The sequence below is a fragment of the Equus przewalskii genome, chromosome 14, assembly GCF_037783145.1.
Source record: "Equus przewalskii isolate Varuska chromosome 14, EquPr2, whole genome shotgun sequence".
NCBI lineage: Eukaryota > Metazoa > Chordata > Mammalia > Perissodactyla > Equidae > Equus > Equus przewalskii.
Window position 1 is genome coordinate 2229433 of NC_091844.1, and position 288358 is coordinate 2517790.

Genomic DNA, 288358 nt, shown 5'->3' on the forward strand with positions numbered 1-288358 from the left:
TAAAAAAGAGACGTGCATCCCATATGACCCCCAAGCCCTCTAAGTGCTCTGAGGTCAGCCTTTCCTTTAACATTCAAAAGGATTCCACAGCATTTTCATCCCACAGGTACACCTGAAGATTCGTGGAGGTTAAGTTATGCTGAAGTGCTTGCTATTGCTGCCTCTGCAACCTCACTATGCTCTTTCTTGAATTTTGGATTTTCACTGTCCTGTCCTGCTTATTTCTGAATTTACTCATTTGGTGGACATTCGTGGAGCATGAGACTAGGCACTGTTGATACAGAAGTGAACATACACACAAACGAACAAATTTCAAGTGATGACAAACTGTGCAAATGACATAAGACAGGGTGACATGGTGGAGTAAGTTGAGGTGGGATCTGAAATAGAGTGGCTCAGGGAAGCTGTTGGGAAGAGGTGACATAGGAGAGAAAACCTGAATGATGAAGTAAAGGCCCTGAGCGGGGATAAGTGTCCTGATTTTGAGAAGCTGAGAGGAGGCCAGGACCCGGAGCCCCTGGTGAGGAGCGAGGGGCAGAGAGGTCGCAGGGAAGTGTACACGGACTCCACACTGCTCCCTTGGAGGCTCACATTCACCCCCTTTCTTCTCTCTTCCTCAGCACTTCTACCACAAGGCTATTGTGGTAGTGGATTCTTTCCAAAGGCTTGGAAAATGCAAAATGAAGTCTGAGATGGTCAGAGAAAGAACTTACAATGGAAAGCTGACACCACTGTTCTGGAAAGTTCTTCACTCATTCTCACTCAGCGTTTCTCCCTGGCTCTCTTTTCTCCTCTGTGCCTGGTTCCCCCATCTTACTGAATCATGTCCTTCCCTTCTCTTGTCTGTCAGACAGTGTCTTGTAACATTCATGTTCCTGCTACTTCCTATGCAAATGCTCTTCTCTCCACTCTCAGGAGAAAGTCTGAGCTTACTTTGTATATCCAAAAATATGTCCTCTGCTAAATAAAGAGTTGTCCACTTGTCACAATATGAAAAATTAATGGACGTTTTGAAATTATAATTTTTTATACATAAACATATAGGATCCAATTCTTCTAATCCCACTTCCATAAGCAAAATAGAAGAACGTATTTCCCATAGTTAGAACAGACATCCAGGGAACATTCTTTTTTTTTTTTATTGAGTTATTGATAGGTTACAATCTTGTGAAATTTCAATTGTACGTTAATGTTTGTCAGTCATGTTGTAGGTGCACCACTTCACCCTTTGTGCCCACCCCCCACCCTACCTTTCCCCTGATATCCACTAAACTGTTCTTCGTCCATAATTTTAAATTCCTCATATGAGTGGAGTCATATACAGATTATCTTTCTCTCACTGGCTTATTTCACTTAACATAATTCTCTCAAGGTCCATCCATGTTATTGCAAATGGAATGATTTTGTTCTGTTTTGCAGCTGAGTAGTATTCCATTGTATATATGTACCACATCTTCTTTATCCATTCGTCTGTTGCTGGGCACTTAGGTTGCTTCCACGTCTTGGCTATTGTAAACAGTGCTGCAATAAACATTGGGGTGCATAGGACTTTTGGGATTGCTGACTTCAAGCTCTTTGGATAAATACCCAGTAGTGGGATGGCTGGATTGTATGGTAGTTCTATTTTTAATTTTTTGAGGAATCTCCATACTGTTTTCCATAGTGTCTGCACCAGTTTGCATTCTCACCAGCAGTGTATGAGGGTTCCTTTTTCTCCGCAACCTCTCCAACATTTGTTGCTATTAGTTTTAGATATTTTTGTCATTCTAACAGGTGTAAGGTGATATCTTAGTGTAGTTCTGATTTGCATTTCCCTGATGATCAGTGATGATGAGCATCTTTTCATGTGCCTATTGGCCATCAGTATATCTTCTTTGGAGAAATGTCTGTTCATGTCTCCAGCCCATTTTTTGATTGGGTTGTTTGATGTTTTGTTGTTGAGTTGTGAGAGTTCTTTATATATTATGGATATTAAGCCTTTGTCAGATATATGACTTGCAAATATTTTTTTCCCAGTTAATGGGTTGTTTTTTTGTTTCAATCTTGTTTTCATTTGCCTTGAAGAAGCTCTTTAATCTGATGAAGTCCCATTTGTTTATTCTTTCTATTGTTTCCCTTCTCTGAGAAGGCATGGTGTCTGAAAAGATCCTTTTAATACTGATGTCAAAGAGTGTACTGCCTACATTTTCTTCCAGAAGCCTTATGGTTTCAGGTCTCACCTTTAGGTCTTTAATCCATTTTGAGTTTATTTTGGTAAATGGTGAAAAAGAATGGTCAATTTTCATTCTTTCACATGTGGCTTTCCAGTTTTCCCAGCACCATTTGTTGAAAAGACTTTCTTTTCTCCATTGTATGCCCTCAGCTCCTTTGTCAAAGATAAGCTGTCCATAGATGTGTGGTTTTATTTCTGGGCTTTCAATTCTGTTCCATTGATCTGTGCACCTGTTTTTGTACCAGTATCATGCTGTTTTGATTACTGTAGCTTTGTAGTATGTTTTGAAGTCAGGGATTGTGATGCCTCCCGTTTTGTTCTTTTTTCTCAGGATTGCTTTAGAAATTCGGGGTCTTTTGTTGCCCCATATGAATTTTAGGATTCTTTGTTCTAATTCTGTAAAGAATATCATTGGGATTCTGATTGGGATGGCGTTGAATCTGTAGATTGCTTTAGGTAGAACGGACATTTTAACTATGTTTATTCTTCCAATCCATGTACATGGAATGTCTTTCCATCTCCTTATGTCGTCATCCAATTCTCTCAGAAAGGCCTTGTAATTTTCATTATATAGGTCCTTCACTTCCTTAGTTAAATTTACCCCCAGGTATTTTATTCTTTTTGTTGCGATTGTGAATGGTATTGTATTCTTGAGTTCTTTTTCTGTTGGTTCATTACTGGAGTATAGAAATGCTACTGATTTATGCAAATTGATTTTATACCCTGCAACTTTGCTGTAGTTGTTGATTACTTCTAAGAGTTTTCCAATGGATTCTTTGGGGTTTTCTATATATAAGATCATGTTGTCTGCAAACAGTGAGAGTTTCACTTCTTCCCTCCCTATTTGGATTCCTTTTATTCCTTTTTCTTGCCTGATTGCTCTGGCCAGGACCTCCAGTACTATGTTAAATAAGAGTGGTGATAGAGGGCATCCTTGTCTCGTTCCTGTTTTCAGGGGGATGGGGTTCAGTTTCTGCCCATTGAGTATGATGTTGGCTATGGGTTTGTCATATATGGCCTTTATTATGTTGAGGTAGTTTCCTTCTATGCCCATTTTGTTCAGAGTTTTTATCATAAATGGCTGTTGCATCTTGTCAAATGCCTTCTCTGCATCTATTGAGATGATCATGTGGTTTTTATTCCTCAGTTTGTTGATGTGGTGTATCACGTTGATTGATTTGCGGATGTTGAACCATCCCTGTGTCCCCGGTATGAATCCCACCTGATCCTGATGTATGATTCTTTTGATGAATTGCTGAATTCTGGTTGCCAAAATTTTGTTTAGAATTTTTGCATCTATGTTCATCAGCAATATTGGCCTGTAGTTCTCTTTTTTTCGTGGTGTCCTTGTCAGGTTTTGGTATCAGCGTGATGTTGGCCTCATAGAATGTGTTAGGAAGTGTTCCATCTTCCCTAATTTTTTGGAATAGCTTGAAAAGGATGGGTATTAAATCCTCTCTGAATGTTTGGTAGAATTCCCCAGGAAAGCCATCTGGTCCTGGGGTTTTATTCTTTCGGATGTTTTTGATTGCTGTTTCAATCTCTTTCCTTGTGATTGGTCTGTTCAAATTGTCTGCCTCTTCTTGAGTGAGCTTTGGGAGATTGTAGGAGTCCAAGAATTTATCCATTTCCTCTCGGTTATCCATTCTGTTGGCATATAGTTTTTTGTAGTATTCTCTTATAATCTGTTGTATTTCTGCAGAGTCTGTTGTTATTTCTCCTCGCTCATTTCTGATTTTGTTTATTTGAGCTTTCTCCCTTTTTTTCTTTGTTAGTCTGGCTAGTGGTTTGTCAATTTTGTTTATCTTCTCAAAAAACCAGTTCTTTGTCTCATTGATCCTTTCTACTGCCTTTTTCGTTTCAATAGTATTTATTTCTGCTCTTATTTTTATTATTTCTCTCCTTCTGCTGACTTTGGGCTTCATTTGTTCTTTTTTCTCTAGTTCAGTTAGGTGTGCTTTAAGGTTGCTTATTTGGGATTTTTCTTGTTTGTTAAGATGTGCCTGTATTGCGATGAATTTTCCTCTTAATACAGCTTTTGCTGTATCCCATATGAGTTGGTATGGCATGCTATCATTTTCATTTGTTTCCAGGTATTTTTTTTATTTCTTCTTTAATTTCTTCAATGATCCATTGCTTGTTCAGTAGTGTGTTGTTTAGTCTCCACATCTTTGTGCCTTTCTCAGCTTTTTTCTTGTAATTAATTTCTAGCAGGGAACATTCTTTGTTGTTTGCTTTCCTCTGGGATCTATAGCTAAAGCTAGATAAATAAGGACTACTCCAGATATGGTTTTATCTGTAGCTCCTTTAAACAGTTTATCTTTAAAATCTTCCCCCAACAAGGCTTGGCAACGAGCAGGCTCCTCTGAAGAAGGTAAAGCTTCCAGGAGTAAATTTTCTCACTTCCTTTCCATTATTTCCTTCTCAGAAACAGTGTCTGACTGCTGAGCCTTCCTTCTCTCTTCCTCGCATGCTCATATTCTGCCTTGAGATGGAAGCAGCTTGGCATCCTTACAGACAAAGAATCATGGTTTTCTAGTGTTCTACTTGTGGCACAGAAAACCAGGAGTCATGACTGTGTGTGAGTTACTTACCGCTTTGAGGCTCCTCCTTTTTGGTTTGAACTACACAGAGCAAGAAATCAGTACCTACAGTCTAGAGGCTGCATGTGAAGGCAGCATTTCTAGGGGGTAGGAGATATGATTGAGATCAAGAGGGTCAGCTGCTCTACTTTGCATTCCATTTTGCATGAGCAGCTTGAGGACACTATTGCCATGGCCCAGGTAAGTCACACAAAGCATGTTGTTCCATCTGGGACCAGGTTCAGCCCTTATCCGAGAGTGCAGAAAACCGCCACTGAGAACTGCCCCCAAACTGCCACTTACAGCAATGGACCTCGAGACAGACCTCCTGCCTGCCCCTGCTCTCAGCCATGCTAAAACCATCAAACGGACTTTCTGTAGGACAACTGTCTCTTTGTCAGGTGCTTTGCAATCAAGGGCAGCTGTGAGTCCACAGAACTCTATCCCTGGGCTAAAGCTTTGGTGTGTTCTCTTGGGAGCCAGCAAAATGCCCCTCTTGCTCTCCACATCTCTGTGTCAAATATTGACATTTCATACTGAAGTCTAGATGTCAGGAATTCTTGTGAACATATAATTGTGTATGTATTATGTGTAAACCAAAGGTCGATTATTTCAGGAAGATCCAAGCTTGAAAATGTATCTTAAGTAATACATAGTAAGAAGCTGTGTCATTGTATGTGCCTCTTTGAGAAGGTTAACAGCCATCAGGATGGATTATACTCCTCCCGGAGCTGGCCTGACCTGTTTTTTTTTCCCAGGAAGATTAGCCCTGAGCTAACTACTGGCAATCCTCCTCTTTTTGCTGAGGAAGACTGGCCCTGAGCTAACATCCATGTCCATCTTCCTCCACTTTATACATAGGACGCCTACCACAGCATGGCTTTTGCCAAGTGGTGCCATGTCTGTACCCCGGATCTGAACAGGTGAACCTGGGGCCCCCAAGAAGCAGAACGTGCAAACTTAACTGCTGCACCCCGGGACAGCCCCTGGCCTGACTTTTATCGTTTACATCAGTGAGGATACTGGGTCTTCTGTATCTGGAAAATGATACAATTTACTTAACATTAAGAGGAGAAATTCTTCCTCAGGACTAACAGCCAACTTATGACCTATTTTCTTCATAAGGACCCATCTAACTACTAAACAAGGAACTATGTATCAGAATGTAAATCAGCTTACTGTTTTGACTAAAATGAATGACATACTGTAAGTGACACTAGCTAAAACAAGTGACCTATAATTAACAAACTAGAAAGTGAATATTCACCAGTCAGCACACAGCTATATTTGAATATTGCTTCTGATTTGAGTTGTAAGCACTGGTCTGTTACCCAGCAAGCAGCTAGTCTAATGGGGTGTGACTGCATTAAGCAATGCCAAGGGGCATGCGAGGGCATGGCTCAGCTGCCAGGCACATTGACCATGCAATTGATACTGGGTCCAAGTTGTGAAGCCTCTGAAGATTTTCTGCTGAGAGGTAGCAAGCGTGAATGGATGTGATTCCATTTTATTGCCAAGTTGCTGTGTAGTGGAATCCTCTACGTTATCTTAAATGCTTGGAGACTGTTAATACCAGGTGAATAGAGCACTCAACTGTCAGATTGCTCTATTTAAAGAAAACATATGCTGTATTTACTGAATTTCTACAATGGCAAATGTTTCCATGTGAGCTTTATATTAATCATCATAGTACGAGCATTTCATTTTCCGACATCCTTCCATTTTGATAAGACAAACTCAGGGTTGGTGTGGGCTGACAGGTCAGAAGTGAATTCAAGAGGAGTCATGACTTGATTATATAAATACAGATTCAGAAGGCTTGTTTAAAACAAAATTTACCTGGCAGGCACGGCTGCTAATAAAACTCCTCTGTGGCTGTGTGCAGCTTCTTCACGAGACGTAAACACATTAGTGTTTTCTCCAAAGAGTTGCAAGGAGTTACATTTTATATTCAGTTTCCTTATCAAGCTTCACAAGAGTGGAATTGATTGACAGTTTTCAGAATATTCACTACAACAAACTAATATGTTCCAATAACTTCCCAGAGTAAACCAAAAACCAAAGCTTCCCCAATTAAGAGGCTCTGAACATTTTAATGACCATCTGACCATCCTTAGGTCACAGAGGGAATATGCAGACATCTGGCCCCTGGCAGAGATGGTGTCTGCAGTTTTCAGTTGCACAGTCTGTCAGTGCAGCTGGTGTGAATGCCCCAAATTTAATATCTTAAGTGACAGCCATATTGCCTGCTTGGCATACATATCTCATAGGGAATATGAAATTACTGGGCCAGGGTTACATAATATGATCATTCTTATGAAATGAATGCTTGTGTCCCCCTCCTCAAGTTCTTAAGTTGAAATCCTAACCCTCAATGAGATGGTGTTTGTAAATGGGGCCTTTGGGAGGTAATTAGGGTTAGATGAGGTCTTGAGGGTAAGGTTCTCATGATGGAATTAGTGTTCTTATAAGAAGAGATACCAGATAGCTTGTTTTCTCTCTCTCTCTCTTTCCATCACGTGAGGACACGATGAGAAGGTGGTCATCCACAAGCCATGAAGATGGTCATACCAGGAACCAAAACAGCCAGCGCCTTGACCTTGGATTTTCAGTCTCCAGAACTGTGAGAAAATAAGTGACTGTTGTTTGAGCTAACCAGCCTGTCGTATTTTCTTATGGCAGCCTGAGCAGACTAAGACAGCCACGTTCCATGCAGAATATCATAGCTTATAATCTTGTTTGTAATTAAAATGAAGTCTATCTTCATAGGCACTGTAATTGGCTCTTTGGAAACAGCAGTAGACAAGATGGACATAGTTCATCTGTTTTCCTCATGGACCTTACTGTCTAAGGCTGACTAGAGTAAACTCATCTTGAATCCCCACTTGTGTAGCAACAGACACACTGCACCCAGTTAGCTGTTAGAAATATCAATGGACAAATCCCTTTTTTGCATTCACCTTCCACAGTTTTGTCCATTATGGACTCCTCCCCATGACAGAGAATATAATTAGTGAAATAAAGCAACAGAAATGTGAAGAGAATTAGTTTACAGGTGACAATAGGAGCATGAGGGTATTGATATCAGTTGAGAGAGTAGACACAATGGTGTGGTTCCATTATGTGTGTGTGTGGAACCCACACACATAAAGTTGTGGGTTCCAGAGCCATGTCACATGGGTTCAAGTCCTGGTTTTGCTGTTTATGAGATGTGTGACTTGCACAGTCTCCTTACCTCTCTGTGCTTTTGTTTCCTTGTTTGGAAAACGGGGATAATAATAGTGCTTCCCACCTATGATGGTTTTGATTGTTGGATGAGGTAAGCTATATGAAGTACAGTCCCTGGAACACAGTAAGCACTCAATAAATGCTAGCCTTTATTACCTACTTATATTTTATCTATATTTTGTCATGGTGCCTAGTGGGAAAATAATTGTGCTGGAGAAAGTGTGCTGCCACTTTGAGATATAAGCCACTCATAATTAGCTCTTGAATCTATTGCACCAACATTTGGAGGCCCCACTCAGCACAGATCACAGATGAGCTTCACTTGACTTATATATAGCAGTGCTGTGAAATAGGACAGGAAGGATATTTGCTGGTGATAATGATGACAATTAAAATTGCAGATAATGTGCTAACCAGTTGCGGTGTTGTTAGAGGTGCCCAGACAGAAATAAAAGGCAGTGAGAAAGATTTATCCTTTGCTGTAAATAGGAAAGAAATACTTAAAAAGAAACCTCACTAAGTCTTGGCAGTAGCAATTTACAAATCCCAAGATTTTCACTTTTCTCTCCCTACTCAGACCTGCAACATCACCTATTTTGCTAATAACTTACGATGAATTTTCACTATAATAAAAAGATGATAGGAATTAGAAGATATAACAATTATGAACCCATGCCTTTACATCTGAAAGATGTGGGTTCAAGCCATGACCATGCCACTTACCATGTTTTAACTTTGGGAACTTAATCTAACACTTAGTAGTTTATTGCCAAAGGTTTGACTTTGACTTGTCTTGTATAATACAGATTTTGGTTGACCTTTGTCCTCTGTTCTTGGATGGTGACCTCTAAATCCTTGGAATTTCCTGAGTAACAGGAGCGTCTTCGTTATTTATGGTGGGCCCTGATAGTTTATGCAAAGAAAATGGGGAGATGACTCGGGATGGGTCTGGGCATGCAGGATTAGAGGTTTGAGGTTTTGAGCCACGTGATAACAGCCCAGCCTCTGGGGAAATGAGGGGGGCTAGAGATTGAGTTTAATCATTCTCAGTGGTTCAATTAATCATGCTTACATAATGAAACCCCAATACAGACTCTGGACAACATAGCTCTCATGAGTTTCCTGTTAACAATACTCTGTACGTATTGTTACACATCAATGTGCTGGAAGATGATGTGTCCTGATTTCACAGGAAGAGGACACCAGAAGGTTTGTATCAGGACTCTCCAGACCTCACTCTAAGCATTTCATCTTTTGGATGGTCCTGATTTGTATCTTTTTCCCTATAATAAAATTATAAGCATAAGTATAGCACTTTCCTGAGTTCCACGAGTCATTCTAGTGTGTTACTGAACATAAAGGGGTAATGGGAACCCCTAAATTTGTATTTACTTGGTCAGAAGTGAGATTGATCCTGAGAACTCCAAGCCTGTGACTGGTGTCTGAAGTGAAGGGAGTCTTGTGGGAGATGATGACCCTAACCTGTGAAGTAGTTAGTGTCAGAAATCATTTCAGCTACTTACCTCTTTACTCTAGAATTCAAAAAACATCAGAAAAATCTGATAAGCAACATAGTTTAGTGCAGTGGTTCTCAAAGTGTGATCGCTGGAGAAGCAGCATCAAGATTATGTGAGAACTTGTTGGAAATGCAGATTCTTGGTCACCAGTCAGATGTATTGTATCAGAAACTCCACAACGGACCCAACACTCTGCTTTAATAACCCCTCGAGGTGGTTCTGATACATTTTTAGGTTTGAGAACAACTCTCCAGCAGTTAAAGATAGAATCTAGAGCTAGACAGCCTCGGTTTGAGTTCCCATCCCACCATGTATTAGTTCTATAATCTCGGGCAAGTTGCCTACCTTCAGAGTCTTGATTTCTCATCTGTAAAATGGAGATTGTATTGAATACCCTCACAGGGTTGTTGTGAGATCTACATGAGTTAGTATATGTAAAGCACTTAGGGTAGGATGTGGAACATTGAGGGATTTACAAATGTTTGCTGTCAATATCTGTAAAATGAGAATATTGCTACTTTTCCTGTGGTGAAGATGAAATGAGATAACGTATATAATACACTTCCTAGTACATATTACAGGATCAACTAATGATCATTGTTTTTATTATCTACAACTTCAACTCATTTCAGGCCTGTAATAAATGTCATAATTATTTTACTGAAGAGCTAATGGGAGTTATAATTAAGCTGCTTGGAATTTCCTTCAGAAGAACAAACTGCCCCACCAGTGACTCTTTGCCAAGCCAAGGGGGCGTCTACAATGTGTTACTCACTTAGTAATATATTATATTGAAATCAGTGATCATATTAAAAATGCTCTCTTGGGCACTGACTTCAAGCTAATACTGAGGAGAAAACTGCAATTTGCTCCTCATCAAAACTCAACTGGTTTCTCAACATGGATAAATTCAACAGTTTCTACTTTAATCACCACTTATGATACTCTTCGTGACATTTCATGATTATTTTAATGCAAGAAGCATGTTGGTTAATCTATTAATTCTTTTATGAAAAAAAGATATTGCTATTTTATTTTCTGCATGTAGAAATGCAATGTTTCTTAAAGACTATTATAGAGATTTATCTGCATCAAAATCACCTGGTGTGCTGCTTATGGTTAAAAATAAAACAAAACAAGGGGCTGGCCCAATGGCTTGGTGGTAGAGTTCACACACTCTGTATTGGTGGCCTGGGGTTCATGGGTTCAGATCCCAGCAGGGACTTACACACTGCTCATCAAGCAATGCTGTGGTGGCATCCCACATACAAAATGGAGAAGGATTGGCACAGAAGTTAGCTTAGGATCATCTTCCTCACAAAATAAATAAATAAAAATAAAAATAAGGCAAAACAAAAACTGAATGAAAACTTCAGGTATGGATGCTAAAGTTTGAGAACTACTGTTTTCAAAAATAACATAATATTAGAAAACAAAACAAAATAAAAAATCCTAAAACTCCAAGAAGTATTTAAATAACTAGAGGGGTAATGTTGCAGGAGACATAAATTCAGGAGAGAGACATGATAGTACAAGAGAATGAGGGAGAGGTGGATGGAAAGACATCAAAGAGACTCAGAAGCCTGGGCCAGTCATTATGGAGCTGACACAGGCTGCCTTTTGTTAACTGAATGACAGACACACAGCAGTCTTATCTCTTTATGGTTGAGACATGTTGAGTTTTGTCTGTTCTTCCACAGCACACACCTCAGTAAGACTCTGATTATATCTGTGCAGAACATGACCAATCAGGGTCAGAGCTCACCATTCCTGATGAGAATATTAATCTTTTAATGACATATCTCAGTGTGATGACATTCCATGTGCCCTGCCTGCCATTTTTTCCCTTCAATCACTTTAGAAATAGAGTACAAAAGAATTTCCTTGTTTCTACAAATCTCTTAAAGGTCGGGCATGTCTTTGCAATACAGGGATAACAGTTGCTCTCCCTCCCTTCAATGTACAAAAAGAAAAGATAATCTGCTTGCTATTCTCATGGGTCCAATGATAAGACTGTTTTTTTTTTCTTGGACAGGTATAATTAACAAAATACACTTAGAGAGAGACACACACACAATGAGAGACTTATCTATGCTAAAGTGACTTAGTGATTTCTAAATAATTTATAGCTAAAACAGGTAAACAAGATGACTTGATCCTCTGATAGTTCATAAAACTCTTGGAGTTCTGCTTCCATGAAATTTTTTTATTAGTATTGTTAAATGGGACCTGTCAATGCTTATCTCATTTCCTCCCCTGCCATTCCTCTAAGGGGGTACAAGTGAGCTATAGAAGGGGATTGTGTAACAAAGAACTGTCTAAACAATACATAAGATGGATGATTGGTTGTTGAAAATAGAAATAACTTCTGGGATACCTTACCATCTGAAAACATAGAGTAAGAGTGCAACAATATGGGGCAGGGGTGGGAGAATGGTGGAATGATAGTAAACAGCAAGTTGGCCAATTAGATAATCTGAAACATTCCTGATACCAAGATGCCTGGAAATATTGGATAAAATGTAGCAAATATATTTTTAAATGCAGAGATGAACTTGTAAGAAAGTAAGAGAAATTCCCAAAGGTTGAAAGCAAGGAGAAAACTACAAACAACAGTGGTCAGAGGGTATCAGACCACAGCTTCCCTGGGAATTTTGCCAACCTCAATAACCAGAAAGCATGCATTTTATGGTTATAAAAAGGGAAATCATGTGCTCAATCAAGATGGGGACTGAAACTGAGATCCCTGCTTTAGGTCCAGGCGTTGAAAGAGATAACCCTCAATGGAAGGTTTAAATAAAAAGAAATTGCTCATTGATAAGGGAGAAAGTGTGGAAGCTTGTTTATCGTGATTCGGGTTTGGTGTCAAAAAAGAATCCATCTGCCTGAGATTTTGTAATCACAAGTCTCCTCCAGAGATGAGATTAAAGTTTGAATTTACATTATCTTATAATTCCAACTCTTCCAAATGAAAAAAATAACATAAAAGACTAGAAACACCACTGAAGTGCCTACAAAGGCAAATACACAATCCATTTGGTGTCATACCTTCTTAATCCAGTGGACATACTATCCTCATATACACTTCCCTACTGAAATGTATTCTCAACCTAAAATTACAAAACATATGAAGACACAAGCTACAAAGAGCAAGAATAAACACAAACAAGAAATAACAGAAATAAGTAGCCTAAGAGTTTAAAATAATAAAAATAGAGCCAGCCCCGATGGCCTAGTGGTTAAAAGATTGGCACACTCTGCTTTAGAAGCCTGGGTTTTGTCCCAGGTGTAGAACCACATCACTCATCTGCCAGTAACCATGCTGTGGTGGTGGCTCACATAGAAGAACCAGAAGGACTTACAACTAGAATCTACACTTGGTACTGGGCCTTTGGGAATGGGAAAAAGAGAAAAAGATTATTCACAATAGATGTCAGCCCAGGGAAACTCTTTCCCAGCAGAAAAAAAAAGAGTAAGCTATATACTAAAAATAAATAAGTAAATAAAATAAAAGTAATATAGACAGAAACTATAAAATAAGTATGTTTAAAAATAACAAAAATTAGAGGTGAGATCAGTATCATGGCATAATGAACTCTCCTATAAACTCTCCTCTCAAAGACACAGAAGACATCCACACACAACAAAAGATATATGAGAGATCCATGCAGCCATACATCAGAAGGTGGAGGTGCTGGAGCCCCTCTCAAAGAAGTGGAATGAGGTAAGGGAATTCTTCCCTTCCACACCAAAGGAAAGTGGCCCTGGGAGTGCAGGTGGCCTCTGAAAGGAAAGGGGAGTCAGGGAAGGAAGCAATGGCCCTCCACAGTAGCTCCACAGATCTCTGAGGACCCTCACAGGCCAGAGGAAAGTCCCCCAAAGAAGGGACTAACTATCATGGGGGTGTCTGCAACAAGCCAACACCCAAAGGGAGCAGATAGTGAGGGAAGAGCAAGGAGCCCCTGAGACTGTGCAGACGAAGAAAGCACCTCTCCCCTGCACCTGGAGCCACAGCCCTGCACCTGGAGCCACACAGTCCAGCACCTGGGAGCTGTCCCTGCAGATCACAGTGGGCTCAGAATATGCAGCTCTTGACCCCCACCCAGTGGTGACAGGTGGAAGCAGTGATCATATACTACCACAATGCAATAGTACAAATCCACACTGTCTGGAAGCATGAAAAAAAAAATGTACTAAACCTCCAGTCCAGAAGGAAAGTGACAAGTACCCAGAAATAAATCCTGAAGACACAGAAATCTATAACATAAATGACAGAAAATTCAAAATAGGTATCATTAAAAAATTAAATGAGTTAAGTGAGAATGCAGATAGACAATACAATGTGTTCAGGAGCTACTTCACAAAAGAGATTGAAACTGTAAAGAAGAACTAATCAGAAATATTGGAGATGAAAAACACAATGGACGAGATAAAGCAGAATATAGATTCCCTGAATGGTAGAACTGATAACATCAAGGAACAAATCAGCATCATTGAGGATAGAAACATAGAAATGCTTAAGAAGGAGGAGGGGAGAGAACTAAGACTAAAAAGAAATGGAGAAAGTCTCCAAGAAATATCTGACTCATTAAGGAAATGCAACATAAGAATTATGCATATTACAGTGATAGAAGAGAAGAAGAATGGAGCAGAAAGTATGTTAAAAAAAAATTGTGGAGAATATTGCAAACCTTGGGAAGGAGTTGGAAATCCACATGAAAGAGGCCATCATATCTCCTAACCATGTCAATGTAATAAGATCTACTGCAAGAGATATAGTAGTGAAGCTGGCAAAAGTCAATGACAGGAAAAACATTAAGGGCAGCAAGGCAAAAGAAAGTAGCTTACAAAGGAACCTCTATTAGGCTTTCAACCAATTTCTCAGCAGAAATTTTACAGGCTAGGAGACACTGGAGTGATATATTCAACTCTTTGAAGGATAAAAACTTTCAGCCAAGAATACTCTACCAGAGAAAATATCCTTTACATACAAAGGACAAATAAAAACTTTCCCAGATAAACAAAAGCTAAGGGAGTTCATTGCCACAAGACCACCCCCACAAGAAATTCTCAAGGAGATCTTCATACCTGAAAAAAAAATAGAAAAAAAGGGTTACAAAGCCCTGAGTATGGAGATAAATAGGTAGACAAGATGAGAAAATTAGAACTATCCAGCAGAACAGGTTAGCAAATACTGAGGGTAAACATTAAAGATAAAAGGAAGGAAAACACCAAAACCAAAGATAATCTTGTGATTTTAACCGCAAACTCACAACACAAGATGAAATAAGATGTGACAAAAACAACCTAGGAGGGGAGGAGGAAAGGGACTGAATTGGCTTCATCTAAGGAAATAAGAGGCCATCAGAATATGGACTATCTCATCTCCAAAATTTTGCATATAAACCTCAGGTTAACGATTAAACAAACTAGTAGATCATAATCACAAATAATAAATAAGGAGAAAACTGAGAAACCCAGCATAAAAAACTACCTAACCGAATTGGTAGCCTGAAATACACAGGACAAGAAACAAAGGAAATGAAGAGAATTGGAAAATGAGTGGTAAAATGGCAACATTAACCCCTTATATATCAACAATAACTCTAAATGTAAATGGATTGAATTCTCACAGAGTGGCAACATGAATTAAAGAACAAGACTCAACAATATGCTGCCTCCAGGAAACACGTCTCAGCTCCAATGACAAACACAGGTTCAGAGTGAATAGATGGAAGATGACACTCCAAATTAATGGCAAACAAAGGACAGTAGGTGTTGCAATACTTAGATCAGATAAGGTAGAACTCAAGATAAGACAGGTAAAGAGAGACAAAGAGAGACAAAGAGAGGCAGTATATAATGATCAAAAGGGCACTCCATCAAGAAGACATAACACTTATAAATGTCTATGCACCCAACACAGGAGCACCAAGTACATAATGCAACTATTAATAAACCTAAAAGGAGTTATTAACAACAATACAATAATAGTGGGGGACTTCAACACTCCACTCACATCAATGGATAAATCATCCAGACAGATAGTCAACAGGAAAACAATGGAATTAAATGAAAAGCTAGACCAGATGGACTGCATAGATATATATAGAACACTTCATTCAAAAACAGCAGAATACACATTCTTCTCAAGTGTGCATGAAATGGTCTCATGGATAGACTATATGCTGGGAAATAAGACAAGCCTCAATAAATTTAAGAAGATTGAAATAATAAGCCTTTTTTCTGACCACAATGCTATTAAACTAGAAATCAACTATGAGAAAAAAGATGAGAAAGAGACAAAGATGTGGAGACTAAACAATATGCTACTGAACAACCAATGGATCAATGGAGAAATCAAAGGAGAAAGCAAAAAATGTCTGGAGACAAACAAGAATGAAAACATACCATGCCAATGCATATGGGATGCAGCAAAAGTGGTACTAAATGGGAAATTCATTGCAATACAGGCTCACATTAACAAACAAGAAAAATCTCAAATAAGCAATCTTAAACTACACCTAACTGAATTAGAAAAAGAAGAGTAAAAAAAGCCCAAAGTCAGCAGAAGGAGGGTAATAATAAAAATCAGAGCAGAAATAAATGCAACTGAAACAAAAAAGACAGTAGAAGGGATCAATGAAACAAAAAGCTGGTTCTTTGAGAAGATAAACAAAATTGATAAACCTCTAGCAAGACTTACAAAGAAAAAAGAAAGCCAGATAAATAAAATTAGAAATGAAAGAGGAGAAATTACAATGGATACCACAGAAATACAAATGATTATAAGAGAATATTATGAAAAGCTGTATGCCAACAAATTGGACAATCTGGAGGAAATGGATAAATTCTTAGGCTCTTACAACTTCCTAAAGCTGAATCGAGAAGAAATAGAGAATCTGAATAGACCAATCACAAGTAAAGAGATTAAAACAATAATGAAAAACTATCCCGAAAAATAAAAGTCCAGGACCATACAGCTTCCCTGGTGAATTCTGCCAAACGTTCAAAGAAGTTTTAATACCTATCCTTCTTGAACTATTCCAAAAATCTAGGGAAGATGAAATGCTTCCTAACATCACTCTGATACCAAAGCCTTACAAAGACAATAAAAAAAAGGAAAACTACAGGCCAATATTACTGATGAACATAGAAGCAAAATCCTCAACAAAATATTGGCAACCTGAATACAGCAATACATTGAAAAGAACATACACCATGATCAAGGAATTTATACGAGGGACACAGGGATGGTTCAACATCCACAAATCAATCAATGTAATACCCCACATTAACAAAATGAGGAATAAAAACCACACGATAATCTCAACAGATGTAAAGAAAGTATTTGACAAGAACCAACAACCATTCATGATAAAAGCTCTTAACAAAATGGGGATAGAAGGAAACTACCTCAACATAATAAAGGCCATATATGACAAACCCACTGCCAACATCATACTCAATGGTGAAAAACTGAAAGCTGTCGCTCTGAGAACAGGAACAAGACAAGGGTGCTCACTCTCACCACTCTAATTCAATATTGTACTGGGGGTTTTGGCTAGTGCAATTAGGCAAGAAAAAGGAATAGAAGGAATCCAAATAGGAAATGAAGAAGGGAAACTCTGAGTTTGCAGACGACATAATCTTATATATAGAAAACCCTAAAGAATCCATCAGAAAACTATTAGAATTAATCAATAACTACAGTAAATTTGTAGGGTACAAAATCAACTTACAAAATTCAGTTGCATTTCTATACAGTAAAAATGAACTAACAGAAAGAGAACTCCAGAATACAATCCCATTTACAATAGCAGCAAAAAGAATTAAAATATCTAGGAATAAATTTAACCAAGGAAGAGAAAGTCCTATACAATGAAAACTATAAGACATTATTAAAAAAAATCAATGATGACATAAAGAAATGGAAAGACCTTCCATGAGCATGGATTGGAAGAATAAACATAGTTAAAATGTCCATACTACCCAAGGCAACCTACAGATTCAATGCAATCCCAATCAGAATCCCAATGACATTCTTCACAGAAACAGAACAAAGAATCCTAAAATTCAGATGAGGCAACAAAAGACCCTGAATAGCTAAAGCAATCCTGAGAAAAAAGAACAAAGCTAGAGGCATTACAATCCTTGACTTCAAAATGTGCTACAAAGCTATAGTAATCAAAACAGCATGGTACTGGTATAAAAACAGGTACACAGATCAATGGAATAGAATCAAAAACCCCAAAATAAAACCACACGTCTGTGGACAGGTAATCTTCTACAAAAGTGCTAAGATCTTACAATGGAGAAAATATAATCTCTTCACTGAATGGTGTTGGCAAGACTGGGCAGCCACATGTAAAACAATGAAAGTAGACCACTATCTTACACCATATACAAAAATAGACTCAAAATGGATCAAAGACTTTAAGGTAAGACCTGAAACCATAAAACTTCCGGAAGAAAATGTAGGTAGTATACTCCTTGACATTGGTCTTAAAAAATGATCTTCTTGAACACCACGCCTTCTTGGATAAGGGAAATAAAATAAAAAATAAAGTGGGACTTTGTCAGACTAATGAGCTTCTGCAAGTCAAAGGAAACCAGGATCAAAACAAAACTACAACCCACCAACCAGGAGAGAATGTTTGCAAATCATATATCTCACAAGTGGTTAATCTCCCCAATATATAAAGAACTCACACAAATGAACAACAACAAAACAAACTGATCAAAAAATAAGCCGAGGATGTGAACAGACCTTTCTCCAAAGAAGATATAGAGATGGGCCATAGGCATATGAAAAGATGTGCAACATCACTAATCATCAAGGAAACGCAAGTCAAAACTATACTACGATATCACCTTATTCCCGTTTAAATGGCTATAATCACAAAGACAAAAAATAACAAGTGTTAGAGAAATTGTGGAGAAAAGGGAACCCTAATACACTGCTGGTAGGAATGCAAACAAGTGCCACCCATTATGGAAAACAGTATGGAGAGTTCTCAAAAAACTGAAAATAGAAATACCTTTCAACTCAGCTGTCTCACTACTGGGTCTCTATCAAAAAAACTTCAAATAAATAATTCAAAGCGACTTATGCATGCCTATGTTCATTGCAGCATTATTCACAACAGCTAAGGTGTGGAAGCAACTCAAGTGCCCATTGAATGATGATTGGATAAAGAAAGTGTGGTATATATACACAATGGAATACTACTTAGCCATAAAAATACAAAATTGTCCCATCCGCAACAACATGGATGGACCTGGTGGGTATTATGTTAAGCAGAATAAGCCAGACAGAGAAAGACAAACACCAGATGATTTCACTAATACATGGAAGATAAACATATACATGGGCAAAGAGAATAGTTCAGTAGTTACTGGGGGAAGGGGGCTGGGGGGTAGGCACAGTGGGTGAAGGGGAGCACATATATGGTGACAGACAAGTAATAATGTACAATTGAAATCTAACAATTAATAGTTAACAATGTTGTAAACTATTATGAACTCAATAAAAAAATAAAAATTAAAAATAAATAACAACATGAGAAATTAACAAGATATTATCAACCAAGATCAGGCATAATTGAGAAGAAAACAATGTTAAGAGGCAAGCAAATTGGTTTTTGAAATTTTTCCACATATACTACTAGCTTTGTGTCTTTGACTTATTCATTTAAACTATTTCTGCCTAAACTGACCATTCTTTAACATATCCTCTTGATTTTTCCATCTCAAGTCAGATTAGATCGCTTTCTAATTAGTTCGAAAGACCAAAGATGCTACCACACTTGGTACCCACCTCTCATAGAGAGAATTGACAAGGAAGGCAGCTGGATGGAATATGGAGGCAACCGGCTATATTCACTCCTTTGATCAACACCAGCTTGCAAACTAAGGGGCTTCTGGGCATTCTAGTTGGTATCATAATGACAAAAGGACCCATAGCAGCAAAACTCACGCTTTTCTAGCTAGTTTATTGCTCTCTCTTGTACAGATATTCCCATGTTCAGTCTGTGTATTTCATTTGTACAGATTAGAGTTCTATGTTAAATATAAGATTAAAAATTAGCACAGTATCAGCCCCAGTGGCCTAGTGGTTAAGTTCAGTGTGCTCTGCTTCAGTGGCCCTGGTTCAGTTCCCTGATGCGGATCTACACCACTCGTCTTCCAGTGGACATGCTGTGGCCACAGCTCAAATGTAAAAAGAGGAAGATTGGCAGTGGATGTTAGCTCAGGCCAAATCTTCCTCAGCAAAAAAAAAAAAAAAAAAAAAACCTCACAATTATAGGATTGAACTCTGTTTACTATAAAGCATGATTTCAGTACAGATTAGAGCCAGAGTTGGGGCAGGTAGTGGTGGCTGTTAGAGTTCACTGGCAGACAACTTTGCTCACTGCACTAACTGCCATATAGACTATGCCTGTGTCTGCCAGTGCTTACCTCCAGGTATTTACCTAAACGAAGTTATTGGAAATCAAAGCAAATCCAAGTAACTTTCGTATCGATAAAAATTAACCTGCAGTAACCCTGCAGACACATACTTATTTCAGGACGTTTTACTGTATCAATCGTTCTGGGAAAAGGAAACAAGAAAATCATGTCCTTTCACCATCCATCTGTAATTAAAGCATTCAGTAATGTGCATGGGGATCGGCTACTATTAGCAGATTTGAAAAGAAAGGCTGTGAAATCACATTTCAGATAGGAAGTTCATGTTAGATGACAGGATACCTTTTTCTTGCCTGAGAAAATGACACTTCTCAGAAATGTGTAAAGACATGAATTGTCACAGGGAGTTGCTTCCATACTAATTGCTGTCTTTGTAAGAGGTCAGGCTGGGACAACTTTTAATAGACTCAATCACGATGGGAGATGATGGAGTCGAAACAATTCAAACTAAGTCAATGCGGTATTTTATGAGTGTATTTTTTGTGGGTTTTTCATCAGTGAATTGCTGATTTGCATTAGCTAAGCTCAAAATAAAAGTATATTTTGGAGAACATAGAAGATAAGCTGGGGAAAAAGAATTTTCGTATTCTTCCTCTGTATAGATGTCAGTGGAAGGTGTTTGGGGAAATGTTGCTATATTCTTAAGACGTTGCGTGACTTTTTAAAAAAAATCCCAGTTAGAGGTGCCTCAACTTTGAATTTTACGTAGCCTTCAGCAAGACTTACCATTACTCAGACAAGATAGTAAGTTTTGCTAAAAAAAAAAAAAAAAAAATCCTTGAAAAGAAGACATCAGTCTTTTCCTGCCTTTAGACTCCAACTGAAACACTGACTCTCCTTGAGTCTCAAGCCTGCTTTCTTTCAGACTGGAACTTACATCACTATCTCTCTTTGGTCTCCAGCTTGCGAACTGCAGACCTTAGGATTTCTCAGCCTCCATAATTGTATGAGACAATTCCTTATAATAAATTTCTTTAAATATATATATATATAGCTCCTGCTGGTTCTGTTTCTCTGGAGAACCTTAATGTAGGACCTACTTCTGTCATTTGATATTTGTTTCCTATTTGTCGTATACCTTTTTTTTTCCTCCATTACTGCCCTTCTTTTTGTTTATTTGATTTTTTTCTAGTTTACCATTTAAATTCCTTTCACATTTCCTTTTCTGTATACTTTTTATTTATTTCCTTAGTGGCTGTCCTGGAGATCATAATTAACATCCTAAATTCCTAATAATGCAATTTGAATTAATAGCAACTTAGGTTTGGAAGCATACAAAACTTTGCTTCTTGTTGAAGCTTTTTTGTTATGCCTGCTTTAAAATCCTTGTCATAGTTCATCATCTGATTCATCTCTGTGCTGGTATCAGTTGATTATCTTCTCTCACTTGTGTTGTAACTTTTCTGGTTCTTGGTAAGATGAGTGAATTTTCAATGTATTGGTGATTTTTGATTGGTTGGGTTCTGAGAGTTCTTTATATATTCTAGATACTAGTCCTTGTTAGATAAGTGATTTGGACATATTGGATGTTATGTTAAGAGAATCCTTATTCTATTTAATATTCTTGTTTTAGCAGGCAATACCTTATTGACGTGCAGTCTGAAATTCAGTGGGCATGTATGTTCAGCTTCCCGCTGGTTCTTGCCAATATCCCTCCAGCAGAATGGAGAACTGACACCCACTGTCTTGTTGCAGGTGGCTGTGTGGAAGTTCAGCTCCCTCCTTCACCCTGTGGACAACTTACTGATGAATACAGAGCACCACCTAGCACCTCATTGGCTCTAAATGAATTATAAGAACAACTTCTCTCTGAGTCCTGCTGCCACTAGGAAGGTGGTGGCTAGTACAACACACATCACTTTGTTGTTGCAGGATTGGGGCAAAAGCTCAGCTCCCCACCAGGTTTGCTAACATGGGAAGTGGGTGAAGCCTAGTGCCTCATACAGCCTCATTAAGTATTTTCGCTTCTGAGTGAGTGTAGACACTCAGCTGGCTATCACACTATTGACGATACTGCCCTGGCTGGGGAATCAGAGCACTGCCTGTTTCAGCCAGACCAGGGTGGAAAGATCAGCTCCTTGTTCAGCCCCAGTGACACACTGATGGTGGAATCCAGGGCCCTGCTTTGTCAGGGGAGTGGGGAAGTTCAATTTTCTACTCAGCACAGCTAAAACCATGGGGGAGGTTGGGATTTTTCTGTTGGTTTTTGGCTGAAGTACAGTGGACATTGCCAAAAAGGTTTTCTGTTATCAAGCCACCCTTTCCAAGTCCTTCAGATGGGGGAGCAGGCTTTTCTTGGAGCCCATTTTTCTGTGCCTATTGGCAGTTTAGGTTGAAGGTTCCAGTTTCCTGTCCAGGATATATGGATGTGATATGGAAACCTAGGGATTCACATTCATGTTGTTCCTCAAGTTCCAAAGTCTCTCTTTTCTTCACCATTTAACCTCTTTCTCTGCTTGCTTGTTGTGTTTTGTCTAACATTTTTAGTCATAAGAGAGAAACTGGAAGGAATGGGGCTATTCTATTTCAGTGGGACTAGAAGACTAAGATAGGTTTGTTTGTTTTAACAAAAGAAACACTGCAAGAGTGCCCAAGAGATTAGAAAATTTTGTTCTTAAAAACTACCAATATGAGCACCTAAATATGTAAAGCAAATATTAACAGATCTAGAGGGAGTAATACACTGCAATGCAATAATAGTAGAAGATTTTAATAACCCATTCACATTAATGGGTATGTCATTGATAGAAAATCAATAAAGAAACATCAGCCTTAAATGGCATGTTAGACCAAATGACTTCACAGATACATATAGAACATTCTATCCAAAAGTAACAAAATACTCATTCTTCTCATGTGAACATGGAACATTCTCCGAGATAGATCATATGTTAGTCCACAAAACAAGTCTTAACAAATTTAAGAAGATTTAAATCATATCAATCATATTTTCCAACTACTATGGTATGGTATGCAAGAAGAAAACTGGAAAATTCAAAAATAGGTGGAGATTAAACAACTTTCTACTGAACAACTAGTGGGTCAATGAAGAAATCTAAAGACAAATCAAAAAAAATCTGAGACAAATGAAAATGGAAATACAACATATTAAAACTTTCAGAATGCACCAAAAGCGATTCTAAGATGGAAGTTTACAGTGATAAATGTCTACCTCAAGAAATAAGAAAAATCTCAAACAACTTAGTTTTACACCTCAAGGAACTAGAAAATAAAAATAAATAAAGCCCAAAGTTAGTAGAAGGAAGGGAAAACAAAGATCAAAGTGGAAATAAATGAAATAGATACTAAAATGAAGATAGAAAAGATCAATGAAACCAAGAGTGTGTTCTCTGAAAAAATAAACAGAATTGACAGACCTTTAACTAGACTCACCGAGAAAAAGAAAGAGAGGACTCAAATAATAAAATCAGAAGTGAAAGTGGAGACATTCCACTGACACTACAGAAATACAAAGAATCATAAAACTACTACTAACACCTATAGGTCATCTAATTGGATAACCTAGAAGTAATGGATAATTTCCTGGAAAAATGCAACTTTCCGAGACTAAATCATGAAGAAATAGAAAATCTGAATGACTAATTACAAGTAAGAAGATCGAATTAGTCGTCAAAAACCTCCCAACAAACAGAAGTCCAAGACCAGACAATTTCACTAGCGAATTCTACCAAATATTAAAAAAAGAATTAATACCAATCCTTCTCAAACTCTTCCAAAAAACAGAAGAAGAAGAAACACTTCCAAACTCATTTTACAAGGTCAGCATTACCCAGATACCAAAACCAGAAAAGGATATCACAAGAAAATAAAATTATAGGCCAATATCCCTGATGAACATAGATGCAAAAATCTTCAACAAAATATTAACAAAGTTCAACAATACATTAAAAGGATCATACACCGTAATCAAGAAGTATTTGTCTTAGGGATGCAAGGTTGGTTTAACATCTGCAAATCAATCAATGTGATACATCAAATTAACAAAATGAAAGATAAATATCATATGATCATCTCAATAGATGCAGAAAAATCATTTGACAAAATTAAACATTCATTTATTATTAAAAAAATCTCAACAAAGTGGGTATAGAGAAAACATACCTTGACGTAATAAATACCATATATGACAAGCCCACAGCTAACATGATACTTAGCAGTGAAAGCTCAAAGCTTTTCCTCTAAGGTCAGAAACAAGACAAGGATGCCCACTCTCACCACTTTTATTCAACATAGTATTGGAGGTCCTACCCAGAGCAACTAGGCAAAAAAAGAAATAAAAATTATTCAGATTGGAAAGAAAGAGTTAAAACTATCATTATTTGTAGACGACATGATATTATATATAGAAAACCCTAAAGACTCCACCAGAAAACTGTTAGAATTACTAAATGAATTCAGTAAGTTGTAGGATACAAATCAATATATATAAATCTGTTGCATTTCTATACACTAATAGCAAACTATCAGAAAGAAACATTAAGAAAACAATCCCATTTATAATTGTATCAAAAAGAAGAAATTACCTATACCTAGAATAATTTAACCAAGAAGGTGAAAGATCTGTATACTGAAAGTTATAAGACATTGATGAAAGGAATTGAAAACACAAATAAGTGGAAAGATATTCCATGCTCTTGGATTAGAAGAATTAATATTGTTAAAATGTCCATACTTTGTCAAGATGGCGGCATGAGCAGACGTTGAACTCACCTCCTCCCACGAACACAACCAAGTTACAACAATTTTTGGAAAAATTACCCCAGATTGAAAACTGAAAACTGGATAAAAAGAACCCCCACAACAAGGGACAGTCCTGACTAAGGCAGAAGAGGCATAAATTCCTGCTGGAGAGGGAAAAAGCCACCTCTGGGAGCAGCAGACCTTCTCAGCTGGCCAGGCGGGAGCAACCCTAAGGTCCACAGCCCTCCCTGGAGGAGTGAGGTCCAGAGCAGGGGGCAATACTGCTATAAGCATCCTTCAGACTCAGCCCAACTGAGACGGGGATCTTACTGTCTGGCTTTGCTAGCTATTAACTGCAGCGAGGATACCCCCAGAAAAGGAAAGCTGAAAAGACCCGGGTCTTGAAGGGCGCACACCCAAACTCACACATTGCAGCAACCTAAAATCACCAGAGAGAAGGCTGACAGTTCTTTGGTGAAACGAGACTCACCTGGTGGGCTCTGGGGGCATCTTGGTGAGAGGAGGGAGCTCTCTGGAGATTGAGACTTTGGTGGGGGCCATTGTTCTGCGCTGGTCTAGGCGTGCTGACACAGACCCCAGTGGGCACCACTGAGGTTCATCCTTTGGCCTGTTAGCCCAGGGGTCTGCCACGCCTACTAGAGCACAGATTTAATCCAGTTCAGCCAGGGCAGGCAACCTGCCCTAGGAACCAACCCCACCTAACAGCAAGCCCTCAGGTTACTTTTCAGCATTGACTGGGTGCCTTGATCCTCTACAGGCAGGCAAGGCTGTCTGCCTCTGTGGGGCAGGGCCTGTGTGAGGAACAGGTGAACTGTGGGGAGCATTGGTGGAGAAGTGGGGGCCCCTGCAGTGCAGCATCAGGGTACTCTCCAGGGGGTTAGGAGTGTGCACAGATTAGGACTGTGTTGACAGTGTATGTGGTCCTGTGGAGGGTGAGGTTTATCAGTGGCAGAAGACCTGTGCTTCACAAACAGCCATAAAAAGGATCAGCCCCACCTTCCAAAGCCTGAAATAATTGAGTGCCCCTATGCCAAGGGTTAGTCCCACTCAGCTGCACTCCTAAGAGAACTGGCAACAGCCTTGTAGGCCAGAGGCCTATTGCAAACTGTAAGCCCCTGAACCTAGCAACCAGATACACTGGGTACCAACCCAATTAAGAGGAAAACTGCAATAGGAGTGTGCTGATAGACTTTGTAGCCAATGGTGCTGGGGCTCCCCAAACCGGATTTACAAAGAGCTGACCGAGAAGAAAAGATTAGACTCCCTGGGTACCTGCAGTGGGAGCAACCCTGCCATAGCAGAAGGACACAAGTAGCTCACAAAGGGGTCACACCTGGTTTTTATGGTCTTGTGATGAGAGGGAAACACACTGCTGGGCCTCATAAGGCATCTCATACACAAGGCCACTTCTCCAAGATCAGGAGACATAGCCGACTCACCTAATACATAGAAATAAGCACAGAGAAAGAGGCATAATGAGGATGCAAATGAATACTTTCCAAGCAGGGGACCAGTACAAAACCCCAGAAAAAGGACTAAATGAAACAGAAACAAGTGACCTACTCGACAAATGGTTCAAACAACATATCATGAGGATGCTCACAGACATGGGGAGAAGAATGGATGAACACAGTGAACACATCAGCAAAGAACTGGAAGATATAAAAAAAATCAGAAATGAAGAATACAATACTTGAAATGAGAAATTCACTAGAGGGACTCAATTGCACAGTAGAGGAGGCAGAATAATGGATCAGTGAGCTAGAGGAAAGACTAGAGGAAATCACCCAAGCAGAAAAAAAAGAGAAAAAATAATTAGACATAATGAGAACAGTCTATGGGAGCTCTGGGACAATATCAAGCACACTAACATTCAGATTATAGGTATCCCAGAAGGAGAAGAGAGAGGCAAAGAGGCAGAAAATTTATTTGTAGAAATAATAGAGGAAGATTTTCCTCACCTGAGGAAGGAAACAGACATCCAAGTTCAGGAAGCACAGAGAGCTCCAAACAAGATAAGCCCAAAAAGGCCCACACCAAGACATATTATAATTAAAATGTCCAAAATTAAAGACAAAGAGAGAATCCTAAAAGCAACAAGAGAAAGGCCACAAGTGACATATAAAGGGAAGCCCATGAGTCTATCAGCAGACTTCTCAGTCGAGACCCTACAGGAGAGAAAAGAATGGCACAACATATTTAAAGTGCTAAAAGGAAAAAACCTTCAGCTAAGAATACCCTATCCATCAAGGTTGTCATTCAGAATAGAAGGAGAGATAAAGTACTTCCCAGACAAGCAAAAATTAAAGGAGTTTATCACCAAGAAACCAGTTGTGCAAGAAATGCTGAAGGGACTTATTTAAGTGGGAAAACAATGACCACAAATAGAGATAAAAAAATTGTCAACAAAACAAAACAACAACAACAACAAAAAATCAGGCAATAAAATCACTTGTAAAGTAAAAATAAAGTAAAGGCAGCAGATCAACTACCTGTGAAGATAATATGAAGGTTAAAAGACAAATGTACTAAAAGCACCTATTTCAATGATAAGAGGGTAATGGATAGACACACACTAAACAAGAGACTATATACGATTTGAAAAACATACAATGTGGGAGGAGGGGAGTGAAAAAGTAGAGCTTTTAGAAAGACGTCAAGCTAAAGAGCCTATCTACTCAATATAGACTGTTATATGCATAGTAGATTAAATAGGATCCTCATGGTAACCACAAACCAGAAACCTATAACAAGCAAGAAAAAAAGTAAGACAAAAGAAATCAAACATATTACTAAGGATAGCCATCAAACCACAAGGGAAGAGAGCAAGAGAAAAAGAAAGAAACAGAGAAGAACTGCTAAAACACCCAGAAAAAAAGAGTGACAAAATGGCAATAAATACATATTTATCAATAGCTACTTTAAATGTCAGTGGATTAAATGCTCCAATCAAATGCCATAGGGTGGCCAACTGGATAAAAAAACAAGACCCATGTATATGCTGCATACAAGAGACACACTTCAGACCTAAAGACACTCAAAAACTGAAAGTGAAAGGATGGAAAAAGATATTCCATGCAAATGGCAAAGAAAAGAAAGCAGGAGTAGCAATACTTATATCAGACAAAATAGACTTTAAAACAAAAACTGTAACAAGAGATAAAGATGGGCACTACATAATGATAAAGGGAACAATCCAACAAGAAAATATAACACTTGTAAATATCTATGCACCCAACATAGGAGCACCTAAATATATAAAGCAATTATTAACAGACATAAAAGGAGAAATAGACAGTAACACAATAATAGTAGGGGTCTTTAACACTCCACTTACGCCAATGGATAGATCATCCAAACAGAAGATCAATAAGGAAACACTCGCCTTAAAGGACACATTAGCCCAGATGGACTTAGTAGATATACATAGAACATTCCATCCACAAACCACAGACTACACATTCTTTTCAAATGCCCATTGAACATTCTCCAGGATTGATCACATATTAGGCCACAAAACAAGTCTCAACAAATTTAAGAAGATCGAAATAACACCATGCATCTGTTCTGACCAAAAAGGTATGAAACTAGAAATCAACTACAGGAAGAAAACTGGAAACGCCACAAAAATGTGGAGATTAAACAAAATGCTACTGAACAATGATTGGGTCAATGAAGAAATCAAAGAAGAAATAAAAAAAATTCCTGGAGACAAATGAAAATGAAAACACGACATGCCAAAATCTGTGGGATACAGCAAAAGCGGTTCTAAGAGGGAAGTTTATAGCTATTCAGGCCTACCTCAACAAAGAAGAAAAATCCCAAATAGACAAACTAAAAGTACATCTAAAGGTACTGGAAAAAGAACAAACAAAGCCCCAAATCAGCAGAAGGAAGGAAATAGTAAAAATCAGAGCAGAAATAAATGAAATAGAGAATAACAAAACAATGGAAAAAATTAATGAAACCAAGAGCTGGTTCTTTGAAAAGATAAACAAAATAGAGAAACTCTTAGCTAGACTCACCAAGCAAAAAAGAGAGAGGCCTCAAATAAATAAAATCAGAAATGAAACAGGAGATCACCTCAGAAATACAAAAGATAGTAAGAGAATACTATGAAAAGCTATACATCAACAAATAGGATAATCTAGCAGAAATGGATAAATTCTTAGAAACACACCACCTTCCAAATCTTGACCAAGAAGTAGAAAATTTGAATAGACTGATCACCAGTAAGGAGATTGAAAAAGCAATAAAAAACCTCCGAAAAAATAAAAGTCCAGGACCAGATGGCTTCCCTGGTGAATTCTACCAAACATTCAAAGAAGACTTAATACCTCTCCTTCTCAAACTCTTCCAAAAAATTGAAGAGGAGGGGAGGCTTCCTAACTTATTCTACAAAGCCAACATTATCCTGATAGCAAAAGCAGACAAGGACAACACAAAAAGAGAAAATTACAGGCCAATATCACTGATGAACATTGATGCTGCAGTCCTCAACAAAATACTAGCAAATCGAATACAACAATACATTAAAAAGATCATACATCATGATCAAGTGGGTTTCATTCCTGGGATGCAGGGATGGTTCAACATCCGCAAATCTATCAACGTGATACACCACATTAACAAAATGAAGAATAAAAATCACATGATCATCTCAATAGATGCAGGGAAAGCATTTGACAAGATACAGCATCCATTTATGATAAAAACACTAAATAAAATGGGTATAGAAGGAAAATACCTCAACAAAATAAAGGCCATATTGACAAACCCACAGCAAATATCATTCTCAATGGAGAAAAACTGAAAGCTATCCCTCTAAGAACAGGAACCAGACAAGGATGCCCACTGTCACCACTCTTATTTAACATAGTATTGGAAGTCCCAACCAGAGCAATCAGGCAAGAAAAAGAAATAAAAGGGATCCACATTGGAAAACAAGAAGTGAGACTTTCACTCTTTGCAAATGACATGATTTTATATCTAGAAAACTCTAAATATTCCACTAAAAAACTTTTAGAAATAATAAAGGAATACAGTCAAGTCGCAGGATACAAAATCAACGTACAAAAATCAGTTGCATTTCTATACACTAACAACGAAGTAGCAGAAAGAGAAATTATTAATACAATCCCATTTACAATTGCAACAAAGTGAATAAAATACCTAGGAATAAACTTAACCAAAGAGGTGAAAGATCTGTACACTGAAAACTATAAAACATTGTTGAAAGAAATTGAAGAAGACACAAAGAAATGGGAAGATATTCCGTGCTCTTGGATTGGAAGAATTAACATCATTAAAATGTCCATAGTTCCTAAAGCAATCTATGGATTCAATGCAATCTCTATCAAAGTTCCAACAACATTTTTCACAGAAATAGAACAAAGAATCCTAAAATTTACATGGAACAACAAAAGACCATGAATAGCCAAAGGATTCCTGAGAAAAAAGAACAAAGCAGGAGGTACCACATTCCCTGATTTCAAAATATACTACAAAGCCGTAGTAACCAAAACAGCATGGTACTGGCACAAAAACAGACACACAGATCAATGGAACAGAATTGAGAGCGCAGAAGTAAACCCACACGTTTATGGACAGCTAATATTCGACAAAGGAATCAAGAGCATATGATGGAGAAAGGAGAGTGTCCTCAATAAACGGTGTTGGGAAAACTGGACAGCCACATGCCAAAGAATGAAAGTAGACCATTCCCTTACACCATGCACAAAAATCAACTCAAAATGGATTAAAGACTTGAATGTAAGACTCGAAACCATGAAACTTCTAGAAGAAAACATAGGCAGTACGGTCGTTGACATCAGTCTGAGCAGCATTTTTTCAAGTCCTATGTCTGACTGGGCAAGGGAAAGAAAAGAAAAAAATGAACAAATGGGACTACATCTAACTAAAAAGCTTCTGCACAGCAAAGGAAACCATCAACAAAACAAAAAGACAACCCAAAAATTGGGAGAAGATATTTGCAAACAATATATCAGATAAGGGGTTAATATCCAAAATATACAAAGAACTAACACAGCTCAACAACAACAACAAAAACAACAATCCATTAGAAAATCGGCAAAAGATCTAAACAGAGATTTCTCCAAAGAAGATATACGGATGGCCAAATGGCATATGAAAAGATGCTCAACATCATTAGCTATCAGGGAAATGCAAATCAACACTACAATGAGGTATCATCTCACTCTGGTCAGACTGGCTATAATTAACAAGACAGGAAACAAGAAATGCTGGAGGATGTGGAGAGAAGGGAACCCTTGTTCACTGCTGGTGGGAGTGCAAAGTGGTGCAACCACTATGGAAAGCAGTATGGAGTATCCTCAGAAAATTAAGGATAGATCTACCATATGATCCAGCTATCCCACTGCTGGGTATTTATCCAAAGAACTTGAAAACACAAAGGCATAAAGATACTTGCACCCCTATGTTCATTGCAGCATTACCCACAATAGCCAAGACTTGGAAGCAACCTAGGTGCCCATCGAGGGATGAATGGATAAAGAAGATATGGTATTTATACACATTGGACTATTACTCAGCCATAAGAAATGATGAAATCCGGCCATTTGTGACAACATGGATGGACCTTGAGGGTATTATGCTGAGTGAAATAAGTCAGAGGGAGAAAGTCAAATACCATATGATCTCACACATAAGTAGAAGATAAAAACAACGACAAACAAACTCATAGCATTGGAGATTGGGTTGGTGTTTACCATAGGGGAAGGGGGGAGGAGGGAGGTCAAAAGGTGTGATTGGGCTCACATGTGAGGGGATGGACTATAATTAGTTTTCGGATGGTGAACATGATGTAATCTACACAGAATTCGAAATATATTATGATGTACATCCGAAAATGAACAAATAAATGAAAAAAAAATTCTCCATACTGATTAAAGCAACCTACAGATTAAATGCAATCTCTATCAAAATTCCAAGGGTATTTTTCACAGAAATAGAACAACCAACTCAAATTCATGTGAAACCACAAAAGACCCTGAGTAGTCAAAGCCATCTTGAGAAAGTAGCACAAAGCCAGAGACATCATGTTCCCTGATTTCAAACTTTACTGCAAAGCTGTAGTCATCAAAACAGGATGGTATTGGCATAAAAACAGACACAAAGAAACAGAATAGAGTGCCCCGAAATTAAACCATGCATATATAGTCAACCAGTATAGAAAAAGGAGCCAAGACTATACAATGGAGAAAATGATAGTTTCTTCAATAAATGGTGTTGGGAAAACTGGACAGCCACATGTAACAGAATGAAACTAGACCACTGTCTTACACTGCACACAAAAATTAACTTAAGATGGATTAAAGACTTGAAACTTAGAACTCCTCTAGGAAAATGTAGGGGGTACGCTCTTCGACATTGATTTTGGCAATAACTTTTTGGATTTGACACCAAAAGCAAAAGCAATAAAAGGAAAAATAGGCAAATGGGGCTATATAAAACTACAAAGCTTCTGCACAGCAAAAGAAACACGAAATGAAAAGGCAGCCTACTGAATAGGAGAAAGTACTTGCAATTGTAAATCTGATAAGGGGTTAATATCTAAAATATATAAATAACTCATATAAATCAATGGCACAAAAACAATCAATTTGATTTAGAAAATGGACAGAGGCGCTGAATAGGCATCTTTCCAAAGAAGACATACAGATAGGCAACAGGTACATGAAAACATGCTCACACCACTAATCACCAGGGAAATGTAAATCAAAACCACAATGAGATATCACCTTGCACCTGTTAAAATGGCTATTTTAAAAAGACAAGACATAAATGCTAGCGAGGATATGGAGCGAAGGGAACCCTTGTTCACTGTTCATGGGAAGGTAAATTGGTGCAGCCACTATGGGAAGCAGTATGGAGGTTCCTCAAAAATTTAAAAATAGAACTATCATGTGATCCAGCAATTCCACTTCTGTGTATTTGTCCAAAGAAAATGAAAACACCAACTCGATACTATACACGCTCCCTCATGTTCATTGCAGCATTATTTACAACAACCAAGATTTGTAAAAACCTAAGAGTCCATCAATAGATGAATGGATAAAGAAAATTTGGTATTTATATATCAATACAATGAAATACTATTCAACCAGAAAAAAGAATGAAAGCTTGCCATTTGCAGCAGTATGGATGGAGCTTGAAGGCAGTGTGCTAAGTGCAATAAATCAGATATGGGTGAAGGTGGTCAAAAGGTACAAACTTTCAGTTATAAAATAAATATCATGGGGATATATAGTTATATGTTATATATATATGACATAGATATATAGTTATATATATATAGCATGGAGACTATAGTTAATAATACTGTATTGCATATCTGAAACTTGCTAAGAAAGTAAATCTTAAAAGTTCTCAAAACAAGAAAAAAATTCTGTAACTATGTATGGTGGCAGATGCTAACTAGACTTATTGTGATGGTCATTTCATAATATATACAAATATGGAATAATTATGTTGTGTATCTGAAAATAATATAATTTTTTATGCCAATTATACCTCAATTTAAAAAAGACAGAAAAGGCCAATAAAGTGCTACATACTGTAATACAGTACAATAAGGTACTACATACTTTAGAAGCACTTGCACATTTCAAAACAAGTCAAGTTCATTAAAGCTGTTAGTAAGCTCATTTCATTTGTTCCCATGTCCAAGATCTCCCTACAGAAATGAACCTTAGCGCCATTGTTGGTGGTGGGTAGGACTGGTGTAATTTTGCTTCTATTCATTCCTTTTTGTCCATGGAAGTATGTGATGCAAACTTTACCTGCAAGCTACATCAGTTACAGGTAATCTGCCACCCAGAATTTCCCCACTGAGTAATGCCTTCGACATGATTGACCACTCATTCCTCCATTCACTACATTCCTGGTTTCCTTCTAACTCACAGGCAGCTCCTTCACAGTCTCCTTTACTGGTTCTTCTTCCTCTACCCAGAATCTACATGCTTGAGTTCCCATGGCTCATTCCTGGGCTCTTTCTCGTCTCTATATGTATGAAAAGAGCCTTGAACTAACCTATTCCTGGGTTCAAAAGTCCATCCATGTGTGCTGGCTAATTCCTAATGCATGCCATCTCAGACCTCTCCTCTGATATCTAGATGGAGTAGCAAGCCCTTTAATTGAGATCATTACTTGTGGGCTTCATGAAGGCCTCTCAAGTTCATGACTTCTCTCCAAAAATCTTCTTGTCTTCATTGTCAGTCCCCCCAACAATAAAATGCACCACCATCTTCCCACATTTTGAAACTCCAAACCTGGTACTCTTCCTTTTCTCTCATTTCCCAGGCCTATTTAATACATAAATTCTACTAATTCTACCTCTAAAACGTTTCTTAATTCTAACAATTTTCCTCATCTTCACTACCATCACCCTAATTCAAGCCATCGTTTACATTTACCAGTCAGGCACAATTGGGTTCTACTAGGTTTTATTTATTTAATTTATTTATTTGCTGAGGAAGATTCACCCTGAGCTAACATCTGTTGCCAATCTTCCTCTTTTTGTATGTGAGCTGCTGCAATAGCATGGCCACGGACAGACGAGTGGTATAGGTCTGTGCCTGGGAACTGAACCTGGGCTGCCAAAGTGGAGTGCACCAAATTTAACCCCTAGGCCACCAGGGCTGGCCCTAGGTTTTATTTTACCTCCAAACTATGCCCAACTCCAAATTGATTCTCCACAAAGCAGCTAGAGATTATTCCCCAAAGCATGAATCTAACCATTTGGCTTCAGCTCCTAGTTTTACCAAGGAATTTGAATGAGGCTCGTGTCCACAGGTCCCATATTGGGTAGAAGATCCAATATGCAGGAAATATGTCTTCGATCATATTATATTTGCACCATTAATATTCTCTTTCAGATTATCTTCTCGAAAAAGACAAGGAAACGCTTGCATGACTTTGGGGAAAAATATCTTATTATTTAAACTACATCATAAATTCTTTGCAGGTTAAAATGACATAATTTCTTGCGCAATAACTGTGTTGTTGAGAAGAATCTAGTGTGTTATTGTTTCAAGGGATTTTATACATTTATACAGTAGAAACTCCATTGACATGTGACAGTAATTCTTCAATGTCTCCTTGCATACAATATTTAAGAGTATACTTTGGAGGCTTTCTCACTATGAATCAGCAAAAGTGGCTTGAGAATAAAGTAAATGAGGGAAGACTCCTCTGCAACAAAGATACTTCTAATTTAGTTTAGCAAAGGCACACACACAGGTTGAAAGATCTGGGATATAGTAATGCTCAAAGTTTCCTTCTCACTCTGTTCCATAAACATTTGAGATTTTGTGTTTATCTTCCGAGATTTTTAACTTCCAGATTTTTTTCTGTGGTACTGCTAGAGATGCCCCCAGCTACTGATTATAGGAGTCTCAAAACAAAATGAGTTCTAATAAGTGATTTAGACGTTCAGTTGTGCATTGCACAAGTAAATCAATAATGAGGGTATTATTTTCTTTAAAGATGAGAATCACTTTCTTACAGCCAGCTATAGTGTTGCCTCTAATAGTCTTGTGTTTGACTTTAACACTGTGATTTCCTGACCCTGTGGTGAGAAATTCAAGATATTCTGGAAATTATCCAAACGCCAACTTCTTCTGTTGGTTCATTTCTCAAGGGAACTCTCACATATGTAAGATACTAGGGTCTGTACCGTGGCACATAAATAGCAAGTAATGGTGACTCCATGTTGTTTCATTTCAAAGCAGGGCAAGAGAAGGGGAGTAGGCAGGACTACCTGGGAAGGGAGGATAGGGTGGAAAATTCTCTCATGCAGTGTATAAAATCAAGCTCCAAAAACCTAAATTAATAAATGTCATTGTCTTTCCTGTCCAAACTATATTGCCATCAGCACTTTATATTTCTAGATTCCAAGTGCACAGTGCTTGTGATGTTCCTTGTCGTTTTTTCAACTTCCCTTGGCTTCATCTGTAGTAAGGCAATAACAAACAGAAAACATAGAACTTGACAAATAATAGCATTCTATAGTTTTGGAATTTAATATATATTTCATCTATTATTTTAAGTCAATTTAATGAGTAGTTGGTATGTTTACTTAATTGTTATATTATAAGAAATGTGCATGTGTGTATGCGTCTAATTTCTTCCAACTGGAAATCTTATAACACCTTCCTTATATTTCAGGAAAGTTTACAGTCAGATCTATAATATAAAATATTTATTAATTGGATGAAAAAAATATTCCAGAATGAGGACTTCTGAGACTGTTTTCTACTTTATAGTCCTTTAAGAAATGGATTTAATTTTAAAAAGGTTAATTTAGGCAAAAAATATTCCTGATAATTATATAAGCTTTCCAGTTTTGAAGATATCTTCCCACATATTATCTTTTTAAATTTAACCCTCATAGCAATGCTAGTAATATTGATTTTAAGGAACCAAATCATTCCCCCACTTCCAAATAGTGCAAACTCTTTACAATTTTTACAAAATTAAAATAATGCCATCTGAAATGGAACCATTCTGAAGTTAGCATCATATTAGGGCTGAAGGAACCTTATGGATTCATTTTGATGGCACTTTCTTTTCTATTTAGGGGACTGAGTTCCAAAGAAGTGAATGGAGCCTTGGTCAAAGCTGTGCATCTAGTCAGTAGCAGAGCCCTTTCTGACGTCTTCTCACCTTATCTTCTACTTTGTGCTAGAGTTCAGATGAAGTTCTTATGAGGGGTCTGGGAGTGATAGAAGATTTACTCCACAAGCATTTCTATATGCCCTTGTTTCTTAATTTTTTGGAGGACAATTAATTCTTTATTCTTTGATGAAGGACAAACCTCATCAATACCACTAATACATTTTTCGCAACACTTTTTTATGTCATTCTCTATGTATGAAAAGTTATATTAGTATAGATCCTCATCTGGGAATGTAAGGCATTCCCAGAAAAGAGGTTATCATTGTAATCAGGACAATTCTGAATAGGTTTATTAATAATATGTCCAATTTTAGGAGAGAGAAGCAGGATCTCTTAAGTGACTAATGTAAAACACATCATAAAATGTTGAAAACTGATTCTGTGTTAAAAATTATGAGTTAAACCCTGAATTTAAAACAATCTTACAATCAGAGTCAATTCTAATGAATTGTGGATAGTTACTATAGGTAACTTTAGCAATAATAATAACTGGAAATCAGAGATCAACACTGGCCAAACTTATTCCTGGATGGCCATGGTGCAGATATCAGTTAGTCACAAACAAATTGGGTTATCTTCTTTTTATAAGGAAGATTATTAGTGATTTTGCCTAAAGGGTCAAATAAGTAAACAATAATGCATTCTAGGAAATTTTGGAAGGTGATAATTTATGAATTACAGACATAATGTTAGTTCTGATGATGTAGCATCTGTGAAGGGGCACACATACTGCAATAAAGCAAGTCACATGAATCTTTTGGCTTCCCAGCACATATAACAGTTATGTTAATACTACACCTCAGGCTATTAAATGTGCAATAGCATCATTTCTAAAAAACCAATGTATTTACTTTATTGCTGAAAAACGGTAACCATCATCTGAAATTTCAGTGAATTGTAATCTTTTTGCTGGAGGAGGGTCTTGCCCCAATACTGATGGCTGCTAACCAGTCAGGGTGGCAGTTGCTAAAGGTTGGGATGACTGTGAAATTGCTTAAAGTAAGACAACAATGAAGTATGCTGCATTGACTGACTCTTCCTTTCACAAAAAATTTCTCTGTAGCATGCGATGCTGTTTGACAGCATTTTACCCACGGTAGAATTTCTTTCAAAATTGGAGTCAATCCTCTCAAACCCTGCTGCTGCTTTATCAACTGAGTTCATGTAAATTCTAAATCCTTTGTAGTTATTTCAACAATCTTCACCAGGAGTCAATTCCATCTCAGGAACCCACTTTCTTTGCTCACCCTTAAGAAGTAACTCCTCTTCTGTTAAGGTTTTCTCATGAGATGGCAGCAATCCAGTCACATCTTCAGGCTCCGCTTCTAGTTCTAGTTCTCTTCTTGTTTCCACCACATCTGCAGTTACTTCCTCCGCTGAAGTCTTGAATCCTCAAAGTCATCCATGAGGGCTGGAATCAACTTCTTCCAAACTCCTATTAGTGTTGATATTTTGACCTCTTCTAGTGAATCACAAATGTTCATAACAGCATCTAGAATGATGAATCCTTTCCAGAAGTCTTCCAATTTACTTTGCCCAGATCCATCAGAGGAATTACTATCTATAGTAGCTGTAGCCTTACAAAATGTATTTCTCAAATAGAAAGACTTTAAAGTCAAAATGACTCCTTGATCCCTGGGCTGCTGAATGAATGTTGTGTTAGCAGACATGAAAAGAACTTTAATCTCATTGTATATCTCCATCAGAGCTCTTGAGTGACCAAGTGCTTTGTCAATGAGCAGTAATACTTTGAAAGGAACCTTTTTTTATGAGCAGTAGATCTCAACAGTGGGCTTAAAATATTCAGTTAACCATGTTGTGAGAAGATGTGCTGTCCTCCAGGCTTTGTTGTTCCATTTATAGAGCACAGGCAGAGTATATTTAGCACAACTCTGAAAGGCGATAAGATTTTCAGAATGGCAAATGGGCATTGGCTTCAAATTAAACTCACCAGCTGCATTACTCCTAATAACAGAGTCAGCGTGTCCTCTGAAGCTTTGAAGCCAGGCATTGACTTCTCCTCTCTACCTATGAAAGTCCTAGCTGGCATCTTCCTCCAATAAAGACTGTTCCATCTGCATTGAAAATCTGCTGTTTAGCGGAGCCACCTTCATTGAGTCTCTCAGCCAGATCTTCTGGATAACCTGCTGCAGCTTCTCCATCAGCGCTTGCTGCTTCGCCTTGCACGTTTGTTATGGAGGTGGCTTCTTTCCTTACACCTCATGAACCAACCTCTGCTAGCTTCAGACTTTCCTTCTGCAGCTTCCTCACCTCTCTCAGCCTTCAAAGAATTGAAGAGTTAGGGCCTCCCTCTGGATTAGGCTTTGGCTTAAGGGAAGGTTGTGGTGGTTTGACCTTCTATCCAAAACACTAAACATTTCTCACCAATAAGGCCGTTTCACTTTCTTACCATTCGTGTGTTCACTGGAGTAGCACTTTTAGTTTTCTTCAAGAACTTTTCCTTTGCATTCCCAACCTGGCTGGCTGTTTGGTGCAAGAGGTCTAGCTTTCAGCCTATCCTAGCTTTCAGCATGCCTTCCTCACTCAGCTTAATCATTTCTAGCTTTTGATTTAAAGTGAAAGACATGCAACTCTTCCTGTCACTTGAACACTTAGAGGCCATTGTAGGTTTATTAATTGGCTTGATTTCAATACTGTTGCATCTCAGGAAATAGGGAGGCTTGGGGAAAAGGAGAGAGACAGAGGATCAGCTGTTTGGTGGAGCAGTCAGAACACACAAAACATTTATTGATTAAGTTTGCTGTCTTATATGGGCATGGTTTGTGTGCCCCAAAACAACTATAATAGTAACATCGAAGACCACTGATCACAGATCACCATAAAGAAAACGTTTGAAATATTGTGAGAATTGCCAAAATGTAATGCAGAGACATGAAGTGAACAAATGCTGTCAGAAAAATGGTGCCGATAGACTTGATTGAATCATACTGCATTTTAAAACATTTTAGCACATATAGGTCTGTCTCTTTTATTTTAGCCATATCCTAGTATTCCATTGGATAGATCATTATTTATTTAACTGTTTCCCCAGTGCTAGATATTAAGGCATTAATTTTCTTGGCAGTTCTACAGTGATCAGCCTTGTACATACCTCATTATGCACATATGCAAATGCTTTTCTAGGATGATACTAAGAAGAGAAACTCCCGAGTCATAGTGTGTCCACTTTAATAAATTTTGAGGCTGAATTACCCACCTACTATGGCTGCTCCAAATTTACACTCATAGCAATTTAGGAGAGAACCTAGTGGTGCATATCCTCACTACTACTGATATTCTCAGAAGTTTTAAAGTTTGCCAAGCTGATTTGTGCCAAATACTATACTATTTTTGTAATATTTGTTTTCTGGATTGTTAATGAGGTTTAATATCTTTCATAGGTTTATAAAAAAAGCCATTTTAATCTTCTTGTTTGTGACTTTCATATTCCTGTTCTGTTCATTTCTCTATTGGTATTTTTGTCTTTTTGTCAATTTGTAAGAGTTGTTTATATTGTCAATTCTACTCATTTGTTAAATTTATACAAATGTATTCTATCAGACTATATAATCTTTTAATTTTTCATCTGTTTAAACATGTGATTTATCTTCTTTAATCTCATAGTAGAGTGAATCATGTTAATAGATTTTCTAAGTTAAAACATCCTCCCATTTCGATGATGAGCTTTTTCTGTCTTTCTAAAATCTTTCCACCACTATTCCTATGTTTGGGGAATTTTTCACCCAGTGACTCCTGCCTACTCTAGATGGAATGCAGGAAGTCAGCCTCATCGCCTCCTCACAGCTAGGCCACATGTGACCTGCGCTCAACCAATCCAAAGCCTCAAGAGAGACAGAGTCACAGGAGAGGGATGAGAAGAAGAGGGTAGAGATGGTTCACTTTGGGAATCGTGGCAGAGAGGGGAAATCCAGCCTTCAGGGAAAGCAGGAGTGGAGGGCCTGGTGTGGAGCGCACTCCCAGGGTAGTTGGTGTGGGCTGCAGTATGCATGTCCAGGATGGCAAAATATGTTTTCCGGCGGGAGTAATCCTGAGTTATAACTTGGGAATTGTTCCTGATGGTGTAGAACCCACGTTTGACTCTGAGAATTACTGAACATCCTTTAATAAATCCCATTTCTGCCTTAAGCGATTGGGGTAAGTCTGTTACTTGCAATAAAAACCCTGACTAAATCAGTTATGATTACTATCATTTAAATAGATTGATTTGTTTTTGCTATTTTTCTTTCTTTCTTTCTTTCTTTTCTTTCTCTCTCCATTTCTTTCTTTTCTATGTTCATGAGCTACTAGACAATAGCTTTTTTTCCTGCCTTTTCTTGTGGCCCATTAGTTTATCAGGCTGTGCCTATTCATACATACTTTGTAAAATGAGTTTTTTGCCTTATCATCTTCTGAAACAGTTTGTTTATGGGGAGAACAATGAATTCCTTGAGAATTTGGTAGAAACATCCCATAGAATTTTCTGAAACAGTGCCTTTTGGATGGTAATGGTAGATCTTTGAATAGTATTTTAATTTTCCCTATAGTTGTTGGTCGTTTTAGGTCCGCATTACTTAAAGTTTTTCAATTTAATTTAACATTTTAAATTTATTGGTATGAAGCTGAACATACACTTATTAATTCTTAAATCTCTGTAGCTGTTATACCATTCCCTTATTTTTTTCTTTATTTATAGCTTTTTTTAAATTTATAGCTTTTTAATTTGTTATTTTCTGATCACACTTGCCAAAGTGTCCACACCCGGGATCCAAACCAGCGAACCTCAAGTCACTGAAGTGAAACATGCCAACTTAACTGCTGTGCCACTGGGCTGACTCGTGTCATATTTTCTTAATGACAATTATCTTGAAAGGAGGTACTTTCTCATTCTTCTCTTCTATTTCATGGTCAAATTATTTTTGCCTCCTCAGGAGAGAATAAGCTATTTATAATAGGGTACATTTTAATAAATTGAATTGCTACATAGGTACAAAGCCTTTCCTAAGAAAAATTCTGTGTAGATAAAAGATTCGAAACCTCAGGAAAAGAAGGTAGTAATACAACTTTCTAGTACACTGCCTGGTGCATAGTAGGTATTGTGAAAATTAGTAAAGGGAAACCTCATTTAAAATGTAGTTGGGAGGTCAGAAGGGGGAGCCCTCATACGTGGCCTCTTGATGTCACTTACAGAACTCAACAGAAAGAAGTCATCAATAGGGAGAATCCTCCATTACAGCAGACCCTAACAGGAAGAGATGTACATTGCATCTGCAACAAGAAATCAACTATCCTCGCAACTCAGCCAGTGAGAAATCATCACCACCGTGAACTATCCACCAATGGACTTTTGTTCAAAATAATCCCTCCCAACTTACTCCTTTTTCTCTATAAAATAGTGTTCCTCTCTTTGCTTGCTGGACTTGCCTCTGGCTTTTTCTATAGTTCGCTTGTTCTGAATTGCAATTCCTTTGCTATTCCTGAATAAATCCATTTTGCTGGTGAAATAAATTGGCTGTTTTATTTTTAGGTTGACATTACTCAGCATTATATTAGAATCATATGGGTGGATTGAAGACACAATCACGTGAATCAAAAAACTTCTCTCAAAATTTAGCTATTTATTCTCTGCAGAAGTAAATATATCTTAGAAAACTGAAAAAAAGAAGACCATAACTGAGAGTAGTCGTGTTTCTCATTTTACTCCTCAAGGACTTCCTTCTTCACATGTGTGACATTTCTGTGGTCAAAAGGTTGATGGTGAGCTGACAGATCTGCTGTCGGACTCAAGGTTTGAAGATCTCCCTCTAGGCTGTTATAAAATGTCAGAATTGACACATCTCCAGAGGAAATTTTGAAGCAAATGAAAAAGCGATTTTTCAGTTATAAGGTTTAAAATGCAAATGTTTTTGAATTTATACAGTTTTATAATTTTGAGATCCAAAATAGTTCAATATGCAATGTGTTTTAGAATATTATTTGTTTGGTTAGCATATTTCATACCCGATGCTATCTGTTTGTTTTTAACTTATTATTTTTTTATTTAAAATTCTACTTCTGAATGCTCCTCTGTCTTAATATCCTCTGGGGGTATCAGAGAAGTAGCTCAAAGAGATTGTCTTCAAGTCAGAAGTCATTTTGGAATCTCACTTTTTATCTTAAAAATTCAGTTGAATATAATATTCTTTTTCTTAATATACTCTATGTTTGTTTTGGTAATACTGTTTTAAATTACTTGTCATTAAATAAAATAGGGACTTTAAAAATAGTCAGATTTCTCCTGTAGTTTCGTGTTCTGCACCTCCTTTGACACCCACGCATGGCTGAGCAGTCAGCAGTATACATACTCCTGAATAAAAAGCAGAAAAGAATGTGAATAGCAGACTAATATATGGACCAGTATGTCTTGTAAAGTGCAAAAAATTGCTGTTCATTTCTACAAAGCCTGCCTCCTGACCTCCCCTGTGTCTGAGGCCATCAGACACAGTGAATCCCCTGTTTTCAGAGTGTGCACAGACTCCTACCTCATCATGTCTTCCCTCGGTGTCTCACTCTGCTCCAGCCTGGCAGACTGTCCATTGGATAACCACCTGTCGTTCATTCTGGCTGAAGAGGAGAGATGGTTGGATTTGGAGCTTGTGATGGCTTAGTCCTTGCTCTGCCACCACCTTACAGTAAAGCATAGAGTGAACCGTTTGGTTCCTTGAACTCTACTTTTCTCTTTTGTAAAAGTAGAGGATGGTTTGAGACTAATATCCAGGATCTCTTCCGTATATAACTTTATATGATTTCCTCTCTCTGGCTACTGACTTTAGCTTTAGAAACTTCTACTAACAAGAGTGAACAGCTAAGGCTCTCAGGAATGATAAAGGGGAAAACTGGACTTCATAAGAATAAAGACAGATAACTGAATGAGTGGATTTTTATTAAACTTACAAACAGAATGGAAACAAATAACATAACTATAAGAAATAATATCCTCTCTCTAAGGCAACCTGAGTGCACATTTTCTAGCAACACTAGTTTCATTTTTGTTTTCACCTTGGCATATTATGTAATTTTAGATAGTCAACTTGAAAATTTTCCAAGACAAGTTTGAAGGAATAAGGAATTCACCTAATCAGTAACAAGAATATTTTTCTAGGGACTATGGAAAAACACTGTTTGGAATATTTGGCAGAAGATGCCAATGCAGGTGGGTGAAAACTATGCACATCATGTTCCTCTACAGAGACAGGAGGGAGGGAAGGAGGAAGTGAGCAATGTTCCAGAATCCAATGTCATTATATTCTCTCTCTGGTGGGTTGTGCTGTTTAGCTCAGTGGCATGATATGATTTCAAATTATACCAAACTACTGTTAATTATTTATAGGAGAAATGATATAAAAACTAGCAGGGTATTTCTGAATTTGCCACGGAATTTGTGACTGGAATCAAAAGGTGCTGAATGTCTCTCCCTTTTGTCCTCGCTTCTCTTTCCCCATCCATCATGGCTCCCATTTGGGGTCTTGGGAAGAATGAGAAGGAAAGAAATAAATTTCCTCCTGCTCTCTTTTCCCATTTTGTAGTCTTACTGATCCTTATTGCTCTTCTCTTAAATCTACTTTCCCTCCAATTCCCATTTGTCCAACTCACCTTGAACTCTCTAATCTTCTTGCTCTGTAGACACTTTTGCAGTTGCCCTTCCTTCAGCTTGGAACTCCAACCCACCCTCACTGTTTCCGTTCTCCCATGGGTCAGTCTCATCATTCAGGTCTCAGCTCATGGGGCACTTCATCAGAGGGACTCTCCTTGGCAACCCAGTGAGTGTAGCCCGAGTCTCTTTCTACCAGACTTATGAGGACAGGCTTGACTATGGCTAGACCCAAGTTTAGGGCTGTTAGGATTCTCCATAAGTATTAAAAGATTCCATATAGAAAATGCATCTCTGTCTGGATTGTATGAGTCCTTTGACCTCTGCAATCCTGATCCTGACCCTGGTCCTGATTTTGGCTTATAGAACATATCTCTTTCTATCCATCCATCTGAATTGACCCCGCCCATTGCTGACCTCTCGTAAAACAGCCTGGCTCTCCTGGGGAAGAATTAGCAACTAAGCTCTCATCACCCTTTACCTGACCAAGGTTCATTCTGGTTCCCAGAACCTGATTACTTGGCATTATGCACATTTCCTCCTTCACTTATGCTGAGTCCACTTGCTCAGAGGTCCCAGCTATATCTGGTACAATGACTCAGGCTTCACCAAGGCAGATTTATTCTCCCATTCCAGGCAGTGGCTCTCAAGGATGACTTCTGAACTTGTAATGAATGAGGGCAACTTATTACTCAGTTTCATCCTTTTCTCAAAGAGACTTCGGTTTTCTTAATCATGATCATATTATAAGTGACCTCAGAACAAATTCAGAGCTGAGAAGTTGTGTGGGGCTCAGGGTGAGGAGGAATGGCTCCCTCCCTAGGCAGCACATAAAAGCCTGTTCTGCTTTTAGCTAGAAAGTGTTGAAGAATTCTAAAACTTCCCAACAATTAATTAGTCATTGTTTCATCCACAGCTCTTAAACCAGTGGAGCCCGTGTAGTGCTCTGGCTTCTACTCAGTGAAATATAGCCCGTGACATTTATTACAAGCATTGACAGTAATTTACCCTTCATTAATCAGAGCAGTCAGCTACAGTACTTTTCAATCATGCATAATACTTACTTTACTGGAATATTTTATTCATCCATTAGTCTTAGAGGTTCTGCAAACAGCTCGTAAATTTAGACAGGACTGCAGATCCTGAATGGTGTAGTGCCCTTTTCATGGCTAATTTATGGCCCATGTTTATATTTGTGCCAAAACTCAAGATTTCCCACTGATCAAGGTTTGAAATATGCAGCAATAAACTCTACTTTGTATTGGTCCATCAAATGAGAAGGAACGTATCCTGTTTCCCCAGTACTGCTCTTTATGGAGTTCTTATTCATAGTTGGCTATTGGTGATCATGCCTAAAAGCAGTATCAACACTAACCTCCCTAGAATCAGTCATTCATTTTAATATGCTACAAGAAGTCTTCTCCGTTTAGTGTATTTGTCAATTGAATTCCTATTTACAAAATAAAAGGGGCATTTGTGAAGAAGCTGAAGACGTCTTTAACTCCATAGCATCATTTATGCATGGATGTTCATTTTCTTCACAAATCCATGTCCTCATGCAAACATCCTTATGGGTTTATCTCGTTTAAAAAGCAAACAACCAAAATTTAAAAATCTATATTGAGAGCAGTATGCACAAAATTACTGAGAAAATACTAAATGTAATTTTGTAGAAGACAGTAAGATATTGGTTCTGGAACTTGTGCCTAAGGGGGTTGCATTTATTGTCACTATCTTGAGATATGCAGAATTGTTCATTTTCTCCAATTTACATTTTCTATCTTATAGAGTTTTAAATTTCCCTGGGTCCCACCAGTCACTCTAATTTAAAGTGTATTAAGTTCTCTTTCAGTGTGATCCTGTGTGGTAAAACCAAAATGCAAACCGAATGATTTATTTCAGTTCTATTGCCCTCCTGATTGACTCGTTTGGATTTCCAATTTTTCTATGCAGAACTCAAATCAGGATAGAGCCTTGAATCTAAGAAAATTCTAAAAGTTTGTAAGGATGGGTGATATGAACTGTGTTAACATTGAAGAATCAAGAAAGTCTTTCTTATTTAAAAATCCTGTATAGTTCTACATGTTTCCTTTGTAATAGCATCATGCACTAGTTTTAGTAAAACGGAACTGGGCAGTGGAAGACTCTTCTACTTTTTGATAATTAAGGAATGGCAGGCGTCCTGGAGAACAGTGGCATACAATGTGCCGTATAGGTAGGGGAAATTACACATGCTATGCTGTCCTCTAGGAGTTTCAAAATTCATGTTAATATATGAAGCTTAGCAGATGTTTGACAACAAATCTTTGTCCTTCTCTCTCTCTCTTTCTCCTCCCTTCCTTCCAATACTTGCATATATCATATCACGAGGGAAACAATTGCTCCACGAAGCTCACTTTGGGAAATGCCAACTTGAGTAAAAGGTTAAGAAAAGTTTTCCCCCTCCTGTATGAGAATTTTGTTTCAATCTTTTTTTTTTCCTTCTCCCCAAATTGCCCTGGTACCGAGTTGTATATTCTAGTTGTGAGCACCTCTGGTTGTGTCATGTGGGACACCACCCCAAGCGGGTCTGATCAGCCATGCCATGTCCACTCCCAGGATCTGAACCAGAGAAACCCTGCCACTGAAGCAGAGGGCGTGAACTTAACCACTCAGCCACAGGGCTGGCCCTTGCTGTATGAGAAATTTATCATTCTTTAACTCTCTCTGTTCTCTGAGCAACGTGATGAAAGTTGGATTATGCACTATGCTACAAGGAACATTTCCTATGGTAAAGAAGACACCAATTGGCAAATTGTGCTTCAACTATGAACACCTTGTAGGAAATCATAGCATTGGGTTTCCCTAGATATGGGGACTCTTGTAACTGGGTATATCTCTTGCAGAGACCTGGGAAGTTATGCCTATAGAGTTATTACAACAGGAGCCACATATATTGGCTCCTATGGGGTATGAGCCTTCTACTGGGGAATTCCCTGTACTCAGTCAAGGTGAACCTTGTTTCCTGACACATGAGTCGTTACCTGGAGAGCTGACAATGCAGATCTCAGACGGTTAAGTGAATTGTTGTGAGGATTGCCCCACTGAGGAGGGAGCCTAGAGACAGATGCCCTTGCCAGTGACCTGGAGTTCCTGTCCTGTATCCCTGAGAATAGACAGCTGCCAAAAGTGGCCAATCATAATCTTGGAAGTCCAAGGGTTAGTTAAAATAAGAAGGCCACATCCTGGGTACTTCAGTTGGTCTAAGAACCTGAAAGTCTAACCACTATGGAAAAATGGATTTCAACTCATGTAGCAAAGGATTTTTCAAATAAAATATTTTTCAAAACATTTTTAAATGATTCTTTGATAATTTTTTAGACTCTTTCTAGTAATGTGTCCCTGCTCTGTGATCAACACATATCTTTTTACAAAGATTGTGGGCAAGATTGTTTCCTTTTCCTGTCTGTGTCATTTAACCTCCAGTGACCTTTTTTTCTTTCTTGCACTTTTTGCTTCTTTTGGCTACATTCTAGATTCATAAAAATGGCCTATAATAATGAAAAGGTTCATTTCATTATGCTAGAAGATATGCAGAGTCAGTTCTTTAACATATCCCGCTATTTTATGAGTAAATTCAACAGCTATAGCACGAAAAATGAAAATTTACTCGAGATTTATTAGAAAAGAGGCAATTCTAGCTCCTTTATCATAAGTTAGAAAACGGAAACCTTTTCTAAGTGAACTCAGATAGCATGTCAAACAACCTTCAGGAGAGATGTCCCCTAGGTCTGTGGTGGGAGTAGCAGGAATTTCAAAGCCTAACCTTGAAATGTCACTATCTTATCTCTCCAGAAAATACAGTATTAAAACCTCACCAGCACCTGATTTTGCCTTTTGACAAACTACAGATGTAATTTCAAGTGGTTTTAAGACAAGAAGCTATATACAGAGATTCAAGGGAGACCTTGAGACATGATGTGAATTTTACTAGTTCCTATAAAGAAGATAAATCACATAACAAGATAAAAAAGATTTCATAAAATAACAGTCTGGGTTCAGTGAAATTGTTTCCATTCCACTGGGTGCCTTACAGCCTTTTTGACACCCTTGGTTAAGAAAGAGTTGAGTGTGCAAATGTAGAACACTGTTGAACAAATTATCTGTAATAATGCTCCACATTACCCTCAGTTTTACTAGCAGGCAGCTTGATGATATTAAGTCACTGCACCTCCCCGAAAATAATATTTACTTAACATTTCCGAAGTGGTGTCAGTATTCATGAACAACCGTCCACTAGCCACAGAGATGGGTTTTAGATTTCTTGGATTTTGCTCTAGTTTGTGATTTTCCTATTTGTTGCCTAAATTATTCAAGCATGCACATTCAGAAGACCCAGCATTTTTGTCTGGCTTCCTAAGCTGACACTCTTGCAGAATTTGCTCATAATAAAACTGTCTGCATGGTTCAGGTGTTAGTAAATTAGTCTTACTATTAAATCCAAACTTCAGATTAGCTTGGGTTTTCTGTATTTGCTCTTCCAAATGAAATGTAAGCACAAGACTCTTCAACTGACTTTGACAACAGAGTTTCTCAAGGAACAGGAAGAAAAGCAAAACTGTAGTACTGATAACATTAATAACTGGGACAATTTTGTATTTATAGCTTTTCCCTACAAGGCATATAAAATATATTTTTACAAGAAAGATCATTTTCTGGATACAACTTCAAGACATCCTAATTCTGCCCTGCATCATGATACTGAAGCATATTGTTATTTCCAAGTGTTTAACATTCTTTCAATTTTATACCAGTCTTTTTGTCATAAGCTATAATATTTCCTAAAAGAATCCCAAACTCTGCAAAAAAATACAAATCTTTGCAATTCCAGCATTAATCTGTTTTCTGTATTCTTTGAAAAGGCTCTAAATCAGTGCTTTTTGTTACTGCTGTTGATTATGCTGATACATTTGTGTTTTTTCCCCAATTCATTGTAATCTATATCAGCACTGTTTCTGAATCTCTGGACAGAAAGAAATTATTATGAATTAATTATTTAACAAAACAGCTAAAAATAATGCCCATTTTACTCTCAATCTGCATATTCTTCACTTTTTGGAATATTAACTCGTGTTTCAAAGTCTTCAGAATAAAAGTAAAATATATGATAATATAATTTGCTAGTATATATCAGTCTTATTCCTGAGATTCCTAAAATGTAGTTTACTGGAAATTATATGACTTATAGTTTTAACTATGTTTCATTGTTTTAACAACCCCAGTCTTAACTATTCAATATATTTTCTTACCAAGTTCTATCCTCATTCCTCAGGATGCTGTTGCTGCTCTGTCTCATCCCACCTTTAGGTTTCCCAGGAATTTGGTGGTGATTTTCAGTTCTTCTCTTCCCTGGTCTTATGCATTTCTCCTTTCTCAGTTTCCATGCTCAATTAGTGTATTGTTGAACCCAGTGACAGCATAAATCATGGTTTCTCTCCAAGATCTTTTTCTTTTCCTCTGCTCTGGCCCTGAATAAATGGCTTTATCACTTTTTAAGGATTCAAGGAATAACATATCAATCAATCATCAAATATCTACTACATTTTATTATGAGGTCAGCACTTTGCTAGAATTTTGCAAGTACATAATATTTCATCTTACACCTTCTGCTCACGTTTATATCTCTGGGTGCCATTAGTTATTTTTGTATGATACTATAAGTGCCTACATTTCACAGGTTGAGTATGAAAATGCTGTGGAATAGACTTACTGTCAACTCTAAGCATTATAGTCTTCTAAATCTTCTTAGTTTTTCTTTCTATGTGGCAGTCATTGCTATTACATCTGGTCTCTTTTGTTTTCTGGCCATACTCAAGATATTATGCTCTCTCACTTCTACCTTCACGTAAACTTTAGTCTTTGGGCATTTATCATCTTCTGTCTTGAACTTCTAAAACACTTCTGTGTGTGTGTATGTGTGTGTGTGTGTGTGTGTGTATGAGGAATATTGGCCCTGAGCTAACACCTGTTGTCAATCTTCCTCTTTTTTTTTCCTCCCTAAAGCTGCAGCACATAGTTGTATAATCTAGCTGTAGGTCATTCTAGTTCTTCTATGTGGGATGCTGCCACAGCATAGCTTGATGAGCAGTGCTAGGTCCATGCCCAGGATCCCAACTGGTGAAACCCCAGGCCACCGAAGCAGAGCATGCGAACTTAATCACTCAGCCATGGGGCCAGATCCTCTAAAACACTTCTTTTCTGACAATGTTGTTTTAGAATTTTATTCCATGTCCAATTATACTCTTCTCATTTTTCCTATGATCCTACTGCTATGATACTTGGAACAGAATTGAAAAAATTAGGCAAAGTATAAATGCATGTGTGTATGTGCATGTATGAGAGAGAGGGAGAGAGACAGACAGAGAGAGGAGGGAGGAAGGAGGGAGAGGGAAGGAGAGAGAGACAAACTGAGTGATAGCATAAGCTGATTGGCCAGTATGAACTGTTCAGCAGAGCCTCAAGATGTGCGTATCTGTAGTTTAGTCAATATTTTTGCATTTATGCATTATATAATTCAATAATTACTTATTGAGTATATCTTATATGTTAGAAATTGTATTTGTCACTCTCTAGGATGAAGATATAAATTCTAACACTGTGTAGTAGTAGGGATCAACTTCATTCATGTGAAAAAGAAGTTTCTAATGTGCTATCGAGCCATGAAAAGACATGGAGGAAACTTAAATACATATTGCTAAGTTGAAGAAGCCAATCTGAAAAGCCTACATACTGTATGATTCCAACCATATGATGTTCTGGAAAAGGCAAAACCAGGAGACAGTAAAAAGATCAGTGCTTGCCAGGAGTTGGGGGATGGGGAAAGAAATGAATAGATGGATCACAGGGGATCTTTAGGGCAGTGAGAATACTCCATATGATACTAAATGATTGTAAACGTCATTGTACGTTTGTCCAAACTTGCAGAATATACAACACCAAGAGTGAACAGTAATGTAAACTTTGGACTTTAAGTGGTTATGACATGTCAACATAGGTTCATCATTTGTAACAAATGTACCACTCTGGTGGAGGATGTTGATAATGGAGAGGCTATATATGTATGGAGGCAGGAGGTATTGGGAAATCTCTGTACACTCCCTTCCATTTTGCTGTGAACCTGAAACTTCTCTAAAAAAAAATGAAAAAAGTTTCCAAAGGAATCATTTTAAGCCTCCACATATATTTGATGGAAATATATATATAATTGTGATATATATATAGATACATACAAATAATGTAAAATTTACCATTTTAACTATCTTAAGTATAAAACACAGGGGCACTAATTACATTCACAATATTATGCATCCATCACCATTATATATATATTTATATATTTTACTTATATATATTTATTATATATTTATATATTTATATTTATATATATTTATATATATTTTATTTATATATATATTATATATTTCCAAAATTTTTACCTTCCCAAACAGAAACTCTGTACACATTAAACAATAATTTCCACTTGTTTTAGTAATAATCTAATTTTTTGTACATCATTAGCTTGATTTCTCTTAGTTTCTTGTCCATGTTTCCTGTTAGCTCTTTGAGTATATTTAAGGCAATTGTTCTAAAAACTTATACTAGTAAGTCTGATATCTGGTCTACCTCAGGGACAGTTTCTGTCAATTTATTGGGTTAAGTAGGAACAATTTGTTTCGTAACTTTGAATTAATTGCACTTTCCTGTTTCTTTGTATTCCTTGTGATTTTTCTGTTAAAAACTGGACTTTCAGGGGCTGGCCTGGTGGTGTAGTGGTTAAGTTTGTGTGCTCCACTTTGGCGGCCTGGGGTTCACAGTTTTGGATCTCATGTGCATACTTAGCACTGCTCTTCAAGCCACACTGTGGTGGCATCCCACATAAAACAGAGGAAGATTGGTAACAGATATTAGCTCAGCGACAATCTTCCTCACAAAATGACAAAAACAAAAAACTGGACTTTTAAATATTACAATGTAGTAACTCTGTTAATTAGGTTTTCTCCCTTCCTTTGGTTTTGCTGTATTTTGATCATTGATGACTGTAGTAATCCATTTGTTTAGTGATTATTTTCAAACTGTTTTTTTCAAAGACTGTGTTCCTTATCATGTGTGGTGTCTGAAGCATGTGTTTCTTAGCTTGTGTTCAGCAAGTGTTTTGACAGAGATTTCCAAAAACACCAGGAGGTTAAGAGAGAGAGAAAGTAAGAGAGCAAGCAAGTGAGAGAAACAAAAATCAACCAAACCAAAAAAGCACATACATGAGAAAATAAAAATCACATCACACAATCTTTTCAGAGAGTCTCGATGTGGGGTTATTCCTTCAACACTTAGGCATTTTGCAACAAGTGTGGGGTCAGCCCAATTTGAAAGCTTAGGGTCTTCTCAGGGCTTGTCTGAGTATGTGCATGGCATTTTAAATTCTCTTGTGCATAGGTCTGTGTGTGTGTGGTTTTTTTGTGTGTGTGTGTGAGGAAGATTGGCCCTGAGCTAACATCTGTGCCAATCTTCCTCTATTTTGCTTGTGGGATGCCCCCACAGCATGGCTTGATGAGCAGTCCTAGGTCCATGCCTAGGATCCAAACCTGTGAACCCTGGGCCATCAAAGTGGACAGCACAAACCTAACTACTACAGCACTGGGCTAGCCCCCAGGTGTGGTTTTGAGTGCCCCAATTTACGAAAGAAACTCCCCACAGCTGTTCCTCCAGGGCTTTAAGTGGCTAATAGACGTCTCATACAGAATTGTTTGCCCCATGCATCTGTGGATGGTTAGTCTGCCTTATAGTGTTTTTGTGCAATGACCATAGCTTTTCTGGACTGAGTGAACTCTAGGTTTGGGGACACAGAAATGAGCACCTTGTGTCCATCCTTCAGGGGGCCCCTAAGCAGGTTAGAACAGACACATACACAATAGTTTGCTAATAAGATCTACTCTGCTCCCTCCAGAACCAAAGACCAAAGTCCCACACAGGGAATGTGGGCTGCCATCTTTGTGTCTGCCACCAAGCTGAGGGAGAGAGTGGGGTGAGGGCAAGTATAAATGTCAGTAAAATTTCTCTCTGTTTTTAAATTGTCTTTTTCTTGGTTGCAGCAAACTGTTGACTGTTTTCCAAAGTTCTGAAAAGTTGGTTCTGACAATTTCTCTTTGTCTGTGGACGTTTTGTGGGGGACAGGAGCTGGGAGCTGGCTGCTTGCCAATCTTCTGACATTGTGCCTTTCACATATATTTTGGATTACATGCAATTTCTCCATCTAAAAAAGCCATTGATGCTTGCAGGGAAAGTTTGCCATGAAAAAAAGATTTATTAAAAATGTATTTTGTCATTAGGAAAGCTTCAAAGTAGTTTTTATACACAAGGAGAAGTCAAGCCCAAGAGAAGGGCCCTGTGTGTTCTGTGCACAAAGAAAACAACCACAGAAACTGCAATGACTCCTGGTACTGCAATGTCTCATGAAGGGATGCAGGTGGCCATATGACAAAAACAAAGTCCTGTATTACTTATTATAACTATCTTCATTATCACATCCTTAAAATATGCTTCTCCTTTCTTGTAGGGCCCTATGTTAGGTCTAGTAATACAGAGCTGAACAAGACAAACTCTTGCTCTTGAGTCATTTTAGTCTTTCTTGGAAAATAATACATCAGTAGTGCTGAATCCTGATTGCACGTTAGATTCATCTGGGTTATATTTTTCAAAATACTGAAATACAGATCCTATCCATAGAAAATTAGATTATGATGGGTTGAAAGTTAAGGTGGGCAAAAGTGCTGTAATGTATTTCTCATTCATATAACAGTCCAAAGTTCTGGACCAGCAGTTGGGTCTCCCCACGTGGAGATTCTCGGATCCAGGTTCCTTCTATCCTGGGGCTATGCTACCTCCTAGAATGGTGCTGTCCAAGAGAGCTCTCCACAATGAGGGAAAAAGTCTATATTTATGCTCTCCCATATGATAGCCACTCACCAAATGTGGCACTTTTGTGCTTGAAATATGACTACTGTGACTGAGGAACCAAATTTTTAATACTATTTAAATTTAATTCATATAGCTAAGTAAATTTAGGTAGCCACAAGTGACCAGAAGTTACTATTTCAGATGCATGGACTTAGACTCCTTAACCGTCTGCATGGTCAAGGCTAGATTACTACGTTCAGGCTTTAGTCAGTCAAAGAGACAGCTTGCTTAGAGGAGGCATGGTGCGTGAATGAACTGAAGTGACAGGTATCACTCCGTTCATGTTCCACTAACTGTGTTGGGCTCACCTAGTAGCAAAGGAGTCTGGGAAGTACATTCCCTGGTTGTTCAGTCACATCCCAACTATAGCAACATGGATGAAGAGCAGGACAGAGCTTGGTATGCAACTAGTAGGCTTTGTCACAGTTGGTCTGGTATAGGGCTCAATGATGACATATATGTTTTTAAAAGCTTCCAAGGTGATTCTAATGTTCAGTTATGGTTGGCAACCAATGGTCTACATAAGAGTATCTAAAGGTACCTCTTATTTAGCACAACACGCTCTGTTAGACACATCTATATGGAGAGATTAAGTATCAAACTCAAGGTCACATATCAAGTGAGCACTTTGTAAATGTCACACCTGTTAGATAACACACAGCTCATGTTGTCAAATCAAATGCACTAATAATGTTAATAATTCAAGCAAATAGAGAGCACAGACGTAGTAAGGAGAGTCTGGGATTCCAGAGCCTCTCCTACTACTGCTCTTTTCTTAAATTTTTTTTTCAGAACTATATCCTGCTCTGGTTCAGATTGACATATGAGGCCTCTAAGGGATATGTGCATTCACATCACTTACACATAAGACATTTTAAGTTATGAAGTACCTTCAGATAGCTGCATAGCTAAAATTATATTCAGATATATTCAAAGAGTTACATTTTCCAGGGAGCTGTGTTTCATAAATTCTGAGTTCCTTACCATAAGCAGTTCTACACAACCAGGTACATGCTGATGAAAACATCCCATGGATAAGGACTCTCCTACTAACAAACACTGTTAATTTATTTGTTAGGAGATCTGTCATTAGTTTTGTTCCAGGAGATTTGCATAAGTCATCTTCTTTCCTTCCCAGTGGTGCTGCCCCCACCCCCAAAAGGAAAGAATGAATCAGACATTTATTTTCCTTATGCACCTAAAAAGTTTCACATGCTGTCATTCTGCAATTCATTCAAAACGTGGATGGAGCCCTTTCCATGTGCCATGTATTATGTAGTGCTTAAGGCTTTTGATGCCTTACGTTCAAAGCACAGCAGCGTTCAAGCAGCTTTGAGAGTTTGGACAAATGTTCCCCTCTCTAAACCTTTGTTTTTCTGTTAAATTGGGATAATGACACCTACCTCATCGGGTGGTTATAAGGAATTGCACTACCACAAGCCACATAGTGAACTTCTAGCAAGTACTCCATGAGTTTTAACTATTAATTTACCATTGTTATTGTTACTAATTGTAATTTCTTGAGGACAGCTTGCTTTCCTATTTCTCTGTTAGAGATTAATATACCTAAAGAAAAGAAACAGCTTATTTTCTAGATGCTATGCTATTTGAAAATTTCCTTCACATACTCTGACCTCCCTACCTCTTATTTTATTTATTCTTCAATTAATTAAAAAAACCTCACAGAATTCTAATCTATATCAATACTGAGAAGACAAAACCAAAAACTTCTGGGTTCTGGGAATACCTACATAACTAAGACATGACTTTTGTTTTAAGTGATACATGGTCCTAAATGGGGCGATTGATATTGTCTGATAGTCATGCTACAGAATGGTAGTGCTATGTTTAAGGTTTGTGCAAAGGACTGTGAGAGGATAGGTATGGGGAAAAAAGCATTGTTTTTCCAGGTTGCTTAACTTTACAAAGTAAGTGATATTTGAGTAGGATTCACATTGATGAATACTTTTGCCAGGCAGAGAAATGGGAAAGACCTTTGAGTTCCTGTAGCTCTCAGCAGGGTGACTTGCTCTGCTTATAGTAAGTGCTTAAAATTGTCTTCTGATGATTAGTAGAAGGATTGAAAAATCTCACATATAACAAGCTATTTAACAACTAGGCTGCTAAAACACATGATCCCTAATCAAACTCCCAGAAAAAACCTCTGTGGCACTAGCAAAGCTCTATTTTGGCACTTCTGAATATCCCCTCTCAGCAGTTTCCAAATATGTCTGCCTTAGTTTGGATGCTAAAAGAATGTCACCTCTCAGCTGAACAGATTCTCTGTCACATAGAGCAGAAGACACCTAGTTTGCACTTCTAGACTGATAACAAAGAATAACAAATGGTGAGGAAGAATTCTAGAATCAAATATAATGACATTAAAGACTCTGTCTTAGATTCTTTAACTTATTTTCCATGAGCCAAATAACAATACAATTGAGTGATAGTTTCTAGAAGCACATTGGAGTAACAGCTTGGTTGGGGAGTAGTACAGAAAATGACTTAATAAAACTTACATAAATTGATTTTATTCGAAACTAGAGTTTCAAAAAATCCAAGGATGGGTATTAATAACCTTTATTTTCAAAAGCATCTCTTCTTGGCAAAGGAAAAATCATACCCCCTAGCTTTTGTTGAATTTGGGCTTTTGTTTTATTTCTGTTTTTACCTTTTATGTTTTCCCACCTTGGAGATTTAATACCTATTATTTTAACTATTATTTTAACAATGACAATTAGACACAGACAAACACACACACTGTATATATAGCCTATAATTACTACGTCTATAATTTTTTAATAAGATATGCCTGTACTTCAGCTTTTGGCTAATAAATAGTATGATCATTTCTCTTTAAGTGTTATCAAAGGTAAGATTCTTATTTGGCTTTATAATTAAGAGTACTTGAGTATTAGTTATCCTAACTTCCAACAAGGTTAACCTGAGAACACTGATAATGTTCTTTCTACTAGACTCACAAGTGGTTTGGTTTGGGTGCTGATATTGCTTCCGCTCATGCCCTAAGATGATCAGCTCAGGAATCCCACTGTCTGAGTTTGATTCCTGACTCTACCACTTACTACTTTTGGGACTTTGGACATTTCTTTAGCTATGTTGTGTGTTTGTTTTCTATAAAATAGAGACAACTATTATAGGGGTTTTGTGGAGATTAAAATGAGTTAATGAGTCCATAATACTTAATATAGACCCTGGCACCTAGTAAATTCTCAATTAATGTTAGTTTTGTTATTCCTATCATTAGGCTTCTAAGTTCTCTACCATAATTTAAGGAAGTGAGTTATTCAGTGACAATAGGATACCACAACCCATCCTGCCTGCTACTTATTTTAGTCTCCGTTTTCAGTGACACAAGTCAATACCCAAGTGTTCAGTTAGCAGATTTTTAACCTGTATCATTAAAGGCATGTGTGACGGTCGATTTTATGCATCAACTTGGCTAGGCTATGGTGCCTACTTGTTTGGTCGAATATCAATCTAGATGTTCTGTGAAGGTATTTTTCAGATGTGATTAACGTTTAAGTCAGTAGACTTTGAGTAAAATGAATTATTCTCCATAATGTAGGTGGGCCTTGTCCAATCTGTTGAAGCAATTCTATCTCAAGACTGCAACCCTGCCAGAATTTCCGGTTGGCTTGGCTAGCCCTATGCATTTAAGACTTACAACTACAACTTCAACTCTTCCCTGAATTTCCAGCCTACTGACTTGCCCTACAGATTTCAGACTTGCCAGCTCCCACAATCACGATCAAATTCCTTGAAATACATCTCTCCCCACAGAAATGAAGAGAATCATGGTCCAGGCCAGCACTGCCCAACGGAAATATAATGGGAGTCATGTTAAGAAAGTACAAAGAAGCAGGTGAAATTAATTTTAATAACATTTTATTTAACCAAATATATCCAAAATATGATCATTTCAAAGGCAATAATATAAAAAAAGAATTAATGAGATATTTTACATTCTCTTTTTTTCGTACAATGTCTTCAAACCCAGGGTGCATTTTATAGCAGATCTCAATTCGGACTAACCACCTTCCAAGTGCTCAAGGCTACTGTATTGTTGGACCATAGGTCTGGGCTATTACGAGGCAAATTCCATTGTCCCTTACTTTGCATCAAACACTACACCATCTGTATTTAGGTAAAATAAAGCACAAACTTGCTTCAAATTTCCATGTAAAATTACTAATTGTTTGTCCCTTCATGAGTGACAACAAGGGGATGGGGGGACTTGTACTCAAATATTACTGCTGCTTTTGTCACTTCTGAGTTAGTAGGAAAGAGAGCCACATTTTTCTCTCTTTCTTCCTTCCCCTAAATTACATACTGACTTATCAATCTTCTATATCACTTTGCCTAAATAATTGTGTCACTCCTTTTCAAAAATGCTGCAATTAGTATGAAATAGTCAATTAAACTGTAATTTGATTTTGGATTTAACAAGTAGCCTAGAGTATAATTCTTGTGTAATGGCCCCATTTCTGGTCAGATGCTTTCATTTACAAAGAACAGCTATGCAATATCTGTGCCTTCACACATAAGTGACTGTAATCACTGTTGATGGGCATGTTAAAGTTCATCATATGGAAAAGTAATTTTTGAATGTCCTGTTTTAGCAAAGAACTATTTCTGAAGAGTGATGCAATATTAGAACAATGTAGGGATATCAATTAATTAAAAGACCTTCCCCACAGGCCTTGATAACTGAAGCTGGGTAGCTGTAAGTGTCCTCAGTCTGTTTTTGAGCTTTCTTAAGGAACTCAAGTCCACATTCAAAGAAATTTTAAGCACAACATTTCTTAGCCTTATGGATACAAGTTATCTGGGACCAGGATGCCAGTGTGGTAAACACAGTGCTAGGAATTAGCTAGAAAGAGCCAAAGGGGGAACCAATCATTTTCTAATTCATGAGTTCATTTAACACATGTTTTCATAAATATTTACTATGCGTAAGCCAGAATTCTACAAAGAGACAGTAGAAGTTAAAAGAATTTAATGTAATACTGCCTTTGGAACTTGAAGTCACATAAGAGAGAAGAAATTGGCACAAATAATTATAGTGCAAAGCAATATGAGAAATGTGCCAACAAGGATGAAGCCATTCAGAGGAAAGAGAAAACACTGCTTGCTAAAGCAATCAGGAGAGGCCTTAAGGAGGAGGAGGCGGCATGAGAAATGGGTGACTTAAAATGGGCAAAAATTGGAAAATGGAAATTCCACTTTGGTTTGACTACAGGGTTTAACAGGAGGAGTAGGTTTATAAAAGATTAAAATGACAGCATAGGATGGTTGAATACTAGACTAGCAGATTTGATCCCAAATGAAATGGCAGATTTAGGGAACCTAAGGCTCAGAGAAGTTGGGTTGATTTGGAAGGCTTGTTTTGTGCTGTGATGGAAATGGTGATTTGGAAACATTGTATCTAGTAATGGCTTCCATAGTGAAGAAGACTATTGGCAGCAAAATTAGTAAGAGTTTACCAAATGGGCCAAGAATGAAGAATTAGGGACCTGAACTAAGTTAGTAGTTGTGAGATGAAGAGGCTTGTGAAGGAAGATGTGAATGTGTTTCTAGATGACAGCATCAAAGAAGAGGGGGCAACAAAAGTGAATGAGGTTTTAAGCCAGGAGACGGGAATGCTATTAGTAGAAATATTAAAGTCTTCAAAAGAATTAAATTTTAGTGAAATCAGTCCTATATGTTGAGCTTGGGATGTTCAAAACTACCCTGAGTGAAGGCTGCTGGGCTTAAAAATGGTCCTCCCCACAGATGTCCACATGCTAATCCCTAGAAAGTTATACAATATTCCTGTAAATGTGACCTTAGGGGCCAGCCCCATGGCGGCATGGTTAAGTTCACATGCCCCACTTTGGCCGTCTAGGGTTTCGCTGCTTCGGATCCTGGGCGTGGACATGGCACCGCTCGTCAGGCCATGCTGAGGTGGTGTCCCACATGCCACAACTAGAAGCACCCACAACTAAAACATACAACTATGTACAGGAGGGATTTGGGGAGAAAAATCAGGAAAAAAAAAGATGGCAACAGTTGTCAGCTCAGGTACCAAACTTTAAAAAAAAAAAAAAGATTTGCAGAAATTACTAAGTTAAAATCTTGAGATCTCGAGATAGGGAGCTTATCCTGGATGGTCAGGGTGGGCCCTTATGTGTCCTTGTATGAGAGAGGCAGAGGGAGATGGGACATACACAGAAGAGAGAAGGCGGTGAGACTATCTCAGCAGAGAGAGAGATTAAGCATCCTAAGCTGTGGGCCAAAGTTGGAGGAAGGACCGTGAGCTCAGCTGCAGGTGGCCACACAAGGAATGCAGCTCCAGATGATGGGAAAGGCAAGGAGATGGATCCTCCCATAGCGTCTCTGGAGGGAGTTTTGGCCAAATGAACTGATTTCAGACTTCTGGCCTCCGGAACCATAAGCGAACAAACTTGTGGGTTTTGAGCCACCAGTCTTGTGGTAATTTGTTACAGCAGCCACAGGAAACTAATAAAGAAGACATTCCCAGAATGTGGGAGGGGACAGTGCAGAGATGAAAGAGAGGAGGAGCAGAGGAGGGGGCGAGCTTTAAGAGTTGTTCACATCAGGGGTCAGCAGGAGGAAGAGGGGCCTAGCAAACAACACCAGAAGCAGCTGGTGAAGACCCAGGTAGGTAGGTGAGATTTTCATAAAGGAGATTATCAAGGTTTAAAAACGAGAAAGCAGAACAACAACAACAAAACACCTTTAAAGAATTTCAGAGGTGGAGATTGTAGCAGAGTGGAAATGCTCATGGACACTCCTAGAGAGAATTAACAAGATACCCCCTCGAAATAGCAAAGGCTAATGAGAGCATCCCTGTTGTTGGAGAATGAGAACTGAAGTATTACCAGTACTGCCCGTGTTTCAGAAAGAGCCTCAAAGGGCTACAGTGCAACTTGTTCTTTTTTTTTGGAAGATTAGCCCTGAGCTAACATCCACCACCAATCCTCTTTTTGCTGAGGAAGATTAGTCCTGAGCTAACATCTGTGCCCATCTTCCTCTACTTTATATGTGGGACACCTACCACAGCATGGCGTGACAAGTGATGTGTAGGTCCACACCTAGGATCTGAACCGGTGAACCCCAGGCCGCCAAAGTATAACGCGTGAACGCAACCGCTAGGCCACCTGGCCAGCCCACAAACTTGTTCTTTTTAGCTATAAAATATCAAGACATCTGATACAAACACACTAAAAACACAAATTTTTAAAATTCAAAGTGAACTTTTAAGTAAAATTCATGCTTTTCAGGAATCAAATTCTAGTGAATTTGAGCCCAATTTTAGGGTTTTTAAAGTTGGATTTGGCAAGTAAAACCTTCAGTAAGCTTAAATATTTTTTCTCATTTCTTTCCTGATTCTTCCAGATTAAATTTTGTGAAACATTTTTTTTAATTTTTAATTTTTCTTTTTATTTCAGAACATGTAATAGACAACTTTACATCTACCTGGCGGTGATTCCAAAACATCACTTGTTTTGAACTAGGAATTTATTTTTTTGCACAGAAATATTACCATAAATGATGGGTGGGGCACCCAGGCTAGCACCCTCATATCTCAGTATACATATAATAAGACAAATAGTTGACATTTGTCCCAAAGTTGGGGCCCCTGTGAGCCTTGAGCTCACCTGAGCCCCAAGCCTAAATCTCGCTCGATCCTTGATGAAAATCTCACACTGTCTGAGCACTAAGCTTTGTCCCTCCTAAACCCTTGAGGACAAAGGGGCTGACTCAGGGCCATGCAAAACTCGCATTGCAACAAAGTAGAGTGCTGAAAGATGGAATCTTATTAAAAAGGCAAAAGCATATGTACCAAATACTTGGGGACTCACTGCAGCTCTGGCTACAGTAATTTTATCACTAACCAGGGGCAGGCTGCAGGACAACTCGACAGAGGATGGGGGCAAGGAGGTAGTGACCATTGGATATGGTGTTCACAGTCCAGGGTGCATATGAAGTGCCTTCTGTATTTTTCTTCAGAGAAAGTCTTATGGTGCTTGTCTTCAAGCTCCGACTGAGATTTGGGCTCAGATATAGTCTAAGAAGGGAAACAAAGGAAAAGAACAAGGGATTCTACCAGACAGAATAACATTGGTCTTTATCGAAGTAGCCAGTGTTTCAGGCCAGGTGGTGATGTTAACGTGAGAAGGGAAATGTTGGTGCCAGTTGTTCTCCTCCGTCTCCAACTGCATCCTTTTTTCACTCTGCTCTCCCTGCTGTCTGACTGGGGAGGCTGGGCCCTGCCCCACACCCATCCAGGCTTTCTTCCCAGTTGGTGACTGGGAAGCATAGGCAGGAGAAGAGAGGGCAAGAGAGGAGGAGGCTCCTTCCTCCTCATCGCTCTCTGCGTGGACTAAGTGTCTGCCGGCAGCTACATCTTTCCTTGATTACAACTTTTGCTGAGCAGCCCTGACTCCATGCTCCAGCTCCCACTGTGATATAGTAATGCCATTTCCTCCCACTGTGGCTACAGCTCAAGGGATGGTAACTGCTGGTCTCTGGGCACCCCAACATCCTTGTTTCTTCCTTGAATATGCTCACACTTCCATATCTAGTATCTAGTAGTTTCATTAGCATCTCTTCGTTTGAACCATTCGGGTGGAATATGTTTCCTGTTGGGGCACTCATAATCTAATGGTTCAAGGATGGTATTGACCATCTTCAGTCCTCCTCCAGCTCATCAAAGAGAGGCCTGGAAGTGCCACACCTTTCCTTCACCCCCAACTCCTAAATGGAAGAAATTGCTTTATGCCTAAGAAATGTTACTCTGAGCCAGGTAGTTAAGGAATAGAGAGAAAGGGAATAAGCTGGAAAGGTAGAGAAGAGAAGTGCTGGCTTGGAGTTACATTATTTATAAAGCAAAATAGTGTCAGTGTGCTAGAGGTTGGTGGGAAAAGAAAGTTTTTTAGGATTGCTGTAAACTCTGAAGCTAGATACTCTTCATGGATTTTTTGAAAATTATATGTGGGTCTTCACTTATTTTGATTGTTGATCTGTTTCTTTCTTTTTATTTAATTGAGATGTAATTGACATATAACATTGTATTAGTTTCAGGTGTACACCATGATGATTGTATATTTACATGCATTGTACAATGCTCACCACAGTAAGTCTAGTTAACATCTGTCACCATACATAGTTACAAATATTTTTCTTCTGATGAGAACTTTTAAGATCTATTCTTTTGCAAACTTTCAAAAACACAATACAGTACTATTAACTACAGTCACCATGCGGTACATTACATTGCTGTGACATTTATCTTATGACTGGAATTTTGTATCTTTTGACCACCTTCACCCATTTCCCCAGTATGGAAGTTCCTCAAAAAATTAAAAATGGGACTACCATATGATCCAGCAATTCCTTTTCTGGGTATTTATCTGAAGGAAATAAAAACACTAACTCAAAAATATATTTGCGCCCCCATGTTCATTTCAGCACTATTTACAAAAGCCAAGAAACAGAAGCGACTTAAATGTCCATTGATAGATGAATGGATAAAGAAAAAATCTATATATAAATACAACAGAATATTTTTCAGCCATAAACAAGAAAGAAATCTTGTCACTTGCTACAACATGGATGGACCTTGAGGGTATTATATTAAGTGAAATAAGTCAGACAGAGAAAGACAAATATTGTAGGATCTCTTTCTTTGTCTAAAATATTTTCTCGATTAAATCATAAAGGTTCTGGATGTCGAAGGGTTTCATTTTTTGGATAGTGACATCTTTCTCCTTATAGAAGTGAGGCTTTTTCTGAACAAAATTAGATTTCTCAAAGGCCCCTCTCCTCATTCAACTCCCCCTGAAGAAACGATTCTACTTTGCAGCTATAGCAACTTATGCTTCCTTATCACAGCTGTTTCTGAAGGCATTGGGTGGTGGTAAGCAGATCTGTTTTCCAGTGCAGTTCATGGACTTTAGATACCAAGCTTACACTACCTATTTAGCAAGGATACCATGACAGGCAGCTGACAAAAACTGAGGGAATTCACATTATTAGGCATCTCTTCCAGAATCACCTTGGGTTTGATTTCAGGCTCATCCGTCATTCGATGCTTTTTCATTGCTCGATTTTTGACATCCATCAGGAAGGATCTTATTCATTCACCCTCTTAGACAGTTATTCCCTAAGCTTTCACCATTATGGACTCATTCTTCTAGGACTCTGAATGGCATCCTACAAATATCGACATCTGATGACTAAGCATTTTTTGCTACTCCTTGGTGCTTTTTTTGTCCTTTTTGAGTTTTTTTTTTTTTGCATGCATGCATTTCTCTTACTGCTGTTCAATTTGTGTTACAAGCACAACTTCAGAGCTGAAAATACCATCTACTAACATATTCATCTATCCCTCTCAGTTATCCTCAGAAAAGAATGAGTCTCAGATTATTTAAATGATTTTCCCCTAGGTAAGACAGCTAATTATTGAAAAATCCAATGCTAGAATCTAGTCTTCCTATGTCTCAGGCCAAGACAAAAACACTTTACTGAGCTAAGATATTTTTTCATTTCTTTCAGTGTTTGATTTATTGTGCCTGCATTTATTCCTTTAACAATAGAAATAACAACAAGACAAAATCTGGGTATTAAATTTCTGGGAGTTTGTTTTGTACTCAGAACATATACTTTGATCTCTTTATTTCCTATGAACTGTATTTAGAGTAAAAATAAACAGGTTGCTACACTTTGTCTCACTCATCTCGAGTAGAAGTCAGAGATCAAGTAAGTGATGGTTTTGGAAAGCAGAACTGACAGGATATCTTAAATATGTACAGAGAGTTTTGGTAAACAAGTCAGTCTTTAGAAATATATTGTGCAGCTATGAGAGGGGTAGCTCAGCTCAATAAGTGCAGAAGACTTCTGTTATTGGTGATGTAAATAGGAGAGGTTTGCTATGGTTCTATCTTCTAGAAACTTAGAGTATAAAAAAAATCCCCCAAATGCTTATTATATCAATTTGGTATGCAAAAGGGCAAAAAAGAACACACACACACATGGCCTAAAACATGTAATAAATGTGAATAAATATACATGAGGGATGATAATTTATTTCTTAAAGAAAGTAAGCTGTTCTATTTAAATGACATCATAAAGAGAGATTAAAGACAAAGATGAAATATTTAATGTATCTGTAGTTAATATATCTATATTTAATATACCTGTAGATATATCATGCGTATGTACATAGAGATATAAATATAGACCCATAATCATTGGCATCTTCTTTTTGACCTTGTTTTGACCTAGACCCGAACACTAATCATTCTGCAATTCATCCTTCCTGATCAGAGCATCAGGAGTCAGGTTCAAATCCCTATGTTTTGCTCTTATCTGGAGATGGCACCAAGCTAACATCCAAGTACCTACCTGGATTTTTTTCATAAGGTCTTAATAAATAATAGAAATATTGGATAGGTTTCTGCCAGTACAACTATTCACTAGTACACCATTATCTGAGAGTAATTCTATTCAAAATGCAGGCAATGGCAGGAACTCCAAAGGACCAAGCCCTGGTATTAATTCCACACATTTTTGTCACATCCTGCTCAATCCTTAAAAACTGTCCATTTGCAAGGCTGCCTCTATGTTGTACTTGTGCAATCACTTCTTTTACCCTCTCCAGATCCACCCTCCATCCTCCTAGCCCTCCATTTTACTCTGGAAAGCTCACTGGGTGGATGACATCACTGGGCTCCCTTGTCAACCAGTTTTTAGTTGATTCAACCATTTTCGAGTCAGCAGAAGATCAGAGGGAAAGGAGAGCGAGCCTGGGAGACATTAGGTCCATTCGCGCAGGGTTGCCTTCGGCTGATGAGTCCTTCAATGAAGGTCACTGCCCCTCTCAAGATGGCCCTCTCTACAAATTCTCTCCATATGTTCACATGCTTTCCAGTAACTGCTCCCTCCTCTGAGCCCTTTAAGACTAGGGGTGGTTAAATTTCCATGGTTACCTGTTTCAAGCTGCTGTACAGCTTCTTAAGCTAGACCTACATCCTGCTCACACCATTGTAAATAGTGCCTTATAAAACTTGAATTGTCCTGCTATGGTCCTGACTAATACATCTCTCTTTAATGATTGTAGCCCTCAGACAAAAAGTCATCGTTTCCCTTATTTTGTAGTTTTGACAAATCCTCAGGAAGTTTGGAGGAACTGTTTATGCTGGATGGTTTTAGATAAGAAGTTGTGAATGCTTTTTCTGTTGTTACGTTCTGCTGGTGGAGAAATAACTCTGTAGATGACCACTATGGAGACATCACTATTGTCCACTGTCACTCTAAACATGTGAGGGCAGAAAAGTGGGGATCCAAATTTAGAAAGTACTAAATCTTGTGCAAAAAAGGTGAAGTGAGTAGATACAGGTAAACAAACATTAAGGATATGTTTCAATTTTCTTCAGGTCTTTAGCTGGTTCAAAAGTTTAAAGGCAAGTCTTTAGAATTCACTCCATTAATAAGTCAATAGGACTATCTGCTTGACAAATGTGGAGTGACATCTTGAATAATGAGAAACTTATAAAAGCTGACTGGTCCATCTCTTTTGCCAATGTGCTCAAGGGTGTTCTCAGAAGTCTGCATGATCCTTTCATTTTGGCTATTTGCTTGGAGGAGATGGGGCAGGATGGTGAAGGGACTTAGCCACAGATTCCTTAAAATAAGATACGGTAGATAAAGGTCCATTGTTTGAAATAATGAAGGTTGATGACTTGTTTATTTCAATTAACTGGTACAAAACCATGATTGTTGCCAATGAATTTTAAGATGGACTTGGTGATTCTTGAAGAGGAGTCTATCAAAGTTGGAGATGTTTATCCCCTGAAAGAATTCTGAAAAAAATCAATATGGAGTATTGAGTAAATTTTCCTGATTATTTGTTGAAAGAAATGATGATAGATTATGCCAGTTACCTGGGTAGATAGCACAATTTCTGATATGCTTTTTAATTCTGGAATTAATTTTAGTCCACCTAAAATTGTTATTATCCAGATAATTCATGGAAAGAATTTTGTGAAGGATCAGTATCAGCATGATTGTATGATAACTACTTTCTGAAATAATAGCACTTTAAAAATAAAATATAACATGGTTTGTGGTTGACTTTTGAATGGCTTGAACATGAGGTACTTTTTTCACAAACAATATAAGATACGTAAGTGTGAAAATTCATACTATATATATATATATATGAAAATCCAAACAATTTAATTTGATTATCTGAAGAAGCAGATCAAGGAGTTCTTCTAAATCAAAATTTCTGGTGTGGGATTTGCAGAGGCAAACAGCACCATGCATCAGTCTTTCATATTGTTCGTCTTGACTCAAAGGGAAATTTTGATTTTGCCACCAAACATAAGAATCCAGCTTTTCCCATGGAGTGATAGAGTTAAAGTTATTGGCTAATTCAAAGAAAGGAGATCTCCCAAATACACACAACCACTACGTATGATTACATCAAGATTGTAAATGTGATTGTGGAAACCTTCAGCTCTCTTATTAAAGAAAGAGGTCATTTGTGGGGTGTGTGCATGTGAACATTGCAGTAGTATATCCGAATGTGCAAGGCTTTGGAGCCACACATAACTGTTCAAACGTTTTCCATTAGATACCAGCTATGTGACTTGGATGATTTGCTTTGCACCCATAACTTTTCTGCATCTCATATATCAAAAGAGATAATTACAGATTCAGTGTTAAATGAGAGAACGTCAGTGAACTTCATTCAGAACAAAGGAAATACCATGGATTCCCCACTTAAGCACTGGATCAGAAACCAAATCAGCTGTAGGTAAAGGGATGTTTCTAGCCTGCAGTTCTTTATTCATTATTGGAATCACTTCCTGACAACCGGCGCCATTTCCTTCCTTGCCTAGTTGATATGTTTAATCTATGGATGCTGGTTATGTGAGACTCGTCTGAACATAAAGATACTTAGTAAAATTTAGATACTTTAGTGCTGATGGTTAGAAAGATACACTGTGCTAAGAACTCATGTCAATGTGATAGAAGGAGACCCCTCAGACAGTTACCGCTGGATTTAAATAGCTAAGATGGAGGAAAGATCACCTTCTTTTTCTTTCCCTTCTTCTCCTCCTATCTCTGCTCTTTGTCCCCCTCTCCTCCTTCTTTTATTTAGAATGTTCACTTGGAGACAGGGAGATTTTATGTCTTCTATGGAAACCATGGCAACCCCTCCCTGCCCCCAAATTTCTGTTTTGATTGTGACATTCTGTCTAGAAGCACTATATAGACTAATGATTCTCCTCCTCTCCCTCCTGCTCCTCTTCCTCCTTCTTTTACAAAGCAATCCTCCTTTTTTTTTGCCTGGAGGTTAATATCATATTTTGCATTTTAGAGGAGGGGGATATAAGTACTGTCTCAGTACTGTTATGACAAGAGTTTGGGCCTTGAGGACCCACTGAAATGGACTTGGGGATCCTTCAAGAAGACTATGGACCACACTTTGAGAACCCCTGGCCTAGGGCCATGATTTCTGCCTTCTTCATAGCATTCTTTTTTCTTTAGAACTTTATAGACAGTTCTCCAATGTTTTCTGGCACTGTTTCTTTGCAGACAAATTTTGCCTGTATTCATCTTTTTCTACACCTCTTGTATTCATTTTTTCTACACCTCAGACTTCCGGTTGCCTCCTTATTGATTTATTTTTGCATTAATCTACATAAAAACTTATTTCATTGTTCTTGACATTCAGTCACTTAGACAGGATATTTAAGTGACTGAGAAATTTTAGCTATTATGTATTTAAATATTTTTATGTTCTGAGTGTTGGCTTCTCTTCAGGGAAATTACCATGTACAAGTTTGGCCACCTTTGCTGTCCATTTCTATTATTTTTTCTCTAATTGCAATAATAACGGTCTTTTTTCCACTCCATCTACCATGACTATCTGAAGACTTTCTCTATATCAGAAATGTAATTCTTCAGCCATGGCTATTGTGTTCCTTGCTCTTCTAATTTATTTATTAGTTCTATATTTATGTCATTTGCATCCTCAATTTGAACTGTTAGTTTTGAAATCTTCCCTTTTGTGTGATTGTGGGTTTTATCACATCTGTCTTTGAGATTACACTTTTTTAAATTATATTCGAAATTAATCTCTTCTGTGGTAAATTACTGGTGGTAAATTTGATGTGTATTCTTTGATTACACTTTCTCTAGAGAGGTTTCTTTATCTGTCTTTTGTGTCCTAAGTTCTGTTCTTTCCTTTTCTCTCCCCCTCCCTCCCCTTTCCTTCCTTCCTTCTTTCGTAACTGTAGTGCTTTTGCCTAGTTGCTATTGGTTCTTTTTATCTTCTAGCTCATTATTAATGTCTTTTCAGATATTATATTCACTTTGATATGTACAGGGGTGGTGACTTCTCTTCAGACCCTGTCTAAGGCTCGTTTTTCCTGCTTTCTGCACGATGACTTGAAGATTGTGTACTTGGGCTCTCTCCGCTCCTCTGTAGCCAGGTAGGGCGGAGTCCAGGAGAGCTCAACTGGGCTGCATGCACCTTTGTTCTTGGTCCTGGGCCCTTCTACTCCTGAATTTGGTAATTTCTCTCTGACAGGGTTAATTCCACTAGTGAGAGGTGATTCTATTCCCATGAGGGAATAATTCTGGCCTTCAAATGATTCTCATGTTCAGTATGAGGCACTGAAAATGACTAGCCTTGCTGGGTTTTAATTCCTATATCTTTGCTGATACACTGATGCGATTAGAGAAACCTCTATTTTCAAAGATTTTGCCTGATATTTACCTGTAATCCCACTCACTGCTTTACTCCAGCTCTCTCTGGTTTGAGGGATATTCGTTCAGTTTCTCAGAATTTTTCTCGTGTCAGTTTTTTTCCTCGTCCTGCTTCTGGGAGGAGGGTGGGAGGGGGTGGGGACATTCTAAGCTATCCAGATCATGCTGAGATCTTTTGTGCCTTTTTTTGGTTGAAACTGTTAAAACTGAGAGTATGAGGTTATGTCTAATTTCTTTGCTTGTTGCCGCTAATGAATTTTTGTTTTTTATTGATACCTTTACTGTTTTACTTTCTTCCCTTTTGCTATTGTTCACCACATTAAACATTAAAGAGAAATAATTTGGAAGTCCAGGTTTACTCCATCATGATATTTGCCTATTAGTCTTCCGTAGGGCTGCCTCACTTGGTTCAGCTCTCTAGGTATATGCAGCTGGTTCCAGGACAGTTTCCTGCATGAGATGCCCAGGAATTTTTAGCCATTTTCAAGTACAGCAGTTGGTTACTTTCTAGGTTTAGAGCGACCTGTTTCAATACCTGTGTACAAATAGAATTGCACTGGCTCCTTGTTTAAAATTGTCTCTTATTTGACAAATACCTTGTAAATCTCTATACAACTTCTTTCTGTTGGATTGATCAACTGATATAAACATCTAGAACTGTGATTACAAGTGCGATGAAATAGCTCGTACTTCATGAGGCTTTGTGATTCCTCCATGTTGTAAAATATTAAGCCTTTTCTATCAAGGATCCGTATGCAAAATCAATTCCAGGATGGGTCATGTTGGTCTAATAATCCTGAAGGCTATAGACTCAAGAACTTTGATAGTGTCTCAGCAGAGATGGATCAATGTTATGTGAGGCCTCAACCTTGTTACATTCAGGGCCTTTTTTATGAAAAATAATATTACAGTATATATTTAAAAATAGGTACAAGGCATTGGAAGTAGCCCCTGTAACTGAGCAACCTTGAAACTTAAACTTCATTAACTTCTTCATAAATTTGCCTGGAATCTCATGAAAACATTCTCCCAAGCAGACTCAGGCCCAAGCACGTCTCCAGACATCACTTGCAAAGGGTGACACTGTTTGAGCAGACTTGTACCAGTCATGTGAGGGCTCTGAAATTAATTGGATTGCCCTGCACTCCAATTCTGTAGTGTCTGTGCAGAACAAGCTTCAGCCTTCCCATGGCCTCATTTAGTCTTTATTACTTGGCTTCTTCTCTGATCTCTTATCTAACTCTGGGTTTGGGGCTCTATCTTGACTCAATTTACTTGGCTGGGATCTAGACATTGTACTTGGCTTTTGCATCTCCAAATCTTTTATGAGCTGGACTTTTCTCCTCTCACTTTATATGGGAAACACTAGCCTGGACCATGATATTGACATTGAACATGACCACCTTGTAGAAGTTATTACCATAATCTCTTGTTATACATCAGATCTTAACCCTCTGGATATAGATACTGGCTCAGAGTAAGAGTCGTACTTTGTCTTGCCTTTTTTGCACAGTGTGCGATGGGCTTTAGGCTTGAAGTCAAGTACTATTGTTGAAATTGTATCCCTAGGTAGAACTCTACCTATTTCATACTTCTTAGCCTTCTCTACTAGCCCACTATGGTTATGCATGCCTCGAGATAAAGCCCATAGATTAATGGCCAGCAGATCCATCTGCACACTATGACCAACAGTGAACTTCTATATAAATATTGCAGTATTTTGACATTTCTTATCCTGGGACTTCTGAATATCATAACAACTCTTGTGTTTTCCTTCCATGTATAATCAGGAATACTTAATGCCAGATGATAAGAAAAGCGTTGACATTTCTGAGTTGTATTATGATGAATTTGAGATTGACACTTTTTTTCAAGGTATTCTTCATCTTATGGAATCTGAAGAGCACAGAACTGGTGTAACCCTCCAAAGCAGAGTAGGAGTTGACTTGTTTAAATCAATCTGTAAATACAGAGAGGATACAGATTTCCATGCTCGCAAAAACTCTCTACCCACCAGTTATGGAGGGTAGTTATATTAAAATCCACTTGTTTCATTTATATGAAGTACAATCACACAAACTTTTACACTAGAAATTTTGGTCCCAAGAACAAAGAAGACATGTTGAGTTTCTCAGTCAAGTTTTTCAGTCTGTGGTGAGGCATTAGAGAGCCGGGTGATAATGTGTCCTTTTCATTCTCAGGACTAATGCATCCTATGGGTACAGTATAATGAGCCATTTAAAAAGACCAGAAGTGTCCAAGAAAACTCAGAGGGAATGCACAGGAGTGGTGACAGAGCTCCTTCCTTTAGAGAGCTCTCTAGCCAGGTAAAGGAATTTGCCTTTGCAAATATTCAGAGATCTTTTGGCCATGCAATGAAAACTGCCTCATGAATCTTTGTCCTCCCCTTTGTAGATTAAAATATACACACCAGGATACAATTTGAATAATATCTACCAATAATTTGCTTTTTGGCAGCTCTGTTTTACACTCTTTTAAAGAAGACTGGCAAAAATACAAATCAGTAATGAGAAAATATGGAAACAAAAGTACCTCATCCAGAACTAACAGAGTAAGTCACTTAAGGGAACATTAAGTCCTAATTGTAGAAATAATACACATTAATTACATCTCTGGTGCCATCAGAGGATGAGTTTGCTGATGGGCATTCTATGGCCTGGGACAAGTGAAAGAAACTAGAAATGCAGTCCAAAGATCTAAGTTTCCATTGTGAAGCTGTGCATTCAAAAGCCTAGGTGGGCTTATAGTCACATCATTTTAAAACTTATAATAGAAAGAAAACTCTGGCAACACAATATTAGAGTTGAAAATTTAGGCACACATACAGGAGGAAATTCATCTTGGAAAGCTTTCTTCTGGCATCAGCTCAAAGGCATTAGACATATAGCAAAGCTTGACTGGGAACTGTTAAATGTTTACCTTTACCTTCAGGATGGGAGGCAGGAAGTTTCGAATAATTACAACTACCAACTTTTCAGTTGAGTGGAATTGACAAGTTATGAACACTGGTTCTCACTGTAGAAGAAACTTCAGCTTTAAAAACTAAACAAAATTAAACTAAAACTCATGAGTGATGAGAATTCATGATGTGTCTGATAGCACATGCGTCTTAGTTTAGTTTCCTCAAAAAAGCAGAGCCTGACACAAAGGGTTCCATGCTTGTGGTTTATTTTGGGAATTGATCCCAAAGCACAGGGTTGGGAGACTGGGATGAGTGAAATAGAAGAAGAGGGAAGTCAATGCAAGGGCACATTGTGGAGCTGATCACTGTCAGTCAACAATTGGGAATGGATTCCTCCAGGGTCTCTTTGGAGAGCTCTGAACAATGCATCTGTTATTGGACAACAAAAGGTACAAGTGGGGAGTCCCAGTGTACTAGTTTCCATTTGCTTTTGGTGAAAGGTAAGCCCGTGGACTGCTAGTGCCCTCATCATTCCACTTTAAGCTTTATCATAGTGGTGGAGTGGGTGCTTGAAAGAAATGCGCTAGAGGCAGAAGAATCTCTGGGGAAAAAGTAGGCGAGATGCTGTACCTCCAGGGGGAGATTCTATAAGGTTCCACCTGTGCAACTCAGTGACAGAACAATGATTGGGATAAAAGGCAGGTCAAGGTACTGTCTGATAGGGCAGAAGGGGTATCTGAAATGCATTATGAGAAGAGCCTTGGGACTTGGCTTTTTACATATTTTGTTATTTCCTTTTTTATTTTTTAAAGATTGGCATCTGAGCTAACAACTGTTGCCAATCTTTTTCTTTTCTGCTTTTTCTCCCCAAATCTCCCCAGTACATAGTTGTATATTTTTTAGTTGTGTGTCCTTCTAGTTGTGGCATGTGGGATGCCACCTCAACATGGCCTGAAGAGCAGTGCTGTGTCCATGCGCAGGATCTGAACCAGTGAAACCAAGGGCCGCCAAAGTGGAACATGCAAACTTAACCACTCGACCATGGGGCCAGCCACCCCATATTTTATTTTATTTTATTTTTTATTTTTTATTTTTTTATTCTTTATTTTAATTTTATTTTTAATTTTTATTTTTTTCAGATGTACATCATATTTCAAATTCTGGACACATTACATCATGTTCACCACCCAAACACTAATTATAATGCATCCCCTCACATGTGACCCTAATCACCCCTTTTGCCCTCCTTCCTCCCCCCCTCCCCAATGGTAACCACCAGTCCAATCTCCAATGCTATGTGTATTTATTTTTTGTCATTTTTATCTTCTACTTATGAGTGAGATCATTTGGTATTTAACTTTCTCCCTCTCACTTATTTCACTCAGCATAGTACCCTCAGGTCCATCCATGTTGTCACAAATGGCTGGATTTCATCATTTCTTATGGCTGAGTAGTAGTCCATCGTGTATAAATACCACATCTTCTTTATCCGTTCGTCCCTTGATGGGCACCTAGGTTGCTTCCAAGTCTTGGCTATTGTATATAATGCCACAATGAACATAGGGGTGCAAGTATCTTTATGCCTTTGTGTTTTCAAGTTCTTTGGATAAATACCCAGCAGTGGGATAGCTGGATCATATGGTAGATTAATTTTCAGAGGATACTCCAAACTGCTTTCCATACTGGCTGCACCAGTTTGCACTGCCACCAGCAGTGAACAAGAGTTCCCTCCTCTCCACACCGTCTCCAACATTTGTTGTTTCCTGTCTTGTTAACTATAGCCATTCTGACCAGAGTGAGGTGATACCTCATTGTAGTTTTGATTTGCATTTCCCTGATAGCTAATGATGTTGAGCATCTTTTCATATGCCTGTTGGCCATCTGTATTTCTTCTTTGGAGAAATCTCTGTTCAGATCTTTTGCCCATTTTCTAATTGGATTGTTGGTTTTTTTGTTGTTGAGCTGTATGAGTTCTTTGTATATTTTGGATATTAACCCCTTATCTGATATATTGTTTGCAAATATCTTCTCCCAATTTTTAGGTTGTCTTTTTGTTTTGTTGATGTTTTCCTTTGCTGTGCAGAAACTTTTTAGTTTGATGTAGTCCCATTTGTTCATTTTTTCTTTTGTTTCCCTTGCCAGGTCAGACATAGGACTTGAAAAAATGCTGCTCAGACCAATGTCCTAGAGTGTACTGCCTCTGTTTTCTTCTAGAAATCTCATGGTTTTGGGTCTTACATTCAAGTCTTTAATCCATTTTGAGTTGATTTTTGTGCATGGTGTAAGGGAATGGTCTACCTTCATTCTTTTGCATGTGGCTGTCCAGTTTTCCCAACACCATTTATTGAAGAGACTCTCCTTTCTCCATTGTATGCTCTTGGCTCCCTTGTCGCATATTAGCTGTCCATAAACGTGTGGGTTTACTTCTGGGCTCTCAATTTTGTTCCATTGATCTGTGTGTCTGTTTTTGTGCCAGTACCATGCTGTTTTGGTTACTATGGCTTTGTAGTATAATTTGAAATTGGGGAGTGTGATACCTCCAGCTTTGTTCTTTTTTCTCAGGAATCTTTAGGCTGTTCAGGGTCTTTTGTTGTTCCATATAAATTTTAGGATTCTTTGTTCTATTTCTGTAAAAAAATGTTGTTGGAACTTTGATAGGGATTGCGTTGAAGCTATAGATTGCTTTAGGAACTATGGACATTTAAAAAATGTTAATTCTTCCAATCCAAGAGCACGGAATATCTTTCCATTTCTTTGTGTCTTCTTCGATTTCTTTCAACAATGTTTTATAGTTTTCAGTGTACAGATCTTTCACCTCTTTGGTTAAGTTTATTCCTAGGTATTTTATTCGTTTTGTTGCAATTGTAAATGGGATTATATTCTTAATTTCTCTTTCTGCTACTTCGTTGTTAGTGTATAGAAATGCAACGGATTTTTGTACATTGATTTTGTATCGCACAACTTGACTGTATTCCTTTATTATTTCTAAAAGTTTTTTAGTGGAATATTTAGGGTTTTCTAGATATAAAATCATGTCATCTGCAAAGAGTGACAGTTTCACTTCTTGTTTTCCAATGTGGATCCCTTTTATTTCTTTTTCTTGCCTGATTGCTCTGGTTGGGACTTCCAATACTATGTTAAATAAGAGTGGTGACAGTGGGCATCCTTGTCTGGTTCCTGTTCTTAGAGGGATAGCTTTCAGTTTTTCTCCATTGAGAATGATATTTGCTGTGGGTTTGTCATATACGGCCTTTATTATGTTGAGGTATTTTCCTTCGATACCCAATTTATTTAGAGTTTTTATCATAAATGGATGCTGTATCTTTTCAAATGCTTTCTCTGCATCTATTGAGATGATCATGTGATTTTTATTCCTCATTTTGTTAATGTGGTGTATCACGTTGATAGATTTGCGGATGTTGAACCATCCCTGCATCCCCGGAATGAAACCCACTTGATCATGATGTATGATCTTTTTAATGTATTGTTGTATTCGATTTGCTAGTATTTTGTTGAGGATTTTTGCATCGATGTTCATCAGTGATATTGGCCTGTAATTTTCTCTTTTTGTGTTGTCCTTGTCTGGTTTTGGTATCAGGATAATGTTGGCTTCGTAGAAGGAAGCCTCCCCTCCTCTTCAATTTTTTGGAAGAGTTTGACAAGAGTAGCTATTAATTCTTCTTTGAATGTTTGGTAGAATTCACCAGGGAAGCCATCTGGTCCTGGACTTTTATTTTTTGGGAGGTTTTTAATTGCTGTTTCGATCTCCTTACTGGTGATCAGTCTATTAAAATTTTCTACATCTTCTTGGTCCAGTTTTGGAAGGTTGTATGTTTCTAAGAATTTATCCATTTCTTCTAGATTATCCAATTTGTTGGCGTATAGGTTTTCATAGTATTCTCTTATTATCTTTTGTATTTCTGAGGTGTCCGTTGTAATCTCTCCTCTTTCATGTCTGATTTTATTTATTTGAGCCTTCTCTCTTTTTTTCTTGGAGAGTCTAACTAAGGGTTTGTTAATTTTGTTTATCTTTTCGAAGAACCAGTTCTTGGTTTCATTAATTTTTTCTATTTTTTTTTAGTCTCTATTTCGTTTATTTCTGCTCTGATTTTTATTATTTCCTTCCTTCTGCTGATTTGGGGCTTTGTTTGTTCTTCTTTTTCCAGTTCCTTTAGGTGCACTTTTAGTTTGTCTATTTGGGATTTTTCTTCTTTGTTGAGGTAGGCCTGAATTGCTATAAACTTCCCTCATAGAACCGCTTTTGCTGTATCCCACAGATTTTGGCATGACGTGTTTTCATTTTCATTTGTCTCCAGGAATTTTTTATTTCTTCTTTGATTTCTTCATTGACCCAATCATTGTTCAGTAGCGTTTTGTTCAATTTCCACATTTTTGTGGCTTTTCTGGTTTTCTTTCTGTAGTTGATTTCTAGTTTCACACCTTTGTGGTCAGAAAAGATGCATGGTATTATTTCAATCTTCTTAAATTTATTGAGACTTGTTTTGTGGCCTAATATGTGATCAATCCTGGAGAATGTTCCATGGGCATTTGAAAAGAATGTGTATTCTGTGGTTTTTGGATGGAATGTTCTGTATATATCTACTAAGTCCATCTGGTCTAATGTGTCCTTTAAGGCGAGTGTTTCCTTGTTGATCTTCTGTTTGGATGATCTATCCATTGGTGTAGGTGGAGTGTTAAATTCCCCTACTATTATTGTGTTACTGTCTATTTCTCCTCTTATGTCTGTTAATAATTGCTTTATATATTTAGGTGATCCTATGTTGGGTGTGTAGATATTTACAAGTGTTATATTTTCTTGTTGGATTGCTCCCTTTACCACTATGTAGTGCCTGTCTTTGTCTCTTATTACAGTTTTTGATTTAAAGTTTATTTTATCTGATATAAGTATTGCAACCCCCACTTTCTTTTCTTTGCCATTTGCATGGAATATCTTTTTCCATCCTTTCACTTTCAGTTTTTGAGTGTCTTTAGGTCTGAAGTGTGTCTCTTGTATGCAGCATATACATGGGTCTTGTTTTTTTATCCAGTTGGCCACCCTATGGCATTTGATTGGAGCATTTAATCCACTGACATTTAAAGTAGCTATTGATAAATATGTATTTATTGCCATTTTGTCACTCTTTTTTTCTGGGTGTTTTAGCAGTTCTTCTCTGTTTCTTTCTTTTTCTCTTGCTCTCTTCCCTTGTGGTTTGATGGCTATCCTTAGTAATATGTTTGATTTCTTTTGTCTTCCTTTCTTTCCTGCTTGTTATAGGTTTCTGGTTTGTGGTTACCATGAGGATCCTATTTAATATACTATGCATATAACAGTCTATGCTCACTGTGTTCATGCATAGTATATAACAGTCTATATTGAGTAAATAGATTCTTTAGCTTGACCTCTTTCTAAAAGCTCTACTTTTTCACTCCCCTCCTCCCACATTGTATGTTTTTCACATCATATATAGTCTTTTGTTTAGTGTGTGTATATCCATTACCCTCTTATCATTGAAATAGGTGCTTTTAGTACATTTGTCTTTTAACCTTCATATTACCTTCACAGGTAGTTGATCTGCTGCCTTTACTATACTTTTACCTTACAAGTGATTTTATTGCCTGTTCTTTCTTGTTGTTGTTTTGGGTTTTTATGATAATTTTTTTTCTTTTATCTCTATTTGTGGTCATTACTTTCCCACTTAAATAAGTCCCTTCAGCATTTCTTGTAGAACTGGTTTCTTAGTGATAAACTTCTTTAATTTTTGCTTGTCTGGGAAGCTCTTTATCTCTCCTTCCATTCTGAATGACAGCCTTGATGGATAGAGTATTCTTGGTTGTAGGTTTTTCTCCTTTTAGTACTTCAAATATGTCGTACCATTCTCTTCTCGCCTGCAGGGTCTCGGCTGAGAAGTCTGCTGACAGCCTGATGGGCTTCCCTTTATATGTCACTTGTGGCCTTTCTCTTGCTGCTTTTAGGATTCTCTCTTTGTCTTTAATTTTAGACATTTTGATTATAATGTCTTGGTATGGGCCTCTTTGGGCTTCTCTTGTTTGGAGCTCTCTGTGCTTCCTGAACTTGGGCGTCTGTTTCCTTCCTCAGGTGAGGAAAATTTTCCTCTATTATTTTGACAAATAAATTTTCTGCCCCTTTGTCTCTCTCTTCTCCTTCTGGGACCCCTATAATCCGAATGTTAGCACGCTTGATGTTGTCCCAGAGTTCCCTTACACTGTTCTCATTCTTTCTAATTCTTTTTTCTCTTTTCTGTTCGGCTTGGGTGATTTCTCTAATCTTTCGTCTAGCTCGCTGATCCGTTCTTCTGCTTCCTCTACTCTGGTATTGAGTCCCTCTAGTGAATTTCTCATTTCAAGTATTGTAGTCTTCATTTCTGATTGGTTCTTCTTTATATCTTCCAATTCTTTGCTGATGTGCTCGCTGTGTTCATCCATTCTTCTCTGCATATCTGTGAGCATCCTCATTATTCTTTCTTTGAATTCCTTGTCAAGGAGGTCACTAGTTTCTGTTTCACTTAGTTCTTTTTCTGGTGTTTGTAGTGTTCCCTTGCTTGGAAAGCATTCCTTTGCCTCCTCATTATGCCTCTTTCTCTGTGCTATTTTCTTTGTACTAGGTGAGTCGGCTATGTCTCCTGATCTTGGAGAAGTGGCCTTATGTATGAGATGCCTTATGAGGCCCAGCAGTGTGCTTCCCTCTCGTCACCAGACCATAAGAACCAGGAGTGACCCCTTTGTGGGCTACTTGTGTTCTTCTGCTGTGGCAGGGTTGCTCCCACTGCAGGTACCCAGGGAGTCTGATCTTTCCTTCCCTGGCCCGCTGTTTGTAAATCAGGTTTGGAGGGGCCTCAGCACTGTTGGCTACAGAGTCTATTAGCACACTCTTATTGCAAGTGTCCTCTTAATTGGGTTGGTACCCAGTTCACCTGGTTGCTAGGCTCAGGGGTGTACAGTTGTGATAGGCCTGAGGCCAACAAGGCTGATGTCAGTTCTTTTAGGATTGCAGCTGAGTGGGACTAGCCCTTGGCATGGAGGCACTCCGTTGTTTCAGGCTTTGGAAGGTGGAGCTGATCCTTTTTATGGCTATTTGTGAAGCACAAGTCTTCTGCTGCTGATAAGCCTCACCCTGCTCTGGACCACATACAGTGTCAACACAGTCCTGGTTCATGCACACTTCTCAACCCCCTGGAGTATACCCCACCACCACACTGCAGAGGCCCCTACCTCTGCCCACTACCGCCCTCAGTTCACCTGGTCCTCACACAAGCCCTGCCCCACAGAGGCAGACACACTTGCCTGCCTGTAGAGGATCAAGGCACTCAGTCAATGTAGGCTGAAAAGTAGCCTGAGGGCTTGCTGTTAGGTGGGGCCAGTCCCTAGGGTGGGTTGCCTGCCCTGGCTGAACTGGATTAAATCTGTGCTCTAGTGGGTGTGGCAGACCCCTGGGCTAACAGCCCAAGGGACGCACCTCAATGGCCCCCACCGGTATCTGGACCAGCACGTCTAGACCAGCTCAGAACAATGGCTCCCGCCAATGTCTCAGTCTCGGGAGAGGATCCTCCTCTCACCAAGATGCCCCCAGAGCCCACCAGGTAAGTCTTGTTCCACCAAAGGACAGTCAGCCTTCTCTCTGGTGATTTTAGGTTGCTGCAATGAGTGAGTTTGTGCGTGGGCCCTTTAAGACCAGGATCCTTTTCGGCTTTCGGCAGATAGCTTTTCTAGGGTGTCCTTGCTGCAGTTAATAGCCAGCAAAGCCAGATAGTAAGACCCCCATCTCAGTTGGGCTGAGTCTGAAGGATGGTTATAGCAGTACTGCCCCCGCTCCAGACCTCACTCCTCCAGGGAGGGCTGCGTACCTTAGGGTGGCTCCCGCCTGGCCAGCTGAGAAGCTCCGCTGCTCCCAAAGGTGGCTTTTTTCCTCTCCGGCCGGAGTTACTGCCTCTTCTGCTTTCGTCAGGACTGTCCCTTGTCGTGGGGGTTCTTTGTATCCAGTTTTCAGTTTTCAATCCAGGGTGATTCTTCCCAAAATTGTTGTAACCTGGTTGTGTTCGTGGGAGGAGGCGAGTTCAACGTCTGCTCACAGTGCCATCTTGACGAGAACCTCCCATATTTTATTTTTAAAAGACATCTTAGTAGTAGGATAGAGAGGAAGATGGTTCCCATTCTATCTACTATGGACTGGACAAGATATAAGTATTTCATTATCTGTTTCTTTTCATGTATTTCCTGTAAGGTGGAAGCCCCTCTCTGCCCCTATATGTTCTTATATTCTTTCAGCAATGAAGATGTGGGGGATCCAGGTTGCCTTCCTTTGGTGACCTATGCAGCATTACAGTGACAGCTGTCATCTAGCCTCTGTGCACACGGATGGAACCAGATGTTGAACTAGATGCCAGCATTGCCTCAGATGGCTTCATCCACTGATGAAGAGACACCTGGTGTCTCCAGCCTTCTCTCCACTCACTGGCAGAAGGAGAGGCTGTTGATGTCTCCTGATTTCAAAGGTCCGATAAAGATTCTGCACACAAAGAGACACACACACGGACACAATCACATGCACTCACTCATACACACACTCCTTGTCCATCTGTCAGATACAAAAGTTCTTTTCACTCTTTGTATGGACTTTTGCTGAAGAATGTGGAGATATTAAAAGATAAATTTGTGCTGATCTCAGAGATGTTTTTCTTAATATAAAAGAATCTGATAGTCTTCTTACGCAGTTGGAAGATGAAACCATCAGGACACTACATTTCCTTTCTTCTTCCCCAAAAGAAAGGGCACTATTTTGCTCTCCCAACACCTGCATTAAAGCTTGGCTAAGAGATCAGCTATTAGACAATTTGCATTGCATCTCCCCAAAGTGTTCACCCTTAAATTTGTCTGTAATTGTAGAATGAAAGGTTTTGTTCCTTAGTATAATTAATCGGATATGGAAAGATGAGGAGAAATTGGTTTGCACCCCTGAAATTCTACTATGTTGAAAGCAACCAATTTTGATATGCAGGGCACGGGCACTGTGCAAGGTGGTTGAACTGGTAAATGCCCTCTATCCTGCCACAGGACATATAAAAAGTCACTGGTTAAGCTAGTACGCTGTAGTCACCTAGTGTGAAGGTGATTTCATGTTAATTTAGGGGAAGTTCAACGTAGGTTAAAACAGATTTAATAATGTATTCATCGGTGGTCTTGTCTTAGTTGCACAATGAATTTATTTCTGCTTCTCCTAAAACAGACTAGTTGACGCAGATGACGTGTGGAGTAGGCAGGGCAGCTCTGGAGTCAGATAGACCTGTGTTTCCATTCTGTGTCTGCTATGTACTAGGTAAAGGAGCTTGAACTTCGTTAGCCTCTGTGTCCTCATCTGTAAAATTAGAATACTAATATCTGCGAGGAAGGGTTGTTAGAAGGATTTCTGGTAAGGTACATAGAGACTCTAATATACTATATGGCACTAGAAGAAAACAAGTGACAGTGATGAGTTAGCCCCTGAAAATAATCTACTGTGTCCTATGGGAAGGGAAACTGGTGTCTGCAGGGAAATATTTCTCAATCAAGTCTAATTCATTGCTATTCCCCTAAGTATTTTTGTGTGGCCCATCCATCCCTGAACAATTTTCTTATGTGTAAGTTCCCAGGAGCAAGAAAGAGATAAATGCAAAGTGAAGTGTGGACCTCCAAGTGAATTAAAGCATCTGTCAGTGTGATCAGTTCTACATGGAAAAGTAAACTTAATTAAAAAGAAAAGAAAACTCTAGTTGCTGCCAAAATGAAATTCAGGGTTTCAGGGCTGACAAAGAGGATGCTGTGCTGAAAGGCTCATAATTAAATGATGGGATAAAATTATCATAGGATGTTTACGCTGCATCTATGCTCATATTTATCTAGTTATTTTTTGACTTCCAAAAATAGAGGCTATAAAATTGAGCACACAATTAAATTATACCTGTTGTGCCCCCAATTAACGAAATCCTGGCACATTTCAATTTGTGTGTTCCAGCTGTGTGCATCAAAAATCGAACATTAGGAGGTAGAAAATGTCTCCTATGAGCTTGTTTCCTGGCACAGGATTTAAAGATCTGGCTGGTTAATAGCTCTCTGAACTCCTTCTAGGCCTAGCTTGCTGGCTTTGAAGGTCAAGAAAGAGGTTGCAATGTGAATCTGCAAATGAAATCTGAAATACAGACCTTGAAGTTTGGTGAAGACAGAGATGGTGGCTGAGGTGAAAGGAACTCATGTGATGAGACTACAGGAGGTCAGCAATGGTTAAAATGGTTAAAATTCAGACAGTAGTATAGTTTCCTAATTAGTAAATGTTTTAAACATGCTGGAAATAATATTCAGTTATCCACCAGTCAAATTGAACATATGCTAACACATTGGCATATTTTGTTTAGTTTTTTAAAAGGAAAACTATTTAAAATTTTTGCCTTGAGCTTCTACTTTACCTCCTTCCTTAATCCCTCCCTTTCTACTCAAAGTATTATTAAGAAATCAGTCTATGAAATTACCATGGGTTGTACAATGTTTTAAGTACATATGCATCCAATCATACACAATACGTAGTGTTTTCTTGTGTGTAAATTCACTTATATAAAGGAGGTTCTCCTCTATGGGCACACAGAGACATATAAAGGATGCTCATTGTAGCCTTACTTACAACAGCTAAAAATTGAGAATACCAATATTCTCACTTATAAGAGATTGGTTAATTAAACTGTAGTTTTTCATACCATAAAATATTTTATAGCAGTTTTAATGAATGAACCAGATCTATGCACATTAATATAAATATATTTTGAAAATATAATTTTGAATGAAAAAGTTACATTTTAGTTTTTAAATGAATAACATCAGGATGAGAAGAGCAGGTGGGAAAACCCCTCTGGTCTGTGTGTGTGGGAGACAGGTAGAAGCTCACTAAACAGGGCCCTCGGAAGGCGCTTCCTAGTTCTTCTTGCAGTTAGGTGTGCCCCTGTGACTGAGTTCTGGTTAGTGGCATATTGGAGAGATCTCGTTCACCATTTTCAGGCCTGGCCCATTCAAACCTCTTCCAGGATGCTCCACACATGCTCTCTTTCCCACTCCTGGACAGATGCAGAAGACCCAGTGGACTGCAGCCTTAGGGGATGGTGGAGCCAATGAATGTGGGGAGCCTCGAGCCTCCCCCATTAATACACACTGTTCCATTATATGAACAGGCAGCAGATCTTTATTGTGTTAAGCCACTAATACTTTATGATTGTAGCTTCTCCCGACATGCTCAGTGTATAATAACTAAGTCACTTCTCAGGAAGATACTAAGATGTTGGGGGCATCAGTGAACAACGTGGAAAGGAAGAGCAGGAATAAATGAGGACAATCTGGATAAGCCCCGATTCTTCTTTCTGGGAAGAATGTTGTGCCACATTCCACATAGCTTCTGGCTCTGTCCTTGCTTTTGTTTTCATCATCCCCTTGACTGCATTTGAAGTAGGTGCATGGGTTCCTTGGGCCCTGAATAGCATTATTGACCCTCCTCCTGGTGAAAAATTGGGAGTAGAGTTTCAAATAATCATAGACTTTATTAGTACAGGCTCATATTTTCCCTGGCAATGCATTCTCTGAAAAACTTAGAAGATACCCAGTATATTTGCTTCCAGTCAGTTCTATATGGCAGCAGCCACATCTGAATATATATATATATATATACACAAGAATATATGAATTATTTAATTATTTACTTGTTTTTCTGTTTCCCATACCTTACTCTAAATTCCTTGTGAAGTCTCCTTAAGACTGTGAATGGAAAGGCTACACGTATAATTTGATATTTGCCTTGGGTTGCTTTATCTAGCTGAGATAGTTTGATGGGCCATTTTCACTCAAATTATTTGTTTTTAATTAACTCCTTTGAAATAATAATTTTATCCTTACAAAACTGTTGGAAAAATAGTGGAGAGTTTCCATATAACCTGCACCTAGTTTTCTCCAATGTTAGCATCTTATGTAACCATAGCATAAGTATGGAAACTAGGAATTAACATGGATGCTATTGACTAGTCTACGGAACCTTATATGAAGTTCGTTAGTTCTTCCAGTAGTATTCCTTCTTGGGGCTAGGATCCAGTCCAGGATTCCACATTGCATGCAGTTGTCATGTCTCCTTAGTCTCTACCAATCTGTGTCAGTTCCTCAGGTTCTGTCTTTAATGACATTCCACTTTTGAAGAGTACTGGTCAGCTGTTTTGTAGAATGTCACTCAATTTGGATATGTCTGATGTTTTCTCATGATTAGACTCAAGTTATACATTTTTGGCATGGATACTTCAGAAATGTTCTCTTCTCAGTGCATCATATCAAGGGCTACATGATGTAGATGTGTCTTATTGTTGATGATGTTAATCTCCATCACTTAGTTAAGGTAATGCCTTCAGGGTTATTCAGCTATAGTTACCATCTTTCCATTTGTAATGAATCAACATTTTGGAGAAGATACTTTGGGGCTAAGCAAATACTGTTTCTCATCATACTTTCACCCACTAATGTTAGCATCCACTAACGACTTTTGTCTGCAGTAATTATGACTGTGGTATTAGCCTAATGGGGATTTTTCATTTTCTCCATTCCTTCCACATTGATTAACTGGAATTCTACTTTGAGGAAGAGCTATCCTTTCTTTCTCAAGTATTTATTCAAATATTTATTTATATCAGTGTAAAGTCAAGGATGTCTATTCTATCTTTGGGTTATAATCCAGTAGTCTCCCTATTTATATTTTTGCTCAAATTGTTCCAGCTTTGGCCCCTGAGAGCTCCTCTCAGTTGTTTCCGTGTCCGTTCCATAATGCCCTTGTCGTTTGTTGAGCATTTTGTTACCTTCAGGTACCACGGAATATTTGGGCTCATTTGTATTTTCCTCGTCCCGACTCCAGATCCAGTCATTTCTACAAGGAGCCCTGGTTTCTTTCATCAGAGAACCATATTTAGAAACCAAGTCTGAAAGATACATGTCTTCATCACTGTTGGAGTATCATTGCTTCTAGGCCTTCCTAGTACCAGAACAAGGAAAGGTATGTGGGTGTTGTAACACACATATACACACATCTCTATGTCTTTTTGTTTTGCTATATCTGCATATATATTAAAGTTATAAATTCATATTAACTCTGATTCTAATCCAACACTAAGATTTCGCAAATGCTTTTCCTCTTTCAGTATTTGTAAGTTCTTTACAATTCAATATTTCAGTATTGTGAATTCTTTCTCCAACAGTGAGATAGCTGGTTTCCATTATCAGCAATATATTTGCATATTTGTTCAATGCTAGTACACATGTAAAACCAACCCTTTGAGAAACGTATTTACTAACTAGGATAAAATATTTGCATGTAGTTTGTATATAGTTTTTTTGTCATGAGCCTTAGAGTAAAGAATCAAACTACCGTTTTCCATGGTTTTTTAGGCTAGTTCTTGTCTTTCCCACCCTCTTCATTGTGATTATCTAATCATGTAATTTATTTGTAAAATAGATTTATTTGTGACAGCTGGTATTCAATTTGGTTCCAGCCACATCCTGGTTAAAGTAGTAAATTTACTACTTTAATTTACTACTTTAGTGTATGTGAGATATTCTGTTGTTCTAAAAGTCAGAGCTATTACAAAAGGATATATTGAGAGAAACATCGCTACCTCATCATTCCTATCATCCTATTCCCTTTCTCTCCCTCAACAGGTAACCAATCTCCTTAATTTCTGATTTAACTTTCCTGTAATTATTTTACACAATTGAGGAGACAAATGTAAATTTTTATATATCCCTTTCTTTCTTACATCAAATACAGATACTCTTTGGACTTTTCTTTTTTCATTTAACACTATATCAAAGAAATTACTATTAATACATAAACGTCTTCTACTTTTCTACAGTTGCATAGTACTCAATTTTGTGGATGTGTCATAGTTTATTTAACCATTCTTCTATGTGTAGACATTTAGTCTGTCTCAAATATTTTGCAATGAAACACTGCCACAGCGAATAACTTTGTGTATGTGCATTTTCACATTGTTGGAGGTGCAGCTTCAGTGTAGATTCCTAGAAGTTGAATCAAAATGTAAGTGTATTTATAGTTTTGCTATGGATTACCAAATTTTCTCCCCAATGGTTGTACTTGTTCACATTTCTACCAGCAATGTACAGAAGGTTAATTCTTCACAGCCACACCAGCAGATATATTGCCATACTTTTTCATTTTCTCCAATCATCATTTAAATGTGTCTGTACTGTTTTATTTTAAAGTTTTCTAACTGTGAGTAACTCTGAATACTTTTCAATTCTAAGAGCCATCTTTATATCTCTGTGTGTGTGTATGTATGTGTGTGTGTGTATGAATCGTCTGTTCATGTTTTTCCCCACGTTTTTCTGTCACGATTTTGTTACTTTATCCCTAATTTTTTTTCCTCAATTTTTTTAAGCAAACAAAATAATTATAGTACAACTTATGGATTTATTTGTTACTTAGCTACCATTCCCAGCACTCTGCTGGTGTGATAATATAAAGGAAGACATAGTCCTTCAAGGAGCTTTGGTCTGGAGGAAAAGAGATTACTGAGCACTTTAGTTTTTCAAATTAAATTTCTATTTTGAGATAACTGTAGATTCACAGACAGCTATAAGACAGAGAGAGATCTTGGGTACCCTTTACACAGTTTCCCCCAATGATAACATTCTTCAAAACTATAGTACAATACCACAAACAGGATATCGACATTGATATAGCCAAGATAAAGAACATCTCCATCACCACAAGGATCCTTCTTGTGCTTTTATAGCCACACCCACTTTTCTCCTTTCCCCGCTCCTTCCTTCGTACCTAAGTAATCACTATTCTGTTCTCCATTCCTATCATTTTTCCATTTCAAGAATGTTATATAAATGGAATCATATAGTCTGCAACATTTTGGGGTTGGCTTTTCCTTTTAGAGTAATGCTCCAGGGATTAATTCAGGTTCTTGCGTGTATCAATTGTTCATTTCTTTTGATTGTTGAATAACATTCTATGGTAAATGTATTTAGCCATCAGTAGTTTAGTCATTCACTCCTTGAAGAATAGCAGAGGTCTTTCCAATTTTGGCTATTACGACGAGAGCTTCTGTGAATATTATTGTACAGGTTTTTGTGTGCACTTGTCTCCTCTGACCTGGGATAATTGCCCAGGGGTGAGATCCCAGGTCATATGGTAGTTGCATGTTTAGTTTCTGAAGATACTGCCAAATTGTTTTCCAGAGTGATTCTACCATTTTATATTCCCAACAACAAAGTTTGAGTGATCCACTATCTCCACGTTTTCACCAGCATTTGATGTTCTAGTTTTTATTTTAGCTATTCTGGTAACTGTGTAATGATACTTCATTGCATTTATCTGATGGCTAGTGAAGTTAAATATCTAATGTGCTTATCTGCCATCTGTATATCCTCTTCAGTGAAATGTCTCTTCATGGCTATTGTCCATGTTCTAAGGGAATTGTTTGTTTGTTGACGGTTCTGTTTTGAGATATCTGTGTCTATATCTGTCTATATCTATAGATATACATATTCTAGATGCTAGCTAGTCCTTTGATATGTAGCTTGCAAATAGTTTCTCCTACTCTACAGCGTGTCTTTTCTTCATTCTCTTCATAGTATCTTTCACAAAGAAAAATTTTGAATTTTGATGAGATCTTTTTTTATCAAATTGTCTTTTGACTAATGATGGTTTTGGTGTTAAGTAAGAATTCTTCATCTACCCCTAAATTCCAAAGGTTTTCTTCTATGTTGCTCTCTAAAAGCTTTATGTTTTACATTAAGTCCATGATTCATTTATCCACTTTAGGTTAATTTCTGGATAAAGTGTAGGTCAAGTTTTTATTTTTTATTTCTTTGCCTATAGATGTCCAGTTGCTCCAGAACCATGTGTTGAACAGTCTATATGTCTCCATCAAATGGCTTTTGCACCTTTTTTGAAAATATTTTTGACATACTTGTGTGGATCTATGTCTGGGTTCTCTGTTCTATTCCATTAGTCTATGTGTCTATACCTCTGCCAATCCCACAGTTATGATTACTATAGCTATATAATAAGTCTTAAAATCAGGAAAAGTGAATACCTCCATTTTATTCTTCTTTTTAAAAATTATGTTAGCTGTTCTAGTTCCTTTGTTTTCTATATAAATTTTAGAATAATCTTGTCTATATGTACAAAACGTTTTCTGGGATTTTGACAGGAATTGTGATAAACTTGTATATAAATTTGGGGAGAACTGGCTTTGTTACTATGTAGAATCTTCCAAATTTTGAACTTGGTATGTCCCTCAACTTATTTATTTAGTTCTTCTTAGATTCCTTGTATGAGTGTTTGCAGTTTTCAGCATATAAATTCTGTACATGTGTGTTAGCTTTACAGATAAACATTTCATTTATTTTGAATGGTTACAAATGGTATTTTTTAAACTTTAGCACCGACATGTTTATGTTTGTTGGATATATATACAAATAAATGTATTACATATATAAATAACGTTTATATATATATATATAAAAATACAGTTGATTTTTTAATTTTTGTCTTATACCCTGTAAGCTTGCTGACCTCACTTATGAGTTCTGAGAGGGTTTTTTTTGTAAATTCTGCAGGGTTTTCTATGGACAATAATGTCATCTCTAAATATGGACAGTTTTATTTCTTCTCTTCTCATCTGTATGCCTTTTATTTCCTCATCTTGCCTTATTGCACTGGCTACAACTTTCAGCACTATGCTAAATCAGAGTGGTCTATTTTCTGGGAAAGATTATGCAAATTTCATGTTAAATCTTGATACATTAGGTAGACTTCCAGTGAAACCATTTGGGCCTGAAAATTTCTTTTTTGGAGAGTGTTTAAATTATACCTTCAGTTTCCTTAATATATATAGGGCTATTCAAATTATCTGTTTCATTGGGTGAATTGTGGTTTATATTTTCCTGGCTCCAAGGGGTCCAGTAACTTCACCTTCAAGAGGCAGTAAAGCATGGCTAAGGCATGACCTCTTGCAAAGGAGGTAATGGAGTAAGGACCCCCTTGAGCAAGAAAAATATAAAGCAGGAAAAGGAACCAGAGAAAATCATGAAGGAAAATTTTCCCCCGGGCAAACACTTTTCATCTTTCCCAGGTCAAATGCAGCCTCCTCTGTAATCTGTCCCCTATCATCCAACCTTACTTTGGTGTTCCATGTTGCCTCAGTTCTAATTCTGTCTCTGCTATTTGTGAGCTGTGTGACTTTAGGCAAGTTATTTAACTCCTCTGTGCCTCAGATCTATCTCTGTAAAGATGGAAATAGTAGTAATATTTTCCTCACATGATTGCATGATAATTCAAATGAGTTAATAAATATAAAAGGTTTTAAGTAGTGCTAATAGATAGCCTATTTTTCCAGCAACCTTTGTTGAGAAGATTTTCCTTTTCTCATTGGATTGCTTTGATATCCTTTTGGTTTTTTCTTAGAATAACTTACAACATATGTGTGGATCTATTTCTAGACTCTTCTCATTTCTGCAAATCTATTTGTATATACTTTTGCAAATAGCACATGATCTTTATTATGGTTGCTTTAGAGGAAGTCCTGACATCAAGGAGTCTAAGTCCTCTTGCTATTTGAGTTTATTTGCATTTCCATATAAATTTAGAAATTAGCTTGCTAATTTCTGTTTTTAGAAAAGACTGGTGCAATTTTGGTCAGTGTTGCATTGAATCTATAGATCAATTGTAAGATAACTGACATTTTAACAATATAGAGTTTTTCAATGCACAATCATGGTTTATATCTCCATTTTTAAAATTTCTCTCAGCTATGTTTTCTAGAAGTTTTTCATATCTTTTTTTAAATGTGTTCCTAGGGGTTCTTTCTAATGCTACTAACAATTATGATGTTTTAAACCTCATTTTCCAATTACTTATTGCTAGTAGAAATATAATTAATATTTTGTATGTTGCTCTTTTAACCTGTGACCTTGCTAAATTCACCTGTTAGTGCTGGTGTTTGAATATTCCCTCAGATTTTCTATATACAAAATCAAGTGACCTGCATGTAAAGTAAGCTTAACTTTTTACTTTCCAATCTTTACCCTTACCTACCTCTCTTTCTCTGTCTTTCTTTTCTACCCTTTTTCTCTCTTTATCTTTCTCTTTCTTTCCCTCCCATTTTCTCTCCCTTCCCCCCACCCCTCTCTCTCAGTTGTGCTGAATAGGACCTGTGACACATTTTGAATAGAAATGGTAAGAGTAGACATTCTTGCCCTGTCCCCAACCTTAAAGAGAAAAGTTCAATATTTAGCCTTTAAGAATAATGTTAGTGGCAGGTTTTCATAGATACCCTTTAAATTTTGTTTGTTTAAAACTTTCTATGCTTAAATTTGCTTCATTCCCTTAGTATTTTATTGGTGAGATTCACCCATTTTGGTAGGTGCATATCTATGCCTTCTGTTTCACTGCTGTATGACATTTCACTCTACAAAATTGTCACAATTTGCTTATGTATTCACTTCTTAGTTGATATTTAGTATGTTTCCATTGTTTTGAAAATACATGTAAGGCTCCATTTATAATTCTTCTACATCCTCTGCACACTTGTGAGTTTATTTTTGGCATGGTCCAAGAGTCGGAATTGCTAAAGCAAGCCTATGTTCACTGTTGATGTTAACATTCTTAGACAAAATTCCCGTGCAAAATATTTGTCTGGTTTATATTACACTGTGTGTAAGAGCTCCCATTGCTTCACAACCTTACTAAGTCATGTTATTATCAGACAACTTAATTTAATTTTTAGCTATCTGATGAGTATGAAATTATATCTCCTTCGGTTTTAATGTCTTTTCCCTGATTACTTGAGAGAATTTTTAATTTTTTTAAACTAATCTTTCAGGTTTCCTTTTCTGTTAATTTTGCCCAGTTTCTTGTTGGGTTATTTGTATTTCTCTTATTGTTTTGTAGATCTTTAAAATGCACACTGATTCTTTGCCTATTATATGTGATACATAAGTATTGCAGTTTATATCTCCTCTCTTCTTGTATTCTCTGTCTCTCTCTCACACACACAAACATATACAATTTATGCTGAGTTTTGACAAGCAGGTTTATTTTTGTGTGATCAAATCTATCAATTTTTTTATGATTTTTTAATCTTGTTTAAAAAATCCATCGAGATTACAACAGTGTTAATCTTTTATTTTCCTTCCAAATTTGCAGGTTTGACTCATCACATGATATTCATCTTAGTTTATTTTGTAAATGAGAGATCCATTCCCTTGTTTGGCCCTATGTGTAAGCAATTGCCCCAGCTCATTTTATTGAATGTTCCATCTTCTCTCCGTGAGAGTTAGGCAAGCTCTACCGTATGACAAGAGTTATAAAAGTCTGGGTATGTTGGGGCCAGCCTGGTTGTGCAGCAGTTAAGTTTGCATGTTCCACTTGGGTGGCCTGGGGTTTGCCGGTTAGGATTCTGGGTGTGAACATACGCACCGCTTGTCAAGCCATGTTATGGCAGGTGTCCCACATATAAAGTAAAGGATGATGGGCACGGATGTTAGCTCAGGACCAGTCTTCCTCAGCAAAAAGAGGAGGATTGGCCGCAGATGTTAGCTCAGGGCTAATCTTCCTCAACAACAACAAAAAGTCTTGGTATGTTTCTAGTGTTTACCTTCAGTCCCTGTGTTCTATCCATCCATTTCTGCTGGAATACTTCCTGCCTTACTTACTGTTGCTTTACTTTAAAAGTCTCTGTGTGTGAGGCAGTCCCCTGGCTGTATTGCTTCACCTCCAAATTGCCTTAGCTATTTTTATTAGCATACTCTTCCACACAACTTTTAGAATTAGTATGTCAAGTTTCAGGAAGTTCAAGAAAAACTCTGTTGGAATTTTAGTTGGATTTACATTGAAATTTCTACATTCATTTGAGGAGAACTGGCAACTTGAGGATATCTTTCATTTTCTAGATGTGGCATTTTGTTCCATTTATTTAGCCCTACTTTACTATTTCAATAAAGCCCTAAAATTGTATTCATCCAAGATCTAAGTTATACACTTCTTTTGATAATTTATCCCTTATTTTATAAATGTCTATATATCTATAGATATTTATTTTAAATAGTATCTTCTTAAAAAATTACATTTCATTTTGTTGTTGGCATATAGAAATGCCATTGATTTTTATATATGATCATATATCTAGCAAACTTGCTAAATTTCTTTATTAGTTCTAATTTTCCCCTATTAATTCTCTTAGCTATTATATGAGAAAACAGGATGGGTGAATAGTGATAATTTCATTTTTTTTCTTCCAACCTTTATACATTGTGGATTTTGTCACCTATTTAAAAACACTTTCTGTGGTGGTAATACCTACAGAACAGTGCATCTGAGTGAGAAGATGAGCTGTGATTTTTTGATATGTGTGGGACTTGTGATATTGCTAGTGTGTGGTCGTCTTGCATAATGTTCCTTGTGTGCTTGATTAAAGTGTGTCCTCACTCACTAATTGTGTTTATTAGAACAACATTGTTAATTGCTCCTTGCAGATCTTCCAAATCCTCACTTTTTTGCCTACTTGAGAGAGATCTTCCATTAAGGTGGTGAATTTATCAATTTTCTGCTGAATTTCTGTAAATTTTTATTGTATATATTTTATCTATCTGAAACTATATTGTAAGAAATCTTTATATCTTTTTGAGATATTGAACCTCTGTATAGTCAACTTGGGCTGCCTTAACAAAATACTATAGACTGGGGGCTTAAACAGCAGAAACTTATTCCTTACATTTCTGGTGGTTGGAAGTCTGAGAACAGGATGCCAGCATGGTAGGGTTCTGGTGACAGTCCTCTTTATGCCTTGTAGATGACCACCTTCTCCCTGTGTCTCACATGGCAGAGAGAGAGTGAGTGAGCTCTCTCATGTCTCTTTTTATGGAGGCACTAATTCCATCATAAAGGTCCCACTCTCTTGACCTCATCTAAGGCTAATCGCCTCCCAGAGGCTCCACCTGCTAGCTCCATCCCCTTGGGGGTTACGGCTTCATATACGAATTTGGGGACAAAATTCAGTCTATTCCAACCTCTTACCTATAATTGTCTTCTCTCACCCTAATAATGCCTTTTCATGCCAAAATATCTGTACTCTTTGAAGGTCCTTATGATGAGAATTTATCTCTTGGTAATAGTACAGTATGATAAGATAGTATACAGCTAGAGATTTTAAAAAATATATGGTAACTCAATGAGAGTTTATCCATTTACATTTACTACAATTACTCATATATTTGGAATTAATCTTTTTCTTTTTGCTTTCCACTTGATTATTACACTCTATTCTTTTTCTTTATTTTTCTTGGGGGAGTGCTTGATTAAGGTTTTATTCTTGTGCTATATTTTCCATTCCTGGTTTGGAATTTATGCAAACTATTTCTATTATTTTAATTGTCACACTTTTAATTTTAACTTGCATAACCAGTGGAGTATAAAGATAACTAACTATTCTGCCATCATCCTGACCCATGAGTACTTTCTGTTTCTTTAAATAGTCACTGCCTTTTAACTTGCACATTATTATTAATCAGTATCTTGTTTTGTTTATACTGAAATTTCCTAACACTATTCCTTGTGTAATCATTGTTCATTAAAATCTGTCCACGTGCTGAATAACTTCTTGCTCACTCTTCCTTTGTGCATTTCAGGTCTTTCTTATGGATTTATTTCCTTCTGCTACCCTTCCTTTTAACTTTCTTTTATAAGGAAGAGTTATTAGTAAACTTCAATTTTTGCTTGAAAATAAAATACACTGTGATTCTTTTTTTTCAAATTTGAGTTCATAATAGTTTACATCATTGTGAAATTTCAGTTGACCATTATTTCTCGGCTGTCATCGCATAGGTGCTCCCCTTCACCGGCTGGCCCCTGGTAACCACTGAACTGTTTTCTTTGTCCATGTGCTTGTTTATAATCCAAATATGAGTGAAATCATCTGGGGTTTGTCATTCTCAGTCTGGTTTATTTCACTTAGCATAATTCCCTCTAGTTCTTTCCATGTTGTTGCAAATGGGATGAATTTGTCTTTTTTTTCTTGCTGAGTAGTATTCCATTGTATATATATGTACCACATCTTTATCCAATCATCGGTTGATAGGCATTTGGACAGTTTCCATCTCTTAGCTATTGTGAATAGTGCTGCAATGAGCATAGGGGTGCATATGTTACTTTGGATTGCTGATTTCAAGTTCTTTGGGTAGGTACCCAGTAGTGGGATAGCTGGATCATATGGTGTTTCTATTTTTAGTTTTTTGAGGAATCTCCATACTGTTTTCCATAGTGGCTGCACCAGTTTGCATTCCCACCAGCAGCATATGAAGGTTCCCTTCTCTCAACACCCTCTCCAACATTTGTTACTTTAGTGATTATAGCCATTTTAACAGGTGCAAGGTGGTATCCTAGTGTAGTTTCAATTTGCATTTCCCTGATTATTAGTGATGTTGAACATCTTTTCGTGTGTTTATTGGCCATGTGTATATCTTCTTTGGAAAAATGTCTGCTCATCTCCTCTGCTCATTTTTTGATGTGGCTGTTTGATTTTTCTTGTTCAGTTCTGTGAGTTCCTTATATATTATGGAGATTAACCCCTTATCTGATATATGAGCTGCAAAAATTTTCTCCCAGTTAGTGAGTTGTCTTTTGGTTTTGATCCTAGATTCTTTTGCCTTGCAGAAGCTCTTTAGTCTGATGAACTCCCACTTGTTTAGTTTTTCTTTTGTTTCCCTTGTCTGAGAAGACATGGTATTCGAAAAGACCCTTTTAAGTTCAATGCCAAAAACTACCAATATTATCTTTCAGCAGTTTTATGTTCACCAGTCATATTGACCTGTAGTTTTCCTTTTTTGTGTTGTCTTTGTCAGGCTTTGGTATCAGAGTGATGTTGGTCTCATAGAATGTGTTAGGAAGTGTTCAATCTTCTCTAATTTTTTGGAATAGCTTAAGAAGGATAGGTATTAAATCTTCTCTGAAAGTTTGGTAGAATTCCCTAGGAAAGCTGTCTGGTCCTGGGGTTTTATTCTTTGGGATGCTTTTAGTTACTGTTTCAATCTCTTTGCTTGTGATTGGTCTATTCAAATTCTCTATTTCTTCTTGACTGAGGTTTGGGGGGGTTGTAAGAGTCTAAGAATTTATCTGTTTCCTCTACATTGTTGATTTGTTGGCATATAGTTTTTTGTAGTATTCTCTTATAATCCATTGTATTTCTGTGGTATCTTTTATTTCTCCACTTTGACTTCTAATTTTATGTATATGACCTTTCTCTCTTTCTTTCTTTCTCTGTCTTTTTTATTTCAATAGCATTTATTTCTGCTCTAATTTTTAGTATTTCCCTCCTTCTGCTGACTTTGGGCTTTGTTTTTTATTCTTTTTCTAATTCAATTAGGTGTAGTTTGAGATTGCTTATTTAGGATTTTTCTTGTTTGTTAAGGTGAGCCTGTATTGTGATGAATTTCCCTCCTAATATGATTTTTGCTGCATCCCATATCAGTTGGTGGTATGTTTTCATTTTCATTAGTCTCTAGATTTTTTTATTTCTCCTTTAATTTCTTCAATGACCCATTGCTAGGTCAATAGCATGTTGTTTATTCTCTACATCTTTGTCCTTTTCTCAGCTTTTTTCTTGTAATTAATTTCTAGCTTTATAGCATTGTGATCAGAAAAGATGTGTCATATTATTTCAATATTCTTAAATTTATTGAGGCTTGCCTTGTTTCCCAACATATGGTCTATTCTTGGGAACATTACATGCACACTTGAGAAGAATGTTTATTCTACTGTTTTTGGATGGAGTGTTCTATATATGTCTATTAAGTCCATTTTGCCTAGCTTTTCACTTAATTCCACTGTTTCCTTGTTGATTTTCTGTCTGGATGATCTCTCCATTGATGTGAGTGGCATGTTGAGGTCCCCTACTATTATTGTGTTATTATTAATGTCTTCTTTTAGGTTTCTTAATAGTGGCTTTATGTACTTTGGTGCTCCTTTGTTGTGTGTATAGATATTTATGTGTTATTTCTTCTTGATGGAGTGTCCCTTTGATCATTATAAACCCTCTGTCTCTCTTTACCTGTCTTATCTTGAAGTCTATTTTGTCTGATATAAGTATTGCAACATCTGCTTTCTTTTGTTTGCCATTAGCTTTGAGTATCATCTTCCATCCCTTCACTCTGAGCCTGTGTTTGTTATTGGAGCTGAGATGTGTTTCCTGGAGGCAGCATATTGTTGAGTCTTGTTCTTTAATCCCTCTCTCCACTCTGTGTCTTTTGGTTGGAGAATTCAATCCATTTGTTTATGGTGATTATCGATGTATGAGGGCTTAATGCTGCCATTTTATCACTTGTTTTCTAGTTCTCCTGCATTTCCTTTGTTTCTTGTCCTGTGTGTTTTGGTCTACCAATACAGTTAGGAAGTTGTTTATGTTGTGTTTCTTTATTTTCTCCTTATTTATTATTTATGTCTCTGTTCTGCTTTTTTGTTTAGCGGTTACCCTGAGGTTTGTATTCAAGATCTTGTGGATAAGATAGTCCCTTTTCTCATGGCTTCTAATTTCCTTAGACTACACCGATTTTGTCCCTTTCTTCTTCCCCTCCTAAGTTGTTTTTCTTACATCTTATTGCATCTTGTCTTGTGAGTTTGTGGTTAAAATGACAAGATTATCTTTTTTTTGGTGTTTTCCTTCCCTTTGTTTTGAATGTTATGCTTGAGAGTTTGCTATCCTCCTCTGATTCTGTCTACCTATTTAACTCCTTACTCCACACTTTGTAACCCTTTTCTTGCTTTTCTTTTCAGGTTTGAGGACCTTCTCAAAAATTTCTTGTAGGAGGGTCTCATGGCTACAAACTCCCTTAGCTCATGTTTGTGGGGGAAAGTTTCTATTTCTCCATCATATCTGGAGGATATTTTCGCTGGATAGAGTATTCTTGGCTGAAATTTTTTGTCCTTCAATCATTTGAATTTGTCATTCCAGTCTCTCCTAGCCTGTAAGGTTTCAGCAGAGAAATCTGCTGAAAGCCTGATGGGGGTTCCTTTGTAGGTTATTTTCATCTGCTTTGTTGCCCTTGGTATTCTTTCTTTGTTATTCAGTTTTGCCAGTTTCACAACTGTATGCCTTGCAGTAGGTCTTTTCACATTGACATATTTAGCAGATTTGGCAGCCTCTTCCACATGATTTCCTTCCCTAGGTTTGGGAAGTCCTCTGCTATTGTTTATTTGAAGAAGCTTCCTACTCCATTCTACTTCTCCTCTCCTTCTTGAATACCTATAATTCTTATGTTGCATTTCCTAATTGAGTCAGATATTTCTTGGAGACTTTCTTCATTTCTTTTTAGTCTTAGTTCTCTCCCCTCCTCCTTCTGAAGCATTTCTATGTTTCTATCCTCAATGATGCTGATTTGTTCCTCAATGTTATCAGCTCTATCATTAAGGGAATCTATGTTCTGTTTTATCTCATCCATTGTGTTTTCCATCTCCAATATTTCTGATTGGTTCTTCTTTAGAGATTCATTTGAATTTAGTCTTAATTTTCTCTTCTCTGCTAACTGGAGCATTTCAATATGGCTATCTTCGATTATGCTGATTCATTCCTCTATGGTGTCCACTTAAGCATTCAGTGAATCTATATTTTGTTTTATTTTTGTTTTATTTCTTCCATTGTGTATTTCATCTCTAATATTTCTGATTGATTCTTTTTTATAGTTTCAATCTCTTTTGTGAAGTAGTTCCTGAACTCATTGAATTGTTTCTCTACATTCTCTTTTACCTCATTGAGTTTTTTGATGATAGCTGTTTTGAATTCTTTGTCATCTAGATTACACATTTCTGTGTCCTCAGGAGTGATTTCTGGGTACTTGTCATTTTCTCTCTGGCCTGGAGATCTAATCTAATGTTTGATATTACTAGAGGGAGTGGCTCTGTTCTTTCACATCCTGGCGTTGTTTGGTCGCAGTTACCACCTATCGCCACTGGGTGGGGGTCAAGAGCCACATATTCTGAGCCTTCTGCTTTCTGCTGAGATCCCAGGGGCTGGAGCAGCACTGAGAGGGTGGGGGAAAGGATGCTTTCTTCTCTGTGCTCTCGGAGTTTTCTCCCTCTGTTCTTGCTATCTGCTTTCCTGGAGAGTGGCTTGATAAGGTCACCCCTTGTGAAAGCTTTTTCCCCAGTAGAGAGCTTCCCTCTAGGCTGCAAGATCCCTTGGGAGTCCTTGCTGTTCCTGCAAACATCCCCTCCTCTGCTCCTTCACTCTAGGAGGCCTCCCGTGGTCCCAGATCACAGTCTTTAGGGGAGGGAGTGAAGATTTCTCTTACCCCATTCCACCTCCTCTGAGGGGGGCTCCAGCCTCTCCACCCTCCATCATATGGCTGCATGAATCTCCAACGTTTTTGTGTTGTATTTGGATGTCCTCTGTTGGAGTATGGATGTTTTTTCATTGTATATTGGAAGGGAAAGACTTCTGAGAGACTCCACTCTGCCGTGATACTGACCTCACTCCCACTGTGATTCTTGAATGACTATTTTACTGTTTATATTCCTTGGGCTGATAATTGTTTTCTTTCCACATATTGAATATATATTCTACCATCTTCTGGCTCCCATTAATCTATGAAGAAGTCAGTTCTCAGTCTCATTGTTTATTTTTTGTAGTTAGTAAGTCTTAACTCATAGGAAGCTTTAACTCTTTTCTATTTCTTTGTTGTTCTGAAGTTTTGTTGTCATATTTCTAATATTTTACCTTTAATTTATTTTTCTAAGACTATTGTTCTTATTAAATCGCAGATTAGATGACTTGCTCCAAATATGGAAATGTCTCGCCAATACCTCTCTGGGTATTTTCTCTTCTACATTTAATTTCTTCTCTTCTTCTGAAACTTATATTTTCTTCTCATTCTATTCAAAATGTCTCTCAGCCACTCCTTATATTTTTTATTTCTGTCACTCTCAAAGGCATTCTTTATCCTTTTCAAGACAGTTGCTATTTCTCATTTCAGCAGTGTCTAGTCTGCCTTTTAATCTATCCAAAGAGTTTTACATTTTATTTATTAAATGTTTTTCATCTCTAGAAGTTATATGTGGATATTTTTTAAACCTGTCTGCTCTTTTTGGGTAATATCTTATTTTTTTATCATATTTACAGTTCTCTGATTTAGTCATTTAAAAGGCATATTCATTTTTTTCATTCTGTATGCAAGAATCCTAATATATGATGTCTTTGGGGATGTCTCTCTTTTCTCCTTATTTTTTTGATCATCTATTGTTCATGTGTTTCATGATTTCAGATTTGGAACTTATGCTGGTCTGAACTCTACAGACAATTTGCTTTTGTATCTGTCAGTTACCATATCTCCTTTGGCCCTCTCATTGTAATTTTGTAACTTTGTGTTTCCTGGACTGTATAGAAAGCATAAGTTCAAACCTCAAACCTTCATAAACGCAGCCCTGTGATCATGGATCTCAGACCAAGATAGAAAAGACTCTTTTTCATACAGTTGGATGAACTTTTCTTTCATACTATCTTATCATTGAGACTTTAGCTCTGTGAGTGTCCCAATTATTCACACGTATTTCATTTCTTAATCCTCCACTTTCTTGGGCCCAAGCCCATGTCTCTCATCCCTCTGGTGATTGGTAGAATCCAATACTTGAATTTACTAAAATTGGCAAATAGCTTTGAGGGCACATGTGGCTTTAGTGCACTCTTAAAAATTCTGGTTTCCTGTACTTTCCTTGTTTTGAGCTCCTGGAGATTTACCTTAATTTGTTTTGATTCAGCACAAAGTTAAAGATTTTGCTTTTGCTTTGTGTTTGTTTTTACATTTTCCAATGTTTTCTATGTTTCTAAAAACAGATAATTTTTCAAGATATCACGTTTTCTATGTTGCCAGAAATAAAATCTAATTTGATATGTTTATTCAACATTTATGATATAGAGGGCCATATTGTGGTGTCTATAGTGAGACAGGGTACAGGGACAGGCTCCAGTATTGGAAGTGAAATAAAGTATTGTTACACAGGACAACCTGTCAGAATTTAGGCAAACAAAGCTCACCCCATTGATGGGCCCAACACTAAAACTGGAAGAGAACTGAGACTCTTAGTTAACAGGACCAACTGGTAGAAACTCAATCAGTGATAATTCCTTGAGGTATTGAATACAGGATTCTCCTATGACAGAAAGATATATATAGAGAGAGAACAAAAGTGTTTAATAATAGGGAAAACAGTAGAAGACACACAATGAAATGTTATGAAGAGTTCAGGCAGACTGGAGGCAGACAGCCTACATTTGAATCATGGCTCCTTCCATTTCTAGGTATGTCATCCCAGGAAAACTTAAACTTTCTGAGTTTCTGTTTCTATACCTCCAAAATTGAGGCTATAAGTGTGCCTGTTTCATAGGGCTGCTATACAGAATAGGTGAGCTAGTACATGTAACTTGCTTAGAATGGTGTCTGGCACGTAATTTTCAGTATATCTTAGTTATTCTTCTTTTTAACTATTATCTGAGGTTCAGTACAGTCCTGTGTCACTTAACAATGGGGATATGTTCTGAGAAATGCCTCGTTAGATGATTTTGTAATTGTGAAAATGTCAAAGAGTGTACCTACACAAACCTAGATGGTATAGCTTACTACACACCTAGGCTACATGGTACTCATCTTATAGGACCACCGTTGCATATGCAGTCCATTGTTGATCAAAATATCTTTATGCAGTGCATGACAGTAGTATGCAAAATACTGTGGATGCAAAAATGAATGATAGTCCCTGCTCTCAGAGGCTTCAGTCTACTCACTGTCTTGGGAGAGAATAATATGTAATCTGTGCTATACATTATTTATATGTAAAAGGTAATAATCAAGGCATCAGTGCAGTAAACAATGAATAGAAGTGGTTCAGAGGGTGGGTTGATTAATTTTTTCTCTTGGGGCAAAATGGGGTAGAAACAAAGAGGATCACATTTGGGAAGAAGATGATATATTTGCTTAGTCGTCATGACAAGTTTAATAACCTTTTGGAGATGACCATCGGGCACTTAGAAAGGTAGGTCTCTCATTATTAAAGACAGCTTGATTTCTTTGTGAGCTTCAGGTTTCTTATTCAAATGTGTTTCCAGTCTTGAATTTCTTTGACACTTCTCTTATTATGCAGAATTAATCACAGGTGTTTGAGAAGACTTATTAATGCCAAACTGAAGAAAATGCTTGCTCCAAGATCCCCACAGCTTGCCTTGAAAGGGCAGCACTCACTTTTCTTATTTTCCTTCTATTTCCTACACGCCCCCAACGCCAATGAAGTTGAAAAACGACTAATGTGTAATTGTCCTTCTGTTGGATACAAAGGACATGAGAATTCCTGTGAACATTAACTTTCTACTTCATGGAGCTGAGGGTTTTGTGCTCAGGACCCGCTCAGGCTTGTCTTTTTAATGAAACACTTGGTTCAAACACTTTTATCATTAAAAAAGTAATAATGAAATCGTTATGAGGCCACAGAAAGAGCGTGGAAGGTTAATACACGTTAGAGCACAGAAAACAATTCAGCCAACACAGCCAATGAATACAGATTTCCTTTATTCTCCTTGAAGTCATCCACTAAATTTTTTTAACACCTTTCTTTTCCTTTCCTGACAACTATATACGAGGCCTGAATTAGAGGAGTAAAACTTGGCCCTTCAACTGGAAATCTCTATTACTTGCACAGCCATAGCAATAATGATGAGTGCTTCCAGCACTGACCCTAAAAGCTCTGTGAGATTTTGCTGAATCATCAAAGAGTAAATTTCACTGAGAAGCATGTCTTTTATCCAGTTCTGCTTCTTTAAAATCTGAAAATCTGCATGTAATTACAATTATAAAGTGAAAAGACAAATTCCACCAACCATTTACAAAAATCCGTCTCACCACTGTAAGGTCATAACTCAGCTGTTATTGCTCCCCATTAATTAGTACTTGAATTACTTGAATACTTGTTTGACCAAAATAATTCTACTTCCTGGCCAGGCTCAATGAAAACATTTAATTTATATAGGAAATATTATGATTTGGGTTTCCTGATTGCAGCCCTCAATTCCTTAGTGTGAATGGAACCATGGAATCAGAAGTATGTCCAGCTTGCCACACAATGGGTAGAAAGCCATCATCTTGTCAATGTTATGGGAAGAGCAGACCCTGGAAAATGTGGGGAAGTTATGGGCTTCTTCCAGGAGGCAGCAACCGCAGAGCTGCTAGCAGAGGACCTCCAGTTTATTTCACCTATAGACACACCTTAGCCCAGTGCCAAGTCATAGAATGCAATTATTTCCCATACTCCTAAAAAAGTACATATCCATATGCTTATAACATTTGGCATAAAATTTCAAAGGAAATGGTTGAACTCCTGAAGTTCATACAATGACCTCATGTTGAGAACTCCTAATTGAGTGCAACTACATGCCAGAATTGATAGGGGTACAAAATTAAATAGCACATGGTTTTTGTTTTCAAGGAGCTTACAGTCAACTGGAAGAGACCGTAAGTAAGAAAACAATTTTAATACAGCAGGAGCTGAGAGAAAATAAAAGATGCAATAAGAATTCGTTTTTGGAAGAATACTCATAATTATCCTGGGAGAGGGCTGAGACAGCCTTCCCAGAGGAAGAATGCCCTACTAAGAGCTACTTAAAGAATGAGTAGAAATTAGCCAAGCAAAACTGATAAAAGATGTGCCCTCAGCATCTACTGAAAAGAATGTGCAATGGCCTATTTGAGGCAAGATAACACATAGGTGTTCAGAGAAATGAAAGCAGTCTATTACAAGGAGGGTAAGATGCAAGATAGTGAAAGGATTAGGCTAGAGGATAGAATTAGAGCCATATCTCTTGTGATACTAAAGAATGTGAATTTTTACACTGAGGGCAAGAGAAAATGGTTATAATATTCTAGCCTTAGTGTGCAAATAGTTGGATGGGATAGTAATGGCAAAGGAAACCATTCCAGTCATACTGTGGTGTTTAGGTTCACAAAGTCTACTGCCACGTTGCCTAGGCTTAAGTCCTGGTTTCACCACTTACTAAGTGCTTAAATGGGGAAAAGGATTTAGCCTCTCTGTGCTTCAACTTCCTCAACTGGAAAATGGAGGAAATTTTACAGCTACCTAGCAGATTATTCTAAGGACTGAATGAGTTAATATGTGGAAAGTAGGTGGGACAGTGCTTGGCACATAAGTGCTACATAGAAATTGCTTATAAACATCATAACAGTTGTGATCAGCAGTATTATTCAAGGGGAAGGTGTCACAGCAGTTGATAAAGTTTGTGGTAATGAAAATGGAGGGAAGTACCCTGATTGGACAGGTGCAAGGAATAGTATGTGGTAACTGGGTAGCTGTGCAGATAAGGAGGTGAATGTAGTTGGATTCCTGGGTTTCTGCATGTTTCAATTAGATGAAACATTTTGTCATCATCACGCAGACTGAAGAGTAGAAAGATGAATTCTTTTCCTGTATGCTGATTTTGACTTGTCTCCATATGAATGAAAACAAAATACAGTTGGCTATAAAAATGTGCAATTTATGATCCAGGGTAAGAAACATTGACATATAGCCACTGGTTCCTGAGTCTGTCAACCTTCAGTGTCTCTCATTGTAAAGAGATTTTGCACTTTTCTAAGTGTACTCATTTGATCTTTCATGATGCTGTAGGATCAGAGTCAGGTGGTATTATGTCTGTTTTGTAGATGAAGAGATTGAGGAACAAAGGTATTATTGTCTCCCATGAACACATAGCTAATTGGTGAAAGAATTGGCAATATAAATAACCCATTTCTCCTTTACTCAGACTTCTGCTCATTGTTTTCTCTTAAAACGCAGGCATCAACTTAACATCAACTAAGATAGTCCGCACTTTTAGATTCAGTGAAATTGGTTCAATCCCCATTCTACATGTAGTAGGAGGCTAGAGTCATTCCCAGTCTCTCTGGGGATTTTCAGGTGAGTGATGGCTTATGGATTTCCTTTGTGCTATGATGTTCTTCTTCTAAATCAATTTTCTCATAAAATTGCGGTTATTTCTGGAGCAATATTCCTAACATGTTGGTGCACTCTCCTTCTCCTCTCTTCTGTGATTATACCCACCCTCAAAGCCTAGGTATTTTCTGATTTGGAGTAGTTTTACTCCACTTTTGTCCTTATTTCCTGTTAGTCGGCTTTCACGTGTCAGAGTACCAAGTAGTTTAACAGGGCATTCTAGCAGCTGGCGAGATTTGCTATTGTTTTCCACAAACTGTACAGTCTATTGATAGTGTGATCTCTCAAAAACTAACATTTTTTCTACTGTTTTGAATAAGTTACAAGATGGACACTGGTGATGAGAAAAACAACTTTTGTTTTTCTGAGTAGCTGCCTAGGCATTTTACAGTATAACAGCCCTGCTCATACTCAGTCTGGACAGTTAGATGAGGACCTGATTTTAGGATTCCCACCATAAGTTCCCACTGCTTTTCCTTGGACACCTTTTAAAATAATCATTTAGAGTTAAGCTTGCAAAAAGTACCTCCGCCCCACCCACCTTATAAATAACAGGTGTTTGCTACACTGCTCTCTATCTCCTGCTGTCTTGTGACCTGGGACAGAGGACTGCCCTTCCCTCAGCTCATTGTGCCCACCACAACTCTGGTTTCTGTGATCTGTAATAAGTCTGACTTTACTTCCTTTGTGTGGGTGTACTGAAACTGTGCCTTAGATCCATAGAAACCCCAGGTTTTCACTTCCCCAAAGTGGGAGCTCAGACACTGAGGGGATACCCACCCACCCCCCCATGGGTGGCTTTCACCTCCTCATTCAGCAGGTCATAATCCGCATATCCTTAATTCAGTGCACCAGCTCTGGCTTCCCAACACAACACTGAGCTCATGGTATTCTATAGATATTACCACACAGGAAGGAAGGAGACTCATTATCTCACCCCCACCATGTCCTCCCAACAACATCAAGCATGACCAGCTGTTTAATACTAAGAAAAGAAAAATACAGATTTTTTTTTTCCATTGAAATGCATTTTAATGCTATTCGGCCAGTATTATGTTTCCCCTCTCTCTTTCACTGTCATCTTTCTTATTCTTTTCACTGACTAATTGGCATCTCCAGAATAACTGAGTCATCAAAGGAGAGAGAAAGATTTGGTGCAGATCCAATTAAATCCCAAATGAAAGACCAAAAAGATGTGAGGAAGAGTGAGTACAAACAACCAACAAAAAAGCACATAAATTTATGCCTCTGTGCCTTATAAATTATGTATCAGATTTCTTTCTTTTTACATGTTTTATCCTATCTTCTGAAGGTAAAAGTAAAACACATGAAATATCATGAAGTATCAGGGTGATATCATAAAAGCTGATGATTACCTTGGAAATAGGTTCACCATACAGATTAAGAAAACTAATTTCATAAAATATGATCTTATTTTGTAAAGACTAAATGTCTACAGGTACATCTGTACTATTGTAAGAAAAAAAATCCTGAAGGATATACCTGTACATCAAAATACTAAGAATAGTTATCTATTTTGAGAAGAATGACGATGGATGATTTTTAAAAATTTATTTATCTTCCTTTTCAAATTTTCTAATGAAAAGACTGTATCAGCTGAAATATTTTTTCCAGCACAGAATTTTTATTCTATTATACCTTTAAACATATTCCTTCATTTTAGAGCAATATATGTATAAGAATATACACACTATTATCTACTAGACACTCCTTTAACCAAGTGATCAAAATTAACATTGTCAATAGTGGTAAAAACTGATGTCAGATGCCTCCTGGTGTGATGCATTGAGAAAGACACCAGATTAATTTTGAAGTATTCCCTCCTAAAATACATAACTTAAATTGAATCATGAGGACAAAAATCAGACAAACCCCAAATTCCAGCAGTCTTGTTTTCAAGAGATACAAGCTAAGGTTGTTGAGATGAAATGTCAGAATCTCTGCAAGTTACTCTTAAATGGTTAAGGAGAAAGAAAGAAGGAATGAAGAGAGGGAGGGAGGAAGGTAACAATTAGTGTTTTGGGTAGCTCTTTTAGCTATAAGATTGAGCTCTTTGTGATTACTGAGATTAAACATCAATCTTAATTCATAACACATTGCCTTGCAATAACTGATGCCTACTCTCCCAAAGAAAATGAAATAGATAAATGAATAGATATTTTAAAAGTAGACCTACATAATTTTCTTATCACTCTTGAGAAAGTGAAACAGAAGTATGTATATGAATGACATTTATAATGTACATAGTGGTTTTATTCATAATAGGCCCAAACTGCAAACAACTCAAATGTCCTTCAGTATTAAAATGGATCAATTGTGGCCTGTTCACATAATAGAACACTGCACAGCAACGCAAAAGAAAGAAAACCACTATTAGGCACATCAGCATGGATGAATTTCATGCATGTGTAATATTGAGTAGAAGAAACTAGTCACAAGACAGCATCTATTGAATACTTCCATTTAGCTCAAGAACAGGCAAAATATATCTATGATGATAGAAATAAAGTAAAGCTTAGTTCTGGAGGAGGAGGCAGATACCGATTGGGAGGGGTCATAAGGAAACTTTCAGGTGTGCTGTATCTTGATTTTGGTGATAGTTACACAGGTATAAATGTAAAAATTCATCTTGCTGTATCTTTAATATTAGTACATTTTCCCGGATGTATGTTATAGCAAACTTCAACTTTTTCTGTGCTCGCTACTAATCAATCTTCTCTTTACTGTGTCTGGCCCAGACACTTGCATATACTTGCATACAGCAGATGTTTGAGATATATTTTTGGAATGAATAAATAAAATTGTTCCTGCCTTGTGTCTTATTTCTTTGGGGCTCCCCTGAATGTGATAATAAATGCAATACATATTTTATTTCTCAATTAATACTTTCAGAATATATCAACGATATTGCATTAGTCTAAGGAACAATTCTAATGACCAGAATGTCAGACAATGTAGGTAGTCTATTGGGATATGGATAAAAGTGGGGTCAATCTTTGACAAATATCACAGTTGAAAAAATCTCACATTGTGTCATTTAGGTGTGCTAACTCACACGAATCCAGATATGCAGCAAGTTGGGTGGTTCCTTATGGGAGATATGGAGAAGTCAGTCCAACACAGCACAGGAGTGAGAAAGCTGTACCAAAACAAGATGTTTCACTATTCAAAGGCTAGAACTAACTCCACCCTTAACCGGATGGGGTAAGTATCGACATCTAAGAGAGCTGGGAAGAGTGTGGTAGCTCAAGTTTCTAGGCAGCCATGGGTGGGGGAATCAGATGAGCTCTGGGGTCACTGATAGGAGGTCCATATAAATTAAATTAAGGAATTCCAGAAGCAAGGACCAGCCTTCAGGATGAAGATACTGGCAAGAACTAGGCAAGGAATTCTGGGATTCAGTCACATAGATTTCTATTTAAGGTAGAATTGCAGCCAGAGGTCAGGCCCTGAGACAAAAGCCAGGAATCAGGTGCCCAGTCACGTGAGGGGAGTTCAGGGTCTGGGACCAGCAAGGTGCACTGTAGCTCCATGCACCCCAGGCATCCTGGGTTTTCTCCAACCTATCCCACTTCTCTAGGGACAGAAGACCTTCCAAATGCCACAGGGTCTGGCTTTTATTCATCAAGACCCGATGGAGTTAAAATTCTAAGTGGGTCTGTCTTCTTTGAAGGGGAGAGTTGTAAAAGGCAGGGAGAGAAAATAAATAATTGCAATTCTCACCTGCACATTAAGTCAATTCTGTTAAGAGGCATCCTATAGTACACCATATTGCATTTTTTAGTTAGATCCAGAATATTAATTTTCCTGGGGCATCTGAGTAATATTTAACAGTAAATGATTCTCTCAAATTTTGGCCATGTATACTACAGTGTTCATTTTAGAAAAATAAACTGGCAGATTTTTTTGTAACCTATGTCTTTGCAGGGATTTTTTAAACATTTTTTTCAATATTTAAGAACACTAAGATATTTGCTTAATTAATTTGTATTTTGATAAATTTCCTCTTTAAAAATAAATACCAGAGGTAAGTTGTTCCTCTTATTGTATTAATGAAAATATTAATAGAACAACTATTTAGAGAAATCAAATATTCTAGCTAGAAAAAATGAAACGCAGAAAGTGAGTACTTTTTCAGAATTTAGAGTGGCTTTAAAATTTGAGTAAATTTCCCACATGTAGGATGTACAGGAAATTTAAATGCAGAATACTTTTTAGTTGCTTAGAAAGAAAGTTTTTATTTTATTCATTATATTCAATTATAATGATGACTTTGTCAACAATTAACCAAACTCAGATCAGCTAATATGAATATCTGAGGGAAAACATATGAACTATACAGATTTTAATTAATTTGGTGATTTGAAAGTGCTGTTAAACTTGCCACTTTGGGGGGTTACTAATAGGATCACCTCACTTTGTTTTGAAAAGCGGACATAATTCATCTCTATCTAGGATTGATCCTTTTGTTAAAAAAAATAAATAGGCACTTTTCCTTTGTGTATTTATTTAAAGCATAGGAAGTCGTGCATACAACATGTAGGTATTATTATTCTTTTATAACTGGCTTTGACATTGGCACTTTAACTAAGAATGGCTGGGTATGTCGGCCCTCTGTTCTCAGTGTTTGAATATGCTTCTCCTCTCCTCTCTGCTCCTCTTTTTTTTTATGTATGTTGTAAAAAGTTATGGAATCCCATTGTAATTTTATCAATGCACATTACTAGACCTTTATTGCTTAGCTCAGAAATACTTACATTTGGCCATTTTCTTACTTGAAGACTTTTTTTTTTAAAGATTGGCACCTGTGCTAACATCTGTTGCCTATCTTTTATTTTTTCTCTTCTTCTCCCCAAAGACCCTCAGTACAGTTCTATATCCTAGTTGTTGGTCCTTCTGGTTGTGCTGTGTGGGACACTGCTCAGCATGGCCTGATGAGGATCCCAACCAGCGAAACCCTGGGCCGCCCAAGCGGAGCACACAAACTTAACCACTCAGCCACGGGCCTGGCCCCATTGAAGACTTTTATTTTCTCCTTCAATTCACATTTCCTCTTGTTTCCCACTGTTGGTCTCTTCTTTGAATGTTAAAAAAAAGGTTTTTGGTCATTCATCGTAGCACCCTGGGAAAAGCCCAATCTTTTCTGCTACTGCAAATGGTAGAGCTGCATGGTATTTGTAACGGCATCATTTGTTATTAAGTTAGTCACCCTGGTACTAACGGATTCTTTGCTCTGAGTTATTGTTATTATATTCAGTAAAGCTCACTATTTAGGAGGGAGAAAAGCACCTGCTCAGCCAGGATCTATAGGAAGCACACCTTCCATTGAAGCAAAGTAATCTATTCTCATTAAGGTCAACACTGGCCAGTGTTAAGACACTAGACTTAAAAGGAGGATGAAGACCAGGAGAAAGAAGCCTATAAAATATCCCTTAGCCTCTTCCTGTGGCTGCAGTGTACCTTACACCCAACACAAGCTACATCTAGATTTTACTCTGAAGTGAATAAAAATATAGTATCAAGCATGCATGGGCATGCACATGCACATTGATACACACACACGTAAACACACAAGCATACATGCACACACACAGCTTCTGGCCCATGAAAACACTTGTTTTTTTCACATCGCAGAAATGCAATGAAAAGATTTCCCAATTGGTTGTAAAAATTCCATGCTATAATTTCAATACTTAGAAAAACACATCTATCACAATATTTTAAACATGAGTCACATATTTTACTTGAGACATTATGTTTATAAATATAACACTTTAAAAATATCCCTATGGAGGAGAACATCCAAGATGGTGCTGTGAGCAGACATCTTTGTCTCTCCCCCTTCGAATCTACAACTAATTGGACATTCATCGCTTGACAAAGGATATCTATATAGCATCTCAGGACGTTGGAGAGATCCACACTGCTATACATGGGAAGGCAGACGGGCTTCCCTCCGGGAGGAGGTGGAGATAGGTGAAAACTCTCCGACCCTGACCCCCAAACGGCCTAGAGCCTGTGGGCGGCTTTCTTTCAAGGGACACCCCCAGAACATTGCCACATGTCAAGGGCAGGAGGGAGCGCACACCAGAGGAGTGACAGTGGAACAAGCTGAACAGAGCCCTACCTAAGCCCCCAGCAATTACACCTGAGCCCAGAGGGAAGCTCCAGAGTTACACATTGGAGGCGGTGGGGAAAACCCCTACCCACCATTAGCGGAGAGGTCCTTCCCAGTATCCACAACGCCTGGGGGCCCCCGGAGAGAATCCCAAGCAGTGCGCCGGCCCGCCAGCTGCCGCCACTGGATCCTCTGACCAGGCTTTTGCCCGGAGGGGATCGGGACTACTGAAGATCTCCTGGGAGAGGTCCAGGGCTGGGTGGAGCTCCAGTGGTTGGCAACACAGCCTGGGGGAGAAACTCTGAAGTCCCATCCCGGCAGCAGGCAGGGTCTTTGCCTGCCATTATCGGAGAGGCCCCGCCCAGCCTCCAAAACTCCTGGGGGCTCTCCCAAATGGTGCGCCGGCCCGCCACCTGCTGCAGCAGGCTCCACTGACCGGGCTGTTGCCCGGGAGAGGCTCAGGACTACCGGACATCTCCTGGGAGAGGTCCGGGGCTGGGTGGAGCTCCAGCAGCTGGCTACGCGGCCCGGGGGAGAAACTCTAGAGTTCAGTCCCAGCCACAGGCAGAGTCTTTCCCTGCCATTATCGGAAAGGCCCTTCCCAGCACCCACAACACCTGGGGGCTCCTGGAGAGAATCCCAAATGGTGCGCCAGCCCGCCAGCTCCTGCTGCCGGCTCCACTAACTGGGCTTTCACCTGAGAGGGGCTCGGGACTACCAGAGACCTCCTGGGAGAGGACCAGGGATGGGTGGAGCTCCAGTGGCCAGCTACGCGGCCTGAGGGAGAAACTCTGAAGTCCTGTCTGGGCAGCAGGCAGGGTTTTTGCCTGCCATTAGTGGAGAGGCCCTGCCCAGCATCCACAAGGCTGGGAGGGTCCCAAAGAGGAGAATCCCAGGCAGGGCAGCAGCTGACCAGCTGCCACTGAACTCAAGGTATCTGGCTATCCCCCTGACAGGGCAATGGGCTCCCCAAGATCCTAGGGGAGAGGACTGGGGCTGGGTGGAGTTCCAGCGACCTGGCTCTGTGGCCCAGGGGGAAACTCTACAGTCTCACAGAAGCTCAGCGATAGCCTCTGCACAGCACTAGTAGAGAGCACCCCTCTGGCAACCACAAGGCTGGAAGACCCTGGGACAAAAGTAGCATAGCTAGGTGAGCTAAACACAGACTGTAGAAAATGCCCATAGCTCTGCTGTGACCCATAGTGGACAAGAGAGATTTTGTGGGCACAGACAGTGACAGAGCTGCAAATATAAGTGATCCTACCCCTGGCCACTGGGAAAGCCCATAAAACTGCTTCAGAACCTAAGGAGGGAGCACGACTAGGTGGTCTGCAACAGTAGGCACCAGCAGCCTGAACCCCCCCTGTGACGGCCTCCACAGCTGAAGAGGGAACCCACAAGGTCACTGTGACTGCAAGGAGGGGCCCTGGCCCAGTTAGCAACAGCTGATAGGGTTCCTGGTTGGAGCAGTATAAACAGCTGTCCCCCCACAACACCAGTAGAAACAAGTGGAAGCAGTAACTAAACTCTATCTCTATGCGGAGGCACAAATCTACACCATCAAGCAATATGAAAAAATATATTAAATCTCCAGAACAGAAGGAAAATGACAAACACACAGAAAACAATCCCAAAGACAATGAAATATACAACCTAAATGATGAAGACCTCAAAACAGCCATCATTAAAAAACTCAATGAGTTAAAAAGAATTCAGATAGACAACTCAACGAGTTCAGGAGCTATGTCACAAAAGAGTTCGATACTATAAAGAAGAACCAAACAAAAATACTGGAAATGAAGAACACAATAGAGGAGATTAAGAAAAATCTAGATGCACTGAACAGTAGGGCCGATAATTTGGAGGAAAGAATTAGCAATTTGGAAGACAGGAATATAGAAATGCTGCAGGCAGAGGAGGAGAGAGGGCTAAGACTAAAAAGAAATGAAGAAACTCTCTGAGAATTATCTGACGCAATTAGGAGATGCAACCTAAAGATTATAGGTATACCAGAGGGAGTATAGAGGGAGAAGGGGGTAGAAAGCCTATTCAAAGAAATAATGGCTGAGAACTTCCCAAACCTGGGGAGAGAGATGGAACTTCATGTGACAGAAGCCAATAGTTCTCCAAACTTTATCAATGCAAGTAGACAAACCCCAAGACATATAGTAGTGAAGCTAGCAAATGTCAACGAAAAGGAGAGAATACTAAGGGCAGCCAGGCAGAAGAAATTAACCTACAAAGGAACCCCCATCAGGCTTTCAGCAGATTTCTCAGCAGAAACTTTACAGGCTAGAAGAGAGTGGAATGATATATTCAAAAATCTGAAGGACAAAAACCTGCAGCTGAGAATTCTCTACCCAGTGAAAATATCCTTCAAATATGATGGAGAAATAAAAACTTTCCCAGATAAACAAAAATTAAGGGAGTTCATTGCCCCCAAACCTCCTCTTCAAGAAATGGTCAGGAAAACCCTCATTCCTGAAAAATAAAAAAAAGAAAGGGACTACAAAACCAAGAGCAAAGGAGATAAGTAGAAGGACAACAATAGAGAGTAGCAGCTCTCCATCAGAACAGACTAAACCATGGGACGTGAAACAAAGGAAATTGAAGAGAAGCAAGACATAAAATGGCAGCGGTAAGACCCCACATTTTAATAATCACTCTAAATGTAAATGGATTGAACTCTGCAATCAAAAGACACAGAGTGGCAGGATGGATTAAAGAACAAGACCCAACAATATGCTGCCTCCAGGAAACACACCTCAGCTCCAAAGACAAACACAGACTCAGAGTGAAGGGATGGAAGACAATACTCCAAGCTAATAATGAACAAAAGAAAGCAGATGTCGATATACTAATATCAGACAAAGTAGACTTCAAAGCACAACAGGCAAAGAAAGACAAAGAGGGACAGTATATAATGATAAAAGGGACTCTCCACCAAGAAGACATAACACTTGTAAATACATAAGCACCTAACACAGGAGCACCAAAATTTGTAAAGCCACTCTTAACAGAACTAAAAGAAGATATCAACAACAATACTATGATAGTAGGGGACCTCAACACACTATTAACACCAATGGATAGAACACCCAGACAGAAAATCAACAAGGAAATTATAGAATTAAATGAAAAATTAGACCACATGGACTTAATAGATATATATAGAACACTCCATCCAAAAACAGCATGCTACACATTCTTCTCAAGTGCGCATGGAACATTCTCAAGAATAGACCATATTTTGGGAAACAAAGCAAGCATCAATAAATACAAGAGAGTTGAAATAATATCAAGCATCTTTTCTGATCACAATGCCATGAAACTAGAAATCAACTACAAGAGTAAAGCAGAGAAAGGTGCAAAAATGTGGAGACTAAACAACATGCTACTGAACAAACAATGGATTATTGATTAAATTAAAGAAGAAATCAAATATTATCTGGAGACAAATGAAAATGAGAACACGTCATCCCAAATCATTTGGGATGCAGCAAAAGCAGTCCTAAGAGGGAAATTCATCGCAATACAGGCTCACCCCAGAAAACAAGAAAAAGCTCACATAAGCAACCTCAAACAACACCTAAAAGAATTAGAAAAAGAAGAACAAACAAAGCCCAGAGTCAGTAGATGGAGGGAAATAATAAAAATAAGAGCAGAAATAAATGATATTGAAACTAAAAAGACAGTAGAAAGGATCAATGAAACAAAGAGTTAGTTCTTCTAAAAAATTAACAAAATCGACAAACCCTTGGCCAGACTCACCAAGAAAAGAAGAGAGAAATCTCAAATAAATAAAATTAGGAATAAGAGAGGAGAAATCACAACAGATACTGAAGAAATACAAGGGATCATAAGAGAATACTATGAAAAACTGTATGCCAACAAATTGAACAACTTAGAAGAAATGGACAAATTCCTGGACTGTTACAACCTCCCCAAACTGAACCAGGAAGAAATGGAGAACCTGAATAGGCCAAACATAAGTAAAGAAATAGAAACAGTAATCAAAAACCTCCCCCAAAACAAGAGTCCAGGACCAGACGGCTTCTCTGGAGAATTCTACCAAACATTCAAAGAAGATTTAATACCTATCCTCCTCAAACTATTCCAGAAAATTGAGGAAGATGGAGTACTCCCCAACACATTCTATGAAGCCAACATCACTCTGATCCCCAAATCTGACAAGGACAACACAAAGAAGAACTACAGGCCGATATCACTCATGAACATAGATGCAAAAATCCTCAGCAAAATTCTGGCAAACTGAATAGAGCAATACATCAAAAAGATTATACACCATGATCAAGTGGGATTTATACCAGGGACATAGGGATGGTTCAACATCCGCAAGTCAATCAACGTGATACACTACATTAACAAAATGAGAAACAAAAACCACATGATCATCTCAATAGATGCAGAGAAAGCATTCAACAAGATCCAACACCGATTTATGATAAAAACCCTCAATAAAATACTTATAGAAGGAAAGTACCTCAACACAATAAAGGCCATATATGACAAACCCACAGCCAACATCATACTCAATGGAAAAAACTGAAAACCATCCCTCTGAGGACAGGAACAAGACAAGGGTGCCCACTTTCACCAATCCTATTCAAAATAGTACTGGAGGTGTTAGCCAGAGCAATTAGGCAGGAAAAAGAAATAAAAGGAATCCAAATAGGCAATGAAGAAGTAAAACTCTCGCTGTTTGCAGATGACATGATCTTATATATAGAAAACCCCAAAGAATCCATAGGAAAACTATGAGAAACAATCAACAGCTACAGCAAAGTTGCTGGGTATAAAATCAACATATGTAAATCAGTAGCATTTCTATACACAATGAACCAACAGAAAAAGAACTCAAGAACTCAATCCCATTCACAATCGCAAGGAAAAGAATAAAATACCTTGGGATAAATTTAACCAAGGAAGTGAAAGATTTATACAATGAAAACTACAAGACTTTCTTCAGAGAAATTGACGATGACATAAAGAGATGGAAAGACATTCCATGCACATGGATTGGAAGAATAAACATAGTTAAAATGTCCATAATACCTAAAGCAATCTACAGATTCAACGCTATCCCAATCAGAATCCCAAGGACATTCTTTACAGAAATTGAACAAAGAATCCTAAAATTCATATGGGGCAGCAAAAGACTGCAAATTGCTAAAGCAATCCTGAGTAAGAAAAACAAAGCCGGAGGCATCACAATCCCCAATATCAAAACATGCTACAAAGCTACAGTGATCAAAACAGCATGGTACTGGTACAAAAACAGGTCCACTGATCAATGGAACAGAATTGAAAGCCCAGAGATAAAACCACACATCTATGGACAGCTAATCTTCAACAAAGGAGCTGAGGCCTACAATGGAGAAAAGAAAGTCTCTTCAACAAATGGTGCAGGGAAAACTGGACAGCCACATGGAAAAGAATCTAAATCGACCATTCTTTTTCACCATTCACAAAAATAAACTCAAAATGGATCAAAAAGACTTAAAGATTAGGCCTGAAACAATAAGTCTTCTAGAAGAGAATATAGGCAGTACACTCTTTGACATCAGTTTCAAAAGAATCTTTTCGGACATTATAACTCCTCAGATGAGGGAAACAATAGAAAGAATAAACAAATGGACTTCATTAGACTAAAGAGTTTCTTTAAAGCAAGGTAAAATAGGATTGAAACAAAAAAACAACCCACTAATTGGGAAAAAATATTTACAAGCTACTTATCCAACAAAGAATTAATATCCATAAAATACAAAGAACTCACACAGCTTAACAAGAAAAAAACAAACAACCCGATCAAAAAATGGGCAGAGGACATGAACAGACATTTCTCCAAAGATATAAGTATGGCCAAGAGACACATGAAAAGATGTTCATCATCGCTAATCCTCAGGGAAATGCAAATCAAAACTACACTAAGATATCACCTTACACCCGTTAGATTGGCAAAAATATCCAAAACCAAAAGTGACAAATGTTGGAGAGGTTGTGGAGAAAATGAACCCTCATACACTGTAGGTGGGAATGCAAAGTAGTGCAGCCACTATGGAAAACAGTATGGAGATTTCTCAAAAAGTTAAAAATAGAAATACCCTATGACCCAGCTATCCCACTACTGGGTATCCATCCTAAGAACCTGAAATCAGAAATCCCAAGAGTCCCTTGCCACCCCTATGTTCACCGCAGCATTATTTACAATAGCCAAGACGTGGAACCAACCCATATACCCAGAAACTGATGATTGGATAAAGAAGATATGGTATATATACACAATGGAATACTACTCAGCCATAAAAAAGGACCAAATTGTTCCATTCGCATCAACATGGATGGACCTTGGGGGTATTATGTTAAGCGAAATAAGCCAGACAGAGAAAGATGAACGCTATATGACCCCACTTATAGATGGAAGTTAACATATAGACATGGAGAACCGATCGGTGGTTACCAGGGAAAAGGTGGGGTGGGGAGAGGGCACAAAGCGTGAAGTGGTGTACCTACAACATTACTAACAATAATGTACAACTGAAATCTCACAAGGTTGTAATCTATCATAATCTTAATAATAAAAAAATATCCCTATGGGGGCCGGCTCCGTGGCCGAGTGGTTAGGTTCGCCTGCTCTGCTGTAGCAGCCCAGGGTTTGGATCCTGGGCGCGGACATGGCACCGCTCGTCAGGCCACGTTGAGGCAGCGTCCCACATCCCACAACTGGAGTGACGTGCAACTAAGACATACAACTGTACAGGGGGGATTTGGGGAGATAAAAAGCAGGAAAAAAAAAAAAGATTGCCAACAGTTGTTAGCCCAGGTGCCAATCTTTAGAAAAAAAAAAAAATCCCTATGATCCTCACTTTTCTAGAGAAGAAATCAGCTTCTTATTTTACATTCCTTTTCGAGAAGAATGACAGCAGGGTGTGTCCAGAAGGCTGTACTGTTAGCACAGTGCCAGTTCCGTTACGCAACATGTTCTCTCTAAATGGAAAATAAAACTTACAATGTTATAGTCAGGTCAGCTAAAAGTTATGCCTCACATCATACTCACATCACTAAAATTTCAAATCTTGCCTGAAATCTGTGTAAACTGGAGAAATAAAATAAATTTTTTTGTGTTTAACTTAGCACATAAACACAGACTGTCTTTACTCACTCAAAACCAAACAAATACAGAAATAGAGAATAGAAGTGTTATTTGTTTCTTTGTTTTTATATGTTGAGCCATTTATTCTAATTTCTTTGATTCATAAGTAAGTAAATGCAAACTTCATTTGGACACCATACAGTTCACACTTCCTCCATGTGGTAAGAGAGCTCTCTGTTCTTTGTATCTTAGTTTCCCTTCTTCTCTGTATCTCTTCCTCTGCATGGCCAATTAGCAGCCCTTGTAGCACCAATGCTCTTGGTAATTATGTTTGAGATTTGTTTATTTAGGAATGTGTTATTTAATTTTCACGTATTTGTGAATTTCCCAAATTGTTGATCTATTTTTCTATTAATATATCATTTTCTACTCCCCTTTTTATGTTGCACTTTAACAAATTACATTCTTATATAATGTGTTGCTTATGAACATGGAATTCTATTTATTACATTGTGGAGTTGTCCTTTAAAGCAAATAAAAGAAAAAAAGGTAGTTACAACCAGAAAATACATTTATGCTGTCTCTCATCTTTACCTATGTGGTTACTTTTACCAGGCTTCTTTATTTCTTCATATAGATTTAAATTTCTATTTAGTGTTATTTCATTTCAGCCTGAAAGACTTTCTTGTAGGGTAGGTTTCCTAGGGAAAAACTCTTTAATTTTCTGTTCATCTGGGAAAGTCTTGATTTCTCCTTCATTTTTATAGGATAGCTTTGCCAGATATTGAGTTCTTGATCAAGAGTTTTTTCTTCCAGCATTTCAAATATGTCATTCCACTGTCTTCTAGCCTCCATGGCTTGTGGTAAGATATCAGCTGTTGATTTTCATTGAGGACCCTTAGTATGTGATGACTCACATTTCTTTTACTGTTTTCAAAATAATTTCTTTATCTTTGTCTTTTGAAAGTTGGATATGATGTGTCTGGGTGTGGATAACTTTGAATGTATTTACTTTGAGTTTGTTGAGCTTCTTGGATAGATAGATTAACAATTCTCATCAAATTTGGGAAGTTTTTTTATCATTATTTTTTCAAACATTCTTTGCCCATTTCCCTTTCTTCTCTGTCTTGGATTCACATTATCCAAGTATTAGTGGGTTTGATGATGTCCTTCAGTCTGTAAGGCCCTTTTCATTTTTCTTCATTCTATGTTCTGTTCCTCACACTGGACAATATCAATTGACCTAATATTCAAGTTCATTGATTTTTTTTCTTATGCACACTCATGTCTGCTGTTTAATCACTCTTATGAATAATTTTTCATTTCAGTTATTTTACTACTCCAGAATTTATTTGATTTCTTTTTAGAATTTCTAAGTCTTATTTGTATTCTATATTTGGTAAGACATCTTTTCATACTTTCCTTTAGCTCTTTAGAGATGCTTTTCTTTAGCTCTCTGAACATGTTAAAAACAGCTGACGTAATGTCTTTGTCTAGCATGCCCAAAGTAGGGGCTTTCTCAGGGCCAGTTTATTATTATTTTTTCTCCTGTGTAGGTCATACTTTCTTATTTCTTTGTATGTCTCATTTTCTTGCTGTTGTTGAAAACTGAAAATTTTAAATAACATAATATGGCAACTCTGGGAAACTGATTCTCTTGTCTTCTATAGGATTTCTCACTGTTCTTACACGTTTTATCTATTATTTGCTTGTTTAGTGACTTTGAGCTAATTCTGTAAAGTCTATATCTTTGCCAAGTGTGGCCACTGATGTCTCTATTTGGTTAGTGAGAGGTCAGCTAATGATTGAACAGTGATTTTCTTAAATATCTACATCCACAAATCTCCCAGTCTACAGAGGTGCTGGGTCTGTGTGTTGGGGCATGCTTCAACACTCAGCCAGGCAGCTTAGAATTCTGCCTTAGCCTTCACTTCCTGCTTGCACAGAGCCGCAAGGTCAGCCAGAGGTGAGAGTAGGGCTTTCTCAGGGCTTTCCTGAGCTGATGCAGAGTCCTATGCATGTGTGTGGCCTTCTAGATTCCCATGAATATGGTGGAGCATTTCAAAACCCCTACAGACATTTTTCCTCTCCTTTTTAAAAATCTCTCTTTGATAATCTTTTGTTTCCTACAATTGTTATCCATCATCTCAGGCATCCTTGATGTCAACAAACCGTCCCCAAGGAGAGGCTTTTAACACTAGGTGAGTTTGAGTGAGGTAAAATAAAGACAAGTGTTTTTAGTGGGGTTTTTCAGAGAACTATCAGACAGGTCAAATAATGACTCTTGTAACAATGCTTTTCAAGAGCTCAAACTCTGTTCTACTCTCTCTGGAACCATAAATGTAGGCTTCAGTTTTTAAGGGTACCAGTGAATTGGAAAGTGGTAAGGGAACTAGATTAAGTTAACACATCATGAATCTTGCCTACCAAGGCTTGCTACCGTTTTTATTTCCTTACTTTTAAACTAAATGCTTCATGGGTTGCTGCAAGCCTTTCGTTATCTTCCAGAGTTCTGACAAAGTTTATTCCAACATTTTTCCTGTTTTTTTTTCACTGCTTTTATGGAGAGGTAAATTTTCAGAGGTCCTTACTCTGCCGCTTAGGCTGGCATCACCCTAGATGATATCTTTGCCTTCATTTTTGAAGAATACTTTTGGTGGGTGTACAATTCAGGTTTGGCAATTTTTCTTAGTACTTGAAAGATGGATTTCAATGACACTGGCCCCATTGTTTCTGAAGTAAAGTCCACAGTGATCCAATTTTTCTTACTCGTTTATGTCTTTTTCCATCTCTGGGTCCTGTCAAAATTACTTCTTTACCTTTCGTTTTCATCTGTCTGACTGATGTGGTTTTCCTCATGTTTATTCTGCTTGGGGCTTGCCAAGCTTATCTATTTGTTAGTCTTTCTGATATTATCCTATAGAGTCCTTAGGGTTTACTCATGTTTTCTATTTTTTATTTCTTCATTATTATCATTTATACTATTTATTCTTTGTTTATTCCTATCAATCTATTTTTAAAGTTCATTAATTGTTTCCTCTAATGTCATCTTTCAGCTACAAAATCCATCTGGTGAAATTTTTTATATCAAAAATTGTTTTGACTTTATAAAATAGTTTATTCTCTTCTTTCATATACATTTTAATTGTCTACTGATATTTTCTCTACTTTTTAAAAATTAGGGACTTGTATACTGTTATTATGATGATTAAAATTATTCTAACTACTATTATTACTTGCCTTCCTGAGTTTAGTTTTAGAAGTGCCTTTAAAGTCTGTGATTAATAATTCCAACTTCTGATTTGTTTTGGGGTTTGCCTCTGTCAATTTTCTTTTCCTTTGTTAAAGGACCGTATTTTCTTGATTGTTCACATTGTGAGTAATTTAGATAATATTCTAGACATTAAGAATATTTTGTTCAGGAAGTTCTGAATTTTGTTACATTCCTCCAAATAGTGTTGTTTTTATGTTAGAAGCCAATTAACTTGGTTAGACTCAAACTGAAAACCATCTCGCCTGTGGTGAACAGCAGTGGGGATATCAGTTCAGACTTCTTGCAGTCTGCTACATGCATGTGTGGTGCCAGCCATATACTTCGGTAAAATGCATGCAAACACACACACACACACACACATGCACACACACTATGTATATAAATATAAGATTTAAAATTTTACTTTCTGATTTTTCTCTCTTTTAGATTTATCTTTTTACTCTCCAGTGACTCTGATGCTTCAGAATCCTTCTGGAACCTCTGACTAGAAAGATTATGGCTTTGTACACTTTTTAACAGTATGCATTGGTAAAACAGATTTGTTTTAACAATCTACTGTGTTGTGATTGTGACTGTCCTCAGATCAAAGCCACAGACACAGGAAATTAAATCCATTTTTATTCCTAGCTTGCTCCGAATTTTTATACCCTTCAAAAATCTTCCTGAAAAGGCAAGGATAATTCTCTCAATGCTATTTTCCAAATTATATCAGAAGTTATAGCTAATGCAATAAGAGAAGAAAAAGAAATACAAAGAATATAGATTGGTAAGAAAGAAATAAAACTGTCTTTGTTCACAGATGACATGATTATATACGTGGAAAATTAAAAAAAAAAATTGACAGTAAAACTCCTGGACCTAATAATTGATTATAACAAGGCTGCAGGATAACAGGTTAATATACAAAAGTCCATTGGTTTCCTATATACCAGCATTAAGAAAAATAGAATTTAAAATTAAAAACAGAATACCATTGAGGACAGCCTGGTGGCATAGTGGTTAAGTTCACTTGCTCCACTTTGGTGGCCTGGGGTTCACAGATTCCGATCCTGGGGGTGGACCTACACATCGTTCATCAAGCCGTGTTGTATTGGTGTCCCACATACAAAATAGAGGAAGATTGGCACAGATGTTAGCTAAGGGCAAATATTCCTCAGACACACAAAAACACAAAAACAAAAAACACCACACAATGCCATTTACATTAGCACCCCAAAAATGAAATCCTTAGTTAGATGTATAACAAAATATGTGTAAGATCTGTATGAGGAAAACTACAAAACTCTGATGAAGAAAATCAAAGAAGAACTAAATAAAAGGAGAGATATTCAATGTTTATGGACAAGAAGACTCAATGTTGTCAAAATATTCTTTCCAACTTATGTATGTATTTAATTAAATATCAATCAAAATCCCAGCAAATTAGTTTATGGATACCAACAAACTGATTCTAAAGTTTATAAGGAGAGGCAAAAAACACAGAATAAATAATACATATTGAAAAAGAAGAACAAAATTGGAGGACTGACACTAACCAATTTCAAGTCTTACCATAAAGCTACCATAATCAAGACAGTGTGATACTGAGAATAGACAAGAATAGACAGATAGATCAAAGGAGCAGAATAGAGAGCTCAGAAATAGACCCACACAAATATAGTCAACTGATCTTTAACAAAGGAACAAAAGAAATACAATAGAGAAAAGATAATCTTTTCAACAAATGGTGCTGGAACAACTGGACATTCACATGAGAAAACAATTAATCTAGAGACAGAAATTATGCCTTCACAAAAATTTACTCAACATAGATCACAGACCTAAAAGCAAAATGCAAAACTGTAACATACCTGAATATAAAATACAAAACTATAAAAATTGGATACAACACCAAAGGTAGAATTCATGAAAGAAATAATTGATATGCTGGACTTCATTATAATTAAAAACTTCTGCTCTGTGAAAGACAATGTAAAGAGAGTGAGAAGATAAGCCACAGACTGGAAGAAAATATTTGCAAAAGACACTTTGTTAAAGGAATGTTATAAAAAATATTCAAAGAATTCTTAAAATTCAACAATAAGGAAACAAACAACCCAAATAAAAAGTGAGCCAAAGACCTGAACAGAAATCTCATCAAAGAAGATATACAGATATACAGATGGCAAATGAGCACATGAAAAAACATTCCACATCATATCTCATCAGGCAACTGCATTTTAAAACAACAATAAAAATCATCACCTATCTATTAGAATGGCCAAAGTCTGGAACAGCGAGAACAGCAAATGCAAGAGAGCATGTGGAGCAAAAGGAACTCTCATTCGTTGCTGGTGGGAATGCAAAATGGGACAGCCACTTTGGAAGACAGTTTGGTGGTTTCTTACAAAACTAAACATACTTTTATCATACAATCCAGCAATCACATCTCCTGATATTTACCTAACTCATATTCACACAAAACTCATGTGCAGATGTTTATAGCAGCTTTATTCATAATTTCCATAACTTGGAAGTAACAAAGATGCCCTTTAGTAGGTAAATGAATAAACTGTGGTATATCCAGACAATGGAATATTATTCAGTACTAAAAACAAATGAGTTATCAAGCCATGAGGAAGCTTAAGTGCATATGATTAAGTGAAAGAAGTCAATCTGAAAACGCTGCATAGTGTATGACTTGAACTATATGATATTCTGGAACAGGTAAAACTATGAAGATGGTAAAAGGACTGGTGGTTCCTAGGGAGTGGGTAGGGGATGAGATGAATACATGGGGCACAGAGGATTTTTAGGACGGTAAAAATATTCTGTATAATACTGTAATGATGGATTTATATCATTATACATTTGCCCAAACTCACAGAATGAACAACATGAAGAGTAAAACCTAATGCAAACTATGACTTTCTGTGAATATAATGTGTCAATATAGGTTCACCATTGTAGCAAATGTACCACCCTGGTGGGGGATGTTGATAATGGAGAGTATGGGGGCAGGGGATACATGGGAAATCTCTGTACCTTCCTATCAATTTTGCTTTGAACTTAAAACTCCCTTAAAACAACAGTCTTAAAAAGCATCTTCCTACATTTGTTTAAGCAAAAATCCTAAAGTAGAATTCATACTTCTTTGATTTCTTGTCTATTTGCTTTCCCAGAATTTACAGTGCTATCTGCAGGAAATGTCCATTATGAACTTATTCCTCTCTACAGATAGTGTGTTGTAATAAATAGTGGGGATTTGTTTTAATTAGATATGGTAAGACATGCAGACATGGAAAGGACTGTCATGAGGAAGACGTTTATACTCACAGATCCCTAAAAACAGGAGGCAAGACAAGCTACATGGCAGGGGGTACATGGGGAAGCATGGAGATCGGTCAGGAGGCAGAGAGAGTAGCAGTAAAATGAGGGCAAGAGCTTCTATTGTGGTTTGCCAAGGATTGGCTTCTTTGAATAATTTCAATGTGCCCTGGAGCACAGGGGCTGTCCTTAGTTGTTTGATACCTTGCCTGGGGTGATTAGGGTAGATGAATAGTGGCCTACAGTGTGAGAGCTCAAGAAAGGAGGTGGCTGAGGTAAGGTCTCTGGGTTCATTGGTTTGCCTCATGAAGGTCATGCTTGCAGGTGAGTCCTTTCCTATCTTTAGGGATTGGCTGGCCCTGGGAGGGGTAGTCCCTCCTGTGTCAGCAAGCAACAGAAATAAAAAATTTCAAAGCAACAGAATAAAAAAAATATGCTTAATACATACTGTAACCTACCTATGTATTAATTTTAGTCAGGAACACATTATGTATTTTGTCCAATGCCTTTTGTAATCTATATTAATGAATTCATGCTTTCTATGCATATATTTTCTCATCTTTGTCCAGTTACCCTTGCGTATTATAAGTCTAATTGAAGAATTGTTAACATTGAACCATATTTTGATTTTTGGTTATCAACCTCACTTTGTTTCATTAACATATTATTATTATTATTATTATTGTTATTATTATTTGAGGAAGATTAGCCCTGAGCTAACTACTGCCAGTCATCCTCTTTTTTGCTGAGGAAGACTGGCCCTGAGCTAACATCCATGCCCATCTTCCTCTACTTTATATGTGGGATGCCTACCACAGCATGGTGTGCCAAGCAGTGCCATGTCCACGCCTGGGATCTGAACCGGTGAACCCTGGGCCGCTGAGAAGCAGAACATGTGAACTTAACCACTGCACCACCAGGCCGGCCACCATTATCATATTATTTTAATTTACTTTGCAATATATTTAACAATGCTTTAATTGATAATTCTATAATGTGTTTTTGTTCCTCAATAGTGTAGTATATGCATTTTATAGAGTTTCCATATCTTTGAGTCCTTAATTTTAAAGATTTTATAATAGTCTAACAGGTGTATCTGCCATACTTAATCATTCCTTCATAGTTAGAAATTTGTACTGTCTAAAATTTCACATTTGTCCTGCTATGAATAAGTATTTACAACAGTTTTATTCTGGAGTGTGGATTGCTTCTTATATTAAGGTTACGAATATTGTGAAAGGTTGGTGTGATTTTTCCCCTTTGACAATAAGGAATGTGAGAATTTGTTTTCATTACCTGTGTTTGATATTATGGTTTCCAAAATATTTTTTTCATTTTGGTACTGAACTTCATAGCAGTATTTTCTTTTTATTTTTTTATAATAAAAGTGTTACAAACATAGTTGATAGGAATGATAATTGCTAAGCAGATTTATTTTTAAAAAATTAAAAGCCATGTTTCTTTCACCTTGGAGTGTTAAGTTCTCACTCTATCTCTGAAATTTAGGGAATTAGTTTCAAAATTATAAAAGGTAACCCCTCTGAAAATGCCTTCTCCTGAATGATAAGAAAAGTTATATTCATGCTTTTTAAGTTTCATAAATATTATATACATGCATAAATTAAGCAAAGATGACTATGTTGAATTGCATTATTTTACAAAAGACTAACAGTTGAGTGAATTCAGCATCACACTGGAGTGACTAGTTCCCTTATTCTCTCCCCACTAAGTTACAACCAAAAGCACATTCACTGACAAACAGAGGATTCCCTACAAAGCACAATAGGATATGTGAGAGATCCACAAAGCCATACATCTGAAGGTTGGGGTACTTGATCCCTGGGAAGCAGTGGAAGGATGTGACTTGATCCTTCCCCCTCCCTGGTGGCAGCAATTTATATTGTGGGTCCTCACACAGCAGTAAGTGAATCACTGTAAGAGGAGGCACAGGGGCAGGCAGGCCTGTATGTGAATACTTTCACTTTCAAAATAGGAGCCAAGCCTGTGGGAGTTCCCACAGTGCTGCAGCAGCCCCCTCCATAGGAGCACTCCACACCAAGTGGAATGGCTCCACTACCATGTGGGCACCCCACAAAACACAGCAGCCCAGAAAAACTGCCTGTGAGTGCAGAGTGGGCCCACACACATGAAAAAAATGCCCCTCCCCTCCTGCCTACTGACCCAGCTTTGTCGGCCCCTGGCCAAGGCAGAAGTCCCACACCAGAGCGCCTGTGTGTGTGTGTGTGTGTGTGTGTGTGTGTGTGCATGTATGACCCACCCACTGGCTGTGGCCAGCAGGCAAACACAAACTAGACCTATCAAAAGAACTTCCAGCAGATGTAGCAGGTTCAGAAAACACAGATCTTGCCCTGCCAAGAGGTGACAGGTGGAATCTGCAATCTGATACTACCATAAATGCACGGGCAAAAGATCAGCTCATCAAACACCATGAAAAACTGCAGTAACAGTTCAGAGCAGAAGAAAACTGACAACTCTCCAGAAACCAATCCTGAAGTCACAGAAGGTTACAACATAAATGAGAGAATTCAAAATAGTTGTCATAAAGAAACTCAATGAGTTACAAGAAAACTCAGAAAGGCAGTTCAATGAAGTCAGGAGTAAGATTAATGAGCAGAAAGAATACTTCACCAAAGATATTGAAACACTAAAAAAACAAACAGAAATTCTGGAGATGAAGAACACAAGGAATGAGATAAAAACCTATCTAGAACTTTTTAAAAATACAGCTGACATTATAGAGGATAGAATTAGTGATTTGGAAGACAGAAATATGGACATGATTCAGGTGGAGGAGGGAGAAATAAGACTGAAAAAATGATGTAATTCTTTGAGAAACATCTGAATCAATTAGGAAAAGCAACATAAGGATTATAGGTATTCCAGAGGGAGAAAGGAGCAGAGAGTTCTAGAAAGAAATAATAGCTGAAAACTTCTCAAATCAGGGGAAAGAACTAAACTTACAAGTATGTGAAGTCAATAGAACTCCTAATTACATCAATGCAAAAAGAGCCTCTCTAAGGCATGTAATAGTAAAAATGGCATAACTCAATGACAAAGCAAAAGTATTAAGGTCAGCAAGGCAGAATAAAATAACCTACAAAGGAACTCCTATCAGGCTATCAGTGCATTTCTCAGCAGAAAATTTACAGGCTAGGAAAGAATAGAATTATGTATTCAAAATAATGAAAGACAAAATCTTTCAACCAAGAATACTCTATCCAGGAAAACTATCCTTGAGATACAATGGAGAAATAAAAGCTTTCCCAGATAAACAAAAGCGGAGGGAGATCATCACCACTAGAACTTCCTTACAAGAAATAATCAAGGATTCTCTCATACTTGAAACAAAAAGGTAAAGGTTTAAAAAGCCTTGAGCAAGAAGACACATAGACAAAATCAGAAAATTTCAGCTCTTTATCAGAGCATGTTAGCAAACATTTTAATATAAAATAAAAGATAAAGGGAAGGAAAGCATCAAAAATCACTATTAACACTTCAATTTAGTCACAAACTCACAACTCAATACAGAATAATTTGTGGAAACAATAACTTAAGGGGAAGAGAAAAGGGATAGAATCTGTTTAAACTAATGGAGATAAGAGGCTATCAGGAAATGGATTATCTTATCAACAGGATCTTGTATACAAACCTCATTGTAACCACCAAACAAAAAGAGCAGAGCTACAAATCACAAATAAAGAGAAAACCACCACAGAAAACCACCAAACTGAAATGGCAGTCAGAAATACAAGGAAGAGAAACGAGGGAAATATAGAACAACTGGAACACAAGAGAAAAAATAGCAATATTAAGCTCTCATATGTCAATAATCACTCTAAATGTAAATAGATTGTATTCTCCAATCAAAAGACACAGAGTGGCTGGATGGATTGAAAAACAAGACCCAACAATATGCTGCCGCCAGGAAACATATCTCAGCTCTAAAGACAAACACAGATTCAGAGTGAAGGAATGGAAGATGATACTCCAAACAAATGACAAACAAAAGAAAGCAGATGTTGCCATACTTATATCAGAAAAGTAGACTTCAATATAAAAGGCAATTAGAGACAAAGAGGGGCAGTTTATAATGATAAAAGTGACACTCCACGAAGAGGACATAACACTTATGAATATAAATGCACCTAACACAGGAACACCAAAGTATATAAAGCAACTATTAACAGACCTAAAGGGAGAAATTAACAGCAACACAATAATAGTAGGGAACCTCAATGCCCCATTTACATCATTGGATAGATCAAGACAGAAAATCAACAAAGAAGTAGTGGACTTAAATGAAAATCTAGGCCAGATGGACTTAGTAGATATATATAGAACATTCCATTCCAAAACAATAGAATACACATTCTTCTCAAGTACACACGGATCATTATCAAAGATAGACCATATAGTGGGAAACAAGGCAAGCCCCAATAAATTTAAGAAATCTGAAATCATATGAAGCATCCTTTCCAACCATAATGCTATGAAACTAGAAATCAAGTACAAGAAAAAAGCTTGGAAAGTCACAAATATGTAGAGACTAAACAACATGCTACTGAACAACCATTGGATCAATTAAGAGATCAGAGGATAAAAATGCCTGGAAACAAATGAAAATAAAAATACAGCATATCAACTCTTACAGGATGCAGCAAAACTGGTTCTAAAAGGGAAGTTCATAGCAATACAGGCCAACCTCAACAAACAAGAAAAATCTCAAATAAGTAAACTACACCTAACAGAACTAGAAAAAGAAGAACAAACAAAGCCCAAAGTCAGCAGAAGGAGTGAAATAATAAAAATTGGAGCAGAAATAAGTGAAACAGATACCAAAACACAGTAGAGAGGATCAATGAAACTAAGAGCTGGTTCTTTGAGAAGATAAACAAAATTGAGAAACCTTTAGCCAGACTCACTAAGAAAAAAAGAGAGAAGCTTCAAATAAATAAAATTAGAAATGAAAGAGGAGAAATTACAACATATACCACAGGAATACAAATGATTATGAAAGAATACTGTGAAAAACTATATGCCAACAAATTGGATAACCTAAAAGAAGTGGATAAATTCTTAGACTTATACAACCTCCCCAAATTGAATCATTAAGAAATAGAGAATCCAAATCACAAGCCCAATCACAAGTAAGATTGAGACAGTAATCCAAAATCTCCCAAAAAACAAAGTCCATGACCAAATGGCTTCTTTGGAGAATTCTACCAAACATTCAAAGAAGATTTAATATGTATCCTTCTCAAACTATTCCACAAAATTGAGGAAGAGAGAATGATTCCTAACTCATTCTATGAGGACAACATCACCCTGATGCCAAATTCAGACAAGGACAACACATAGAAGGAAAATTACAGGCCAATATCACTGATAAACATAGATGCAAAAATCCTCAACAAAATGTTGGCAAACTGAATATAGCAATACATTCAAAAGATCATACACCATGATCAAGTGGGATTTATTCCAGTGATGCAGGGATGGTTCAACATCTGCAAATCAAATAATGTGCTATACCACATTAAGAAAATGAGGAATAAAAATCACATGATCGTCTCAATAGACACAGAGAAAGCATTTGACAAGATCCAACAACAATTTATGATAAAAAAATTCTCAATAAAACGGGTATAGAACGATAGTACCTCAATATAATAAATGCCATATATGACAAACCCACAGCCAACATCATACTTAGTGAAAAATTGAAAGCCATCCCTCTGAGAACAGGAACAAGATAAGGGTGCCTGCTCTTGCCACTCTAATTCAACATATAGTGGAGATTTTGGCTAGAGCAATTAGGCAAGAAAGAAAGAAATAAAAGGTATCCAAATTGGAAAGGAAGAAGTGAAACTCTTGTTTGCGGACAACATGATTCTGTATATAGAAAACCCTAAAGAGTCCACCGGAAAACTATTAAAAGTAATCAACAACTACAGCAATGTTGCAGGGTGCAAAATCAACTTTCAAAAATCAGTAGCATTTCTATACACTAATAACAAACTAGCAGAAAGAGAATTCAAGAATACAATCCCATTTACGATTGCAACAAAGGAATAAAATATCTAGAAATAAATTTAATCAAGGAGGTGAAAGACCTGTACAATGAAAACTATGACATTATTGAAAGAAATCAAAGTTGGCATAAAGAAATGGAAAGTGATTCCATGCTCATGGATTGGAAGAATAAACAGTTAAAATGTCCATATTACCTAAAGAAATCTGCAGACTCAATGCAATCCAAATCAAAATCCCAATGACATTCTTCACAGAAATAGAACAAAGAATCCTAAAATTTATATGGAAGAACAAAAGACTGCAAAAAGTCAAAGCAATCCTGAGAAAAAAGAACAAGCTGGAGGCATCACAATCCCTGACTTCAAAATATACTGCAAAGCTGTGGTAATCAACACAGCATGGTACTGGCACAAAAACAAACACACATTAATGGAAGTGAATTGAAAGCTGAGAAATAAAACTACATATCTATGGACAGCTAATCTTTGACAAAGGAACCAAGAACATAGAATGGAGAAAGTGAATTCTCTTCAATAAATTGTGTTGGGAAAACTGGACAGCCACATGTAAAAGAATGAAAGTAGACCATTATCTTTTGCCATAAACAAAACTTAAGTCAAAATGGATCAAAGACTTGAAGGTAAGACCTGAAATCACAAAACTAGAAGAAAATGTAGGCAGTACACTCTTTGACATTGGTTTTAGCAGTGTCTTTTCAAATACCGTGTCTACTCAAGCAAGGGAAATAGAAGAAAAAATAAACAAATGGGACTATATGAGACTAAAAAGCTTCTGCAAGGCAAAGGAAATAATCAACACCATGAAAAGATAACCCACTAACTGGGATAAAATATTTGCAAATTATATATCTGACTAGCGGTTAATTTCCAAAATATATAAAGGAGTCATACAACTCAACAACAAAAAAAATCTGATGAGAATATGGGCAGAGAATATGAACAGACATTTTTCCAAAGAAGATATACAGATGGCCAACAGACTCATGAAAAGATGTTCAACATCACTATGTATTAGGGAAATGCAAATCAAAACTAGAATGAGGCATTACCTTACACCTATCACAACGGCTATAATTACCAAGACAAAAATTAACAAATGTTGGAGAGGATGTGGAGAAAAGGGAACCCTCATATACCGTTAGTGGGAGTGCAAACAGGAGCAGCCACTGTGGAAAACAGTATGGAGATTTCTCAAAAAATTCAAAATAGAAATACGATATTATCCAGCTGTTCCACTGTTGAGTATTTATCCAAAGAACTTGAAATCAACAACTCAAAGAGACTTATGCACTCCTATGTTCATTGAAGCATTATTCACAATAGCCAAGACATGGAAGCAACCGAGGTGCCCATCAACTGATGATTGGATAAAAAAGAGGTGGTAATACATACAATGGAATATTACTCAGCCATAAAAAAATACAAAATAGTCCCACTTGCAACAACATAGATAGACCTTGAGTGTACTGTGTTAAGCAAAAGAACCCAGACAAAGAAAGAGAAACACAGCATGATCTGACTCATATTTGGAAGATAAACTAACACATGGACAGAGAACAGATTAGTGGTTACCAGAGGGGAAATGTGTTGGGGAGTGGGCATAAGGGGTAGAGTTGCACATATATATGATGACGGATAAAAATTAGACCATTGGTGGTATGCATGATACAGACTATACAGACACTGATAAATAATAATGTACACCTGAAATTTCACAATGTTATAAACTATTAAGACCTCAAAAAAATAATTGAAAAAAAAAAGACTGACAGTTGCTTCTGAGTAAAGCAGCTGGAATGCAAATAAATTTTTCAAAACTCAGGGGCGACAGCCTCAGGTAAGGGAGAGAGACACCTAACCCTTCAATTAAGTGAGAGAAAGCCAAAAGTTTACTGGGGTACAGAGGACCAGTATTCTCACCATTCCCCTGCTCTCAGGAAATGCTCGCCCTTCCACACATCACTTTTGATCATTGCTTCATATTGTGTCTATATAGACCTTCCTCAAATTACGATGGGATTACAGTCCCAATAAATCCATCCTAAGCTGAAAATGCATTTAATACACCTAACTGACTGAACATCATAGCTTGGCCTAGCCTACCATAAATGTGCTCAGAACACTTACCTCAGCCTACAGTTGGGCAAAATTATCCAACACAAAGCCTATTTTTTAATAAAGTTTTGAATATCTCATGAAATTTTTTGAGCAGTGTAAAGAAGGTGAAAACCAACATGGTTGTACGGATACAGGTTGGTTGTAAGTATATAGGTTATTTATCCTCATGATCGCATGGCTGACTGGGAGCTGTGGCTGGCTGTCCCTGCCTACCATCACCAGAGTATTGTACTGCATATTGCCAGCCCAGGAAGAGATCAAAATTCCAATTTGGAAGTATGTTTTCTACTGAATGCATATTGCTTTTGAACCATTATAAAGTCAAAAAACTGTGAGTCTAACCATGGTAAGTGGAGGACTGTTGCTACATAGAAATTACTCTAAGAAGGAAAAATATATTGAGTAAATTAATGTTTAATATGATTTAATGTTATAATTAAATAATATATTATGAATTATATAATATATGATAAAGTGTATTTAATAATAAAAATAGTATTTGGTCGAGTCATCTGTATGCTTTGACTTTTGTAGCATTTTAAACATTGAACAACTTTTTTCTGCTTATTTTAATACATAGTGCAGGGGAGCAATGCTTTTACTCTGCTATATTTCATGAGGGCTCTAAGGCAATTTTGCCTCTGGAGTAGTGAAATTCTCCAGTCCCCTTCCTTACACGGTTGGGCCCATTTATTACACTATTGGTAAAATCATACAAGCATACTGGTTAGGTGCACGGATTCTGGAATAAAAAGTATACTAGGCTTGAACGAACTATTATCCATTTATTAGAAAGGAACCTTCGGCTAATTACGCAACCTCTTGTTGACTCAGCTTCCTCATCTGTAAAATGTGGATAATATTTAAACTTATCTGGTATAGTTTTGGTAAGAATTAAAAGAAAAAATGATTTTGAAGTATCAAATAGGATATCCGACACAAAATAAGGCTTTATTTTAAAAATTATTTTTATGTAACTAAGTTTAACAATCTTTCTTCTCTGTGTCTGCATGAGTCATGGTTTAGCAAGTTTTCCCCACTCTTGGATCCTAGAGGAATTCATCCATAATCCAGATGAAGTTTGTAATCAAATTTCAGCACCAGAAAAAGAAGATGCTATTTGAGAGGACTGAGTTAAATTTATAATCAAACTTACAGAGAAGTGACAACTCTTTGATACTGACTTTTCTAATCTAAGAACCTAGAAGGTCTTTCCATTTGTTCATATCTAATTTGTTACATTCAGGAGAGTTTTTCAATTTGCTTTTTATTTATGTTTTATTTGTTCTGTTTATGCCTGAGTATTGCAATTTTGATATGAATTTCTGGATATATTATATTTGCCATAATGCCTTCATTTCTTATCCATGATTTGTTTTTTAGTATAGTTTTAATTATTTTGTGATGGTGTCTTAATTTATTTTCATTTTAGTTAGAAATCATTCACTACATAATGATGAAACTTTAAAATGTGTTTAGACTTGCTCCATGTTGTGGTTTAATCAATAGTCATAAATATTCCATTTTTAAATTGAAATTGCTATAAATTTTCCCATTACCGATGTAGAACTTTTTGTATTTCCACCAGATACTAAATAAAGGTTGTTAGTGGAGTAGTCCAAATCTTCTTAAATTTTTCTCAAAGTTTATTTTATCTGATATTAATATAGACATACTATTTTCCTTTTGATTAATTTGACTATTTCCATATTTTTATTATGCTGGAGTTTTTAAATTTACATCTGACCATCTTCATATTATAAAGCAAGCATTTTTTTCAAAGAATTTTTTTTTTGAGGAAGATTAGCCCTGAGCTAACATCCACTGCCAATCCTCCTCTTTTTGTTGGGGGAGATTGGCCCTGAGCTAACATCCATGCCCATCTTCCTCTACTTTATAAGCGGGAAGTCTGCCACAGTGTGGCTTGACAAGCGGTACACAGGGCTGTGCCTGGGATCCGAACCCACGAACCCCAGACCGCTGAAGCAGAGTGGGTGAACTTAACTGCTGTGCCACCAAACCGACCCCCAAAGAAAATTTAATTTGATTTCCAAGATATATGGATCAAATTTCTGTCACAATATTTTATGGGTTTGCTTTTTCCTTCTTTTTATATCATCCCTATGATTTCTCATCTCTGGCATGCTTTTAGGATTGCTTCATTTTATTCACATTTCTTTTCTCTTTGTTAATTTGGAAGTTGTATTCCCTGTTTCTATTCTTTTGGGAGTAACTTTATAAATTTTAATAATTTTAACAGTGTCTCTGCCCTACTGAAAAATACATGGATCTTAGGATCATTAACTCCCACTCTCTGCCCAAAGTGTATACTATTAAGATCCAGTATTTTATTTCAGCTTTGTTTTTATCTGCATTCTTTGAAAACAGTTACTGTTTTTTATTCTGGATATATCAGATTCACCTACATGTTTAACAGTTTGACATTTCTTTTTTCTTTATTCCTACCTGTGTCTCAGACCTTTCATCTAGTATGATTTTTATTTTTCCTGAAGTATATCCTTCAGAAGTTTCTTTAATGAATGTCTTTTATAATTAAATCCCTGAGTGTTTTGTTAATTTGTATTTGTTTTGTATTCACATTAATTCATGAATGATCATTTTTCTCTATATGCAGTTCGAGGTTAACAGTTAACTTTTCTCAGTACTTCATGTCATCTCACTGACACCTGGTATTGGGTGTTGCTTTGAGAAGTCAGGCACCATACTGGCCTTTTTGTTTGATGAGTCTGGATATGGGGCTTTTGTCTGGCCTTTCCAAACCTGAGAACCGGAGTTTCTCATCAGTTGTGCAAAAGTCTCACCCACTATTCATTTTGCTCTATTGTCTCCCTCTTCACCTTAGGCAGTCATATTAGAGATACCTTAGGTCCTTCCGTCCAGCTCCTATGTCTGCTTCTTGCTCATATTTCCATATGTCCATTATTAGTCTCTTGGTATTGCATTATGCAATATTCTTTCAGATACACATTACAGCTCACTAATTTTCTTCCATTTGCAGTCTGTTGTGATTTTTTCCATTGTGTTTTTAACCTTACTTATTCAAATTTTTATTTCTAGAAGACCTGGTTGACTCTTCCTCACACCTTCCTGACCATGTCCTGTGATACTTTTGCCAGATTTTATTTTGACAAATATGGTTAAACATATAAAATATTTATATTCGTTATCTGTTAATTCTAACATCTGAAAAATTTTTATTCCAATTCTGTGGTGAGTTATTTTCACAGCCTTTGCTCATTATGTCTGTTTCCTCAATCATTTTGTCATTTTTCCCATAAGCTAATTTTCTTATATGTATCATTCATGGAAATTATTTTGGGCCCGGGTTAAGGGAGTCTCCTATCAGAAATGGTTCACTTCTGTAAGCTACATAGCCACCTAGAGATGCTGAAAACCTAAAATTTATTCAACTTAAATTTTTGGCTAGAGTTATTTAGAGCCACATAGGCAGTTTTTATTCCAGCCTTATATCCATATGAGGCTGAGCTTCTGGTCAGGAATTGTTGAGAAGGCATTTTTCTCTCCTTCTTTTCCTCTTCTCTATCTAGCTGAGATCAGGAAAGGAATATCTTCTTACAACGTCATTCTCTGAGTAGACTATTTTTTCCCAGTTTCCTGACAGAACAAATTGTCTTTCCCAGGTCTCAGATGTAAGTGGGAGTCTCTAACCTGAGCTCTGTCCTTGTGATAACTCATAGCTTTGTCTTTTGCTCTTTTGCTTAGAACCCAACCACGAGGCTACTAGACATTTTATTTCTCTGTTTGCAAACCTAAGGGAAATAAGCGGATAAACTGAAAGTCTATTCAGTATAATATTTACATTTTGATGGAACTACAGTATAAGTCAGGGTCTCTCTTGACCATCTGTGTACTGATTTTTGGCATCTGCTTTCTGTGAATATATGCTTATCTCTTTGGTGGGATTTATTTCTTTCCACATTTATCAGGTACTGCTATCAAAGGATGGCTATTATTAACCCATGTTTCTTAGTTTATTTATAGCTTATTTAGCTTAATCTCAAAGCTGTATAGAGCATTATCAGCTGCATTAAAAGCCATCCAGAGATAGCAGTTGGGAACAGGATGATATTATGAGAGAGAACTATACCCTTGTGTACACTTACTATTGCCATCGTCTGTTGGCCCACAGGTAAATGAGAGTTAAGTACAAATTTTATATTTTAAGCTTGTTAGTAATAACAGAAATGTAATAAATGAACATGAATGCCTATTTTCTCATCATGGTGTTATTACTAGTCTGGAATTATTATTAATCATTATGAACAGAAAATACTTTACAGACTAAAGATTATGTTGTTTTTTTATTTCATTGTAAGTTAGAGGTTTTTTTTTTTAAACCAAACTTATCAATTAAAAAATCAATTAAATCCCTACATGGACTATTTATTAGTTTTCTAGGGCTTCCATAACAAAATACCACAGCCTAGGGGTGAGAAATTTATTTTTTCACAATTCTGGAGTCTGGAAATCCAAGGTCAAAGTAATAGCAGGGTTGGTTTCTCCTGAGTCCTCTCTCCTTGGCTTGCAATGGCTGTCTTCTTGCTATGTCCTCACGTGGCCTTTTCTCTGTGCCCTCTTCTTTTAAGGACATCAATATTATTGGATTAGAGCTCCACACTTATAACCTCATTTAACCTTAATTAGTTCTTTAAGAGCCTGATCACCAAAGGTTAGGGCTTCGGCATATGAATTTTGAGAAGATAGGATTCAGTCCATAATGGACTATAAATAATCTAAATAAATTTTTTTAAAAATATATTTTGATCTAAATTTTAAGGAGATGTAAAGACATTACAAAATTGCTATCAGATGTCTGAAGCTTTGCTACCTAAAGCTTTCTCTCTGTCTGGCAGTCTCTTCTTTGTATAGTAGACACTGTTTTATATTACATATTCAAAAATATTCAATAATATGAGTGATACCTGCTGTGCCTTGTTTTTCATCAGAGATTAAGGTCATTCATTGCTCAGTGGGAACATTGAGTTAAAGAAAACAAATTTTCAAGAAGACAGGAATGACCTGCAGGCAACACTAACTCTGCATTTCAGAATCTGACAAAGGATAAGATGCTGTATGAGTGTGTGAAGAGTGAAGAGAGCAAATCATCTTTTACAGATTATAGTCAATAATTGTGTTTTGCAAATCAAAGAAGTTCTAGACAGGGAGAAAGGTCTCTTATTGCCTTTTCACAAGGTAGGAATAATAGCAAACAATTTCACAGGGTTGTGGATATGAGACAAATGTTTAATTACTGATTACAGTAGTTTGTCTTAAGCATGGTGCCATCGATTTTGTTTATTAAGAAACTAAACAAAGCTATAAGAACTTTTCAAAAGCCACCTGTGCTACCAACAATAATGAATGCAATTATAATTTTTGAGATGCTCTGGGGAAAAAAATGACAACCAGCACAAGATGAAGGACTGCAAAAGTAGAGATGCTGTGGAGCACTCAAGCCAGCTAACATCTGTCCAATGCAATCACATCTGTCCAATGCATCTGGAGACTGCAGAGATGAGCCAGGCATACATGCTGCTAAAATAAAGTCATGAAATCTAGCCTGAAGCCTCAAGTGGATATATGCTTTGTGGCCTCATTTGAGTTCTCATTTATTATTGTCACAAAACCACTGTGTAGTTCAGCATAATTCATTGCAGTCAGTGGTCTTCAATCAGGAAAGGCCAGGAACAAAAATAGCAAGAATTATGGGATATAGTAACCTTTTGATTATATATAATGTCAGTTTGGAGTCTACTCAAAATATTTGGGAGTATATCAGCTTTTAAATTTACACCTTACCTTGTCTGCCTGGCTTCTGGTAATATCCAATTTTTAAAATAAGGAATTAATTCCTTCATAAATCTATGTGTTTTCTTATGCATTCTACAGTGGAAATGATAGGAAAACAGGGAAATCTTAAAGGGGAAATATATCACAATCAGACAAATTCTTGAAGGTTCTTTATGCCAGAGTCCACAGGTATTCTCTTAGTGTCATAGTTTAGAAAATCTAATTACCTTGCATTTATGAAATGGAAGTAGCAGAAGGAAGAGAACCACTTGATAGTAGGAAAATACTATCAGCATCAATTGATTTTTTGACTTCAAGATGGTTCTGGGATGCTGTTGTTGAGGAGGAGCTCCGCTCTTGCAAGTTTCAACCTCCTTAATGTTGCTTAGTGGGCTACAGCCTTTCTGTGATCCAGGTGAACAAAAAATTTCAAAATTTCTGAGTTGCAGTTTCCATATTTATATACAGGAGTATACTCCTTACCACAGTGATATTAATATTCATTACCACTTGGAGGTGTATGTGGTCCAGACCACCCCAGAATATCTTAATGGCAAATACAACGAATAAACACATGGCAAGGTCCCAGAGAAGCACACATGGGTTTTGCTTTAAGAAAAGCTGACCTGGAAATTCCCTTAACCTTGAGTAGGTTGGTCAAGAGTTCTGAGCAATTGATCTTGTAAGACTCTTCTAAAAGCCTCCTTTGAATTGTGTTTGAACACAATTTAGAGATTCCTCCTAGAAACCACTTAGGATACAACTTCAAGCAAAGTTATTTCTGTGTAGTTCTCTATTATTTAGAGTACATTGTGTGTATAATTTAAGTGTTGAACATGGAGGGGATCAGAATATGCCACACCAAAATATGCCACTTTAGCATAAGCATTGTTTTGAGCAGAAGGTAATTGAGAATCAAAAGATTCAGGAAGAGTTCTCTGCTCTCCCTTTATCTGGCTAACACAGATCCTAAATTTCCCTTTATGAAGGTGCTCCCCACCCTGTACCAAGAAGAGAAGAATGACTCTTATCATCAGAGATGCAGTGTCTACACTAAGATGAATCTGAATAAACAGACCTTACTAAATTGATGTTATCTTCCATTTGTTCCCCCATATAGTTCCTGACTAGGAACTTCCCATGATTTATCATCCCTTGAAGCCCAAACTCCTTTTCCTTTGTTAAAATAGTATGTAAGTCCCCAATTTTAATTGCTTCTTTGAGTTTCACGTCTTTTATGTGAACTTTCATGCATGTAAATATTCATAATGATTATGTGCCTTTTCTCCCGTTAATCTCTTTTGTTAGTCTAATTTGCATTCCCTGGAACAACAAACCAAAAGAGTAGAGGAAAAGTTTTTCCTCCCCAACAAACAACAGCCTCTGGTAAATTATAGAGAGGTTATCTAAAGACACCAGTCAGTGTGAAATTTTCAATGACATCAGAGTATTTTGTTGCTAGTAAGTTTTCAAGAAGACAGGAAACACAACTAACAGTTTTTGAATGCCCACTTGTCAATCACTGTGCTTCTAAATGCACTAAAACCTTCAAAGTAGGTCTTAGTTTGCAAAGTAGGTCTTATTTTCCTAATTCACAAATGAGGAAATTGAGGCTTGGAGAGTATAGGTAACTTGCCCAAGGACACAGGTTTCTCTTTCTACTTAGCTCACACTCTTTCTACTGCACCTCACTGCCTCCTGGTTGCAAGCATTGTAAATGAGTGCCCCCTCTGTTCTGTGTATCCAGTATAGGTTGGGTGAGCTGATATAGGATTCATAGTGTGTGCGGATGTTGCTGCATACGCTTTTCCCTTAATGTGTCCCCTTGATTGAGTTTATATGCCTTGAATCGGTGACTTGGGTGAATTACCATTTAAGGTTGGGCTTTTCCAGGTTGTGACATAGAAATGTTGGCTTAAATTGTATGGGTGACTTGGGTGAATTACCATTTAAGGTTGGGCTTTTCCAGGTTGTGACATAGAAATGTTGGCTTAAATTGTACTATTAAAGCTAAAAGAATCCCAAGTCAAGTTATTTTAGAGTCTTCTCTTGATTTGTGTTTTGGCACCATAGTTTTTAATACAACCAAAAAAATATTCAACCTGCTTTCATTTAAGAAGCTGAATTATCTTGTATTATGAATTTATACATCTGTTCACTCTGTGATTCCATAACTTTCTAGTGAATAATGTGTTAAACTTGACGAGTTTCCTTGTGAGATGCTGCCTTTATGCTCATCTTTCCTCTGATTTTGAGGGATATCCTATCCTCAACTCTCCCTTCCAGGAAAAATTTGTCTGGTAAAGCTTAAAAAAAAAAACAACACATTTCAAAACTCACAATGCATTACACTGCTTTGTCACAGCTAGCAAATACCACCTGTCTGGTTGTCTATTAACTTATTGTCATAGGATGACACTTCCATATATCCAGTGCTTTCTTGAATTATTTTCCCATTGTGTAATGCTTCTTTACAGTAGTTGAAGACATAAGGACATATGAGTCTTAGATACACTTCTGTGCATTGATTTCTATGCTTATCAATATTAATTCTGGCATTTCACTGTCTAGCATATGCTTCCATCTCAAAAATCTCTTGAATTATGGGAACATGGTTCTTAAAGAAGACACAACACATAAAACCTCTGTTATTTAAATTTTATTCAAATAGAAAAAATATATTTTGGCCTACAAAATAATTTCTTTTAGAGTTCCTTTAAAGAGTGGTAATATTTGTTAATTATCTGTATCTTTGTGGGTGATTAAATTTAACAGAATTTGCGAGAAAGACGTAACCAACTTCAAGCAGAGGAGATTGGAATTTAAGTATTTCAGACTTTTTCATTGCATCAAGGTTGAGTATTCATAGCTTGACTGAGTGGGTGGAGTGGGCTAGAGATGGATTGAAACCCAAGCAAGGCCAAAGGTCTCTTATGAGGACAGATGATGAGAGGTAGTCCTGGCTAAAAGCACAAGCTCAGTTGGATATCAAGGGTCTGGGTTCTTAATTATGGGACTCAGTTACAGCTCATACCCTGGGATTCTCCAAAATCAGATATTGGAGTATGCTGACAAATGTGCAGAACAGAAGGATAGACATCAGAATAAATATAATCAAAAGTGGCATCAAGCAGAACCTGCTTGAGGAGAGACAAATGACTATGTTCAGGGCCTATCATTGTAGATGAGAAGCATGTAGACTATGTGTGTTTGTGTGTGTGATATGTAGTGTGTACAGTGTGTATGTGCATATGTGAGGTGATGTGCATATATGTATATGTAGCATATGGTATACATGTGTTTTCGAGGGCGTCATATATGTTTGTTGTGTACATATGTATTTGTGGTGTGGTGACGTGCATGAGTGTGTGTATGGTATGTTGTGCGATATATGTATGTGTGTGACTGGGTTGTATGCATATATGTGAGTGTGTGGGGGGTGTATGTGTGTGTGAGAGTATTCACGTGTCTCAGTTACTGCACATTATCACATCATACTATAAAACCAAGCATTGGGACTCAAGAAATAAGAAATTCCAGTGTTTAATACATCCTAAATAAGACCAGCAAAAGAAAACCATTGATGACTTAACCCAGCAGTCCAACAGATAACCCAAGAAGAATGGTTTCATCAAAGCTTATTGAACAAGAGACATGACATTATTGAAGCTCTTTTTTTCTGAAGCCCAAGTAGAAGTGCAGATTGGAATGGGCTGGTTCCAAGAATAGAGGATCCAGCTGTGGCAGCAGTCATGGTAAAACAGATGAGAGGATGAATCACCTTTTGGAGGTATGCTCAAATTAAGTTCCAACAGTCTGGACGTACCTGGATCTCATTTTCCTCAATGGTAAAATGTGTGAATGTGATTATATCTAAGAATGCTCATGTTCTAAACCTTTGTTCCTGTGCTTCTAAGGTAAAAATATTATTATTTTGTGGGCATTGGGAAAATTTGACCTGTTACACAAATACTGTTTAGAATCTCCTAAGGTAGAAAAGTGAATCAGCATAACTTCAATTTATTAAAACATGCTAAAGAACTATTGCAGTGGAATCTATCAACTTCTAAAAATAACAATTATTAACTGGGATATCCAGAGTAATAGAGTACTTAAAGGAATGTTATGCAGATGAAAACATTACCCTCCCCCAACTGTTTCTTTTTTTTTTTTCTCTTTTGGTGAGAAGGTTTAAGTTCTGCTCTCAGCAAATTTCAATCATTATATATAATACAGTATTATCAACTACGTCACCATGTTTTACAATTGATCTTCAAAACTTATTCATCTTATAGCTGAAAGTTTGCACCCTTTACCAACCTCTTCCTATTTCCCCCATACCACAACCCCTGGTAACCACTTTTCTGGTCTCTGTTTGTATGTTTGACTTTTTTTTTAGATTTTGCATGTAAGCAATATCATGCAGTATTTTTCTTTCTCTGTCTGAGTTTTATACTTAGCATAATTCCCTCAAGGTTGATCCATGTTGTCACAAATGGCAGGATTGCCTGCTTTCTCATGACTGAATAGTATGTTCTTGTATATATACACCACATCTTCTTTATCCATTCATCGATTGACGGACAGGTTGTTTCCATATTTCAGCTATGGTAAATAATGTAGCAATGAACAAGGGGGTGTAGCTATCTCTTCAATATGCTATTTTCATTTCCCTTGGATATATACCCAGAAATGGAATTGCTGGATCATAGGGTAGTTCTACTTTTAATTTTTTTGAGGAAGCTCCTTATTGTTTTCCATAGTGGCTGCACCAATTTACATTCCTAACAATAGTGCATAAGAGATCCTTTTTCTCCACAGCTTCGCCAACACTTGTTATTTCTTGTCTTTTTGATAATGGCCTTTCTAACAAGTGTGAGATGATATCTCACTGTCATTTTGATTTGCATTCCCTGGTGATTAGTCACATCGAGTACCTTTTCATGTACCTTTTGGGCATTTGTAGGTCTTCTTTGGAAAAATGTCTAATCAGATCCTTTGCCCATTTTTGTTTTTTGGGTTTTTTTGCCATTGAGTTGTATGAATTCTTATATATTTTGGATATTAACATTTAATCAGATGTATCATTTGAAAAATTTTCTCCCATTCTGTTGGTTGCTTTTTCATTTTGTTGATGGTTTCTTTTGATATTCGGAAGCTTTTTATTTTGATGTAGTCTTACTTGTTTATTTTTATTTTTGTGGCTTTTGCTTTTGGTGCCAAATCAAAAAGTAATTGTCAAGACTTATCTCAAAGAGCTGACTACTTATGTTTTTTTTCTAGGAGTTTTATGGCTTTAGGTTTTATGTCCAAGTTTTTAATCCATTTTGAGTTAATTTTTGTGTGAGATGTAAGATAGTGGTCCACTTTTATTCTTTGTCGTGTGAGCGTCCAGTTTTCCCAACACGATTTATTGAAGACACTATCCTTTCTTCACGGTATAGGCTTAGCTCTTTTATCATAAATTAATTGACAATATACACATGAATGTATTTCTGGGCTCTCTATTCTGTTCATTGTTTAATGTGTCTGTTTTTTATGCCAATAACATACTGTTTTGATTACTGTAGCTTTGTAATATAGGTTGGCATAAAGAAACGTGATGCCTCCAGCTTTGTTCTTCTTTCTCAAGACAGCTTTAGCTATTCAGGGTCGTTTGTGGTTCCATACAAATTTTAAGATTGTTTTTCATATTTCTGTGAAAAGTCTCATGGGAATTTTGATAGGGATTGCATTAAATTTGTGGATTGTTTGGGGTAGTATGAACATTTTAACAATATTTCTTTCAGTCCATGAGCATGGAAAATCTCTCCATTTATTTAAGTCTTCTTCAATTTCTTTCATCAGTGTTTTATAGTTTTCAGTGTAGTCTTTCACTTCCTTGGTTAAATTTATTCCTAGGTATTTTATTCATTTTGATGAGATTAGAAATAGAATTGTTTCCTTAATTTCACTTTCTGGTAGTTCATTTTTAGTGTATAGAAACTCAATTGATTTTTGTATATTGATTTTGTATCTTGCGACTTTACTGAATTTATTTACTAGTTCTAATGGTTTTTTCGTGGAGCCTTTTTTGAAGCTAACTAGATCTTGGTTATTATTAATTAATCTAACAAAAAAGAAGAAATTCATATCCCTTTTTTGCCACATTCCAGTGAGTCCACATCATGAAAAATAAGACAAAATAGTCTTAGGTTAGGAGTTTTAATACAAACAATTTCATTAATTCTTTCATCCATTCAAGCTCATGAATTATTAGAAGCTTTTCAATGTTTTCTTCTTAGTTGTGTTTTGGATCATCATGTTTATTTTCAGACTTGACTTTTTTCCCAGAGTAATAGATTTGTCACCTATCTCACTTGGGTAAGATTATTAAAATAACTTATGCTTTTAATCTTATATTAACATAGGCCTAGAGGCTATTTAACCAGCATGCACTTGTAGATGTGATAAAAATAAAATCTAACAAATGAAGGCTTTCATGATTTAGATAGATCTATAGATTGCTTTTTTCATATGCCCATCCACGTATTTTGAGCTGAGCGTGAAGACAAATGTTTTCCATATATCAGTCTCCTTAACTCTAGTTGTTTCTTTTTTCTTACTTTGAAGTTTGAATTGTTGCTTCCAGCAAGATTCTCAACATCATTATGTATTGTTAAGGCAATTACAGGGTTATTACAAGGCAGTGAGCAACCCCTGTCATATCTTGGTGGAGGGAGTAAAAGTTCTTTCCAGTTCACTTCTCTGCCATTGTGTTATCTTTGTCATTCTGGTTTTACCTCCTTTTTACCTCAGTACATAGGATGCTGAGTTAGTGTTTTCTGGAGTCACCTCAATTCTGTAAATGTGAGTATAAAAAAAATGGATCATGAAATTGGGCTTTAACATCAACTGACCTCTTCCTTTGAGATTCTGAAACTTGCAAAGGGAAGTAATTTTAAATAAAAAAAAAATCACATTCCAAACCATTTCTGCTCCTTGTCTTTGTTTCCTTATCTGTTTAAAAATACAAGTTTACTAACTAAAAGAGTCTTTAATACTAATTTAGACAAATAAGACAGAAGTGTCTAGGTTGCAATTAAATTAGATGCTATGCTAATTGAGGAAGAATGTGTCTGAGTTACTCTTCTGTGCAACAGCACTGACTAAAGAGTGTTAAAGTAACTGCAAGATGCTCTTAGAAATCAAGTGTGCACAGTGGTCAAGTAGGCTTGAGCAATGCTTCAAACTAGAGGCCTGTCTTGGAGACTCACCCTGCTCCTGAGCTTATCTAAAATTCTATAAATCCTATGCTAAAGAAATATGCTTAATCCCAGTGTCTTCCACTTATCTGACCCTCTCTTTTTGTAACCCCTATTAATACTTGATCTTGTCTTTATTTAACACCTATTAATGTCCTGAAGAGTTATTTTATTATGGAACATGCTTTGAAAATACTGTTCTGGTAAATGGCTAGTATGTCTCAAAGTTTAATGATATTTCCTAGAGTTAGGAGAAAAAGAGTATCATCACAATTTTGACATTCATATATTTACAAATTTCCTATCTTTCTTTCTACTTTAGCTTGTTTTAAATTAGAGCAATGATGGAAGAAAGTAAGGAAAAATGAAGGGTGCAAGGATCTTATCAGGATGGTGGCATAGGCAGACTCTGAACTCACCTCCTCCTATGAACACAAACAGGTCACAACTATTTTTGGAAAAATTGCCCCTAAGAGAGAACTGAAAACTGGATAAAAGAACCCCCACAACAAAGGACAGTCCTGACTGAGGGGGAAGAGGCAGAAATTCCTTCTCAAGAGAAAAAAGCCACCTGTGTGGGCAATGGTGCTCCATGGCTGGCCAGGAGCAATCCTAAGGTATGCAGCCCTCCCTTGAGGAGTGGGGGACCTGAGTGGGGCACATTACCACTATTAGCATCCTTCAGACTCAGCACCACTGAGACAGTTGTCACAATATCTGCCTTCCCTGGCTATTAACTGCAACAAGGAATAACTCTAGGTAAGCCAATGGACATAAGGGAAAAACTCAGCTCTTAAAGGGACCATGAACAAATTCACCCGTCTCAGAAAGCAAGTGAAAATCACCAGAAATAAAGGTGCACAGTCCTTTGGTGATAAGAAATTCACCTGATGGGTTCTGGGTACATCTAGGTGAGAGGTGAGACCTCTCCAGGGACTGAGACGTTGGCAGCAGCCATTATTGTGACCTAGTACAGGCATGCTGACACAGACACTGGCAGACACTATTGGAGTTCTTCCATGATCTGTTAGCCTAGGGGTGTGTCACACCCATTAGAGCACTGATTTAATCCAGCTCAGCCAGGGCAGGCAGCCCACCCTAGGGAGTGGCCCCACTCAACAGCAAGCCACTGGGCTACTTGTCAGCCTACATAGACTGGATGCCTTGATCCTCTGTAGGCAAGCAAGTGTGTCTGCCTCTGTTGGGCATAGTGTGTATGAGGAACAGGTGGAGTGGGGGGAGCACGGGTGGAGAGTGTAGAGGCCTCTGTCATGGGACAAGTGGGCACACTCCAGGGGGTCGGGATATGTGCACAGGCCAGAATTGTGTTGATGGTGTGTGTAAGCCTGTGGGAGGTGGGACTTGTGAGTTGCAGCAGACTTGTGTTTCTTAAACAGCCTCATAAGGAATCAGTTCCACTTTACAAAGCCTTAAACATTTGTGTGCTCCCATGCCTGGGGCCAGCCCCACTCAGCTGCAATCCTGAGAGAGCTGACAACAGCATTGCAGGCCAGAGGCCTACAACAATTGTAGGCCCCTGAGCCCAGCAACCAGCCACACTGGGGGCCTACTCAAGTAACAGAAAAACTGCAACAGGAGTGTGCTGTTAAACCTTGCAGCCAATGGTGCTGGTGTTCACCAAACCTGATTGGAGCAACCCTGCTGCAGCACGACACATGTAGCCCACACAGGGGTCACACCTGGATCATATGGACTTGTGATGAAAGGCAATCACACTGCTGGGCCTCATTAGGTATCTCTTACATAAGGTCAATTCTCCAAGATCAGGAGGCATAACTAACTCACCTAACACATTGATATAAGGACAGAGGAAGATATGAAATGAGAAAGCAAAGGAATATGCTCAAAATAAGGACATAGGACAAAAACCCAGAAAAAGAACTAAATGAAACAGAAATAAGCAATCTACCTGACAAAGAGTTCAAACAAAAACTCATAAGGATGTTACTGACCTTGGGAGAAGACTGGATGAAAACAGTGAGAACATCAACAAAGAATTGGAAAATATAAAAGAACCAATCAGAAATGAAGAATACAACACTGGAAAAGAAAAATTCACTAAAGAGACTCAATAAGCAGAAGAACAAATCAGTGAGCCATATGAAAGACTAGAGGAAATCACCCAAGCTGAACAGATAAAAGAAAATGAATTAAAAAGAATGAGAACAGTCTAAAGGAACTCTGGGATAATATCAAGGACACTAATACTTGTATTATAGGTGTGCCAGAAGGAGAAGAGAGAGACAAAGGGGCAGAGGATCTATTTGAAGAAATAATAGCTGAAAACTTTCCTTGCCTAAGGAAGGAAACACACATCCAAGTACAGGAAGCACAGAGAGCACCAAACAAGGTAAACCAAAAGAGGCCCACACCAAGACACATTATAATTAAAATACACAAAATTAAAGAGAAAGATAGAATCCTAAAAGTGGAAAGAGAAAGGCAACAAGTGACATATAAAGGAAAGCCCATAAGGCTACCAGATGACTTCTCAGCCAAAGCCCTACAGGATAGAAGAGAGTGGCACAATATATTTAAAGTGCTGAAAGGAAAAGGCCTACAGCCAAGAATACTCTACTGACAGGATTATCATTCAGAATGGAAGGAGAGATAAAGACTTTCTCAGACAAGCAAAAATTAAAGGAGTTTATCACCAAGAAACCAGTTCTACAAGAAATGCTAAAGGGATTTGTTTAAGTGAGAAAGAGAAGACTACAAATCACAATAAGAAAATTACAAAAAAAAGTAGGCAATAAAGTCACTGGTAAAGGCCAATATACAGTAAAGGTAGCAGATCAACCACCTATGAAGCTAATATGGTCAAAAGACAAAAGTATCTATTGGGGAAAGAGACTAAGTACCTTGAGAAGTAGAAAATCCTCATACATTGTGCAGTAACCTACCTTTTAAATAGAAAGGTGAACAAAATATCAGACCACAGGAGATCAACAAAAACAATCTACCCAAGAAAATGTTGCCTTTTTGTTGCTAGTTTCCAAAACTCAATTCAGTATGCTAAACGTGTCCTTGTTCCATTCAGTGACCAGCGTCCTTTCTGAAAGTCTCATTTCCAGACATCCAAATCAAATAGATAGCTGATTTCTGAAACGTGTTCCCATTTTACTCCATTATTCTCTACCTCTTTCTGTACCAGTAATCATATTTCCTGGTCACTGCAACAATAAATTCTGCTTAGAGCTCAAAGCCACTTCTCTCAGATCTCAAAATATGAAACAACTCTAATGTCAAGTGTAAACTTTAAACTCAAAAGGGATCATTTCTAAGTGATCTAAGGTATGGTGGTGTTTATAAACAATGAAAGCAAGACAAATTCAGTAAAATCCTTTTCCATATTGAGAACATCTATCTGTACAGAGACATCTTTTGGAGATAGTGTTCAGTCATTAATTTATACATTTAACAAAAATTTATTGAACACTTACTACATGTCAGGCACTGTTATGTATTAGGATTACTGTAGTGAGTAAAACTAAGGAGACTCCTGTCCAAAAATATTATGATATAGTTAGATACAAAGCAAATAGCTAAGTGTATACTGTTTTAGGAGTTGATAGGAAGTCCTTGGGATATTGAGTGTATGCTGTGTGTGTGAGAGAGAGGGAGAGAGATAGAAAGGGGAACCACTTTTAGAACTGGACAAGTAGAGTACCTGACTTGGACTGGGGATCTTAGGGAACCCTGTATTTCAGAGCACCTTCCTTAAAATTCTTTAAGTCCCCTGTGGTGTCTGGAACAAGCTGGGGCTGGAAGTTTCATCTAGTTAGGGTGTTTCAAATCTGAAAAGAGACCTTGTGTACATCTCCCCTTGGGACACTCTTTGTCTATCTCTTGTATGGATTGGTCCAAATGCACTGAGGAGGCTTGGATTTACACCTATGGGGTCATCACAGGTCATAGTCAGGTTCTAGTTCTAGGTGGGTGGTCTTGTAAACAGATTATTGCCACTGGTCAGGGCAGTGTTTCTTTCATGGGATTGCATAGGATTCAGCTGTTAAAATTATGCCAACACGCCAATTTTGGGTGAGTCAAATTGTTTATGTGGACAGAGACCTTACCAAGAATAGTTATCCAGGGCCCCACACACTTCCCTGCCAGCCTGGAGTGTGAGATGTTCAAAGGGTAAAAGGTAAGGCCTGCATGATAGTGGATATTTGAGTGAAAGCAGAAGAAAGTGATGGGATAGATTAGTAAATATGTGGCGCAGAATATTCCAGGCAGAAGAAAAAACAATGTAAAGTCTCTGAGGCAGGAGAATACTTGGTATACTTGAGTAAAAGCAAGGATGCCAGCATAGCTGAACAGAATAAATGAGGGAAATGGCACTAGATGAGGACAGAGAAGTAGAGGAGGGAGCCAGATCAAATAGTGTCTTGCAGGTCATTGTAAGGATTTTGTCTTTTACTCTGAGTAAAATGGGAAGAAATTTTGGGGTTTTGAGTAGAGGAATAACGTAATCTGACAAATTTCGAAGAATGTTTTGTAGCTTATGGTTGTAAGAGGCCTTAGGTAGAAACAAAGTGATTAGTGAAAAATCTATTTCAATAATTCATGTAAAAAGACGTCAATGACCTGGAGTCAGGTGACAGTAGTGGAGGCGATGAGAAATTGTCAGATTGTGGATATTCATCAAAGTAAAGCCAATATGATTTGGCTTTAGATGGACTGAATATGGACACGAAAGAAATAAATGTATCAGGATTGACGTGAACAGCTGGTAGAGTCAATGTGCCATTTATGAAGATAAGGGAGATTATCAGAAGAGTGACTTTGTGGGAGAGTTATCAAGAGTTTGCCAGAGGACATGTTAGATCTGAGACACTAGTTAGATGTTCACTGGGAAATGTAGAATCAGCAACTGCATGTGTGAGCATTTGGGAGGCATTATTATAGACCTGGTGTTGAATGCCAAGGAACTGGAAGTGACTGGATGAGACCACCTGGGGAATGGGTGTGGATAGAGAATAGGCCCCTGGGCTAGCCATGAGCCACTCCAAAGTGGGAGGTAGGAAAAGGTAGCAGGAATAGGAAATGAGACAAAAAAGAACGGGGCAATGAAGTAAGAAGAGAACATTATGAATGGTGTTCTGGAACCCAATGAAGATATTCTTTCAAGTGCAATATGCTACTGCCTGGTCCTTCTAGAGAGATATGTAGACTGGCATTAGGTTTAGCAAAGTTGTGGTCACTTATAACCTTGACAAGCCCACCTTAGATGTAGTGAAAGAGCAAGAGCCTGATTGGAATGGGTTCATGATCGAATGGGAGGAGAAGACGAAGTAAAGCAGCAGGTAGAGACATTCTCTTGAGGGTTTTACTGTGAAGAGGAGCAAGGAAATGGGGCAGTATCTAGAGGGTGGTATGGGTGAAGGATGGGATTTTTTTAAGTTGGCACATATAAGATTATGTTTACACAGTGATAAGAATAATCTATTAGAAGAGGAAAAATTTCTCCTCCCTCCTCAGAACCTAAAATTTTGAAACTCAGAGGGTCAGAAGAAACCAGCTGACTAAATGTCAGTAGTAGTGGGTCAGTGGGTCAGTGGTCAGGGATGAGAGAAGATCAAGGAGAAAAAGGAGGGGGGAACATCTTGCTTCCTTCAAAGTCACTATCCTCCTAGGCAAGGTGCTAGAGCATCCCATGGGATCTGGAGGCCCACTGCAGTGCTAAGGACTTGAGGAGCTGGAGGACATGGCCTTCCCCCTAGAACCCTGCCTTCAGGGTATTCTGCCCCAGCAACTCCCAGGTCTATGTCTCTGCATTCCAAATTTCAAATGCATAGAGAAAATGATTGAGTCAGCTTCAGTCCAGTGCCCTCCTCTGGACCAGTCCATTCTGACCAGTGGGGTAGGGCCGCAAGATGTAGACACGTGTATCTTGGGCTGTTTCCAGTGAAGAGAAATTTGTGGGGAGTGAGGCAGCCACCCCAGATGGTGTCTGTCCATGTTGTGGGCTCTGCCTCACTGGTCCGCAGGCCTCACCTCAATCACCCCCTTGAATTCTAACTAACATAAACATTCATTTCTTTGGAGAAAGTACATAGATTCCTTAATTTTAATAGCTACCAGTTATGTTCACTTAAATTCAGAAAATTGGGGGAAAGTTGATATTTTTCCCTTTCCTGGATAATTCATTGTTATTGAGTTTCTCACAGTGAAGAAATGAGGCAAAATGCCCCAAGTAAGAACACTTCCTGTTAGCAAAAATACTTATGACAGAAATAAAAACTTTATTCTGTACAGTGATTTATAGTTTATGAAGTGCCCTTTCATTCCCATTACGTCAAGCCTGATGAAAGATTTGTGGGTTAGGTTTCTTTAGTAGGCACTTGGTTTCTAACAAGCACTAAATCGTTCCTCTCTGCTTACTGTCAGAGCCCAGATTTCAGTCAGGTGTGTGACAGTGGTGGCCTGGGCCCCAGAGAATGAATCCTGCCCATCAGAGTCAGTCAGATTGGACCCCTTCCCCTTTACCATGGATAGATCTAAGGATATCGGGCGATGGAACCCACTTCCAGCCAACGATACATAGAGGATACTTTGAGGAAATATTTTCCCTCCTGATAATGCAAAACTAACAAAGAGATGCTGACCATCTCTTCCACCTGTTTTGCTTTGGGTATTGCTGTGTAAGGGTCAGATTTTTGGAGCTGGTGCAGCCATCTGTGACTACTGTGGGGACACATCTAACTCCCTGAAGTTGGCAGAGCTGACAGGTGAGAGTGCCCTGCTGTGTTCACCAACTCTAGAATTACCTGCTTCCTCACTTCTGGTTAATTGAGACAATAGGGTGTGATTTAAACTATCGTTAGTCTGATGTTCTATTATTGACTGTTGAAAGCATTCTCCTTAATATCTTTTGCAGATAAGGATACTCACAGAGGTTAACTGACATGTTCAGTGTTGCCCAGCTGCTAGATGGCATTTTCTTACTTCAAACCCAGATCTTTGGATGTCACCTCTCTTTTCAGAGTCCAATGGCCTTTTCATGAAGTCCCTATAGCTTCCCAGTTTGGTTAGTATTTGACCCTAGGTAAGCTCCTCCTTTGTTTTTCAGTGCCACCCCTACGCCGAGTGTCTGCTATCATTGCTTGCACAAAGCAGATTCTCAGCAAGCTTGGAACTTATTTAAATTTCATGTGTGGCACTTGAACCTCAACTACCTCCTCCACAACCACCAACATGCTCGCACGCTCACACAGTGATCAGCACCACCTAGCACTGGGATTCTCTCTTTCCGAACCCTGGCACAGTTTTAGGATCCCTGGCAGTTCAAGCAATTACTACCAGCCCATCTTTCTGAACAGGTATGCCAATGCTTGATCCACCTCACACTACATCCCAGCGCGACACACACTGACTCGAAAGGAAATGTGAAGTTAGGTGTGAGAGGCAGCCCCAGGGGTGTGAGAGAGAGACCTCGAGGAAGCAGCTGAGTTACAGGTGATCTGAGCTCTTGGTCCTGGGTCTACTACTCCAGAGAGGTATTTATAAGGCAAGTCACTACATTTCCTCATTAGTCAGATATGGACTAGAGTAAGATTTTTCACAGCTGGTTTAGTGGTTCTGTAAATTTAGACCTGATTTTTATTAAGCATTTGTGTAACAAGTGATTATTAAGTGCTTATTGTGTGACAGGTACTGTCCACATGCTGGTGCTATAGAATAAAATTAGGCAGGAAAATTCTCAGGAAAGTCCCATCTGATGGAAAAACCAAGAACAATAGAAGAATATAAGACCAAGGTGAAAAACAGTTACAACAGAGTCAGACCCAGGCAGCAGAGAAGGACAGGGGTGAAGTGGCAGGAAGGGGCCTGGATAGCACACACACCAACGGCAGCTGGGCAGCTCTTGGCCCCCTCACCCTCTGGCCTCTGCACAAGGAGCTGCAAGAGCCACTGCTGCTTTTGAAGCAAAGAGTCAGCAATTCCAGGTCTTGAATTAAAGTGTTATGATGTAATGAAAAGCAGCAATCGCTATTTAAAACAAATACAGAAACCCTACAGCCAATATTTCACATGGAGTAAGATATCTGCTTTGGAAATTGCAAAGTATATGTCACCAAAACTTGTCTATTGTGCCATATCAAGGAAAAGTCTATTTAACCTGAAATTTGGAGCTAATTTATACATATGAGATTGAGAAAATATCCTTAGATATGCTTAGGATAATTCCTCAGTAAGAGAACTTCACTGAGAATGTTTCTAGGGTGTAAAGTTAAGACCACATAACCAATTTTTACCATTGTGATAATTCATTAGACTCAACGGCTTTGTTACCACAGGGGTGGCTCCAGGCTATTTAATTAATGAGGGATATTTGCAGAAATTTATGCTCTCAATCCCACTTGACGTAGGTGCTATCTTTATTGAAACCTCTCAGTTTACAGTTCATTTAAATGAGAGTAAACCCTTCACATGAACAGTAAATATGACAGTAGGAGGAACTGAGTCTCAAGAGGCATCTGAGTGTCCTCGTGACCCTAATGGATGAGTCCCAAGCTTCCCAGGGCCGCCACCAGAGAACCATCTTGTTTTCCACGTGAGGCTTTGTGAGCTGCCACTTAGATAATCACAGCTGCTTTCACTGACCAGAGGCAGAGGAGGCTTTTGAAAGGAATGTTGAATCAGAAAAAGGGAAAGAAGTGATTTTGTAATGGATTAAGTACTGGTGTGGAGGGTAACTGTGTGCTATTTTCACCAATGCTGTATTTGCTTTTCATTGCTTCCATCTTTACCATAGTCAATACTGCATTTCCTGTTTCTTACTGAGAGGTGCTTTGAACTGGCTCTGCTTCTATTCAGCTCAGCTGGATTCCACCTTCCACAACCCCCACACACCGCTATGGTCTGCTGATGCACTCAGAAGATGGAAAATTAGGGCACTCTCTCTGGTGAAAGCCCAGACCCCCGATGAAGAATGTTTTGTTCACTGAATCCATCATGCTGTGTGGCTCAACTAGCATAATTGCACATTTATACTCCCTCACTTTGTTCTATGAGGAGATGCAGCGGATATCTATACAACAGCAGTCTTAGAATCAATGCGCATAAAATAAAAAGAGCAAGCAAGATGAATTTGCTCCAAGGCTAGAATAGAACAGAAACGCTCTGTGAAGGTGTCTGCCTCTGCGTCAGCCTTCTACGTGTTCTGCAGCAAGTAAACTCCTGACTTTTTTGCTTGAGGTGACTTAAGCCTTTTGTGCACTTCAGGGTTTCCTGAAAGAACAACCAGAGAAGAAAGGATGTGAGAGAAATAAAAACAAAGGAACAGGAAAAGTGAAAGAATCTCAGGAAAACACAGCAAGAACAGCCAGGAACAAAAAGTGTCTTTTATGAATATGGGGAAAGTCATTTTAAAGTGGCAGAAGTTTATTTGAATTTCTGCCCTGTCCTAACTGGAGAGCTCCTGTTTTCCTACGTTGTGTGTGCACACACATGTGCAAAACACACATGGCAAAAACACGCCAAATTAACCTAAGTTAGTTGTCTGTAGCATCCCTAGATTTGAAATGAGGGCAGTTGATTAATCAAGAAACTCAGTAATGTTGATTAGCATAATCAAGCTTTCCTTATGCACATAGAGCCTAAAAAAAGCACCTATTTCTTAGTTGGAAAAGATAGTGTTGTGAGGGCAAAAATAAACATCCTAGCCTGTTATGAAATTTATGGGGAAGGAGGAAAAATGTGTCAACTGTAATAGTTTCTCCAGAGCTTAGCTGTCATGAATGGGGAGTTCAGCTCAAGTATCAGCTCCTTGAATGTAGAAGCCATGTATTCCAGTTCTGTACACTTCCTCATGTTCCCCAAGACAGAGAGATCAACATTTTTGATGTTTGATTAGTGTTTGTTGAATTGATTCCCTGCCCTGGGCCTTGCTCAGGGGAACTATGCTTCTTCAAGGAAAGCAGTTACTGCAATGGACACTAAAACCAAGGGAACTCTTCGTTCCCACCTTACCGGAGTCCTCAGCAGTATTCGATATGACAGGGTAAGCTAGTTGCTAAAAACATGAGCTCTGGAGAGATACCCCCTGGTTTACATCCCAGGTCTTGCACTTAAAAACTGTGTGAACTTGAGTAATTTATGTAATTTATAAACTCTCTATTTTCCACATTCAAAGTACAAAATGAGTTAATACATATACAAGAGAATTTTTCTTTCTTTTTTTTCTTGGAAGAAGATTAGCCCTGAGCTAACATCCATGCCAATCTTCCTCTACTTTTTTTATATGTGGGACGCCTACCACAGCATGGCTTGCCAAGCGGTGCCATGTCCACACCCGGGATCTGAACCGTCGAACCCCGGGCCGCTGAAGCGGAACATGCGCACTTAACTGCTGTGCCACTGGGCCCCTGAGAATTTTTCTTGAAACACACAAAGAGATCAAAAATGTTAGCTACGTTATGATTACTAATAAACCCCTAAATTTTCTTCCCTTCACCTTTATGACACCTTTGTCTTGGGTATATCTGGGCTGCTTCTCAAGCTTGCTTTCTTTCTTCTTCCACACTCTGGAGAAGCTCAACAACCTCAGGGCTTCAGTTCCATCTATATGCTAATGATTCACAATTCAAAAATGCTCTCTCTCTGTCTCAGTGGAGAAGTAAAGAACTGGAAAATTGGTTTCTTCTACCATAAAACATTCAACTAGTTGCCTAAGTTTGTACTATATACTGAATTGTGATACATTTCAATTTTGTGAACAAATAACACATATACCATTGAAAAAGTTTTAAAAAGTGGAGTTTATAATAAAAAACAGCTATCTCTTTTTTACCCCTACTGTAACCTTTCTCTCAGAGATTGCCACTTTTACTATTTAGATTATTCCATTAATTGATTCATCAGTTTTAGTCTTCATATATTGACTTCCTGCTCTGAGAAATCAAGATTCAGCCACATAGAGCCTGGCGCTTCCTCTCATCCTGCCTCGCCATATAGTTATGTCAATATCACTGATTAAATAATCATTTTTAAAGAAAGTACTTACATCATTTTGACTATATAGATATTATTTGAAGCAATGTCAAGTGATATTCTATGAGAACATTAACTCACAATTTTTGTTTTGCTTTGTGTTACAGCTTTTTGTTATGTCCTGACACTTTTAACTGCCTTCCTTTCTTTTCGGCTTTATTAAGGTACATTTGACATATAACATTGTGTAAGTTTAAGGTATACAATGTGATGATTTCATACACATACATATTGTGAAGTGATTACTACAATAAGGTTAGTTAACACACCCAACACCTCACCTAGTTAACTGCTTTGCCTTGCCTGGTCTTAGAGCCTGTTTGAGTTGTTTCAATTCTCAAGAATAGTACAAAATTTTTTAAGTCACATTTCTCCTGAATATCACTCCCCTAGAGCCACTTGTCCCCTTGCATTATCCTGGGCCCATTGCTCTCTTAGGCGTACTGCAGAGCTGCTACTTTGGCTCGGTGTTGATTTTATTCCAGAGAAGCACAGTCATCAGTCCAGAACCTCTTCCCTCATTCCCAGCCAGGAGGAAAGGTCCTTCTCTTGTATGGCGTGCTCCTTCATTGTTGGAACCACAGCATCCAGTAACCTCCTAAGAAGACTGACAGAATATGCACTCTCCACATCCCCATATGTCTGAAATGTTTTTATTCTAACTTTAATTAATAATTAATTGAGGGTTTCCTGGGGTACAGAATTCCAAAATAAAAAAGCATTTACACTTAGAGCCTTAAAAATGTTCTGTTCTTTTTTCTAATGTCCAGTGTTGAGACTGAGATTTCTAATGTTATTTTTCCTTATTAAAGACCCCTCTGAGACTTTTCATACATTCCATTTATGCTTGGTGTTCCAAAATTTCACAATGATACATCTACACGTGAGTCTTTTCAATCATTGGAGCTTTTCCATCCAGAAATACATAATTTCAGCTCTGAGAAGTTCTCTCGTGTTGCTTCTTCCTCACTGTTTGGAATTTTTGTCTCATTATTGTCTCATTCTAAAGCTCTTGGTTGGACTCTCGGTGGAGTCTTAGCTTTCCTTATATATACTACATTCTTAGGGCTTTTGGAATTATTTTCTCTGAGATTTGACTTTATTTTTCAAGGCCTCTACTGATTTTTTAAAATTACCTTTCAATTGCAATCATCAATTTTGTTTCCCACGAGCTCTTTCATATGGAAATAACTGATTTCTCACATAGCATGCTGTTCTTGTATTTTGGATGCAATGTTTCATCACTGAGTGCTGCATTTTTTCTTGGTTTGTTTGCCTATTCCCTGGATTAGCATTATTTTCTCAGGAATAAATTTTTCTGGGTGTTTATTTTTCTTTTTCTCTTTCACATTTCAAGATTTACTTAAACATCTGGTGAGCCTTGATTTCTATTTAAATGTTAAATAGAGTACTATCACCCCAATGCCAAAATCTTGGTTTCTGATACTTTCTCCCTCAAAAGGAACCAGGGCTCCTTGGAGAAATAGCCTATCCAGGGCTGGTGCAGGGAATATATAAGATAAGCATATTTTAGTGCCAGAAAGTAAGAAATGACTCAAAAAACAATCACAACAACAGGTGTTTGTCAAAGGGATATAGAAACCAACTGAAAGAACTCCCAATGGTCAAGACTGGAACATTTTGAACAACAAAATAAGTAACTCAGTATTAGATTATAACCTAATGTATAAAGTAAATACCCATGAGTCTATACTGATGTAAAATAAATGATTGAATAAATAATTAAATAAATGAGGAAAGAGACAAATCCCTCATGTAGAACAATTTGAAGTAATTTATTCACATGTTCTGCCCCTAAGGAACTGGACCACAACTTTCCACACTTAACTGTGGGCTGTGCACAGTGACTTATTCCAAAGTGGACAGTATAGAAAGAGGGAAAAAGAATAACTTTGTGCTGGTAAGATTTGAATGGCATTACCTCAATGAGGTGATCAAGGTTAACATCATCAGTGATGAGTCATGTTGATAGCATGTATTCTTGATATGATGTAACAAGAATGTCACTTGGTTTCTGAGGTCTTCCCCCCAAAACACCATAGCCCCAGTCAAATCATAAAAATAACATCTGACAAATCCCAGTGGACCAGCATTCTACAAAATACCTTACCAGACAGAAATAACTAGTGTTGGAGACTATCAAGGCCATCAAAAACAAGGAAAAGCTGAGAAACTGTCACAGGCAAGAGGAGCCTAAGGAGACATAATGACTAAATGTAATGTGATACCTCAGATAAGCTCTTGGAACAGAAAGAGGACTTTAAGTAAAAACAAAGGAATATGAATAAAGTATTGGATTTAGTTAATGAGAACGTGTTGGCATCAGTTCATTCATTGTCATAAAGGTACCATACTAATCTAAGACTTTAACAACAGGGGAAACTAGATGTGTGTATAAGGGATTTCTCTAGGCTAATTTTGCAACATCTTTTCTAAAGTAGAACTTATATTCTAAAATGAAAGGATATTTTTTTAAGTGGAGCAATATAAAGCAATATTGGAGCTATGTGTACATGAGCACAGCACATGGGGGAAGTTTTACTCCAGGGAAAGTGAGCCAGGAGGTCTTTTTTTGGAGAACCACTTAAAATCTTTTGAAAACACCTCTCCTACTTTTTGGGTGGGGGCAAGCGTTCAGCTTCCTTGAATGAGAGGAAGTGAAAGTGGTGGAGGGATAGATTTTCTTTATGTAGATATTCATCCTTCACTCTTGTTTCAGACAAACATTTCACAACACCCAGTATCTTTGGCATTTTGAAGTTCATAGCATCTCTAAGGCTCTGCAGAGAAGATCAAGTCATGCTATTGCAGTTTTCCTGATGATACTTTCACGAGGCTGTCAACTTCTCCAGATGGCTTCTCTATCACTTCTCTATTAGTTGTCCATCTTCTAGAGTTTTTTTTTTTTTAACATGTCTTATCTCCTGATGACCCTTCCTCCTTTGTTATATGTCTATTTCCTTTATCATTACTTGTTAGTGCTTCAGGGGAAGAAGAGATGAACTTCGTGTTCCATAAGGTACCTTGACTCTACTTGACTAAGAAATCTGGAATTATTTTCTCGAATTGATTTTCTGTTTTCTTCAGTGATTCTTTACTTACAGTCAATGTAATTTTAGAACTGTATTGGAAAGTTTTCAGAGAAAAGGAAGGAGCATTATACCAGGAATATTTTGTAATTTGTTGTTGTTGTTATGGATGATGGCCAAGTGACTTTTAGGTTGAGAGTATGACTTTCTCAATCTCACCCTACTTATTCTGCCCTTAAAGATGGAAAGTGACAAGTTATGAATTCTTCATGCAACGTGTGTCTACCTTTTAAACTGTGGTCCCAGCCCCTTACCTAAGCCCACCCACCTCCTTCTTCAGGAAGAAAATCCACCAAACATTTGCTTATCAGGGCCATTTTCTAATTTCCCCCAACTCAGGAAATAGGAAGAGAGATTGACACATTTTCCAGTTACATATCCAAGGCTTTTGTTCTACCAGCACCAATCAGCAAAGTTACTCTTGAAATTCACATAATGAGCTAGGTTTTCTCTACCCTTCATCTTTAGATCATTAGTGATATGAGTCTAAGCATTGATATTGACTCTCAGGGAGGAGGTGGGCAACTATTTATCCCCCTGTTTAAGAGGTTCCAAAGCTATTTGAATGGCATTTACTGAATTACACATCCCTTTTACTGAAATGTTTATATATTTCCTTGAGGGTACATCTCACCCTTCCTACCCCAGGAAATAATCATTGTCTTTTTGTGAGCCTTGGTTACTGATGATGAGTGGTATAGCTCAGATGATATACCATGAGCAGTGAATACACATAAGTGGCTCTACAGTAAGAATCACGGTGATGATATGCAAGTAATTCAGTACTATGAATATTATATAAAAATACTTGTTTTCTTCAGCAGTAAAATTGGAAATAATGTGTGACTTATAGGATTACTGCATTAAGTGATAGACTGAATGGACATTGTCTGGCATATAAATGATCAATATATTTTAGGTATTATTATTAACGTTTTAGGTAAACAAATGAAAGCCTACAAATATAAAGAGCATTGGGATATAGCATGTAATTCAGTTCAACAAATATTTACCAAGTAGCTGCCATGTACTAGGATACAAGGTCAAGGAGACATTGCTCACTTTCTCAAGATTCTTGTAGTCCATGGGGGGAGAACCTTGCACTGAAATGAGACAGAACAGGCATATTGTAGTTTTGTTTTGTTTTGTTTTGTTTTGATTTGCTTTTTGAAGATTCAGGAGCCAGCATTTGTGAAAGGAAGATAATATGAAGATGAACTATTTTAATTGGAAAACCAGAAATAAGAATTTCAAGAATAAAATATGAAGGCTTTGTTAGTCTCTTTTTTTTTTTAGTATCTTAAAAATATCACATTTTCTCTGACAATGAGTCACCTCTTCAGTAATTTGAAGGAAACTCCTTTGGGAAATCATCTTAAATTTTATCACCTTTTGAATCTTTAGAAACTACTCCATATTTAAATTCTTAAATTTCCACAATCCCTTCTCTGACTTCATCTTTCGTTTTCTTACTCTGTAAATTGTGTTTTAATTTTCCCCTCTCAATTCCATTCTAGTATACACTGTTAATTCTCCTAACTCTTCTACACACTTTCCTACTGTTTATTCCTTGCCACTCATCAACCATGTGTAATATCTACTGCCTGATTTCTTTGATGCTAGAATTCAAGGCATTTATGGTCAAAAGCACTAAACTATCCATTGGGTTTACCACAGATGCATTGTATGATCCATTACTTTGCTGATGTTTAATGCTGTACCTGGTAAAATTTTACTTTTCTACTAATTTCATTTAACTGAAGACCATTGCTTTCATTACTAGTTGAAAACCCAGCAAAATGTTTCTTAGTGGAAGCTGACAGAATCTTTGTACATCTGTTCACTGTCTTAGCTTAAGCCTATGTTAAATATATATGCCTCCTTTATCCATTCTATTGGTTCTTCCATGTTTGCTGTCCCTTGCCCTTTGCTACTTCCCACATACATATATAAGCATGTTCAAATATCTTTCATCTTAAACACACTCTTCACTATATCCCCCAATCATACTCAAGCCATCCTGAATTATTTGTAATCTTCCAGCCTTTTTCCATGCTTTTCCCTTTTCTTGAAATATAATCCTCTTGCTCATCTGGATATTATCTCATCAGTCTTCCAGATGCAACATTGAGATCCTATATCATGTGAAGACTATTTTTTCCCTTCACTAATGTCAAAGTCAGGTTCTTCCATTGCATCCTCCCATAGCTCCTTGTGATTACCTCCATGATAGCACTAATAATTTTTCTAAATATTCACTTGTTTGTGTCCTCCAGAGTCTCTCAGTTGATCCTCAGCAAAACAAAGTGACTGCTATCCATCACTGCATCCCCAGCAAATAAAACAATCTGAGACATAGCATGGATTCAGTAGAGTGAAGGAATGATTGAATGCATAAATTAATGAACCCAAAGGCTGCATAAATGTGCCCCTTCTCTGAATCTAAAGGCCTATGTTCTCTATTGGAAAGCCACAAATGGTAGCACCAAGAGGAGTAGTCTTTTGGCAAAGGCTTTGTAGTAAATATTTTTCCAACAGAGGCTGTATCATTTTGACTGATGTAGTTAGTATCACATAGCTGTCTTATTCTCATCTCTGATCCATTACATATTAGCTATTGTCGATATGGAAAACACAGAGCTCCAAATGAGGAAAGACTATCAGCATGTTTCTATGATTTAAGAAAAGACTTTCTTCTTACTAACTAATGTGTATTTTTAATAATAACAAAAATACATTTTGTATGTTTGAGTGGCACAAAGTCTATGATTACAGTACAGCAAGGTGGCTTTAACTCTACCCTATAACCACACTTAGAGAGGAATAAGAAGTTTTAATAATTAATTTTTAGATAAGACAACTGGGAAGCATTTGCCTTCTTATTTGAGAACTCAGTGGCAAAGTGGAGTTTGGTGAGATTATATATATTTCCAGGAGAAATGAAGTGATGTTTAACCTAGAAAAATGTATCTTAGCACACTTTGAGAATTGAAGTACCCAATATAGATACTCACTAGAAAAGAGAATCTTGAGAAACAGTTAGGTTGCTTAAAAAATAGAAAATCCTGAGGTGACGTGAGCATCATGGTGGAGTGAAGTTGCCTGGGACTTTCTTCCATCCAGCATACAACAAAAAGGGGCAACCATACTCCAACAGAAGATATCCTAAGAACACAGAAACCTCAGAGAGATACGCAGCCACACATTGGAGGGCAGAGAGGCTGAAGCCCCCCTGGGTAAGAGAGAATCACTCCCTCCCCTAAAGACTGTGGTTGCTGCCCCAGGAGGATGCATGAGGGAAGGAGTGGGGGAAGGGTTGCAGGATCACCCAGGACTCCCTAGGGCCCTTACAGACTAGGGGAAGGCCTCTAACCAGCAGAAAGCTTCCATCAGGGGTGACCATGTCAAGCCAAGACTTCAGGGGACCAGATAGTGAAAGCTGATTGAGAAACCCTGAAGCACGCCAGAGAAAGTGCCCCTCCCCCAAGTCACAACATCCCATCTTGACTGAAGGTGGAGGGCTCAGAATACATGGCACTCCACCCCCACCCAGTGGCGATAGGCTGTAACTGCCACCGAACAATATCAGAATGAGAAAGAGCCAACCTTCCAATATCAAACACTATATCAAATCTCCAGACCAGAGAGAAAACGACAAGCACCCAGAACTCAGTCCTGAGGACACAGAAATATGTAAGCTAAATAACAATGAATTCAAAATAGCTATCATCAAAAAACTCAAAGAGGTAAAAGAGTATGTAGAGAAACAATTCAACGAGTTCAGGAGCTACTTCACAAAAGAGATTGAAACTATAAAGAATAATCAATCAGAAATATTAGAGATGAAAGACACAATGGAAGAGACAAAATAAAATACAGATTCCCTGAAGGCTCGAGTGGACATCATAGGTGAGCAAAATAACATAATCAAAGATAGACATGTTGAAATGATCCAGACAGAGGAGGAGAGAGAACTAAGACTCAACAAAAGTGAAGAAATTCTCTGAGAAATATTCAACTCAATGAGGAAATGCAACATAAGAATTATAGGTATTCAAGAAGGTGAAGAGAAGGAGAATGGAGCAGAAAGCATGTTCAAAGAAATAACAGAGAACTTCCAAAATCTAGGGAAAGAGAGGGAAATCTGTGTGGAAGAAACTTCCAGATCTCCTAGAGTTGTCAATGTAAAAAGACCTACTGCAAGACATATAGTAGTAAAACTGGCAAAAATGTATGACAAAGACAGAATACTCAGGGCAGCAAGGCAGAAGAAAATAATCTACAAAGGAACTCCTATCAGGCTTTCAGTAAATTTCTCTGCAGAAATGTTACAAGCTAGGTGAGAATGGAATGACATATTCAAAACTTTAAAAGACAATAATCTTCAGCTAAGAATGATCTACCCAGTAAAAATATCCCTAAGATATGAGGGAGAAGTTAAATGTTTCCCAAACAAAAGCTAAGAGAGTTCGTAACCACAAGACACCCCCCCCATAAGAATTCCTCAAGAAGGCCTTCATACCTGAAAAAATTAAAAAAGGGAGAAAGGTGTCACAAAACAGAGTAAGGAGATAAATAGTTAGACAGAATCAGAATAGGATAGCTAATATTCAGCTATAGCATTAGGCTAAAAGGAAAGAAAACACCAAAAACAAAGACAATATTGTTAGTTTTAACCACAAACTCACAACACAAGTTGGAATGACATATGAGAAAAACAACTTAGGAGGGGAGGAGGAAAGGGACTGAATCAGTTTAGACTAAGGAAATAAGAGGCCACCAGAAAATGGACTATCTTACACACGAGATTCTGAATACAAACTTCAGGGTAGCTACTAAACTAAAAAGCAGAACAGAGACAAAAAGTAAATAAGCAAAAAACAAAGAAACATATCATAAAAAAATGCATAATTCAATGGGTAGACCAAAACACAGAGGACAAGAAACAAAGGAAATGCAGGACAACTGGAAAATGAGTGATATAATGACAGTATAAAGTGCTCATACATCAATAATCACCCTAAATGTAAATGGATTGAATTCCCCAATAAAAACACAGAGTGGCCTCATGGATGAAAGAACAAGACCCAACAATTTGCTGCCTCCAGGAAACATACCTCAGCTCCAATGACAAACACAGGCTCAGAGTGAAGGGATGGAAGAGAATACTCCAAGCTAATAGCAAACAAAAGAAAGGAGATGTCACAATACTTATATCAGACAAAGTAGACTTCAAGATAAGGCAGGTAAAGAAGGACAAAGAGGGACAGTATATAACGATGAAAGGGACACTCCATTGAGAAGAAATAACACTTATAAATATCTATGCACCCAACATAAGAGAACCAAAGTTCATAAAGCAACAATTAACAAACCTAAAAGAAGATATTAAAACTAACACAATGATATTAGGGGACCTCAGCACCCCAGTCACATCAATGGATAGATCATCCAGATGGAAAATCAACAAGGAAACAGTGGAATTAAATGAAAAGCTAAACCAGTTGGACTTAATAGACATATATAGAACACTCCATCCAAAAACAGCAGAATGCACATTCTTCTCAAGTGTGCACGGAATATTTTCAAATAGACCACGTGTTGGGAAATAAGGCCAGCTTCTATAAGTTTTAAAAAATTGAAATAATGACAAGCATCTTTTCCGATCATAATGCTATAAAGCTAGAAATTAATTACAAGGAAACAGCTGAGAAAGAGACAAAGATGTGGAGACGAAACAATATGCTGTTGAACAAGCAATGGATCATTGAAGAAATTAAAGGAGAAATAAAAGAATATATGGAGACAAATGAAAAGGATAACATACCATACCAGCTCACATGGGATGCAGCAAAAGCCATATTAAGAGAAAAATTCAATGCAATACAAGCAAATCTTAACAAACAAGAAAAATCCCAAATAAGCAATTTCAAATTAAAAAGACCTACTGCAAAGGCAGTACACTCTTTGACATCAGTATTAAAAGGATCTTTTCAGACACCATGCCTTCTCAGAGAAGGGAAACAATAGAAAGAATAAACAAATGGGACTTCATCAGACTAAAGAGCTTCTCCAAGGCAAATGAAAACAGGATTGAAACAAAAAAACAACCCACTAACTGGGAAAAAATATTTGCAAGTCATATATCTGACAAAGGCTTAATATCCATAATATATAAAGAACTCTCGCAACTCAACAACAAAACATCAAACAAACCAATCAAAAAATGGGCTGGAGACATGAACAGACATTTCTCCAAAGAAGATATACTGATGACCAACAGGCACATGAAAAGATGCTCATCATCACTGATCATCAGGGAAATGCAAATCAAAACTACACTAAGATATCACCTTACACCTGTTAGAATGACAAAAATATCTAAAACTAATAGCAACAAATGTTGGAGAGGTTGTGGAGAAAAAGGAACCCTCATACACTGCTGGTGAGAATGCAAACTGGTGCAGCCACTATGGAAAACAGTATGGAGATTCCTCAGAAAATTAAAAATAGAACTACCATGCGATCCAGCCATCCCACTACTGGGTATTTATCCAAAGAGCTTGAAGTCTGCAATCCCAAAAGTCCTATGCACCCCAATGTTCATTGCAGCATTATTTACAATAGCCAAGACATGGAAGCAACCTAAGTGCCCAGCAACAGACGAATGGATAAAGAAGATGTGGTACATATATACAATGGAATACTACTCAGCTGTAAAACAGAACAAAATCATTCCATTTGCAATAACATGGATGGACCTTGAGGGAATTTTGTTAAGTGAAATAAGCCAGCGAGAGAAGGATAATCTGTATGACTTCACTCATATGAGGAATTTAAAATTATGGACTAAGAACAGTTTAGTGGATACCAGGGGAAAGGTGGGGTGGGGGGTGGGCACAAAGGGTGAAGTGGTGCACCTACAACATGACTGACAATCATTAATGTACAACTGAAATTTCTCAAGATTGTAACCTATCATTAACTCAATAAAAAATAAATTAAAAAAAGACCTACTGCAAGACATATAGTAGTAAAACTGGCAAAAATGAATGACAAAGACAGAATACTCAGGGAAGCAAGGCAGAAGAAAATAATCTACAAAGGAACCCCTATCAGGCCTTTCAATACTCCAATAATGAACTTACAGGAAGAGAACTCAAAATTACAATTCCATTTGCAATCACAACTAAATGAATAAAGTACCTAGGAATAAATTTAACCAAGGGCGTGAAGAACTTATACAATCAAAACTATAAGACACTAATGAGAGAAATTGATAATGAGATAAAGAGATGGAAAGAGATTCCTTGCTCATCGGTTGGAAGAATAAACACAGTTATAATGTCCATACTACCCAAAGCAGATACATATTCAATGCAATCCCTATCAGAATCCCAATGGCATTCTACATGCAAATAGAGCAAAGAATACTAAAATTCATATGGGGCAATCAAAGACCCCAAATTGCTAAGGCAATCCTGAGAAAAAAGAACAAAGCTGGATATATCACAATCCGTGACTTCAAAATGTACTACAAAGCCATGGTGACCAAAGTGGCATGGTACTGGTACAAAAACAGGTACACAGATCTATGGAACAGAACTGAAAACCCAGAAATAAAACCACAGATCTATGGACAGCTAATCTTTGACAAAGGTGCCAAGAACATACAATGGAGAAAAGATAGTCTCTTCAATAAATGATGTTGTGAAAACTGGACAGCCACATGCAAAAGAATGAAGGTAGACCACTATCTCATGCCATACACAAAAATAAACTCAAAATGGATCAAAGACTTGAAGATACATCCAGAAACTATAAAACTCCTGGAAGACAATATTGGTAGTACACTCTTTGATATTGAACCAAAAGGATATTTTCAAATACCGTGTCCTCCCAGACAAGGGAAACAAATAAAAAATAAACAAGTGGGAATTCATCAGACTAAAGAGCTTCTGCAACACAAAAGAAACTAGAAGCAAAACCAAGAGACAACCCACTAATTGGGAGAAAATATTTGCAAATCAGATTTCCAACAAGGGGTTAATCTCCATAATATATAAGGAATTCACAAAATGGAACTAGAAAAAAACAAACAACCTGATCAAAAAATGGGCAGAGAAGATGAACAGACATTTTTCCAAAGAAGATATACAGATGGCCAATAAACACATGAAAAGATGTTCAGCATCACTAATCATCAGGGAAATGCAAATCAAAACTACATTAAGATACCACTTTACACTTGTTAAAATGGCTATATTCACTAAAAGTAAAAATAACAAATGTTGGAGAGGGTGTGGAGAGAAGGGAACCCTCATACACTTCTGGTGGGAATGCAAACTGGTGTAGCCACTATGGAAAACAGTATGGAGATTCCTCAAAAAATTAAAAATAGAACTACCATATGACCCAGCTATCCCACTACTGGGTATCTACCCAAAGAACTTGAAATAAACAATCCAAAGTAACATATGCACCCCTATGTTCACTGCAGCACTATTCACAATAGCCAAGACATAGAAGCAACCCAAGTGCCCATCGACTGATGAATGGATAAAGAAGATGTGGTGTATATATACAATGGAACACTACTCAGCCAGAAAAAAAGGCAAATTCATCCCATTTGCAATAACATGGAAGGGCCTAGAGGGAATCATGCTAAGTGAAACAAGCCAGTCTGAGAAAGACAAACACCAGATGATTTCACTCATATTTGGAATATAAACAAGTACATGGACAAAGAAAACAGTTCAGTGTTTACCAAGGGAAGGGAGGTGGCAGCTAGGCACAGGGTGTGAAAGGGAGCACTTATGTGGTGACAGTCAATAAATAATGTACAATTGAAATCTTGTATTGATGTAAACTATTGTGAACTCAATAAAAAAAAATAATTGAAAAAAGAACCCTGAGTGATAGTATCCAATAAATTGGAGAGTAAGTTTATATTTTTAGGGAAATAAAAAGCCAGTGTAGTTTCAATTTGCATTTGTCCAGCCTTAGTCATGGATCAGTGAGATAATATCGCCTTGCCAGAAAGCATTAAGTCCATGGTAAAAACTCTGCATCAGTGGACACTAGAGGCCCGGGGATCCACAACAAAAAGAGAGGAATGATTTGAAACATGAATATATATTTTTTAAAAAACTCATAAATAGGCATTGGCCAGTTAAATAAGTACCCAAGTTATATATGAGTACTTTTTTTCAGTGATTAATGGCATAAAAATCTTCACAGAGGTCAATGGAGATTTTTAACCTTGAAAAATCAGTGATATATATTTTTACCTGATGTAAACCTCTCAGCTTTGTTAATATTGGCGAATTAGCAATCTGATTGAACTGAGAAACTGAGAAAGCAATGATATATTTCTAACCACCCTTTTCTAATATTTATTTTTTTGTTACTATACAAACAACATGCAGTTAAAATAGAAAGTGAGAAATAAATCATTCATTTTGAGTATGACATATAAGGAGCTTGGAAGTCATTATTTCCACCCTCACAGCAAGAAAAAAGCTGAATTGAAAATCAACGACTTTTCTTAGCTCCATCACAGGACCAAGGACACAAGGCAGATTGCCCCAGAATAGGAGAGGCAGGTCATTATAGAGAATCTTAGTTTACCAAGGCAGAAGCCCACTGTGGAGCCAGTATCAGGGTATGAAAAACTAAACTGTTATTGATGAATTACTGTAGGCTCAATGTGGACAAGCTTGAGAGTTAAAAGATACAGAGGGCCTGCTCTTATGGAGAACCATCATACTTCTGTGAGTTATATCTCCAAGATCCTTACTAGGATCTCAATGAGGATTGGAGAAAAATCCCCTTGTGCTTCAGGCAAGAAATGGGGGAAATATGCCAAAAGCATTCTGTTCTCCCTAACAAAGCCTGACCTTAAAAGAAACTAGTTCACCAAAGCCTAAGTGACTGTCATTTTACTAGAGCCTAATCAAACTGGAGGAAAGGAAATATCCAACTCTATCCCACTCTAGCCTTTGGCATAGGGGTGAGAAATACCCACCAAACTGTCGGTGTGAAGACAAGAGAAAAATCCCCTTGTGCTTCTGACAACTGGAGGAAAAAGTAACCTTTTAAAAATAAACCCCGCACATTCTAATCTCCTTAAAAGAAAGTCTGCCTTCATGGGAAACCATTTTTCCAGAACATAACCTCCATGGGCTTTACCAGAGCCTAGCTGACACTGAAGTAGGGAAATACCCAAGATCAGTCACCCCCAGCCTTTCTGCCTCACCTAAGGTAGGGGTGGGAGTACTGAGAAACACTTGTGAAGGTCACAGTCCAGGGGAACAAGCTCACTAAGAGACTGAGACCAAACCATAGATCTATAGAATGCGTAGCCTCCCCCCATAAACTTACCAGCACCTCAGTGGGGCCTCTGTATAAGAAGAGGAGATTGCAGTCCAAAAACAGCATGTCTCAGTCTTATCTAAGACGAAATCTCTAGGGAAGCCCAAAGATAACTGAGGAGACAAAACAAGGACATAGGAAGAAATTTTAGCCTCTCACACCTACAGCTACAGCAAAAGTAAACATAGCCTAACTCCTAGCCAGATAATCATAAGTCTGATTCCAAATTCCTATTTACCTCTGTTTCTTTTACCCAGTACACAATATCTGGCTTTAAAAAAAAAACAATTAAAAGGCATACTGCTGTGGTCTGAATATTTGTGTTCCCCTCAAATTCGTATGTCGAAACCCTAACCGCCAATGTGATGGTATTAGGAGGTGGGGCCTTTGGGAGGTGCTTAGGTCAGGAGGGTGGAGCCTCATGAATGGGATTAGTGCTCTTATAAAAGAAACATCACAGGCCTCGCTAGCCCTTTCCACCATTGAGGACTCAGTGAGAAGTTGAGTCTGCAACTCAGGAGTGGGCATCTGCCAGAACCTGACCATGCTGGCCCCTGATCTTGGGCTTTCAGTTTCTAGAACTGTGAGAAGTAAAACTTCATTGTTTATAAGGCATCCAGTATATGAGATTTTGTTATAGCCACTCAAATGGACAAAGATACGTACAAAAGGCAAAACACACAGTTTGAAGAGACGGAGCAAGCATCAGAACCAGACTCAGATACAACAGATGTTGAAATTATCAGACCAAGAACTTAAAATAACTATGATTAAAAGGCTAGGGGCTCTAATGAAAAAAGTAGACAACATACAAGAGCAGATCATCAATGTAAACAGAGAGGATGGAAATTCTGAGAAAGAATACAAGAGAATGTGAGAAATAACACGAAACCACTGTAGCATAAATGAAGAATGCCTTTGATGGACACACACAAGGAAAGAATCAGTGAGCTTGGAGACAGGTCAAGAGAAACTTCCCAAAATGAAATACAAAAAGTAAAAAGAATTAAGAAGGAGAAGTAACAAACAAGCAAACAGAACATCCAAGAGATCTGTTGGACAATTACAAAAGGGTGTAACATTTTCATAATGGAAATACCAGGAGGAAAAGAAAGAGAAAAGATCTGAAGAAGTAATAAGAACTGAGACTATTAGAAAATTGATGACTGCCACAAAACCGCAGATCCAGGAAGCTCAGAGAACACCAAGCAGGATAATACTAAAAAACTTACACCTAGGCTTATCATATTCAAACTGAAGAATATCACAGACAATGAGAAAATACTGAAAGAACCTAGGGGGTGGGCAGGGAACAGCTTCCCTACAGACGAGCAAGGATAAGAATTACACTGGACTTCTCTTCAGAAACCCTGCAAGCATGAAGATAGCCCAACAAATAGTGTTGAAAGATAAAACCCAACAATCCAGAATCCTGTATCTAGAGATGTTATCTTTCAAAAGTGAAGGAGAAATAAAGATTTTCTCAAACAAAAATTGAGAGAACTTGTCACCAGCAGGCCTGCCCTACAAAAAAAATGTTAACAGACGTTCTTCAGAGAGAAGAAACATTACTTAGGTCAGAAACTCACATCTATATGATGAAAGAAACAGTGTTAGAGAAGGAATAAATGAAGATAAAATAAAATATTTTATTTTCCTTATTCTTAATCTACCAGATAACAGTTTGTTCAAAATAATAAATAGCAATAGTATATTCTGTGATTGTAGCTTATAAATATGTGAAATGGATGAAGCAATGTTGTAAAGTACAGGAGGGAGGAATTTGAATACTTTTATAAGATTCTTGCACTACCCATGAAGCAGTAAAGTGTTAATTTAAAAGTGGAATTGGATTAATTGTGTAAACGTAAATTGCAAACTCTAAGGCAACCACTAAAAAAATTAAGCATAAACGATATACTAAGATAAGAAAGAGAATGAAACCTTATAAAATTCTCAATTAAAACCAGAGAAGGCAGAAAGGGAGTGAAGGATAAAAAGTAAAGAAACAAAGAACAGGGGCAACAAATTTAAAAAGCAGTAACAATATGGTAGATATTAGTCCAACTCTATCAATAATCACTGTAAATGTCAATATTTAAATATGCCAATTAAGACAGAGACTATAAAATAATCCAAAACAGATTGTAAGAGTCAGGGGAGGGGTGATAAAAACACAAGACCCAACTATATATTGTCTACCAGAAATCCATTTTAAATATAAATACTCAGATAGTTTACAAGTAAAAGAATGGAGAAAGATGTACCATGCTGATATTTATCAAAAAGGACACTGGAGTATTATTTATTACATTAATTTCAGGCTAAACTGACTTGAGAGGAAGGAAAATTATCATAAACTAAAGAAAGGCATTACATAATAATAAAGGGGCCAATTCTCGAAGAAGGCATAAAATCCTTAATATGTATATACCTAAAAACAGAGAATCAAAATAGATGAAGCAAAACTTGATAGAACTGCAAGGAAGAATAGACAAAACCACTCTTATAGTTGAGATTTCAATAGCCCTCTGTCAATAACTGACAGATGTAGCAAGCAGAAAATTGGTAAGGCCATGGTTGAACTGAATAGGACCCTATAAACAAAGAGATCTAATTGAAATCCATAGAATACTTCATCCAACAACAGCAGAATATACATTTTTTTCAAGTTTACATGGAGCATTTACTAAATAGACTACATTCTGGGCCACAAACCAAACCTTAGCAAATTTAAGAGAATGAAAATCATACAAAATATGCTCTCAGATAACAATGAGATTGAATTGGAAATCAGTGACAGAAAGATAATTGGAAAATACCCAAATCCTTGGAGATTAAACAACACACTTCTAAGTAATACTGTGTTAAAGAAGTCTCAAGATAAATTAAAAAAATATTTTTAACTAAATGAAAAGGAGAATACACCATCAAAATTTGTGGGATGCAGCAAAAGCATTGTTTAGAGTGAAATTTATAGCAGTGAATTCGTATGTTAGAAAGGAAGATATAAAATCAATGATCTAAGTTTCCATTTTAGGAAACCAGAGAAAGAAGAGAAAATTAAATCCAAAGTAAGAAGAAGACAATTAATAATAATTATTAAAGCATAAATCAATGAAATTGAAAATAAGAAATTAATAGAGAGATCAACAAAACTAAAAGTTGGTTCTTTGAAAAGATCAATAATTCATTTTGACTCTCCAATAGAATCAAATATGTAATCTCAAAGACACCATACATCATTGGTTAGAAGTTTATTTTTCAATAAGATGTTAATTTTTTTTTTTTTTTGAGGAAGATTAGCCCTGAACTAACTACTGCCAATCTTCCCCTTTTTTCTGAGGAAGACTGGCCCTGAGCTACCATCCATGCCCATCTTCCTCTACTTTATATTTGGGATGTCTACCACAGCATGCCTTTTGCCAAGCTGTGCCATGTCCGCACCCAGCATCTGAACAAGTGAACCCCAGGTCACCGAGAAGCGGAACATGCACACTTAACTACTGTGTCACTGGGCCAGCCTCAGATGTTAACTTTTTATTAACCAGTTCGTTTTTAGCTTTTGAATTATTTTAATATGCTTTAAGTTTTAGAACATTTATATATATACAGAAAAAAATAGGAAGAGAGTACAGAGTTTCCATACATCCTGCAACCTCTTTACTCTAACATCTAATCATAACATTTACATCATAACATCTAATATGTTATGTGTGCTATATTTGTTACAATTAATGAACCCACGTTTATCTACTACTATTGACTAAAGTTCATACTTTATTCAAATGTCCTTAATTTTTACTTAAAATAGCTTTTCTGTTCTAGGCCTCAACCAGGATTTGACATTACATTTAGTCATTATTTATTCCTAGGTTCCTCTTGACGGTTTCTCAGACTTTCCTTGATTTTGATTATCTAGATAGTTTTGAAAAATACTGGTCAGGTATTCTACAGAATGTCCCTCAAATGGAATTTGTCAGATATTTTTAATATGATTAGACCTAGGATATGTATTTTTTGGAAAAAGAGCACAGAGGTAAAGTGTCTTTATCATCATATCAAAAGTTTATACTATAAACATGACATATCACTGTTGCTATTGACCTCAGTCACCTGGCCAAGATGCTGCTTCTCAAGTTTCTCTGCTCTAATGTTATGCTTTTTCCCCTCTTTTACATGCTGTTCTCCTTGGAAGGAAGTCACTCTGAGAAGCCACATTTAGTGGGTGGGGACTTATGCCCTACCTCCTTGAGGGAAATTATCTGCAGAAATGATTTGGAATTCTTCTGAATGAAAGTCTTTTTTTATTCCCCATTTATTTATTATTCCATCACTTATTCATATCAATATGGGCTCATGGATATTAATTATATGCATGGGGTTATAATCCAATACTATTTTATTTATTTTCTTGCTCAAATTGTCCCATCTTTGGACATTGGGAAATCTTTCAGTGCTCCTGTGTCCTTTTAACATACCTCATCATTGTGAGTGTCTTTCTTCTCTCTCTTTCTCTTTTTGAGCACTTTCTTACTTTTTGAAATCTCTAGCTGCTAAAGGATCATTTTAATCTTTGTAACTTCATTTCAAGAATCAGCCATATTAGAAACCAAGATTGGGGCACTAGGTGTGCTCATTAATAATGGGGTGTCATTGCTAATAAGTTACCTCAGCTGATGCAGCAAGGTAGTATATGTGTATATATTCTCTTATGTGTGCATACATTTATAAATATTTCTATGTATAACTATCTGTAATTGTATTAAGCTGACAGGCGTTCATTTTGATGTCTCCAATTTTAATCCATTACCACACGGATCATTCTAGCCTCCTCCCTTGCTTATTTGTAACCTCTCCCTCCAACAATGAGAAAATTTGCTCATGCCATCCACTATTCATTTACATAATTTTTTTCCAGTGTTTGTGTATAGCAGTACCAGAATTGTTAACCTTTTTTGGTGAGAAATACTTTATCAACTAGAGCACAGGGATTGTACACAATTTCTTTTCCTTTAGTTTTACAGACTCCTCTTGTTTCCAAACTTACTTAGGGCAGCACCTTTTTCCCCAACCCCTTCAGTGACATTGTTTCACATATTTATAATACAAATGGATTGTTTTGCCAAATTCTGCATTTCATTCTGTGACTCAATTTGTTAAATGAGTTTTTAAAAATGTGCCTGCATTATTCAAGTTCACTCTTTGTGCTGCAAAGTTCAATGAGTTTTGACAAATGCATATTGTCTGTATCTAAAATAATAGTATCGTACAGAATGCTGCCACCCAAAAACAGTCCCATGTATCTGAGCCTCCCTCTCCTCCCCATGAACCTTGGACAATCCCAGATCTTTTAATGGTCTCTGTGGTTTGCCTTTTCCAGAACATCACATAATTGGAATCATACTGTATGTAGCATTTTTAGCTTCTACATTTTCAGATCAATTGAGAAAACACTTAGGAGTGTGGTTGCTGGATCATATGGTAAAACTATGTTTAGCTTTGTAAGAAAATGCTGGACTGTACCCCAAAGTGACTGTACTGTCTTGCATTTCTACGGTAATGAAGGAGAGTTCCTGTTGCCCCACACCCTCACCAGCATTTGCTATTGTCAAGTTAGCTGGGTGTTTTTTCTCTCAGTTTTGGACTTTAGCCATTCTAATAGGTGCATAGGCTAGCACATTGTTGTTTTAATTTGTAGTTCCCAAATGACACACAATGATGAGCATATTTGCATATGATTATTTGTCATCTGTATATCTTCTTTCATGAGGCATCTCAAGATATTTTGCCTATTTTTTAATTTGGTGGTTTATTTTCTTCTTGCTTAATTTTTAGCTTACTTTGTATATTTTAGATACAAGTCTTTTATCGGATATGCGTTTTACAAATATTTTCCCCCAGCCTATGGCTTGTCTTTTCAACTTCTTAACAATTATCTTTCTCAGAGTAGAAACTTTTAATATCAGTAAAGTCCAATTTATCATTTTTTTTTGTTTTATTAACAGTGTGTTTGGTGCTTTATGTACATATCTATCACCAAATCCAAGTTCTGCGGGAATTTCTCATTATCTTATAGAATTGTATTCTTTTGCATTTTTTATTTAGCTCTATTTTATCGATTTTGAATTAATTTTCATGAAAGGTACAAGGTGTATGTCTAAGTTGTTTTTCACATATGAGTATCCTATTGTTTCAGTACAATTTCTTGAAAAGATTATCCTTTCTCCATTGAATTGCCTGTGCTCATTTGTCAAAGATTAGTTGACTGTATCTGTGTGGGCCTATTTCTAGGCTCTGTATTCTGTTTCACTAATCTATGTATCATTTCTTTCACACACACCACACTGTCTTGATTACTGTAATTTAATAGTAATCTGGAATTCAAGTAGTGTGAGTTTTCCAATTTTGCTCATCTTCACAACGTGTTGACTACTCTCAGTGTTTTGCTTTTCTATATAAACTATAGAATTCATCTGTCAGTATCTCCAAAACAGCTTGCTGGGATTTAGATTGGAATTCCTGAAATCTACAAAACAATTTGGGAATAATCGTTTTTTGTTTTTTGTTTTTTTTTTGCTGAGGAAGATTAGCCCTGAGCTAACATCTGTGGCAATCTTCCTCCACTTATATGTGGCTCACCGCCACAGCATGGCTGACAAGTGGTGTAGGTCTATGCCCAGGATCTGAACCCGTGAACCTGGGCCACTGAAGCAGAGTGCACTGAGCTTAACCACTATGCCACAGGGCCAGCCCCAAAGGGAATAACTGCATTTTACAAATTATCTCTTGGCTTATTTAGATATTTGATTTCTTTCGTCTGAGTTTTGTAATTTTCTGCATATAAATCCTACACATGTTTTGTTAAATTTGTACGTAAATATTTCTTTTTATAGTTTGGTGCCATTGTGAATGGTATTTTTTGTTTAATTTCAATTTCCAATTGTTTGCTGCTGTTATATAGGAAAAGAATTGACTTTTATATGTCAGCCTTGTATCCTGTGACCTTGCTATACTCACTTATTAGTTGTAGTAGTTTTTTGTTTTTGTTGTTGATTTTGGGGGTGTTTTCTATGTAGACAATCATGTCATTTGTAAACAAAAGCAGTTTTATTTCTTTCTTCAAAATTTATACATTTTTATTTTCTTTTCTTCCCTTATAGCACTGGCTGGGCTTCCTATATCGTTAGATACTAGTACTAAGAGAGGACATCCTTGCCTTGTTTCTGATCTTAAAGGGAAAATGTCCAGTTTCTCATCATTCTGTATGATGCTAGCTGGAGGTTTTATTGTAGATGGTCTTTAGGAAGTTGAGGAAGTTACACTCTGTTCCTAGTTTTCTGAGAGTTTTTATCATGAATGTGTTAGATTCTGTCAGATGCTTTTACTGTGCTAATTGACACAATCACATAATTTTTCTTCTTTAGAATGTTGATAAGAGGGAAAATGGTGATTTTTTTTTAATGTTAAAGCAAGTTTATGTGCCTAGAATACATCCACTTGATTGTGGTGTATAATTATTTTTATGTATTCTTGAATTTAATTTGCTAATATTTTGCTATGGAATTTTGCATTTATGTCATGAGATATATTGGCCTGTAGCATTTCCTTTCTTGTATTATCTTTACCTGGTTTCACATTAGGATAATGCTTACATCAAATAATGAGTTAGAGAGTATTCCCTCTGCTTCTACTTTTTAGAAAAGATAATGAAGATCTTGTATTTCTTCCTTATGTTGGATAGCATGCACCAGTGAAATCATCTGGGCCTGGTGTTTTCTTTGTTGGAAGGTTATTAGTTAATAATTCCATTTCTTTAACAGATATACACCTATTTAGACTCTTTTTTCTCCTTGTATGAGTTTTGGTAGCTTTATCTTTCAAGGAAAGTTATAAAATTTGTGGGCATAAAGTTCTTCGTCGTATTCCTTTATTATCTTTTAGCATTTATAGAGTCAATAATGATGAATCACATTCATTTCTGATATTCATTTGTGCCTTTCCTCTTTTTTTGGGAAGATTAGCCTTGTTATAGGTTTATCAATTTATCTTTTTAAAGAGCCAGTTTTGGTTTTGCTTCTCTCTATTATTTTTCTGTTTTCAATTTCATTGATTTGTGTTCTAATTCTTATTGTATTTTTTTTCTTTGTGCTTTAGGCTTAAATTGCTCTTGTTTCTCTAATTTCCTAAAGCGAAAGTTTAAATTAATGATTTTAGATCTTTCTTTTTTTTTAATATATGCTTTTTATGTGATAAAGTTTTCCACTAAGCACTCTTTACACTGTACTCCACAAATTTTGGTAAGTTGTATTTTTCTTTTCATTTGGCTTAAAATATTTTAGAATGAGCAGGAAATTAGCAAAATGGAAAAGGAGGAAGTTCCAAGCCCCTATCCACACACAGAAACTTCAAAAAAACCAGCAGAAACTGTCAGAATCAATTTTTTGAGAACTCTGGAAAGCAGGCAAAAGCTTGCAGCAACCAAACAAGTGCTGAATTGGGAAAGAGGTGCTTCAAAAGTGAAGAAATGTTTAGTAGAGATTTTGCAGGTCCTTCCTCCCCAGCCTGGCAGTGGTCTTAAAGTGACAATAGTCTTAAAGCAACTGTGGTCATAAAGTGGCAGAGGTTGTAAAGAGGAAGAGATCTTAAAGCAGTCAAGGTCTTACAGAGGTGACAGTTTATGGTCCTAGTGTGGGAGCATTTCTCTGGTTCTGGAGGAAGCAGAGCAGAGCTTATTTGCAAATTATTGTGTATGTGTATTCTAAACTGTCTGGAGGCTAATTGGCACAGGTGCTTCTCTCTGTTTTGCCTATCTTGGAACATAGGTCAAAAAAGTTCGAAAACACTGCCAGCTGAATTAACACCTCTCAGACACCTGGAGAAAAGACTACAATCCAAGCACAATAGACCGTCTGTGGCAAAAACTGGGGAGTGTGTCTCTGGGAAATTGGGACATTCAGAAGCAATCATGTATACTGGAAACCACGTATGTGCCCAGGCAAGATGTGTACTCAGGAAAGACCTGAGAGGACTCTAAGCTTTTACCCTGGATTGATCCCCAGGCACAGTGCAAGCATGGTTAATGTTGAAGGAGGAGCAAAGCACAGAGACAATCCTTAAAGACTAGGAAAGCTCCTGGCATTCAAAGAAAGCTTTGTCAAAACACTAGATGAATAGAGGAACAGAGGCTTCACTGACAACATCATCAATGAATACAGTCTTTTCAATGATAGTTTAGGAAAGTCACTAAACAAATAACTAAAATCACCTTGAAAAAGAAGAACCAAGTCCTAGCATTCACACTTCCCAATTTCAATACTGACTACAAAGCTATGCTAATAAAAACAGCATGGTAACTGGACAAGGATAGACATGTAAACCAATGGAATAGAATTGAGAATCCAGAAATAAACCGATATACCTATGGCCAACTGATTTTGACAAAGGTGTCAAATCTATTCAATAGGGGAGTGAATAGTCTCTTTAACAGTGGTGCTGGGGCAACTGGATTTCCTCATATAAAACAATGAAGTTGAACCTCTACCTCATACTATATACAAAATTAACTCAAAATGGATCAAGTTGATATAACTTATAAGTTGATATAAATACTAAAACCAAAGCTCTTAAAAGAAAACATAAAGGTAAATCTTCATGACTTTGGATTTGGTAATGGATTCTTAGGTAAGACACCAAAAGCACAAGCAGGAAAAGAAAGAAGAAATAAATCAGACTTCATCAAAATTAAAAACTTTTGTGCGTCAAGAGACGTCATCAAGAAAAGGAAAAGAAAATCTACAAAATGGGAAAAATAAGTGTAAATCATATATCTTATAAGGTGTAATATCTAGAATATATAAAGAACTCTTAAAATTCAATAATAAAAAGACAAACAACTCGATTTAAAATGGGAAAAGTCCTCTCAGGTATTAAATAGTTATTTATCCAAAGAAGATGTATAAATGGCCAATAAGAAATAAAAAAGTGCTTAATATCCCAAGTCATTAGAGAAACTCAAATCAAAACCACAATAAGATAGCAATTTACACCTAGTACGATGGCTATAATAAAAGAAGGAAAGTAACAAGTGTGATGAGAGTATGAAGAAATTGGTGGAAATGTAAAGTGGTGCAGTCACTATGGAAAACTGTTTGGCAGTTCTTCAAAAAAAGTTAAACAAAGAATTGACATAAGACCTGGCAATTTCATTCCTGGATGTATACACAAATAATTGAAAACAGGGACTCAGACAGATACTTGTAAACCAGTGTTCATTGCAGCTTTATTCTGCATAGCCAAAAAGCTGAAGACAATTAAAGTGTCCATCAATAGAAGAATGGATAAAGAAAATGTGGCATATACATACAATGGAATTTGACTTACTAATAAAAAGGAATGAAGTTCTAATGCATGCTACAACATGGATGGACCTTGAAAATTATTCTATGTAAAATAAGCCAGTCACAAAAGGACAAAAATTGTACGACTCCACTTATATGAAATATCTAGAATAGGCAAATTCAGAAATAAAACAGATTAGTGGTTACCAGGGTCTTGAAAGAGAAAGGAATGTGGAGTTTTTGCTGAATGGTTATGAGTTTCTCTTTGGAGTGATGGAAAAGGTTTGGAAACAGTTAAATGTAATGGTTGTACAATTCAGTGTAAATGCAATTAAAGCCATTGAATTATATACTTAAAAACGGTGAAAATGGCATATTGTGTTATACTTATTTTATCACAATAAGACAGTCTAAAAATATACTTTCAAATTACATTGATACTTCTTCCTTGACCCATTTTTTATTATTCTCCAAATGTCTGGGAATTTTCCAGCTATCTTTCTATTATTAATTTTGCCTTAATTAATTGTGGTCTGAGACCATCTTTACAAGTGTTTTACATTTCAAATTTGTTGAGGCGTGTTTTATAGCCAAAAATGTGGTCTAACTTGGTGCATATTGCATACAGTTTGAGATGATTGTGTATTCTGCTGCTGTCAGATAGAGTATCCTATAAATGTCAGATATATTATAGGACTGCAACTGGACAAATCAACTATGTCCTGACTGATTTCCTGTTTGATCTGTCAAGTACTGGAAGAGTGGTATTGAAGTCTCCAAATATTATTTTATCTATTTCTCCTTGTAGTTCTTAGAGTTTTGTCTCATATATTTTGACACCCTGTTGTTAGGCTTATACACTTTAAAAATTAAGTAATCTTGATGAATTGATTCATTTTCATTATGTAATGCTCCTCTTTAAATGCTCCTCCATGATTTTTATTGTTTGAATTCAACTTAGTTTGCAATTAGTATTGAAATTCATGTAAAATTAAGACTGAAATAACACTCCAGTGTTCTTTTGATTAGTGTTAGCATGATATATATCTTTCTCTATTCCTTTATTTTAACCTGTGTGAGTCTTTATATTTAAAGTGAGTTTTTTGGAGACACATATAGTTGGATCTCATTTTTATTCACTCTGAAAATTTCTGACTTTTCTTTGGTATATTTAGACCACTAACATTTAAAATGATTATTGAAGTCATCTTTTTATGATTAAAAACACTCAACAAAGTAGGTATAGAAGGAACGTACTTCAACATAATAAAGGCCATATATGACAAACCCACAGCTAACACCATACAAAGCTATAAGCTTTTCTTCTAAGGTCAGAAACAAGACAAGGATGCTCACTCCCACCGCTTGTATTCAACATAGTACTGGAAGTCCCAGCCACAGAAATTAAGAAAGAAAAAGAAATAAAAGTCTTCCAAATTGGAAAGGAAAATGTAAAACTGTTATTATTGGCAGATGACATGATACTATATGGAGAAAACTCTAAAGGCTCCAACAAAAAACTGCTAGAACTAATAAATGAATTCAGTAAAGTTGCAGGATACAAAACTAATATACAGATATCAGTTGCATTTCTAAACAGTTATAATGACCTATCAGAAAGAGAAATTAAGAAAACCACCCCATTTATAATTGCATTGAAAAGAATAAAATACTTAGAAATAAATTTAACAAATAAATTTACTGAATAAATAAATAAATTTTAAAAACAAATGTTTATGGTGAGAGATCTGTACTCTGAAAATTATAAAACATTGATAAAAGAAATTAAAGATGACACAAATAAATGGAAAGATATACAATGCTCAAAGATTGGAAGAATTGTTATTGTTAAAGTGTCCATACTACCCAAAGAAATCTACAGATTCATTGTAATCTCTATCAAAATACCAATGCCATTTTTCACAGAAGTAGAACAAACAATCCTAAAATTTGTATGGAACCCCAAAAGATCCCAAATAGTGAAAACAATCTTGAGAAAGGAGAACAAAGCTGGAGGTGTCAAGTTCCCTGATTTCAAACTATACTACAAAGCTATAGTAATCAAAATAGTATGCTACCACCTCAAAAAACAGACACATAGATCAACGGAATGGAATAAAGAGCCCAGAAATAAACCCATGCATATATGGTCAATTAATCTACGACAAAGGAAGCAAGAACATACAATGCACAAAAGATAGTCTCTTCAATAAATGGTGCTGGAAAAATTGGACAGCTACATGGAAAAGAATGTAAGCTGGACCACTGTCTTACACCATATACAAATATAAATTCAAAATGAATTAAATACTTGAGTGTAAGATCTGAAACCATAAACCTCCTAGAAGAAAACATAGGCAGTCAGCTCTTTGACATCAGTTTTCACAATACTTTTTTGGACCAGTCTCCTCAGGCAAGGACAACAAAAGCAAAAATAAACAAATGGGATTATATCAAACTAAGAAGCTTTTGCACAATGAAGGAGACCATCAACAAAACAAAAAGACAACCTACTGAATGGGAGATGATATTTACAAATCATACATCTGATGGGAGTTTAATATCCAAAATGCGTAAAGAACTTATATGACTTAATATAAAAAAAATCCAAACTAATTAAAAAATGGGCATTGAATGAACATTTTTCCAAAGAAGACATACAGATGGCCAACAAGCATATGCAAATATGCTCAATATCACTAACCATCAAGGCAATGCAAATCAAAACCACCATGAGTTATGACCTCACACCTGTCAAATGGCTGTTAACACAAAGACAAAAAATAGCAAGTGTTGATGAGGATGTGGAGAAAAGGGAACATTTATACACCATTGGAGGGAATGTAAATTGGTACAACCGCTATGGAAACCATTATGGAGCTTCCTCAAAAAATTAAAAATAGAACTACCATATGATGCAGCAATTCCACTCCTGGATATTTTTATGAAGAAAATGAAAACACTAATTTGAAGAGGAGATGCACCCCTATGTTCATTTCAGCATTATTTACAATAGTCAAGATACGGAAGCAACCTAAGTGTCTATCAATAAATGAATGGATAAAAAAGATGTGGTATATATACATATATACATATATATATACACACACACACAATAATAAGATATTATTCAGCCATTAAAAAAATGAAATCTTGCCATTTGTAATGATGAAATCTTGCCATTTGCAACTTCTAGGGTAGACCTAGAGGCTATTATGCTAAGTTAAATAAATCAGACAGAAAAAGACAAATACAGTATGATTTCACCCATATGTGGAATCTACAAAACAAAATAAACAAACAAACAAAATAAAACAGAAACAGATTCATAGATACAGAGAACAAACTGATGTTTACCAGAGAGGGGAGAGGTTGAGAGAGGAGAGCAAAATAGGTGTAGGGGATTAAGAGGTACACACTTTCAGTTATAAAATAAATAAGTCATTGAGATGTGCTGTTCAGCATAGAAAATATAGTCAATAATACTACAATAACTGTATACTGACAGATGGTTACTAGACCTCTTGTAGTAACCATTTTGTAACCTATGTACGCATCCAATCACTATGATATACACTTGAAACTAATAGGATGTTGCATGTTAACTATACTTCAGTTAAAGAAATAAAGTGATTATTGATAAAGTTGGATTACAATCTACTATATTTTAAAAGTTTTTTATTTGTTGCATTGTTCTTTGTTCTGTTTTTCCCCCTTATTTTTCTGCCTTCTCTGGTTTTGATTACATATTAATATTATTCCATTTTATGTCCTCTTTTAAAATTCATTTAAAATAATTCATTTAAAAAATTTTAATGGTTGACTTAGAGTTTCAAATATCCACTTATAACCAATCTATATCCATCTTCAAATAACGCTATACTACCATGGTTAAGAGTTGGACTGTATTTAATGTTTGCAGTAGCTGTAAATTCCAGAGGCTTCAATTCTTCTAGTGTCCTTGTTTTTGTCTTCCATGTTATCCTAGGTCTTTCCTAGGATATCCTCCTTAGATAGACTCTGCATCTTGCAGCTCTTTCGGCTGTCACCTACGTTATTATACTGGAGTCCTGTTGTGTCGAGATAACACATGGGAAATGAGATATATTTTATAATATTATGATTAAGTCTCAGTTTTTAGTGGGCCTGTGATCTTCACAAGTGTTTCTTAGCCTTTTTCCCCCTAGTTGAGGCAGAAAGTCTAGAGGAAGCTGGAATTAGGGAAATGTCCCTCCTCCAGGTGGAATGAGACACCTGTTAGGTCTTATCTCCTAGAAAGTAGTCATTCTCGTGGAGAATTATTTAGCTTTATTCCAGTATTGCTAGTCCTCTATCCTGGGAGAGATAGGAAGGGATCTTTCTTAACTTCATTTTGAGAACCTGTTGGACTTGCTGGAGACAGATCCCACAAAAATGTGGGGAGCCTCCCTAGGACTGTGGCCCTCACACTCTCAGGCTAGTCCACACTCGGGCTCCTACAGTTTGACAGAATCATCATTTTTGTGTTCCTGGAAGTTTATATCTCCTGTTTCTTCTGCTCCAAGTAAGTAGACCTCAGTTGTAACTCTGCATTCATCTGTCTCTGCAGATTTGGAGGTGGTGGTTTGCCCTGCAAGCTTAGTTCTCTGATGCGTCTAAAGGAAGTTGTGGTTTCAGTTTCTTCAGAATTTTTCTTGTTTTACGGGCAGATTTCACACCTTCCAAATTGTTTACTTATAGGATCTTAAGCTAGAAGTCCCAGATGTATATATTTATCTTATAAAGTTTAAGGTTTTAAGAGGTACCGTCAGCATAGTTTAAATTTTCTTCAAATTATTTCCTGTATTTAGTAGTGATCAGCTAATCTAAAGACTCAATAAAATTCATTATTTGGATTTGACAATACTTCCATTGTCTCATGAGTTTATTTAGTTCATATCCTCCATTGTGGTGGCCTAATTGCCCAATGGTTACAAATAATATAACTGTATTAAAAATCATTTACTAAACTTTTACAAAGTGGAAGGCACTATGTATGGGGTCTGTATGATAACAAAGATAGAGAGACAACAATTGTTGCTTGAAATGAGTTCCTAGATTAGCACATAAAACAGATGATATATGTCTCTCTACAATACCTTGTGATATGTACTAGACCAGGGTTCTTCCACCTGGGCACTATTGATATTTGGATCAGACAGTTCTTTCTTATGATGGGCTGTTCTGTGCTTTGTAGGATATTTAGCAGCATTCCTACTCTCCACTTACTAGGTAACAGTAGCACCCTACTCTCAGTTGTGGTAATGAAAATGTCATAAAATATTCCTGAAGGGCACTTACCCCAGTAGATAATCACTGTGCTAAACAAACTCCAAGATCAAAATACTCTAGGAGTTGAAAACGGATAGGCCTAAATGTAAAATGCTAAACTCTAGAAGAAAGCACAGGAAAAAAGCTCAGGGAATTTGGCTTTGGTGATGACTTTTTAGATGTGACACCAAAAACATGATCCATGAAAGAAAACAGTTGAAAAGTTGAATTTCATTACAATTAAAAACTTCTGCTCTGAGAAAGATACTGTTAAGAGAATAGAAAGAGAAGCTGCAGACGAACAGAAAATATTTAGAAAACATATATCTGATAAATTGCTTATATCCAAATATGCAAAGAACTTTTAAAATTCAACAGTGAGAAAACAAACAAACCCAGTTAAAAAAAATGAGTAAAGATTTGAATAGAGTCTTCACCAGAGAAGATATACAGATGGCAAATAAATATGTAAAAAGATGCTCAACATCATATATCATTAGAGAATTGCAAATTAAAACAATGAGATACTTCTACATACCTATTAGAATGGCTAAAAGCTGAAAAAACCTGACAATACCAAAAGTCAGGAAGGATGTGGAAAAACAGGAATTCTCATTCATTACTGCAGGGAATGCAAAATGTTACAGTGACTTTGGAAGACAGTTTGGCGATACTCTTATTGTATGATTCAGCAGTTGCACTTTTTGGTATTTACTCAAATGAGTCATAAATTTCTGTCCACACAAAAACTTGCGCTTGAATATTAATTGCAGCTTTATTCATAATTGCCAAAAACTAAAAGTAATCAAGATGTCCTTCAAGAGCTAAATGGATGAACAAACTGTGGTACATCTATATAATGGAATATAATTCAGCAATAAAAAGAAATAAGCTAGCAAGGTGTGAAAAGAAACAAAGGAAATGTAAATGCATATTTCTTAGTAAAAGGAGCCAGTCCAGAAAGGCTACATACCGTGATTCCAACTATATAACATTCTGGAAAGACAGAACTATAGACAGTAAAAAGCTCAGTGGTTGCCAGGGTTTGGAGAAGGTGGTGAGGAGGGGTACACAGATAGAGCACAAAGTATTTTTAGGGCAGTGAAACTGTTCTGTGTGATACTTTAACACCAGATACATAATATTATGTATTTGTCAAAACCCATAGAATGTACAACACTAAGAGTGATTCAAACTATGGACTTTAGTTAATAATAATGTATCAATAGTAACAAATTCATCAATTGTAATAAATGTACCCACTCCCGGAAGATATTAAAAATAGGAGAATTGCATACAGGTCCATGAATATAAATCAAAATTGTTTTTTAGTTTGACAAATAAAAGAAATGCTACGGTAGGCTTGTGTTAGATTGAATAACTGTGAAAGCCCCACATAACCTGCAGGTCTTTGCTTACTGATTAAGAAAACTAGAGTGTGTCCGTGTGAAGATTTTAAATTGTTGCTATTGGGTTTTGTTTTCGGAAAATGTTGAACAATAATGATGTTTTCACTTTAAAAAGGGGTCTTATTTAAAAAAAATACTCTGGGAGAACATGAACGAGGACACCAGTTTTTGTCTAGGATATCAGAGAACATTCACTCCAGATGAGACTTAGGACTAACATCAGAAGCCCTCTCCTAGGTTCTCTTTCCCCTTCTGCTAGTGGGCTACAGAGCCATTAGATGGGGGTCGTCAGAAAACCGGAGGAGAGCCAGCTGCCCACCAGGATCACGAGCCTATGGGTGTTAGGTGAGTGAGAAACAAAATTGTATTGTATTTGAGCCGTTTGTATTTGGGGTCTGTTTATTAGAACTGTTTCATCCATATTAACTAATAAAAGCAAGATCGAGGGGTCCAGATTCTATTATTTAAGAGATGGAGCAGAGAGTTTGTCAGGGGGAAGAGTGACATTTGATACCTGTTGAATTAAGAGTAAATGTTAAGCATTGGATGTTTTCCCAGGACTTCTGATCCTGTCACATTTGAAAAAGTTTCTATCCAGCAAAAGTTTGTGTCCAGACTTTAAAATAAAAAATAGTTACTAACCAGTCCACTGCAGTGTGGAGACTGTTCTGAGACAATTGTTCCCAAACATTGGCTCAGTCTCCTTCAATTATCTCTTCCACACAGAAGCCTACCTTCTCTCTCTCTGCCCAAACTTCCTATTGAAGAACACTTGCCTTGCTTCAATACTTCTAATTACTGTTATATCAGAGTTTCCCTGGGTAGCTTAGTCTATTGCTCAGATATGCTTTTTACCGAAATACAGTTAACCTGAGGAGATTAAAGCCCAGTGCCTATGGTCACACAGCCATGTGATTGAGCAGCCATTGCCTGGCCTGAGAAACTAATACAAGATTGGATTGGAGTAGAGCTTAGATGAAAGGCCACCTGTCTGTGGTTTCCGTAAACACTGCTTCCATGGGAACGTTGTCTGAGATTTTCTCATTCTTTTTGCTTTGTGCTACGCTAGGAGAATTTAATGCCTGTCCTGATGGAGGTTTGTTTGCTGTCTCTCATAGGTTTAGATTAACAAGTAAAAATGGTATAGATAGCTTATTGCTTTTTTCAAAGTCTGATAAACTGAATAACATTTTTATTCAAATAGTTAAAATGTTCCAATGCATTTGCTGCAGAAAATGTGGGGCTTTAACTTTTGATGGAAATTAGTTCATGCAGAATTATTAAGATGTGTTTCCAAAATGACCAATGAGCTGCAGTGAGTTCATGAATACATAGCTCCTAATATCTCCTGTAGAATAAGGCTATTCTTTTATTGCTATGAGTTTTACTTAGGTGATGAAAGTAATTATTCTGGCTATCAGTAGGTATGATTATCCCTTTATTCTAGTATTTTTTGTTACTTTATTAAAATATCAAAAAAAATTTTGAAGAAATGATTCAGAGAAGAGTAATAACGTATTTGATATATATCTACCCATCAGTCAACAAATATTTATTGAGAGCCTATTATGAGATAAACAGGATGGGAAAGCGTGAAGACCTCTGGGGTGAATAATACATACCACTTAGCTATTTAGGCAGAACGATATTTAATGCATAAATTAGATACTTGTGAAATAGTTGAAATGGCAAAGGCATAGGGCTCCAAACTGAGTCTCCAGAATTTACTTTTAGGAAAATACCCCAAAACTGTCATGTCCATTGAGCCTGTATTTCTGTCCCAAGCAGGAATCTGGGGATCATGAAACTCTGTGGCAGCTACTGCATCCAGGATTATACCACCTTACCTGAAGTCTAGGTATGGTTCCAAAGCCAGTTGTACTGGTGGTGATGCACACAGTGGGTGCCTCATATCCCAGCACCTATCTTTCCACTACATTAGTTCTGAATGACAAATTAGAAAGCAATCACTCTTCTTGGTCCCAATGAGAATTGAAGTCACAGGGCAAACTACCACTTCCAAATCTGGAGAGATGGGGAAATCCAGAGTCACAGCCAAGATTTACTTACCCGAAACAGAAGCTGCCAGAGCTGTAAACTAGTAGGAATGCTTAAATGGTAGCTTTGATGAGTTGTGGAGGCTGGGAGTGGACTAGGAAAGTGTAAAACTTACGGGGCCTTCAGTCTTAGGGGCTTCAACACTTATGTGGGTTTTACCTCCAGGAATCCCACCAGATCTTCGTGGTGAAGAGCTAAGTAAGATCCCTCCAGTCTTTGGCAGGTGGAGGAAGAGTAGCATTATGATGTGCTACCAGAGTGTTCTCCATAATAAAGACCTACTCCAGGGCAAAAGATCTCTTGAGAGCATCTGCCCAGAGGAAGGGCATTTCTCAGATTCAAGACTTCTCTTACCTTCCTATATCACTGAAAGGGTGGAAGCTAAGAAACACTTGCGAAGGCCACAGGCCAACTAAAAGCTGAGATTTAACCATAATAGTGTAGTATGCTTCCCCTCCCCACTCATTATCCCCACATCAATAAGTGTCCAGTACAAGAGTGGATTATAGCTGAAAGAGCTGCCAGATACTGTCTCTCAAGAGTTCTTAGGGAAGCCCAAAAACACAGGAGATGAGAACAAGGAAACTAAAGTAATTTGAAGCCTCTGGCACCTACAACCACAAGAAACATTAAACATGGCCCAACTCCTAGTCAGATTAACATAAAACCTCACAATAAACGAGAATTTATCTCAGTTCATATTATCTGGCTTTTAACAAAACATTAGAAAGCATGCTAAAAAGCAAGGAAAAGTAGTATAAAGAGACAAAGCAAGCATCAGAACCAGACTCAGATATGAAACAAATTTTGAAATTAATGATACAGGGAATTTGAAATAACGATGATTAATATATTAAGGACTCTATTGGAAAACTTAGAGAATATGCAAGAACAGGAGGTAACATAGTCAAAGAGTTAGAAATCCCAAGAAAGAATTAAGAGAAAATGTTAGAAATTAATGAAAAAAAGCTTGAAGATAGGTCAATAGGAACATCCCAAAATGAGATGCAAAGAGAAAAAAGAATGAATAAAAATAGAACAATGCATCCAAGAACTGTGGAACACTTTCAAAAGGTGTAATGAATATATAATTATAATACCAACAGGAGATAAAAGAAACTATGGAAGAGAAGGCATATTTGAAGTAATAATGGCTAAGAATTTTCCAAAATCAATAACAGACTCCAAACCAGAAATACAGGAATCACAGACAACACCAAGCAGGATGAATCCCAAGAAGAAGGGACGGAGGGTAGCTAGAATGGGATTTCTGGACATTGCAGGCAGGTGTGAACCAGATTTCGAGGGAAGTCCTAGATATGGGCACGAGGGTCAGTTCCCATTTTATTGGGGCCCCATTTGAGGGGGAAGACTACATATTTATCATTCTGTAATTGCCGTTGCTGGTGCTCGGGCGTCTGTTTGCAGTTGGTATGGAGACACAGGACTTCAGGATTCATCAAGGGAGCTCTGGTCAGTCAGATAACCCATGTGGTGGAAGAACCTCTACACGAAACTCTCGCCTCATGTGTCACCTCTGCCTGCCCTGACCTCAGCCTTGCCTTCCTCCACCTTAGCATGAATACCTTTTCTTTTATCCTCTCATGGTATTTATTTATTCTTCTCATACAACACATGTTACAGGATCTAGTAACCTCTTATATCCTTTTTGAGAACAAAACATAGTAGAAAAGTAAACAAATATACAAATAAATCAATAATATGTAGAATTTACAATAATAATTGCATGACATATGTCTTACTTATCTCGCCTTCCATGTTATAAGTGTGGAAGTGCATATAAAGTAATAATCTGAGGAGGGAGGTAAAAATGTTATTCCATTTGCTGTTGCCTGCCCTCTTATTGTATGGCTAGTCCTCTCATATGTGGTAGTCAGATGGAGAGGGATCGATGTAGTAAAGATCATAGAAAAGGACCCATATTTATACTTAGTGTCTAGGTTCAAAATAGCCCCTAGTGTGACTTAGAATAGATTTGAAACGCCATGCTAACATGCAGAACAGACACTCCCACAGATACAAACACACAAAGAAAAAACCATGTCCACCAGTGAATAATCCATACTGGGAAGGGAAAAAGTATTTGGAGAGAAGAATAGAGTTGGGAGCAGTAGGAGCCAGACATTCTCTTCCTTTGCCCGTAGCTTGCGATGAGAGAGGTGAGCAGCAAATCCTTGGTATTTTGGAGAACCTAGGAGTGCAGGAGACTTGCAACCCACTTTGAAGGCAGCAGGCTCACAAATGTAGTACCCCATGCCACCAAGAGGCAGAGCAGTGACCAAAGCCCCTGGGCTTGCCCTGGCTCCCTGTTGGAATGGGAGAAGATCTATAAATTACTATGGGGCCTCAGCAGGGCCCTGAAGTCAGCTGAGAGAGAGAAATGCCTTACCAGGAGGTCACCAGGTAGGAATGTGAGAAAATACATCAAAAAGACGTGTTGTGAATTGCCTGCCAGGGATACAGGAGAAAAACCCATTGCAACTTGAAGCATAAACAACACCAGGGAAACAAGGCGTAGTGGTAGGGGTTGGACAGCCTGCCAAGCCCTGCTGGGAGGAGCCAGCCTGCTTCCTGAGCCTAGAGTACAAACTGAAGCAAGGCGCCCTGGAGGCTGCCCACACGGGAAAGCAGACTCTACCTCTCCATGGTCTCAATGGAACAGGGGCACGTCAACAGCTGGGAGTTTGGAAACTATGCAGAGAGGAAGGGATAAACAGAAGGTTCCTCTTTCTTTCCTTTCTTCCTTCCTTCCTTCCTTCTTTCTCTCTTTCGTTTTCTTCCTTTATAAACAGGCAAGTGCCTAAATTACAGGTTTGAATTAGCTAAGAATCACTGGATTGGACTGAGGACAAAGCCAAAGTTGATTGAGTTGCCTGCCTAGGCTGGGACCTAGAGCCAAACCTAAAATGAGTTAAAGACATAAAATTATAACTTTGCACACCTATGTTTTGGGGGCTTATTGTAACCGTATAATTCATACTCACTAAATAGACTTCTTGTCAACAAGCACCATGTAGAATTTTATTTCTTCCTAATGTTTTATTTTAAAAATTTTAAGACATCTATAACAAAGTCAGAAAAATTCTGAGGTAAGATGCACATGCTGACCACCAAGATTATACTATTAACGTCTTAACGTAATTATTTTACATATCTATATATTTATTTGTTCCTGTATCCATCCATAAGTGTCTTATTTTTTGAAACACTTTAAAGTAAATTGAAAATATTAATATAACTTCCCTGGGAATTTCTTTCAACATCCATATTATTGTTGACTAGAGTTCAACATCTGTTTGGAGCTTTAATTTTTTTTTTTCTTTGATGTCAAATATACATAAAATGAAATGCCAAGCTATTAAGAGTACATTTTCTGAGTTTTGAAAAGGCATACACCTGAGTGACTCAAACTCATGTCTTGATAGAACAGGAGTAGGCATCCTTTTCCTATAAAAGTCCAGATGGTATATATTTTAAGTTTCACAGGCCACATAGAGACTCTGCCACATATTCTTTTTTCTTTGCTTGTTAACAACATTTAAAAAATGTAAAAACCACCCTAAGCTTGTGGTGCTCGTTAATAGGCTCTCAGGGGCTCAGTTTCTCATCTGGGACTGTAGCTTATCTTTAATGTTCTTTCCATCTCTAAAGACTGCACAATGCCATGAGGACATTACCCATAGTTTTTTTCTTTTTTGGACATCTGTCATATTTGTTGATCATATTTGGTTGAAAATGTACTCTTCATACTTTTATTCTTTCTTTCTGGATTGTTTCACATTGACCAATTCGAATTTGAAAAACAAACAAACAAACAAGCTGTTTCAGGTCCCAGAAGATAAGTAATTTGGTGAAGTATGAATGTAATTCAATGAAATGTAGGGCTATTTACCAAGGAATGATATTGCTGTTAACTCTGTCTTTGCATAAACATTTTGATTTCCCTAATACAAACTATAGTAAAAAAAAATAGAAGTAAATAACTTTCTTTTGTTGTTACAGTTGCCATTTGTATTAGTTGTCTAGTGCTGAAGCAGATCACCACAAACTTCATGGCTAAAAGACAGCACGCCCTCATATCTCACCATTTCTGAGGGTCAGGAGTCTGGGGATAGTTTAGCTTGGTTCTCTGCTTCACGATCTCTCATGAGACTGCAAGTTGCAACCAAGGTGCAAGTACAAGGTGCAAGGTGCAAGGTACCCCAAGGGTCTCCAATGAAGGCTCAACTGGGCAAGGAGGCACTTCTAAGCTCACTTAAATGACCGCTGGCAGCATTTGATTCTTTTTATCCTGTTGGACCTAGGGTCTCAGTTCCTAGGTGCCTATTGGCCAGAAGCTGCCCTCAGTTATTTGCCACTTGGACCTCCCAAGTATGGCAATTTTCTTCATCAAAACCAACAAGGGAGAGAGTCAGCTAGAAAGATGGAAATCAGATTCTTGTCATCTAATCAGAGAAGGAATGCCCCCTCAGCACTGAGATACTAGTGAGTTAGAAGCAAGGTACTCAAGAAAAGGGGATCACTTGAGGCAGTGCATATCAGGATGAGGGTTCGTTGGTGCATCTTAGAGCTGCATACCACACCATTTGATTCTGTACTTCAAATGGATCAAATATAGGCTTGTAAATCATTGAATAGTAAAACAAAAGCTGATGATTTAATTAACTGTGTTTATATACTAGCCACAGCATAAACAGATGCTATGAAAGATTTTCTTTATGTATAAACAGGTAAATGACCCTCAGGCATTACAAACAAATATTAAGAGTGCGTTTCTTTCATCTTTCCCCTGCTTGCTCCTACAGTACTGAAAAGCAGCTTGGAGCCTATTGTGCTTGTGTCAGGATGCTTCCAGAAAATAGCTAAAGGACACAGTAAAAACCTTGCTTTCCTTTTTTTTTTAATGGGCAATTCTTTCTCAGGAAAATATTTCAGAATTTCACAGCTCTTAAGTTTTCCTTAACAGTCTTCACTTAACCAAGCTGATTTCTTCTCTTCTGCTTTCATGCAGCCAGTTTCTAAATCAGCCCACTCTGTGATAATGGGTACATAAAAGCACAAGCTGAGTGAGAATTTGTCTGCAAGTATTGTTTTGAAGTGCCCGCAGACCGAATCAGAATTAGCCTTCAAAACGAAGAGAAGACACCTAAGAGGAAGAATGGATTAGGCCTCAGCAATATTACCCTTGCCTGGCAAGGCCGTGTGCCTGGCTTAATAATGCTCTGATTTTGGATGAACGACTACTCTCCCCATTCCCTTTCTTCTGCTCCTTCTTGCAGCTTTGCTTTATTGAGAATATACATTTATTCATTTGTTTACGTCTTCTAGTCCTTGGCAGATAGCAGGCACACGCATATTCATTGCATGAATAAATAATGAATCTACCCATCCTTGGTGGCAGAACTTTCTAATATTTTATATGTAATAGAATATTTAACACTTTGCTTAAGCTTATCATAAGTGTTTTCTCACTATTTTCGTTGCTGTGGTACCTTGATTTATAAAATCAGGATAGCACTAATCACTTATCTTTATTCTGACCACATGTAGGTTGCACTGTCATTCAGTCAAACTCATTGACTTATTTTTTGTACAAACTAAGTTGACGTAGTTTATGCACATTAACCTGATGCCATATAATTCATTCATATTCTGCTGAGGGCTTGCAGTTGTGTTTCTTAGTATTTTTCATGTTGCCCTTGAATTTCTTGACTGGCTAACTCTCTATAAATGTGGGATACAAACAATATTGATTTCAAATCATAAAACTTATGTATCTAAAAATGTAACTTTATTTTTTCTATTCTAAAAAGTAAGTGCTGTCTTAAGTCCTTAGGCTATAAGATGGCAGACAATTCCATTTGGCTCCTTCCAGGTAGTCCAATCACTTTAGAATCTGAACTCTGGAAATTCAAGATTTGCCGTCACAGCACTGGAGGAGGGCATTTCAGGAGCTTAGTTCTGCTCAGTCCTCTCCTGGCACCCGCTGAGATGTCTTCCTCTTGTCTCTTCTTTGTGGTGATTTGTGTCTAGCCCCTCTCATGCACTGTTAATGTCCACAGACCCACCATGGCCTTAGTGGCCAACATCTTTCATGTCCTCTAACTCTCAGGCCTCCTCTGTCCCTGCTGGGGCTCGGTAATTCTAAGCCACTTTCCTCACACATGCTGGGGTACAAAGACTCTGTGAGCTCTTCTCAGACCCCTCCACAGAGCCATTTCTCTCATCCATTGCTGTCTACTGCTTCAACTCAGACCACATAATATCATTTCTTTCATCCGTAGCTGGGGAGAATGCTGCAACTTCTCCAACAAGGTAACCACTTAAGCTGTAGGTGGCTCCAGACACTCCTGGCCTTGGCATGGAAAGTGTCAAGTGCAACGATCTTTTCTGAGAACTCTCCCCCAAAGAGTGGTTGCTCTATCGCTCTCGCTTCATTTCTGAGGAAAAAAATTCTGTTTGTAGTCAGAAAGTCGTTTTTAAAAAAAAAAATTTATTAAGGAAAAATTTACATTCAGTGAATGCACCTATTTTAAGTACATAATTTGATGAATTTTGACAAACACACCTGTGTAGCCATGACGACAGTCAAGATACACGATATTCTCATCACCCCAAGGAGTTCCCTTGTGCCTCTAGTAGTCATTCACCACCTCACCCCCTTGCCCCAACTAACCACTGATATTTCTTTGACACTATATGTTAGCTTGCATTTTCTGAAAATTCCTTTAAACAGAATCATACAGAAATTTCTCTTTTTTTGGTCTGTCTTTCACTCAGCATAATAGTTCAAGCCCTATCCATGTTGTGCATACGTAGTTCGTTCTTTTTTATTACTGATGTATATTGTATTATATGATTGTACAACTGTTTGCTTATTCATTCATCTTTGATGGATCCAGTGTTGATTGTTTCCAGTATTGGCTATTACAAACAAAACATTTGCAAATATGCATGCAAAAGTATTTGTTGACATATGATTTAATTTGTTTTGAGTACATACCTAGGAGATGAATTGTTAGGTCGTATAAGAAACTGCCTGTGGCAGAATAATGTCCTCCCAAAGATGTCCATATCATAGTCCCCAGAACCTGTGAATATGTGACCTCAGATGGCAAAAGAGATTTTACGGATGTGATTATGTTAAAAGACTTTGAGATGGAGGGTTGTTCTGGATTACCCAGATGGGCCCAGTGTGATCACAAGAGTCCTTTATAAGGAGACAGGAGAGTCACAGTCAAAAAAGAGATGTGATGACAGAAGCAGAAGTCAGAGCGATGCAGGCCAAGAGCCAAGGAATGTAGCAACATCTAGAAGGTGGAAAAAGCGAGGAAAGGGACGCTCCCCTAATGTCTCCAGAAGGATGAAGCCCTGCCAACATCTTGATTTTAGCCTGCTGAGACCCATAGGCTTTTGATCTTCAGAACTGTAAGATAATAAATTTGTGTTTTTTAAGCCACTGTTTGCGATAATTTATTACATCTATAATAGGAAACAAATACACTGAAAAACTGTTTCTAAAGTTTGTACCATTTTACATTCCCCCCAGCAATGCATGAGAGTTCCAGTTGCTTGACATCCTAGGCTACTATCAGACTTGTAAATGGTAATCATTATACAGACGGTGTAGTGATATCTCATTGGGGTTTTAAATTGCATTTCTCTCATGACTAAACTATGTTGAGCATCTTTTCAACTGACTTTTGGACATCCACATATCTGTTGTAAAGTGTCTGTTAAAATTTTGCCTATTTTTATAGTGATTTGTTTTCTTGCTACTTATGTAGATTCAAGTTGCTACTTGGGGTTATTTCCCTTTAGCCTAAAATATCTTCCCATAGTGTGATTTGTAATGCAGATCTGCTGACACTAAATTTCCTTACTTTTTGTTTATATGAAAATATATTTATTTTGTCCTCATTTTTGAAGAGTAATTTACTGGAGATATATGTATATATACTTATACACATATATATGTGTGTATATATAGTTTCTTGGTTATATGATTAAATTTTTTATTTTTAATTAGCACTTTGAATTATCATTTGTATGTCTCCTGGCCTCTATTTTTTTCTAATGAGAAATCAGCCACTAGTTATACAATTGTTCTCACAGAATTTTTCATCAGTGCTTGTAAGATTGTCTCTTTATTTCTGACTTTCAGCAATTCAACTGTGCTTGCCCAGGAGTAAATTTCTTTATCCTGCTTGAGATTTGTTAAGTTTCTGAATTTTCAAGCCCTTTTTTAACTAGTTTGGGGATTCCTGGCCATCATTTCTTCATTTTTTTTTTCCTACTCCTTTCTTTTTGTCTTCTTATTCTGGGACTCTAGCTTCACTTATGTTGGACTATTTAATATTATCCCACAAGTTTTCATTTCTTTTAGCAATCTTTTTTACCTGGTCTTTTGATTGAGTTATTTCTACTGATTCATTTTCACGTTCCTCCTTTCTTCTGCCATGTCCAATCTGTTATTGAGACTTTTTTGTTAATTTTACGTAGTTATACTTTTCACATTTAGAATTTCCATTTGTTTCATTTCCATTTTTTCTATTGAGATTCCTTACATGTTCATTCATTAAGACCATTTTTATTTTAATTCCTTGAACATATTTATAATTGCTGCTTTGAAAACTTTAGCTGAAAAATTCTCACTATATCTGCTGTTACTCAGAGATGGTTTTTATTGGCAGCTATTTGCTCCTGAGTATGGGTCACATTTTCCTCTTTGTGTACATGTACAGTAATGTTTGGTTGACAACTGGATGTTGTAGATAATACACTTTAGTGACTCTGGATTCTCTTATATTTATCTGAGGATTGTTTTTCATTTTTCTGGTAACTGGTTAACTTAGCTGGACTCAAACTTCAAGATCTCTTCCCTGCGGTATATAGCAACGAATATCTGTCCTCGGTTTTACAGTTTCTAGCTGCTGCCTCTTTTAGCTTGGCCTCCTGAGGGTCTCCTTTACACTTGTGTTTTTGTGCATGGATTTGTGAAGTCAGTTAATGAAGCAGAAAACTCACAAATCTCTGTTTCAAAGATGCATGTCTCTATTGTCTCTTCCTACTTTTTCACTGAGTCTCTTGGGATCTTTCTATGCACTTATATTTTTGCAGTGAAACAGGGATTTTGGTGTTTATACTCATATTTTAGATCTCATCACTTCTGTAGTTACCTTCCACAACTTTCCATAAAGTTTCCAATTGTTTGCTCTGGTCCTGAATCTGTTTTCTGCCTTCTCAAACTGATAATGATATGGTTTTCCACAACCACAGTCAAGGGGGCTATAGAATACCCTCAGGGAGGAACGATATAGACCCACTATTCTCATCCATCACAGTTGCAATTTTTCAAAAGCAGCCTCTCCTTCAGATTTTGTCTGAGTTTTTAGTCAATTGTTGTTATAATTTATCCAGGTTTTCTAATAGTTACCTGCAGGTGGTTTTACATATCCACTCTGGTGTCATTACTGGACCATCCCTCCTCTACCCATAAGGAGTTTTGATTTTCTCTTGGTAAGATGTGTACATGTGGGTGTGTGGGGAGAGGGTATTTGGGGAGGTGGGATACAGACAAGTATTGGGAATTAACCTCAAAAAAGTCTTTAAAAAGAACTTTATATGGAGAGTCTTTGAGTCTTGATATTTAAAGACAAGTGTTGGAACTCAAAATCCCTCTTCCCTCTCAGTAGGTTTTAAATGTTATATTTCTTCTGGGAATTAAAAGCAAGTTCTACTTTAAACTTAGTCAACAAAATTGCTTTCTCTAGGTTCTATTGTGTTCTCTTGTCTAGCAAATGAATGCCTCCTGAGACAATGAAGGTGACTGAATCCGTGACAAAAGGAAGACCATTATAACAAAAAAAGTGAAGGGAGCTCAGTTACTATTCCAAATTCTGTCGTGCCACAGATAGCATTTGTATTATAATCCGTATAGCACTTATTTTCACATATTCCTCTAGAGCACCTGCCACCTCTGGGACACTGATCTGCTTTAATCTATTTTTCTTTTGGAAGCACCCAGCTATAGAACCCTCTTTCACGCTGCCTCCAGTGGTACTTTCAGCAGGGGCTGCATCCTCTTGGCATCTCCAGTCTCTCCCAGGCAACTCTTCCTTCTGTGGTATCAGTTCCCTCAGGCAAGCAGATCATCTGGGATCTGATAAGCCATGGCTTTCCTTTGTCCCTTCAGCCAGAGGTAGATAGCAGCGTCTTGCTGTTAACCCTCTTTGGGCTCTCAGCTCTCCCATCACCAGTTCAACAAATTCCTTATTTAAATTCTCTCTGAAACCCATAAAGGTTAATGATTTTTTGACTGGAGCTGGAAAACGTTCCTCATAAATAGTTAAACTGCTGTGTTGGAATGGAAATTTAAAAAAAATAAATAAATTAAACGAAATAATTGTTATAGGAGAACCTAACAGACAACTGATTCCAGTAGGTGATGTCCTCACTGACAATCACAGCAGCACCAGAAGTAGTGAGGAAATGACCAGGGTTTCTATTCTGTCTGGCTTGGTCACATGTTTATAGAGACAGTTCACAAATCTTCTCTCATTATACTATCTTCTGTTATAATGGGGTAATCGTATTAGTTCAGATTGAAAAGCGACTATACTTTATTATGTGTAAAGTACATCACAATGACTTGCAATTGGTTTCTGTTATTGTGGTATTCCTGTGCTTTGAGCGTGAAATTGTTAAACATGTATCCCTACCATTTAAGCCATAATCTAGCAGTCCTGTCTGACAAGTTGTCATTTCTCACTCTTCAACTGTTGTTCTGTTAGCTTTATGAAATCTGCTGATAGTTTGCTCTTCAGGTTAATAGTGGACACTCCTGATGTCCTGCCTAGACACACTTTGAGCTAGTTAACTTAACCTCTGACTATTGTGAGTATTGAATGATAGTGGCAAATGATTGAACTCTTCTTGGATAACTGCCTTAAATTATGAGAGTTTTCTTGTCCAGAGACACCTAAGAGTTACTGAAACAGGAGTATAAACTCCTGGTCTCCTGGTTTCAAAGCAGGACAACGCTAGTGTGTTCTTTAAGCTCCAGAGCTCCATGTCGGATACGGCTGAGGGTAAATTTTACCTAACGTCATATTTTTGCTTAACTTCTTTCCCTGTTCTATCTTGCTTTTCTCACTTATTTTACAAGTTTCTTCTGAGATCCTTCTTTCAATAAATCATTACACAGGAACTCCCCTTTCGAGATCAGATTCTAGGAAATCCTAAGTCCAGGTATAAAGTACTCATCCTACAGCCAGATAGGACTATTCATTATGACTCAAAGGTAGATTTTCTCAGTGAGACATTGAAATACTATCCATTTCCCTGATTATAATACTTCACAAAAACATGTCTTTACCTGTGAAAAAACTCCAAAAATATACAGAGTACCAAATTTGTATATCTGTCTTCAGGTAACTTCAATTTCTTCATACACAAAATTAAGATCATATCCCCTTATAAATATTTATTAAGATAAGTATGAATGAGATACTACAAGTGGTCCCATGTAGCAAACTGCTCAACAGATAGTAGGTGTTAAAAGATAGGTAGTAAGATAATAAGGTGTTTTAAAAGATATATGGTAATAAATATCAAAGTGAGATTTTTAGTATTTGATAATATTATTGAATTTGGAAGAAAGATAGCAGTGCAGATATAGATGAATCCATTAAAAAATTTTTTTTGTACACTAAGAAAGATTTAGAAAATACATTTCACTAACTTTAAAGGTAAAAATGCATCTACAGCTTCTTCCTAGTGTGATTAAAACTCTGTGTAAGAATACAACTAGAATAAACAGTCACTTGGAACTTTAGAGATCTTATGTAGAATAGTAATCAGGGATCTCTAACTTGTTTAAGAGAAAGAGTGTTTATTCAAGTCAGGTGAGCTGGACTGCCTGACCTTGAAACTTGGGATTTGACAAATGAAGGTGGTCGCCACTTTAGAATATGGATTTGCGTTCCAACCAATCCTTGGACAGGGAAGCGAGTCCCTCAGTAGACCTAGTACGATCAAATGTTGGCATCTAGGTTTGCCCTGCTGTGGTGGATTTGATATCAACTCAGTCTAGAGTGACCCTGGGAAATCGAGAGCAATCACTTAATCAGTAAAAATAAGTCCTGCTGTAAAGACTAATGTTTAAACCTAGGACAAAACAATGGTTCTATTTTCTCATATAAGAATACATTACATAATTGTATTAATAAACAAGTACAATCATTTTAATAAACAATGTTTCAGCTACAAAGAAATTTGAAACTTAGTCCAAAGGCAAAAATAACTATTCAATAAAGATAACATTCTGCCAAAACAAATCTATTACTAAATGAAAAATAAGCTTAGAATGATGTTTTGTGGTGATTTGCATTATTGTAATTGAAATGCATTTTGCAACTTCTCTTTTTCAGCTGCTTGAGTTTCTCTCCTGAGTAGTTCTAATTCTGTTAAGTTTTGTTGTTGCATATAGTTCTTCAAATAATTTTTAATTAGCTTCAATTTGGAAAAAGAACATTTTAGTGTGCTGTGATGGAAACTGTCAAAATAATATTAATAAAGAATATACTTCATTTGTACTCACACAGAATTTTATGATTACTCTCATCCAGTTTGTAAATAGTTTTTTTTCTCTTATTTCACGTTTTAATTATTTTACGCAAAGTTTTCCTCATATTGGTAACAATTATGACAGATCACCTGCAAATTTATTTTACATGTTAACTGTGTTGTTTGAAATGGCCCTTTCTTTCAATTGAATCAATTTATTTGGAGTAACAAAAACATGTCAGCAGCTCTACCATATTCTATAGATCTTGTGTTAGCTGGGAAGACTATATATATATATAAGTAGAGAGAGAGAGAGAAGAACAGAATTTTAAAATAAATTTTCTAAATTGGTTCTGGGGTTTCAGGAATTGATTCTCTAATCTGATTAGGTTTAAAGACACTAATGACTTCATTTCCAGCAGTAAAAAGAGCACTGATAACCCATGGCATGATCTGACAATAGAGATATATAAAACATCACTGTTGGATACTTCTAATCAAACCCTTGTAAGAAGTAGGGATATCAGTGAACATGTGCATGGTACTCTTGAACATTTTTACCAAATTAACAAGTATAACAAGATTGGCTGGTTGTTTCTAATGTCACTGGACAAAGTGGGAAAAGAAAGGGATGAGGTCAGGGATTTGAAAACCTAGCTCAAGTTCCGTATAAATGACCTGAAAGCTTCTATGTCTACCCTGAAAGAGACCCTTATCTGCTGTAGTTGCTGGGCTGAGATTATTGAAAACCAAACTCAGAATCTCATACTGCAAATGGCTGAATTGCAACACAAATTGAACTCCTAGCCTCTCAAAGCGTATACTGCCAAAGAAAAGGTATTGACTGGGAAGGAATGGGATCCTGAACATTGGATATGTGGAAAGACCCTCATGGAGCTGTGGACATTGAGCCCCTAAATTCTGTTGAGTTTTCTTTGCCAATAGAAGCAGCCTTTCCACCCTCTGGAGAAGAAGCTTTTCTAATTCTATCTGAGGGGATTAATCCTGCAATGCCTGAAGAAACTGCAAAGGCTTCCTCTGTGGCAGTGGCCTTAAAGACAATGCCAATTCTCCTCAGGACCTACCCCACCACTCCTCTTCACTTCTTGATCTATAAATAGTTCAAGTCTTAGCAAACTCCTAATAGTGAAATACAAAGTGTGACCCATGAGAAGTTGCACTACACTCAAAAGGTACTTGAGTTTTCTAATTTATACAGTGAGAAATCTGGGGAACATGTATGGGAATGGATATTAATGGCATGGTACAATTTTGGAAGGAGCATAAAGTAGAATCAGGCTGAACTTATTGATATGGGCCTACTGTGCTGAGATTCTGCAAATAATGTTGCAGCTTGGGGAGTTAGGAAGGACTCTAACAATTTGTTTAGTTGGTTGACTGAAACATATGCTGAAAGATGGTCACAGTGAATGAATTGGAAATGCTGGGCATACTTGGTTTAGTGTACACAAGGGGATTCAAAGGCTTAGGAAGATTGGAATGTTAGAGTAAATTTGTCATTTAAGACCTACTCATCCACCTTAGGAGGGTCCAGAAAACATACTATTTACCACAGTCGTGAGAAGCAAATTTGTCGGGAGAGCCCCAACATGCTTGCGGAGCTCTGTGTTCACTCTTCTCTGTAGGCCAGACCTTACAGTGGGAACTCCTATCAGTGAATTGGGAAAGCTGAATGCAGTGAGAGTAATCCAACCTGAGGATGTCAGGGAACAAGTAGCGGCACTCGATGACCAAAGGAAAAGTGGGCATTGTTACTGTAAAGGACAACAGAGCCAAGGCAACGCTCAGAATAGTTTGACTTGTACAGAGCTATTGCATTGGCTAGTTGATGATGATGTTCCTAGAAGTGAAATAGATAGGAAGCCTGCTAAATTCTTATTTGATCTATATAAGGTAAAAAATTCTAGGTCAAGAGAGCAAAAGTTCAATCTGAATTATAAAAACAGGGATTAACTGTTCCTCAATCAATTCCCAGACTTGAGCCAGTTTATAGACTCAGAGGCCTTTGACTAAAGAGGAGGTTGGATCCCCTTGAGGAAAGATCCCAGCACATTGCCAACAATTTACACTGTTAATCTTTCTCTGAGTCTTTCCCAAAAAGAGCTGCAGCTTTTCTACTGGGGTAACTGTACATTGGGGAAAAAGGAAATCAGAATTTTGGGGTACTTATGGACACCTGCTCTGAACTGACACTGATTCCAGAAGACCCAAAACACCACTGTGGTCCCCCAGTCAGAGCAGGGGCTTATGGAGGTCAGGTGATCAGTGGAGTTATAGCTCAGATCCATCTCACATTGTGTCCAGTGGTTCCCTCAACCCATCCTATGGTTTTTTCTCAATTCTGGAATGTATACTTAGCATAGACATACATGGTAGCTATCAGACTTCCCACACTGGCTCTCTGACCTGTGGCATGAGGGCTATTATGGTGGGAAAGGCCAAATGGAAGTCATTAGAACTACATCTACTAGGAAGATAGTAAAACAAATGCACTACCACCCGCCTGGAGAGATTGCAGAGACTGGTTCCATCATCAAAGACTTGAAAGACCCAGGAGTAGAGATTCCCATCACATCCTCATTCAACTCATCTTTTTGGCACATACAGAAGACAGTTAGATCTTGGAGAATGACAGAGGGTTATCATAAGCTTAATGAGGGGGTGACCGCAAGTGCAGCTGTGGTACCAGTTGTAGTGCCATTGCTTGAGCAAATTAACACATCTTTGGTATCTGACATGCAGCTATTGATCTATCAAATGCTTTTTTCTCCATACCTGCTAATAAGACTAACCAGAAACAGCTTGCTTGTAGATGACAAGGTCAGCCATGCATCTTCACTGTCATACTTCAGGGATATATCAACTTACCAGCCCTAAGTCATAAGTTAGTTTGCAGAGATCTCAGTCACCATTCCCTTCCACAAGATATCATACTTGTTTATTACATTGATGATGTTTTGCTAATTCAGAGTACTAAGCAAAAAATGGTAACTTCTCTAGACTTATTGGTAAGATATTTGTATGTCAGAAGATGGGAAATAAATCTGACAAAAATTCAGAATCCTTCCACTTCAGTGAAATTTCTAGGGGTCCAGTGGTGTGAGAATGTTAAGTTACTCCTTCTAAGGTAAAGGATATTTTGCTGTAGCTGGCCCTTACTGCAACCGAAAAAGAGACACAATGCCCAGTGTGCCAGTTTGAATTTTGGAGACAACATATTCCTCATTTGGATGAGTCTCATTTATCAAGTGACCTGAAAGGGTTCTAGTTTTGAGTGGGGCCCGGAATAAGAGAAGGCTCTGCAACAGTTCTAGGCTGTCATGCAAGCTGCTCTGCCATTTGGGCCATATGATGATCCAGTAGATCCACTGGTGCTTGAAGTGGCAGTGGCAGATAAAGATACTGCTTGCAGTCTTCGACAGGCCTCTATGGGTGGGTTGAATCATGGCACAAACCTTTAGGATTTTGCAGCAAATCCTTGCCATCCTCTGTGGATGAATACTCTTCTTGTGATAAACAGCTCTTGACCTGCTACTGATCTTAGTAAAGACTGAATGTTTAATCATGGGTCACCAAGTTATCAATGGTCCTGAATTGTGCATCATGAACTGGACGTTATCTGACCCACCAGGCCATAAAGATGGGCATATATTCCATCACCCAATGGAAGTATGTGATTGGGCCTGAGCTGACTCTGAAGGCATATGTAAGTTGCATGAAAAAGTGGCCAAAATGCCTGTGGTCCCCACTTCTACTGTGCTGCCTTCTCTCTCCCAGGCTGCAACCTATGACCTCATGAGGAGTTCCCTATGATCAACTGACAGAGAAAGAGAAGACTTGGGCTTGGTTTACAGATTGTTCTGCACAATATGCTGGCACCATCCCAAAGTGGATAGCTTCAGCACTATAGCCCCTTTCTGGGATATTCTTGAAGGATGAGTTGAAGGAAAATCCTCCCAGTGGGCAAAACGTTGAGCAGTGCACCTAGTGGATCACTTTCCTTGGAATGAGAAATGGCCAGAAGTGCAATTATGTACCAGTTCATGGGTTGTGGCTAATGGTTTGGCTTGATGGTCAGGGACTTTGAAGTAATATGATTAAAAAATTGGTGACAAAGATATTTGAGGAAGAAATATGAGGATAGACCTCTCTGAATGGCCAAAAAACATGAAGATATTTGTGTCCTGTGTGAATGCTCACTAAAGGGTAATGTCAGCAGAGAAGAATTTTAAAAATCAAGTGGATAGGATGACCTGTTCTGTGGATACCAGTCAACCTATCTTTCCAGTCACTCCTATCATTGTGCAATGGACTCATGAATAAAGTACCTATGGGTGGAGGGATGATAGTTATGCGTGGGCTCAGCAATATGGACTTCTATTCACCAAGGCTTTACCTGGGTAGGGCCACTAATGAGTCCTCAGTCTGTCAGCAGCAGAAATCAATATTGAGTCCCTGATACGGCACCATTCCCTAGTGTGATCAGCCAGCTAGCTGGTGGCAGGTTGATTACATTGGACAACTTCGGTCATGGAAGGGGCAGTGTTTTGTTCTTACTGGAATAGACATTTAGTTTGGACATTAATTTTTCATCATCATGCAATATTTCTACCAAAACTACTATCTCTGGACTTATAGAATGCCTTATCCACTGCCATTGTATTCCAGACAGAATTTCTTCTGATCAATGAGCTCACTTCATAACAAATAAAATGTGGGGGCTTGTCCAATGGTGTAGTGGTTAAGTTCACATGCTCTGCTTCAGTGGCCCAGGATTTGCAGGTTCAGATCCTGGGCACTGACCTACACATCACTCATTAAGCCATGCTGTGGTGGCATCCCACATACAAAAAATAGAGGAAGACTGGCGCAGATGGTAGCTCAGGGAGAGTCTTCCTGAAGCAAAAAGAGGCAGATTGGCAACAGATGTTAACTCAGGGCCAATCTTCCTCACCAATAAACAAAAAACACGAAGTGTGGCTATGGCCCATGATGTGGGAATTCACTGGTCTTATGATGTTCCCAACCATTCTGAAGCAGCTAGCTTAATAATAGTGTAATGGCTTTTTGAAGACTCAGTCACAGTACCAGCTAGGCTGCAGTACCTTACAGGGCTCTCCAGGAGGGCATATATTCTCTGAATCAGTATGTGATATACGGTACTGTTTCTTCCATAGCCAGGACTCACAGGTCTAGGAATCAAGGGGTGGAAATGGGAGTAGCACTATTCACTATTACTGTTAGTGACCCATTAGCAAAATTGTTACTTCCATGACATTGGTTTTTCCTATTTCTACAATAGCTGGCCTTTGGACTCAAACTAGAACATTGGCTCTGTAGATTTTCAACTTGCTAGCCTCCATAATTTCACAAGCCAATTTATTATTTCATATATGTGTGTGTATATATATACATATGCACACACATGTATATATATGTATACATATATATTGAGAGAGAAATATATTTTATACACATGAAATATTATTATGTATATAATATGTGTACATGTGTATCCTATTGCTTCTGTTTCTCTGGATAACCCTGACTAATACAATATTCAAACTTCATAAAACTGAAGACAGAGAGGAAATCTTGAAAGAAGCCACAAAGGGGGAAAACACCTTACCTATATAGGAATAAGGTTAGAATTACATACAAACACCTCATCAGAAACCAAGCAAGCAAAAGTGAATGAAATGACATAATCAAATTATTGGAAGAAAAGAACCCCACCAAACTAGAATTCTATATCCAACTAAATTATCCTAGAAGGAGAAATAAAAACTTTCTCACACAAAAACTTACATAGATCATTGAGAACTGACCTGCCCTGAAAGAAATGATAAAAGAAGTTCTTCACGTAAAAGGAAAATGATAAAGGTCAGAAACGCAGATCTACATAAAGAAAGGAAGAACTTCAGAGAAGGAATAAGTGAAGGTAAGATAAAATCTATCATTTTTCTTATTCTTAATTGATCTAAAAGACAACTGTTTAAAATGATAATGGTGACAACGTATTGGGTGATTATAGAATATGGATAAGTGAAATGAACAACAGCAACGTCATAAGGGATAGGAAGGAAGAACTAGGAATACCCTGTTATCAGTTACCAACATTACACATACAGTATATAGTGTTATTTAAAGGTGAGCATAGATTAGTTAAAAATGTATATTGGAAAGTATAGTGTAACCACTAAGAAAAATTTAAAAGGAAGTGTAATTTAAATGCTAAAAGAAGACATAAAATGGAATAATATAACATGTTCAAATAAAACCAGAGGAGGCAGAGAAAGAGGAAAAAGAAAAAAACAAAGGATAAATGCAATAAACAGAAAATATTATAAACAAGGTAGATATTAATCCAAATATATCAGTAATTGACTTAAGTAGGAGTAGTCTAAATATATCAATTAAAAAACAAAGGCTGACATAATGGCTTGAGAAACAGAGCCAACTATATTTTGTTTACAAGAAACTCACTTTAAAATAAAGACTGAGATAAATTAAAAGTAACGGATTGGAGAGAGAGACACCATGCTAACCCTAATCAGAAAAAAAGCTGAAATAGCTATAGCAATATTAGACAAAGCAGATTTTAGAACAAGACACATTAACAGGAATAAAAGGGGGCATTGCATAATGACAAACACATCAATTCTTAAAGATATAACAATCCTAAACATTTATGAACCTAATAACAAAGCATCAAAATATGTAAGGGAAAAACTCATAGTACTGAGAAGAGGAGTAGAGAAATCCACGATTACAGTCGGAGACTTTAACACCTCTCATTCAGTATTTGATAGATCAAGTGGGCAGAAAATAAATAAGCAAAATAGTTGACCTGAGCAGCCTATTAATCTATTTGACATTTACAGAATACTCCATCCAGCAACAGTAAATTACACATTCTTTTGTATAAACCATTCGCTAAATAGACAATATTCTAGGCCATAAAGAAACAACAAATTTGACAAACAGAAATCTTAAAAAATATGTTCTCAGGCCACAGTGAAAATAAGCTAGAAACCAATAACAGAAAGATACATGGAATCTCCAAATATTTTAAGATTAACCACCACACTTGCAAATAACACATGGGTCAAAGAAGATGTTTCAAGAGAAATTTTTAAATATTTTTTGAAATAAGGAAAAATAAAATATATAAAATATATTTATATCAAATATACAAAATAAGAGAAAACAAAAATATAACCAAAATTTGTGGAATGAAGTGAAAGCAGTCATAGACAGAAATTTATAGCACAAAATGTATACATTAGAAAAGAAGAAAGATCAAAATTCAATCCTCTAAGCTTCCACTTTAGGAAATTAGAGAAAGATCAATTTAAGTCTAAAGTGTGCATAAGAAAGAAAATGATTCCTACAATAAAAATCAATGAAATTGAAAACAGGAAAGCAATAGACATAATCAACTACATTAAAAGCTGGATCTTTGAAAGATCAATAACATCAATAAACCTCTAGCCAAGCTAACCAAAAAAAAAGGAGAAGATACAAATTATGACTGTCAGAAATAAATGAGGTTTCACTCCTATTGATCTTATGGTGAAAAGGATAATAAAGGAATACTATAAACAACCCTATGCCCAGAAATTTCATAACTTAGATGAAAGAGATCAGTTCCTTGAAAAATGCAAAATATCAAAATTTATACAAGGAGAAACAGGTAATCTGTATGAGATTTGTTTTGGATTGAACGGTGTCCCCAAAAGATGTGTTGAAGTCCTAAACCATGATAGTTGTGATGTGATCTGATTTGGAAATAGGATCTTTGCATAGATAATCAAGTTGAGGTCATGTTGTCACAGCCAAGAAAACCTGGGGACACCAGAAGCAGAATGCAGCAAGAAAGGATCCTCTCCTAGAGTCTTCAGAGGGAGCATTGCCCTGTCGATACCTTGATTTCAGACTTCTAGCCTCCACAATCAAGAGGATAAATTTCTGTTGTTTTAAGACACCGAGTCATGATACTTCGTCATGGCAGCCCTAGAAAACTAATGTATATCTATTTTAAAAATTTAATCACAGGGGCTGGCCCTGTGGCCCAGTGGTGAAGTTTGGTGTGCTCCACTTCCTGGGTGGAGATCTACACTACTCATCAGCAACCATGCTGTGGTGGTGACTCGCATACAAAATAGGGGAAGATTGGCACAGATGTTAGCTCAGGGTGAATCTTCTTCAGAATAAAATAATAATAATCATCACTAATAACCTTCACAAAATGAAAGCACCAGACCCAGATGAATTCACTCCTGAATTCTACCAAACATTTATGAAAGAAATCACACAAAGTCTCTGCAAACTGTTCCAGAGAATAGAAGCAAAGACTACATTTCCTGATGCATTCTGTGAATCCATCATTACCCTGATAGGAAACCCAGATATAGATATAACAAGAAAGTAGAACTATGGATTTATATCCTTAGCAACAGATGCACAATTTCTCAACAAATTCTTACCAAATCTAATCTAATAATGCATAAAAAGAATTATACACCACAACCAAGTGGGATTCATTCCAGGTGCACAAGGCTGATTTAACACTTGAAAATCAATGTATCCACCACATCACAGGCTAAAGAAGAAAATTCCTGTACTTGTATCAACTGGTACAGTAAAAGTTTTAAAATTCAATATGCTTTAATGATAAAAAATAAAAACTCTTTGCAAACTAGGAATCAAGGGGAACTTGCTCAACTTGATAGAGAACATCTAACAAACCTCTACAACTGACACTGTACTTGATAGTTAGAAACTGGGTGCTTTCCCCCAGAGTCAGGTCCCAGGCAAAGATGTCATTTTTTACCACTCACATTAAACACACTACTGTAAGTTCTAGCTAGTGCAGTGAGACAAGAAAAGGAAATAAAAGATAATCCTAAAAGTCATAGAGAAAGGCAAAAGACCTAAAATAGCCAGCACCACACTGAAGATGAACAAATTAGGAAGATTCCCATTGCCGAACTTCAAGACTATTATATAACTGCAGTAAACAAGACAATATCGTATGAGTGAAAGAATAGAAACAAAGATAAATGGCAGAGAACAGAAAGCCCAGAAATAGATCCATGCAAATATAGTCAATTACTGTTTGGCAGAGGAGAAAAGACAATTCAATGGAAAAAAAGCAGTCTTTTCAACCCACGGTTATGGACAAAACAGACATCTGTATGGAAAAAATCAAAACAAAAACTATTCACAGAACTTACATCTCTGACAAATATCAACTCAAAATGGACCATAGACCTAAGCGTGAAATTAAAAATTATAAACCTTCTAGAAGAAAGTGTAGGGGAAAATCTAGGTGGCCTTAGGTTTACTGATCAATTTTTAGGAACACAAAAAGAACAATCCGTTAAAAAATTGATATCTTAGACTTTATTAAAATTAAAAACTTCTGTTCTGTGAAAGATGCTGTTAAGAAAATGAAAAAGTAAGCCATAGGCTGGGATAAAATATTTACAAAATATATATCTGGTAAAAGATATGTATCCAAAATATACAAAGAACTCTTAAAATTTAACAATGAGAAAACAAACAACTCAATTGAAAAATGGGCAAATATCTGAACAGAAACCTCTCCAAAGAGGATTTGGAGATGACATATAAGCATATGAAAGAATGTTCAAAATCATTTGTCATTAGGCACTTGGAAATTAAAGCAAAAATGTAATACCATAGCACATCTACTAAAATGGACAAAACGTAGAATACCAATTGGGGGAAAGATGCAGAGCGATGGGAATTCTCATTCATTGATGGTGAGAATGCAAGACAAAAAGACAAAAGAGTCACTTTGGAAGACAGTTTAGCAGTTTCTTACAAAGCTAAATATAGTCTTCCCACATTGTCCTGCAATCATACTCCTAGATATTTATCCAAGTGATTTAAAAATATATGGTCACATAAAAACTTAAACACAAATATTTTTCTTTTTTTTTTTTTTTTGCTTGAGGAAGATTAGCCCTGAGCTAACATCCATTCCAATCTTCATTTATTTTGTACGTGGGCTGCTGCCACAGCATGGTCAACAAGTGGTGTAGGTCTGTGCCCAGGATTTGAACCCATGAACCCCTGCCTCCAATGTGGAGTGCACCAAACTTAACCACTATGCAGGGGGGCCAGCCTCTAAACATAAATTTTTATAGCAGCATTATCATAATCTCCCCAAACTGGAAACAGCCAAGATATTCTTTAATAGGTTATAGATAAAATATGGTACATTTATCCAATGGAATATTATGCTGTGATTAAAAGAAATTAGCTAGGGAGACACAAAAACATGGACAAACATTAATACATGTTGCTGCATAAAAGAAGTCTGTCGGCAAATACTACATACTGTATGATTCCAATCGTATGACATTCTGGTAAGGGTAGCACTACAGAATTGTTAAAAAGGTCACTGGTTGCCGTGGGTTTGGGAGAAGTGGGAGAGAGTTAAATGGGTGAAGCATAAGGGATTTTATCTGGCATTGGAAACATTGTGTTTGATACTGAATTGATTTACATAACATCACACATTTTTCAAAGCCCATAGTACTTCACAGCACAAAGAATGAACCTTAATATACCCAAATTAAAAATTATTTAGGAGGTTGAGGACTCCCAGGATTGAATGCATAATGTGACAAAACAAGCTCACTATATTAATAATGCATGAAACGATCTCAGTGAAGTGAGAGGGCAAAACACTTCTGACCTAAGAAACTTTGGAAATGGGTGGATTCTGTGACTGTAAGTAAGATAATCTGTACATAAGCACTGTACTCTGGTTGATAACATTTTTCCCCATCTTAACTGTATGGGTTAACAGTTCTGATACCACTACACATGTGTACTAGAACTGAACAAATAAGTAAATAAATGGCAGATGGTGGGAGCGAGGTGTCTCACTGTTGGAGGGGGAGGGTACAGAAAAGCAAGTGAGTAGTCTAGAACGATCCACGTGGCAACAGATTAGAGTTGGAGACATCAGTACAAACTCATGTTTGGCATAATGTAGATACAGATGGTTACATATAGAAATACTTACAGGTAACTCTGTATACTAGTTTTCTTTGCTGTTAGCTGAGAGGGTCTGGAAACAACATCCCAGTAGAGATGAGCACACCTACAACACATATCTTGGTTTTTAATATCATTCTGTATTAAAAACAAAACAAACAAAAACAAAAGAAGCAGAGCTTCTTGGAGAAATAGTTGATTCTAGGACAGAGGCAGAAAATAGATAAAATGAGCATTGATCAGTTTGTAGTGGTGGAAAGTGAGGAAGTCCTTAAAAGAAAATAAAAATAATAAAATAAATGGAAAAAACCCCACAGTAATGGGAACATGTCAAAGAAATACAGGATCCAACTGAAAGAGCTCTCAATGTTTAAAGGTGGAAAAAATTTTGCACAAAATGTATAAAGTTTTACTATATTATACCCAAAGTATAAAATAAATATCTATGAGTTCATACTGCTATGATTGAATAAATAAGTAAAAAGAAAAGAGACAAATCTTCCATTCAGAAGAATGCCAAATAACTTATGTAGATACTTTGCCCTCATGCAATTGGAGTATACATCTTTACCCTTTAAGTGTGGGCTGTGCACAGTGACTTTCTTCCAAAGAGGACAGTATGCAAAGTGGGGCAAAGAATCAATTTAGAGTGGAGAAACCTAAGAAACATGACCCCAGCAGTGATTAAGGTCCTTTCTGGAGGTTCTGGGAAAGAGTTCATTTCCAAACTCATTCAAGTTGGTGGCAGAATTCAGCTTGTGGCAGTTGTAGATCTGAGGGCTCTGTCTCCTTGCTGGCCTTTGTGCCGGAGTTGTTCTGTTTGGAGAGGATGCTGCATTCTTTGATTCGTGGCCCTCCTCCTCCACCTTCACATCCAGCAATGGTGGATCAAGCTCTTCTCATGTTTCGGAACTCTCTCACCTCTCCTTCTGCCTCATCTACCCTCTGCATTCCTCTCTTGCCACATTTCTCTGACAGACTCTTCTGCCTCCCCCTTCTAATACTTTGAGTTTAGGTGATTACATTTGGCTCATCTGGATAATCCAGGACAATCTCCCTTCTTTAAGGTCAACCTATGTTTAGCCTTAATTACATACGCAAAGTCTCCTCACAGCAGCACTTAGATTAGTACTTGATTGAATAACCAAAGGATGGGAATTTGGGGCCAAGGGGATCTTTGGAGTTCTGCCTGCCATGAGAAGTCTTTACCCTCCCTCTCTAGCCTCCAGTGCAGGCACAGAATTCACAAATATCTTGTGAATAAAATGAGGTGCGTATTTGAGACACTTTTCCCTCCGGTCCCATGTGAATGCCGAAAATTTTCTTTCCTTTCCCCGAGCTGGGGCTTTTCAGGGCCAATCCCCAGTCACACAGCTCATGCCCACAACTGGCAGACGGCCCTGGGTGGGAAGAGAATGGCAGCAGCTCACTCACAGCCCGCCTGCAAAGCGTTCTCCTCTCTGGAATTGTATTTCATCTCGTTTTCATTGATTCCACAATGATCTAAAGCCTTTAAAACTAGATAATTTCTGTAAATTATCTGGCTTTTTTCCCAAAAGTTGCAAAGGGGATCTTGTCTTGTGCAATCATCTCTATCCTACCCAGAAGTGGAATTTTCCACAAAGACTTACTTTTCTTACGCTAGCTAGAGGAGGTTTCTGAATGCTGACGAGTAAAGTAACTTTAGCGTACTATTAGCCTTGTTCTCAAAGTTTTCCTGTAAGCATGACTTTCTTTTAAGTATTAAGGGCACCTATTAATATTCTTATTTTTATTATTAAGATTGCTAATTAGGTTTAGGCTCACAGAGTCTACTTTTCTCTCTCTCTCCTGCTTTGTGCTGCATCCATGTCATTCAGACTTCTTATCATGGAAAGCGTATATGAAATAACTTCCTAACAACCCTTCTGATAGTTAACTTATGCCCCTTGTCTCCACAAGTTTTCAAATGCACCTTTATTTTTAGTACAGCTAAAGAAACAAAGATTTATTAATTAGGGCATATTGAGAGAAAGAAGGATTTTGAGTTGAAAGAGAAGATGTTTCAATGTTGAATATCTGAAGATTTTATGAAAGGTTTTTGGAAGCTGTTGTACTTCTGAGTGTAAAATTGCAGGACAAATTGGAGGTAATCATGAGAAATAAAATTTCTGATAACAATAATGATAGTAATAATAATAATCAGAGCTGTTAAGAGAAAAGCAACTTCCCAAAGAAGAGTCCACAAGGAGCTGATTCTGCCACCAAATGGGGCTTTGCACTTCCTGCGTCTGAAATTGTTCACTGAAGGTCAAATTCCCCATATCAGTTTGTGGCTCTGACTAGAAACTACAGCAATTAATCTCTAGGTGTCTTTCCAATCTAATATTTTGTGACTTAATTCGGCCCTGGGTAGTGCCAAAGACAGACAGAGGGTTGTACCAATTGTGGATGGGAAAGGAGGGAGCAGGGAGAGATAAAAGCTCTTCAAAAAAGCAGAGATGTTGAATATAGAACATTTATGGTTATAAATATAAATTTAATATATACATATATGTTTGAATGTATATATGTGTATATGTGCATATATACACACACACATATATACACATGCACACATTTACATACCTTATAGTTTACTTTCATATGGAAAATAAGTCAGGGTTTACATGTTACCATGTAACCTGCTTTTCCTACTCAGTACATAGTGTTCCCATGACATTATATATTCTTCCATAACCTGGTTTTAATGGCTATGAAATACTTCATTGTATTTAATTTGCCATAATTTATTAAACAAGGCCATCTTAATTGGACATTTGGTCTATGTTTAATTTTACTTTTTAGTTAAAGGACTTTGTAGAGATCTTTATATTCCACAAAGTTTGCTATTATAGTATATAGGATCATTTTCAAACTGCATTGCCCAAGTGGATTATAGTGGAGTGTTTTTCACAACTCATTAGTAATTTTTTAAACAGATTATTCGAAAAATGAATAATTCTTGCGAATAGCATGTAAATGGCAGGCCCTGTGAGATCTGATTCCCTTCAGACACAGCAGATCTTACACTCAGTTGACTGATTAACGGACAACGGCAGAGCACTCCACACTCTGAGGCAATAGCCTTTGTGTTCCCTTGGGAAGAACTGATTGATATTCGCAGATGAAAGGTTTACTGCTATTATTTTAGCATTTTACTTACTTCACATTTACAAAGAGCACTTGCTCTACGAAAGGATTTCTCAACATAAATTATTTTTATCTCATTTTCATGAAACTATATTATCACCAATAAAAAGTTTCCTATTCAATTATTATTCCCTTGGTTTAACATCACATGGAAGCTTAGATGAACAAATGCTAAAACTATTACTTTGTTGGTTTATTCCTTCCCAGTATTTACTGAGTTTAGCATTTTTTTATCCCACACATTTGATCACATAACTCTCCATAAAACTGATTGGCAGAGCTAAAACAATTCTAATGAAACTTAGAATGGAGACACGATTAAAATGCAGAAACCCGTAGTTTCATATCTCATTTCCTAAAAGGAGAGCCTGAGGCAGGGATTCTTGAGTAAGTAATTTTGGAGAGGGGAAGTGAAGGAAGCAAGGAGGAAGAAAGAGAGAATATGCTCTCAGCTAGAGATGAGCTTCCAGCTCTCCTTTGAATGACACTACAGAATTGGTTCAACCTCCAGTCAAGGAACCCTTATATCCCCAGTCAATCAATGATTGGCATGTGGCTTCTTTGGGGATGATGGAGGGGAGAGTAACATCACCAGTGAGGTGTTTCCTATTCAGCAGAAGATGGCTGTCTGGAGAAGAGGACTTCTCAGAGCTATTAGCAACCAACATCAAGTTTATCTGAGCAGAGCACCAACAGCAATTACCATAGTATAAAACTTGCATCCCTTACATTCCTTTTCTTCTTACATTGAGTTTATTTCATTCAGAGTCTGCTTCTTCAGGATTCTAATTGGTCATCATTTCTGGAAAACTTAGAGTGTTACTGGGGCAAACTACAAACACTACAATGCACAGATTATGGCATTCCTGAGGTTATGATGGATATCCTTTATCAAACTCCTCTGCCACACATTCTAGATTCCCCATCTCTATGGCTAATTAAGCAAGATGTCTTGCCTCATAGAGTGACCCAGTCTTATTCCTGAGAAGTCTGAGTTCTGGACATCCATGCCCTTATCAGCCATGGTTCTTGTATTTGTCCATTTACAGTCATAACAGGTTATGGAAATAACAAAAGATTCTATCATCTCTGTTGTTAATAGGGAGGCTAGTTCTGTCTCAGTATCTCCTACCATCATCTCTGTCCTACAGAGGATAACTGCCATTGAATTACCAATGAATAATGTTGGTGACCCGTTCACCTACACATTTCTTATTGCCTTGGTACACAGAGTGTCTCTGGGAACTATTTAGGAAGAAAGTCACCTGGTAGGTTTTTTGAACTTGATCCATTATAGTTTGTTGACTTCTTGGAGTACTTTTATTCCTTCCTCTGCAGCCTGCCACAGTCTCTACTTATTGTGGGTTATCTGGGTAATGGGGAAGTTGCCAGGTTTAAAGCCCTATGGCACAGTAGTGCCTCTATATCAACACACTTGTACTTATCTAGATTTGTATTCAGCCTCTCCTGAAACAGCATCTCAGGACCCACTCCCAGGCACTCTTTCTTGATTCCTCTGGAACATGTTCCCAGGTACTGCAGTGTCTTCAGTGTATAATTCCTCTGCTCCTTTAGCAAACAGGCCAAACATTTTTTAAATGGATTTATTGAAGTGTAATTGACATATAAAAAACTGCTTATTTTTAAAGAGGACAATCTAATAAGTTTTGACATATATATGTAAACCTGAGAAACCACCTCCACAGTCACAGTAGTATGTCTATCACAATCAAAATTATTATCTCTCCTGATTGTAATCCCACCCTCACACCTCACATACTTCCCCAGGCTCCTGGATAATCACTATCTGCTCTCTGTGACTATAGTTTGTATGTTCTACAGTTTTATAGAAATAGAATCACATAATGTGTACACTTTTTTGTCTGGGTTCCTTCACTCAGCATAATTATTTTAAGAATCATTTATATTATCACATGTATCAAAATTTTATTTCTTTATCTTGTTATTAAGTACTCCATTGCATGTATAGACCATTAATTTTTTTAAACACACACACACACATACAGAATTGGTTGTATTTGTCCCCAAACTATGTTGGACCTATAATGTGTTATTATTTGTATGTAATTTCATTATATATTACATAAACAGCTGAAATTTTACAAAATAAAAGAATTATTTTCTATAAAAATGTTATAACACCTTGGAAAGAATAAATAAAGAAAGTTGCTTTAAAATATTACTTCTGAATTAGAAATGGGCAGAGGTAGATTTAGCTGGAAGAGAATGAAGCTTAGTTTATAGGGTCTCTTACCCGCACAGATTCCTTTCAAGTCCTGGGGGAGACCCTAGGAAGGTATTTTTGTAAAATTTGTAAAAGTAAAGTATTCCACTTTCAATTGATTATGGCCTCTGTGTGTTCCACTCCAAGTTACCTTTGATTCTGCTTCATCTCTAATTGTGTGGTATTGGAATGGGGCAGATATTTTCTGACTAAGGGATTGTTAAGTTGGGGGTACATTGCTTTGGGTTTCACGCAGATTTGTGTTGTCTGAAGTCAGGTTTTGTTTGCAAAAATGTGAAGTTGCTGTTAACTATCTTGCTGTAAGAGTGACTTCCAAGAAGATGATACAGTCCTTTGTATTGATTCACCAGGCATCATGAAAATGTGGGGTATGTCCTCTGGTGGTTGGCACCAGAAGTATATGGGTAGACTTGAAATGTGTAAATCCAGGAGCTAGTTTATGGAAATTCTTCCAAATCCTTAGGCCTGTCAAAACTCATATAACCACACAATAACAAAAGCATACTGAAAATCTGGTTAATGTGTGTCAATTTAAGATTAACCGCTATTCCAGAAAACTTAAAGTGCCCTATATGAATTTGACAATAATCTAGAATATGTTTATGATATTACCAATTATTCATTGCAAGGCTTAAAGCTCAATAATAAAAAAAAAAGAAAATTCAACCAATAATTTTAGAGACTAGGAGATGTTTGTTCCTGTCCAAAATGTTCAGAAGATTTTGGTCCCTGCCAAAATGTCCTTGACATTTGGTCATGTCCAAAATGTCCATTAAAATATTTGGCCCATGCCAAATGGTTTTGGACAGGAGCAAATATCAAGGATCTTTTGGTGTGGACCCAATGTCTCCATGGACATTTTGGACAAGACCAAATATCCTGCAAGCATTCTAGAGGAAATGCTAAGTGATCTTTCTTTTCTCTTTGTAATCAGTGATATTACAATGGTATTGTCATATGAAGAGGAAATCAAAATTATGCAACCCAAAATATAGAATCAAGTATTATAGAGTTACATCTAACAGTTGATTACTAAAAAATCATATTTGAACAATTTTTTGATTTTGTGGTATTTATCAGCTCTTTGAAGTGTTCATTTGTTGTAATTATTTTTCTCATTCTAAATAAATATTCACTTTATTATCTAACTTTGTTTTCACACATTTTACATATTTTTCTTAAACAGCTTACACAATTATATGAATTTCAAAACCTTGCATTCATTCTGTAAACAAGACAATAGTAAATGGTTGGAGAGAAAAATTATAACATTTTGGAGTAAACATATTCAGTAATTCAGTATATTCACAGGTCTTTAAATGTATTTTAGGTCTATAAAACTTCGATCAGCAGCAACACTTAAAGAATACACCTGTGACACAAGATTGGTAAATGAGTGTAAAGCAGTATCTTGTCAAAAACCAAAATATTTAAAGTTGTGTGTGTATCATTTTAAAATATTCCCCACTTTAGTTAATTTTATTGTACTGATCCAACTGATGATCACCTTAGATAAGAGCGCATCTACTTCAATACAGTTATGGAGATTTTGCCATAAGATAGACACTTTGGGGCCTTTTAGTGTGTTATCTCATTTCATGGGAAGGCCAAGAGTGGCTTGGAGCTCCCTTCCTTCCAATCTCTATGCATCTCAACAAAGTCCCTAAATAATCTGTTTGCAGTCTAAGTAAATGTAATCTAAAAATACACACACACACACACACACACACACACACACACACACAATACACAGCTTTACATCAAGTTGTCTTTCTTAAGCTTCTCCTGCCGTATAGAAATTTAGGAACTTCCAAGGATTTCATTCCGTTGTTATACAACCCAATGTTGTACACAGAGAAAGAAACTGATGCATTAGGGTTACAAAATAAGTTGCCCAAACTCACAGTACGTAGAGAATAGATAAGCTGGAATGCAGTTCCAGGTCTGCCTGACCCCAAACCTCATTCTCCTACACCTGAGGGTCTTCCCCAGTTCCAACCCTCTCATACTTGCCTCCTTCACCTCAGTAACATTTCAGCACCCTTCTAAACCTGGTCAACATGACTAGGTTTCATTCTTAAATGTCCACTGAGTTTGGTCATTCCATATAAGCCTTGAGTTGGTCAGTTCAGGCTACTGTAACAAGGAATCGTAGACTCAGTGGCTTATAAACAACAGAAATCTATTTCTCAGTTCTGGAGGCCAGAAATTTGAGATCAGGGTACCTGTATGGTGAGGTTCTGGTGATGACACTTTTCTGGGCTGCAAACTGATGACCTCTCCTTGTGTCCTCACACGGCAGAGAGAAAAAGAGGGATCCCATGTCTCCTCCCTTTTTATAAGGGTATTGTAGGGGTGGGAAAAGTTTCCTTGCTTCCCTTCTAAATTCTCTGACTGGACTAATAACTAAATTGACATAAGACAGATTAACAGGAGAAAAATAAGTTTAACTATGTACATAAAGGAGCCCCATAAAAATATGACACCAAAAGGACAGCCAGGTATCTGAAGCTTATATAACATCCCAAGCTAAGGAAAGGGATAGAGGTCTGGGGGTACAAAGGGGAGGAGGGCCATTTACAGAAGGAAGGGGAGATATTTAGAAAGCAAAAGTTTGCCGTGTTATAAGGATAAGTTTCTTAGGTAAAAAGGAATCTCTGGTAACAGCTCTTTTCCTGGTCCAGGCTTCCTTTCCAATGCAAATTTAGGCAATTGAGGGGGAGGTAAATAGCTTTTCCTGAATCTGCTGGGTTTTAATTGCTTTTAGCTTAAAACAGTCTTCATGCCAAAGTGGAATATTTTGAGGAGAATTGTTCTGAATCATTCAGCATTAATACCATTGATGAGGGCTCCACCCTTATGACCTAATTACCTCCCAAAGGCCCCACCTCCGAATACCATCACAGTGGGGGTAAGGCTTCAACACGGGGATTTTGTGGGGACACATTCAGTCCCTAGCAAGCCTGAACGCCAACACTGACACAAATGAAACCAATGAAGTATGAGGATAATTTTTGTTGTTTTTATATTATATATATATATAATTATTGCTTTTCTTAAGTATTAATTTACAGTATATATAAAAATATTTCATTTTATTGACATCATTGAATCAGTGACACATGGACATTTTCTGAATTTTCCGAAGAGTCTCTGAATTTTTAGATACTTAAACGTTAATCATTTAGGTGTTTATTTCACTCTTTTTGAGAGAAATCATCCTAAAATTTTGTAACATGTTTTCTTAAGGGAATATGGAGAATATACATGCACACTTTACATGCTCAGAGAGAGCATCTATCTTCCTCTCTATTACAGTGAACATTTCTTAAGATGTTAGAATAAGCCAATATATACACCAAATAGTACATGTACTTAATTTATCAGACATTTCTTTGTGCCCTCACTTAAAAATAATAGTAAAAATTGCTTTAATTATTCACGGAGTTCTTATTACATTAGAGATTCTATGCTACATATATGCAAATTACCTCAGTATTTTAGCAAGTTGATAATCTAGTTAATAGCTTACTAATATCCAGTACCTGCTAGGTAAGTGAGTTGTTAGGTTGAAGGGAGGAATTTGTGCCTAAATGGAAAACTATGCAGCTTTTCTGATTCTAGCCTTTGAATTATTTTACAACTCTGTAAGTTGTAGATGACTGATATCAATGCAAACTTGTTTATAGACGTACAAATTCATTCTTCTTTCCTTCCCCATCACGAGAAAGTCAGTTTTGTATGTATTGATAAACTTATTTCAGCATTCCTTTATTCTGTTTTCCTTTACTCCTTATGATTCTTTAAACTGGATGCAACATATTATCAGTTGCCTTACTACTGAATTAAATAAAATCTTTAATATGTGTTCATTTCATATGAGAGACATGACTTTATTTCTTTTTCAAAATATCCTTTAACAAAATACAATCTAACGTGTGTTTTAAAAAGAAATTTTAGGGGCCAGCTAGGTGCCACAGTGGTTAAGCTTCCCTGCTCTGCTTCAGTGGCCAGGAGTTCGTGGGTTTGGATCTCAGGCATGTGCCTTGTGATCATCAAGCCATGCTGAGGCAGTGACCCACATACAAAATAGAGGAAGATTGACACAGATGTTAGCTCAGGGCAAGTCTTCCTCACCAAAAAATAAAAAAGAGAGAGAAATTTTATAAAATCTTCTCTCTGATTTCTGAGTTCTCTTGCTCCCTTTCAACATTCTGTGTCATTCCCGTCTCTACATATAGTCTTATTTTGCTCCCAGTTCTAATTTTTGGATTTCACTGTCTCTCTTTTATACTAAAGTCCATGAATTTGCAACAGCTATCTTTCTTATTTGGAGAGGAAAACTGTTCAAATTTACTTTGGGGTAACCAGTTGGACTTTGTTATACTGTATTTATTTGTGCTTAAATTTAATTTATTCATGTTTTGCATATTTAAAATTTTCACATTGTTCCCTGAGATAAGAGCTACATAGGATATTTGAAAACCATGGGGAACTCTTAAATCCAGGAATATGATTTGCATGATTTGAGTGACAGCTTGCTACATGACTAACAGGAATTGAATTAAAAGGCAGATTTTTGATAGGAAACAGTGAGAAGAGGGCCAAAATTAAGAATTTTATTTAAGGAAATATCTGCTAATATGTCTTTTTTAACAGGCTGGTAATTACTTAAACCAACATCCTTCAAAGACTAACTAAACAACTGAAATAGAGATAGAAACCTGCACAAAGGGTATTTCCTATGACAGGGCTATAGGCAGCTGAGAAAAAAGGAATTCCAATCCTCCCCACACACTCATCACACTGACATTTGTTAATCACTAGGGAAGAGCTTTTATGTCTATTAACTGGACCTACTGTTTTTTCTGGTCAATCCTTGCTGCTTTTAAGGGGTGCAAATGTTTCCCCCTCCTGTTCTTTCTCAGTTGTGCAACAGAATAGTTTAGCCCCTTGTCCCCAGCTTGTCACTTGTCAAACAAAAGAGATTATACAAGATTTGTTTTAAATGGTGTTTTGAAAAAATTTCTTAATGAAGCAAGCACTGTAACACAAATAGGCGTTAATACCTTGAGGCTTTGAGCCTAGAAGAAAAGGGGAGACTTACCTTCATGGTTGATTGGATTCTGTTTTTTTAGTCAGATGTTCCAATCAGAAATTTAAAGTGTTCCTTTTGATGTAAAAGCCTACAGCATAGGAAGCTATTCCTACCTTTTATGCAGGCATTTCTTTTTCTGAGAAGTCCATAAAATCAGGTTGATAAGTCACTAAATGTTCTGTTTAAATTGAGAGCTTCTTCTGCTTAAAGTACATCATGTCCTGGAGACTTCTCTTTTTTTTCTCTGAGTTAAATGACAGCCCTTCTTTTATTTCTGCTATTTTTTTAAACAACTCTAAAGTTGGTGTCTAAAATGTCCAACCAGCTATCTGAGAATTTAACTTTTCCCCTGAGGAGGTGAGAAATGGTTCATTGACTGGGGTAGTAGGTGAGCAAATAGCTGTTCAGAGAGAAGAAGGAAACTGACTGGATGTAGGGAAGCTAAAGTGGGAGGGAGAGAGGAGGCTGAGGAAGCCAGAGGAAGGCCGTTTATTGTAGATAAACAAACCCCTTCCTTACCAGTGTAAATGCAGTCATGGAATCAGTCTTTGTTTTCCCTTACAAAAAGCACTGAAAGGTAATATTTTCTATTTATGTGTCATCAAAATCATCAAAAGATTTGAATTTTCAAAGGAAAGCTAAAATAAAGTACTTAAAGTCTGTGACCATATTTCATGAGTATGGTTTGATTCGTTCTGTTTCAAATATGATTTGTAATACACAAACCAGTTTAAAAATAATACCTTGAGTTGTGAACAGACTGTTTAGCAAAGTAAATTCATTATAATATTTCACTATAGACCATGCTTCCCCCGCAAAAAATAGGTCATATCAATATGAAGTTCTTCATTAGAATAATAGCATGTTAAATAGATATAGGTGAAATTCTAGGAGCAAAAAATGATAGCAAAGTAGGAAATGATGCTTTTAACACCTTACTCCCTCACAGCACCCTGCAGAAATGTTAATAACTACCACAGTATTTGGCATTAGTCAAAGTTTATTCCATTTACTCTCACTTGTTTTTTTTTAACTTTTTATTGAGATTATGATAGTTTACAACCTTGTGAAATTTCAGTTGTACATTATTGTTTCTCAGTCATGTTATAGGTGCACCACTTCACTCTTTGTGCCCACCCCACACCCCTCCTTTCCCTGGTTGCCACTGATCTGTTCTCTTTGTCTAATGTGTTCAATTTCCACATATGAGTAGAGTCATACGGAGATTGTCTTTCTCTGTCTGGCTTGTTTCACTTAACATAATACCCTGCAGGTCCACCCATGTTGTTGTGAATGGGATGAGTTTATCCTTTTTTTTTATGGCTGAGTAGTATTTCATTGTATATATACCATATCTTCTTTATCCAATCATCAGTTGATGGGCACTTAGGTTGCTTCCACGTCTTGGCTATTGTAAATAATGCTGCAATGAACATAGGGGTGCGTGGTTATTTTAGAATTGCTGATTTCAAGCTCTTTGGATAGATACCCAGTAGTGGGATGGCAGTGTCATATGGTATTTCTGTTTTTAATTTTTTGAGAAATCTCCGTACTGTTTTCCATAGTGGCTGCACCAGTTTGCATTCCCACCAGTAGTCTGTGAGGGTTCCTTTTTCTCCACAACTGCTCCAAAATTTGCTACTTTTTGTTTTGATTGTTTTAGCCATTCTAATGGGTGTAGTGTAATATCTTAGTGTAGTTTTGATTTGCATTTCCCTAATGATCAGTGATGATGAACATCTTTTCACGTGCCTATTGGCCATCTGTATATCTTCTTTGGATAAATGTCTGTTCATGTCCCCTGCCCATTTTTTGATCTGGTTGTTTGATTTTTTGTTTTTGAATTGTGTGAGTTCTTTATATATTATGGAGATTAACCCTTTGTCGGATATCTGATTTGCAAATATTTTTTCTCAATTGATGGGTTGTTGTTTTTTTCAATCCTGTTTTCATTTGCCTTGAAAAGCTCTTTAGTCTGATGAAGTCCCGTTTGTTTATTATCTCTATTGTTTCCCTTGTCTGAGAAGACCTGGTGTCCTAAAAGATCCTTTTAAGACTGATGTCAGAGTGTACTGCCTATATTTTCTTCTAGAAGTCTTATGGTTTCAGGTCTTACCTTTAGGTCTTTGATCCATTTTGAGTTTATTTTTGTGAATGGTGTAAAAGAATGGTCGATTTTCATTCTTTTGCATGTGGCTGTCTAGTTTTTGCAACATCCTTTGTTATTTTGTTTTTTCTTTTTTTGAGGAAGATTAGCCCTGAGCTAACATCTGCCACCAACCCTCCTCTCTTTGCTGAGGAAGACTGGCCCTGAGCTAACATCTGTACCCAACTTCCTCTACTTTATATCTGGGACGCCTACCACAGCATGGTTTGCCAAGTGGTGCCATGTCCGAACCTGGGACCTGAACTGGCGAGCCCCAGGCCACGAAAGCACAATGTGCAAGCTTAACTGCTTTGCCACTGGGCTGGCCCAGCAACACCATTTGTTGAAAAGACTTTCTTTTCTCCATTGTATGCTCTCAGCTCCTTTGTTGAAGATTAGCTCTCCATAGATGTGTGGTTTTGTTTCTGGGCTTTCAATTCTGTTCCATTGATCTGTGCACCTCTTTTTGTACCAGTACCATGCTGTTTTGATTACTGTAGCTTTGTAGTATGTTTTGAAGTCGGGGATTTTGATGCCTCCAGCTTTGTTCTTTCTTCTCAGGATTGCTTTAACAATTCGGGGTCTTTTGTTGCCCCACATGAATTTTAGGATTCTTTGTTCTAATTCTTCAAAGAATGTCATTGGGATTCTGATTGGGATTGTGTTGAATCTGTAGATTGCTTTAGGTAGTATGGACATTTTAACTATGTTTATTCTTCTAATCCATGTGCGTAGAATGCCTTTCCATCTCTTTATGTCTTCATCCATTTCTTTCAGGAAACTCTTGTAGTTTTCATTGTATAGGTCTTTCAATTCCTTGGTTAAATTTGCCCCAAGATATTTTATTCTTTTTGTTGTGATTGTGAATGGAATTGTCTTCTTCAGTTCTCTTTCTGTTACTTTGTTATTAGAGTATAGAAATGCTACTGACTTATATAAGTTGATTTTATACCCTGCAACTTTGCTATAGTTGTTGATTATTACTAATAGTTTTCCCATGGATTCTTTGGAGTTTTCTATATATAAGATCATGTCGTCTGCAAACAGCAAGACTTTCACATCTTCCTTGCCTATTTGGATTCCTTTTATTTCTTTTTCCTGCCTAACTGCTCTGACCACAATCTCCAGTACTATGTTGAATAAGAGTAGTGAGAGTGGACACACTTGTCTTGTTCCTGTTCTCAGATGGATGGCTTTCAGTTTTTGCACTTTGAGTATGATGTTGGAGGTGGGTTTGTCATATATCGCATTTATTATGTTGAGGTACTTTCCTTCTATACCCATTTTATTGAGAGTTTTTATCATAAATGGATGTTGGATCTTGTCAAATGCTTTCTCTGTGTCTATTGAGATGATCATGTCGTTTTTGTTTCTCATTTTGTTAATGTGGTATGTCATGTTCATTGACTTGTGTATGTTGAACTATCCCTGTGTCCCTGGTATAAATCTGACTTGATCATGCCGTATGATCTTTTTAATGTATTGCTGTATTCAGTTTGCCAAAATTTTGTTGAGGATTTTTGCGTCTATGTTCATCAGTGATATTGGCCTGTAGTTTTCCTTCTTTGTGTTGTCCTTGTCTGGTTTTGGGATCATGGTGATGTTCACTTCATAGAATGTGTTAGGAAGTTCTCCATCTTCTTTGATTTTCTGGAATAATTTGAGAACGATAGGTACTAAATCTTCTTTGAATGTTTGGTAGAATTCTTCAGAGAAGCCATCTGGTCCTGGGCTTTTATTTTGGGGGAGGTTTTGATTACTGTTTCAATTTCTTTACTTTGACTGCTATATTCAGAATCTCTATTTCTTCCTGATTCAGTTTTGGGAGGTTGTAAGAGTCTAAGAATTTATCCATTTCTTCTAGATTGTCCAATTTGTTGGCATATAGCTTTTCATAATATTCTCTTATAATCTTTTATATTTCTGTGGTATCCATTGTGATTTTATTTATTTGAGTCTTCTCTCTTTTTGTCTTAGTGAGCCTGGCTAAAGGTTTGTCAATTTTATTTTCTCAAATAATCAGCTCTTTGTATTATTGATCCTTTCTACTGTCTTTTTTGTTTCAATTTCGTTTATTTCTGCTGTGATTTTTATTGTTTCCCTCCTTCTACTGACTTTGGACTTTGTTTGTTCTTCTTTTTCTAATTCTGTTAGGCATACTTTGAGATTGCTTATTTGAGATTTTTCTTGTTTATTGAGGTGAGCCTGAATTGCAATAAATTTCCCTCTTAAGACCACTTTTGCTGCATCCCAAATGAGTTGGTATGGTGTGTTTTCATTTTCGTTAGTCTCCAGATAATATTTGATTTTTCCTTTAATTTCTTCAATAATCCACTGGTTGTTCAGTAGCATATTGTTTAATCTCCACATTTTTGCCTGTTTCCCAGCTTTTTTCTTGTAGTTGATTTCTCACTTCATAGCATTATGGTCAGAAAAGATGCTTGATATTATTTCAATCATCTTGATTTTGTTGAGGCTTGCTTTGTTTCGCAACATATGATCTATCCTTGAGAATGTGCCATGCACACTTGAGAAGAATGTGTAAACTGCTGTTTTTGGCTAGAGTGTTCTATATATATCTGTTAAGTCCATCTGGTCTAGTTGTTCATTTAATTCTGCAATTCCTTTTTGACTTTCTGTCTGGATGATCTATCCATTGGTGTTAGTGGGGTGCTGATGTCCCCTACTATATTGTATTGTTCTTGATATCTCCTTTTAATTTTGTTGATAGTTGCTTTACATACTTTGCTGCTCCTGTGTCGGGTGCATATAGATTTATAAGTGTTATGTCTTCTTGTTAGATTGTCCCTTTTATCATTATAAACTGCCCCTCTTTGTCTCTCTTTACCTGATTTGCCTTGAAGGTTACTTTGTCTGATGTGAGTGTGGTGACACCTGCTTTCTTATGTTCACTAGTAGCTTGGAGTATTATCTTCCATCCCTTCACTCTGAGTCTGTGTTTGTCTTTGTGGCTGAGATGTGTTTCCTGGAGGCAGCAAATTGTTGGGTCTTGTTCTTTCATCCATCCAGCCACTCTGTGTCTTCTGATTGGAGAGTTCAATCCATTTACATTTAGAGTGATTATTGAAATGTGGGGGCCTAATGCTGCCATTTTATCACTTGTTTTCCAGTTCTTCTGCATTTCCTTTGTTTCTCATCCCACGAATTTTGGACTACCAATTCATGTAGGTAGTTTTCTATAATGGCTTTCTTCTTATTTGTAATTTGTGTCTCTATTCTTGTTATTTGTTTAGTGCTTACCATTTTGTTTGTATAAAACATCTCATAGATGAGATAGTTCATTTTCTGATAGCCTATTATTTCCTTACATTGAGCCATTCCATCCGTTTTCTCTTCCCCTTCTAGGTTGTTATTGTCAGGTCTTTTTTTTTCTCCTTGTGTTGTGAGTTTGTGGTTAAATTGACAAGCTTATAATCATTCTTCATGTTTCCCTTCATGTTATCTTTAGTGTTACACTGAAGCATTTGCTAACCTGTTCTGATGGAGAGCTGAAATTTTCTGATTTTGTCATTCTACTTATCTCCTTTGCTCAGGGTTTTGTAACCCCTTTCCTTTCCTTTTTTGTTTTTTAGGTATGAGGGTCTTCCTGAGCATTTCTTGTAAAGGGGTCTTGTGGCAATGAACTCCCTTAACTTTTGTTGATCTGGGAAAGTTTTTATTTCTCCACCATATTTGAAGGCTATTTTCACTGGATAGAATATTCTTGGTTGCAAATTTTTATCCTTCAGAGTTTTGAATATAACATTTCACTCTCTCCTAGCCTGTAAGGTATCTGCTGAGAAATCTGCTAACAACCTGATGGGTGTTCCTTTGTAGTTTATTTTCTTCTGTCTTGCTGTCCTTAATATTTTCTCTTTGTCATTGACTTTTGCAAGCTTCACTACTACATGCCTTGGGGGTTGTCTTTTTACATTGATAAAGTTTGGAGATATATTAGCTTCTGTCACAGGGATTTCCAGTTCTCTCCCCAGGTTTTGGAAGTTCTCAGCCATTATTTCTTTGAACAGGCTTTCTGTCCCCTTCTCCTTCTCTTCTTCTTCTTGGCTATCTATAATCCTTATGCTGCACTCCCTAATTGAGTTGGATATTTCTCAGAGAGTTTCTTCATTTATTTTTAGTCTTAGTTCTCTCCTGTGTCTGAAGCACTTCTATATTCCTATCCTCCAAATTGCTAATTCTGCTCTCCATATTATCAGCCCTACTGTTCAGAGAGTCCAGATTTTTCTTAATCTCCTCCATTGTGTTTTTCATCTCCAACATTTCTGATTGGTTCTACTTTATAGTATCAAGGTCTTTTGTGACATAGCTTCTGAACTCATTGAGTTGTCTATTTGTATTCTCTTTTAACTCATTGACTTTTTTAATGATAGTTATTTTGAATTTGTTGTCATTTAGGTTATAGATTTCAGTATCTTCAGATTTGTTTTCTGGGTACTTGTCATTCTCCTTCTTTTCTGGAGATTTAATATATTTTTTAACACTGCTTGATGGCGTGGATTTGTGCCTTCACATAGAGATAGAGTTTGGTTACTGATTCCACTTGTTTCTATCAGTGGGGAAGGGGTAGCAGCTGTATAATCTGCACTGACCAGGATCCCTGTCAGCTGTGCCTGACCAAGCATGGGCCCCTCCTTTGGATTACAGTGGCCCTGTGGGTTCTCCCATCAGCTGTGGGGACAATCACAAGGGGGCTTTGGTTTGCTGGTGCCTGCTTTCATCGACTGCCTAGACACACTCCCTCCTTAGGGTCTTCACTGGTGTTATGGGCTTTCACAGAAGCTGGGAGCTGGTCCACCTAGACTCCCAGCTCTGTCACCATTAAGTCCCACAGGATCTCACTTGTCCACTCTGGGCACAGCAGAACTATGGGTATCTAATGCAGCCAGTGGTTAGCTCACCCAGCTGTGCCACTTCTGCCCCAGGGCCTACCAGCCTTTGTGTTTGCTTGGTGGGGCCTCTCTGCTAGTGCCAACCAGAGACTTTCCTCACAGCCACTGTGGGATTTTCTCACTGGACTAAGGAGCAATCACAGGGGGCTTAGGGTTGTAGTCACCTGTTGCCAGTCACACCACCGATGTACACACCCACCCTCAGTGCTGTGTCAGTGCTATGAGTGTGTCAGCTGGGAGATAGTAGCTTGCAGGTACTAAGCTGTCTGGGGGTTGGAGAGTTTTCACCTATCCCCACCTCATTCCATCCACCTTGTGACATTAGCTGTGCAGGTCTCTCAGACATTCTGAGGTGAGGTGTGGATATCCTTTGTTGATCTACAAATGTCCAATTAGTTGTAGTTCAAAGGAGGAGAGACAAAGAAAACCGCTCACTCTACCATGTTGTTGACAACACTCCTCTTGTTTTTTTATTTTGCATCTGAACACAGCTCCAAGAAAAGTCCTTGAAGTTGTCCATACTTCCGACTGTAGTTGGATAAAAAGCAAATATTTTTCATTGCAATGCATTTCCTCTCCTCTGTATACAATACAGTAAAGTGAATACCTTTGCCTTTATTTCCTTCCAATGTCCACCCCAGAGAAAAGAAAGACTATCTATACATTTATTGTTGGAGCTTGTAAACTCTGTCAGCCATCTGCTTTACAGAATTGGAAATAAGACAATGTTTAAAATGTAACATTTTCTCCTGTTTTCTATTCAATCATGTGATGTTAGCTCAGAATAACCCTGCATCCAGTGAGGTTCTGAGACTGGTTTCCTAATTGCAATTGCTTGTGAAAGTCGATTGTGTGCATGTCTTCCAAGCTCTGTGTTCAGTGCCTGAATTAATAGCTTGAAATTGGCTTTGGTGGAAGTATTTATACTACAAAAATCAGCAAATGCTACAAATCAGAAACTGCCTTCCTTTCAGTGATTTGCCACACACAAATGGCTGCAACTAGGTCTCTCTTTTAACTGGAGAATTATCTCAGGTGGAAATGGTCTATTTTATGTAAATAGGTTACTATAAACCCCAATAATTCCTTTTGTAAAATTCTCTCATTCCCTTTACCAGAGGCATTACATCATTATTTCTTTTTTGCCCTTCCCAATTTTAGCCAATTGGCTGTCTTTTCTCTTGGTTTCCTTTATCTCCAATAATCTTTCCTTTTCAAGCTTTAGCCATTTATTTACATTTACAAGGAAGTTGAAAACAAGATTTCACACAAATAAGAAATGAAGATGTCATTCTCAGAAAACAGGACAATTGTCTTAACATGTTAGAAACACTACATTATTCTTAGTTACTTCTACTCTCCAGTTGGAAGAGTGGTGGCTATATTAAGATAATTCAGAGAAACAGAATTAATAAGGTGTGTGTGTGTGTGTAGCATATCTGTGTGTGTGTGTAGCATATCTGTGTGTGAATATATGTGGAGAGAAAGATACAGAGAGAGGAAGAGAGAGAGAGAGATTTTAAGAACTGATTCATGCAATGGTAGAGGCTGACATCCAAAAAGCTAAAGCTAAAAAAATACCTTCACAGCAACGTCTAGACTGGTGTTTGACCAAATATCTGGGTACCGTGGCCAAGTTGACATTTTCACTTAATCATTGCAGTGGCTACTCTTAGACTTTGAGGAAATATGGTTTGTATTTTAAAATGAGTTAATTCATTTGTTAAAAACATGCAAAACAATCTTACCTTACTTGCTTGTGGGAAAGGAATGCTAAAGTGTTTATCTTTAAGATAAAGTCCTTTGGGATCCTGAGACCTAAGTTAAATGTATTCTAGTTCCAACCTTTCCTCTGACTTATGTGGACTTTATGTGGATCACTTAACTTTTCTGTGCCTGAGCTTGCTGATCACTAAAGTAGATTTTGCCAAATGAGGTCTGGGCAAAAACTGATACTCAGGGTTAACGGAGGTCATTTATCTCTCTTCACACTCCTTTGAAGAAATAAGCTCCAAGAATACAAATGTGATTATTATAAGAGATTTAACACTTTTGATAAGATAGAAACAGATAGGTCTGAAATTCTTCTTTGGGCATTCAAATTAAATGCATTTCTGAGCTACCTCAAGTACTGTATTGGGAATAATTACTAAAGTTTTCTCTAGCCAGGTACTTAAAAACTTTCATAATTACTACTGTTCTCCTGGAAAACATTCATATCAGATACTGAAAAAAATGTATGACAAGATTTTTGATTAAGATATAGTAAACTTGACAAATAATACAGCTAAATGTCTCCTTTCGTTTCTGGCCCAAAACTTAAAAAAATAAAAAATGAGATTTGTTTTTTTTTTCAGACGTCAAAGAATGATTAGAGGGAAAATGTTGAATATTAAAATTTCGTATGTTTCTGTTACTAACTGAAAGGGAACAAACTTTACCACCCCAAAATATGTCTGTTTAACATGAGGGTTTTTTAGACTGATTATTTTTAAGAAACAAAAGGCTCAGAAATCTTTTCTTGTTACCTCTCCCCTTTAGTACCTAAAGGAATTTAGACACATGGCCTTAACTGAAACAGAGCTATCACCAGAGATATCTGAAGGAATGTGAGCTAGGTTTGGCCCTGGAGACTCTTCAGGACTTAGAGGCCAGAGTCCTCTCCATGTCCCATTGTCTCTGTAAGGCATGGCAAATACTTGTGTACCAAACATTTGCTTTCTCATCTCGGTGTGAATTGCCTTCCTCCCTGTTAAAGTCCCCAAACACTATCTCCAACATCATCTTTTGGCTTTAGCTGAAAACGGTATTTAATATGGTGGCTATGACCATTTTGGTGAGTTGCTCAGTTTTCTTGGGTCTCTTTCATGTATACATGTTATTAAACTTTGTTTGATTTTCTCCTATTTATCTGTCTCCTGTGAATTTAATTTTTAGGTCAGCCAGAAGAACCTAGAAGGGTAGAGAAAAATTACTTCCTCCCCTACATGACCATAAACGACATAGCCTTTAAGGTTATTGTCATAGTTTGTCAATCTAGTGACATTATTGATTTTATTATATACAAAATCCCATGTTGCTTCATACCAGAAAAGCAGCTAAAAGAATTATCTGAATAATTCTATTTAAAAAATACCTATTCTTTGCAAATTCTCCCAAGTGTCTAGGGAGGTGCTGGAGCTTGAGTTTAGAACCCACATTTTCAATGTTATTACTCTAATTCTTTGTGTAGACACAATTTATTTTCTTTTCATGACTAACAAGTGTAGATATAGACTTTTATTTCCCTGTGGAGATTTTTAAACCTCATTCTTAAACAAGCTCTTATAAGGAGCTTATACTTACCTGAAACCACTTCTGTTTTGTTTTAAGGAAGAGATTGTGGAAAATTAGTTTCTCACTGTCATTAAGTATCAACATTAATTTGGCCTTAATTATACTTAATTTCTTATGGACCTTGAGAGATTTGATGATCAGTTTATAAAATGAGCCTTCTTATATTTGATATGTCCCTGAAATTAGAAAACATATTCTTCCATTCTTACAAGCACAAAGAAATGTGTAGTCTCCGCACTGATGAACTACTAAGTACCTTTGATGATTTTGTTTACTCCAGGTTCCCATAATTGATGACAAGATGATTATTTTCAGTCTTGGCAAACTAATTCTCAGTACAGACCATGAAATATATTCCAGACTCTAAGACCAATACATCTTGCTCTGTGGTCTTTAAATAACTTATCCTCTTACACTTATCCTCATTATTTTCTCACTTCTCATGCTAACATCCTATCTTATTCCACTCTACAGATTCTTGCAAGGGCTGACCTATGAATCTTAAGGGGTTTTTTTTTTCAAGATTTAGAAATGACTTTTATTCTAAATGGAAATTACCACAAAATTCACTCAGAATTTGGAAATTAAAGCTGTGGAAAGAATGTTACAGATTTTCAACTTCATTATTTTGTTACCACCCAAGGGGGGTTGTCTGCTTGTTGCAAGACATGCCAACAGTCAGGAGGCAAGGTGGTTGGAGAGAAAGGACTTTATTATATCTTGCAAGCGAGAGAAAAAATGGCCGAGAGGAAGGGCGCAATCCTGGTTCAAATACCTGGTTCAAGAACCATCTCCCAGAACAAGGACTACAGGCCAGTTATATATGGGGCTGGTCTCCAGGTGAGGGAGGAGGCTGGTCTGTGAGTGGGGCAGACATCTGGTCCCAGTTCCTGATAGTCCTTTGTTTACTGGATATACATCAGAGGATGGAGCAATACCTTATACCCTGATCTTTCAGTTTTCATTGATGATGGCTATCAGCAGAGGCTCTCTGCCCAGAGGTCATCACATTCCTAAGGAACTCAAAAGTAAAAAAGTTATCATCTTAAAGCAGCTGAGAGGGGCCACAAAATCTACAGAGCATGTCTGGGCTAGTTAATAAGAGGTCATTTAAGGTTACAATATGGTTTCTTTTCTACAATATGCCTTCCCTTATGTCAACCTCATGTTGAGCTGGTATCAATTTTAGAGTTAAAGAAACTAAGGCAAAGAAAGTTTGTTGTAGTTTTCCCCAAGGACACAATTATTTGGATCTGTGTTCCAGTCTTTTTCTATTATCCTACTAGGAATATAAGTAGATAGCTATTTATCAGTTACTAATCAATAATGGCTTATCACATTGGAATCTATTTACTCTGTTCAGCTATGTGTTTTTAAATTAAGTTAGAAAGTGAGTGAGTAAAAATGTTAGGGAGTGTTTGAGTGGAAATTTTAAATAAATGAGATATTTAGTGGAGAAATTTTGATCTTGTGATTGAACAAATATTTTTAAAATAGATCAGATCATGGATCAAATTCCAGCATGACAATATGAGGTACTCTCCTGACCTACTTCCCAGTGAAATTAGTGAAAATTATTTATAAAATAAATCATTTAAAGCTTCTGGAAGTGGTTCTAAAGGCCAAAGGAAAGTGAAGACATATTTATCCAGAAACATCTATAAAAATTTGGTAAGAAAGCCAAGAATCTGTGGTATTTGAACCAGGATTGCTCCCTTCCTCTCTGCTCTCACATCAGTGAGAGAGACTCCATTCCAGACTGCTGTAGCCAAGAATAAAGGTTTCACTCTCCACTTAGATACAAGTCAGAGGGCTTTCTTTCCAGAAAAGGCAGGACTTAAGCTTGTCTCATCCTGCCCCCAGCTTCCTGTTGCTGAGTCTAAGTCCAGGGAAAGTGCAGCTGAGACATGAGGGCATCCTTCTTCTGCCCTGCCCCCTTTCATTGGACACAGGCTCTATCTTGGGTACAAGACACAGAGATAGCAGCACCCAATAGCCACATGCCCTGGCTTGTGAGGTCATGTTTACCTGCCAGAAGAGGTAAGCTGAGAGGACCTCAGGCTGCTCATCTTCCATCACACAGCCCCTAAAACAAGAGCATCATTCAGAGAGAACTTTGCCATCGTCTGCACCCTAGTTCCACAGTTTTGGCTCAGAGCTTTTGCTGGGGGCCTAGGGAGAATCAGCCTATAAAACAAATAACTCCTAATCTTTTCCCAATAGAATTGATCTCATTTACAACAGAGCATGGAGAAGTTAAGACCAAGGACACTGTTAACTACACTGGAGGTTGTGATGAAGGGCAATTGGGAGGACATTTGTAGATTGAATGAAGATACAACCTAGACTTTACACTGGCTACCTTGAAGGACAAAACCAGAGAATAAGGCAGCTGGAAAGAGGCCTCCTAAAGTCAGAACAAATACCAAACATGGAACTTAGAAGCTATTCTTTTAAAGGTACCACAATTTGATTGGATTAATTTATAGAACAATTTATGCCCCAGGGCATTTCTGAAAACAGTAGAGCAATCAGTCAGCAATTAGTGCAGTTCAATAGCTGGGCATGCTGAGGGAAAGAGAAAGCCAGCCCTACCAATACAACTGTCATCACAGGGTCATTCTGAGTATATTGAGGAGTAACATCAGAGGTTTAAGAGTATTGGGGAAGGGAGAGTAGACTTCATTAAAATAATCCAGCCAGTCACTAAACAAATAAAAAATCAAATAACAAGAACAATCCTTGGAAAGCAGGGGTGGGTTCAGTAGCCAGAATTGCTATAATATATTATCTAAACCATGTTTATCTAAATCATAAAAACTCTTGAGTTGAAAAATATGATACAAAAAGTTCACTAAAGGGCTCAATAGGAGATTTGAACTGGCAGATGAAAGAATTAGCTAACTTGAAGGTAAATTGATAGAGATTATTCAATCTGAAAAACAAAAAGAAAAAAGATGAATAGAGCCTTGGAGAAATGTGAGCCACCATCAAGCAGACCTACATAAACATAATAAGAGTACCAGAAGGAAAAGAGACAAAAACAGAAAAAACTATTTTAAGAAATAATGTGAGGAAACTTCCCAAATTTATTGAAAGGCAGTAGGCTTCACACCCAGGAAGCTCAATGAGCTCCACAAATGATAAATACAAGAATATTTACAAATGGACACATCATGGTAAACACATTGAAAATCAAGGGCAAGGAGAAAATCTTGAAGGTGACAAGAGAAAAACAACTCCTCATTTATGATATAACTCCAATAAAGTTTCCACTGATTTATCAGCAGAGCAATGTTGGCCAGAAGGCAGTGGGATGACTTATTCATGCCATGTGCTCAAAACAAAACAGTTAATCAAGAACCCTATATCCAGCAAAGCTACCTTTCAAAAGTAAAGGTCAAATAACACTTTTCCCAGATAAACAAACACTGAATTTGTTGCTACTTGACCTGCCTTGCAAAAAGTACTAAATAAAGTTCTTCAGGTTAAAAACAAGTATCCCCAGAAAGTAATTCAAATCCACATGAAAAAACAAACAGCATCAGTAAAGATAATTATGTAATCATAAAAGACAGTAGTAATGTATACTTTTCTCATAACTGATTTTAATAGTTGTATAAAATAATATGTTCACATTGTAAAGTTGGACCTATATCATATAGAAATATATATGTATACTTTATTTGCAAGACCCCCCCCCACACACACACACACAAAGGAAGTGGGTGGTAACAAAGCTGTATTAGGGTAAGAAAATGACTATAGATGGTAAAATAATATTTATAATCAATTATTGTTGGGTTTGTAATAAGAGATGTGTTATGTATAACAATAATACAATGAAAAGGGGGAAAAGGGAATAGAATTATACAGAAGTAAGATTTATATATCTCACTGGAATGAAATTAGTATACATATGAAGCTGATTATGATAAGTAATGATATATATGGTAAACCCTAGAACAATTGCTAAAAAGTAACTCAAAAATATAATGAAAAAATCATTAATGAAATTAAAATCTACATTAGAAAATATTCATTTAACGCAAAATAAAACAATTAAAAGAAGGATTAGAAGAACAAAAACCCCCCATGATATAGCAAAGATATGGTAGATGTAGATCCAACTATATCAAGAATAATAATAAATGTAAATGGGTCAAATAATCTAATCAAAAGACAGAGATTGTCAGACTGGATCAAAAATGATGATCAAATTATAAGTTGTCTATAAGGCACACGCTTTAGATTCAAAGATACAAATAGATTGAAAGTAGGACTGTGGCTAATTCATCTGGGCTACCTTCAGGATAATTCATTATAGAGTTACTGTGTGTGAAAGGATATGCTCAATGTTGCAGAAAACGTAAGGATAAATAGCTTTCAATCTATCCTAAGACTTCTAGTTTATAGAAAACAGAAAAATAAGTTAACTCTACTGTAAAGTAGCCAGATCAGTCCCTTAAATATATTGATTATTCAGAAAAGGAAGAATTGGAAAAATCAGGAAAGGATTCTGGAGGAGACAGCACTTAGAGATGGATAGAATTATGACATATAGACATGTAGACATGAGGAACACTCAACGGACAAACAAGGGCACAAATGTAGACTTTAAAGTTTTTGAGCCAATTAACAGCCTTAAAGGTGTTTTGGCAGAAAGTAAACTATATTTATATCTGTCATATGGAAATAACAATCTAGATGAGAAAATGGTAAAAATAAATCCACATTCTGTTTCGTGTTTCAGTTTATGCAAACACTTATAACAAGAGAAAGGTAGCCAGTAACAGGGTTGAACTGCCTTTTGTTTATGGCTATTTTCTGTCTTCTCCTGAGAATGCCACCATGTTAAATTTTTCACAAGTTTGTAGAGAAATTGGCAATATCCAGGTGTGCTCCTGTAGAATTTAGGGATGAAAAATTGCCAATGTACTGTACGTATTTTCACTTTTAACATCTTTCTTTTTAAGAACAAGCATGGCTTAAAAAGAAGTAAAAGTGTATACAAGAATGGAGTAATTTAAATTAATACTAATTCTGTGTACTTCACTCCAAAAATACCTGGCATAAAAATTGTCTGATCATCTAAAAAAAAAGATAAGTTTATCCCCATCATAAATAATCTACTGTTGTGTTCCTTTAAAAAAAACCAACTTCATTGATATTTTAAAATACGTATTTCCATGCTATCAAAACCTGATTTATGCAGTAAGTTTTCAGAAGCTTATCTAAGATATAAAGTAAGATTCACAACATTTTTCTCTATAGAAACATATCCTTTAAGAACTTAATGCCTACCAATTAGCAGCTCATTATTCTTTAGAGATATTAAAAACCAGTCAGTATTAATAGTGCTAAGCAAGAGTTGGCTTTGATAAGTGCAGTATATAGGTATATACTACCCAGTTTTTACCCTAGTTGTAAAGATAAAATACTCTGTCACAGAGAAAGTATGTGTCAGGCGCATCAAAACATCTAGAAATTTGCAGTCCCCAGTTCCATCTCTCAGCAGGACAGTTCTTTTTGACAAGCCTTTTGCTGTCACTTCTTTGTTGTGAGTGTTTCTTTATGATTCCCTGTTACAGCTCTTACATACTGATTAATGGGAATAATACTGCCAAATGATTTTCTTAAGGATGAAATGGCAGTATTTTGAAGAAGAGGCTGCTTACAAAGAAACAGATGGCTCTGCAGATGAATTTTAAGTTCCCAACGTCAAAATTTAGATTATTGCTTTTGTCAGTAGTGGGCAAAAAGAAATTTGTCATTAGAGATGCTCTGCTAATTGATGTGTTCACACCATACACTCTCCAAATTTATTTTTGCATTTTCTACCTTAAAGGAACATATTATGTGACTTTATGTGTTGTCCAATGTATCAAGCATTTTATAAATTTTAAGAGAGTAAACTAATGTACTAATGATAAAGTACATTCTACCGGGTCAGGAGAAATCCGATAAAAAGACTCCATGCTGTCCTTAGAATTTTCCCTCTTGTCCTTGTCTATTGGGTGACTGCTAGTTAAAATAAAAATTGGACTTAACCAGCTTTCTCTCCCTCTAACATGACCTCTCGAGAAGCCTTCAAACACACATACTGATAGACCTCAGTTGATGCAAAACTTCCCACAATGTCTAGGGCCCACACCATGTGACCATGTGGAATTGCAGGAGGCACATTTTAAGACATAACAAAAACATACCAGGACTGGCATATAATACTCTTGTCTTTGAGAATTTCTCAACCTGAAGGAACTCTTAGGGAGATTCCTCTTAGAAGTTTTGGCTTTGTTTACCTAGCTTCCTTAACAACCACTTATAGAGAGTTGCTGTCCAGAGGTTTGACAAATATCAACTCATGCCTCCTCATAACAACTCTGAGGTAGGTACTTGGGTGACCTTCTTAGGAATCTTGCCCTGTGGTTGTTCTTCTTGCTTTTGATGTTTTAATCCAGAAGCGTATTTGGTAAGTGAAAAAAAAATTCCATGAACAGTCCAAGAGATTTTTCTCTTGAGATGCAGTCACCAAGCAAAGAGCATTGATATTGTGGGAATCCTGCATTGACTCTTTTTGCATCAATTTATTTCATGTGATGTACACAGAGGCACTTCAGAGGAGCAAGAGAGTTTTTAAGAATCCCTTTTTAGATTAGGGAACATAGGATATTTGAGCTCAAGTGATTTCTTTCTGTCACTCTGTTTTGACAATAAGTGGTAGGGAGATAGCAAACATTCATACCATGTATCATTAAGGAAATTTTAAGATAAAAATAAGTGCTTACTAGTTTTTAAACAAGGACCAAAAATGTATTTCCCAACATCAACTATCTTCTCCTTAGTAGGGCATTTTTCCTTTAATTAAATTTCAACTTTACCTGAGTATTAAGGGCAACTAAAAGTGGGCCTTTTGCTAGTGTTTTTTATTGATGCACATTATCACCTGCGAAAACGAGCACAAAATATAGAACATGGAGATGGAGCAACATGAATGACAGACACTCAGCAATTCTTGTACAACATGAGAATATATTTTGCTGCTGGTTTTAAAAACAGTACTTTCCTCCAGGTAAAATAAAGGGCATTTTCCCAAGGCACAGTAAACGCTTCAGAAAAGACAGAAAGACAGCTAGTACAATCCCTTTGCTTTAAACTCAGTGGTCTGAGAGGAATGGTTCAGCAAGTCCTTGCCATAACGTGTATTTTCGTATTTTGACTCGCTGGGTCAGTATCAAGTCATAACTCACAAATAATAAGTAGAGCCTTGCATCTCTTTGGCAGCTTCTATGAGCCAGGCAAGGTTCTAGATGCTTTAGGTACCCATCTCACAGAACCTTCATCACAGCAGGTGGCACAATGCCCGTTTTTCAGATGAACAAAAGGAGACAGAGAAAATACTTAACACTTTCAAAGACATCAAGCTAGGAAGCATTGTTTTACTTATTTTAATCTTAATGAAAACACTTCACTATAATTATTTCTGTTTCCATTTTATAGCTGAGGAATCAGGTCAGGAACTTCAAGGGGCTTGTCCATGGTCACATTTGAAGCAAATGACAGAACAGATTGGTGCACATTTATGCACTGCTGCTGTAACAGGGGCTCTCTGACACTTTGCTCTTCAAAGGGTGGTCCTGATGGGCAGCATGGTGATCATCTGGGAGCTTGTTAGAAATGCAGTCTGGAGCCCTACCCATAACTGCAGCATCAGGATCTGCATTTTAACAGCCCCTTCCCCACCAAGAGATTCCACTACATTAACATTTGAGAAGCACTAGTCCTGTCACTCTGCTCCCCTCACAGAGACAGCTTGGCAACACTTGAATATTTCAGTGTTTCTAAGGCAGCTGATGACTGTTCCCAGCAGGAGCCATCAGCACTTTCCAGAAGCTACCTGAGAATTATAGTCACTCCTTCCCTGGCCCCCTCTCAGACACTCCTCTCCTTCCCATGTATAGAATCTCAGTTCCAGGCAAAGATGAATGACTAAATTCTCTTTTCAATTTAACTTAAGCATGTGAAGCAGCACTAACTCTTAAAAGCTATTGCTGGTCCAGCTGTGGAGAGGCAGATCGTCCATTTCTTCCTGGAGAGCCTCCCAAAAAGCTCTTCAGTTCCACGAGGCTCTGTAGTTGCACAGGCGGGAGGAATGAGCTGGTGTGTCGCATAGTCCTTTGTGCTGTGCACCTGGGGTTTTGCTGAATGGAGTGTTTACTGGAAGACTTCATTATTTCAATCTCATTATCTCTAAATGTGCTTGTTATCCTCTGGATAAGATCTAATTACAAGGCTGTCTTCTGTGTTCGCTTTCTTTCATGTAGCTTTCTGTAATGTATACAACATAACGTGTAAATAGGATTGGGCATGTCCCCCAGTGTTAGAGCAAAACTATTGAGAAACAGGTGCTACGTGATGGAACACTGAAAGGGCATCTTCACAGGGAATCTACCAGCAAGAAGGAGCATATAAATGTGGGCCTTCTGAACAGTATAGAACAGGTTATAACACTTTAAGACTCAGGAGGATTTTTTTTTTTTACTATAAAAAAACAAATTGTGGTTTAGCAGTTTGTACTATGCAAAGCACTTTCTCATTGCCAGTTACAGCAATCTTGTGATCTAATATGTATCTCTTCGTTATTCTAGGGACAACACATGCCACTAATAAATATAATTTTGTTTTTGGTTTTCTTAATGAATGTAATGGTAAAAAAGTTTCCCTAATGGAAAAAGTGGCAGAAAATATATATGAGTTATAGTTTCTTTCCTGTATTGGTGAAAATAATAGTGGCTAGGCCATAAAATCTCCATTGATATTGTCTCTTGATTTTCTTTATATCATTGAAGTTATCTTTTGGTTTATCTTAAGATCTTAATCTTTCATTGTCACTTTGGTTCAATTTAAAAAATATCATGGAAACTTAGAGACTATTAGCTCCCACCTCCTCATTAAACCTCTTGTCTAAATATTTTAAACAAATAATTTGTAAGTTGCTCCAATTATTTAGAGATTGTTTTTAATCAAATTATTCAACTTTGCCTTAATGAACGATTTCTGCAGAACTGGTGTTCAGGTCTAATTCTAGGCATAAGAGTGATTGTGGTAGATTGTTATTCTTCTATCTTTAAACCAAAAGCCATTCTAGCTGCTTAAAAATATAACCATGAATAGATAATATACTCCAAAAAGATAAAGGCTGTATCCTCAGTGTGCATATAATGCCTAGAAAGTAATATTTATTTATAATTCATTCAACATCAGACACTATCATAGGCTCTAGTGATACTGTTGGAGACAAGATATGTATTAATCATTGCCTTTCCCTTTAAAAATGTGCACCTTAGGAGGTCAGGGTCTTTTTATCTTGTTTATTGCCTTAGAATCTATAATAGCATTTGGCACATAACTGTTGATCAATAAATATCTCTTGAATGAGTAAATGAGCAATGCCAGCAGTCAGAGGAGAAAAGTACAAAGAAACAACAAAATATATGAGATTATTTTTAAATTATGATAATTGTTCTGAAGAAAAAAGAAAACAATTGCTGACAGAGAATAATAGAGGGAGATTCTTTTTCTAACATTTGTCATAACTACTTTTGATACAGTCTCAACTAATTATAGCCAAGGAAAGAGTAATGTTCTTGATAATTTTTTTATGGTAGAGAATATTTTATAATTCAAAATAGTGAAATAGCTTAGGGGAGCAGTTTAGGGGTAGGCCTTTTAAGAAATATTGCAGATTCATTTTTTTCAATCATATTTAGTTATTGCCTGCTAGAGAGCAGGCACTGTCCAGGATTTTGGAATTACAGTGATGGACAACACAAACACCGTAAGACTCCTGGCTCCTGTCTGCTTGGAGTGTCTCCAATCACAGACTCACGGGGTGATTCCCAAGGTCACTTGCTGCAACCGTGTGAATGAGGACAAGGACAGGTTTGGGGAGATGATGTAGACCAGAGTTCCCTCAAAAAGGTCAGGACTTAGGGCAGATACAAGACGAAAACTCTTTTAAGACACGTTCAAGGTCCAAGTTATCCTTCAGCATAACAATAATAATTCAAATGCTCACCGGTAGCTTGGAGATCTAGTCTGATTTTAGTTTCCTAATCGATAAATCAGGGGTGTTAAACTAACTGTCACTTAGAGACTCCTGGATACCTTAGTAGTTCTTCAGCATGGGTTACCAGTTGATGATTTAAACATCCCTTCCTTGCATGAAATACTTAGTATAAACACCTAACTTATGAATAAGGCGTGACTCAGGTTCTGAAGAGAACGGAGCGAGTGCACATTTCCTAACTTTCTGCGGGTTCCTACGCAACCATCCTCCACTCTTATCTCCATCCTTATTAACCTTTCTTGTATCCTCTCCTTCCTCATTCTTCTGCTCCCTGTTTCTACACCACACTCGTACCTTCTGATAAGCACATGTCTCTAGGATTCCATTTCTCCTTTTCCTCTTTTACATAATCGTTTTAGCATCTTCATATTTAGATTTACTTTATCTGTGCTTCACACAGGTTAATGTTTTATATGCCTCTTCACAGTATTAGATGGATAAAAGTCACTCCAAAAAGTAGCTTTCTCTACTTTTCTTCCCTGCAAATCTGTTATTTAATACAACAGTTATCCATTGAACATTACCATGTGCCAGAGACAGGAGCACATCAGACACAGCTCCCATCTTCCCAGAGTTGACAATCAGATGAGGAAGATATGAAGTAAATGCTTAGGCAAATAGAAAATTCACTTAGATAAGTACTCTGAAAAAAAATGAACAATTTAGAGATTAGCAGACTGGTGTGGGGATGGTCAAGGCAGTCATTTCTGAGTATGTGGTATGTAAGCAGACACCGAAAGGGATGTGAAGGAGTCAGCCACACAATGGCCAAATATAAATGCATGCAAGGCAGCCACATCAGTCTGTGCAATAGCTTTGAGGTAGAAAAGACAGGTCTTTTTTTTTTTTTTTTTAAAAAGTCTCTACTGAGTCAGATTTTGATGGTAAAATTAGAGAGAGATGAAGAAATACCTATGATATGAAGAATTCTCTCTCCTGGGATTTTGTGTCTGCACCTACACCAAGATGTTAGAGTCATACATACATTCATAGCCCTAGCTCTATCTTGAATTCAAGACCCATGTGTTCACCTGGATGTTCCGCACACAGCTAAAAATCTGCCTGTTCAAACATGGGGTCCTTATCCTCCCCTAACAAGACAGCTCTCCCTCCAGTTGCCTCTTGCCTAGAGGCATTACTGCCATAAACAAAAAGCATCCGATTTAGACATTTCATTTATTCCTGACTTTACCAGTCTTAGCTGCCTACATCCAATTTGGCATCAGTCCTACTATTTTTATTAGTGAACACCTTAGAATATGATATCTTTTTCTCTGTGCTTCCTGCCTTGGTTCTGGCTAGCATCAGCTCTCATCTGGGTCATTGCATATGCATATGCATAATGTACTAGCAGGCCTTATCCTTGGTGTCTTTCTACTTCAATCTGTTATCCTCACATCATTACCAGGGAAATCTTATACCCCTGCATAAGATCACTCCTGAGGGACATGCAAAGTGCCCAGCAAGTCTTCAATCTATTTTTCCCAGCGTCATCCCCCCCGCCAAGATACCCTTTATGCTCACTCACAATGTACCTCTCTATGGCCTGGGCACACTGTTCTCTTTAATGTTACCATTCCTTTGTAGAAACCCTTCTGTTTCAATAGCTGTTTTATTTCTCTGCCAGATGAGTGCCTATTCTTCCTCAGAGACCCTGCTGAAATGTTTCCTCCCTGTAAAGTTTGTTTTTGACTCCCTACTAATCCACAGTGAGAATTTCTTTCTCCCTCAACTAGACTCACATTCTATTTTATTTATCAGCAGTTTTCTTAACTGAATCTCTCCCCGTGGACTGTATAATCCTGAAAAGGAGTGCCAGCATGCATTTATCTTTTATACCAGCAACTAAAATAGTGTCTGAACTGAAATAAAACCTAATATGTATTTATTAGATTAATAATCTAGGATTATTTGTCTATAGGAAGCAGAAATTCATTGGAAAGTCCCCTCCCAAACTATTAGCCAGGCAGAAATCAGCCTCTTTCCTATGCTATTATGAAAATGATACAAAGATGTAATGATCTTAGAAAATATACATATAGCCCTACTAAAAATCTAGACAAAAAGTATTTTGTCCCTCATGCTATAACCTCAGTAAATGCTAAGACTCCTTGTGACTCACTCTATTCAAGAAGTTGCATACAAAGAAGCATAGTACAGAAAAACAAAAGCAAGCAAATGGCATCTATGCTAACCTCCAGCTGAATCTCTCAGAGAAAAGTGAAGGGCATTTAATTCATAGTAGAGCTACATTTCTCAAATCTCATCTCTCTCCTTCGCAAGCATCCTCACCTTAGTCTTCCATGTACTCCACCCATTTCTATCCATTTTAAAATATTCATTCCACTGAAACACCTGACTCCTCTCTAGGCTTATTTGGTATAGAACAATTTGGCTTTTTAATGCCTTTCATCCATATCCCTTTCTTCCATCTTCTCTTAATTCTGAATTACATGTAATCAGGGAACAAAACTAGCAACACCTTTCCATTGTGTGAGTGAGGAGAACTCAAAAATAAACACATTTTCTCAATTCATATATTCGTTAAGCATTACAAATTAAGATAAGTGTTTGCTTGGCTGAGTATAATTTGATTTTTAAAAATTAAATACCAAATGAGAAAAGGGTAAAATTCATAACACATTGAATCTAACTGCTTTTTAACATGGGTACCATATTTTTTAAATTGTTTAACCACTTCTATTCCTTATCCTAGATTTATACCATCTCACATAAACACTTAGGTGAAAGTTTTCAGTTATTTTTCTTTAATATGGCTGCATGAATCTGAATAGAAATTTCTTTGAAGATTCATTTTCTCTTGCAATAGGGGCGTGGAGACAGTCAACAAATGTGACTTTTTACTTGGCTTGTTTATCTTTTCTTTTTTTCTTCCTTTTGTATCTAGTGGAAAGCAGAAATCAGGAATGCTTTTTTCTAATGTTTGGCTATTCTCACATCATAAAATTCCTTTCCTAGAGCAGGTCATTTAAGAAAATAGTAGGCAGACACTTGAAATCAGTTGATAATTGCTTTCAGCTTAGTGATGCACCTCCCAGGAAGTGTTCTTTGTTGTTAGTTTTAATTTTTGATTTTTAAGCTGGCCTAAATTCTTAGAGGTGAGAATAAAAAATCTGGCAGTATGTAGCCTGTGTTGTTTGAAGCCATCTGTTTGTATGGAATACAAGATAACTTTTGAGGTGTCACTGTCATCACTGTTGATAGGCAGTAGGGCACTCCCCCCTCCTGCACTCCCCTGTACTCCCCCCCTCCAAGTCTCCTCTCATTGCCTTTTCCCTCAGTTCCCCCATTCAGTGAATGATCCAATTAATGTCAGGGCTGGAGGATTTGACAGCTTGCCAACACAGGTGTGCTGCAACTGCTCTCCTTTCATTTTTATTTTTCCTCCTATCTAAAGGAAAAAGAAAAGTGCATTTTCAATCATAGAGCTAAGAATCTTCCAGAATATTTCTAATGTCTTTTTTGGAAAAATAAAGCTTGTGAAATGTAATTTATTTTGTAAGGCAACTATTCATCCACAGCTTTGTTATCACATCTAAAATTATAATTACTCAGTAGTAAATTTAATGATAAACATATACTAAATATATATTATTTTCCAGGAAATATTTGTTGTACCAAGGATCAAAGAAGAGTAAGACCTATTTTCTGACATCAAGGGGCTCACTGACCAGTGATGAAGACCGAACTCCATAAATAGCACATAAATAAACATGAATGGAGATATGTAACAAAAGTCATAAAATAAATGTTATAGCAAAATGAGTATGATGTGCTGTGGAGGCAAGATGCAGAAGGTTAGTTGGTAAAGATGAAATTTAGCTTGGCCATGGAGGAGGAAAAGAGAACGGTAAAGTAAACCAGCCAACCGAACAGCCTTAGCGAGACCTTCACTTAGTTGCTGACCAAGAGCACAGTCTCGAATGTCAGAGGACTTGGCTTCAGCCCCTGTTCTGGCCTTAACTTTTTAGCTGTGTGACTTTGGACAAGTCATTTAGCCTCTCTAAGTTTTCTCATATAAGAAAATGAGCATAATAGTATGAGACAATGTACACAATTCTCTTGGAATAGAATTGATCTTTTAGAATGATCTTCTAATTATTTTAGAATTTATGAAATAGGTGGAGACCTTGAAAATCAGTCAGAAGACAATAGTAAGAAGGAGGAATTAAGATGATTGAACACATGAAAAGACTGAGGGGCTGTCTTACAAATATTCAAACAGACATATATTCAATGAATTTTTCTCCTGTCCTTCAGAAAGGATATAAAAATGATGAGTAACAGCTTTTATTGTCAGTTAAAAAAATGAGAAAATGATAAAACAACTGCAGGAAGAAATATTAGTGTTAGATATAAAGAAAGAACTTTCTGAGAGTAAAAATATATCTCACAAAACTTATAAAATAAATAGTAGCCTGCATATTAGGAACTGAGACGTGGCAAAGGGGCAACTTGGCCACAAGTTTTACATGTGTCCTTGAAGAGTCAACTGAATCATGAAGAAAAACAGAAGGAATAATTTGGGAAAGAAGAATGACTCACTGAAGAGGAATCCCTGGGTTCTGATTATCTTTTCTGGGTCTTGATATACACTTTTATGATGCATATTTGTAACTTATTTAATAGGCAAAAGTGATCAGTGTGCCTCACATACATCCCTTGTATCACCCACTGAGATATCACTGTGCCAAAAAATTGTGGTTAAGGGTGTACATGCCAATCAACCAACTAGTTTGTAAATTCCCGAAGAAAAGGAATGTCTTCTTCACATCACATCTACCATTGTAAACAGTTGCTCATAGTAATCTATCAATAAATATTTGTTGAATGCATGGACAGATGTATTAATCAACCAATTAAGCACTATAAAATATCATTAAACTTAATGATTTTATGGGTACTTTCCAAAATACATATGTAAATTCACAGTGTAAAATCAAGATTTCAATAAATCTAAGGTTTTAACATGTGATGATTCATTAGAAGTGGTTTCCTCTGTCATCCACCTTGGGTAGTGAAATCTCAAAATCCTTTTGTTGTCCTTAAGAGTATATTTGCGAGGTTAGCTGTTCAAGGTCTCCTTACACAAGATAAAAAATGTATAGATTTTCTCCATGTGTCCCTGATTTGTCACACAGAATGTAAAAAACTATGTCATTACTAAAACTATGAAAGAAACTAAATCTCTACCTAATGTATGTTAAACTTGTCTCTTTTAACTCTCTTTTACCAAGTGTTTGATGTACATTTTCCATTTTCTCAACAAATGATACCCACTACCCTGATAAGAAGTTAATGATATACTAACCAGTTTAAAGCAATCTTTCCAGAAAGGGATGGAAATGTTATTGAAAGAGTATGTACCTAGAAAATTTTAATAGTGAGAAACATATTTTCAGATTGAAATTGGAACCTGCTTGTGCTAACTTCCGCTAGGGGAAGGACCAGTAATGCTGCTCTGAGTGTGCGAAGTCTGGGTGAAAAACAGCAACAGACAATCACTTCATAATTTCCATAATATTCCTTCTTAACGACTGGATTCTGTCATTAATGGTTTTCATCCCATGAAGAAGTAAACATGATAATTGCATCTCGCATGAATAGCCCACCAGCATTGGAGCAGCAGAGTCAGTATCTAAATGCATTTTGCATCAACTTGCCAGGAGATCCTCAATGACTCTAAGGATCCTGATCTAAATCAGTTACAATCCAAGTAATAAACAAAGGCTCTGAGGGTGATCATGGGACGGCTGCGGGGTATGTTCATGTCTTGAGAAGAAATGGGATTAGACATTTTTGAGGTACAGATGAGAAAGCAACCCAAAAGCAAATGTATTAAAATCCATGCACCTTGGTGAAATGTTAGTTTCATTGTTCTCATGGTTTGGTAGTTACTGGATCTATAAAAGGGAAAAGCCTGAATAAAATTTTTTGCCTTCAGTATTACTGAATAGGTATTGTCAGTCTCTCCAGGATGAGACACATTTTCTGTATGAAAAACTCTTATTCATTTCAAAGCGAATTGGTCATCTAGAGGACACTCGAAGCTGTGCTGTCCGCTTTGGAAGAAAACTACCAATATGATGACATGCTTCCTGATTTTGATGTCATTTAGTTCAGATAAATTTCTTGTTATAATTAGTGACACTTTACATTTCTGGAACACTTTACATTACAGAACATTATCACATACATTATTATAGCAGATCCTAATGACAGTCCCAGCTGTTTTATACTCCATTTAACACATGAGAAAAAGAGATTTAGAATTGAATTACATTCTGTAAGATAGAGCTGGTAAGTGTGAGATCAGCCCCTCATCAGAAACATATGGGGGCCCAAAGAATCTGTAGGTCTTTTCCCTTCCCTGGCGAAATTTGTTATACGTGTGTGACTTGAGGATCAAGTAGCACCAGCCTTAAGCAAAATGAAGACAGGTTGAGCTTGCCTTTGAAATCTCCAAGCTAATCCCTCTGCTTTGACAGGCTACTATATAGGCATCTCAGCCAAAAGATAGGCATTGAGAGCCCACGAGTGTGCCAGATCCTGGGTTAGACCACTTGCCATTTTCTTTTGGACTATTCTCAACCAACAGCTCCATTCAGTGGGTGACCAGGATTATCATATACCCAGACCTTTCCCCAGGTCAGCTATATGCTGGGCAACATGGAGTGAGGAGAAGATCAACAGCTATGAGAACAGGCTTAGAATCACTTCTCACATTTGTCACTTCTTAGCTCTCTAGTCACTGGCACTTGTTTAGTATCTCAGAGCTACTGATTCCTGATATATAAAATGAAGATTAAAATGCCTATATTGCAAGATTTTTGTGAAGACAGAGGATAACATAACGAATCACCTCTCAGATAATGGAAAACATATATTGGTCTCTGCCCCTAGTTCCCAGTACAGAGCTCCTGAAACCCTTGTAATTTCCTAAGTGATAAGAGCACTAGAAGCTTCCTTCTTTCCTAATATTTGGTGTTTGAACCCTGGTTCCTGACGTAGGGCTCCTGAAACCCTTGCAGTTTCTTGTGTGATAGGAGTGTCTTTTGTTCTAATGAGGAGACTCTGGATGGGCTCCTGGATGGGGGCTGGTCACTGGAAAGACCAAGCCATTGATTAGAACCCAGGAGTTTTCAGCCTCATCCCCATTCTCTTGAGGAGGGAGAACCACTGAAAATGGAGTCAACGATTGATCACGCCTACACGATGAAGCCTCCATAAAAGTCCCAATAGTACGAAGTTCGGGGAACTTCCAGGCTGGTGAACACATCTGGGGACCAGGAGGGTGACATACCCCAACTCCACGGAGACAGAAGCTCATGTGCTCAAGACCCTCCCAGACTTCACCTTACGTATCTCTTCATCTGGCTGTTCAGCTCTATCTTTAATCATATTGTCTAATAAATTAGTAAATGTAAGTGTTTCCCTAAGTTCTGTGAGCCACTCAAAAATTAGTCAAACCCAAGAAAAGGGTCGTAAGAACCTTAGATTTACAGCTTATCTCTCGGAGCACAGGGGACAACCTGAACTTGTGATTGACATCTGAAGTGGGGTGGGAGAAGTCTTGTGGTACTGAGCCCCTAACCTATGGAATCTGGCACTGTCTTCAGGTAGATAATGTCAGAATTGAATTAAATTGAGTTAAATCATAGACACCCCACTGGTGTCAAAAAATTGCTTAGTGTGGGAAAAACTCCCACACATTTGGTGACCAGAATTGTCAGAAGTGAAGTGTTCTGTGTGAAAGTAAAGGAGACACACACAAGGAAGACTGAGTGGCTTTTCAATACATCACCAGCCCGCAGCCTGCCCCGTTCTTGCCCTGTAATACCACAGTGAGACATAAGCAGATTAACTAAGCTCCAACCAAAGATGAATAGCTGATAAGGATCAATAGGATGGCCTTCCTTCATTTAGAAGGGAGTTTTGGAGCCTCCAAAGCCTTGACACAAAGGAATTTTTAGCATAAATTCACTCTTCTTGTTAGGGATGGGGCCTCTGATCATACCATTCATTCCTGTTGAAAAACACATATTGGGCACCTACCCTATGTCAGGCATTAATGGAGCTGAAGAAGAATAAGCTATGGTCTCTGACTTTGAAGAGTTCACTGCAGCAATTTATTACCCATCCACCACGGGGCCTGATGACCAACCATTCCCCAGCCTTACTGTCTGTCCTTTCCTTCTGGGGCATCCTCCTCATGTGCTCTCTGAGTTGGGAAGGTAGTCCTTTATTGATCATCTGAGAAGTCGTCCTCCCTCAAATTATTCTGTGAGAGTAGCCTATGGGACAAAACCCCCATCCTATACCTTCTGTCCCAGAGAGGGCTGCAATTTAATTGTACTCACTCATATCATCTTTGCATGCTTTCTTCGATGTAAGTGCTGTCATCTCAGCTTTACTACAAGCTCGTTACCTCCTCATAGCACCTGGCATAGTGCTGCCTTCTCCGTGTCACCAGTGGGCATGCAATTCTTGTATTGAATTAAGTTGAACTGCGCAACATGAAAATGTGCAATATTTAGCTTAGATTTGAGACATTTCTAGCAGGAAAAACTGTTAAACATCGAGGCTGATATTCAAGTCAGGTCACACAATCCAGTGCCCTTGAGAAGAATCCATTCTGAGATGATTTAGACATGGTATTACACAAAAACTTCGAAGAAAAATGTAGATGAGCTTGCAATCTCTGTTTATCTGAGGAAGAGTTTATCCTCCACCAATCCCTTATTTGTCACTGCCTTTAACAGCAGTAAAATAGCTACATATTTTATCAGAAGCTGGAATTCTTGGTCTTTAGTAATAGAGTCCCCTTTTAAAGGAAAATTTTCTACTAAGTTATGAAATAGATTAGAAAAGCTATTATTTTAATAATATATTCTATAGGCTAATTGTTTTTCCATGACTGTGAAAGGAGCAATTTTTCTCACTATTTCTTTCTACTCTGACTCACCTTTCTAAAGATATCATGTCTAAGATCTGGGCCCATCTTCTCCATTTTGAGGTGTTCATTCACACAAACAGCCTTCTGAAAACTACTGTGCTGTGCCTATAGTTTGAAGAAAACATTTAGACAAGTCTCCCCTATCTGGTATATCTATCTGCTTAATTGAGAGACCAGCGTAAGTACTAGAAAATAAAACCATGAGCTACTTTTTAAAATTTTGGTGGAAAAAAAATATAATAACAAGGTCCTGCCTAATTGGATACTTGGCATCTCAAGTGCCTCACTGATAAAGTTATTCTCCTGTATTTTCACAGCCTTTTGCTAATAAGAATCTTGAGCTTTTCTTGACCTCAAAAAACATTTTCTGTGTCCATACTGTTCATTTTGTATAATATTATAACAGGTTAGAGTGATGGTCTGACTTAAATGAGGTCACAAAAGTCAAGAGGACGCTTTGCAATTAGCACACAGTGGCGTGGTGATGGTCACTGCAGAGTGTTACAGCCCCTCCACCCCGCTTGTGGTATCAGACCTTTGTGACCATTTATGTGTGTGCCTGTAAACGGATGTGTTAGACGCAACTCACGAATGTTCTTAAGATAATATTTTCTTTCGCTAAAGTAAAAATAAAGCAATGAAAATAATTTCTATTTCATTAGTCCCAGGTATTTCAAATGTTTTTAAAGATTATCTCCTTGAAAATCCGGTTCCTTTTGGCTAAATATTAACTATATTTATCACATAATATAGGAAGATATCACAGCAAATGACCTCAGTGCAGTTAAATGAGAAGCTAATTTCATGCCTGTACTACTATTATAAATCAAAGAGAAAAACTTACCATTGTTTTTTCACAGTTTATTATATTGGTTAATCTACTGTCTTTTCTGTGTTGACTCTCATTCTTAGGACAATTTTTGTGAAAATGTATCTGGTAGGTTTGTTTCAGATGAGTGATAACAAACCAGTAATAAACAATTTTAAATCTGGGTTAGTGGAAAAGTGAAGCAGGCTTAAATGAAAATTATTCTCTGATTGGAAATTAGATTAGGGTTTAGTCCAGAAAAACATTGGAACTTAGCATTTAGCATTGGGTACTAAGGTGATCAGATAAAATATAGGTTGTCAGATAAAATACAGAATGCCCCATTAAATTTGAATTTTAGATAATTGTTTAGTATCAATATGTCCCAAATGTTGCATGGGACATATTTATACTTAATTTTTATTTGTTGTTTACTTGAAAATCAAATTTAACTGGATATCGTGGTATTTTCATTTGCTAAATCTGGCAACCTTAATTAAGATATTGAGATTTAGGCAGAAAAAGGAAACAGGCTGAAGCCTCAATTCTAGGACTTAAATTTTTTTGTGTGATCACTCAATAAATATTTGGCGAATGAATTAATATATTCAAAATATACAGAAGAAGCCCTGAATTAGAGAGGCAAGATCGACAGCATTTAAATTCTCAGAACTCAGGCTGGAGAAGAACTTATTTCCTAACAGGAAAACTTCTCAGTCTCTGGAAAGAGTCACTCAAATAGCCTTTACTCTGGGGATTTCTAATATTGGGAACATGCTCCTCTGCACAGCGCATGTTTCAAGAATCACCTTGTCACAAAGCAATGGATGCTAAGCATTGTAATACTCAGAAAATATATAACAGAAATAGAGCTGAAGGATGCAAGGGGTGAAATTCAAATGCCTCATGCTGAGGGGAGAAAATGAAGAAGGGGATTCTGCCAAAATAATTCAAGCTCAATGAAGCAGATGAGACATGACTATCAATTACCAAAAACAGCTTAAGTTTTAGACACCTTTTGCCTCCACCATTTCATTGAGACATACAAGGCTGAGCTGACCAAAGCAGACCCAGAGGTAAGCAGAGATGAGGGAGGGCACATAGATCACAGAACAGGGTATCAGGACGCAAAATAACACTAAAAAGGCAAAGCAGATTCCTGGCTCATAGGTGCTGGATGACACATGAAAAAAACAACTAGGTAGGGAGTGGGACTTACCAGCTCTGTGGATTTCAATCACGACACAGTCCCTGGAGAATCTATTTTTTTTTTTTTTTAAATGTGCTGAATTGAAAAGCCCATGTTATTCTGCTTTATTTTAGAGTTTGACTCCAGCTAGTATTTGGTTGCCATTAAATGATAGTGGAGGATGAGAGCACTGCCATCAGGGTCTGTGGCCCAGTCATTACATTCCTCTCTGTAACTCCGGGGAACATTCAGACACAGAAATGTCTTTTTCTCTGTCCTTCTTCCCTCTGCTAGACCCTGAGAGGCATTACCGGTTTTTACAAAAGTGACTGGTATTCTTGCTATCCATGCAGAGACACTGCTGAGGAAAATCACTTTTCTCTGTTTCCATTTTTACTCTTTTTTTTTTTAAAGCTTTTATTTTTTTTCCTTTTTCTCCCCAAAGCTCCCCGGTACATAGTTGCATATTCTTCATTGTGGGTCCTTCTAGTTGTGGCATGTGGGACGCTGCCTCAGCATGGTTTGATGAGCATTACCATGTCCGCGCCCAGGATTCGAACCAACGATACAATGGGCCGCATGCAGCAGAGTGCGCGAACTTAACCACTCGGCCACAGGTCCAGCCCCTCCATTTTTACCCTTAAGGTTAGAGGATTTTATCGTTATGAGTTCCAGCAAGAAAACCATACTGAACAAAATGCCACGAAGCAATGAATTCACATTCTTTGCAGAATCCTTTATCATTAAAAATTTAAAATGCAAGGGACCCAATTCAAAGATTATGTACCACTTGGTGGAGAGGCGGACCAGATTGAGCATTCCGTAGTTTAAAGTGTTGGTTCTGGAGAAAGTGAAGTATTTCATCCAGTCCTCTGCATGTTGCTGCTATGCCACTGAAAAAAACACTAGTGACAATAAGTCACAGTAACCGTCTCAAGTCACCTACCTCTGAAAGGTACTATTCTGAGAACGGGAGTGCACTTAGCAGTGATTACAGAGCAATAGATAAAGTAGACTTTACAGGGCAGATCTTTTGGGATCACAGTTAATAGCAATAATAATCACAATGATGATAATGATAGCTAGCATTTATTGAGTGCTGTTTATTGGATTCTATCCAATAATACTTCCAACAACTCTGACTGTTTACCTAAGAGAACACTGAGGCCTAGAGCAATGAAATGCTTCACCCATTTGCAGCTGGCTGTGAGCCATCAAGATTTGTACCTTGGCACTCGACTTTAGGGTGAATGGTTGTCACCATTTCCCTTAGTTCCAAGAGATGAGAGGAATGCCAAGGGAACACTTAAAAGTGCTTATTGTTTTGTCTATATTGATGTTTAATTAATAAATGATTTCTAAGACTTTTAAAGTCAATAACCAGTTCATCAAAAAAAACCCATATTTTGACTTATAACCATTATGTATGCAAAGATGATCAGGTCAAAAAGCTTATTTTGTGGGTACTGAAGCTGCTTTCTGCTTAAAAAAAAAAACAAACCTGTCAGAACCAGCAGTGAATTGTAGTCAGGCTGCAGTGGGCTGTGGCGTGGAGGTAATGTAGCAGAGTTAAAACGCTCTGACAAATACAAAGCTAGAGTCAGCATGAAAGTACAGTGAGTCCCACGTATTATGAATTTATAATGAGTAAAATAGAATCCTACTGTGGCAGACTATTTAATGGGTATTCTCAGTGCACAGCGTGTGGTGTGCCTTTGTGACACTGATCTGTTTAGCTTCTCGTTTTCAGCATGCGGGAAAGAGCACTGGCACCCCGTGGGCACAGCAGAGATCTGGTAGGTGTGGGGAGGCTGATGAGCAGAACTTTCCAGAGACCGCAGCAGAAATGCCACCCTCCCCAACACCAGCACAGAGACCTGGATGACAAAATGCTTACATTGGAACGATCAGATTTCTCGAATGGGCATGAATTCCAATACAAAATTCTCTTGTTTATTAAAGATCGAAGGCAAATCTTTAGTCTCCAAATAGCTATAATTCTAGTGACTTCACACAACTTTTGTAAAGCGAATTCCCTGACAACCATATTTCTAGGGATTTAGTGAATTTTCTCTTTTTTTGCCACCGTTCCTGAAGCAAAAATTGTGTTGAACGGGCCCTTTTTCCTGTCACCATGTCACATCACGAGGCTTACCCAAGAAGTCCCTAAATTTAGCTCTAACCCAGATCACTATGGTCTATAACCTACGGAACTCTTATAATGGGTTGAGCCATCTGAAGTTGCCAATATTTGACTGCTTTTGATCTACAGAAGTGGTAATATCTGATAGTTTCACTCAATACTCATAAGATTCAGGTTTCCCCTATTTTTTCACTTGCTGACTTTGAAACAGGCATGCTTCTGTCACACAAATCAGTGAGAAGGCCTCTGTCCTCTTCGGAACCAATCTCTACAGCTCCCAAAGGCCTCCCCCAAAATCCGCCGGGGCAGACTGCCTCATGCACACTTCCAATGTCTGCATTTCAGGGAATATATTTATTTTTAGTCTTTCAAGGCAATTTTAACATTTGGGTTCCTGTGCCTGAGGCAGAAACCGTCGACTTTGTATACTGTGTGCGGGCACAGAGGCCAGGGGGAGCCTGTGCATTACTCAGCGACCTCGCTTAAATTTAAAATGAGAAAGCGTGCTCTTCAGCAATCCCGTCTGCTGCATCACAGCGCACCTCATCCCAGCTTCCCGTCTGCTGAGGAAGGAAAGGCACGAGCAGGTCCTTTCCGGGAGAGCGTGCTTGTGTTGTTTTTTTCTCAGCAGTATGGGGCACTCGTAGGATTTTAAATGCCGGGACTGTGACTGGGAGGCAGCATCCCAAGATCACATCTTCCAGTCAAGGAAGAGAAAGCGGAGAGAGAGCCCGTTCCAGAAAGCTGCGCTTTACTTACAGTTCTGCTCATTTATGTCACTCATAATGGCTTTCTCTTACCTCTTCTCAACTAGATTTTTGCTGTAGTACCTTGTGGACAAAAGTGCGTCTACGCATCTGTAGGACTAGACAAAGCAGCTGCATTAGCATCACCGACAGGACTGCCTGCTGCCTCGGGTTCAGGGACAAGAGGAACGCGGCTAGCCATGGTAAGCTGACGCAAGTATCCTCCAGGATCATAGTCGTTTAGACTAATGTTTTAGGGTTACACGAATAGAATAGATTTTAAAACAGATTAAGAAGATCTTGACCTTGAATATGCTCTGCAGTGGAAAACACAGGTTAACTTTTATCAAATTAAGACCCAATACCGTAAGAATTTCTTGAGTAACCTCTCTGAGGACGACTCTGTAATTTATTGACAGTAACAGAAACCTTCTAGAAATGAAGCAGCCTGAATGTGGGACTAGAAACAATCCAAATTGGATTTTTAAAAAATATTTTAGGACATATTTGTCTAAGGAACGTATCTTAAAATCTTAAAGATATGATATCCTTGGAATTATTTATCAGTTGTGCCAATGGCTTTTAAAAGCTTAGACTTTCTATTCCTTCTTGATTAAATCTTGATAGGATGTATATTTCTAAAAATTTATCCATTTTTTTCTAAGTTGTTCAATTTGTTGTTGAATAACTGCACATAATAGTCCTTTATGATCTTTTTTATTTCTGTGGCATCAGTCCTAATGTCTCCAGTTTCATTTCTGATTTTATTTGAGTCTTTTTTCCTTCATTAGTGTAGCTAAGGGTTTGACAATTTGTTCATCTTTTCAGAAAATCAACTCAGTTTCATCAAATTTTTCTATTATTTTTTATTCTCTCTTTCACTTATCTCTGCTCTAATCTTTACAACTTCCTTCCTTTCACAACTTTGGGGTTAGTTTTTTTTCTTTTTCTGGTTCCTTGAAGTGTAAGTTTAGATTGTTTGAGATCTTCTTTTTCAATATAGGCATTTATCACTATAAATTTTCCTCTTGGTATGGCTTTTGTTGCATCACATAAGTTTGGTACACTGTTTCATTTTTTTTTTAAAGATTTTATTTTTTTCCTTTTTCTCCCCAAAGCCCCCTGGTACATAGTTGTATGTTCTTCATTGTGGGTCCTTCTAGTTGTGGCATGTGAGACGCTGCCTCAGCATGGTTTGATGAGCAGTGCCATGTCCGCACCCAGGATTGGAACCAATGAAACACTGGGCCACCTACAGCAGAGCGCGCGAACTTAACCACTCGGCCACGGGGCCAGCCCCCATTATGTTTCATGTTTATTTGTCTCAAGATATTTTCTAATTTTCCTTTTGATTTCTTCTTTAACCCAATGTTTGTTGAAATTAATTGGGTTAATTTCCAGGTATTTGTGAGTTTTCTCATCTTTCTTTTGTTTTGATTTCTAGTTTTATTCCATTGTGGTTGGAAAAGTTACTTGGAATGACTTCAGTCTTCTTCAATTTGTTAAGACTTGTTTTGTGACCTAGCATGTGCTCTGTCCTGGAGGGTGTTCCATGTGCCCTTGAGGAGAATGTGTATCCTGCTGCTGTTGGGTGGAATGTTTACATATGTCTGTTAGGTCCATTTGGTCTATGGTATTGTTCAAGTCTGCTGTTTCCTTATTGATTTTTAGTCTGGATGATCTATCCATTATTTAAAGTAGGGCATTGGAGTCTCTTACTATTATTGCATTTCTGTCTATTTCTCCCTTCAGATCTGTCAATGTTTGCTTTATATATTCAGTCACTCTGATGTTGGGTACATATATATTTATAATTGTTATATTTTCCTTCTGAATTGATCCTTTTATCATTGTGCAATGACCTTCTTTGTTTCTTGTGACAGTTTTTGACACACTTTGTTTCCTCTGATATAAGTATAGCTACCCCTGCTCTCTTTTGTTTACCATTTTCATGGAATATTTTCTTCATCCCTTCACTTTCAGCTTATGTATATACTTAAATATAAAATAAGTCTCTTGTAGATAGCACATAGTTGAGTTATGTTTTTTATCCATTCAGCCACTCTATACTTCTTGGTTGATGAGTTTATTCCATTTACATTTAAAGCAATTATTAATAGATACAGACATACTATTGCCATCTTGTTAATTTTTCTGTCTATTTTGTAGTTCTTTGTTGCCTTTCTTCTTTTCTTGATCTTTTCCTTTGTGATTTGATGGTTTTGGAGTGATATACTTTGGTTATTTTCTCTTTACCTTGTTTGTATCTTCTGTAGGTTTAATCTTTATAGTTACCATTAGGCTACCTAAAACATTTTATCACTATAAATGCCTATTTTAAATTGATAACAGCTTAACTTCAATTGCATACAAAAACTCTAAACATTTACTTCCCTGACACACAAATTTTATGTTACTGATATCAGAATTTACTTTTATAATATTGTGTATCAGTTAACAAATTGTTGTGATTATTGTTGTTCTTAATAAATCTTTCTTTTAACTTTTATACTAGGGTTAAAAGTGACTTATGTACACCATTACTGCTTATATTATTCTGTGTTTGTCTACATATTTACCTTTTCCTCTGTGATTTATACTTTCATATTCTCAAAAACCCCAAATAGCCAAAACAATTTTGAGTGAGATGAACAAAGCTGGAAACATCACACTTACTGATTTCAAAATATGTTACAAAGATACAGTAATCAAAAACATCTATTATTGGAATAAAAACAGACACATACATCAATAGAACAGAATAGAGAGCCCCAAAATAAACCTATGTGTATACAGTCATGAACTACATAATAACAAGCCAACAATGGGCAGTGTATATGATGGTGGTCCCATAAGATTATAAAGGAGCTGAAAAATTCCTATCACCTAGTGATGTCATAGCTATCATAACATCATAGCACAATGCATTACTCATATGTTCATGGTGATGCTGGTGTAAACAAGCCTATTGCACTGCCAGTCTTGTTAAAATATAGCACATACAATTATGTACAGAACATCATAATTGATAATGATAATAAAGGACTATCTTACTGGTATGTATTTACTATGCTATACTTTTTATCATTATTTTAGAGTGTACTCTTTCTACTTATAAAAAAATTTGCTGTAAAACAGGATGTCATGTTACACGAGCAGCAGCATCAGATACCTCGTGTTTACCTCATCTCTTGATTGCATCATTTTCTTTTGTGCTTGATTTAATATTGAGTTTGTTCATCATGGCCACTAAGCATACAAAATCCACTGCTAACGTTGCCAGTAAGAGGTCACATGGAGTGATTTACATGGAAATACAATTAAAAGTGATTAAGGACTACAAAGGTGGAAAATCAGTGATGGTTATTGTTTGCCAGTTAGACATGTCTCATTCTTTCACAGCTATGATCTTGAAGAGTAAGTAAAAAGTGATGGAAGCTGTTAAAGGATCTGCTTCATTGAAGGCAATGAGACTAACAAAAATTTGAGAAGGTCTTATATCAGGCGTGGAGAAACTTCTAACAACTTGGATTGAAAATCAGACCCAGAAGCATACCCTTCTCAGCACCGTGACAATCACAAGCAAAGGAAAAATGTTTTGTTTGCAGTGTTGAAATAAAAGTCTGAACCTACTAAGACATTGAATTTACTGCTGGCCCTAGATGGTTTAAATGATTCCAGAACTGTTATTCATTAAATAATGTGAAAGTGAGTGGAGAGCCTGCAAGTGCTGATATGAAGGCAGCTGGGAAACTTTTGGAACTCTAGATGAGCTGATTGTGGAGGAAAATTACTTGCAAGGGTAAATATTCAAGATGGATGAAACCTCCGTATTCTGAAAATGGATGCTTAAAATGACTTTCCTCCATAAGGAGGCCAAATCAATACTAGGTTTCAAGGCTTTAAGGACAGATAACAGCCTTGCTTGGGGACAGTGTTGCAGGCTACAAATTGGAATCCTTCGTGATCTGGCACAGTGAGAACCCCAAGGCTCTCAAGCATATCAATAACAAACACTGCCAGTATACTACAAGGGCAATAAGAAGTCATGGATGACCTAGCTCCTCTTCCAAGATTCCCTCCTGAATTGTTTTGCCACTGAAATGTGGAAGTGCTATTTGGAGAATATCATACTTTTCAAGATTTTGCTTACTGTTGATAATGCTTCCAGACATTCTCCTTTTATTGGTGATCTCCTTTCCAATATCAAAGTGGAACTTCTCCTTCCAAATACAACCTCTCTGATCCAATCAATGAATCAAGGAGTTATAATAGTTTTTAAGGCCTACTAACTGAGGAAGACCTTTTTACCTAGGCTATTGCTGCAACTGAGGAAGACATTGATGCAATTACAATATCTATGGAAGGATTACAATATCTATGACTTCATTAAGAACCTTGCTTGGGCTTGAGATGGTGTCACAGGAGTGTATGAATGGCATCTAGAAAGAGATGCTCAAGAAATTCACCCACTTCAAAGGATTTGCCAAGGATGAGGGGGTTGCAAAAATCAACAAGACTGTAGTTGAGATGGCAAACAAATTTAACCTGGATGTGGATGAGAATGACATTGAGGAGCTCCTAAATGTGCTTCCTGAGGAACTGACTGATGAAGAGTTGTTGCAACTGGAACAGGAATGCGTAGCTGAACAGACAAGAAAAAGGAAACTGCTGGAGGAGAAAAAGAAAAAGAACCCTGAAGAAAATTCACAGTGAAGATTTAGTAGAAGCTTTTGCAGACCTCAAGAATCTCCTTAAAATGTTTGAAAACATGGACCCCAACACCAAAAGGATTTCATTAGTAGAGAAGAAAGTTCATGGTGCATTATCTGCTTATGAGCAAATCTATGATGAAAAAAAGAAACAAACCAAGCAAATCACCATGGACATGTTTCTGAAAAGAGTGACGCCTCCTCAAGAAGAGCCTCAGGCAGGTCCTTCAGAAGATCCTCCAGAAGAAGGCATTGTTATCATGGGAGACGACAGCTCCCTGTGTGGTACTGCCTCTGAAGATCTTCCTATGGGACAAGATGTAGAGGTGGAAGACAGTGACATAGATGATCCTCACTCTGTGTAGGCCTGGGTTAATGTGTGTGTTTGTGTCTTAAGTTTTAACAAAAAGGTTTAAAAAGTAAAAATATAAATAAATTGAAAACACAAAAAAGCTTACAGAATAAAGGTATAAAGAAAGAAAATATTTTTGTACAAAGTACTTGTGTTTTAAACCCAGTGTTATTACAAAGGAGTCAAAATGTTTAAAAAAATTAATAGGTTTATAAAGTAAAAAAGTTACAGTAAGCTAAGGTTAATTTATTATTGAGGAAAGAAAAAGACTTTTATATAAATTTAGAGCAACCGAAGTGTACAGTGTTTGTAAAGTCTACAGTACTGTACAATGTGTCCTAGGCCTTCACATTCACTCACCATTCTCTCACTGCCTCCCCCAGAGCAACTTCCGGTCCTGCAAGCTCCATTCATGGTAAGTGCACTCTACACGTTTATCATTTTTTATCTTTTATACCGTATTTTTACTGTATTTTGTCTATGCTTACATATATAAATACTTACTGCTGTGTTGCAATTGCCTAGAGTAGTCAGTACAGTAACATGCTGCATAGGTTTGTAGCCTAGGAGCAATAGGCTGTATCACATAGCCTAGATGTGCAGTAGGCTATGCCATTTCGATTTGTGTCAGTACACTCTGTGATGTTCGCACAATGATAAAAATCACCTAATGATGCATTTCTCAGAACGTAGCACCATGATTAAGTGACATATGACTATATATCAACTAAGCTTCAATAAGGAGGCCAAGAACACACAATGGAGAAAGGATAGTCTATTCTGTAAATGGTGCTGGAAACACTGGATATCCACGTGCAAAAGAATGAAATGGACTCTTGCACCATACACAAAATTTAACTCAAAATAGATTAAAGACCTAAACATGAGACCTGAAAACATAAAACTCAAAGAAGGAAATATAGGAGAAGAATTTCTTGACATGGGTTTTGGTAATGATTTATTGGATGTGATACCAAAAGCAAAGACAACAAAAGCAAAAATAGAGAAGTGAGGCTACATCAAACTAAGAAGTTTCTGCACAGCAAAGGATACAATCAACAAAATGAAAAGACAACCTACAGAATAGGATAAAATTTGAAAAAATACTATAAAGGCTTAATATCCAAAATATATAACAAACTCCTACAACTCAATAGCAAGTAAAAAATAGCCTGATTAAAACATGGGCAAAGAAATTAAATAGACATTTTTCCAAAGAGGACATACAAATGGCCAATAGAATCATGAAAAGGTGATCAACATCACTAATCATCTGGGAAATGCAAATCCAAACCACGATAAAATATTATTTCATACCTGTCAGGATGGCTATTATCAACAAAACAAAAAATAACAAGTGAGGACGTGGAGGAAAGGGAACCCTTGTGCACTGTTTGTGGGCATGTAAATTGGCACAGCCACTACGGAAAACAGTAGGGAGGTTTCCACAAAATTAAAAATAGAACTACCACATGATCCAGCAATACCACGTCTGAATATGTATCCAAAGGTCTAGAAATCAGAATTTTGAAGAGACATTTGCACTCCTGTATCCATTGCAGCATTATTCACAATAGTTAAGACATGGAAACAACCTAAATGTCCATCGAAGGACAAATGGATGAAGAAAATTTGGTGTATGCATAAAATAGAATATTATTCAGCCTTTAAAAAGAAGGAAATCCTTTCATTTTCAACAAGATGGATGAACCTGGAGGACATTATACTAAGTGAAATAAGTCAGACACCAAAGGACAAATACTATGTGATACTACTTATATAAGGAATCTGAAAGGTCAAACTCTAGAAGCAGAGAGTAGAATGGTGGTTGTCAGGGGCAGGGGAGAGGGGAAATTAAGCAGGTATTAAAGGGCCCAAAGTCAGTTATGCAAATAACCCACATAAATAAATAATGGAATGAATAAATCCTAGAGATCCAAACAGCATAGTGCCCATAGCTAACAATACTGTATTGGACGCTTAAAAATTGGTTGAGAGGATAGATCTTCTGTTAAGTATTCTCATACAACGGCAACAAGGATAATAATAATAATAAGTAAAGAGGGCAGGAGGAAACTTCTGGAGGTGATGAATATGTTTATGATGTAGATTGTGGTAATGGTTTCATAGATATGTACTTATCTCCAAGTTTACTTATTTCTATACATTTACTGTGGTGCAGCTTTTTGTATGTCAATCATACTTTTAAAAAGTGACTTTAAAAAAACTTAGAAAGTGGTGCTTTGAACTTGTATTTTTAAAAAGTTACCATTGCCTCTTTAGCAAACATTTTTTTCCAGTTTATGTCTGTAAAAGGCATGAAGGAAATGATAAAACCATGGAGTTTGCTGGCTTTAAAAGATAACGGGTACCATTTTGTGATTAAAGCATCTACTGGCGGTTAAAACAAAAAAGAAAAATTATGCCTATGTTATGCTATGTCACTCTCCATATCACTTATAATGAATAACCTTGATCTAATCAGTTTTCCCATTTCTATAGAAGTTTTCAGGATGTGGTTGTTGTCCTGCAAAGTGACTGTGTACTTTGGCTGTTCTCCAGATTGTCCCCCAGACAACCCTCACACCATACATGGCTTCAGATGCCATGCCCTCTTGATTTGAAATCAAGACCCAGAAGCTTTGAGGAAAAGATATCTTCTGAGTAGGAATTCTGAGCAATTCTGACAGTTATGGGAACCTTTCTTAGAATGGGCTTCCTGGCAGTGTGGCCCAGGCTGTGTGCCATCCATAAACCACAGCACCATTTGGAGAAAAGCACACACACATTGAACGGTCCTTCATGCTGCGGGAGAGAAGTCCGTTCCCTGCATCTCTGGATCTGGAATTCCCACTCGTTATGGTCTTCTTTCTTAACTTAGAGCTTTCTCTTGCCCTCTAGTATCTAAGATCTTTTTCTAATGTTTCTAGTGGGAATCTTAAATGTGTTTTCTTCACCTTGCAGAAGGCTTCACGGAGGCCTTTCGGATTCAAGCAGTGCATTCAGCCATGTGTGCCGAAAAATGAGTGACTGAAATAATAACTTTTAAAATTTATATATATATTTTATTCTGGCATTTTGAGAGCATCTACCATTGGCCTGGGCATTTGATTCAGTGAAGTAATTCCTCCTCCTTCTGGCACCAAACTGGTCTGTGACTGACCATTTATGGATGGTTCATCCGCTTTGCAGATTTGAACTGCCAGTCCCTTTAAAAACAATTAAGTGGAGAAGTTGAAAATCTTTTTAATACTATTCACTATTTTTTACTTACTTATGCTCACTGCTCTGTGGCCTGTGACCCCTCACGAGAGCTTTCAAATTACGGAAATTTAGCTTTCCCCAGGGAAGGTCCTAACCTGAAAGAGACCAAATGCCGCCCGTGAGAGGGCAGCTCAGCTTGGTGCCGATTTGTGAGGGAGGGCTGCTTCTCTTCAGCATGGAGCCTACAAGTTCCAGACAGGAGAGCATGACAGAACACAGAGAATTAGGGACACAGGACACATTCAGTGTGCAGGGAGGGTGGCACAGAGGATGCCAGCCTGGGAGCATCCAGCAGGAGCAGTGGCCCAGTCAGGGGAGCAGTGGGGCAGAGGCTCTCTTGAACAGAAGCTGTCAGTCCTGCTTTCACTGGGCTTCCTTAGAGGCTGCAGACCCTGGCTTTTGCAAACTATATGCATTCTGAGTCCTCCTGGGTTTTGCTGAGATTCTGCTAGGGCAGCCCAGGCAGTGATAGGAAGGGCCCATACAATGTTGGAGGGGAAGGCGATCAATGAGGGGGAGAGGGGCTGGGACCCACAACTTTAGTTTGGAGACTTCTCCACTGCTCTCCTCTTGCTCCTTGTTTTCTCCTCGGAGGACAAAGAATCCCTCTTATTCCTAAGACTGTAGGTTATGGGTCCTCTCCACATAGCTCTCTTCTCAGAATCAGGATTGGACAATAGCCACTTTCAGGGAAACTTGCTGCTGGGAAAAGAAATGAGGGTACACGAGGAAAAACCCAAATGAATGATGTTCTCACCTTGAGTTTACTGAGAAGCTGAGTGAGAGTTCTTGATTTCAAAAAAAGTTTGCCAGCCCCATCTACCAAAATGTAGCCTATGTGGTGTTTTAGCAGCTCCAAGGACTGTGGCAACATGCCATTTTTGCTAAGTAATTTCATCATTTTTACTAAGTAATTAAACTATCTTCAAAGTTCTATGAAAGGGGTGTTGTACTTAAACTACACCAGAAAGTAGAAGCTAACTCCATCTTTCTGGACCCAAAGGGCTTTGTACAAAGATGAAAGTACCATTTGGGATCTCTCACACTGTCTTCACCACTCCCACCCCACATCCTACCCTGCCTTACTCATGACTACTAGGTGGGACCAGGACTCAGTTCCAACTACCTGCATACACTCTGCTTTATGCTTGCCAAGTGGGCAAAAGAGAACTAAAGGATGGCACAAAGAGGCTTGCCACTGTGTAATTTCCAGGACCATTGAGAGCCTTGGCCATCCTAGGAAAATCATCTTTCCCTACTGGTAGGGAAAATGAGATTGGCCCTATTGGCATCATCAAAATAAGCTCACACGCAATCCCCAGGGAATATTCAATGTCACGGTGGAATTGAGGGTAATAGACCCAAGTATGCACACAAAGCAATTATATAGTTGTAGAAACTTAGTATACAGCTGGCCTAGACACACTCCATTTGCTACTGGGGTCTCCTGTGTGCTGGTGTTGCTCATCTACTGTTGTCCATTTTTCATCTTGATATTACATGTTCCCCGACTGGAGATCCACAGTCTCAGCATGGCTTGGAAGCCCTATATTCCTCAATTTAATTTGGGACACCGTTGTCAGTATTGTCTGTAATATTTTGGCTCCTACTATTAAAAGTGACCTTGCCTCACCAAACAATGCTCTTATCCAAGCCATTTTCATTCCAGAATGCAGAGCAGTTGCTCTATCACTCCATGATCAATCTGGCCCCAAGTTTCTTCCAAAGGGATGTGCTAGCACTCTAAAGCCAAAACAGAGGCTCTGTGTAAGTGCATAAGCTTTACGTCTGTCAGTGTTTCATCAGCACCTCAGTCACTCTGGCAGAGAGCCTGGTGCCCTTAATGAAGATGGAGAGAGAGATCTGACTGGGTCAAAAGAAATAAATCAAGGTACTGGATGCCGAGATGAGACTTGATAACACATCTCGAGGTTTCTTCTAACAAAATTTGGGTGCCTTGCTTTATCTTGACTTATCCTGATTACCTTATTACCAGGAACATTGGCAAAGGAGAATTTACCAACAGAGGTGATATTTATGAAACTAATGATTCTGATTTCACAATATCATTCACAGAGATTTCACTTGTGAAAGCGTGCATGAAAAGATAAATGTGGATCTCCAGCTACTAGTATAACATAAAGTAATAATATATGTTGAATGACTCTTTTCTAAAAGTATGAAAAATCAAAGACGAGTTAAGAAGACGTACTAAAACTGAAAATAATTGTCTTTTGTCCTGTCTTAGAATTCCTATTTGATTGCTTCTCAGATTAAAATGGCTAATTTCAGGCCATGTAGATTGGACACTATAGGTTTAGTGTTATCAATATCAAATATTAGATCCTTACTTAGTATATTACAGAGAAAATAGAGGCTGTGAATTCCCTCAATTTGCCATATCCCTGTGTTCTGACTTTCAAACAGATATCCATGACCCATCTTTACCACCCTCTGTCCTGTTTCAGAGAATTTCCTCCCCTTATCAAAGACAAATTTCCATACCTGACCATGCTCTGGAAATCATTTCTTTGTTGTATGTTCTTTCAGTCCTTGTTTGGTCCATAAATTATCCCTTCTGCTTCATGTGTCTCTACTCTCTTTCATCTTTGGCTTCTTGTCTTCAGCTTATAAACATATCTCACATCTTAAAAAATATCATCATTTATAAAGTCCTTTTTAGCTAAGACCCTGGCTCTCTTCTTTTTTTTTTTTTATTAAGATTGTGATAGATTACAACCTTGTGAGATTTCAGTTGTACATTATTGTTAGTCATGTTGTGGGTACACCACTTCACCCTTTGTGCCCTCACCCCATCCCCCTTTTTCCCTGGTAACCACCGATCAGTTCTCCATGTCTATATGTTAACTTCCACCTATAAGTGGGGTCATATAGAGTTCGTCTTTGTCTGGCTTATTTCGCTTAACATAATACCCTCAAGGTCCATCCATGTTGATGCGAATGGAACAATTTGGTCCTTTTTATGGCTGAGTAGTATTCCATTGTGTATATATACCATATCTTCTTTATCCAGTCGTCAGTTTCTGGGCATTTAGGTTGGTTCCACATCTTGGCTATTGTAAATAATGCTGCAATGAACATAGGGGTGCATGGGATTCTTAGGATTGCTGATTTCAGGTTCTTAGGATAGATACCCAGTAGTGGGATAGCTGGATCATAGGGTATTTCTATTTTTAACTTTTTCAGAAATCTCCATACTGTTTTCTATAGTGGTTGCACTAGTTTGCATTCCCACCAACAGTGTATGAGGGTTCCTTTTTCTCCACAACCTCTCCAACATTTGTCACTTTTGGTTTTAGATATTTTTGCCAATGTAACAGGTGTAAGGTGATATCTTAGTGTAGTTTTGATTTGCATTTCCCTGATGATTAGCAATGATGAACATCTTTTCATGTGTCTCTTGGCCATACTTATATCTTCTTTGGAGAAATGTCTGTTCATGTCCTCTGCCCAGTTTTTGATTGGGTTGTTTGTTTTTTTTGTTGTTAAGCTGTGTGTGTTCTTTGTATATCATGGATATTAATCCTTTGTCGGATAAGTAGCTTGTAAATATTTTTTCCCAATTAGTGGGCTGTTTTTTTGTTTCAATCCTGTTTTCCCTTGCTTTGAAGAAACTCTTTAGTCAGATGAAGTCCCATTTGTTTATTCTTTCTATTGTTTCCCTCATCTGAGGAGTTATAGTGTCCGAAAAGATTCTTTTGAAACTGATGTCAAAGAGTGTACTGCCTATATTCTCTTCTAGAAGACTTATTGTTTCAGGCCTAATCTATAAGTCTTTGATCCATTTTGAGTTTATTTTTGTGAATGGTGAAAAAGAATGGTCGATCTTCATTCTTTTCCATGTGGCTGTCCAGTTTTCCCAGCACCATTTGTTGAAGAGACTTTCTTTTCTCCATTGTAGGCCCTCAGCTCCTTTGTCAAAGATCAGCTGTCCATAGATGTGTGGTTTTACCTCTGGGCTTTCAATTCTGTTCCATTGATCTGTGGACCTGTTTTTGTACCAGTACCATGCTGTTTTGATCACTGTAGCTTTGTAGTATGTTTTGAAATCGGGGATTGTGATGTCTCCGGCTTTGTTTTTCTTACTCAGGATTGCTTTGGCAATTTGCAGTCTTTTGCTGCCCCATATGAATTTTAGGATTCTTTGTTCAATTTCTGTAAAGAATGTCCTTGGGATTCTGATTGGGATAGTGTTGAATCTGTAGATTGCTTTAGGTAGTATGGACATTTTAACTATGTTTATTCTTCCAATCCATGTGCATGGAATGTCTTTCCATCTCTTTATGTCATTGTCAATTTCTTTCAAGAAAGTCTTGTAGTTTTCATTGTATAAATCTTTCACTTCCTTGGTTAAATTTATCCCAAGGTATTTTATTCTTTTCATTGTGAATATGAATGGGATTGAGTTCTTGAGTTCTTTTTCTGTTGTTTCATTGTTTGTGTATAGAAATGCTACTGATTTATGTATGTTGATTTTATACCCAGCAACTTTGCTGTAGCTGTTGATTGTTTCTAATAGTTTTCCTATGGATTCTTTGGGGTTTTCTATATATAAGATGATGTCGTCTGCAAACAGTGAGAGTTTTACTTCTTCATTGCCTATTTGGATTCCTTTTATTTCTTTTTCCTGCCTAATTGCTCTGGCTAACACCTCCAGTACTATGTTGAATAGGAGTGGTGAAAGTGGGCACCTTGTCTTGTTCCTGTCTTCAGAGGGATGGCTTTCAGTTTTTGTCCATTGAGTATGATGTTGGCTGTGGGTTTGTCATATATGGCCTTTATTATGTTGAGGTGCTTTCCTTCTATACCCATTTTATTGAGGGATTTTATCATAAATGGGAGTTGGATCTTGTTGAATGCTTTCTCTGCATCTATTGAGATGATCATGTGGTTTTTGTTTCTCATTTTGTTAATGTAGTGTATCACGTTGATTGACTTGCGGATGTTGAACCATCCCTATGTCCCTGGTATAAATCCCACTTGATCATGGTGTATAATATTTTTGATGTATTGCTCTATTCAGTTTGCCAGAATTTTGCTGAGGATTTTTGCATCTATGTTCATCAGTGATATCGGCCTGTAGTTCTTCTTTTGTTGTCCTTGTCAGCTTTGGGAATCAGAGTGATGTTGGCTTCATAGAATGTGTTGGGGAGTACTCTGTCTTCCTCAATTTCCAGGAATAGTTTGAGGAGGATAGGTATTAAATCTTCTTTGCATGTTTGGTAGAATTCTCCAGAGAAGCCATCTGGTCCTGGACTCTTGTTTTTGGGGAGGTTTTTGATTACTGTTTCTATTTCTTTACTTGTGATTGGCCTATTGAGATTCTCCATTTCTTCCTGGTTCAGTTTGGGGAGGTTGTAAGAGTCCAGGAATTTGCCCCTTTCTTCTAGGTTGTTCAATTTGTTGGCATACAGTTTTTCATAGTATTCTCTTGTGATCCCTTGTATTTCTTTGGTATCTGTTGTGATTTCTCCTCTCTCATTCCTAATTTTATTTATTTGAGATTTCTCTCTTCTTTTCTTGGTGAGTCTGGCCAAGGGTTTGTCGATTTTGTTAATTTTTTCGAAGAAACAACTCTTTGTTTCATTGATCCTTTCTACTGTCTTTTTAGTTTCAATATCGTTTATTTCTGCTCTTATTTTTATTATTTCCCTCCTTCTACTGACTCTGGGCTTTGCTTGTTCTTCTTTTTCTAAAAAAGGTGTTGTTTGAGGTTGCTTATGTGAGCTTTTTCTTGTTTTCTGAGGTGAGCCTGTATTGCGATGAATTTCCTTCTTAGGACTGCTTTTGCTGTATCCCAAATGATTTGGTATGATGTGTTCTCATTTTCATTTGTCTCCAGATAATATTTGATTTCTTCTTTAATTTCATCTATAATCCATTGTTTACTCAGTAGCGTGTTGTTTAGTCACCACATTTTTGCACCTTTCTCTGCTTTATTCTTATAGTTGATTTCTAGTTTCATAGCATTGTGATCAGAAAAGATGCTTGATATTATTTCAACTCTCTTGTATTTATTGGTGCTTGCTTTGTTTCCCAAAATATGGTCTATTCTTGAGAATGTTTCATGCGCACTTGAGAAGAATGTGTAGCCTGCTGTTTTTGGATGGAGTGTTCTATATCTATCTATTAAGTCCATGTGGTCTAATTTTTCATTTAATTCTATAACTTCCTTGTTGATTTTCTGTCTGGATGTTCTATCCATTGGTGTTAATGGGGTGTTGAGGTCCCCTACTATTATAGTATTGTTGTTGATGTCTTCTTATAGTTCTGTTAAGAGTTGCTTTACAAATTTTGGTGCTCCTGTGTTAGGTGCGTATATATTTACAAGTGTTATGTCTTCTTGGTGGAGAGTCCCTTTTATCATTATATACTGTCACTCTTTGTCTTTCTTTATCTGTTTTGCTTTGAAGTCTCCTTTGTCTGATATTAGTATAGTGACACCTGCTTTCTCTTGTTCATTATTAGCTTAGAGTATTGTCTTCCATCCTTTCACTCTGAGTCTGTGTTTGTCTTTGGGGCTGAGGTGTGTTTCCTGGAGGCAGCGTATTGTTGGGTCTTGTTCTTTGATCCATCCTGCCACTCTGTGTCTTTTGATTGGAGAGTTCAATCCATTTACATTTAGAGTGATTATTGAGATGTGGGGGCCTACCGCTGCCATTTTATGTCTTGTTTTCCGGTTCTCTTCAATTTCCTTTGTTTCTCGTCCCATGGTTTAGTCTGTTCTGATGGAGAGCTGCTACTCTCTGTTGTTGTCCTTCTACTTATCTCCTTTGCTCTTGGTTTTGTAGTCCCTTTCCTTTTTTTGATTTTTCAGGAATGAGGGTTTTCCTGAGCATTTCTTGAAGAGGAGGTTTGGTGGCAATGAACTCCCTTAATTTTTGTTTATCTGGGAAAGTTTTTATTTCTCCATCATATTTGAAGGATATTTTCACTGGGTAGAGAATTCTCAGCTGCAGGTTTTTGTCCTTCAGATTTTTGAATATATCATTCCACTCTCTTCTAGCCTGTAAAGTTTCTGCTGAGAAATCTGCTGAAAGCCTGATGGGGGTTCCTTTGTAGGTTAATTTCTTCTGCCTGGCTGCCCTTAGTATTCTCTCCTTGTCATTGACTTTTGCTAGCTTCACTATGATATGTCTTGGGGTTGGTCTACTTGCATTGATAAAGTTTGGAGATCTATTGGCTTCTGTCACCTGAAGATCCATCTCTCCCCAGGTTTGGGAAGTTCTCAGCCATTATTTCTTTGAATAGGCTTTCTGCCCCCTTCTCCCTCTCCACTCCCTCTGGTATACCTATAACCCTTAGGTTGCATCTCCTAATTGTGTCAGATAATTCTCAGAGAGTTTCTTCATTTCTTTTTAGTCTTAGCTCTCTCTCTTCCTCTGCCTGCAGCATTTCTATATTCCTATCTTCCAAATTGCTAATTCTTTCCTCCATATTATTGGCCCTACTGTTCAGTGTGTCTAGATTTTTCTTAATCTCCTCCATTGTGTTCTTCATTTCCAGTATTTCTGTTTGGTTCTTCTTTATAGTATCGAACTCTTTTGTGACATAGCTCCTGAACTCGTTGAGTTGTCTATCTGAATTCTCTTTTAACTCATTGAGTTTTTTAATGATGGCTGTTTTGAAGTCTTCATCATTTAGGTTGTATATTTCATTGTCTTTGGGATTGTTTTCTGTGTGTTTGTCATTTTCCTTCTGTTCTGAAGATTTAATATATTTTTTCATATTGCTTGATGGTGTAGATTTGTGTCTCCACATAGAGATGGAGTTTCGTTACTGCTTCCACTTGTTTCTACTGGTGTGCTGGGGGGACAGCTGTTTATATTGCACCAACCAGGGACCCTATCAGCTGTTGCTAACTGGGCCTGGGCCCCTCCTCACAGTCACAGTGATCCTGTGGATTCCCTCTTCAGCTGTGGAGGCTGTCACAGGGGGGCTTCAGACTACTGGTGCCTACTGTTGCAGACCACCTAGACATGCTCCCTCCTTAGGGTCTGCAGCGGTTTTATGGGCTTTCCTAGTGGCCAGGGGCAGGATCACTTATATTTGCAGCTCTGTCACTGTCTGCGCCCACAAAATCTCTCTTGTCCACTATGGGTCACAGCAGAGCTATGGGCATTTTCTACAGTCTGTGGTTAGCTCGCCTATCTATGCTACTTTTGTCCCAGGGTCTTCCAGCCTTGTGGTTGCCAGATGGGTGCTCTCTACTAGTGCTGTGCAGAGGCTATTGCTGAGGCTTCTGTGAGACTGTAGAGTTTCCCCCTGGGCCACAGAGCCAGGTCGCTGGAACTCCACCCAGCCCCAGTCCTCTCCCCTAGGATCTCAGGGAGCCCACTGCCCTGTCTGGGGGATAGCCAGATACCTTGAGTTCAGTGGCAGCTGGTCGGGGGCTGCCCTGCCTGGGATTCTCCTCTTTGGGACCCTCCCAGCATTGTGGATGCTGGGCGGGGCCTCTCCGCTAATGGCAGGCCAAGACCCTGCCTGCTGCCCAGACGGGACTTCAGAGTTTCTCCCCCAGGCCGTGTAGCCAGTGTCTGGAGCTCCACCCAGTCCCGGTCCTCTCCCAAGAGGTCTCTGGTAGTCCCGAGCCCCTCCCAGGTGAAATCCCCAGTCAGTGGAGCCGGCAGCAGCATCTGGCGTGCTGGCACGCCGTTTGGCAGAGCCCCAAGGCGTTTTGGAGGCTGGGCAGGGCCTCTCTGCTAATGGCAGGCAAAGACCCTGCCTGCTGCCCCGGCGGGACTTCAGAGTTTCTTCCCCAGGCCACGTAGCTGGCCGCTGGAGCTCCACCCAGCCCCAGTCCTCTCCCAGGAGATCTCCGGTAGTCCGGAACCTCTCCTGGGCAAAAGCCCATTCAGTGGAGCCGGTCACAGCAGCTGGCGGGCTGGCGTGCCGTTTGGGAGAGCCCCCAGGTGTTGTGGAGCCTGGGTGGAGCCTCTCCGATAATGGCAGGCACAGACTCTGCCTACCACCGGGGCAGGACTTCAGAGTTTCTCCCGCAGGCCACGTAGCCGGCCACTGGAGCTCCAGCCAGCCCCGGACCTCTCCCAGGAGATCTTCGGTAGTCCAGACCCCCTGCCGGGCAAAAGCCCGGTCAGAGGAGCCGGCAGCGGCAGCCGGCGGGCTGGTGTGCCGCTTGGGATTCTCTCCGGGGGCCCCCAGGCATTGTGGATGCTGGGCAAGACCTCTCTGCTAATGGCAGGTAGGGGTTTTCCCCAGGGCCTCTGGTGTGTAACTCTGGAGCTTCCCTCTGGGCTCAGGTGTAATTGCGGGGGGCTTAGGTAGGGCTCTGTTCACCTGTTTCCACCGTCACTCGTCTGCTGTGGGCTCCCTCCTGCCCTTGGCGTGTGGCGACGTTCTGGGGGCGTCTGCAGGGAGAAAGCCGCCCGCAGGCTCTAGGCTGTTCGGGGGTCGGAGTCGGAGAGTTTTCACCTATTTCCACCTCCTCCTGGAGAGAAGTCCGTACGCCTTCTGATGTATAGCAGTGTGAGTCTCTCCGACATCCTGAGATGCTATATAGATATCCTTTGTCAAGCGATGAATGTCCAATTAGGTGTAGATTCGAAGGGGGAGAGACAAAGAAGTCTGCTCACGCCGCCATCTTGGATCTTCCTCCTCTCTTCTTCTTTTAATAGCTAAAATTCTTGAAAGTATTTTGTATATTGGCTGATTCCAATTTCCCACTATCCAACTTTCCAGAAACCATTGAAATTTGGTATATGTTCCCATCACTATAGGAACTGCTATTACAAAGATCTCCATTGACCTCTATGAGGCCAAGCAACATAAACATGTTCAATGTCTATTATTCATGGCCATTTTGCATATTTGAAACTGTTAATCCTCCTCTCTTTGATCTTCTTTAGATTTTTGACATCATTCTTTCCTGATTCTTTCCCTCCAAGTCCCCATGACCTACTTGGAACTTAGTATTTACCATCTCCAGGATTCTATCACCAACACTTTCCTCTAGTTCCCTAGCTATCTCACCTATCCTCTGGTTTCAAGTGCCAGCTATATACTAGTGACTCCTAAAGCTGTATCTCTGGCTCTGCTCTCTTCTGTATAAAATCTAAAGTTGCACAACCTTTGGTCTAAAATTTAACTCATTATATCTCACCACTTGTATTCCCAATAATAATAATATTTTGCTTCCTATATTGATTAATGATACAACCATTTATCCAGTTCTTATCTTTAGATAACTCTTCATGCACATCTAGTCAGTCATCACTTCTTATCCATTCAACATCCTAAATTCAGTCAAATCTTCCTTCATTCTCTTTTACTCTGTCTAGACTGTTCCCATCTACTGTTGCCTACACCATAATCAGTCTCCTAACGGATCTCCTGTAATTAATACTCTGCACTGTCATTTACAACACTGCTGTCAAAAGAGTGCTTTCTAAAAATATGTATCTAATCATCCCAGCTATCCTCCTAGATGGTTTTTGAGAACATAAGAGGCAAAAACTGGCCCCTGCACTGGCAGCTTTGATGAGTCTTTCCTCCCAGAAAAAGTCAAGGAATGTATTTGAAGAATTATTTTGAGTAGGACAAAAAAATCCTGTTTTTATTTTTGGTCTTTATCTGTCTTTAAAATTCACCTAGTCTCTTTAGTTGAAGATTTGTTTTCAACCATTGATGTTAGAATCCTTTCCCCAGGACCTCCTCTCAGGGCTCCTCTGTCACCAAGTCCACCCACTCTCTTCCCCGGTTGCAGAAGCTCTATCAGCCCCTCATGATACTGCCTCCTAGATTGTGTTCTAAACCTACTTCCCAACATAGCAGGTACCAATACATGTTAGAGGGAAGGATGGAATTGCTAAAAATTGTCACTAATATTAAAAATCACTGTATAGTCACTAGTATTAGAAATATTTTCTTATAATCTGAAATAAATTGAGTATTTTATGAACATAATAAAATTTAAAGACAATTATAGTCTTGAATACAGCCAAATTTCCTTAAAAATACTAACAGCATAATATTTTGATAAGGAAAAAGAGCTAATTACAAAAATTGGATAATTCTAATTTTGTAAAACTAAGGAACATAGAGCGCATATTTATGAGTGGTTGACTAAAATAATATAAACAAATTGTTGAAAATAATTATCTTTAGGTGATAGGGTTATGGTGGGTTCATTTTCTCTTTATTGTTTGGTTGATTTTCCTAAGTGTTCTACAAATTGTAGCAATTGAATAATCTAAAAAGAAAATAAGTGCAAAAGAAGACAACTGCAATACATGAACATGTGTTATTGATAACAGTGGTTATTTATGAATGAGAGAATTGTAGATGATTTATACTTTCACTTTTATAATTTTGAGGTTGTCTAATTTTTAATTGTTTATTAAATTAGCTATTTCTAATTCATTAAATATATTTTATAATATAATTTTAAATTAAAAACACTAAATATTATTTTTATATGAAAATTTAAAAGTGTGTTATGCAGGATGTCACTGAAAGTTAATTTCAGTGGGCTACTGGGACTGCCTAAATTGTTAGCTACTTTTCCCATATTCTTAGAATTTTCTCTCCAGATCAACTACTAGGAAAAATCACAGGAAGGATGGAAGGGAAACTGAAAATGCTGAGTGCGTGGCTGGCTGGGAAATCTTAGGAATCGTGAGACCCCAATGGCTATACAAGTATATCCGTTGCATGCGTGCCATGCTCCTGTTGTGCAGTAATGCCCAAAGGTAGACTTCCGGAAACTGAAAACTGTTCAGGTGCCTATTCTATGACTGCTACTCTATTCATCTGCCATTAGTGCTTCTCTATCTACCTTGCAGGATGAAGCAGAAAAGTAGGAGTTTCCAGCCTCTGGATGTTTCCTAGGCTGGGATTTCTCCCTTATCTCAGCACCACAGGCTTGGATGTAGGAGATGAGGCAATATCTTAGTGTCATTCCTTATGGGAAGAAGAGACAGTGCTTTCTGCCTTGTGACCAGTGACCCAGGAAACAAATCACATCCCTTCTGTCCATGATGCCCTTTTCTCCTTATCGCTTTCAGGCATGGCAGAACACATTCAGATTTCAAATGTAAATCTTTTCTTGGTCTAGAACACAAGGAAAGTGATTCTCCATGGTGATTTATCTGGCAGATTGTCAGCCTAGCCTAACTTCTCCACATCACTCTGCATGTTTATGGGTGATCTACGGCAAAATCTGAATTGTTGAGTAATCAAGGAATGCAAATCAATCTTAATGCCTAGCCTTAAAACATAGCTAGAAAGGTGAGTTGGAAAGTGCATCAATATATTCGAACATTGCACATTGATAGAATAATGTTTCTTATGCAACATCATCAGAAAATGTACCCATCTATATAGATTAATTTCCTACAGCTGAAGAAAAGACATTGTAAGTATGGAAACTTTTATTTTAAGCATTTTTATTGACCAAAGCACATTACCCTGTACAATAGTACACAGAGAGAAAAGTTAGCCTTTTAGGGACATAAAAACATCATGATGAACTTCAATTCATGGGCTACGTTCTAATGCAATGTACCTCCTTCCTAGACTATTGACGAGGAAGAACTTTCACTTATGGCCACCTCAGGCTACGGGGTTTCTTAGCAGCAGGTATGTGGTTGATGTGAAGCAGTGATAATCCTAAGCACCACTAAAAGGATACTTTGCAGACTGCTCCAAGACCGCATTGCTATTTTGAGTCAGTGTTAACCAGGGTGACCAACTGTCCTGATTAGACTGCTACTGCGTGGTTTCCTGGGATACAGGACTTTCAGTGCTAAGACTGGGACATTTCCAGGGAGAGTGGGAACTTAGTCACCCATGTGTTCACCCAATGCAGCACAGTAATGCAAGTGGGGATGACAGAGGAATATAGAACGATTTTGCTCCTAACATGTAGAGTTGTGAAAGTGGATTGCTTTTAGTTAATTTAGATTTTTTCCTTTCATAGGCAACACTCTCTTCCTCTACTGTAATTTCTTGCTATTGCTACTACCAACAGCTTAATTTATCATCTTCTCTTCTAATCACTTTCACTTCTGCTGCCCACCACCTCTGCTCTGTTTTGCTTTTCCATCTTCTCTTTCCTGTCACTTCTCCACACACTCTCTCGTTATCTCCACACAATTCTCATTCTTATTCTAACGATTTCCATTGCCTGTCTCAGCCTTCCCTGAAGTGAATCTTAATTGTGTATTCCCTTTCTGCCAGTGAGATTTCTTTTCTCTTAACCTAGTGAAACTAATGTTTATGTCACATTGCGTGCTATCTCTGCCTTCCCGCTATTTTTAACAACATTCAGTGTTTTAAAGGCTCTCAATTAATCTTCCAAAGGTGATGTTGTTCTAGTGGTTGAGATACTCATAGTTCTGACCTCCAAATGAGGGTGTTCTTCAAAGTGTGGCCAACAAAATATTCCTGTTTCACAAATCATTGTAAGTGTGATACAGAAAAGTAGGTTCAGCATTGAGTAAGTTTGGGAAACATGGAAATGGGTGTGTTGTGGAAAGGTGTCCACTGTGGATCACCAATAGGGATCATGGAGCTTCCTGAGGTGCAGCTGTGAAAGGCTGCATTGAACATCTCCAGAGCACACTCACCGTGTGGTCGCTGGAGACCACCAGAGTCAAAGCATTCTTTCTGGCGGATGGCAATAAAGTGTCCTGAGGAAGCAGCTCCTTTTGCTAAATCATAGAAAGTCTTTGAATCAGATAGAGGTGGATCCACAATCAGAGTTTTCCAAACTCTCTTTATCCAAGGAACATCTTATGGAGAAGTGTTCTGTGGACACCAATTTGGGAAAGTGGCTGTAATACATTTCCAACTATATGTGAGAATTTCCTTCATTACCTCATCATTATTACCATCTCCATCTTTAGTGATTGTTTATGTATTTTATAGAAAAAGAAAAGAGTAGGCAGAATGCCACAAGGATAAAGACATATATTTCTCAATTCTCTTCTGTCTATTATCTGCTATCAGATTATCTACTAGTTCCACTGTAAATCTAGATGTGCAAGAGGCTTAAAGTCTAGGTAATATGGCAGTCAAAGCTACGTATACTTCTCCCTCTTAGAGGTTCACAATGTACATCCTCTGTGTCATAGGCTCTGGAGAGTTCTGCAATGTATCCCATTTCACTGTATTCAACCGTTTCCAACCTTGTTTTATTACGGAATACTGCCACGTTTCCTGTTTAATACTTCATTATAATCTGTGGCATTAGTGTTCATTTTGGAGACAGTGGCATAATATATTTTGTCTCCTTTCAAATTTACTTCCTTTATACGCACCATCTGCAAAATGCAAACCTTTCTACCATATAGTGTCACTTCAGAACACTTTTTATATGTAAGAAGAAATATTTGCCGGTTACTGGAACAAAAAAAATATTTAAAAAGAGGATTAATTATTCTTTTTCCAGAATGATTTGAGAAGAGTTCTGCTGATATAGAGAGTTCTGTTAGTTTTCATAATAAGATCTTTTATTTATTCTTTTGTTATTTTTTTTTTAAGATTAGCCCTGAGATAACTACTGCCAGTCCTCCTCGTTTTGCTGAGGAAGCCTGGCCCTGAGCTAACATCCATGCCCGTCTTCCTCTACTTTATGTGTGGGATGCCTACCACAGCATGGCGTGCCAAGCGGGATCCAGACCGGCAAACCCCAGCCCGCCAAGAAGCAGAACGTGCGAACTTAACCACTGAGCCACCGGGCCAGCCCCAACAAGATCTTTTAAAGATCTATTGTTTTATGGTGAGGTGCTTGAGAAACATGGGAGTAAATTGCTGAACAAGTTGTATTTGTAAATTTAATATGCATTTATAATTACAGTAGGGAAAACGTCTCTTCAGAAATAATACTGTCTTAGAACACAGAGGAGGAAAGTCTCTTGACTAAACAGTTGGTGTTTGTGGAATAGATGGGTCATCAATATTTCATAACGTGCTTTTCATATTCAAGACTCTGAATGCTTTATAAGTTTTAGCACAGTATTCACAATATTTCTCTTAGATAAGTAAGTGGCCAGCACAGCTTAATAACCTATTTCAAAATTTGGAAAACCGAGCCACCTAAAAGCTTATTCTTTGACTCTATTGAGAAAAATTAGTTGCAGAGATGGACATTGAACAGAAAGTGAGGTACAGGTCCATAATGGAGAGTTGAAGAAAGACTGAAAAGAAGGAGAATGTGCAAGCTCACAATAGAGTGATGCTTCTCAAGGAAGCCCTGAGTCACAGTCTCCTGGGGAGGTTGTTAAAATGTGGTGCTTTGATCTAATCATCAGAGCTTGATTCTGTAGGTCTGGAGTGTAATTTAACAACCTGCTGATGAAACAACATTTTGCTGTGGTTCCTCACTACCCCAAAGTTTAAAAACTACTGCAATAAAGAAAGGGGTGAATGATCATAGTGCTTCTATTGAGTATTGAACTTGGAAGATGAGGACATGATGTGGGCATTACAGCAGAGGAACAACAAAGGGATTAACCTGCATTATCTGAGATGAAGGCTGAGGCAAGTTTTTGATGTGACCATTGTTTTTCCTCAATTTATAAAGGAGAATGAGGTGAAAACTAAGGATGGAGACTTCTGGACATGCTCCTAAGACCAGAGATCAAAATGCTTTAATTTAAACGTTGGCATATATAATTAGTGTTCGGGTTGTGAATATGATGGAATGCATACAGAATTCGAAATATGATGTACATCCAAAAAAAAATAAAAATATAAAAAATAAATAAATAAACGTTGGCATAAGAGGAAGATATGAGCAAAACCACACAATATTCTGTTGGGTTTGTGATCCTGCAGAAAGGTCAGCACCAGGGACATTTTCCTAAAGGTGCAAGACCCAATTTGGAATGGGACTCCTTCAACTCCCACTCGCCCCCATCAGCTTATGCTTTTCCCAGTGTAAATCATCATGGGTTAAGCATTACCTGGGTTGCAGGGATGAACAAAATGTTAAACGTAGGAGTCTTTCTGAGTCACTTAAAGTCTGAGTACTGGACAAATATGCCACATGCTTCCATCATCTAAAGTGAAGTGTCAGGTCACCTATGCAGGTCTTGTAAAGGAGCTGGGTTGTGACCCTGGGCCCAACATGTATTTCGAAGTATAAACCTAAGGATCTTTTTAGATAGTTCTTGGAGGGCTGTGCCTCAGACAAGGGAGAGGGGTTTCACTCCGAGGCCTTGACCCAGATTTCTTGAAGCCTAGGCCAGGGCAGAGTCCATGGTTGGCAAAGCCTCAGGGGAGCATTCCACAGTGAGAGATGCTCCAATGACTACAAAATACCTTTCCTTCCCAAGTGTTGGCGAAAGGGGAATCCCAGGTGTGAAGGAAATGAGATTCGCAGATGCAAACATGCCCAGGTGAGAGGACAGGGCCTGGGCGTGGGGGGCACTAGAAGGTTCTGCTTACAGAGGTGCCCTCTGTAGAGGGTCCTCCTAGCCATTCAAGGCTTCAGCTGAGAGTCAGAAAGGATCCCATTTCAACCTCCTTAATATATGCATTCAAATGCAAAGAGCCTGGTATTCACCGTTAATGAAGCAGGGGGGTGAAATTTTCTTGTGGAACCTACTATTCAGCTCAGCAACTTTGCACCTTTGGGCTGACGGCCTGGCTTCACTGGCTCTTAGTATCTCTACAGATATAGATAAAGTATCTGTACAGATACAGTGACGTGGTTGGGCTAAGTTTCTGATCCTCATCCCTTCTTTGCAAACCAGTGCTGTGATAATAACCTGAGGTTGGAGCTGGGTAATCAATGATTTAAAAATCTTTCTAGTTGATTTTAGGAACCTCGGATGTAGACAACCCTCAAAGCCACTTCCCACGCTCAGATTCCATAATTCTTTTATCAGATCACCTTCCAGATCAACAGCTTACGAAGCACATTACATTAATGAGAATAGGGCACAACGTGGGTAGGTCTAGTTCGTGGAGGTTATTCTGAGCACAGGCCTGACAGGCCAGTCCGAGGGTGGCACCAGAGTGGAGTGGGGTTAAAGATGAGTGAAAAGGAAAACTTCATCACAGTAGTCCCAGAACTGCTCTGTTTGAGAGTTAAAAACGATCAGGAAAATAAGACTAAAATAAAGTTTAGAGGAAAAAGAAGAAAGTATTGTCTCAACTGTGCTCTCCTTGAGGTGACAGCTAGACATCCAGGAAAACAGGATTTTGAAGAGGCTTAATCATTTTGTTAAATATTGCACATCGAGGCACAAAAGATCATACTATGTGAGTCTGAGGAGGTGTCTGGGTAGCTGACAACAGCTTTATCCCATTGCCAACAGGGATTCATTGTAAGTTATAAAGGCTATGCCTGCAGGACAGCATGTATTGATTGAGTTCATATGACATGCGAGACTGCCAGCAGCCACGGGATGACTGGTCCTGCCGTCAGTGAGCTGATGTTGCCATGGATAACACAGCCAGATAGGAGAATCATTCAGCTTTTACAATCGTTATATGGTAACTGCGATGGCAGAGAGGAGGCTCCTAACCCAGCCTGCAGAGGGCCAGAGGAGTTTTCTGGGCTTTTGTTGTTGCTCTGTCCTTCTTGTCCCTCTCCTGACATGTAGTCCTTTCTTAGGTACCAGGTGGTGATCAGTTGAGCCTCCAGGACCACGCTCACACCATCAGTCTCAGAGCAGGAAAAGTTTTGCATTTCCTTTCTCCAATCACAAAACTTTTAAATCAGCAAAAACTCATGGATTGAATTAAAATTTGGAAACTCAGTGAGCAACTCAGAATCTCTGTCAGGGTGGTATGTATGTTATTTAATACTCAGAGGAAATTTTAAGTAAGTGAGAATTTCCCCTAGGCCAACAACACACTTTCTCTAGCTTCCCTGGACTGGTTGTCCACATTTTTCTAATTCCCCATTTCACAGTCTGATCAGCTCTTCATATCTCTGGGCTTCCTGCAGGAGTCTGTGTTCTGGCTGCCCGCCTCACACAATCTCACCTATTCTCCTCAGGTGGGTACTGAAGTCAGGTGTAGCCCTGAGGTATGAAACACTGCCCCACTTACATTCTTTGTCGGCTTTAGTTCACTCTTTGTTTCTGGCACCCAGAAATCTTTTTTTTTCAGCATTGGTGTATATAAAAATACTGAATAGAGCAATAGTAAAGTTCAGAGTGACTTTATCTTTCTTAAACTTGAATCTTGTTTCTGTTATTTACTTGCAATATTTTGGACAATTTTTAAAATATCTCTCTGCTTAAGTTTGCTCATCATGAAGTATTTTATTTTTTTATTTTTTATTTTTTATTGCAGTAACATTGGATTATAACATTATATAAACTTTCAGGTGTACATTGTCATATATTTTGAATACTGTGTAGTTTATATCCTGTTCACCACCCAAAGACTACTTATAATCCATCACGACACATGTGCCTAATCACTCCTTTCACCCTCCTCCCTCCCCACTTCCCCTCTGGTAACCACCAATCCAATCTCTGTCTCTACGTGATTGTTGGTTGTTGTTTTTATCTTCTACTTATACGTGAGATCATGCGGTATTTGACTTTCTCCCTCTGACTTATTTCACTCAGCATAATACCCTCAAGGTCCATCCATGTTGTCACAAATGGCTGGATTTCATCATTTCTTATGGCTGAGTAGTAATCCATCATGTATAAATACCACATCTTCTTTATCCATTCGTCCATTGATGGGCACCTAGATTGCTTCCAAGTCTTGACTATTGTGAATAATGCTGCGATGAACATAGGGGTGCATGTATCTTTATGTATTTGGTTTTCAAGCTCTTTGATAAATACCCATGAGTGGAATAGCTGGATCATATGGTAGATCTATTCTTAATTTTCTGAGGCCACTGCATACTGCTTTCCATAGGGGCTGCACCAGTTTGCACTCCCACCAGCAGTGTACGAGGGTTCCTTTCTCTCCACATCCTCTCCAACACTTGTTGTTTCCTGTCTTATTAATTATAGCCATTCTGACCGGAGTGAGGTGATACCTCATTGTAGTATTGATTTGCATATCCCTGATAGCTAACAAGGCTGAACATCTTTTCATATGCCTGTTGGCCATCTGTATATCTTCTTTGGAGAAAATCTCTCTTCAGAACGTTTGCCCATTTTTTAATTGTGTTGTTGGTTTTTTTGTTGTTGAGACGTATGAGTTTTTGTATATTTTGGATGTTAACCCCTTATCTGATATATGGTTTGCAAATATTTTCTCCCAATTGTTAGGTTGTCTTTTTATTTTGTTGATGGTTTCCTTTGATGTGCAGAAGCTCTTTAGTTTGATGTAGTCTCATTTGTTTACTTTTTCTTTTGTTTCCCTTTGCCCAGTCAGACATGGTACTTGAAAATATGCTGCTAAAACCAATGTCAAAGAGCGTACTGCCTGTTTTCTTCTAGGAGTTTCACGGTTGTAGGTCTTACATTTAAGTCTTTAACCCATTTTGAGTTCATTTTTGTGCATGGTGTAAGATAATGGTCTGCCTTCATCCTTTTGAATGTGTCTGTCCAGTTTTCCCAACTCCATTTATTGAAGAGACTCTCCTTTCTCCATTGTATGCTCTTGTCTCCCTTGTTGAAAATTAGGTGTCCATAAACATGTAGGTTTATTTCTGGGTTCTCGATCCTGTTTCATTCATCTGTGTGTCTGTTTTTGTGCCAGTACCATGCAGTTTGGTTGCTATAGCTTTGTAGTAAATTTTGAAATCAGGGAGTGTCATACCACCAGCATTGTTCTTTTTCCTCAGGATTCCTTTGGTTATCTGGGGTCTTTTGTTGTTCCATATAAATTTTAGGACCCTTTGTTCTATTTCTGTGAAAAATGTTGTTGGAACTTTGCATTAGGAAGTATGGGCATTTTAGCTCTGCTAATTCTTCCAATCCAAGAGTATGGAATATCTTTCCATTTCTTTGTGTCATCTTCAATTTCTTTCAACAATGTTTTGTAGTTTTCAGTGTACAGATCCTTCACCTCTTTGTTTAAGTTTATTCCCAGGTATTTTATACTTTTTGTTGCAATTATAAATAGGACTGTATTCTTAATTTCTCTTTCTGCTACTTTGTTGTTAGTGAACAGGCATGCAACTGATTTTTGTATGTTGATTTTGTATCCTGTGACTTGACTGTATTCATTTATTTTTAAAAGGTTTTTAGTGGATTCTTTAGGATTTTCTATATATAAAATCATGTTGTCTGCAAATAGTGATAGTTTCACTTCTCCTTTTCCAATTTGGATCTCTTTTATTTCTTTTTCTTGCCTGGTTGCTCTGGCTAGGACTTCAAATACTATGTTAAATAAGAGTGGTGACAGTGGGCATCCTTATCTGGTTCCTGTTCTTAGAGGGATAGCTTTCAGTTTTTCTCATGGAGAATGATATTAGCTGTGGGTTTGTCATATATTGCCTTTATTATTTTCTATTACTTTACTATTTTCTTTCTATACTCTTTATTTAGAGTTTTTGTCATAAGTGGATGCTGTATCTTGTCAAATGCTTTCTCTGCATCTATTGAGATGATCATGTGATTTTTATTCTTCATTTTGTTAATGTAATGTATCACGTTGATAGATTTGCAGATGTTGAACCATCCCTGCATACCTGGAATGAAACCCACTTGACCATTATGTATGAATTTTTTAATGTTTTATTGTATTCGATTTACTAGTATTTTGTTGAGGATTTTTCCATTGATGTTCATTAGTGATATTGGCCTGCAATTTTCTTTTTGATGTTATCCTTGTTTGGTTTTGGTATCAGGATAATGTTAGCTTCATAAAATGAGTTAGGAGGCTTCCCCTCCTTTTCAGATTTTTGGAACAATTTGAGAAGGATAGGTGTTAATTCTTTGAACGTTTGGTCGAATTCACTAGGGAAGCCGTCTGGTCATGGACTTTTTTGGGGGGGTAGAATTTTTATTACTGTTTTGATCTCCTTGCTGGTGATTGGTCTATTCAAATTCTCTACTTCTTCTTCCTTTTTTTTTTTTAAAGATTGACACCTGAGCTAACAACTGTTGCCAATCTTCTTTTTTTTTTTTCTGCTTTATCTTCCCCAAACCCCCTGTACATAGTTGTATATCTTAGTTGCGGGTCCTTCTAGTTGTGGGATGCGGGACGCCGCCTCAACATAGCCTGACGAGTGGTGCCATGTCTGCGCCCAGGATCTGAACCCTGGACTGCCGCAGCAGAGTGCACAAACTTAACCACTCGGCCACGGAGTCGGCCCCACTACTCATTCTTTATCCAGTTTTGAAAAATTATATGACTCTAAGAATTTATCCATTTCTTCTAGATTATCCAATTTGTTGGCATATAGCTTTTCATGGTATTCTCTTATAAACTTTTTTAGATCTGAGGTGTCCATTGTAATTTCTTCTCTTTCATTTTTGATTTTATTTATTTGAGACTTTTCTCTTTTTTTTCATAGTGAGTCTAACTAAAGTTTTGTCAATTTTTTTTTTATCTTTTCAAAGAAAGAGCTCTTGGTTTCATTAATTTTTTTCTATTTTTTTTAGCCTCTATTTCATTTAATTCTGCTCTGATTTTTATTATTTCCTTCCTTCTGCTGATTTGGGACTTTGTTTATTCTTCTTTTTCCAGTTCCTAAGGTGTTAGATTGCTTATTTGGAAATCTTCTCGTTTGTTGAGGTAGACTTGAATTGCTATAAACTTCTCTCTTAGAACCACTTTTGTTTTATCCCATAGATTTTTGCATGCTGTATTTTCATTTTCATTTTCATTTTTATCCAGGTAATTTTTTATTTCTCCTTTGATTTCTTCATTGACTCAATCGTTTTTTGGTAGCATTTTATTTAATCTCCACATTTTTGTGGCTTGTCTGATTTTCTTCCTGTAGTTAATTACTAGTTTCATACCTTTGTGGTCAGAAAAGATG